At 45.6% G+C, this 288,358-nt stretch overlaps 1 protein-coding gene across 1 annotated transcript; it reads right to left on the minus strand.

Moving 5' to 3' along the window:
• Nucleotides 1-14,745: 14,745 nt before the first annotated feature.
• On the minus strand, nt 14,746-229,237 carry LOC147730992 (alpha-1,3-mannosyl-glycoprotein 4-beta-N-acetylglucosaminyltransferase C-like). Its single transcript, XM_086955927.1, has 4 exons — nt 229,029-229,237; nt 126,191-126,357; nt 43,159-43,312; nt 14,746-16,966 (listed from the first exon to the last, which is right to left on the minus strand). Exons 2-4 carry the CDS (start codon nt 126,329-126,331, stop codon nt 15,834-15,836), a joined length of 1,428 nt encoding a protein of 475 aa, XP_086812053.1. The 5' UTR covers nt 126,332-126,357; nt 229,029-229,237; the 3' UTR covers nt 14,746-15,833.
• Nucleotides 229,238-288,358: the final 59,121 nt, after the last annotated feature.

Raw genomic sequence — 288,358 nt, forward strand, 5'->3', positions numbered from 1 at the left:
AACGTCAGAATATCTTGCCGATCCCATGGCTGGTAGACCCAGTTGTACACTACCCTCTCTCTTGCATCTTGGTGGTTGACGTCATCGTGTGTTCCTAGACCTCGTGGAGGAACCCAGGAGGGGGCAGCCTCTCTTATAGGCATCATGGTGCTAGCTCGCTCAGTTCGTGGTTCGGTTGCTACAGGTGTCGTGGGTTTAGCTTCCGATTCCTGTTCAGTGAGGTGGTGGAAAACCTCAAGCATACGCATAAGGAGGTCCGTCACGTCACACTCGCCCTCATCCCCAATATCGACCTTTCTATACAGAGTTGTTAGGCTCTCGGGACCTTTTTCTCGATATCGGTCCTCATACGCATTCAGGGCATGATAACACAGTCGTACGGCAAAATGTCGTCTGTGGCTCCCTGCATATGAGTTGAACATATCCGTGATGTGCTCTTCACTTTCCTTTCTTTCTACCAGTGTCCTCACTATCTTGTCAATCCCTGCTCGCTCATCCTTGCTTAATCTGTTCGTTCTTGAGGAATCAGCCTTTCGGGTCTCTGGGTCATCTAATACTGTCGCTTGTGCTGTATCTAGTACAAGGGGTTCGGCCAGTGCGGAGGCCATGGGGACCGAAGCTCTGGTACCACTCTCATCTGTGCTTGGGGGTAGCGAGTGCTGTGCTAAGGGTTGGGAAGGGGCATATGGAGGGGGCATGTAGATGATCGGAGGACCTAACAAGAGATCATTGTTGGCTCGCTGTTTTGAGGGTAATTCAGGGTAGAGGGCGTTCTAACCGGACACTGGCTTGATGTTTCTACCTCTAGTTTCTGTTTGGCTTCTTCTCTTTCCTTAATCTCTTCTTCCAATTTCTTGGCAGGTAGGTGGCCTGCCTTTCGCAGCTCTTTTCCCAACCTACTTTCATTTCTCTTTTTACGCTGTTCGGTTTCTTTGCGCCACATGCCGAGACTATCAAGCATAGTGGGTGTTGTCTTGTGTTTCCCAAGGGCTGTTTCTAGTGCGCTTATTTTATCTTCGTCGAAGGATCCTATCAGTGGCCACTGACTTTTCTGATCCTTCTTCGTATATTTATGCCACAGCTTGCTATAAGCTATAGCGATCAATCCATGCTTCATGAACATGTCCTTATTAGGGGTGCCTTCCAGTGGAGCCGGATGGTTCATCTCTAATAAGCGGTCCGGGCTAAACAGGCTACCAATCATTGGGGAGAAGATAGGCATGACGGATTACAACGGGGACAAAAGTCTGCACTACCTATCTTATCACTGCGTGCAAAGACTAGACAGAATATTTCTATTCTTCGTTGTTTGCAGTCGGTGAATACCTCAAAAGAACCAATATCGAACAGTCAATGTTCGGTCAATCAAACAATCAATGGGGAGAATAAGTAGGCACGACGGGTTACAACGGGGACAAAAGTCTGCGTTACCTACCCTTTCACTACCTGCAAAGAGAGAACCTGTTCTTCCCTGTTTGCAGACAGGGAATCTCCAGAAAACAATCCACGAACAACAGTTCGGGCCAAACAATCAATCAGTGGGGGAGGAAGATAGGCACGACGGATTACAACGGGGACAAAAGTCTGCGTTACCTATCCTTCACTGCTTGCAAAGAGAGAGCCTGTTGTTTCTCCGTTTGCAGACAGTGAATCTCCAGAAGAACCAACAAAAGAGTAATACTAGTGTTATCCAAATCAAACAATCATTTAGCAATTTGTCGCGTTTACACGACCTTACCCGGACCGCATGGACAGTTTCGTGTTTTCCGAATCCAGCGCCCGATCGTCCTCTATTCTTCGTGATCTTCGCGGCACTCCTGATGGTTCCCAGTCAGGACCATAGATCACTCGAGAGAGGTCTGTTCGGAACCAGTGAAGTTCGGAGGATCGGCTGTCAGACGAGGGTCTATTGGACATGAGCTCTCCCGATCCTTGCAGTCGTTCACTCTGTCGTCAGGACCTCTCCCACTGGATCCACGAGTCACTGATGGGCCCCACGTTTGGGACGCCAATTGTGGAGACGAGTTAGGGGCAATGACCTTTTTCAAAGTTGCCCGGTGCTAACTGCCTCTATACCACTCGAATTACCAAACAAAGAGGCAGGCGCTGGAGACTGGAAGGCAGGAAACAGAAGTTTTATTCCGACGGAGCAGAACACATCAAATCAGACAACAGGGTATCTTCTCGAGGTGCTCTAACCGCATCTCTGAGGCCTAGCCTCTTATACACAGGTTTATGATCTTTATTACAGTTTATTGCATGTGGCACATTCTTGCAAATGCTTTGAAGTATGAAAGGACATCCTCAGAATCCCCGCTTCAGGCCCGTTCCCACACACATTTACAGTTAAAGTCCCCACCCCGGTCACAACAGGTGACGATTGTTGCGCAGCTGGGCATTCCGCCGATTCACGGAATGTATGTGGTTGATCGGATCTCATGGGGTGGGGGCTTTGATCAACTCGGGGATCCTTTGATGGGAGAAGCTTCCTACTGTATGGGGGGGGCAATAAACAGCATCCGCAGGGCCAGGTGGCGGCCTGGGAACGAGTAAGACAATTGGCATAGAGGAAAGGGGGTTTTATCAAAGGACTCAGGATCATGAAAGGAACGGAGGGAGGTGTTGAGCTGGGAACAGGATGGGGTTCCGAGGCAGAGTTGTGCTGAAGAGGGGTTTATGGCCCAAGGCATGTGAGAGCGGGGGCTGTCAGCGCGCGGGGGATGCTTGCGAGGTCAAGAGAGAGAGAGAGAGACACGCGCTGGATGTCAGCGATGGGCAGAGAGGCCATGGCATTTAAAATGGCTGCGGCTTACGTGCACAAATGGGCTCGAAAAGGGGGGCAAGATGGCGCCGATAATGTTGACACTGCAGTCTAGGTTTTAACAGGGCGCGACACGCGACTTGCGCGCAGAAAGCTGATTGGTTCTTGGGTGTCTGTAAACATTCGAAACAGTCCTGAGTGGCCACCATCTTGTGTCTCGGTAGGATCGAGACACAAGAGGTGGCCAAAACAAAGGGGGAATTGACCATAAGGGGGCAGGGTAGACCCCCCCTGACCCCCTAGGTTTGATGTGGGGGCTTTAAAAGGGCCCCGCGGGGCAAAAAAAAATATATTTTTTTTTTCGATTTTTGCGTGGGGAGCGCCCGGTACGCGCACCGGGGAGCGCACCGGGAAGCGCACAACAGAGAAAAAAGAATGCCAGAGTTTAAAAAATGTTGGCAATATTTTATAAATGGGAGGTAGTTCTGAAAAGAACTTTTTTTTAATTCTTTTTGTTGTTTTATATTTTTTTTATTATTTTTCTGAACATTTTTTTTATTTTTTTGTGTTTTTGAACAATTTTATATTTTTTGGGTTTTTTTTGAGGGAACAAACAAAAAACAGGGAATTGGAAATGGCTCAACAGGAGCAAAAAAAAGAAAAGAATTACTGTTTTCTTTCCTTGCTGCATTTGTGGTTGTCTATAGCAGTATTTATTAAGGTGACGCTAAGTTCACCATAGCATAAAGTTTTGCCACACAAAATGCAAAGAAATTTGACCTTGCCAAATTTTGGTTGAATATTTGCCACCATTTGCCGTTCTTCTGGTCCAGAAAGTGAGGGCACTGAAGAGGAAGTGCTGGCCACAGGGGGTGGCTTGTGCCGAAGTTCCCGGATTTCAGCCTGGGCCAAATTATTGGGATGCCACCTCTCCATGTGGCGGATCATGGTATAGTTACCAAAAGAATATTTCTTGGAGGGATTGCCCCTGGAGAGAACTTTGTCACAGATGAGACAGGTGACTTTGGGGGCGTTCACCTTCTTTTGGTCATCTGGAAAAGAAAAATATTGCCAAATGAAGTGCACTTTGACGTGCCTTTGTCTTGGTTCTTCTGGGAGGTAGACCCTTTGATGTTGATCCTCCTCCTCTTCTTCCTCCTCTTCTTCTTGTCCTCCAAGAAACTGTGGTGGTGGACCTTCTTTTCTGGGTGGTGGGGGTGGTGGTGGGGGTGCACCAGCTGCAGCAACAAGTGATGCCATTCTTTCCTCCAAAATAGCTCTTGCTCTCTCAATGAAGAAAGTAAGAATGAGGAAAAAAGGAGGGGGCTTTCATTATTTGGAGAAAAAAATGAAGAGAACCAATGAAAAGTGTTATTTTCAAGTCACATGACCCGATGCGCTTACGTTACACGCTCCGGCGCGCTTACGTTACGCGCTACGGGCCGCGCCACGGAGCGCTTCCGTGTGCGTTTATGCAGCGTGTCATAAGACGCATCACGCCGCTACGCGATACGTCACGCTTACGCGACGCGTCACGATGTTGTTTTCGATCGCGACATTGGCGCTAACGGGACGCTTCCCGGTTCGCGCACCGGGGCACTTCAAAATAGTACGCTTTCCGGGGCGCTCACCGGGGCGCGCACCGAAAGCGCTCCAAGCCCAAAAAATTTTTTTTAAAAATAATAATTTTAAAAATTAAAAATTGTAAGGACTGATAGCTATGTCTCAAGATATATGCTCCAGTTGTTTTTAAGAAAATTCACTTTTAAAAAATATATATTGGCCTATATTTGGGCTTTATATATGTTAGAGCCCAAATGTAGCCCAAATGTAGCCCAATGTAGCCCAATGTAGCCCAATGTAGCCCAAAGATGGCCACCAGAGACAAAAAAATACAAATGTAGCCCAAATATCAGCCAGATGTAGCGCAACTATAGCCCAATGATAGTATGTACCAGAGTGTTCTAAAGAACAACTAGAGCGGTAACAGTCTTACTTATAAAGTGAGAGTTTTAGTTAGGAATTAGCATTAAAAAAACCTTTGAAATTCACTGAAAAAACCATAGGTTTCACACCAGTTATAGTTAGGAATTAGCATTTAAAAAACCTATTAAATTCACTGAAAAAAACATAGGTTTCACACCAGTTATAGTTACCTGGAAATTTTACTGGCATAAAACCATTGAAATTCCCACGTTATAGTTAGTTGGACTCACTATAACTTGCGCGTGTAATGCACTGCTGATGACATCACATATTACATCACTCATGACATGGTCAGTGACATCACTCATGACATCACTGATGACACCATCCTTGTGACAGAAAGACTGACCTCCATTCACTGTAAAGTAACCCTTGAAACAAATATTAAAAAATAGAAACTAACATTTTCAAAAAGGTGGAGATACCTATACTAGTTACAACAACCAATTCAGTAATTCCACCATTTACATACACATCCACTCATTCACCAACAGTTCTATATAGTCAGTCATACATATACTCACTCATCATATGTAGTGAGACACCTATACATCCGTTAACACACCGACAGTCTTCCATAAGTTGCTCACACACATATTCACACATGCAAATAAAATATTGAACATCCATTTTTTTGCATATACAGCTATACACACACTACCACCTTACTTCTAAGGAAACTTACACATACTTACTCTCTTAAACAATCACTTTTAGAAACACATACTTATTTAAACAAGAACTCTTTCAATGTCTGACTCTCACATATACTCACTTATATACACCAATACTCACATATACTAGATTAAAACATATGTAGTTATTGATAAAGACACTAGGAAGACAGTCATTCAATTACTAACACATACATATACACACTCATTCACACATACAGTCCGGCACATATGCTGTCTTCAAAACACATACAAACAGTGAGTTAGTTATTGATGCATCTATGTGCTAAGTAACACCCCCACCAAATCAAACAGACAATTATAAAGATACTAAAAAAAACATCTAACAACCCATATACACACACATGTAGCTACTCACCAACCCATGCAGCCACTTATACACAAAGTGAAACACTGATACAAACATTTAAATATTTAAACAATACTAGCTAATATATGTATTCACTATGATACACTTAATAAGCCAGTTAACCAATCAATTTTTTTTAAAAACATCCATTAAGACACTTATTGAAACATTTATTCTTCCATCGACCTTTACATATACATATATAAAACATGTTTATTTTTCAGAAAGACACACATTCACTGGATGGTGTCATCAGTGATGTCATGAGTGATGTCACTGACCATGTCATGAGTGATGTAATATGTGATGTCATCAGCAGTGCATTACACGCGCAAGTTATAGTGAGTCCAACTAACTATAACATGGGAATTTCAATGGTTTTATGCCAGTAAAATGTCCAGGTAACTATAACTGGTGTGAAACCTACCGTTTTTTCAGTGAATTGAATAAGTTTTTTAAATGCTAATTCCTAACTATAACTGGTGTGAAACCTATGGGTTTTTCAGTGAATATATATATATATATATATATATATATATATATATATATATATATATATATATATTACCTACTGGCGGTCGCCAGTAGGTAGTTATAGTTAGGATAATTTTCAATGTTAAATCTCAACATTCTATTTTGAATAACTTTGGCGCCGGTTGACGAATCTGCCTGAAATTTTCAGGAAAATGGTCTCATGGCGGTCCGGTCCTTCCCTGAAAGTTTGGGGGGGATTCGTCAAGCGGGGGCCGAGATAAAAGGGGGGTCCCAAAACGCGTTTTCCCCATGTTAATTTCCATAGGGCGGTCGATTTCACTTTTAGCCCGAACGGCTGAATGGATTTCCACCAAACTTGGCAAAATTGTAGGGACTGGTAGCCCGATGTGCCTTTGCTATGTCTCAAGATATGTGCTCCAGTGGATTTTGAGTAATTAAGGTTCAAAAAAATATATATATCTATAGCAGCGCTCCGGTAAGCGCACCGGTACGCGCACCGGGCGCGTCACGCGACTTGCGCGGAGAAAGCTGATTGGCTCTGGGGTGTCTGTAAACATTCTAAACAGTCCGGAGCGGCCGCCATCTTGTGTCTCGGTAGGATCGAGACACAAGAGGTGGCCAAAACAAAGGGGGAAATGACCATAAGGGGGCAGAGTAGACCCCCCTTGACCCCCTAGGTTTGATGTGGGGGCCATAAAAGGGCCCCACGGGGCAAAAAAAAAAAAAAAAAATTTTGATTTTCGCGGGGTGAGCGCCCGGTACGCGCACCGGTAAGCGTACCGGGGAGTGTACCATGGGGAAAAAGAATGACAGTTTTAAAAGTAGCTGATTAGAAAAAAAAATGTTTAGTTGTTTTTTTTATATATACACATACATATATATAAATGCATATGCACATATATATATGCATATATGTCTATATGTGTGCGTGTAGAGAGAGGTAGAGAGGTAGAGGTGTAGAGGTAGAGAGGTAGAGAGGTAGAGAGTAGAGAGTGAGTAATAGAGAGTAGAGAGTGAGTAGTAGAGAGTAGTAGAGAGCAGTAGAGAGAGTAGCAGAGTGAGTAGTAGAGAGTAGTAGAGTGAATAGTAGAGTGGTAGTAGAGAGTAGTAGAGAGTGAGTAGTAGAGACTGAGTAGTAGAGAGTAGTAGAGAGTAAGTAGTAGAGTGAGTAGTAGAGAGCAGTAGAGAGTGAGTAGTAGAGAGTGGGAGAGAGTAAGTAGTAGAGAGTAGTGGAGAATATTCCAAAGTTTGGCACAGCACCACTTTCACAATGAGTCCAATCAAATCATATCACTTAGAGTACTTATTGAAGCGCTGAATCTTGGTGTATATTCAAATGCTTTTATTTTCCTTAAGTTTATGTACCACAGCCAGCCGAAACGTTTCGTTCTGTACAACAGAACTTCTTCAGGGCGTTCTTATTTCCTTCAAGTTATGTCGGTATCCCGTTGTCATATAACTAGATATTTCTTCCAAATGTTAGACGAGACATAAGTATATTCTTATTAAAAGTGACTAGGTATCAATTTTACCCACACAATTCGGGCAGACTTGAGTAATTTATAGCATCCTCAAAGTCAGTCTTTCAAAAATTCCAAAGTATAGGACATGATAATCCAAATCCAAATGTTTCTCAAGAAAAGTCATTTACAATCGTTCGGAATATCGGTGTTTGGGCAGATATGATCCAGGGACCCCCAGTATGCAAGGGGAATTAGTCCCCCCTCTGCAAAGGCGCCAGTGGCCTGCATTGCAGAGAGGTGTAACAAGGGTGTGGCCTCATTACACTTCTCTGCAATGCAGCTCCCTCGTGCATACTGGAGGCTCCTGGTGGACTAGTTGACCCCAGGGACCCCCAGTATGCAAGGGGAATTAGTTCCCCCTCTGCAAACGCGGCAGTGGGCTGCGTTGCAGAGAGGTGTAACAAGGGGCATAGTCTCATTACACCTCTGCAATGCAGCCCCAGGCGCATACTGGAGGTTCCAGGTGGGCTAATAGGCCCCCAGGGGCCCCCAGTATGCAAGGGGAATTAGTTTCCCCTCTTCAAACATGCACGGGGGCTGCGTTGCAGAGAGGTGTAAAAAGGGTTGTGGCTTCATTACACCTCTCTGCAATGCAGTCCCCTGGCGCATACTGGAGATTCCTGGTGGGCTTTCAGGTCTTATATAGTTAGGAATTAGCATTAAAAAAACCTTTGAAATTCACTGAAAAAACCACAGGTTTCACACCAGTTATAGTTAGGAATTAGCATTTAAAAAACCTTTGAAATTCACTGAAAAAACCATAGGTTTCACACCAGTTATAGTTAGGAATTAGCATTTAAAAAACCTATTAAATTCACTGACAAAACCAGTTATAGTTAGCTGGAAATTTTACTGATATAAAACCAATGAAATTCCACGTTATAGTTAGTTGGACTCACTATAACTTGCGCGTGCAATGCACTGCTGATGACGTCACATATTACATCACTCATGACATGGTCAGTGACATCACTCATGACATCACTGATGACACCATCCTTGTGACATAGTGACAGACCTCCTTTCAGTGTAATGTAACCCTTGAAACACATATTCAAAAATAGAAACTGAAATTTAAAAAAAAATGGAGATACCCATATCAGTTACAACAAGCAATTCAGTAATTCCACCATCTATATGCACATCCAGTCATTCACCAACAGTTCTATATAGTCACTCATACATATACTCACTTATCATATGAAGTGATACACCTATACATCCTGTTACACACCGACAGTCATCCAAAAGTTACTCACACACATACTCACACGTGCAAATAAACTATTGAACATCCATTTATTTGAATATAGAGTTATACACACACTTCCACCTTACTTGTATTGAAAATTACACATATTTATTCTCTTAAACAATCACTTATAGAAACACATACTTATTTAAACAGGAACTCTTACAATCTCTTACTCTCACATATACTCACTTATATACATCAATATTCACATATACTAGATTAAAACATATGTAGTTACTGATAAAGACACTAGTGAGACAGTCATTCACTCACTAACAAACACATATACACACTCATCCATCCATACAGTCCTGCACATATGCTGTCTTCAAAACACATACAAACAGCGAGTCAGTCACTCATGCATCTATGTGCTAAGTAATACCCCCACCAAACCATATAGACACTCATACTGATACTAAGAGAAACATCTAATAACCCATATACATACGCATGTAGCTACTTACCAACACATGTAGCCACTTATAAACAAAGTGAAACAATAATATATATATTTAAATATTTAAACATTACTCACTAATATTTATTTTTCAGAAAGACACATATTCACTGGATGGTGTCATCAGTGATGTCATGAGTGATGTCACTGACCATGTCATGAGTGATGTAATATGTGACGTCATCAGCAGTGCATTGCACGCGCAAGTTATAGTGAGTCCAACTAACTATAACGTGGAATTTCATTGGTTTTATATCAGTAAAATTTCCAGCTAACTATAACTGGTTTTGTCAGTGAATTTAATAGGTTTTTTAAATGCTAATTCCTAACTATAACTGGTGTGAAACCTATGGTTTTTTCAGTGAATTTCAAAGGTTTTTTAAATGCTAATTCCTAACTATAACTGGTGTGAAACCTGTGGTTTTTTCAGTGAATATATATATATATATATATATATATATATATATGAACGTAGAAGACTCCACACAACCTCCAGCAAGCAACAAAGCAACGCCGGCAAAGAAGGAGACGGACCACCAGGCTCAGGTACGATGTTTATTTACACCACAACAGAGAACAGCTACGCGTTTAGGGCTTAGAAGCCCTTGTTCACATATATATATATATTACCTATATATATATATATATATATATATATATATCCAAACAACGTCCCAACTTCACCCGGAAAAACTGAGCATGTGCATAAGTATAAAAATTGGCAGATTTGATGATATGCGGTCACTTCGGACCCTGCAGCAAAACAGTGATACGCGTTTCGGCTGCGAACAGCCTTTCACAATCAGTGAATCACCAAAATTGGAACCCGTTATATTAGCCACCACATATCATAGACACAGATATAATACAGACTCCGAACAACAACCCAATGTAGAGCAGGAATAAATACTCTAAAACAATTCATCTGTGCACGTTTGTGACACCTGATGGGCATTTAGTAAACTTTATTCAAATTACCGACCAAAGTGGCTCTTGTGCACATTGTATGTTCAGTTAGCGCTGCTCGGAAGCATACATTCAAACCTTTGAACTCATAATATAAAAATGGGTATTTTGAAGTGTGAACGGAGAACTACAAGTTAATAAAAACTTTGTTTGGGGATTTAAACTTAGTTTAGGTAAACAATTTGAAGGGTCGCCCCTTCCCTAGTGATTTTATTACCAAGTGCAGCAGTTCCTGTTTGCTCTATTGCAGGCTACATACAACCACCCTATTAAGTGCAAACACTCTGCCTGAGTCCCCTCATAGCATACTGCTGTCCTCATACATCAATAAAGAATGTTGTAATGTCGGGAATCGGAAAAGTGACAGTCACGAAATATAAGCAGAAATTCTTGTGTGGTATGTTGTCAGCTTCAAGAGAGAGTTTAAAATCCCTTCATTATGCCGGGCATGGAGACTTCCACTACCAGAAATGAAGCCATAAATACTACACTTGCATTATAGCCTAAAGTACTTGTTTTACTGCAGATCAGATACTCATCACATTTTGACAGACTATCCTATCAGCCAAAATCTAAAAAAGACACTTGAAAATTTATCCTCAAGAGCAGCAAAAGTTAGCATATCCTTAAGCAAATCATATTCGTATAGAATTTGTCAGGATATGAGTGGTCTCCCACTACGTTCACACTGGAGGTGGATATTAATATATTAATATATTTACAATACTGCTAATGTTCAACCCCAAAAATGATTCATAAGTTGTTTCCTGTTATCAGCAATAGGACAAAGTACAAATTAGTGTTGGGAGTTTGAAGCAGTTGAAAGGATATGCTTTGGGAATGCTCTATACAGGGTTTTTTACATCTCAGATATTAACTAAAGTTTTGTATTATGATATAGTGTATGATACAGTGTAAGTGCCTCACCTGTTCAGGGGGCGTCGCTCTCTGCCCGCTGCAGTGGTGCTAAACATGAATAATAAAATGGCAATTAAATAATGTAATTGCCATTTTATTTTTTATGTTCAACGCGCAGCATCTTCCAGCCGGGATAAACGGGGGCATTTCCTCCTCTGCTGCCAATTGACAGCATAGAGGACTGGAGGAGCAAGATTGACCCTCCAAAGCATGCTTGTCAGTTTGGCCTGCTCTCTTGAGCCAGCCAAAGTGACATGCGCACGTTGCAGCTCTCTAAACAGCTGTCTTAGACAGCTGGGTGGAGACCAAGTACAGGGCTAAAGTGCCTGAAGGAGCGTCAAGGCAGGATGCTCAATCCAATGCTGGTGTTGCTTTCATGCTGGTGAGAGTAGCGCCAGGATTGGTTAGTGGAATTCCGAGGAGACTGGAGCCCACTGAGCCAACGGAGGAGGGACCGAGGAGTACGTCAGACATGCCGCAGGAAAGGTAAGTCACTTTATTTTTTATTATTTGCCACTCACCTTGCCTGCATGAAGGCCCCTCCACCCGCCACTTAGATGCCAGAACACTGAAGGATTGTGGAGCCGCTTTCCTCCTACAAATACCGAGGTTGATACGCCGATCTTTGCCGGTGTCAAGGTTTATTGAAGATGCGTGTCACCGCACAATCGGTTCTTTTCGTCTGCAATAACAGATTGGCAGTCCAAATTACATAAGTGCTTTTAGATCATTTATCTTCAAATCCAACTTCGCCACACCTTCTCCATAAAGGGTCCTCTCTCTACACAATAATACCTTTGTCCTGAAGATGGTCTTATATATGCATAGCGTAAGGAGACCGAAACGTTTCTTCTACAAGAACTTTGTATGCAATTCTTTGCCTAATATACATGAAGAACTTGTTGTATGTAATAGGCATCTGAAATGGGGATTACACCTAAGTGACCTGTAGATACTTTCCATATGAAATACTGGTAATCTCTGTCACTTCTGTTTATGTAAAGATTGTACTGTATACTTGAATTTGTTCTATATGATTACAAATGTTCTATTTGTAAAGAGAAAACACATGTGTATATATTATTTATTCTTCTCTGATTGTACAAAACAATTTGTATTTGTATGCTGGAATCCACTGTTTTGGATTCACAAGTGATTTTCTAACTTATTATCTTGCAAAGTAAATTCCCTTGTAGGTACCTGTACCAGACAATATACTTAGTTACCCAAACCCACAAGGGTATATCGGGTTACCCAATCAAGCCAATACTTTTAGAAAGTTGACATTTTACTGCCCAAACCAAATGTGCCTTTCTCCTGTGTCCGTGGTCCCATGACTGCTAATGGCTTTCCTGGGGTGTGATGTGTATTCCTTCCAGTCAGGGGACAAAGGGCCCTTCGGTTTGGGGAAGGGTGTTCCTCTCTTGAGCGTGATGTCCTTAAGGGTTGTTCTCAGCATTACTGAACTTCAAAGGGTAGCCTGAGGGTTGTTCCCACCTCCATCCTAAATTCTGAAAATGCCTGTCCTTTCACTGGCAAATGCAGCTCACGCCTAGGCCCACCTGTCATTTGTCCCTCTGGACAGATTGGAGCCAAACCCAGGAGGAAGGGAAGAACTGTCAGGACCAATTCAGGGTTAGACAAAGGGGGTGTCCCCAACACACAGGCTAGCACAAGGCATAAAAGTGGCACTCTTAGAACCTCTCATCACACCACTACTGGACCTGTGCAGACTCAAAAGAAGGACTGACCTGCTGTCTGAATTCTGAAGGAAAACTAGATCTGCTTGCTTTGAAGCCAGGACCCCAGAAGTGACTCCATGGGTTAGTTGGCTGACTTTCTGTTGGGGCTTCAATGACACAACAAGCTTCTTGAGGACGTTTCCTGCAACTATCCAGTTGACCAGCATCATCTAGACCTCTCTGAACCCTGCTGCTGGCCTTTACTAGACTGAGTCCTGATCCCCAAGAAGTGCCCACCATGTCCTGTGACCTTGGCTGGTGTCAGAGTGTACTCCTACACCCAAAAGGCTGCAAGAACTGGAGTCCAAGTGAAAACCTACAGGCCCTGGGCTCTTTGCTTCTAAAAGAATCTTCCCTCTTCTCCTCCCAAACATGAGTGGATTTCACAAAGGCTAACACAGGACCTGTTCCCGAATGCCGGAGTGACCTTCCCTATTGGACCTATTGGATATTTGTCATTTTGTTGTCATTTTCATCAGTTAAATGTACTCTATTTTTCTGAATTGGTTTGGGATTTTTCCTGTGTTTTGTTTTTACTTTATTACTGTTTGAGTGCTGCATAACTACTTAACTACTTGACACATTGACTCTAAGTTAAGCCTGACCTTTGTTGGACCAAGCTACAGAGGGTGAGCACAGGATTACTATATAGTGACTTTTTGGTTCAACCTGACTAGGATTGTTTTTACTACTGGAGTGAAGCTCTCACCTAAAAACCTGATTTCATACAGCACATCACAACAAAACAATCAAAACAGAACGCAACAAAACAACTACAGAACAAAACATTGCAAAATGGCACACTACACATGCACACAGATGTTCTTGTCACACATTACCATTTCCAAAAATTCTGTTTTCATAAGAGGATGTGGGATAGGATGTGGTGCAAAGGGCCAGAGCTACCAACTTTTGAGCTGGCGAACCAGGTTCGAGTTGAGTCTCGACATTGACTCAACATCCTGTGATTCTGGGTAAATCACTTAATCGCCCCATGTCTAAATAAAATGAATGTGTCCTTGTGTAAGGTAACTGGGGCTCATATAAAAGCACTCTAATACTTTAGGGCCGAGTTTGCGCTATATAAAACTGCAAAAAAAAAATTATAATACAGTGAAAAGGGAGAATCGCAGCAAACACTTCCTTAATTTAACACCAAGGATTTGAAATAGTGATTGCCAGAAATGTTTTGTGATCTGTCTCTACGCATAGCGCATGAACTGTAGGGCATGTGCTGCTCGATTTGAAAAAGCATGTTTAAACTAGTACAAAAATATGCTCGCCTTTCCCATTCTTTAGCAGCAAAATGGCAAAGTGTCCTAAATGTATTTAAACATCAGTTGTTTAATTGCGGTTTTTTTCTTGCTTTCCTCTAACATTAATTTTAATAAATAAAATTGTAGCTATACGTTGTTTTAAGCGTATATATCATCATTAATATCATCTCTGTCTTTCTCTGTAAGAAAAATGAGCACTCAAATATTAATGAACGATTGTATGTGTATGTCATAAAGACAGTGCTCTTGCTTCTGCATTTAGTTGAAAGTGGTAATCTAAGACAAACACATATAAAAGTTCTCATGAACAGACACTTGGACATTCTTTCATGGGTTTTAATTATCAGTTTAAAGTAAACAATCTCAGACATTCAATTGCTCAATGGATTTATACAAATTCTTTCTGTCTGACCGCATGACGCGTTTTCGCTACAAATTCATAATGCCTAAAATACATACAGACCTATTACAAAGTTATGCAAACATGTTTGTTAATTTATGCATTGTATAAAGATGGTTTAAACCTATTGAGTTTTCACATTTTCTTTGATTGTCTGTAATATCCCTGCTGAGAAACCTTGAAGAGCTGTGGATCCCAAGGTTTGCCTAAAAATGTGATCACAGTATATTCTTCATTGTGTTGTTCTTTTACAGTCTCTGTTATAGTCGGAGTCAATCAGTAATCGATGCCTGTATCTCTTTCCATCTGGTTGCATTTTATTATCTGGAAGGGCAACGCTATTTAGAAGACTGTTTCAAAACATCCCAGACATCTCAATATACAGAAGAGAAATATATTTTAAATGCCTACAATGATGGCCTGCTCAAATCAAACCCTGTAGTGATTAATTACTAGTGGCATTTTCAGTTAGCGGCAATTGTTGCGTGGGCTACAGAAGAAAATACTGTGAAGATGTGTTTATACGGAAGACGTTGTGCTGCGTTTTGACCTTTTTCATCGGTCGCAGCTTTAGATTCAATCAGGAATCAATGTGTTTGCGGAGTATCTTGACAAATAGAGGTCTATTAGTTGTGTTGATCCATACAAAAGAACAGTGTGTCACAAGATTGCTCTTCAGCTGCATGCCAGCTACCAAGGTAAAAAAATGAACATTTTGACAATTGATTGTGTTTGAGGCTTTGTACAGACTCTTCTCTGAAGACCTATTTTGAGGCTGAGTTTCAGAATATTAGTTATGGAATATCTGGTTTGATTTGGAGTGACATGGTATACGAATAGCTTAGAAATGTCCCAAACTAGCCATATATAAGTTGATAAAGTTAGTGCTTTTTCTCTCTAGTTCATAGTCACTCTCACCATGCCCCTTCAGCAAGCAGGACCCATGGAAGTCTTCATATTGAGCAATCTTATGCACTCCTCTGGTGTGACTGCCATTCCTACACACTTAGAACTTTACATATCTAATAATGAGCCACTCTTTCTGAGGAGCTGTTACCAGTATTTTGATACATTCAACGCGATGTCCAGTCACTTGATCCATATTGGTGACTTCAAATCGCCCTTTATTAAAGGGACCCAGATTGTTATACATTTGGCATGCGTTGCTCTCCATGGTTTTCATCCTTCCAAACTGGACATGACCTGAATGCAGGATATCATCTGGATGTTCGGGAGATCCAGTATCTATGCTGATCTTACTTATGTTGACCGGGCTGTTGAAAACAACAATGAAAGTGCTTCCTGCCTGCACATTCTTTCCCCAGAAGAACTGACCAGTACTGCGGCATATGTGCTCCGGTTCGTACTGCTCGTGCACTTCTAGGGTGGTGAAACAGGAGGCGGGTGGTAGGGCATCCTTGTTTGCCTTGTTTGCAGAAACCTCTTCAACCTCGGGCTGCTTTGGTTTGATTTTAAGGCTTTGGAAAGAAGACAAAGTGCCCACGTGCTGGAAGAGAGTGGGTGTCACATTTATCATTTCCTTTTGAGTTTTAGATTTGTAGAACTGCTCCAAAAGCCAGTCTCCAGGCATTTCATCATAGAACATTAGCAGAAACCGTGCCAGTTTTGGAAGATCTTCAGCATGAAACAATTTCCCAAGATATCCGAGCTTTGAGTAGGATATTGTAGTCCATGAAATGTCTATGTTTTGGAAGGATTTTTTGATTCCTGTCAGAAAATTTGCAGCACACACTACATCATCTTCAAGCATTAAGTAGTACTCAGACAGGGGTGCACAGAAATTGACAAGGAAGGCATAGTCCACGTTCTGCTTTGATCTGAATTTGACCTTTTCTTCTGGATCGTCAAAGTTTCTTTTGAGACCATCTAGTGTCGGATAGTTTTTCATAGAGCTGCAAATAACAATAAGGTGTCCTGCATCAACCTGCGGGCGGAATATCTCCCCAATCTGCTTCGCCGTCTCTTTATTATCTGAGGGATCTGTATTTGCTAGGTACACGACTAACAGCATCTCTTCCAGTTCTCTGGCGTTTGATACAGAGAAAATTGTTTTAATTGTGTCTATTAAATAATTATGCGATTTCCTTTTTACTGATGATATGCCAATGGACAGAAATCCTGAAAAATACAAGCATTATAATCAATGACAAATTAGTCACATAGATAAGATGAGTGGTTTAAAACACACACATTTATTGGGTTAAGGTTTTATGCTTTACTCTTAATGGCTCCATTTTGCTGCATATATTTTATGTTGTGATTGTTATGCATTCTGAACCTTGCTGAATTTTCGTCTCTATTTTCTTCTGGAATTACAGTTAATGATACACAACTTAGTCAGTAAGGATTTTTCAACTATGATAGTACAATGGGTCAGGGGGTACAAGAGCAGCAGATGACAAGAGAACAAAAATGTATTGAAACCTGAAAGATAGCCGGGACAGTCTTTTTTTTAAAAACTTCACTTAATTCTTACTGTTCTAAAGACATTTTTAAACAAAAATGGGAAAAACGTTGAAAGAAAGAGTAGTTAGGTAAAACAGAAAGGACAGGAGTAGAATAACTGAATGGCACACCTTTTAGAAAAGCCTAGTCAATACAATTTACAACATGGTGCTAGATAATCAGGCAGATAAATGTAGATTTGTACTACAAAATTGTAGAAATATGACTAAGGGTCTGAATATTAGTTGCTTGTTCTATTCCAATCCGTGCGTAAATTGCTGTTTACGCACGGGGAGGAATTACTAATCAAAAGGTATTTAACGCATCTGATAATTATTGGATGCGTTAGATATCTCAAGCTTCTTTACATTTCGGTAGCTCAAAGATGTTAAAATTTATCAGTGGACGTGTGTACAGTATTTACTGTACTATGCCGATTTGGGTGTGTTAAACACCAAAATCCATATGCTATTACCCAATAACTCGTAATAGGTGCTATTTATCACACACGATAAATAATGAACCCCAGAGTATCATTATTTACCGGATGTTATTACTAGCACCTTGATGTATAATCAGGCCCAAAGTACTTGTTTCAGTTGGTTGGTTAAGAAAATGGAACAAAATGGCAGTTCTTTGTTGGAGATACTATCAGAAGTGTAGTTAAATCTGAAGTGTAGTTATAGAACCAAAAGCTAAAATGAAGTAAGACATATATGGTAGTAATAAACTTTAATCAATATTGTGAGTCAAAGTGCTTGGCAACAATTTAAAGTGGTCATCTAGTGACTGATAAGCGTAGAAGGCTAGAGCTGAAATGTTTTAATTCATGCAAACCATTAAGAAGTACTCATGCCAGGATTTTAACCCATCTTTAACAGTTTCAGATACTGCTTACAGACCATGCTATTGGGGACTCTATCGAGGTGAGAAGTTGAAATAGGACCAAGCCTTAATTAATGCCCACAACTCATAGGGGCGTATAGAAAGAGTGGAAACAAAGTCAACAAAGAACCTATTGTATTCCACTTATGAACCACCTGAAGATATGGAGGTGAGGAATTAAAACATACTATACCAATTCTGGCCTAATTTTAAATGCCGGTTCTTGACATTTAAGTACAAGATATAAAGAGACAGCAAAGTCAAGATGAGAGCATGAAGATTCTGACTCCAATACTTAATGTATTGTCTACATCTGGACATACACACCATCAAATAGCTTCCTCGAGTCTATTGTGGACAGCTAATTCCAGCCATGTTGAGGAGCGAATCCAATTATAAATCATGCCACCTAAAGTGGTTGGGAGGTTGACGACCTTTATTGAATAGATGACAGACAGTAGCGACTTTCCTAAAATCACACATAGAGATGGATCCTTCAGCAATGATTTAATGTTGGTGCTCCAACAGCATGTGTTACAGGCAAACAACCCCCCCCCCCTTTGAATTAAAGCTCTGACCGCACCAAGCAAGTTAATCAAGTTTGTCCAACCATTCCTAGAAGAGCGTCCTTGACTCTTCCACATAAGCATCTATTTATTCATCCTCTCACCCTTCAATACATTATTTAACTTTTGCTGTTTGTCATACAATCATTCTTTCATCCATCGTTCAAACTTTATTGATTCCATCCATCCATCTGTCCACTGTCATCTATTACCAATCTGCCACTCTGCCATCCTTCCATCCATCAATCTATCATACATCCCTCATCCATTTACTCTGCCACCTATTCATCCACTCTGTCATTGATTCACTCATCCATACACTCTGCCATCTACTCAACCATCCTTTCACCTGCTCATTCATACCTTTGTTAAGCCATCTTTTCACCTGTCCATCCACCTATTCAACTTTTTTCGCTGCCTGTCCATCTATCCTTTCACCACTCCATCCATCTATTGTTTCATTCATTCACTCATCCACCCATTCCTTTACTCTGCCATCTTATTCACCTGCCCATGCACCCCTCCATCCACTCACCCATCCATCCAGCAATCCCTGTAATCGGCCATACGTTTACCTGTCCATCTATCTGTCCTTCATTCGCCTTTCAACCACTCATCCATCTACCCATTCATTCATCCATTCATTCAATCAATCAATTAATCAGGGGTTTATAACGCATGGGGACTCACCCGTGAGGGTCTCAAGGCGCTGGGGGCAGTCTGCTGATCCGTCTGGGTGAGGAGGTTCGGTTGAAGAATCACGTCTTGAGGTCTTTCTTAAACTGTGTCCACGAGGCAGATTGCCTGATGTGGAGAGGCAGGGTGTTCCAGGTCTTGGCGGCGAGGTAGGAGAAGGATCTTCCTTCGGGTCTGGTCTTGTGGATATGTGGGTTAGAGGCCAGGGCGAGTTGGGAGGAGAGGAGTTGTCTGGAAGGTGTGTGGAAGGCGAGGCGGTGGCTCAGATATTCTGGTCTTGCGTCGTGAGAAGCTTGAAGGTGATTCTCTTGTTGATAGTTAGCCAGTGGAGTTGTTGAAGGTGTTGTGTCATGTGGCTGCAGCTGGTCATGTCTAAGACTAGTCGGGCTGTGGTGTTTTAGACGTTCTGTTGTTTCATGAGCTGTTTCTGGGTGACGCCGGCCTAGAGTGTGTTGCCGCAGTCCAGTAAACTGGTGATGAGTGTGTGGGTGACCATCTTTTTGGATTCAGAGGGGAGCCACCTGAAAGTCTCTTGGAGTAGGCAAAGCGTGTTGAAACAGAATGAGGATACTGCATTGATTTGACGGTTCATAGAGAGCGAGGAGTCCGGTATGATGACATGGTTGCATGTGTGGTCCATAGGGGTGGGAGGGGTTCCTGGTGCAGCGGGTCACCAGGAGTCGTCCACTCATTTAGCCACCCACCCACTCACCCTTCCACCTTTCCATTCAGTATTCCTTCCTTCTTTCTCTTTTTTATTTGTCCATCCTTTGTTCCTCCATGCTCCTGTCAGGAGTTCCCATGTACATTCCATACCCTGCTTAATTTGTCATCATGCGTCAGTCATATTGCAGTGTATGCCCCCTTCATACACTAGTTCTGTATTGCAATAGCATGAGTCATATTGCAGTGTATGCCCCCTTGGTACACTGGTTCTGTATTGCAATGGCCAATGTGTGTTTAAATGCTCAAGACTGTGACAATATAATGTTTGTAGCAGCCAATGCTATTTTTTTACCAAGAATTGTAGTAACCAATGCTTGTTTATATGCCAATGCATTACATTTCATTTGCGCCAGCATTGTAGTTATGTTTCTATAACAACCACATGTTGTGGGTGTGAGAAGTTGGCCTGGTATATGCTCTCCACTAATGAAAGTGGGCACCTTGCACCAGTCCAAACAACCCTTATTGATGATTAGGTCAAAGACAACCTATAAAGAAAGCTATCCTAGTGGTAGCTGTGGAGAGCAGCCTTCAGGGTAAGTCTTGAAGGAATGTTAAGCAACTTGTTTTACCAAATTACAACCTACTGAATATACAAATGAAAGGAGAACCACATAAGAGATATATAAAATATATGTGTTTAATATTAAACACTCTCTACTAACCTCTTTATGAGATTAGAAAAGAAAGCACTAGATCAGACAGTAAATAGCACAATACACAGTGGGCTCCAGGGGGAGACCAAACCATATACTAAGAAAGTGGTATAACAACCACAACTTAACTAGACACAGTGCCTAGAGCACGTAGAATCGCTGGGACCCCAAGGAACCACCCTAGTAGTGACACAGGCGACCCAATTGAGGAGGGGTGCAGTGTGAGAACACAGACCCGAGCTACGTACAAGTCTATGGGAAAGTCGCGGTTGGAAAATTAAAGATTAAGGACACTTCGGAGAGGACTTCAAGCAAACCCTTTGGAACATATTAGGTTCTAAGGTCAGCACCCTTGTGAGTACCGAAGAACCCGTGCTACCTATCCCAGGGGAGCCGGGTGCATAGGTGTCAAGTGATGTTGGAAACTTTCATCATTTTCAATGGTGTGACTCAAAAAAAAGCTGCTGCCGGGAAGATGAAAAGTGTCTGGTGGAATCCAAGCCTGGATCCGAGGTTAGAAGAACCTGAAAGGGGACAGAGTCTGGGTCACTTCAGGATGACCAGGGGCTTGGTAGACGAATGCCTACCTTTGTCGGGTACTTTCATTGAGATGTCGGGGATCTTGACTCTGCAGCAACGGGTACCAGGAGATGTCGACGGCGGCCAAAGTCCAGAGGTGAGCTGTCCCATGAAGATGTCGAGTGCTGAGGGCAGTAGCGGTCGGTGGTGGGAGTGCTGCCCGGCGTGATGTGGGGCGGGGGAGGGGCAGGTTGGGCGTAGTCAACTATGGATTACAGCCAGATACAGGTAAGTAAACATATAAATAAATAAAACAAATTTAGTTGTGCGCACTTCAACGCCAAATTCGATGCAGTGCGCGCAACGAAATTTGTTTTATTTATTTATATGTTTACTTACCTGTATTTGTCCGTAATCCGTAGTTTACTTCACCCACCCTGCCCCTCCCCTGCCTCACATCACCGTCTGGCAGCACTCCCACCACCGACCGCTACTGGCTGAGGGGGGTCAGTGTCCGATTGAACACCAACAAGCCTTGGAAAATGCAACCCACGCGGGCAGAGGAAAGCAGGCCCGGTGTGGCCAGCAAGGTCCAGGAGACTCTCCAAGCTATGGGGAGTCAGGGCACATCTGGATCAACCAGGAAAGCCCAAGAGAAGTAAAAGTTACCTTTGCAGGAACCCACAGGCCAATGGACTAGGGATCACGAAGGGACCTCAAATTGAATCACAAAATACCAGGCTCCTGGAACACTTGTGGAGTGTAGCCCGGAAATCTTCGGTGCAATTACTGCTCGGGGTCAGGACTACACGTAGCCCAAGCACAGCCTCAGGGCTCGACAAAAAGCATATGCTGCTGCAAAAGTACACCGTGCACAGGTGTTCAGGTTGCACGGTCCCCACAAAGGATACTGGTCTCAGAATTGCTGAGATGGCAGATTGACCTCAGGGACACTGAGTAACCCACCTCCTGTGTTGCAGAAATCTTTGGAGTCCTCAGGAGCTCGGGAGATGCAAACCGGTCAGATGTGTTAAAGGTGCCTGCAGCGCAGTGGAGTAACTCCTTTACTCTAAGGGAGATTCTTCAGTCATCCAGCGTAGTGTGAATCGTTGAAGTACTTGGTTTCTGCTTGCAGAGTTTATTCCAGATAAAATCTAAAGTCCTGTAGTCAGGGTTCCTACTTTATACCCAAGGAAGGGGTTGGACAAACTCTGAGGACTCACCTATGGGAGCGTGAGGACAGAGGAGTGGTTACACCCATGTCCTTTGTCCAGCTTCGCACCAGAACAGGAGCAAATGGCTCCTGCAACCAGTTTGAACTGGACTATACACAGGGACACAAAATGTGCCCCTAGTGCAGACTTCAAACACTCTCAGAGTGCACCCACCCAGTCCCAATACACTAAATCCTGTCTGGGAGGTGGTCACACCTCCCTGTGACAAGAAACCTATTGTCAAGCCTTTCCCTACTCGAGCTTGGCTCAGCAGCAGGAGGGCAGACTTGTGTCTGTCGCTGGCAGCATCCATTTTGTGATGCCCAAGTCGAGAGAGCTGGTACCGGGTGTACCGGTGTGTCGCATATGTCCCTTTAGGAGGGTGGAATCATACCTCCCCTGCCAGTTACTGGTGGGGAGGTATGATTCCAAGGTTTTTGACACCAAACATGATATGTTGCCATGCAGCCGATTTAAAGTAAGCATTTACCGAAAGGTTATAATAATGCACTAAAATATATATGGTTGGCTGTGTCACAAACAACCCCAGAGAATAGGTTCCGAAGGCTGCAGAGGGGCTCTGCTCATGCATAGGCACCCTCTCACATAAAACCCAGCACCCTTCCTTCAGGATTGATAAGGCCTGCCATAGGGGTGACTGATTTATATGTGAAGTGAAATAGGATGGATATAGTGAACCTATATCTATGTAAGGGGTGCATGCACCACCTTACACAGGCTGCAGTAGCAGATCTGTGGTGTCAGTTTGAATGGTCTCTCAGGGGTGGCACAATACATTCTGCAGCCCCTGGGAGACCTCTGGAGTACCTATGCGCTGGATACATAGTATACCATATACCAAGGACTTATAAGGGTACCCCAGAATCCAATCTGGAGTGTACCTGGATAGTAGGATCCCAGTCAGTCTCAGTCGAAAACAGTGAAATATCGTCAAAAAGCGGGGGTAACTATAAGAAGAATATCCTACACTCCAACAGTGTAGACGTACCCAGGTGACGTGCGGCTGTCACTGGCTTCATGCACATTTCTCTTGTTAGTTCTTGGGTCACGTCTATAGCAACGCGCCCAACAACGATCTCCTTCTCAGCCTAATCGAAGCCAGTCCCTATGCATGCTCCACTTGGCTTTTTCTTCTGGATTCCGTGTGTCGCCATTGTCATAGCTGTTTGGCTCCCACAAGATCCTACGAGCGGCTCAAACAAGTCATCTTTGTTGGCAAGATATCGAATTCTTGAAGCCTTCAACCACAGTAAGCGCCACTTGAATGCTCGGAGAGCATGTTGCGTTTTCTTGAATGACTGAGAGATCCTTGATGTATTTTGTCCCGTGATCTCAAACAGGGATCGAGGGAAGATATCGGACTTGCTCTTTATTCTTTCCTGACTGTTTGTGTTTGGGCATGGCTCACACGGACAGTCTTTATGTCATAGGTGAGAAATATAATCACTAGTCAATTGACTAGAAGCATTGCGCACTGTGCACAAAAAGGGTTTCTCACAAACGTTTTTCAAAATTAATTTGAAATGATTAGCATATTTAATCAGTTTAACAATTGCGCATTTATATGCATTTGTCACTTAAGACATGTAATCAATTTTACAATTATACAAATTCTCAATGATTCATGATGCATAAACCACTAACAAAAAAATTCTTTGTACACAATTTTTTAAAACATATTAGTAATAAATAACAATAAGCAGATGACAATTTCTTCAAACAATTTCATATGGAACCCAATGCATTTTGGGACTGGGTTGTCCCCTCCTCAGGGGCCAATCTACAAAGAAAATGTAAATACATGTTGCCACTGCCTCAGGTTGGCTCAATTTACCAATTAAGTATAAACCTTGTGTGTCATACTTGAAAAATATGATGTGTTTCAACTCATGCAACCATGCGTCTTGAAAGCCAAGATAACCTCTTGTGTTTAATAGTGAATTTTATAGTATAACTCTGTTGTGCCACCATGCGCAAAGAGTGTATAGCCTTCACAAAATGAAAATACCTACATTTCAAAAGACGATACCATGCCTGCTCGTAATTCTCTGTTCGCCACTAAAAACGAATGCGCAAACAATAAGACACTCATAATATATATTGCATAATCATCCAATAAGCCATATATCCATATGCTTCTTAGTGGTGCTTACCTCAAGCGGCACCTTGAACCTCACAATATGCACCAAACCAATGTAAAATCTCTGTACTGCTGAGCTGTAATAATAAGAGAATACCTGGGTATCAGACCTCCGCTGTGTTTGTAACAGACACTGTCCGGCTGAATTCATTGAACCCAACCTGTGTATCAGGAACAACCAAAATTGAACCTGCTTGCCTATCTCGTTCGTCTCCTACGCCGCCATGTCGTCATCTGTATGCTAAATGGAGACTGCTGCCAAACGTAATAATAGTCACGGGTGACAATAAGAAAAAGGACAAAAAAATAGCTACAAAACAAACACACCATCTTCTAATGGTGATAATGCTCCAAAAACTAATCCAATTAGTGATGTAAGCCTCATAAAAAACCTCTGTCATATACAAATCAAAACAATAACGGTCAAATGCCTCCAGGTTAACAGTATGCTAACTTTAATAAAGACCAAAATAACAAACGGAAAAACCAAACAACTTCTACCTTGATGTCCAATTGATAATCTCCAGGTGTAAAGAAACTAAACTAAGTTGTCACCATTATAAATACTGCGTAAATGGCTGGACCTGAATTAGGTCACTACGCTGTGCTAATACCTCAGCGATTTGAAACTTACTCTCTATAACCATGCCTGAGTTGCAGACATACACCTCTAGTTGTAATCTTTCTTAACTTCAGAATCCAATAAACAATAATGAAAAAACACTGTGCTGTGTGGTTAGAAATGTGTGTTGTGTGTGAATTGCAAAATCATCATCCGCGGCGATCACTGAAGTAATGAAGATGTCATTGAAAAAACCTCAATGCAATGCGTAAATATGTTACTATGTTATTACGATTGAATTTAATGGCTCGAGGTGCTGTGATACATTGATAATTACTGAAATAACTGGTGTTATCAAACTGAATTGAGAAATCCCATAATTGTAATGAAGATGTATATGACATCCAATGTATCCATAAGTAAGTATCAAAGGAAACAAGGTAAGGTAACATGCTGGTGAGTTCTTTGATCCAGTACACTTCCCTTTGCAATAATTTCTTATTGTTATCCATGCCAAATTGTAATGGTACCTTTTCAATGATTTGAAAACGTAATTGTGATATTGAAGATATATATGACATCCAATGCATCCATACGTAAGCATCAAAGGAAACAACTCATGTCCAATCGGCCGTTGAGCCCTCTAGGTATCATACTGTTGAGTTCTTTGATCCAGTACACTTCCCTTCCCTTTAAAATAATTACTTATTGTTATCCATGCCAAATTGTAATGGTACCTTTGCAATGATTTGAAAACGTAATTGTGATATTGTATGTTTGGCTTCATTCCAATTTGCTGCTACACTTGAAGTGGTACTCCTATTTCTGATTTTACTTTTATGTTCCGTAAACCTTGTTTTAATTTTACGCTGAGTCTTACCAACATACACTTTGCCGCAAGGGCATTTAATACAGTAGATGACATTACTGGTATTACAATCACTTGTATTTCTCAGCTGAATCTTTTTCCCTGAGGTTGGATGTAATAATGTCTTGCCAGCGATGATGTTGTTGCAATGTATGCAATTAGCACATCTCTTCATGCCTTGGAATTCTTCTAGCTGTATGTTGCTAGGCGGTCTACCAAGATTGTTCTAAGATTGCTGCCTCTGGTATAGGCATGTAATGGTTTTTGTTGGAAAATGCCATTAAACTCAGGTTCATTCTCTAATAATTCCCACCGTGCATTGATGATTATTTTAATTGCCTGTGAACTTGTTGTGTATTTTGACACAAATAGCATTCTGTTGTTATCCAACCTGTTTTTTTTGGATGAATAAATCCTTTCGGTCTTTAGCTTGTACTCTGTCAATACAGCTCTGTAGCACTGATTCAGGATATCCTTTGTCAATATACTGTTGTTTATATTCAGCTATTTTCTGTGAGCATATGTTGGGTTCTGAACAAATTCCTTTGATCCTTGTGAATTGTTAATATGGTAAGTTCCTTATTAGACTTCTGGTATGAAAGCTTGAAAATGCTACGGCATTATTCCAGTCAGTAGGTCTAGTGTAAATCTGTGTATTGAAATTGGTGCCAGACTGTATTTTGGTAATTAGAACATCTAAAAAATGAATACTGTTTGTGTCAATGGTATGTGTAAATTGAATCCTCGGGTTGAAAGTGTTAGATGTACCAATCATTTCTTCCAAAGTCATCCTCATATCTGACCATACAATGAAGATGTCATCAATGTACCACCAGTACATTTTGATTTTGGTCCACCACTGCTCCTGAGTCATAATGTGCTGATATTCAAACTGGGCCATAAATGTATTTGCATATGTCGGGCCCCTGAAAACTCCATTGATGTTCCTGTCATTTGTGCATTCAAATTTTCTTGCCAGGTTAAATAACTATGATGTAAACAGAATGAAGTAATTGTAATATGAAGACCTTCTCAGTGCCAATATCATCCTTTTGCACTAAAGCCCACTCAACGGCTTCCAATCCAGCCTGGTGCGGTATCGGCGTATACAAAGCCGTCACATCGATGGTGCACAACACCCAATCCTCTTGAAACTGTCCTTGGAGTTGTAGCAATTTTTGTAGAATATGTGTAGTGTCTTTAAGATAAGTTTGCAAATTTTGTACAAATTTGTGAAGATAATGATCGAAGAATCTCCCCATCAGGTCAAACAACGTACCACATCCCGACACAATAGGTCGAAAGGGGGGATTTTCCAAATTCTTGTGAATTATGGGTATCATATACAACTTTGGTCATCTCGGATTGTTTGTTGTGAGGTAGGTTTTGGTCTGAGCATTAATCCAATCATGTTCTAGGGCCTTCTGGAGAATATCCTCTAAAATCCCTTGTAGCTGTAGCGTTGAGTCACAGGTTAATAGTAAACAAGGTTGGGTGTCATTGACATGCTTATTAACTTTAGTTTAATAGAATGCAGTGTCCATCACCACTATGGCCCATCCTTTATCAGCAGGCTATAAATTAATGTCATGATCATTTGCTATTGAGTTGATGGCTCTATGATCCCATTGACTCAAATTGTTTTCTTTGTTGGTATCAAAGTTCAACTTTTCGATGTCTTTGTGGATCATGATTTAAAAAGTATCCAATACTTTATGAAAAGAGGGTGCCTGGTACGTACTTTTGGGTTTGAACAGCGATGATCCAGATTCAACGTTGCTTGTGTCGGGAGTTGCTATATTAGTAAAAAAGTGACGCAGTCTCAATACCTGTATGAATCTGTAAATTGTTGTTTCCAATTCTAAAACGAACCACATCCCGAGACATTAGGTCGAAAGGGGAGATTTTCCAAATTCTTGTGAATTTTGGGTATCATGTACAACTTTGGTTTTCTCTGATTGTTTGTTGTGAGGGAGGTTTTGGTCTGAGCATCAATCCAATCATGTTCTAGGGCCTTCTGGAGAATATACTCTAAAATCCCTTGTAGTTGTAGCGTTGGGTCACAGGTTAATAGTAAATAGGTTTGGGTGAGAAAGGTGAGAAAGTGCATGAACAACACGATTTAGTTTGCACTTTGTGAATCTTTGTAACAGTTCGCAGCCTAATGTGAGACAAGTGTGTAATGATGAGGTTCAGGTTGCCGAAGTGTAGTTCACAATGATTTATTTAGTCTTAGTTTCAGGTTGGTAAATCCATGTAGTGCAGCCCCACCAGGAGCAGCTTGCCTGCTACTCAGTCCATACTCCAACGGACACACCTCACGGCATAGGCATCCAAACCTTCCATTCATCATCTCCACTCCAACATTCCACGCAGCACCTTCACACTGGCTGAGCAGCTGAGGCCAAAGCAACAGGGGAGATGCATGAATACAAATACAAGAAACAGCAAAGTCTCTTTTCTTTTATTGTGCATACAGCATAACCATTTTGGGACATTACAGTTGTTGATCTTGGATGTGCATGTTTGAAAATGAACCAGTTTTCCTGATTATTGGCAGATATAAGTCACCTGCATAAATACATGTGTGATTCTTCCCTACCTAAGTTGATTGGGTTTGGTGTTTGTAATTTATATACATTCATTGTGACATTAAAAGAGTGCTTATGTAATACGATCTTTCCTCTATTCATCAGAACTAAAAGTTTACAGAACAGACGGGACCTGCCCGGCTGTCCAACGATTTGGATATCCGGCTGGAACCAGGTGGCAGACGCAGCAGTGTGTTATTTCTTTTCTCTCATCCAATTCTCTTTCCCTTTTGAGACACCTGCCGGGACTCCTGTTCTCTTCCAGCAGTGCCGAGAGGTTTTCAAGGAGGTTAGGGGGCTGTTCATCGCCCCTGCAGAAGGACTGCTCTTCAGGTGAGTGGTCGCAATAGTTCCTGCTTTCTCTTCTGTTGATGCTCTACTCCTTTATAATGAGAATTATGAACTTTTGTCTGCTGAGTTGCAGACAGAAGAGGCCCATAACAAACCCCACTCCTGCTGCAGCTGCTAAATCGGGGGGTTCAGATTGGCGCTGCTGGAGCATTTCTGGCTCAAATCTGGCATTTGGTGGTGTACTTAAGTGTACCATTGCTCTTTGTCATATTATGTCTGTACTTGGGTAGGTTTTGAGAGTATCCCTGGTACATCATGATAGCACCCTAATTAATCTACAGGTCGCAACTGAACTACAATTTTGACTTAGTAACTCTTTTTTAAAATTGATCATCTTTTCCTTCTAGGTGTTATTACACTGATGTTACCCGCGATGATATCAGAAACGAAGTTCATATGACATAATTTATTGATGTCATCAGGTTCAAAATTCATGTTACATAACTTCCTGTGATGACTTATATTGTTCGCCACTGTTTTACTATTTTTTGTGCAATTGTGTAATAAATACATTATTTATATATGATTGATTGTTTTTATAATCATTTGGTTTTCATGGTTTTGCATTAAATGTTTTTAATATGAATATGTACATTTAGAAATAAATTTAATCTGGTGTTTTTTAATTGGTTGTTGTGCTTTTCATACTTTTCCTCCCTGGTTGTATTATCAATTGTCTATTTTTCTCACACCGATAACTTCCTGTGATGCCATTAGGGTAGCAAAGGAGCATGTGATATCACTTTCAACAAACTGACATTTTGCTCAATTAGCGTCCTCGGGTCATGGGTATATAGCCACTGCAAAGAGAAAACTGTAGCCGATAATCACTAGAGTGAGGTGTAACATTTAAATGCTTGGTTGAATGTGACTTGTTAATAAAAAACAACACCAAGAACAATCGTATAGAAAAAACATAAAATTCACTTTTAGGATAAGACCTGATAAATTATAGAACAAATGTTACTTGCTGGAAAAGAGAGGCACACCTTGGACACTGAGTTGCCATAACTACAATGGAAAGTGAGAATTACTAACTGATAGCTTACAGGTATGCATTCTCTGAATGGACATTGCGGCAGAACGAGGGAAACAGGACTGTTTATTATGGGGCCACTCCTGTTGAGAAATGTGTAATCTAAACCAGCGCGCCTGAAAGGATGGATGTTTTATTATGGGACTTGTACCTAGAGGGCCACAACTTCTACTAATAGACATCGTAATACGAACTGGCAATGGTTGGGACTACACCAGTCCCTTCAAATGAGAGCATGCACAGAGACATAAATACTTGTGAATTAGATTACCCATGCAAACCCAACATTTAAAAAGACATTGCTTGTCAAAACGCGTTTGTTGGTCAATAAACTCGAATTCAAGAAAACCAGTGGAGTGCTTTTGGTTCCTTGTGTGCTGTTGTGAAACAAATTGTTGAAATGTAGCCACTTGCATCCATTCTGAAAAGTTTCAGCAGGTGAAAAGTCACTTTGTGTTTGAAAATAATTACTCCTGCTAGAACCATCGCATACGGGAAAAGAAAGGTACACCATGGACACTGAGTTGTCATTACTATAATGGAAAGAGAGAATTACAAAATGATCGCTTGCAGGTATCCATTCTCTTAATGGACATTGCAGATGAATGAGGGAAACAGGACTGTTTTGTTATGGGCTACTCCTATTCAGAAATGTGTAATCTGAGCCAGCATGCCTGAAAGGAAGGATGGTGCATTATGGGACTTGTACCCAGAGAGTCAGAACATCTACTAACAGACATCGTACTATGCGCTGGCAATGGTTGGGACTACAATAGCTCTTTGTTGATTACTGCGGTTTATCAACCAATGGGAGCAAGCACAGAGACATAAATACCTGTGAATCAGACAACCCATGCAAAGCCAACATTGAAAAAGACATCGCTTGTCGAAACATTCCTGTTGGTCAATAAACTCAGATTCCTGAAAATCCGTGGAATGAGACTTTTTCTGCAAAACTGGGGATAAAATGAGGTTTCAGTCTGGCCCAGGTGCGCATTTCACAAAAATTAACCATCAACACAGTTACCTCCGCACTAATCTACTCTACATATACCCCCCACTAGAATGCTGTGTACCGGTGAACTCGGTGGCAGAAATCATATGAGACATTATATACTGAACCATTTGAACTAGTATCAATGCGCTTCAGGCCCCACTCCACCCCCCTTAGAGCCTGGGTGTCACAACAGCAGAGGGAGTGGAGGGTGAAGAGTGTCTGTGTAGCCATCTAGAATGACCCCCAATGGGTATCCCCAGTGTTTGACCACAGCACTCTGCCTACAGGGGCTGAGGAGGTTTGTTTGATTCAGTTAGGGTCTGGGGAGGGTGGGTGGGTGAGCATTTCTGGCAAGTTTGGGTTGCTTCAGTGGATGGAGGGAGGGAGGGGTGTGAGTTGGTATGTTTTTTGTGTAAGAGCCCTAGATCAGAGCATCTACCTGCAGGGACGTGGGTGGATGACGGGTGAGGGCGTTCGACAGCATCAAAAGAGTACTGCATCAGGTGTTCATGTTGTTGTTACAGATTTGGAGCACATTGCACAGGCAACACTCGGGAAAGGGATAGAACTCGGAGAGCATGGCTAAGGTAGATTCAGGGGTACTGAATGTCATCACGTGGAATGTCAGAGGCCTGGGGGACCCCAGGAAGAGACGACATATATTGTCATGCCTGGACAGACATAATGTGGACATAGCCATGATACAGGAAACTCACTTCGCTCAACACAAATCAAACAGCTTTGCCAGTAAGTGGGAGGGACATATAATCTTTTTCTCTTACTCCACATATGCAAGGGATACCGCAATTCTAATAAGAAAATGGGTGCCATTTCACTTGATGGGAAACATATGTAATGCGCAGGGTAGATACTGTCTGGCGTGGGGACGGCTAGGTTCAGTGACGGTTTCACTGGCCTGCTGCTATGAGCTGAACACGGATGATCCGGGCTATTTTAACTCATTATGGGCCAAGATATTTGACGTGGACTCTACTCAATCAATCAATCAATCAATCAAATGACTTTATTGGGTTATAACACATAGATAACTATAAAAGTACAATAATAACCCATAATAAAAATATCAAGATACAATTTAAAAATTCATCGATTTCCTTGAGATAGAAGCATTTTTAAGAAAAGCTGCGACGGATGCAACACCAAATATGCTATCAAGCATCTGAATTGCTAAAAAGGCAGGTCTACATTGTCTAAATTCCATATACTTTAAAATGGGCTTAATCCATCTTTTTCTAGGTATGGTGTAAAATTTACAAAATAATAAAATATGTATATCTGATTGATTGGACAGATTGTCACAAGGACACGCAATCAGTTGCTTAGACCAGTCTTTTACATTAGGAAAACTTAACAGCCTGTACAAAATACCAAATCTAAAGCAAATTAGGAGGAACCTTTCAAAGTCTCTCATTTTTAACGCAATATAAGGTTGTATGACATTCATAGTCGTAATCAGTTTTTTTTTTTAATTCTATAATGTCCCTGCGATCCTCCAGATAAGTTATACACAATTTTTTTAATTCTTTTCTCGGAATCTGGGTCATCAAAAAAGGCTCTTCATAATAATCAAGGTGACCTATTTTGTGAGGAATGTCTTAATATACTGTAACCAATTTATCTTCTGGACAGGATCAAGTTTGATTACATCAGTCAGGATAAATCGATTAAAAGAACATTCCTCTTTGGTCCATACCCGGTGCCACAAAAGAACGGGTTGTACCCTAATGGTATCTTCCAAAAACCCAAGTCCAAGTTCTGCATGGCAGTTATGGGTGGACACACTTTCTGGTACAGATAAAAGATATCTTAAAAATAGGTTTTCGGTCACCTGTAGATTTTTCACATTGGAATGCCCCCAAATTCCTGCACCATAAGTGGCAATCGCAAGACAGCTTGCCTTATAAATACAAATGAGTTCTTTAATTGGTTTCTTCCCTATTTTCCTAATAAATGTTTGAAGGGCCATTATAGATTTTGCAAACAGCAGCCTCCTAGTTTTTACTGCATTACCCCACTGGCCAGATCTGTCAAACAAAATTCCCAAATAGGAGAAAGTTTGGGTAAAATCTAGAGGGTTTGAATAAATATATATTGTTTTCTTCAGCTTCTCTGCCCCTGGGCCACAGTTCATACAGAAAGTCTTGGTACAGTTTATTTTCAAGTCCAATTTGGCCATAAAGTTTGTAAATGATGTTACAATATTTTGCATCGCCTTTGGGGTCCTGGCCATCAATATTGCATCATCAGCATAAATTAATGCCGGTATTGGACGATTTGAGGCCAACGGCATATCCTGACATTCCTGCAGTAAAGTTCTTTCTAGATGGAAAAAAAGAATGGGGCAAGGACGCATCCTTGCCGCACTCCTCTGGCAATGCTAAACAGCTTTGTACACTCCCCGTTCTTACTGAATCTAATCGTTGCCATGGCACCATTATACAGGTCCCTAAGGAATTCAATAATGTTGTTCTCTAAACCCAAATGGTCCATGATTGCCCATAACTTACTATGGGTGACACAATCGAATGCGGAGGTTAGATCCACAAAGGTTACAAAATAATCTTCCTCCTTTAACCTTGGTGTAGTTTTCTAGAAGTATATACAAATTAAGGCCCTGATCCACATACCAACACCTTCCTTGAAGCCATACTGAAGATCACTAAGTATCCTATGCTTGTCCGCCCAAGTTTGCAACCTGTTTAAAATCACTCTTCCAATTATTTTGACTGTTGAGTCGAGTAACAATATAGGGCAATAGCACGCGCAACTAGCCCTATCGTCCTTTTAAAAAATCGGAATTATTATCGACTCGTACCATGTCGATACCAATCCATCAGAGCAGGAAGCGTTGAAAACTTTAGTGAGCAATGGTACCCATAGGGTTATATTGTTCTTAAAAATGTCCACCGGGACACCATCAGGGCCTAGTGCCTTTCCCCCCATGCTTGCTTTAATGCTCACAATCACTTCCTCCAAGGTGATATTCAAGTTTACCTTATTAATTTGCAGGCTGGCCGTACTAACCTTATCTCCAGTCACTTCCTCACTTGATATTCCTTCTATCATGGTTGGTACACTATACAAGGTTTCAAAAAACATAATCGATACCATCTCAGCGATGACAATCTTAATTCTAGCCCTAGAATTATCAATAAAAAACTGCGCATTAACTTCCTTCCGGAAAGCAGTCATATCTCGCGATTGGGAAGCATCACATAAAGCGTCCCATGCTTTCCTCTTCAAGACATCCTTTCTTTTCTTTAAAACTCTACTCATATCATTTGGGGGGCGATTTCAATGTTACCTATAATCCTAGACTGGATAGATCGCATCCCGCACCACACCACTCCACCAAGGCGCAAGCAGTAGTACAAGACATCATCACTGCCTATCAGTTGATAGACGCTTGGAGACATGCTCACCCGAATGGGCAAGAGGGTACGCACTTCACAGCACAAGCACGATCATGGGCAAGGTTAGATTACTATCTGGTGCCCCGAGGACTGGCTCCCACGATAAATAGAGTGCAGCATCTAGCTAGAACCTACTGGGATCACTCCCCAGTGTTGCTTGCACTCTCTTGATCCGACTTTAACACACCATGCAGCCAATGGCGCCTACATGCCCCTATCCTACTTGACACAGTATTTCAGGAAGAATTACGTGAGGAGATACAAGAGTTTTTTGCACAAAATAAGGACTCCGTTAATAGTGTGGAAATTATATGGGAAGCGTTTAAGGTCACGGTCAGGGGATACAGTATATTAAAAGGGGCTGGAGTACTTAAGGATATACTGAACACATTGCAGAAACTAGAAATGGAACTTAAGGCGCTGGAAACGGAGCATGCTGCGAACCCTTCTGGCTCGGCACAACCTACATTTAGAGATAAGCTCATGGAGTATATGGATGAGGCGCAGAGGGAAGCACAATTCAGGGGAAAAAACTCGGTGGACAGAAATTATGGCGAAGGAGATAGACGGGTAAGATACTGGCGAATAAGGTGAAGAGACCCTGCTTCTCTAATTATGTGGTGGAAGTTAAGGATTTGGAAGGGGTGGCTTGCCGAGACACAGCCAACATACTTAATGCCTTCCTGAGCCATTATAAAAGCCTATATACTTCAAATGGGTTGACTGAACTGGATCTAGATGGATTTCTTTGTGACGTGGCATTGGGTTGGCTGAGTGATGCACAGAGGGCCTTTTTATGTGCGCCATTTGAACTGGATGAGGTGAGGGAGGTGATAATGAGCATGCAATCTGGAAAGGCCATGGGTACATACGGAATTCCCATTGAATTCTACAAAACATACATAGACTTAATGGCCTCTATCCTTAGGGAAGTGTATGAGGAATCCCTATAAGTTGGTCACCTGCCTGCTACGATGAGGGAAATCGTCAGAGTTCTGCAACTCCTATAGACCACTATCACTTCTTAACTGTGATGCCAAGATACTGGCCAAGTTGGTTGCGACTCGGCTGAGCTTGCTGATGGAGAACTTGATTCTCCCTGACCAATCGGGTATTTTGCCCTGTAGGGCCACCTCCCATAACCTGAGAACGCTATTTGCTGTTTTGAATAATGTTTCGCCAGACCTCCCTTTAGCTGCGTTTTTTTTAGGCGCCACCAAAGCGTTCGATTCCATATAGTTGGATTACATTTTTGGTGTAATGCTACACATGGGCTTCCCACCACTATTCCTCTTGTGGATCAAACTATTATATTGCTTGCCAGTTGCCAAGGTATTTGTAAATGGGCATACATCACAGCCATTCAGCATTACAAGGGGGACCCGACAGGGGTGTCCCCTCTCCCCGTTACTTTTTGCTATTGCAGTGGAGCTGTTGGCAGCGGAACTGAGCCACCACCACAATGACAAAGCTTTACGATGCAACCTATGCCAAATACTTATATCCCTGTACGCAGATGCTATTACCCTTTACATCCGAGACCAACAGCATAACATGAACCCGATACTCGAAGAATTCATAGTGTTTGGGCAGCTTTCAGGGATCCAAATTAATTGGGGGAAGTCGGGCATTTTTCCGCTAACGGATGCAACTGCGCGCTTCCCACTAGACTACCCTCTGGAACGGTGTGAGTAGGAACTAAGGTACCTGGGAATACGAATCACCAGGGATAAGGAGGAACTTACGAGGTTGAATTATGGGACGGCCATAATGTGGATAGTGGACTGCGTCACGCGGTTGATCGCGCTGCCCCTCTCCATGGCAGGCATATATATACGACCCTTTGCAGGCACCTATCGGATGTCAGTGATCTAAGGCAGAAGGGGGAACGTCTCTATCCAGGTGTGAGCGGCAACCCGCGCTATGTTGCTCCAGCAAAGCAGGGTGAATGAAAGCAGTGCTTCACTTCTACCCACATGGGAAATAATCTGCAGAGAATGGTACGAAGTGCGCATCCACTGGGATTCATTACAGACTGACACTACAACACCCAGAAGGCCGAATGGGGCCACGCCCTGGGAGGGGCAGGTGTTGACTAATTAAATTTTGTAAATGCAGCAGCTTTGTTTTACTCCAACCAGCCACTGATGAAGAGAGCACCATGACTCTCGAAACGCGTTTGGCGAAATAAGACTTTGAAGTTGATTTGCTGCCTGTTTGTTCACCAGCGTGAGGCAATAAAAGAGCGTCTTTAAAAAGCTTCTGTTGTGGCCATTCCAAATTTGGATCCTGGACTGTGTGGATTTTCAACGGCCCTTCCTGGTCGTGGATATGGCCCATCGTATATATACAACCCTTTGCAGGCACCTATCGGATGTCAGTGATCTAAGGCAGAAGGGGGAACGTCTCTATCCAGGTGTGAGCGGCAACCCGCGCTATGTTGCTCCAGCAAAGCAGGGTGAATGAAAGCAGTGCTTCACTTCTACCCACATGGGAAATAATCTGCAGAGAATGGTACGAAGTGCGCATCCACTGGGATTCATTACAGACTGACACTACAACACCCAGAAGGCCGAGTGGGGCCACGCCCTGGGAGGGGCAGGTGTTGACTTATTAAATTTTGTAAATGCAGCAGCTTTGTTTTACTCCAACCAGCCACTGATGAAGAGAGCACCATGACTCTCGAAACGCGTTTGCCGAAATAAGACTTTGAAGTTGATTTGCTGCCTGTTTGTTCACCAGCGTGAGGCAATAAAAGAGCGTCTTTAAAAAGCTTCTGTTGTGGCCATTCCAAATTTGGATCCTCGACTGTGTGGATTTTCAACGGCCCTTCCTGGTCGTGGATATGGCCCATCGTATATATACGACCCTTTGCAGGCACCTATCGGATGTCAGTGATCTAAGGCAGAAGGGGGAACGTCTCTATCCAGGTGTGAGCGGCAACCCGGGCTATGTTGCTCCAGCAAAGCAGGGTGAATGAAAGCAGTGCTTCACTTCTACCCACATGGGAAATAATCTGCAGAGAATGGTACGAAGTGCGCATCCACTGGGATTCATTACAGACTGACACTACAACACCCAGAAGGCCGCGTGGGGCCACGCCCTGGGAGGGGCAGGTGTTGACTAATTACATTTTGTAAATGCAGCAACTTTGTTTTACTCCAACCAGCCACTGATGAAGAGAGCACCATGACTCTCGAAACGCGTTTGGCGAAATAAGACTTTGAAGTTGATTTGCTGCCTGTTTGTTCACCAGCGTGAGGCAATAAAAGAGCGTCTTTAAAAATTTTCTGTTGTGGCCATTCCAAATTTGGATCCTGGACTGTGTGGATATATATATATATATATATATATATATATATATATATATATATATATATATATATATATATATATATATATATATATATATATATATATATATATATATATATACATATATTTATATATATGTATATATGTATATATATATATATATATATATATATATATATATATATATATATATATATATATATATATATATATATATATATTTCACTCCGAGAATGCCGGAAGAGATTACGAGGCTGTCTGGGCAGTCCGAGTACCGAAGCCGGCGCTCCGTGAAAATTCACTCCCAAGGTTCTACTCGTCTCCAAAGAACCACTCGGACACCTCAAGTGCTTCAGCTTAGTTTAATTCAACAACAGGAAAAACGACGCGTTTCGGGGATGAACCCTTGATCACGCTCGTAGTTACAAAGTGCCACCATGTTTAAATACATTTAGATAAACAACACCTCACGTGATTTTAGTCATCAACTGTGGCGGCCATCTTATAACATGCAAATTCAGCATGATTCCATGCAATCTAACAAGTCCTGGTAAGTGACATTATTTTCTAATAATGTCAGCGTGTTGTATCCAAATGAGTAATAAAATACTACAAGGAAAAGCGGATTGATTCCTGCTACATTTGGATATTGACAATGTTTATGTCTTTCAAAGTCTCGCCCAAGTGGGCTGGCAGAAAGTTGAAGTCTCGCCCCAGTGGGCTAGTTGCCAGTTCATATGTCATCTACATTCAAGCATATTATTTACATGTTCATGAAACTTTAGGCCTTGATCTTCTAACCATCAGTTGTCCTTATAAGTGATAGTGCCCATAATCAATCTGAAATTAAAAGATTAAAAACATGACATAAATACTTTTGTAGCAAACTGTATTCAGACAAAGAAACATATCAATCATTCATGTAAATGAATTGCCAGCTCTTCACTAATGTTCAGCCCATTAGGGGCAAGGCTTTCGAGCTCAACAATATATCTCGATTCCAATTTGCGCATTGACAATTCTCGATTACCACCTCTCATGCCCAGATCGACACTGTCAATCACCACCAATCGCACCTGATTCTCATCACTGTAATGAAATTCTGCAAAGTGACGAGAAACAGGATACTGCTTGGTCTTGTTTTTGATAGCTCTTAAGTGCTCAAGCACACGCTTTTTTGCCTTATGTTTCGTGCTGCCTATATACCATTTTTGACAAGGACAAATGAGTACATATATACAGTATGTGGTGGTACAAGTCAGATTCTTTTTTATCACAAATTCTCTATTGTGATTGGGTATAGGCAGAGTCTGGCAGTCTGTGCTATTCTTGCAGGCTTTACATTTTTTACAGCAGCGAAAACCAGCCGGTCTTCTAGTATTGGACACATCCCTTGATCTTACATGGTTGTGACTTAATTCATCTTTTAAGCTCTTACTCTTTTTGAAAGTAATCTGAGGATTACTACTCAAATTTACGATTCCCACCTACGAAAACCCAGACGAAGAAATGCTGGATGAATGGCAAAATAATTCCGCAGCCTGTTCTATGACCATGATGCAAATCCTTGTTAAATATGCGATCAAGGACCGTGCTAAATTGGTCATTGAAATAGACAAAACATTGGAGGAAATAAGCAAAATCATCAGCAAGGAAGCCTTGGAGGAACATATGACCAACTTGATGAAAAAAGTGGACAAGTGGGAAGAGGAAATAACAGCAAAAAAACTGCGAAAGTTTCTAAGAGACTACAAGGATTATCAGGCGGGAAGAACACTGACATTTCATCGCAAATATGATCATCTCTTTGAAAAGAGGGACAAATCCAATTCCCCACAGATAGGAGTCCCTACACCTACTGAAGAAATAACGGAGAGCGATGTGTCAGATGGAAACCTGTCAGATGCGTCCACATCAGCAATAAATCAAGAAGCCACACCTAAACATCAAAAGAAATCGAATAATTTTTTATTGCAATTCCAAGTCATGAGCCAAAACCGGACAGAACACCATCAGGATGGAGGGGCTCAGAGAGGACGCGGTCGAGGAACCAGAGGAAAAACCAGAGGAACAGGCAAGCAAAACGGAGGAGGAACAAACGAAAGAAGAACTCCCATGGGAATGGATACCAGGAGCCGCACTCAGAAAGTATGACAGTTGTGAATTTATCTGAGAGACCACTCTCCAAAGCAGAAGAAGAGACTCTAGCACTTGGTTTATCCTTTTGTCCCTCATCTAATTTGAACTATGCTCAAACTAGGATTGACCTCTTCTTGTTCTCCCGCAAACTCAAGTTGAAGAAATGGTTCAACACTGCAGTACGAAATCCACGAAACGTGAGTAATTCTAACACTATAAGTACTATTGATGTGGGTGATATTAACTTACTGAATGTAATATATCCCACCCAAGACAGATTGGAAATGACTTCTGATCAAACTCCTGATTGGGAAGGATGGGTAGAGGATATGAGTGGAAATCCGGGCAGTACATTCAAGCCAAAGTCGATTTTCCTCCCCAATGTCCAAAGTGATGCGATTGACATTTTTGAGAGAGGTGTCTTAAAAGACTTGAAAAACATAAGATATGTTAAGACACCATGGGATAAGAAGAACCTAACCGAATCACAAGCAAATGCACTTATGGATTTGAAAAATGATTCCAGCATTGTCATCCGACAATCGGATAAGGGTGGCAATGTGGTCATTCAGGACAAACAGAAGTATATAGCGGAAGGTCAGAGACAGTTGAGTGACAAGGAATGTTATTCCAGAAGCAATATGACTGAAGTATTGGGATCCTATATTAAGTATAGAAGCCTACTAACAGACTGGTTAGATAGAGGATTACTGGAGGAGGGTGAATATAAATAATTGTACTGCGCTCACCCCAGAATCCCTGTCTTATACTTACTCCCAAAACTTCATAAAAGCATGGTAGACCCTCCGGGAAGACCTATAGTTTCTTCAATAGGATCCCTTTTGGAGAATACTTCCAGGTTTATTGATTTCTTCTTAAGACCATACGTTGTTGCATTGCCCTCTTACCTAAAAGATACAACTCACTTCTTGACGGTAATTGATGGGGTGCACTGGGAGAAAGATTATCTTTTGGTCTCACTGGACGTTAGCAGTCTGTACACATGCATAAAACATGAGCTTGGGCTAGAAGCTATTCAGCATTTTTTTAAAACGAGATCTACCACCTATTACCATCACTCGCAAATGCTGTTAAAAATGATTGAAGTCTGTTTGACCAATAATTTCTTTTATTTTGATGAGGACATCTATAGACAGTCACAGGGTACGGCCATGGGAACCTGCTTCGCCCCCAGTTACGCGAATCTATTCATGGGCTGGTGGGAGGAGCGGGTTGCCATGGAGATGGCCGAATTTTCCAACATTACCCTGTGGCTGCGCTATATTGATGACATTTTTTTCATTTGGAGGGGCACAGAAGAGGCAGCAACATCCTTTGTAGCCAAGTTGAACAACAACAATCTAAATCTACAATTCACCAGCAACATCAGTAGCAAATCTATAGAATTTCTAGATGTTCTGGTTGAGGTAAAGGATGGGATGATTACATCTAAACTGTACCGGAAGAACACAGCCGGGAACAGTATCCTGTATGCTGACAGCAGCCACCCCTCCAATTTGATACGCAGTATCCCCTACGGGGAATTGCTGCGGGCTAAAAGAAACTGTAGCGATGACTCATCTTTCGAAATTGAACAAGAAGTTATGTGTAAAAGATTCCTTGAGAGAGGTTATAGTAAAAATATCATCAACAAAGCGAAACTCAGGGTTAAATCTTTACAAAGGAATGACTTACTGTATCCTAAAGTGCAAGAAAATAAAGATGAGGACACTGTGAGATTCATCACCACCTTTTCAGGGCAGGCAAATATTGTAAGACACATTTTAAAAAAGACACTGGCATGTGTTGTTAACTGACACTCACTTAAGTACAAATTTGAGTAGTAATCCTCAGATTACTTTCAAAAAGAGTAAGAGCTTAAAAGATGAATTAAGTCACAACCATGTAAGATCAAGGGATGTGTCCAATACTAGAAGACCGGCTGGTTTTCGCTGCTGTAAAAAATGTAAAGCCTGCAAGAATAGCACAGACTGCCAGACTCTGCCTATACCCAATCACAATAGAGAATTTGTGATAAAAAAGAATCTGACTTGTACCACCACATACTGTATATATGTACTCATTTGTCCTTGTCAAAAATGGTATATAGGCAGCACGAAACATAAGGCAAAAAAGCGTGTGCTTGAGCACCTAAGAGCTATCAAAAACAAGACCAAGCAGTATCCTGTTTCTCGTCACTTTGCAGAATTTCATTACAGTGATGAGAATCAGGTGCGATTGGTGGTGATTGACAGTGTCGATCTGGGCATGAGAGGTGGTAATCGAGAATTGTCAATGCGCAAATTGGAATCGAGATATATTGTTGAGCTCGAAAGCCTTGCCCCTAATGGGCTGAATATTAGTGAAGAGCTGGCAATTCATTTACATGAATGATTGATATGTTTCTTTGTCTGAATACAGTTTGCTACAAAAGTATTTATGTCATGTTTTTAATCTTTTAATTTCAGATTGATTATGGGCACTATCACTTATAAGGACAACTGATGGTTAGAAGATCAAGGCCTAAAGTTTCATGAACATGTAAATAATATGCTTGAATGTAGATGACATATGAACTGGTAACTAGCCCACTGGGGCGAGACTTCAACTTTCTGCCAGCCCACTTGGGCGAGACTTTGAAAGACATAAACATTGTCAATATCCAAATGTAGCAGGAATCAATCCGCTTTTCCTTGTAGTATTTTATTACTCATTTGGATACAACACGCTGACATTATTAGAAAATAATGTCACTTACCAGGACTTGTTAGATTGCATGGAATCATGCTGAATTTGCATGTTATAAGATGGCCGCCACAGTTGATGACTAAAATCACGTGAGGTGTTGTTTATCTAAATGTATTTAAACATGGTGGCACTTTGTAACTACGAGCGTGATCAAGGGTTCATCCCCGAAACGCGTCGTTTTTCCTGTTGTTGAATTAAACTAAGCTGAAGCACTTGAGGTGTCCGAGTGGTTCTTTGGAGACGAGTAGAACCTTGGGAGTGAATATATATATATATATATATATACACAGAGAGAGAGAGAGACAGTGAGAGAGAGAGAGGCAGAGACAGAGATGTAGATATAGATATAGATTTACAAAACATACATTTGTATTCAGAATAACCCTAGAATTAATACTCACTTTTGCTGCTTGGCCGATACCCCAGCAGATATTTGTAAGGAATAGGTAGAGGGTTCATAATTTCCTCGTTCACATCAAAGTGTTGAAAATGTTGCTTGGCAGATGATATTTCAGGGAAATCGGCTTTTACCATTCTGTTCAGTACAGCTGCATCCTTATGGAGGAAATACATGAAATTCTAAGAATAAGATTATGCAAATGTTATCCAGTCACTTGATCCTAATATTTGTGTCTGTGTCAGCTCAAAATGTACCAAATGTAGGGGTTAGGGATTTCTGCTAAAAGCATAAAAATGGCCAGTGGAGGGGCTGACAAAATAGCGCTTGGACTACAAGACATAACATCTTACCATGTTAGGTGTTTGGACCTTGGATACTGAAGTGCGATGGAACTTTCTGAAGTAAGATCTTATGTTAAAAATATTTACACTAGATGATTTTCAAAATCATACATGACATGCTTTATTGATTTAATCAGCTCCAGATGAAGTTCTTTGCAAGATAAGATCATAAGAGTATGCAAATTGCTTGTTATTCTTACCATACACATTGTTATACAATTCGGTTCGAAATCACAAGCGATTTCTGGTGTGTGTACATTTAAATTATATCTACAAATACTTTCTTTCAATGATGCGAAATTACATTTGAAATTCACCACAGTTTTTGTACTCCTAAAAGATGTACATACACAGAGGTTTTTCTATGTGAGCACATTTCTTACTGTGCTAGGGGAGTGAGCATTTAAAGCAGGAATTGCCCCGAAATTTAGTAAACACTCAGAAACGTAATTGATTTTGAGTATTCACAAACTCCTTTACAAGGCATTCCCAGCCTGTAAACGGTCAGAGATTTCCTCCTGACAAGATCAATAGTAAAGTTTTTGCCAGGGTGCAAAAGAAAAACTGGCACCCCCAAATTGGACAGGATGTTGAAAAATTTAAAATGTTAGCAAATGTGGTTTCCTTTTCTCTTTTTTAATGAAAAGACAAACATATGCATGTTTTTGCTTGAAAAAGAGTTCTTTCAAAGCGTGTTCAAGATTATGGAAGAGAAAATGAGACTGGTGCAGCCTTTCAGGTGTACCCTGGCAATAGTATGAGAACCTGCAAATGTTTGGGGAATTTCAAGAAGTTGTGAAACTGCACTGTGTGAGTTAGTAAACGTGCGAGAATAGATTTATTACTTTGCAGCTTATTTAGAGTTTGGTGGCCAAACTAATATTTTCCCCACTCTATTAGGGAACCATCATGTTTCAGTCAATGGAAACTTTTGACCAACAGCCTGCCTCACTTTGGACTGTTAGACAATGGACGCAAGACCGTTTGCTTTATTGAGGGCGGTCGTTCCGACATAATACTGTTTTGTTTGGGACCACCAGTTAAAACCTCAGGGTGATCCCAAACAGGAAATAGGATTAAAGACCACGATGCCCACCATTCCCTGGGAAAAACTCACAGGGCATCACATCCTTTATTTTTTGTTTTTCAACAATAAACTCCAGCTTTGGGAGTCTGTTTTAAAAAAATTAAAAAACTTTGCTGTGCGGACGCATTGAACATGGTATCTGCACACCAAAGTTTCAGTGCCTTCAAAGGAGATGTCTGGGCTCTGGCTGCTTAAAAGTCACAAAGATCACTCCCTGGCTGGCTGAGAGCTATAAATATGGTTAGATTTAGTACACCAAGGTAGAAGAATACATCTCTCTGCTGACCCGACAAAACTAAGGACCCTATTAGGATGGCGGATGGACGCAACCCCAGAGGAGGAGGGACCGTCCGCAGGGGCAGCGGCGGTCCCTCCGTGCAAATTAGGATGTGACCGCCACCCTGGCGGTCACATCCTGTATGTTTAACATTGCGGCGGGTGCTGCTTGAAGCAGCACCCACCGCAATGTTAAAAATGCATGCTTCGCATTTGCATGCACAAAGCGACAGGCACCGCGCGGTGCCTGCCGCTTTGTGCATGCACCCCCCGTCACCCTGGGGGCCCGCAACGGGCCCCCAAAGAAATCACCGTATGCCTTTCCACGGCTGAGAAGCTGCCGCGGAAAGGCATTTCTTCAGCCCCATCCTAATATGGCTGGCGGTGTCTGTTAGACACCGCCTCCATATTAGAGCTTTTCCGCCGCGGTCGTTAGGCGACTGCGGCGGAAAAGCGGCGGACGGTCTTCCTGACCCCCCAGCCATCCTAATCTGGTGGGGGGTCTTTGAAGGCTTCGCAGCGGTTTTTCCGCATCCTCCGGGCTGGCGGACACTTCCGCCGGCCAGGAGGATGCGGAAAAAACGCAATCCTAATCGCCCCCCAGGTGCGAACCCCCAATTGTAAATAAGTTCCTCTCTCTGTGACTCATGCACTACCTCTTAATTTACAGTAGCCAGAGGTAACCGAGGGCCTGACTTACATTTCAGTGGGTGGGTTACTCCAGCACTAAAATAATGACTATTCTGTCCCCTGAAATATAAATCCCATAATAAACTATGGGTTTTACATTTTGGCAGACAGAATATCCGTCACCATTGTGATAGAGAAACCTGTCCGCTGAAATCTAAATCACGCCCTACGTCTGTTAAATGCTACATTTTGACAAACCTTGCATTGCATTGCCCTTGCGTCACGCAAGGCGACGTAAAGCATGCAAGTCCTCAAGACAGATTTGTTAAGGCACACTAAGGCACCTAGTGTAGTTCTGCCTGGCATAGTAAATCTAGAGTAACACAAGGCAGCATAAGTCACTACATTCATTAATCTTTATTGAGAAGGCGTTTTTCCCACGTATCACCCATCCATAGACTTGGCGCATTCCCAGATTTACAAAATAGAAAACCTCCCACTTGACCTATATTTATTTGCTACCAGCTAGCGTTAAATAAGTGGGTCATCTCCTGTTACACAACATTCATCAAAACATAATTTATATTTCAAACTTCATTTATTTTCTTCATCATTTAGTTTAAAAGGAGGAAACAACTTTTTTCATCATGATACATATTTTAGACAATGCTCCTCATTTACAAAACAGTATATATACATGATCTATTTCATTTTGTCATTTGTCAAATAGTAACAATGTATTATCTGTCAATCCAATATACAATTACCATTTCGTCCCAGAGGACTAAAATCCAATCTCTTCTCGATACAACGCCATACTCACACCTCATCAATGTACTCCTCCACGAACCCCTGTCTAAGTACATAGATGTGTTCCTGTGCCCCCTGACTAGCAATTACGAATCCTATGAAAGGGACATGGGAGATATCATAAGTAAAATAGACCATCTACTGTTTAATCCAGCATGTGAGATCCTTGTCACATTAGACATGGAGGTACTGTACACAAACATACCTCAACAGCAAGCCATGGAAGCTGTAGCAGTCCTCCTTAGCAGGATCACAGGAGTCAGGCGGACCAATTTTTTTTAGAGTGTCTTGAAATAGTACTCAGGAACAGCTATTTTGACTTCAAAGGGAACACCTATCAACAAATAAAAGGGACCAGTATGGGCGCTTCGTGTGCCCCAAGTATTGCCAACATCTACGTGGGTGAAAATGAGCCTAGGCACATATTCAATGAAGTGGCACCGTATTTCGAGAATGTCAAAATATGACGCAGATTCATAGATTATATCTTTTTTGTTTGGGAAGGAGATGAGTTGACCCTACTATCGTTTCTCTCATGGTAGAATATTAACGACAAAATTTGGATATTCACAGCTCATTACAGTACTGAAGCAGTCAAATTTATAGATATAGTTATCACAGGCCGTACTGGACGCATACATGTGAGTTTTTCCGCAAACCTACAGAGAAAAATACAATATTACAGCATGACAGCTATCATCCAAACAGTCAGAAAGACTCCTTTCATTTGGAGGATTTCTAAGGATCCAGCGTAATTGCTCAAGCATCAAAGAATATGACACCCATGGGGATGAGTTAAAAAAGCGACTCCTACAGAAACGATACCCCAAACGTTTAATCAGGACAGCGTTCATAAGAGCAAGATACTACGATCGGGATGCTCTACCATCAGGAACCACTCATAAGAGGAAAGAGAACATGGTATGTCTCATAAATCACTCTACCTAAAACTACAAGTTAAAGACAACTCTGGATAACAATTGGCATATCCTAAATGTCAATGATGATCAAAACAACCTGTAAAAACTGATTGTAGCTTACCGCAGAAATGCTAACCGGATGGACAAGCTGGTTCACACCAGAGACGGGCACATGACCAAGCAAACCCAACAATCGATCAGGGGTCACCCACCCATTAAGGGTAATCATAAATGTGGGACATGTGTGGCATGTGACCATGCATTAGTCACAGATTGGTGGGAGTACAAAGGCCAAGGAGGAGCACTGAAAGACATTACCAACTGTAGGAGCTACAATATAGTGTATCTCATTTTTGGCCCTTGCAAAATGGGATACATTGGGGAAACAGCCAGGGAGTTTAGACTTCCGTTTTCTGAACACAAGTCGGCCATCAGGAGTAAGAAATCCTCATCTCCCATTGTCCAACATTGTATTGAATTCAATCATGGTGAAAACTAACTCAGATGGCTTATATTGGAAAAGGTCAGACCTATCAGCCCACAGAAGATGTACGCAAACACAGAGAAACGTTCTGGGTATTCAGACTCAACACAGTAAAGGAAGAACTCAATGAGGAGTTTGTGTGGAAGGTTACATGATTCCTCCCCTCATTTCCCAAAGGTCACATCAATGTGTAAGATGATCCACCAAAATGTTATGTATACATTTTCCCCCTTTGTATGAAAGGGCAATAGGTAGATATAATCAATACCATTCCTTTTACCATACACATCTATGGCAGGGGTTGTAGGGTGTTACTCCTTGGAATAGGAAACCCACACTGCAATGGCATTTCACACTTATCAACTGTGTCTATGTTTATCCCTCTGCACTATATGCATCATAGGATTCTGTACTTTATCATACCTGTAGGGCATTTTGCATATGGAGCGAATAGAGAGCTCTGTGCCACATGCCTATTTGTATCCTAGACCCCTCATACCACTGGGGATTCTTCCCTCAATAATATAGACAGTATCATATACCGTCTGCACTCAGGTCAGTAGATGTTGTTTTACCAGGGGCACAACAAACATCTCTCCTGAGTATTCAATTCCTTCCCGCTTTGAGGGATTTTCCTAATTGACCCCATGACAGTATTCAAGATGGATATACATCAGGTATGCAATTCCATTCTTAGATGGTGTCCCTTACGGAGGCATCACTATTGTGTTTGTATTAAAATAAGCGCCCCAAGTATTTCAACCATCTTAATATGGACCCCTATAACATCGCAAGATGGCGTGTAGGAGAGAATTACCTCAAGTATTGTGTTTGATATATTTTATTACATCCGTACACCGTGTCTTCAGTACACATTATAATTGAAGTAACATGTCGCCAGTTTTGGATGGTGCCTACTTCTAAATTACACCATCTTTAGACAATGCCCCTGCCTGAGATATTGGCAGAATGACTCCGACAACACATTGTGTTGATAACACCTCTCCATATATTTAGGCACCCATACAACACCATCTAAGATGGCGCTTCTGGTAGAGACTCTAATAAGTGCCTTCTACATACTAAGCGGTGTTACAATTTTGCTTCACTCAAAGATAATGTAACGCAAAACGCCATATCACGAGAGCATCAGCACTCCAGCGTAATCAGTTCCGTTTAAATATGGGCTCATTCCCCGGGTTCAATCTTTCTGGAAGGTCAGACGGCAGGCAATTGACCGAAGTAATCAGAGAGACATCTTAATCTAAAGAAAGCAATTAAATAAATACATATCATTGCAATTATACATACATGTTAATGTTAAATAATGTGTACTTGCTAATCTTGTTCTAAGAGCACCTGGGGCCCTCACACAGAATCTTGTTACCTCTACATGTGCCACAATCTGCTGTAACTGGCTTGAAAAAGAAGAGGTTCTAGGTGTGTTGACCTCCTCTATTACATAAAACATGTTTATTGGTTGCAATAATGTGGGGATGTTTTAAATAGGCATGACATCTTTTTAGGCTAGCTTTCGAACTGGACTGACATAAGTGGAGCTCTTAGAAGGGGTACTTTCAGATGGACGATTCTTGAAGACAAATTCGAACTCCTTACTCCCCGCTTCACGAGGGCATCCAAGAGACTGATGCTCGTCACAAGGTTATCATGAGCACCTGAAGACAACATAGGGCTAGATGTAGGTAAATCTAATTTACCGATTCATAATTACCGAATTTTACCGATTCGCTATTTATGAATCGGTAAATTAGAAGGAGGCAGATGTAGGTAATTTTGAAAACACAATTACCGAATCTGTAAGATTCGGTATTTACCGATTCGGTAAATACCGAATCGGTATTGCCCATTGATTCCTATAGGCCTTGAAGCCCATAGGAATCAATGGGAAATACCGATTCGATATTTAGCGAATCGGTAAATACTGAATCCTACAAGGGTGCAGGGGGTGTCACTTTGACACCCTCTAGCACCCCAAGTACAGGCTTGTGTGACATGTGGCACACATACATGCCCTAAGGGCATGTCTGTGTGTCACATGGCGCAGGTGTGCATGCACAGATGTGCATGCACACCTGAATTCTGTATTTTACCACCCAATAGGATTGGGTGGTAAATACCGACTCCTAAAGGACCTGTGGAACTCTGTGAAGTGCCACCTACATATTGATTTACAGAATCTGTAAATTTACCGATTCGGTATTTTACCGATTCTGTATATTTACCGAATCAGTAAATGTACATATTCTGTAAATCAGATGCCCCCTACATCTCAAAAGCCAAATACCGGTCGGAAACGGCCACGCTGTTTCCGACCGGTATTAAGGCTCCTACATCTGGCCCATAGTTCTCCCAATTCCGTTTGTTGTACTTTTAATGAGAACCAAATGTAAGGATAATACACTCCCACTACTGGAATCATAGGGTTTTCACTCCATATCTGTTTGGTGCTATGCTTCCTAAATTAGGGGGTATATTACCAAGGGGGGGCGATAGGCAACTATCACCGATTGCTAAGCGGCAATAATTCTAGTACCCTATTAGCAAGCTGTCGCTAACTGATGTTAGCGACAGCTTTTAGGCGATAGCGAGCGGTTTGGTGCCAGCTTTGCATGTCAGCGATGTTTATCGCTGATGACATGCAAAGTGGGCGTACCCAACCAGTTAGCGACTGAAAGCAGTCCCTAACGTCACTATCGCCTATTAGCAAGGCAGGCGTAGCGTTGGAAATATTTGCGCTAAGCGCGAATATCTCCAAATACTAACACCTGCCCAGACCAGTTCTTAGCCATGTTATTCAATGGTGGATAACATGGCTAAGAGCATTTCGGCGCTAATATGCGAATATCGCTGTATTCTCCGCGATATTCACGCATTTCGCCCCTATCGCTGGATATTTTAGCACAATGAAGAAAAACTTTGCTAATAACATGTTTTCTCCGCTATCATATCCAGAGATAGGCAGTGATTAAAAAATCGTCGCTAAGCCTATTTAGCGATAAATATCGCTTCTTGTTGGTAATATGCCCCTTCGTTTTTTGTTCTTTTAGATTAAGCAACAACTTCTAGCTATATCCTATATCCTTATCATAGGTGCAGGAGCTCTCAGTAAGAGTTTTTCCAGGAAAGGCCAAGCCAAATCTGATATTTGCCAGGCCCAAAAGGACACCACATACTAAGGGTTCACTGCCTTCACCAATATATCTTATAATACAACAAATAGCCATCCGGCATGTAGAAAAGGCTGCTCACTCGAGGACGATATAGTGTTTCTTGTTTCTGCCTATCTAGTTTAATTATGAAACAGACTTTTCAATCTTTGCTAAAACCGACTCATTGCTTTCAACTATCGTATTGAAATGATGCTTCGTACCTTACTGTATTGATTTTTTTTCATTTTATTTCTGCTAGTGTTTGAGAGAGTCCTCAAAACACAGGAACTCTATTTTGCTTGCACGTCAATAATAGTTCCCTCCACTCTGGAATACTGCACTATACCGTCGCCCACAAAAGGTACCCTGCTATCAAAACTTGGCACTACACCAATCTCACCATGAGCAGGGGTTCAGATAATATTGTATTTTCAATGACAGACCACGACTGCAATTAACGACCAGGACCTATAACTGTTTGGATGTATTCATTGTTTCTCAAGCAGGGACCTTAAATTGTCTTTTTTAATTTATGTTTTTATTTATTTTTGCAAAATACATGAGTCAGTTGGGATGAGTCACCGTAGTACATAAAATATATGATTGCTACATACAAATCAAACAGCATTGACATACAATGAAAAAACAATTGATAGAGTTAGGACATACATAATACAAACCAAAAGACTGAGAAGATACAGTATGAGCAATCATGAATTCTAAATTAAATTGTGGGACGATAGGAATTAAAACACTTAAATTATAAAGGTCAACTAGCCCAGACGGGCCAGGGGCTCACATTTCAGACTCAAGGTAAAGCGAGACTATGCCCCATATTTGTTCACCAAGCTTCTTTTTCCAGGGGCCCTTTAGAGCATATAAGCTGTGCTCCATATTATATACTGCATAAAACCGTGCCCACCATACCTCAAAAGAGGGCGGCTCCTGTTGCAACCAAAAAGAAGCAATACATAGTCTATATACCACTGTCACTAAAAATACTGTGTCGCGGATTGGATTGCCAATAATTTCTGAAATACATTTGACTATCTGCGTCAAAAGGCGTACTAAGGATGGGCACCCAAAAAAATATGAACATCATCTGCGGATATTGAACCACAGCGGATACATTTCCCAATTAAATCCCCCGGCCATTTTGAAACCTTGTCTGGTGTGTAGTATAAATTAAAAAGTGATTTAAAATGCTGCGCAGAAAGCTTTGCAGAAAGAAATACATTTTAGCCATTCCCAAAGAAATTTCTATTTGTATATCCTGTCTGTCCAGTTTAACCCCCCATTTAGCATTTTGTTGTTCAATATCATTGGCCTTAGTGCTTAACATATGACTGCATAATGTGCCTATCCTTGCCCCTTTCATGTTATCTTCGATCAGGGGATTTGCTTGAAAAATGACTCCGCTGTTCACCAGATAATTCCTAATCTGTAAATATTTGGCAAAATTCTCTCGAGCTGGTACTGTTGCCGCAGTTGTTCAAAATATTTAAGAGAACCATCAAAATAGAGGTCTCCCAGCACTCTTATTCCCGTCAACCTCCACTTATACACCACTCGATCCCACAGGTCTACTGGTAGGAATATTGGCGATACCAATGGTGTGTACCATGAAATTTTCTCGAAGCCAAACATACCCCTTACTGTTCTCCAAACCTTATATGCAGCTTCCAGGGTCTTAAACCTCGTGCGCTTGTAGTAACTCCACTCTAGGTATAGAAAAAAACTATTTTTGGCTTTTACCCCCAATAACATTTGGTATATAGATGGACATTCCGCAATCTCCACCGGACCTGCCCCTGTGAGTAACATACTCATACCTTGAATCATACAGGCGTAATAATATAGCGCAAAGTCCGGTACCGCCCAACCGCCTAAGTTTCTTGGTAATGTCATATACCGTCCAGCACGTCGGGCCTTGCGCCCAGACCACATAAAGCGCATACAAATTGCTTGGAGCTGCGCCAAGCTCGCTTTGGGGACTTTAAGGGTACACATCTAAAAAAGTACAATATTTTCGGGAGTATCATCATTTGTAATAGATTGCATCGCCCCACTAGGGAGAGGTGCAGACATTCCGCCCCGTCTAACTGTTTCTTTACTCCAACCAGAAGAGAGTCCTAATTCGATTTGACCAAGGTAGTTGTAGAAGATCGAAGCTTAACCCCCAAGTATGTAACCTCTTGACATACCCTTGAGTCAACGTACTTCGCTATGTTTGCGCTTAACAGCTAAGTCTTAGCCGAGTTCAGCTTATAGCCGAATGTCATGCCAAACTCTGCGGCCAGTTGTTCAATTGCCTGCATCGCTGTAGCTGGGTTCGGCGTAACGACCGCCACGTCGTCCGCGTAGGCGAGAACCTTAAATTGATAAGTTTGTATGAGCAATGGTGGGATCCTAGTGCTAGATTCTAACATTCTTAAAAACGATTCGATGTATAATGAAAATAAGAGAGGAGAGCAGGGGCAACCTTGCCTCGTACCCCTCTGAATTTGCACCGCAGCCGACTCGAGTCCCATGGTAATAATGCGAGCTACGGGTTGGCAATACAATGTCTGCAATGATTTAATAAACTCTGGCCAAAAGCCCCGACCCCTCATAACATCCCATAAAAAGCATCATGAGACCCGGTCGAAGGCCTTCTCGGCATCTAATAAAATTAAACACAGTGGGTCCCGGGTTACATTAACATAATCAATAAAAGTTATCACACGATTAACATGGTTTGCCGTGCCTCACTGTGGAATAAACCCATGCTGTGTAGTGGAGACTAGTCCGGAAATAACAGAGGACAGCCTGTTGGCCAAAATCTTCGAATAGATCTTCCCATCTGCGTTTAAAAGCGAGATGAAACACTACTATGCATGCTTCATTCCATGTTTTGGGAGAAGCGCCTTTCTGGGCCATTCGCATTGTTGCCAGAAGATCTGCCTTTAAGACAGAAAAAAAGTTTTATAAATTTCCAACGGTAGCTTGTCCGGCCCTGCCACCGGTCCCGTTTCCAACCCATTTACTGCTAATTCCAATTCCTCTAATGAAATGGGAGCATCTAACCCATGAATCTCCTCCACAGGGAGATATGGCATGCAATATTGACTAATGAGAGTGGCCAAACCAGCCGCATAGTACTCGTCTCGTCGATACAAAGCCTCATAAAACTGTCTAAACACCTCCAGAATGCCACTTTCATTTTTGACCGAATCCCCATTTAAATCTAAAATTTCATCTATCCGTTCGGCTGTCACCCTTAATCCTAATTTTTGGGCGAGGCATCTGCCACTTGCCTCGCCGTACTCATAATGGATTTGCCGTTTAATGAAAAAAAATTTGCAGCTTCCTGGGACCAATTCAGATTTAGCCTTGCTTTGAGCCGTGCCACCACCGTAATCAGATCAGTTATATCTATCCCGGCCTGAATGCCCTGCATAAGAGCTTCCTCGGCCTTTATCAACTCCTGATATAGCTTTTGCAGTTTAGCTTCCTGCTTTGTTTGATTATATAAGCCAAAACTCAGAGCTTCCCCTAGAAAAGCGGCCTTGAAGCAGTCCCAAACACAACCCACACTATGAATGAATGAATGAATAACTTTATTGTGTGGTTACTTAAAACCATTACATTAAAACCAAAGTATAAAATTACAAAAGTTAAAACCGAAAGTGTTTCTGCGGGCAAGTTACCAATGTTCAGAAGGACACACGCGGTCCGGGACCGGGGCGGGCCACCCGGTGCCTCACGACAAAGTCTCTATTCCTGCGTGGCCTTGGCAGCCATCAGCTCGGACCGAGTCTGTTGTATGAATTTTCCAAATGAGGCCATCTGTTTTACTATGCTCAAGGTGTATAGTTGATGGATTGCTTCCTTGGCTGTGCGTGACCCGACTTCCCTAAGAATGGGCCTGATGTAGAGGGTGCGGGGTGCGCGTAGGGCGGGGCAGCAGAATAGTAAGTGAGCCAATGACTCACGTTTATAGTTACAGAGTCTGCATTCCCGGGCTCCCGTGCCTGCTTTTCCTGGGTGATATAGTTCCTTAAGCGGCAGGGGGTGCAGTCTGTAGGCGAGAATCTTATGGAGTGCTGGAAGGCCCACGGCCTGCGTGAGATGGTTTCGAGGATTATACGCGGTGTGCGGCAAGCTTAGGGACTCATGAAAGGGTCTTTTCGTGAGGGACTCCAGGTCCAGGTCCCGGGAGCATGCGCGCACTTGCTTTTTTGTCACGTGTTTGATGGTCGTTTAGTTGATAAGTTCTGGGTTCCACGACTCGATCGCCAGGTTCAATTGCGTCTTGGCTGTTTCAATGGTAGCTGACCAGGGGTTCCCTGGTTCAATAAAGATGTATTTCAGGACAGCCTTCAGTGTGTCATCGCGTGCCGCTGTTGTGAGATAGTAATATTTACTTAGGGCTGCCATCTCTTCCAGCGATTGTTGGTTAGGGGAGAATTCCAAGCGAATTAGAGTGTTTCTTGTGCATTTCGGTAGATGGTACAGTCTCTTGTATGCCCCGCAATGGATTTTTTCCAGCTCCTTATTCAGTTTGCCTGGATACGCCTGTTGGCCGTAGTTTAGGGCCGGGATTAACTTGGCCTTGAGGACTCTTTGGATGGCAATTGCTGATGGGCTATGTAGGGAGGCTTGTAGTTTACATAGGGCAAAGGTGATGGTCTTCCCTTTGCCCTGGATTTTCTTTAAGTGGGAGCCGCACAATCCCAATTCATGGAAGGAGACCCCTAGGTACATGTAATTCTGGGTACTGTCCAAGGTCAGATGGCCGAGGCTCCATTTTGCCCTTTTTTTGGGGGGATAGTGCCCGAAGATGACTATTTTCGACTTGCTCGGGTTTGCTACCAGCCTGTTTTTATTGTTATATATTGCCAGAGCGGTGAGTGCCTTTTGAAGTCCTATTTTTGTATGATCCAGGATTACGAGATCATACACGTACTGCATGAAATGTATTTTGGTTGCCCCGATCTTTGGTGTTGTTAAGGCGGCACCCGACAAGGCTGTCTCCATGTCTGCTGTGTATAAGTTGAACAGTAAGGGCGCCAACACGCACCCTTGTTTTAAGCCTCGGTTTGTGTCTATCTTGTCGGTTGCAGAGTCATTTGAAAGTTTGATTCTTACCCAGGTGTTTTGATACAGAGATTGTATCGCTCTTAGTAACGAGGGATCGATGTTCCAATGGGCCAGCTTTCTCCATAAGATGGTACGAAATACTCCATCGAACGCAGCTGAGTAATCGATGAAGCAGGCGAATAATGGGAGGCTTTTGCGTAGCCGAGCTCGATTAACTAGGTAAGAAAGTGCTGTGATGTTATCTACGGTCGAGGACCCTGGTCTGAAGCCGGTTTGACAGAATGGCAGAAGATTTTCTTCACTTGCCCAGTCTGTAAGGACCTTCAAGATGGCACTTGCGTAGGCTTTGCCCTTGATGTCCAACAGGGCGATCATGCAGTAGTTTGTTGGGTCCGATTTGGTCCCTTTCTTATGAATTGGGTGCAGGAGTGAGCCTCGCCATGAGTCGGGCACGGCCCCCGATAGCCAGCCGTCAGAAAATAAGTAGGTCAGATTTTCAGACCAGAATTCAATATTTGATTTGAACAATTGGCCTGGGAGGCCGTTGGGGCCCGGTGCGCCATTTGCTCTGATTTTTTTAAATATTTTGGACACTAGAGATTTTCCGGGGGGGGGGGGGGGGCGTTATGTCGGTGATTGTGGCCGGATTCACTTTTGGTGGAGGCGTGTTGTATTACTGGGTGGTTGGTCCTTCTTTATAGTAGAGTGTTTTTACGTGAGTGACCCAGACTGATGCCTCGAGGGAGTTTTCTCTGTGGTTTGTGCCTCGACCAAGATGGCTAATGTAACTCCAAAACTCCTGTGATTTACCAGGGCTCAACAGTTCGAAGATTTTCAGCCACTGTGCCTCGCAGTGATTACGCTTTGCGGCCCACACTTTTTTGGAGTGGCACTTTGCGGCCTCCTGCAGTTGAATTTTGTTTATGATTGTGCGGTTTTTACTGTGGGCTTTTCGTTTTTTGTTTAAGTCCTTAGCACTTGTTTTAATTTCTGCATTGAATCCGAGGGCCGTCGGAGGGTGCCAGTGGATTGCTCTAGGTTTGTCCTCGCGACCCGGAGTTCTGTGGCTAGAGTCAAGGTGATTCCCTCCCATGTTTCTATTGCCTCCTGGTTGTATTTGCGCGGGGGCCAGCCTGCCCATGTGTTTGCCTAGTCGTTAAAAGTTACGGTGGCTACCTGTCCCCATTTGATTCTTCTAGGCAGCTTTATTAATTCTTGGCCGTCCGATGCCCCGATGCGTGCAGTATTGTACCGTAATTTTACTGATAAGTTCATAGTAATTGTTAGTGCTGCGTGGTCGCTGTCGTTGCATTGGTGAACCATAAAATTTGTCATTTTGTGTTGCAATTTGTCGCTTAAGATGATGTAATCGATCGTCGTTTTGTTGTTGTACGTATGACCCATCAAGGCTCCCGGGGTGTTCTTTAGGAGCAATGTGTGGGGCGTTGCCAGTTTGTAAGATTTTAAAAGTTCATTCAATGCTTTGGTCCCCCCACGCTGTTGATTTCGCTCAGTGAAGGCCCCTATGTTGTGGATGTTGAAGTCACCGAGGATAATGCTGTCTAATGAGGGATGGCATAGCAGTAGAGTTTCTAGTTGATTTGCGAGTGTGAGCGAGTTAAATGTGTTCTCCTGTGAGTTATGGTAGATATTGATTAGTAGTATGGGGGCAATTCCGTTGGTGGGATGGGGGAATTTCAGGATGCCTGCCTGAAAGGTGTCTGGTTGGTTATGGAGTTCCATGAGTTCGGTATTCAGTGAGTGTTTTATGTAAATGCAAGTCCCCCCTGAGGGTCTTCCGAATATATTGGTCTTTTTTGCTGCTTTGCTATATTCTGCATATCCTCTTAGCGACAGTGGTTGGGTCAGCCAGGTTTCTTGTATGCATATAATATCTGCTTCCTCCAAAAATTTCACCGCAGCTGGGTTTAGTAGCAGCTTTTTGAGTCCAGAGACGTTCCACATCAATATTTTTAAACTCTCGTGGTTTTCCTTTTTTTTAAAGTTTTTGCTCGCTCACTGGCAGTGTGTTGAAGAGTTCGGGCCAAATTTACGGGGCAAAGTGTATTAGGAGCTGGAATTTAGAGCTGACGACAGCCAGGACCAGTCGTTGCTTTCGTGACCCCTGGTTATGCACAGTCGTTTTCCTTGACTGGGGTTGGTTGTAATCTTGACTGGGGTTCCATTGATTGCGCTGTTGTTTGTGCTGCCTTTGCATCCCTGAAGGACGGACGCAACTTTTGGCCGATGGATGAAAGGGGCGATTATTCGTGTAAAGTCAGCCACTCCCTGTGCCTGGTTGTCCGGCTTAAAGTATGGAGTCAAGGTTTTTAAGATTGAGGGGTATTTTTGTGCCGGCTTTGCCTTTATCTTTATGCCCCAGCTTTCCAGTAGGGATTGTTGGTTCCTCAGTGCCTCCGCCTGGTCTGGGTTGATGGAGGTTAATTCCGTAGTTTCGTTTTTTTCCTCCGCATCCGGGGGCAGGAAAGAGATGGTTTCGATGTCTGTAGTTTTTATGCCTTCCAGTCCAGGGATATTTGCGCAGAGTGTTAAAAGGTTACTTCGGTTGAGAATGTCCCATTTTCCTTGCAAGGTGTATGCTGGATATAGCAGTATTGTCCGGTCCTTAGCAATTACTTGACTTGCGGTGGCCTCATTGAGCCAAATTTTTCCCTGGGTCTCGATTGGAGGTAGCAATGTCGGACCGCGCTGGTGAGAGTTTGTCTGCTGATTTGGCCATGTTGAAAATTGAGGTGTCTCCGTGGGCATTGGGCTGGGTAGGCAGTTCTTATTCCATGGCCTGTAGATGGCATGCTCCAGTTTGAGGGATGTTGATACAAGGGAAGCGCTCTGGAAGGCTCCAATGGTGTCGTTGGTAGTTTTTGAGTTGTCGGAGTCTAATGCTCTGCTCGTTGGAAACTTGGTTTGCGCTGGGTTCTGGGAGTTGGATTGGCTGGGCTCCTGCTTGTGTTGCGTGGCTTCATCGTAGCTGTTTAACTGTGATTCATGCGCTTGTTTTTGTGGTATTGGCACTGCAGCAGGTTGAAGGGGCGCGGGGAGAGCTGGCAAGCTTGGATCCTTAGCTGAGGTGAGTGTGTGTGGGTTTCCAGTAGATGGTCCGATAACTTCTGCGGTATGTGTTGGATCTGCCAGGTTAGATGTTTCATCTGTGAAGATGTTATCAGGAGGCTGCTTATTGGGTCGTAACCAATTGTGAATAACGCATATGCGTTGTTTTTCTTCTCCTTATTGAGTTTTCTTAATATTTTCTTGTTTTTCCTTGACAGGTTTTGTGACTCAGGACTGGGTGACTTAAGGATTTGTTGCGGGGCGTGGCTTTCAACCTTAGTCAGCGTGATTCTTGTTCCACCGGCTATTGGCGAGGCCAGGGGAGCAGGCTTTGCCGAGCTGCTTGGACAAGGATATGCAGGGCTATTATCCGTGAAGTGTGCCTGGGCGAGGCCCTGTGTGATTAAAGGCATGCTCTTCTGGAGTTTTTTTTTGTTTGCATCGCCCTTGAGGTCCTCTATCAAGGTGGTCATGATGTTTGGAAGTTTTTCTAAGAGTTGCAGGATCGGGCTGCAGCTACATGACTCTGGCTTGAATTGTGTGCAGTCCTGCGCTCTGTGTATCAGGGCGTTCAAGTTGTCCAGTTTTGAGTCTATCCCAGATATCAGGTTTGCCACTATTTGTAGGATATTAATCTGCACGTCAAGCTTGTCCGCGTGCATTATCGCTGCTCCTGTCATTGAGACAAGGGCTTCGCTGATTAATGTTAGATGGTTTGTATTTGCGAGGCCGCTGTCAGAGGGCGATGGCAGGGCCGTTTTGTCGTATTCCGGATGGCCCGGTCTTGGTAAGTTCAATAGGTGGTTTAGGGTCCTGTCGAATGGTTGTCGATTTGCACCCTCCTTTGTTGCAGGGGAGCTATAGGTCAAGCCTGTGTGCATCGCTGTGATGGGGGAAATTAAGCCTCCTTTCTTGTCGAAGTGAGTGCTGTCTGAGGTGTCGAGCATATTCGTGTTGGTTGAAGGAGGGATGCTCCACGGTCGATCTGCTGGGGGGGGAAGAGTCTGGGCCGTGATGTTTGGTTGGGTGGGCCCGAGTGCCACCATGTCCGGTGTCTTAGGTTTGGGGGGTATTCCGCGCTGGACGGTAAGTATTGTTGGAGAGAGGGGAATCCTGTTGGCCCAGGGCCTTGTTTGTGTGGGGCTCTGCCCTTACTCCTTTGCTTTTGTGGTAAGTGAACTGACCAAAGACCTGGGGCAGGCGCAGGGGGAGGATGGTTTAGGGTTCAGAAAACTTCTTATGTCTCTAATACCAGCGGAGCGATTTAAGCGTTCTTTAGTGGTAAGCCTAGGCTTGTGGGCATTCAGCTTCGGGGGGCTGTAGGGCTTCCCCGTGGGGTCAGTCGGGGAATGAACTGGGGGAGAAGGGGCCGGTGGTTCCACGTTGAAGTCGATGTGAGGTACCGGGAGAGTTGGAGTTGCTCCTGTCGCTCCTGCTACACCATAGTGTTCCCCATCCCAGGGCCCTGGGCCTTGATAAGACCCCCCTAGTTCTAATACTGGAGGGTAAAATAGCTTCGCCTTCCGTCTCTTGGCGGAGCTGTGTGGCCGGGGCCTCTCCTGGGGTTGGATTAGAGTAGAGTTTCTGGTCCTTATTTTAGGGTTGGTTTGAGTGACTGGCCGGCTCCTAGGCTGCTGCAACTCGGTTGAACCCACGTAGTGGATGGAGTCTGTGGGAGTCTATGGGAGTCTCCTAGAATCTCCTGCTGGATTGAAAAGTGCTCTGAGCTCCCTGCTGCTGTTGCTGCTGCCAGTCCAGGGCTTGTGCGGGAGGGGAGATGCAGGTTGAAGTTGCAGCTCGTAGTTTTGAGCTTTGGTGCTCGGGGCTCTGGCTCTGGCTCTGGCCTGCCGCTTGGTACTGCTGGATGGTGGATGCTGCGCTCCCGTCGTCCTCTTTACCCCGTTAAAGCGGGGAGCTCCAGGCCCCTGACCCACTGGGCGCCTGACCTCCTGGCCCAATGTGGCGTTATGAGGAGTTATGGGGGGGGCACCAGCAGAGTCCGTGCTGTGCCTGGGCAGCCCTGGCCCCCCCAGCCACACTTTCCCCCTGATGCTCCCGTCTCCCCCTACACCCAGGTCCCGGGCAAAGTCTCAGGCAAAATCCCAGGCAAAGGTCCCAGGCAAAATCCGCTGCTTCAGCAGCTCACTCACTATGGGGGGCGGTGGAGTGTAGGCAGTGGAGGGGTGCGATGCTTCTCTTGGCCAGCCGCTTGCTTCCGCTTTTCTCTAGAGCCCACCGGCTTCAGGTGAGGGTCTCGCGCCTCGGCTGCTTTGAGCGGGTGGCTGTTGTCTCTTTCTTGTTGCTTGTTGCTTGTCACTTCCCTGCTGTTGCCTGCGGCTTCTATGGCCTCGGCTGGCAGCAGGGGAGATCCTCTTGTTGATCTCTCGCTAGGCACTGTGGCGGGCTGTGGTGGGGTGTGGCAGGTGGCTGTGGCAGGCGAGCGGCCGCGGCGGGGAGGGGCAGGGGAGTTAAACGATGTTTTGCGGTATTTTGCTGCCTGCCGTTTGCTCCCGCTCCCCGCCTTCCGTGGCGCTTCTCTATGGTGCCTCTCTGTGACGGGCGGGCGGTTGCTGCAGGTGAGGAGAGGGTGAGGACCGCCCGCCAAGTTGCACCAGTTGGCTGCTTTGCTGCTTGGCAGGTAATGAACGGTAGTTGGCTGTTGGCTGTAGCAGCGGTTGCGGCGGGGAACGGGGAACGGGGAAGGGTGATTGTTATGTACACCGCTTACCACTTACCGCGTTCCCACGCTCCGCTTCTCTCCGCTTTCTCCTCTCACCTTTTTACCGCCGGGCTGTTGCAGGCTGTAGCGGGCTATGGCGGGCTGAGACGACTCCGGTCTCCGGTCTCCCGCTCCGGCACGGATCTCCTGCTCCGACCCCTGGTCCGGCTCCCGCTCCTGCTCTTATCGGCTGATGGCGGCGGTGTTGCTGCGCTGCTACTTTCCACTCGCCACACGCCTGCTCGCTGCTCCACACCGGTTGCTGCTCTCCGGCTCTCTGACTGTCCGCAGCTGTCCGCCACTCACTGCTGCCCTCTAGCGTCTCTGACACACAGTGTCTGCAGAGCACTCCCACTGAGTGACTGAAGCTCTTGACCCACAACCCACACTACTGCTCCCACGATTAGTGTTAAAAAAAAGTAATCCATTGTTTCATATGCGTAATAAATTGCTACTCCAATAGTAATTTGCGGTCAAAAGAGAATCCCCTTGGCCGTGTGATTGGTGCTATGCCTGTTATAGACAAAACTACCGGCCCATGATCCGATGTAATTCTCGGATATACCTGAATCACTGCCTGGTTTAACAACAATTTTGGAGTGAAAAAATAATCTAGCCGGACTAACTTCCGATGGGGAAAAGAAAAAAAGGTGTATCCGGGTGACACCCCCCTTAAAAAAGCCCAGACATCCACCAACCCATGTGCAATCATTAATGTCTGCAATGCTTTAAAAACTTGCGGTTTTCTACCAATATATCTCAACTGTTTGTTACATAAAATCAGTGGTATGGGCAACGTCGCTAACTCAACATTTAGAAACTCAAGAGTGGTTGCTTCATCTACATTTGCCCCATAAACTAAACAGATCATGAATATAGTGTGGCCAACCACACACTCTGCGATTGCCCACCTGCCTAATCCATCGGATAAAGTTCTGCCCGTATTGCCTATATGATTTTTGCCCAAAATTGCCACTCCTCTTGCCGTACCAGAGCATTTAGTGCAGGTTATTAAATTAAATCCCAGCTCTTCAAGCATTTGCCGCTTTGACCATACTATATGGGTCTCTTGAAGACACATTATATCACATTGGAGAGCTCATAGCTCCTGTGCAACCCGTGGTCTTTTATCCAATGAATTCAGTCCCCTCACATTCAGGGTGCCTACCCTAATGCCCCTACCCGCCATTTAAATATATCTAAATTCCTTCCATTCGTCCACAAACGAAACTGACTGCCCAAAATAGACTCCTTTCCATCCTGTACTCATGTATTATTTTCTTTTTCCTTCCCCCCTCCCTCCCCAGACCCCCACACCCGCGACCATTCCACCCTTCACCTCCCCCCAACCCCACACCACCCATTATGAGGCTTAAGGACCATGTCCTTTGCGATGTCGAAGTGCTTTCTCCAGTGCCCCCTGTTTGACTCCCCTGCCCCCACCCTCTGTCTCTCTCTCTCTCCTCAATCTAGTTAACAGCCTGACTTCAGGCTCTCTATAAGAAAAAAAAGAAAGAAACAAATTCTGCTCCACTTCCTTCATGTCATACAAAAGAGGAAAATGTAAACTCCACTAAATATAGCTTCACATATATCCCCTTAACAAAAGAGCCTAGTTTCAATATTTCTTAGATGACATATTAATATTCGACTAAGCTTTCAAAGAGAAACGAACAGAATCAAAAAAGAGAAAGAACAGAAGAGGGAATAGAAACTGTGAGAGAGAGAGATGACTCCTGTAACCAAGAAACAACAAAAAACATTGCGTTTTCCAGCCCGTGCTAAACCCACTGTACATTCAACTGCAGATACAAGCTCATTTGGTTAACAGCCTATTCCTTTAACTTTTTCGGACTAGGGCTTGGGCTATATGGCTTCTTGTCCATTTCCTTCAAATAGTCAACCTGAAACTTCAAATAGTCCTGTGCAACTGTCCCGGAAGTGAAATATCGAGTTTGGCCTCTAAAGATGATCTTCAATTTAGAAGGATTAAGCAAAAAGACCTGGGCCCCTTTTGCTTGAAAAGGTGCAATTAGTATCAACAATTGCCAACGTTCGTGCACCGTCGTGGGACAAAAGTCCGGGCGCACAAAAAACTCACATCCCGTGCCATTCCGTTTTTTCTCGGGCGTGCCAGGTCGTATAGTGCCTCTCGTAGAAGATAGTTATTAAAACAGATTAGGATTGCCCTAGGATATGAGTTCCTATGTTTGCCACGCTGCCGTGCCACAAATGGGAACCTATGTGACCTAATCACTTCCGTGTCCCAGTTCCAAGCTGGATGATAAATTTCCGTGGATCCGCTCCTTCTTTTATCTCAGCTATACCTAGCACCCGCAGGTTGTTGCGTCTTGCCCGGTCCCCTAAATCCTTGAGTTTCCAATCCATGTCTGATTTAGATTTTTGCAAAATCTTAATAGCTGATTGTTGCTTTACCAGACAGTCCTCTGCTGAGGAGACTCTCTCCTCCACCTCCACCACACGAGTGATGACTTCTGCACAAGTTTTTACCAAGCGTCTCACTGTGTTCTGGAGCTTTCTTACAGCCCCTTGTGTGCGTAGGCCTTCAGCTTTAGTTTCGCTGCGATGTGCCATTATACTTTTATAGATCAAACCTAAAGTGATTGATTCCTCCTCAAAATCTTCATCCAAATTAAACTGAGCTAGTGGGGAGCACTGCTCATGCCCTGATGCTTCTCCCGCCAAAACCACCTTTCTTACTGTTTCGCGAGCTAGAGAATGTTCCAAATCCTCTCCTTCTTCCTCATCCGGCAGATCCCCCAAGTCACCTGGGTTACTAAGGCTATCATCATCATGTTCCTTATCTGATGCCATCGTTCAATCCGACATCGAATAAAACTTCCCATCCGAACCAGCATACTCCGACTCACTGCCTTTCTTGATTGCTGGGCCTGGTAGTGTATCTGTATTGCTATCTTCTATTATGGTAACTGCAATATCACCATTCACTGCCAAGGCCTCCATTAAGATATTATCTCCCCCTTCTTGCTCAGCTAGAGACACAGCCGATGAATTTTCAGTGGAGGTACTCATAATCTCGACAATTGGCAGACCGTGCTGAGCACCAGAAGCTACTTGAACTATACGAGCCTCTCACCCCCGCAGCCGATTTTGCTTTCATTCCTTTTTTATTAAAAATTGCTGGGACAGTCCGTTGCTTTACTGGGGTATCCTGAGATGGCTGCGATATCTGACTCACATTCTGAGCCTGGTGGACTCCCTGTCTCTTTGAAATCACCATATGCTCGTGTTGAGTATTAGTATCCTCAGCCATCAGGACAGTGCTATCAGCCCTGCCACTATTGTTAATACTAGCACCAATGTCTGATACAACGTTTTCATGGTTTTTGGCACCACTATTGGCAGCGCTGTCTTGTGCCGTCGCAGCGAGTGCACAGTTGCCCCCCCAGCAGGAGTACTCACAGTCGCGGTCGCTCCACCGCGATTCCTCGCACCTCCTCTTCCCTTCGGTGCCATTACCTGCCCAGGCAGTCAAACAAAGTCCCGAAACCAACTTCCCCGACCAAGTAGTAAGGCGGTAACAATGTTGGTATAACACACAGCCTTTCTTTTGTCCCCAATAGCCGCGTGTCCGGAGTTCTTCACTTTACTTCTCCCCAGTATCCTCCAACAAAATCCGGATTACAAACAGTGGAGAACGCGATGAAAACATGAGGATACAGCTTATTGCGCTGAGCCCAGTGCGTTCCGAATGAGTCTGAGCGGCACCTCCCAGGTTGGAGCCTGCCACAGCTGCAGCTTGTCGAGTCGGCGTGTCGGCGTGCAGCGTGGAGGAGCGCTGGATTAGGCGGAGCTTACCCAGAGCTGCCGTAAGCGGTAAGCGCCCCGCGCTTGGCCTGCTTGATCACCCACACGGCAAAACACTGCTTCCACTGCTTCCACTGATCCCACGGGGTTTACCGTTCAGGAAACACAACTGTAGCGGAGGTATCAGAGAGTCAAACGGAACAAAAGGATAGTGCACCTCACACAGCCACAGTTAAGGCCGCCATCTTGCCTCAACTGCAGGGACCTAAAATTGTCAGTGTAACATGCACCCAGAAATACATAAATTCACCCATGTGTACATTTATTCATATTAAAACAAAACACACAGCAAACTATGTGAGATTGTGAAATATGTGAAACTACTGGGACATCAGTGTTAATCATGCATACTTCACCTATGTCGCTCCACTGAAAGACTAACAATATGCAAATAGTCTCACTAGGATCCTAGTTGGCAAAAGAAGGTAGCACGTACATTGACCTTTTTGAAGTTAGGGTAGCTATGTGCAAGGGCAGCTCCTCCACTGAGGTGGAGGAGCGTCGCCCCACTGCTTTCTGAACAGTTCAAAAAGGAAAAATAAAATGATAATAACACAACGGTATTATCATTTTATTTTTTCTACTGCAGTGGCTCAGTTGGTTTCCTGAGGGAAGGGCTGGGTTCCGTGATGCCATAGCACTGCAGGAGGAGGAGTGGTGGCTCTCTCAAGTGCACATGACGGTTTGGCTGGCTGTCTTCAGCTGGCCAAACAGTCATGCGTACTTTGCATGTTCTCCACTGGCTATATTGTACAGCCTTGGTGGAGAAATTGCCTGGACTCCCAGTCCCCGTCTGAGCACCGAACTATGGCGCTCAGACTGAACAAAATGCTGCATTGCAGCATTGTGATTGGCTTAGCGGACCTAGGGAGCGAAGGTGATTCTTGCTGCTGAGACTCCAGACAGGAAGAAGATGAAGAGGACAGAGGAGAGGCGGCAGCCGGCCATACCAAGGTTTGTTTTTTTCATTCCCCACACCTGCCCCCACCTTCCCCACCCCACCACCCCCATCCATTAACAGCCACTACTGGGTATGTACCAAGGGATTCGGTTGACCCCATGGAATAGAAAATGTGAACAAGAGGATTGGAATCCTGGTGTAGCTTTTCTTCCAAAATAATTAAATCATTCATCCAAAGTCTTTTCAATTATACAGCTTTCTTTATTTCTTCAGCTACCAATATTCTTCACAGTATTATGGTGTTGCAGCACTGGATCCGATTAACACATATATTAGGATGACTGGGTATGGCACCAGAATTTTGAGTGGTAAACATCAGTTTCCAAAATATCAAAGCAATCATAATGGCAACCATAATATTGATCAAGTATATATACGTAAGTAAAGTTTTGCTATACTTAACTTTACATATATTTACTTATTAATACATATATCTTTAATATACAAATATGTGGGGTGTAAACTATTAGATTTAGGGATCAAGAACATAGAGCCTCTGAAGAAGTCAGTCCAATGGCAGCCCTCTTGGTTCAGTGCCTACAGCACAAGTGAAGCTTGTTCAAGGGAGGGCCAGTACAGGTGCCAAACCTAAACTACTACAACCTCTGGACTGAGGATTAGCTCAAGGAGATGGGTGCCAGCACATTGGTTTACATTCTCAGTTTCCTTATCGACAACTTTGTTGCTGCTGCTCTCATTGTTCTGTTTCTAAAATGTCCATTTGATTATCCAAGGAATCTTGATGATAGGCCCTTAGTTGTTAGTTGCTTACATTTGCACTTGAAAGGATGCTTCTGCCCTCTCACCCCCTGGGCTGTTCAACCCTTGATTACTGACAGAAAATGGGTTACTTGTTGAAGAGGGTGAACCCTTACTGAAGCTGGAGCCACAATCATTATCAGGTTACAAGCAAACCCCGAATGTACCCTTGCTCAACCCCTTAGTAGCTTGGCACAGAACAGTCAGACTCAACTTGGAGGCAATGTGTAAAGTATTTGTCGAACACTTCAAACAAGAACACAGTGAAGTCCCACCCCAAAGGATGCCACACCAGATTAAGAAAAATTGAAAAATCTTTAATAAACAATAAAACAAAATGCTAAAAATCCAATCAGTAGAATCGGAGATATGTCATTTTTAATATTTCAGTGAAGATAGCACCAAACTAAAGGGCCAACTGTAAATATCTTGTTGCGCTGGATTGGGACAAAGTCACAAGTTCAGGCTGACCACAATTGAGTGCGGGCCAGCTACAGGGAGCTAGTTAGGCCAGCTGAACAAGAGTACCTTAAATCCGGATTGCTGAATGTTGCGAGGTCCTGTGTCGAGGATGTACTGCGCAGCCAAGATGATGCATTGGTTTCGAAGAGACCTGCGCTGTAATTCTAGATCTTCCATTGTTGTCGAGGATCACGTTTACGAGGGCTTGCGATGTGCAGTCGAGGTAATGCATCGGATTCAAGGAGCTGCGATGCGAGAACCTGCATCATCATCAAAGCTGCTTTCAACAAGAGATTTGCGATGCAAGGGCCTGCATTGGGGAAGCTTTGCACACAGAGGTTCTGATGCGAGCTGTGAGGCCGATGCAGAGTTGTTGCACAGCATTGGCGATGCATTGGTTCTGCTCAGGATCGCACTGCGCAGCAGAGGAGATGCGTTGGTTCTGCTGAATCCACAGATGGGCTGGCATAACACCTTCAGGCCTGCTATTAAGGGTCCACGTCCGGGGTGGCACCACTTGGCAGGGAAGGTCTCACAGGTGACAGAGTACAGGCTTGGAGTCACTCTGGGGTCCTGGGTTCAACAGATGCAGGTCTAGTCCTTCTCACACAGGCAAGAGGGCAGCAGGTGGGAGTCTTCTAAGTCAATACTTAGAGGCAATATCCAAGGTTTGATACGGGCCTGCAAAAAAGAAAAGGCACTGAAAGGCATGGCTCTGGAGATGAAGATTCTGGAGCTGGAAGCCCAGGCAGGAAGGGAGGAAGAGATAACAGGGGAGGTAACTCGCTGCCTTCGTCTACAACAAAAGGAGCTCTGGAGGACGGGGCTAGAGCAACAGCCAGGGCCTCCCAACAGAAAATCTATCAGATAGAGGATAAGGCCAGTAAACTTCTAGCATGGCTAGACAAACATGAGATTTTCTCGACGATGGGCCTCGGAGATTCTATATGACCAAGGGATGAGACAAGTGATGGGGCATGAAAGTGCAGAGGCATTCGCCTCCTATTATGAAAGGCTGTATACATCCACCTCTGGGTATGTTGAGTCGGATTGTGTTGAATTCCTGAGGGACATTAAAATACTGGTTTTGACTGCTGAGGAAAGAGATAGCTTAGAAGGAGACTAGACAGTGGCGGTGATTAGCACAGTGGCCCAAGGTCTGCAGTCGGGGAAAGCTGCAGGACCAAACGATCATCCACCGGAGCCGTTTAAAGTCTTGCTGGATAAAAGCGCCCGTACCTCCTTACAACGTTCCAAAAAGCAAGCCAAGCCAGGGTTTTACTGACAGATCAGCGCCAAGCGTCAAGCACTGATCTTAGTGTTACCTAAAGAGGGCAAACCCCTGACGAGCTGTTCATCGTATATACCAATATCGTTTTTGAATTTCGATGTTAAGGTCCTGGTGAAGGTGCTCATCTTGCACCTGAGAATAGTGATCCACTCCCTAGTACACCCAGATCAATCGGGCTTTATGCCACACAAAGGTACCGGGCTCAACTTGAGTAGGTTGTTTTGGGTCCTACATGCCACTGAGCGGGACCACGTGGTGCCATGGGCTCTCCTGTCCCTGGATGCCCGGATGGCTTTTGACATTACTTGTGGGCGGTCATGGTGCTTATGGCGATAGGACCAAAGTTTATTGGCTAGCAAAAATTATTATAGTTGCAAAGGCTGGCGAGTGTAAGGGTCAACACCACAGTATTCTGCAAGTTCACCATGCAGAAGGGGACAAGATACCGGTGCCCCTATCTCCAATTCTGTTTGCCCTGATGCTGGAGCTTCCAGCTGCGTGGGTCTGGCAGGGCTCACTAATATGGGGCATTCCAGTGGGTGTAGAGTGGGAGGAGCCTGTATCCCTATATGCTGATGACATTCTGGTATATATCCAGTGCCCCAGGCAATCCATTGACAGAATTCTGCAAATCTTCCATATATTTGGGGATTACTCAGGCTACTGTATTAATTGGGATAAGTCCCTGTTGTATTCATTGGCAGGGAGACCTCCTAAATTGACATCACAGTGTGCAGTTCCACTGGCATTGGATGCATTTAAATAATTAGGGTTAAATATAACAAGGGACCATCAGAGGTTTTATGAAAGGCACCTAACACCCCAACTGTATAGATTTTAGAGAGACACCCAGCGTTGGAGGTCATTGCCTTTAATGCTTTCGCGCCCGTCTGCCCTATTCAAAATGATGACACTGCCCGCCTACTCTACGTCCTGCAAAATGCTCCATATCCAATTCGTACACCGTTCTTCTGAGCGGTTGAGGCCAAGTTGGGCTCCCGCCTATAAATTGGAGGAGCAGCACATACAGCCCTACATAAATTACAGAGAGGTATTTACTACGGGGACTGGTGGTCCCTGGCATGAGATGTATTATTGTGCCACCCAATTGGTTAAGGTGAACGACTGGGCATTTGGGAACAGGATGGAACCAGCCTGCATGGTGGACAGAGCACATATGGGAGCCAGGGGCTACGCACACCTAATCTACGATAAGAGGGTGGGTCATGGGCTGCCTGCACATACACAGACATTACTTTAATCCTGGCAGGCGGCAACAAAATACTTAGGTTGGGGAGGCAGATTGACAGCAATAACCCCCATGGGCCAGTGACCAACTACACAAAGTGGGTAGACTGAAGGGCATTGGTAAGTGTCAACTGCTGGGCATTGTAAAACTTGTTAATGTCTGGAGGAACCAGGCATTTGTGAAGTTTGAGACCCTTTAACAAGAGTATGAACCGGGTCTAGGTGAATGGCTCCAGTATCTGCGCTGGGCCATGCCCTCCGGGTCCCCATTTGCGAGGGCGAAGACCAGCCCGAGGCCTCCCCACTGGAGGATAGACTCCTGACAGACCCCATGGAGGGGAACACAATATCAGTAATGTATAAAAAGTTGGTAAATAATACACCAGATTCTGTGGGACCGTTCAGGGCCATGTGGGAGGGAGATATCGGTCTGATAGAGGATGAAGATTGGATAGAGGCACTACAGGGGCAGAGGGAGGTGGCAATCAGCTCTTGTTTCAGTCTAATTCAGTGGATTTTCCACAGCAAATATTGCTCCAGGAGACTACTGTGTCACTTGGGAAGGGTGGATTTGTCATGGTGTCTGTTAGAAATGGGAGTCTCTAGGTGGCAGAGGTAGGTACCTTTGTCTAAATAGGGACCCTTACTTATAGTCAGGGTAAGGGGGATACACTCCTAATATAACCCCAGTTCACCCCCTTGGTAGCTTGGCACAAGCAGACAGGCTTATCTCAGAGGCAGTGTGTAAAGCATTTGTGAACACATACAGTAATACAGTGAAAATACTACAAATGGACACCACACCGTTTTAGAAAAATAAGTAATCTCTATCTAAACCAAAACAAGACAAAACACCAAAAATCCACAATCCAGTTTTAAACATACTGCTTTCAAATGGTAGAAACAGTTCAGTTCAAGTAAAACTGTAGATGCAACACTTTTCTCACAAAGTACCTGAGATGCGTCACACAACAAAGAAAAAAAGCCGCAGGGAAAGGAATACGATAGTTCCTTACACTCAGGGAAGGTGATGCATCGGTTTCTTACTGCATCCCCCAACGATGCAACAGACTTGGAGCCTCGATGCGATGCAATGATCTGGTGAAGATGCATCAGACTCGGTGCGGTGATCTCGGACTTCGGAGATCGGTGTACTCGATGCGGTGTTCAGCAATTTCTCGAGCTGCAGCAGGCACTGCAATGGTTTGCGTCAGAAACAGGTGTGGATGTGTCTCGCTTCTTTGAAGTTGTGCTGATTTTCCAGCTCCCGGCGGAAAATAGTCTCTAGAGATCCAGAGCACCAGCAGGCTTCTCTTTTTAGATTAGATTTCCCAGCAAGGAAATTCAGGGGAGCTGGAGGTGAATTCTGTGTGTCCATGAGACTTCAGAACAGGAGGCAAGCTCAGATTCAAGCCCTTGGAGATCTTCTTTCAAGCAGGTGACAGAGCACACAGCAAAGCCTTTTTCTCCTTGGCAGCAAGCAGCCACTGCAGGCCAAACCCAGACATCAAACAGCACAGGGGCAGTACTCCTCCTCAGCTTCTCCGGCTCTTCTCCATGGCAAAGGTTCCTCTTGATTTCCCAGAAGAGATCTAGAAGTCTGGGCCCCTCTTTTTATACCCAAAATCATTTGTTCTCTGAAAGCAGACGGTTTCTGTACCCAGCCAAAACCAGTTATGTGGGGCACTTTGCAAGTGCACAACAACCTCCATTGTCTATGTGAGCCCTGGCTCCAGACCCACCACAGGGGACTGGAGCCATCATTGTGGAGGGAAGGCACAGCCCTATTCAGGTGCAGGTGCTACTCCTCCCACCACTTCATATGCAGACCAGGCCTATTCAGCCCAGCCCTTACTCATCAGGATCTCTGGAGCCACTGCTCCTCCCCAGCCCCCGACACTCCAAATGCCAGACATGCAATACACAAACCTAGCAGAGGCACACTGGATGGTTAGGCAAGAAAATTCATACTTTATAAAAGTGGTATTTTCAAACACAGAATGTAAAAATCACCCTCACTAAAAGATGCACTATAACATTCAGGCATACTAAACTTTATTTTCCTACCTTGTTCCTATGGTCAGTTATGTTTATAAGACGTTATAAACAAACTTCCCATTCTATCTTATGGGAACAGGTATCCGTGCAATAGTGAAAAACAAAATTGGCAGTATTTCACTATCAGAACATGCCACATACATCAGGGCATGTCCTACCTTTCACAAACAACGCACCTTGCCCACAGGGGTACCTTGGGCCTACCTTAGGGGTGACTAATATGTAGGGAAAGTGTAGGGACTGGCAAGTGTGTACGCTTGCCAAGTCGACGTGGCAGTCCCAGACTGCACAGAGGCTCTGCAATGGCAGACCAGAGTTACATTTTACAGGCTGCTTCTGTGGGTGACACAATCAGTGCTACAGGCCACTAGCAGCATTTGATTTACAGGCCCTAGACACACACAGTGCACTATACTAAGGTCTGACAAGTAAATCAAATATGCCAATCATGGGATCACTAATCCATAACAACAATTTACAAAGGGAACACTTGCACTTTGACACTAAACAGCAGTGGCAAAGCGCCCAAAGCATCTAGACCAGCAAAATGGAGTTCAACATACAGCAAAAACACAGGAGGCAAAGGAAAAACATGCAGGGGAGACCCACCTAATGGTGCCAGGTCTAACAGTGTCACAGGGTGTGTGGCCAGGAGGGAACATTTTATCACTTTATATGGGAATGCCCATAGACTCAGACATATTGGGGTAAAGTTGGAAGAATTATGGCGCAAGTGACAGTAGTGGAGGTACCCTTGGAGCCAAAATTGTTCCTGTTGGTGGTCCCGGGGGAAGAAACATGGCCCAGATACACTAGGATTTTCCAGAATTGGCAGTGGTGGTGGCAAAACACAATATAGCCAGATGTTGGGGAGTCTGAGCTTTACCAAAGGTTGGAGATTGGGAAAATACTCGAGAGAGGTGTTGGTTGGCAGAGCATATGATTTTCCAAAGCAGAGGCTGCCTGAAAAAATGGGAAACGATTTGGGGGCACTGGCAAATGTACAGAGGAGATTAAACGGAGTATTAGACAAACTATGTAAGCCACTTATAATTGGTGTTCTATCCTGATGGAAAAATAGACAACTATAAACGGACTGATTATATGTAAGACAATTGTGTCACTGATGTACTGCTGTTGTGCTCTTTGCAATAAGAAGAAATTAAAACGCAGAAAGTTAGCACAGCAGGGCAGCAGTCTTTCGGAGCAGCTGTTCAGAAAGTGGCAGTCCTTGCAGCAGCATAGCAATCCTTCTTCCTGGAAGAGTATCCACAGCTCCAGAAGTATCATAAAGAGTTAGTGCCTGAGGTCCAATATTTATACCAGAGTCTTTCTTTGAAGTGGGAGAAGATTCAAGAGGTTTTCCTGCCTTGGCCTCAGGCTAATTACAAGGGGTGTGCAGCCTTTTGTGTGGAGGCAGAATACACCCGATTCAAGTGTAAGTAGGGCTGTGCCCAGCTCCGCCCTCTCATTCTGCTAGTGATGACCCAACCAGGCACATCTAAGCTATCTATTGTGTTTGGGTGTCTAGGAAGAATACAAAAAGCACAACTGTCGGCTACACCAAGTCATTAACCCAGACACAGGTTGCTAATGGATGAGGCAGGAAAATGGCAGCTTCTAAAAGTGGCATTTTCAAAATTGTAATTTAAAATCCAACTTTACAAATAGGGGATTTTTTATTGCAATTCCAAAAACATCAAATATAAACTGGTCACCTGTTTCCATTTGAAAGTTACAGAATACAAAGTGTAATAAGGTAATTTCAATGTTATCCTATAGGAGAGGTAGGTCTACCTGTAGTGAAAATCAAATCTAATTGTTTTTTGCTACCAGGACATGTAAAACTATTACAAAAAAGTACATGTCCAACTTTGTAATTACACTGCACCATGCTATTAGAGCTGTCTAAGGCCTCTCCTAGGGGTAACTTACATGTATTAAAAATCTAGGTTTGGGACTGGCAAGAATTATATTTTGAATTTTGACACACAGGCTGCAATGGCAGATCTGAGACGTGTCTGGACGGGCTACTCAAGTGGGTGGCAAAATAATTTACAGGCCCACTAACAGTTATAAAGATATGTTAACACTTCCTCATTATCTTTAAGGAATGCAAGAAATTGCCTTGTTTTATGAACTCTGATGTTTTATTGTAATGATTTTAATTAATCAGACAATAAATATATATATATATTTATTTTATTTATTTATTTTTATGTAGCTTATAAAGCGCACAGCTACCCCCGGAGGGGTGTCCCGGCGCTGGAACCTGAGTCTTAGAGGGGAGAGAAGGAATGGACAGGGGAAGTGACATGGTAAATCAGAGTCTAGAAAAGAGCCAGGTTTTGAGTCTGGCCCGGAAGACAGATTCAGAAGGGCAGAATCTGAGGTCGACTGGCAGGGAGTTCCATAGTTTTGCAGCAATGACACTGAATCCTCTGCCACCCATTCTGGAGAGTCTAAAGCGGGGGGAGATCAGAAGGCATAGGTCATTGGATCTCAAAGATCTGATGGACCGGGATATTGAGACTCGTTTTTTTAGATAGTTTGGTCCGCGATCATTAATGGCTCGATGAGTCAGAGTGAGGATCTTAAACTGAATTCGGCTGGCCACAGGTAGCCAGTGCAGTTCCCTACGATATGCGGCGACTGACTGACGATAAGAAATATTACCAATCAGCCTCGCCGCCGCATTCTGGACAATCTGCAGCCGGTCAATCAGGTATTGGGGAGCTCCGGCATACAGGCTATTAGCATAGTCCAGGTGGGACGTGATGAGAGCGTGGGTAACTGTCCGGCGGGAATCCAAAGGGAGATAGGGGAGGATTTTCCTGATCATGCGTAGCTTCAGGAAGCAGGCCGAGGTCACTTTTTGAATCTGAGTCTTGCATGATAAGGAGTCATTGAAATGGAAGCCCAGGTTGCGGGCCGAATGGACGGGAGAGGGAGCGGGATCGAGTGCCGTGGGCCACCACCAGGAGGAGGGGATGGAGTTTTTCTGGTTAAAAAACAGCACCTCTGTTTTGTCAGCGTTGAGTCGTAGATGGTTTTCAGACATCCAATCACTGATGTTGTTAAGGCACCGGCGGAAGTTGGAGAACGCGGAGTCAGAGTGGCCTCTAAAGGAGAACACTAGCTGAGTGTCATCAGCATAAGAGACCACCCTGACTCCGTAGGACTCCACCACGCCGGCCAGTGGGGCAAGATATATGTTAAAAAACAGAGGGCTGAGGGCCGAGCCCTGTGGCACGCCGCAAGATAAGGGTTTTTCCTCCGATCTGAAAGGCCGCAACAGCACCCTTTGACTTCTTCCAGAGAGGAAGGACTCGATCCAACTGATGGCAGTGCCGCCAATGCCCATATGCCGTAGTCGGTCAAGGAGGATGGAGTGGGATACCGTATCGAATGCCGCGGACAGGTCGAGGAGAACCAGCATGGCCTCCTCGCCTCTGTCCACGCACTCTCGAATGGTCTCCGAGACCTCCAGCAGAGCCGTCTCAGTACTGTATCCCGCCCGAAATCCAGATTGCGAGTCGTGCAGTAGTAAGTTGTTCTCCAGGTACTCCGTGAGTTGCAACTGCACGGCTTTTTCCAAAACTTTAGCAGGTTTGGGAAGGAGGGATATAGGGCGGTAGTTGGAGAATACAGTGGGATCGGCGTCTGCCTTTTTTAGAATTGGGATCACCAAGGCTTCCTTCCAGGTGGTAGGGAAAAAGCCATGGTGCAGAGAGGCATTCCAGACGGAGAGGAACGGGTCGGCTAGCAGGGGGGCCAATTCACCCATAGTTTTGGCCGGAACGGGGTCAGAGGGTGCACCAGACTTACAATGAATGAGTAGTCTGATAGCATCCTCCTGGGCAAGTTTATTGAACGCAAGAAGGGACGGAGAGTCAGGGAGATCGGTAGACGAAGGCCGAGGCGTTGGCCCTTTAGGGAAGGAAACGCAGAGTCTATTGATCTTTTCGAGGAAAAAGTCCGAGAGTCCTTCACATAGTTTCTGGCTAGCTGAGACCTGACTGGTCCTGGCCGGAGGGGTGATAAAATCTTTAACGATGGAGAAGAGGGTTTTAGAAGAGTTTTTGGCCTTGGCGATTTGGAGAGAGAAGTGGTCTTTCATGGCTGTTTTTTTATGTTTGAGAAATTTTTTCAAGGCCGCCTTGTAGGCAAGCTTAGCTTCAAGATCGTAATTAAGCCTCCACTTCCGTTCGAGTGCTTTACAGCTACTTTTTTCCTCGTGGAGGGAGGTGGAGAACCAGGGAGCGGAAGGACGGGATCTAGTGGAAGTGATGAGTTTCTGGGGGGCAATGAGGTCAATAGCATTGATAAGGGCGGAGTTTAGCCTGGCGATATTAAAATCGATATCCGGGGATAGATGGTCCGTCTGGAAATGGAATATCGGGTCCAGGGAAGCACAAGTGGCTTTGTGCCATTTCCTTCCCAGCTCTTTCCTGGGCACAGGAGGGATGGATTTACGGTCTAAGGCCAAAGAGAAGGGAATAAGGTAATGGTCCGACCATGTAAGAGGAAGGGAGGGGGAAACAGTAATAGTGGGGAAATTAGCGAAAATAAGGTCCAGGGTGTGACCCGCCACATGAGTAGGACCAGTGACAAGTTGAGTAAAATTAAGGCTGTCCATGATTTCCAGTAAATTATTCGCTTTTGCGCAGAGGGAATTATCGACGTGAAGGTTAAAATCACCTAGAGCTAAAAAATATTGATGTTTCAAGGCTAGATCAGCTAACTGGTGGGTAAGAGCGGTAAGAGAAGGGGAGGCCGCCGTGGGGGGGTTGTAGATTAGAGAGCCAGCTAGAATAACAGCCGCGGAATCGGATACTGAGAAGTAGAGGGCTTCAATGATACCAATGTTGGTAAGTTTGGTAATGGTCAGCTGGAAATGAGATTTAAAGATGATTGCTAGCCCGCCTCCCGATTTTCCCCCTGCACGATTAACACATTTTATGTCGTATCCTGATGGAATGGCTAAATAGATGTCCGGGGAGGAGGAGTCAGTCATCCAAGACTCAGTGAGGAATAAAATGTCCCACTCCTCGGAGGAAATCAACAACCAGATGTCATTGGCATGACGGGGGAGAGACCGGCAGTTGACTAAGCCTGCTTTCAGCGTCCGATGATTGGAGGTTGAGAGCTGCGGCGTGGGATCAGGTAGCGAATGGGGAAGGAAGGGCGGGAGAGTGAAGTTGCATTGAGGGCAGTGAAATGGAGCTGATTCAAGATGGGTAGGGTTGCAGGTAGTGACAGCACAGAGGGAGGGATTAAGTGAGTGGAGCTGGGAGTTGGTCCAGCACATGCGTGCGGAATCAGCAGCATGGACAGGGGGACAGGCCCTGGGCCCGGTCCAGGCCCGGACGGGCCCAGACGGGCTTGCCTTTGGCGCGCCTTCGGCGCGCTGACGGCGCGCCCGCTGCGCCCGTCCGCTGCGCTTCCTGGCGAAGCACATGATTTATACCTAAGAGGGAGGGCGTCACGGGGGCGTGGCCAGCTGAGGTGGGCGTGTCTAGGGACGCGCCTCGCCCTCAGTGATGGCGGTGCAGGAATCGTTGCAGCGCTGAGAACGCTGTTTAAAGCAGGGGTGAGTAGGTCTTAAAGTTAAAACAGAGCACAATCAAGTTTTTTTAAAAACGAAGGGTTCACTCCCGGCTTCCGCCTCAGGAGACTCAAATTCGGTAATGACGCGCTGTCAGCTGTGCGCGCTATTTGAAGAGATATCAGGGGGCGTGGCCAGCTGAGGTGGGCGTGTCTAGGGACGCGCCTCGCCCTCAGTGATGGCGGTGCAGGAATCGTTGCAGCGCTGAGAACGCTGTTTAAAGCAGGGGTGAGTAGGTCTTAAAGTTAAAACAGAGCACAATCAAGTTTTTTTAAAAACGAAGGGTTCACTCCCGGCTTCCGCCTCAGGAGACTCAAATTCGGTAATGACGCGCTGTCAGCTGTGCGCGCTATTTGAAGAGATATCAGGGGGCGTGGCCAGCTGAGGTGGGCGTGTCTAGGGACGCGCCTCGCCCTCAGTGATGGCGGTGCAGGAATCGTTGCAGCACTGAGAACGCTGTTTAAAGCAGGGGTGAGTAGGTCTTAAAGTTAAAACAGAGCACAATCAAGTTTTTTTAAAAACGAAGGGTTCACTCCCGGCTTCCGCCTCAGGAGACTCAAATTCGGTAATGACGCGCTGTCAGCTGTGCGCGCTATTTGAAGAGATATCAGGGGGCGTGGCCAGCTGAGGTGGGCGTGTCTAGGGACGCGCCTCGCCCTCAGTGATGGCGGTGCAGGAATCGTTGCAGCGCTGAGAACGCTGTTTAAAGCAGGGGTGAGTAGGTCTTAAAGTTAAAACAGAGCACAATCAAGTTTTTTTAAAAACGAAGGGTTCACTCCCGGCTTCCGCCTCAGGAGACTCAAATTCGGTAATGACGGGCTGTCAGCTGTGCGCGCTATTTGAAGAGATATCAGGGGGCGTGGCCAGCTGAGGTGGGCGTGTCTAGGGACGCGCCTCGCCCTCAGTGATGGCGGTGCAGGAATCGTTGCAGCGCTGAGAGCGCTGTTTAAAGCAGGGGTGAGTAGGTCTTAAAGTTAAAACAGAGCACAATCAAGTTTTTTTAAAAACGAAGGGTTCACTCCCGGCTTCCGCCTCAGGAGACTCAAATTCGGTAATGACGCGCTGTCAGCTGTGCGCGCTATTTGAAGAGATATCAGGGGGCGTGGCCAGCTGAGGTGGGCGTGTCTAGGGACGCGCCTCGCCCTCAGTGATGGCGGTGCAGGAATCGTTGCAGCGCTGAGAACGCTGTTTAAGCAGGGGTGAGTAGGTCTTAAAGTTAAAACAGAGCACAATCAAGTTTTTTTTAAAACGAAGGGTTCACTCCCGGCTTCCGCCTCAGGAGACTCAAATTCGGTAATGACGCGCTGTCAGCTGTGCGCGCTATTTGAAGAGATATCAGGGGGCGTGGCCAGCTGAGGTGGGCGTGTCTAGGGACGCGCCTCGCCCTCAGTGATGGCGGTGCAGGAATCGTTGCAGCGCTGAGAACGCTGTTTAAAGCAGGGGTGAGTAGGTCTTAAAGTTAAAACAGAGCACAATCAAGTTTTTTTAAAAACAAAGGGTTCACTCCCGGCTTCCGCCTCAGGAGACTCAAATTCGGTAATATATATTCGGTAAATATATTTATATATTTCATATATATATATGGTAATATATATATATATATATATATATATATATATATATATATATATATATATATATATATATATATATATATATATATATTTCAGAAACAAAATGTCAATAAAGTACGCTCTCAGGGCAGAAACAGGCAAACACTGGTATGCTCTTAGTGTTGTTTATTCCACAACGCGTTTCGCCGTGAAGACGGCTTGATCACGTGGAAAGCAAGTTGCAAAGACATTGGTTATATCTATTTACATCATAGACATAGAAATAAGACTTGAGATTAGTGAGTATTGTGAACCAATGATGAAAGCATTTCATATATTGCAAACCTTGTGCCAAACAAAATTATATATACAAATAAACAAATAGACAACCTGCCATATCGATAATATCATCCCCGTAATTTTAAGGTAAGATGCAAAAAAATATATAGCATCTCCATCTCACATGGAAACAAATTAAGGTTTCAGTGTCAAAATTATAATGTACACATGACATGCCAGTAGAAATGAATAAAATAATAATTAGATCAAGGTACCTCATATACCTATATACTAGAACATATGCGTTCTCAGATCAGAGAGCGTCAGACTGTGTCCGCCATGTAATGCTAACGCTATCATCCCCGTAATTTTAAGGTAGCATCTTACCTTAAAATTACGGGGATGATATTATCGATATGGCAGGTTGTCTATTTGTTTATTTGTATATATAATTTTGTTTGGTACAAGATTTGCAATATATGAAATGCTTTCATCATTGGTTCACAATACTCACTAATCTCAAGTCTTATTTCTATGTCTATGATGTAAATAGATATAACCAATGTCTTTGCAACTTGCTTTCCACGTGATCAAGCCGTCTTCACGGCGAAAAGCATTGTGGAATAAACAGCACTAAGAGCATAACGGTGTTTGCCTGTTTCTGCCCTGAGAGCGTACTTTATTGACTTTTTGTTTCCGAAATTGATGCAAGTCGGCTTCACTCCGCCGACATGTACGCCACCTTCCATGGGTCATCTGGGATCCAGAAGGAGTTTTTCACCGGGTGGATATATATATATATTACCTACTGGCGGTAGCCAGTAGGTATATATAGTTAGGACCTAGTTTCCATAGGAAATGCCCAACATTCTATTGGGAATAACTTTGGCGCTGGTTGATGAATCTTCGCAAATTTCTCAAAGAAGATGGCTCGCTCCGCTCCGCTCCTTGCCTGAAAGTTTGGGGGGGATTCGTCAAGTGGGGGCTGAGAAAAAAGGGGGGTCCCAAAACGTGTTTTCCCCATGTTAATTTCCATAGGACCTTTAGACTCGGCTACAGCTTGAACCGCTGAAGGGAATTACACCAAACTTGTCAAAATAGTAGTGTCTGGTACGCAGATCACGCTTTTGGTAAAATAGTGTAAATCCCTCCAGTGGTTCCTGAGAAAATTAAAAGAGAAACAAATTATATATCTATAAGCGCGCACCCCTGCGATTTTTCAAAAAAACAATTTGGGGGGGGCTTGGGGGGCTTCTCTCTTTCATTTTGGTGTTCATTTTTTCGATTTCGAGGGTGCCCACTCCTCGTTTTGCCCCCCGAGATCACCGCCGCGGCCCGAGCCGCCTGAAGATGGCCGCCGCCTGGTTGTGGGCGGGGCCGGGGGGACGTGGTTTCCGCTTCCCCCTGCCTGGGGGAAGCCTTTGATGTTCGGACCGGTCTCCCGTGCCGAGGGGGAGACCGGGGGATGCAGGCCTGAGGAGAAGAACAATTGTTACTTACCTGTAAACAGGTGGTTCTCCAGTATTGGTGTCTTTCATAGATTCACATGCTTGAATATTCCCCGTCGTCGGAGTGGGAGTCCCACGGTAAATAAAATAGCAATAAATACTAAATATATAAAAAATATATAATAAATATATATATACATAATAATGAAAAACCCAAAAAATGCATACAAGAAGCATCTGGTACCTAACCAAAAAGTTCCCCATAGGAATGCATGGGGATAAAGAAGTTCCAATGCAGCCTATCCTTGTCATTATGTTAGTCCAAACTGCAGCCAATCAGGCGTCAGCAGCCCTCTAGAACCTTCTCCTCAGAGCTCAAGCCCTCAGATTTTCGTAGCACAAGAGTGACCACAGAGTCCATGAGGAGAAGAGAGCCTCTGAGGGGAGGATGGGAGGGTCGCATGTGAATCTATGAAAGACACCAATACTGGAGAACCACCTGTTTACAGGTAAGTAACAATTGTTCTTCTCCAGTATTTGGGTGTCTTTCATAGATTCACATGCTTGAATATAGAATAGTAAGCAGTCCGTATCCGAACACAAAGTTTCCAGGATGCAATGTATACACCAAAGGTTGGAATCAACAGGTATAAACCCATGCCATAGAAGTTATACAACTATATGTATACATAGAGAAGACATGCATAAAACTGGAAACCATAGGAGGAGGGTAGAACAGAGGCTCACCTTATTGAAAAAGATTACGGAGCACAGCTTGCCCCACTGCGGTATCTCCTTCAGCCATGGCACCCAGATTGTAGTGCTTTGTGAACGTGTGCCTGCTGGACCACCTGGCTGCTCTGCAAATCTGATGCAATGGAACTCCAGCAAAGAGTGCAGTCGAAGAGGCTACAGATCTGGTAGAGTGGGCTCTTACTGTAGACTGTAAAGGCTTTCCCGCTTTCTGATGGCAGAAAGCAATCGCCGAAGCCACCCAGCGGGCTACTGTAGGTTTGGTGACTGGTCGCCCTTTTTGAAAACGGCCATAGGCCACGAAGAGCTGATCCGATTTTCGGAACTGGGCTGTTCTGCTGATGTAGAACTTTAAACATCTTCTAATGTCCAAAGAGTGCAAGCGTTGTTCCGCAGGAGATTGCGGGTTAGCAAAGAAAGACTTCAGTATAACAGGCTCATTAATATGGAAGTCTGACGGCACTTTCGGAAGGAAAGTAGGGTTAGTGCGTAAGAGCACAGACTCCGGTTTAAACTGCAGAAAGGGTTGCTTGATCGTGAAAGCATGCATATCACTCACTCGACGTGAAGACGTCAGAGCAAGTAAAAGCGCAACCTTCCAGGTGACATACTTGAGGTCCGCTTTATGGATTGGCTCAAACGGTGCAGTCATTAATTGTGAAAGGACAATGTTGAGGCGCCACTCGGGAGGGGGACGCCGAACTGGAGGAAAAGTCCGAAGAAGTCCTTTGAAGAATTGACGTATCAACCTGGATGAGCATAAGGAGGTGGAGCCATCATGGCGGAAGCGTGATATTGCCGCCAGAAAGACCCTTAAAGTAGCATGTGACAAACCCGACTGAGCCAGATGGAGAAAGAAAGGGAGGAGCTCAGCGGGCGTGGCACGCAAAGGATGTACTCCGGCGTCTGCACACCAGTGGCAAAAGCGCTTCCATTTCAACTTATAAGTCTTTATAGTTGATGGAGCCCTGGCCTGAGCGAGGATGTTACGACACTCCTGAGGAATGACTAGATGTGCAAACTCACAGTGCTCAGGTTCCAGGCTGACAAGCTCAGGGAAGAGGGGTCCGGATGGTAGATTTGACCCCTGTTCATGGAGAGAAGATCCATTCGAGGATGAAGAAGAATGGGTTTGCATTGAGACAGGAGTAGCAGCTCCGAGAACCACGCTTGTCGTGGCCACCTGGGATCAATCAGAAGGATGTGGCAGGGTTCTCTCCGCATCTTCCAAAGTACTCGAGGCACCAGAGGGATCGGAGGAAAAGCGTAGGCGAAGAGATTCGACCAATCCATCAAAAGGGCATTGCCTTGGGATCCTTTGTGGGGATGCCAGCTTGCGTAAGCGTGGCATTTGCGGTTCTCTGGAGTCGCAAAGAGGTCGATTTCCGGGAATCCCCAACGGTGAAAGACCATATCGAGTGTTGGCTGGTGGAGTTCCCACTCGTGGTTGGATGATCGGGACCTGCTTAGGGAATCCGCCAGGAGGTTGGACAACCCCGGAAGATGAACTGCGGTGATTTGGATTTGATGATTGATGGACCAGTCCCAAATCGCCTCTGCCAGGCGGGATAACACCGGAGACTTTGTTCCGCCCTGCTTGTTTATATAATGCATGCAGGTCGTGTTGTCCGTCTGTATGAGAACTGACTCTCCCTGCAGCACTGGTTGAAATGATTTCAGGGCCAAAAAGATAGCCATAAGCTCCAACTTGTTGATGTGCCAGGTCTTTTGATGCAAAGTCCATTTCCCTTTGACGGACAGGTCTTGGAGGTGAGCTCCCCAGCCCTCCAGGGAGGCATCCGTTGTTAGTGTCAGATCTGGGGTGTTGGACAGAAAAGACGTGCCTGCCGCTAGCTGGTGTGGTTGTGCCCACCATTTGAGCGCCTTCTTCATGGGAATGGTGATGGAAACCTGATCGTTGAAGGAACCGGTGACTTGACGCCACTGCTTGTCCAGAGCCTGTTGGATAGGTCGTGCTCATAGTCGGCAATGAGGAACAAGAGCGATGCACGACGAAGCCATCCCCAGAAAGGACTTCAACAAACGGACTGAAACGCACTTCTTTGCTAGAAGTAGCGAAACTAGTCGGAGAATCCTTTGCTGACATTCCCGGGAGACAAATGCCTTGGCTAGTTTGGTGTCCAGCGTTGCTCCTAGGAAATCCTTGCAAGTTGTTGGCTGCAATTGAGATTTCTCCAGATTGATGGACAGACCCAAGGAGCGGAATACTGTCTGACAAACTGCAGTATGGTGTAGAAGTTGTGCGCGGGATTGAGATTTCAGGAGGCAATCGTCGAGATATGGGAATATCTGTATGCCTTGGAGACGAAGAAAAGCCATGAATGGAGCCAACATTTTTGTAAAGACTCGGGGGGCCGAACGGAGGCCAAATGGAAGGACCCTGAATTGGAAATGAAGGTGCCCCACCTTGAAGCGCAGGAACTTGCGATGACCCGCTAGAATTGGGAGATGGAAGTAAGCGTCTCGGAGATCGATGGTAGTCATGAAATCTCCGACTGAGAGCAAACGCAAGATCTCTATAAGCGTTAGCATACGGAAGGTCTGATCCTTGAGATAATGATTGAGTGCTCTCAAGTCCAGTATTGGTCTCCATTCTCCGTTCTTTTTGATGACAAGGAAAAAACGGGAATAAAACCCCTTCCCTCTCTGAGACTTTGGCACAACTTCCACCGCACCTTTTTGAATGAGAAGGCGAACTTGATGAAATAGTTCTTTGAGGTGCGGAGGTGGCGGTCCGGAAGGTGGCGTTGGAGGAGGTACCTCGACAAATTCCAATGCATGGCCTCTCTTCACAATGTCGAGTGCCCAACGGTCCGTAGTAATGGAGGACCATTGAGAACCAAACAGAGAGATTTGACCTCCAATTCTCCGTTCGATAGACAAGTCATTGATGTTTGTTGGATTGTCCTCTGAAATTAGACTTCCCTCTGTAAGTTCTGGCAGGTTGCTGACGGGAAGACTGCTGGCGGTTACCGGTGAAACGGTGGTTACCTTGGTTGAAGGACCGATATTGACTGCTTCCTCCACGAAAAGTAGATGTAGTGCCACGTCCTCGAGCACCCCGAAAGGGCTGCTTCTTAAACTGAAGGGTACCCAAAGCATGTGCAGTGTCCGTGTCCTTTTTAATGGATTGTAGCGCTTCATCAATATGCGCTCCAAACAATGACTCGCCGTCATATGGCATATCTAGGATTCTTGCCTGAACTTCCTGTCGAAACGAAGTTGAGCGTAACCAACCCTGGCGACGCAGGACGGCCGCTCCAGCGAGTTGGCGAAAACCAGTGCAGGCTACATCCACTGCGCAATCAATAAGTTCTTCTGCCGTCCTTTCTCCCTCTTGCAGAATTTTCTGTGCTTCTGCCTTGGAAGCATCCGGGAGTAACGCCACATAGGCGGACATGTCAGCCCAAGCCTGACGGTCATAACGACCTAATATGGCCATTGCGTTAGCTACTCGAACCGTTGTAGAGGACATGGAGGAAAATTTTCGCCCAATAGCATCTAGGCGACGGCCCTCACGGTCCGGAGGAGCAGTGATTGTAGACGCCGGATTCTTTGAACCTCGTTGAGCTGCCTGCGTGACGACAGAGTCGGGCTTAGGTTGACCTGTAAGGCATGCTGGAGATCCTACAGGAGCTTTGTATTTCTTCTCTAACCTCGGCAGTTGTGCTGGCAGAGAGTTTGGCGTCTTCATTAATTTCTCCCCTTCAGACCAGATGAAGTCTATAATCGGGACTGTGTGGATCTGTTTCAAGGGCTGGTTCTTGAAATCGTATAGGAAGCAATCTTCCTCTCGGTGTGCTCGTGGCAATTTGAATCGCTGCGCCGCCCTGTCCATTAACTGGTGGAAGCCTGCGATGTCTACTGGAGGAGAATCCGCTGTTGGCACCTGAGAAGGAGATGGTGTTTGAGCACGATAGTCATCCCACTCCGCTAAATGTTCTTCACCATCCTCATCTACTTCAGAAACTTCACCATCCTCACGCTCTGGAGGATTCTCGTCATCATCATCCTCTGGATAAATGGTAATGTGAACACGAACTGATGTAGTTCGGTGAACAGTTACAGGCGACGCTGGTTGAGGAGGAGCCAGTAGCGGGTCAGAAACTGGATTCAGCACCGATGGAACAGCTGTAACCTGTGGCGTTGGTGGGAAATGCCGATTGTAATCTTCCAACATACTTTGGAGGTTCGATATCATTGATATAGGCAACATCGCAGTTGGAACTTGAGGGTGAGTTGTTTGATGTTGGCCATACTGATCTTCCTCGTCGTTACTGAATTCTTGGCACTTAATATTCAGATCCGAAAGACTGTGCGCTTGGTCATCAGACTCTTGATCAGAATCAGTAGCAAACAGCGGAGATGGAGGATTAATCATCTCTTGCTCAGTAAAAGTTTCGAACTGTGGTTTGCTGGACTGTAAAGGCAATAGAGGCATTGTAGCAAATGAAGAGGCCGGCGTTGAAATTGTGTCTTGCGTACGCGTCGACGGCATGACATCAGTCGACTTCTGCGATGGAATGGACTTGGAAGCCATCGTCGACGAGGAGACCGTCAACGGAGCAATCTTCATTGGTATCGTCGGAGCCATCGTCGATGGAGCCTTCACTTTCAATGTCTTCGTCGACGGAGCCGTCGTCGACGGAGTCGTCGTCGACGGAGCGGTCGTCGACGGAGTGGCCGTCGACGGAGTGGTCGTCGACGGGGCGGTCGTCGACGGAGCGGTCGTCGACGGAGCAGATGGCACAGGCCCCCTCGTCGACGGGACAGACGTCGACGGTGCGCTCATCGTCGAGGGCGTCGACAGAGTCAGAGTCTTCAAACTTCTAGTCGACGACGACCGGGTCGTCGACGAGTGGACTTTCTTCGTCGACGAAGATGAAATAGGAATCAAAGAAGACACGGTCTTGGAGCTGAGAACCACTCTCATCGACGACGAAGACGTCGACGCTAAAGCTGACGACGATCCAGAGGCCAGCGTCCTCGTGACCGTCGTCGTCGATTTGGAACCAGAGACAGCCATTCTCGTCGACGGAGCTGGGACTACCGTCGTCGACGAAGATTCCGTTTTCTTCACAGAAACACTGGATTTTGAAGCAGAAGGAGCCTGAGAGCTATGTCTCGTGGGCCCAGACGTGGTAGGTAAAGGTGAAGACACCGCAGGGGCCAAAGCGAGGGAAACTTTCCTCTTTTTAAGAAATGGTGAAGGCACCTACTGCACACTACCACGTTTAGAAGCTGCTTTAGAACGGCCTGACCCAAGACTTTCAGCATCAGAAAGTACATTGTCCTTGTCCTTTAGCCTTTGAAGCCAGACAAGTAAACGGCCTTCTCTGTCCTTTTGAGTTTTCTCTGAGAATTTTCTACAGAGTTTACTGGTGCCTACTTCATGGTCCGGGTAAAGGCAGTAAATACACTTACTGTGTGGGTCATCATGAAATAATCTCAGCTTTCCACAGGAGGAACAAGCTCTGAAGAGAGACTTCTTACTTGAAGACATTTTGTGTGAACTGGAACACTTGAAGAAGAAAAACTGAGCAGAGCTCAGGGAGACTCCCTTACACACGACGTGCGGTAGAAAATCTGAGGGCTTGAGCTCTGAGGAGAAGGTTCTAGAGGGCTGCTGACGCCTGATTGGCTGCAGTTTGGACTAACATAATGACAAGGATAGGCTGCATTGGAACTTCTTTATCCCCATGCATTCCTATGGGGAACTTTTTGGTTAGGTACCAGATGCTTCTTGTATGCATTTTTTGGGTTTTTCCTTATTATGTATATATATATTTATTATATATTTTTTATATATTTAGTATTTATTGCTATTTTATTTACCGTGGGACTCCCACTCCGACGACGGGGAATATTCAAGCATGTGAATCTATGAAAGACACCCAAATACTGGAGAAGTGTGGGCTGGTACGGGGCTATCGTGTGCGGAGGGAGCCCCGGGAGAAGAGGAGACGCTTTGGCCGAGCAGCAGCGTAGGTAGGTTGGTGCGGAATTGGGTGCAGGGTGCGGGGTGCAGGTAGCGGTAGAAGTGGGCGGGCGGGACGGAGAGAATAGTCCTACTAAAAGCGTGCATTTTTTTTCAGCTTCCAGGGGCTGCTCGCATTCTCTGTTGAACTCCAGAGGCTGCAGCAGCCCCTCCCTGAGCTTGCGCAGACCGAGGGCGGCCCATTGTCATTCCGATTGAGGCTGATTATCCCCTTTGGAATGACAATGCCCCCGCCCCTGCCTGCCTTTAGCATATGCCAGTGAGATCTGCATGAGGTGTCTCTGGTATCTGGGTGCAGGCCATGGCTCGTTGTGCAACAAATATACAAGATGGGTCCGCAAATGTGTAATCAAAACTTTAAAACAATCCCGCTGGGGCATGAGAGGTGCGCTGTGGGCAGTGTAATCTGCTGTTTGGAAAACACAACCCTGACGTCCACGACACTGAGGAGGCGAGAAAAAGCATTACATCCGATCAAGTTTTTTTTTTAGACAGTATACTTGTAAAAACACTTGTGGCTGTCAAAGGCATGTCCGAAGGTGCTTGCTTCTTCTAATGCGTTTTATGGAATATATATTTTGCTTAGTGCTCTAAGCTGTGTTTTTAAAAGTGTGTTTTTTGCTGCTCGGTACGTGATGTATTAAAGGGGAAATCCGGCGAATATTTCATTAGTCTCAACACCCAGCAGACGTAATTGAACAAGGGAACATCGTGGGATGCCTATTGTTGGGGATTGTTCGAAATACAGGTCTTGATAAACAGAACGGGGTTTTTCTTTAAACTGCCAGACCCCTTTAACTGGAGGACAACGTGATCTTAAGCCCTCCTCTGCGATCCTGTGGCCTTTAAGGTGTGAGGCTCTGGTCAGGGGAGAAGCCAGAAAATCAAAATGCCCCGAACTTTGAACTACACTTATAATGGCAAGCAGCACGTGATGAGAGTGTCATTTGCACTCCCTAAAAGAGCTGCCTTCACTGCTCCATCCAACCAAGGGAGTAGTCAGAAAATTAGAATGCCCCCCATTTTGCAGAAAACCTCTGATGCACACCAAGCAAAATAAGTAAATGTGCCCATCCTCCACTCGAAGAAGTGACGGGGACAGGAGAAGTGACGGGACAGGAGAAGGAGAAGTGAAGTGAAGGGACAGGAGAAGGAGAAATGAAGTGAAGGGACAAGAGAAGGAGAAGTGACGGGGACAGGAGAAGGAGAAGTGACGGGGGCAGGAGCAGTGAACGGGGCAGAAGTGAAGGGACAGGAGAAGTGAAGGGACAGGAGAGGTGCTGGGACAGTAAAAGTGAAGGGACAGGAGAAGGAGAAGTGACGGGACAGGAGATGGAGAAGTGACGGGACAGGAGAAGTGACGGGGCAGGAGAAGTGATGGGGACAGGAGAAGTGAAGGGACAGGAGAAGTGAAGGGACAGGAGAAGTGAAGGGACAGGAGAAGTGAAGGGACAGGAGAAGGAGAAGTGACTGGACAGGAGAAGGAAAAGTGACGGGACAGGAGATGGAGAAGTGACGGGACAGGAGAAGTGACAGGAGAAGTGATGGGACAGGAGAAGTGATGGGACAGGAGAAGTGACAGGGGCAGGAGAAGTGACGGGGACAGGAGAAGTGAAGGGACAGGAGATGTGAAGGGACAAGGAGAAGGAGAAGTGACGGGACAGGAGAAGGAGAAGTGAGGGACAGGAGAAGGAGAAATGACGGGACAGGAGAAGGAGAAGTGAAGGGACCAGGAGAAGGAGAAGTGAAGGGGACAGGAGAAGTGACGGGGACAGGAGAATTGATGGGGACAGGAGAAGTGACGGGACAGGAGAAGTGAAGAGACAGGAGAAGTGACCGGGGCAGGAGAAGTGACGGGGGCAGGAGCGGTGACGGGGACAGGAGCGGAGACGGGGGTAGGAGAAGGGAGGGGCAGGACTGTTCCCATTGGGCGCTGAATCTAGACTGATTTGCATATGACTGGGTCCAAACTGGAATGGCATGATGAGCAAAGAAACAATGGATTTAGGCCCAGATCTCTGTACTGGGGTGAATGTGTGATATTGTTCTGCATTCAGTTGTTCTTTTTGCTATATTAATTTATGATTGAGCAGCTAGCTGGCGACATGAATATGAAGGAGCCTTTGTGGGTTTCCATGAGTCTAGATTCTCCTGAAGAGTCCCTTTCTCTTCTGAGCCCTGCTTAACACATGTGTACAGGAGGAGCCCTTTATTCATGACCTCAATGTTTGAGACAAAAAACAATCATGGATTTCTGAACATTGAGTAAAAGCATTAAGGTAACATGTTGTTCCTGCTTATATTTCACACGCTTTACATAAACCTGTATTCCCTATGACTGTTTGCTTTTTCCTGAATTAAACCTCAAACATGTTTATCCATTGTTTTAATTAAATAACATTATAAGCTGTAACTGGTCAGTGAAATGCTAAACGTACTAAAAATTGGTATGTTTTGCTATTTCTAGCCATACCCCTGACTCCGCCCACTGATTCAATCTTCGGTTATTCCCGCCCCTGATTCTCCGCCCACAGTTCCCCTACTTTTTTTTCCCCACTTCGAGCACTGGGTGCGGGGTATTCACTGGCGTAGCTAGGGGGGGCGAGGGGGGCGGACCGCCCTAGGAGGCACTGCTTTGGAGGCGGCAAGGCAGCGCGGCACTACTGGTGGCAACCTGCCGTGCAAAGACACGGTGCTAATGCGGGGACGAGCCACAGGTCCAGAGTCATGCTGCGCTTAACTGCCGCCCGCGCAAGAGGTATGATCGCAGCAGGCGGCCCGGCCGGGTGCGCAAAACACTACTGCCGGCTCACAGTGAGAGTCTGGCTGGCGAGCGCCACCGGGCCCGGGACGAGCCTGAGAACAGGCAGGCTGCAGCAGAGTGCACCTGTGCATTCTGGGACTTGTAGTTCGTTATGCCTAATGGGAAACAGCAGCCTGCCCAACAACAGACCGTGACAGCACCAATATATAAAGCACCTGACAGTCTCTACTGCATTTTAAAGGCTAGCCCAGTAGTAAGTCAGGTGGCCATTCAGAGATTTCACTTTGTTATGGCGGTAGAAAGGACTGTGGCTGTGATACTGTTAGTTAGGATTGGCAATGACAATAGGCCTGATATGTTGTTGTAAGTTCAGTCTGTTTCTCATGTGGGTTAGTGGCCTTCCATTCCTGGTGCTCTGCAGAGTTTCTAGTTGCTCAAATGTGTGTAATTTTTTATATTTATATGTTTCCCTCATCTTCTTTGCTTGAATTTTGCTTACAACAAATTGTCACTCATAATCATTGAATGTCACTCATAATTACACCGAAATTTTCTGCTGTCATTCCTGTCTTCACCTGAGTGCAGCCTCTCGCTTGTACCCGCTCAGCACTCTGTCACCCACGGTGGCACTGAAGGAGATTCAACTTTCTGATAGGACAGAGCATCAACACAGCTGCGCTCACTGTTCAACAGGTCCAGCTCACACAATAAAAAATAACTGGTAAATCCCGTCAGTCAGGCTTTTTACTAAAGAAAGTGTTTGGTAATAATTGGGGAACGTTATGTTGCCACAATCAGTAATTAGATAACGAAACAATCTCGTGTCTGCGGTTGTATGGAAGCAGGGAGCAGGGTCCCTTTGTTGAAAAGACTGCATTTTCAGAGTTAAGCTGTACCCTGCAAGAAGAGTGTTTATGAAAATGAGTCAGACGATGGCATTTGTGTTGTAAATGGTGAACTTTAAAGGCATACACATCAAAACATTGCACAATAGGCACTTTTGACAAAGGGTCAGTATTTTTGTTGCACATTTAAGAAAGCCTATATGTATGCTTTTGTCCTTACTTTGTGATTTAAAAAAAGCTGTAATTCCAACATGTTTCATGACACAGCGTAAGACACATGACTGCTCAGGAGCAATTAGTGAACGGCTCAGTAGCTTTCTGAAAGGGGAAGGGATCTAAACAGCATTCATGCTCCTAATAAAAATCCGCGAACAAGCAAATAAAATGCTGTAATGTGACGAAAGAAAATATAACAAAGAACACAAAATGCCATAGCCTTGATGAACAGCCCATCCAAGTAACTACAAATCAGGACAAAATGCATGTCAGCCAGTAGAAGACCCAAAGCCAACTGACTCACTGTATTTTTTTTACTTTTTCGAAACAGTGATGACAGGTAAACCTGTCAGTAGGCAGATGTAATAAGAGGTTTTGTCTATGTCCTGCCTTCCAGTACTGTAGGGGGGAATCTGAGTTGTTTCGCTCTTTTTGGAATTATTCATAGTCTTTAAGTATAGATATATATATTAGCTTTTAAAAAACCAATGAAATTCACTGAAAAAACCATAGGTTATAGACTATATATAGTTAGGCATTAGCCTTCAAAAAACCTTGGAAATTCACTGAAAAACCATAGGTTTTAGCCCTTATATAGTTAGGAATTAACATATAAAAAACCATTGAAATTCCTCCTATATAGTTAGCTGGACATTTTATTGATATAAAACCAATGAAATTCGACATATAGTTAGTTGCACTAACTATATATTTCGCGCATCCGCAATCCAAAGCTGATGATGTCACATATTACATAATTCATGACATGGTCAGTGACATCACTGATGACATCACTGATGACATCTCATTTAACATCAATAATCACACCACTGATGATATACTTCATGTGATAATACAATGCACCTCCTTACACTCTAATATAACTTCTGTTACACCTAGTGTAAAATACAGAGTATCATTTTTTAAACTATTGACACACCAATACCATTTACTACATACGCACTCACTGATTCCTACGTCTACACACACATTCATTCATTCACCCATAAGGTCACTCGTACATACAGTCACTCATCCTTACAACACTATCATATGCACTCATACACCTATGCAGACACTCACACACTGCCACTCAATCATGGAGTTACTCACACACCTAGTCAGTCCTGTAAAGAATCAATCACACTTTGATTTCTTAATCTATACAGTTAAACACAGAACAGCTTACATTTTCAGAGATATACTAACACATACTTACTCACTTATACAATCAAATCCTTCATCCATACTCTTATACGTCCACTCATTCTTCAATATGTAAAACATATTTAAACTTTACAAAAACACACAGACACTGGAGGATGTCATCAGTGATGTCATCAGTGATGTCATCAGTGATGTCACTGACCATGTCATGAATGATGTAATATGTGACATCATCAGCATTGGATTGCGGATGCGCGAAATATATAGTTAGTGCAACTAACTATATGTCGAATTTCATTGGTTTTATATCAATAAAATGTCCAGCTAACTATATAGGAAGAATTTCAATGGTTTTTTATATGTTAATTCCTAACTATATAATGGCTAAAACCTATGTTTTTTTCAGTAAATATATATATATATATATATATATATTCACTGAAAAAACCATAGGTTTCACACCAGTTATACTTAGGAATTAGCATTTAAAAAACCTATTAAATTCACTAAAAAAAACATAGGTTTCACATCAGTTATAGTTAGCTGGAAATGTTACTGACATAAAACCAATGAAATTCCACGTTATAGTTAGTTGGACTCACTATAACTTGCGCGCCTGCAATGCACTGCTGATGACGTCACATATTACATCACTCATGACATGGTCAGTGACATCACTCATGACATCACTGATGACACCATCCAGTGAATGTGTGTCTTTATGAAAAATAAATATGTTTTATATTTGTATTTGTAAAGGACGATGGAAGAATAAATTGTTAAATAAGTGTGTAAATGGATGTTTTTTTTTAAAAGAATTGATTGGTTAACTGCCTTATTAAGTGTATCTTAATGAATACATATATTAACGAGTAATTTTTAAATATTTAAAAATATGTATCAGTGTTTCACTTTGTGTATAAGTGGCTGCATGGGTTGTTGACTGACTCACTGTTTGTATGTGTTTAGAAGACAGCATATGTGCAGGACTGTATGGGTGGATCAGTATGTATATGTGTGTGTTAGTGAGTGAATGCCTGTCTCACTAGTGTCTTTATGAGTAACTACATATGCTTTAATCTTGTATATATGAGCATTGATGTATATAAGTCAGTATATGTGAGAGTGAGAGATTGAAAGAGTTCCTGTTTAAATAAGTATGTGTTTCTATAAGTGATTGTTTAAGAGAGTAAGTATGTGTAAGTTTCCTTAGAAGTAATGTGCTAATGTATGTATAGCTGTATATGCAAATACACATCTGTTCTTAACGGAGGCACTGGGAAGCAGACGGTGTGTGTCTTAGCAAACGGACCCTGCAAACCGGCTCAACATCTCGCCGCACCCGCTCCGCGGGTGCCGCTTCGGCCAGGTTTTTACAGCGGGCGCTGAGGAGGCTTCTTAAGGCGGCTGGGCGAGAGGCTCGGCGGGGCTGCGAGCGTGCAGGGACTCCAGTAACCAGGAGTCCCTGCGAGACCAGGAAACAGCTGACGGTCCGCTCTCCCTGCTGGCCCGCCCCCGCCCATTGCTGGAGGATAAAGGCCCGCCCTACCATCTACCTGTGGGACATCTGTTCTTAACGGAGGCACTGGGAAGCAGACGGTGTGTGTCTTAGCAAACGGACCCTGCAAACCGGCTCAACATCTCGCCGCACCTGCTCCGCGGGTGCCGCTTCGGCCAGGTTTTCACAGCGGGCGCTAAGGAGGCTTCTTAAGGCGGCTGGGCGAGAGGCTCGGCGGGGCTGCGAGCGTGCAGGGACTCCAGTAACCAGGAGTCCCTGCGAGACCAGGAAACAGCTGACGGTCCGCTCTCCCTGCTGGCCCGCCCCCGCCCATTGCTGGAGGATAAAGGCCCGCCCTACCATCTACCTGTGGGACATCTGTTCTTAACGGAGGCACTGGGAAGCAGACGGTGTGTGTCTTAGCAAACGGACCCTGCAAACCGGCTCAACATCTCGCCACACCCGCTCCGCGGGTGCCGCTTCGGCCAGGTTTTTACAGCGGGCGCTGAGGAGGCTTCTTAAGGCGGCTGGGCGAGAGGCTCAGCGGGGCTGCGAGCGTGCAGGGACTCCAGTAACCAGGAGTCCCTGCGAGACCAGGAAACAGCTGACGGTCCGCTCTCCCTGCTGGCCCGCCCCCCACCCAAACACCCTCCCTATATAATAGACGCACACTCCCGCAGCGCGGGACGCAGCTCCGGGCGAAGAGCGGGCAAAGAGCGGGCCGTTTGAGGCCGTTCGAGGACTGAGCGGACTGGACTGGCCCACCCTCTTTCGCCCTTCATATCATACCAAGCTCTCACTCAGGACTACAAATTATCGCTACCTGTTTACCTTCTCACTTTTACTGCCCACTGGTTTCCTCCTTTCCCCCAAGGTATGTGTTCTAGGATAACCAGGAGCAAAGCCTCTAAAGGTGGTCATCCAATTAGTGGCCCCATGGATGACTTTATTACCCGCACCAACTTTGCTATAGATCAGGAAATATCTAAACTTCAAGCCCGGGTATCCTTAGAGTTGGTCGCTGCTAGAAGATTGTCGGAGGTTATTGCTACTTCCAAAAAATCCTCCCTAGGCCCTATAGCTGTTGCGGTTACTCCAGAGCGAACCACTATTCCCCGATGTGTAGTCACACAGGTCGAGGTCCATCCGACCCCGCTCCCACTCACCCTTACTCCGCCCTGCGTCCAACCACCCAAACCAAACGAAGTGAGTGTACCTGCCATTTCCTGCACCCAGAATGTTATTTCTAAATTCCCACCCCCGGTGATATTTAATGCCTCTAGTGTAACCCAACCCAAACGGAAGCACCGCTCTCGTTCCGCTTACTCTCGGAAGAAGGCGAAGATTGCGGTCTCACATGATTTGGCAATGCCGGAAGGCCCGACTACTATCACCCAAGGTGTCCAGGTTCCTGTGGTACAGCCCGCAATGGAGGGAGGGGGGGTCGGGTCAACTGCTGAGCCAGCCAACTTGATCTTAGAGGCTGAGGGCTTGCAGGTGGACGGGTTGGGCAAGAACGATAGAGAATTCATAGATCTGGTGTGGGAAACTCTAAAAAAACTCCTCTCTCCCCTAGATCTCAGACTCTCACGGATCGAAAATAACCTACTCGAGATGGAAAAGAGCATTATTGCTCTTGCCACCCTCGGCCTGAGAAGTCTTGAGAATAAGGGTGTCCCTGGCGCTGACTCAACACCTTTAGCTCCAACACCACAAGCCCATCAACCTCTCCCCATAATTCCTACTGCACGCCCGGTCCCCAAACCAAGGACTGTGGCTGTGGATCAAATTCCAACTACTACAAACCCCAAGGCCTCCAAACGTGCCCCCACACACCCCCCTGCCAACCCCAAACCTGGAGTCACCCCCAAACTACATCCTGGCGATTCGGCCAACCAGCCTACCCAGGATCTTCCAGCAAAGAACAACTTTAGAGGGGGTTACATTGACCTCCCACCGGAGGCCAATGACTTTGTGGTTGTCCTGACGGGTGTTCCCCAGATCTGTAACGACCAATACGAGAATCACTGGTACCTGAAAAATAAAATAATGCATTGGCTTAATGTCAATAGACCCATTCCCAATGGCCATAGAAGTCGTTTCCTGATGGTGCGCAGAACCCCATGGGTGGGCCCAACGAGGAAAACCAATCCTGGGGATTGTATAGTTGTAACATTTGACGACCCTCACACGGCGCAGCATATATGCTCGTGGCCCTGTAGTGAAGGGTCCTCTGTTATCCCCAGGCCACTGTCCTTTTTCTATCCTCCACGCCCCACATACAACCAATCAAACAATTGGTCACTAGTTCACCACCAATCTAGGAGAAGCCGCCCTAATAATCGTGTGGATCCTTATTCACACTGGAACGGCTTCCCTACTTCAAATAGATTTGGAGGCCTAGAGGAAGTAGATTGACTTTCCAGGAACCCTGGATACCATACACTGGGGAATGTACTACCATTGCAAGCTGAAGGGCCCTGCGAATCTCCCTGTGTCTGTAAGGAATCCCTAGTTACTGACCACCCTTTTGACCCGGCCAGAACATCAAACAGTCCACCCCTAGAGGGAGGGTTGATAATTCCGAGCAAGGTAGTTCCAGCTGATCTGATCGCTCCAGGTGATTCTTGCCCATATGGTAGGGAGGTCCAGTTGGTTCCTTCACATATCCCACCCATGTCATCCACCCAGGCCACCTCAGCACTGAACTATTCGTTGGAGGATACTATGGCCCTTAAAAATCCTCAAAATGAGCCCCTAGAAAGGCTTCCCTCAGTGGCTGTGTCCTCTGCATTCGAACCTACTCACTCCGTCACTCATTCTCCCATAGAGGTACCGCTGCTAAAGATTGTAAGCTGGAATGTGGCAGGGCTTGTTCGTAACCTTGATAACCCAGAATGGAATGCGTTCTTAGAGCCTTATAACATCTGTATTCTGCAAGAAACTTGGTCTCAGGAACCAAAACATAGGGTAGGTTTTGCAAACTACTTTGTTCCAGCTCTCCAGCAAAGTGGATCCAAGGGCCGCCCGTCCGGCGGCCTTTTAATATGGGTCAGCATTGCTCTGGGCCTAAAAGTAAGCCATAGGCCCACCAAATCTCCTGACCTACAGAGGATCTCAATCCACTGCGATGGGGGAAGGACGTTAGAGGTTTTCAATCTGTACTTGAGAGGCGTTAGAAACGGGTCATCAAGTCTATCATTGACAGGCCTAAGTAACGACCTAGCTGCTTGCAATATCGACTCTTATGTTCTCCTTGCAGGCGATTTTAACTGTTGTTTCGAACCACTGGCAAAGGAGGATATTTTGGAATCTTTCGATGAGGACACAAAAAGAGGAATCCCGATCCTGACTCTCGATCCAATTCCAAAATGGACGCAAAGTGCGATAGACATCAATGCACTTTGCATGGAACATAATTTGCGTTCTACGAATGGTCGTTCCAAATCGGATCCTAGAGGTGCCCATACATATAATAGGACGGGCCACACCTCCAGAATTGATTTTATCATGCTGAATTACAACCTTTGGCCTCTCCACCAAGACATGGAGGTTATTGTGTCTTCAGACAGTGACCACAACCCCCTTTCCCTAACCCTCACTTCCCCGTGGCAGATGAAGAAACAGGACAAGTCTCTCCATATTTGGAAATCATCCCATAACATTGCACCGACAAACTGTGGCAGGCGTTTGAAGTGGGCTAAAGTCAAAGCAGACGAGGCTAGACTAATGCAAGCTGGGACCATCTTGTCTGTGGTGGAGCCCCGGCTTGACGCCTTATGTTCATCCAGTACAAATGTGTTACCATTATTTACAGAGACCATAGCAGCTCTGAGCGAACTGTTTGTTATTCCTCAACCCAAGGCCAGGATTGTAGCTAATAGTGTCCCCAAGGTTAGAGATAAATGGTATTCCGCCAAATGCAGAGCTGCTAAGGGGGAGCTCATCTCTGCAGTAAAGAACAGGGATCCAGTCACTATTAGATCCGCAAGGAAATCCTACAAAAAAGCGGTGACTGAGGCGAAGGAGACTTATGAATATCATTTTTGGTGTGAGCTAACTGAGGCAAGTAACAGGAAGGACTCAAAGGGGTTTGGGGATCTTTTGAGAGCAAGGAATAAGCCCATTGACCAGCAGATAACCTGTAACATTCCTGGCGACGTTTGGTTTGTCCACTTCTCCAAACTATACTCTGTTACACCGGGGGTATCTCCTTTATGTTCAGGCTCCTTGACCAGCCCAACAGCTAACCCTCTTGTCATCGACGACCCTTTCACTAGCCAGGAAGTCGAAAGGGCAATTGGTGGTATTGTTTCCAACAAGGCTCCAGGCCCCGACGGGATCCCAGGTGACCTTTTGAAGTCTTACCCAGCAGTATGGAGCAGATTAATTAATACACTTTTAAACGAGGTTTTGCTGGGAGGCTCCTTTCCTGACTCTTGGAGGGGCGCTGAAGTTGTGCCAATCTTTAAGAAAGGCAGCAGGGACGATTCAGCCAACTACCGCCCCATCAGTTTGCTGGATTCAACCCAAAAGGTGGCAGGCAAGGTGGTACTGGGTAGGATTCTGCAGTGGGTTGACGAGGAAAAGATTCTGTCCGACTTCCAGGCAGGTTTTAGAACAGGGACAGGCACCATCGAGCAGACATTCCGCCTCCTAATGTTATACTGGAAAGTGGTGGTACTGGGAGGGGGCAGTCTGTATCTAGTCTTTATAGACTTGCGTACTGCCTTCGACCTGGTCCCACGGGCACTACTTTGGAATGTCCTCGATGGACTAGGCCTACCCCCCTACTTGCTGTTCTTGCTCAGAAAATTCCATGAAGACAATTTCGCCCAGATCAGATGGGGTGTCCAGGGAGAAAAAACATCTCGTATCCCAGTAGACAGGGGCGTCCGCCAAGGGTGTGTGCTTGCCCCCACTCTGTTCTCTCTTTATGTTAACGGAGTGGTGGAGCATCTTTTGCAACATCCTGCAGATGCACCTACCCTGGCGGGCAGAAAAGTCCCAACGCTCCTGTTTGCGGACGACACCCTTCTGATATCCAAATCACCAGCGGGCATCCAGAAATTGCTCACTACCTTTAAATCCTTTTGTGACTCCAAGGGACTAGCAATAAATATAGGCAAGACAAAATTCCTTGTCCTTAACCCCCCCAAGAAATCCGTTACCCCTCCTGTCTTAGACTCTATCCCCCTTGAAAGAGTCAAAGAATTTGACTACCTAGGAATACATCTCAGCGATACCATGAGTTGGAAAGCACACCACCAAAAGGTATTCCTGACCCACAAAAGGGCCACAGGAGCCTTGCTCAAAGAACAGCGAGCCTCATCTCTAAAACCAATTGGGGCATTGATTGATATCTATAGAGCAAGGGTTGTAAGCGCAGCTCTGTACGGGGCAGAACTATGGGGTTTGCAGAGAGTTGATACCCTGGCCCATCTTGAAAACAACTTTCACAAAGACCTGATGAGGCTACCCCACAGTACTCCTACAATCCCTCTTCTGTTAGATACAGGCACTCGTCCAATCTGTGAGCAAGCAAAATTGCGTCCTTTGCTACTCTGGTCCCGGATATGGAACGTCCCTGAACTGTGTAGCTACGCTGATGCCCTAAGTGATCTTCTGTCGCTTCCAGGTTGTAATAAGGTACCCTGGTTGAGGGAAGTCAAATGCCTGCTTTATGAGCTGGGTCTGGGAGACGCCTGGGTCAACAAAACTGCACCTCCCAAACAGTTCCTAAAGAAGGTGTATTGGCTATGGGTAAACAATAAGAGAATGTGCAATTCCAACCATTGCAAATCTGTCGCCCAGTTTTTGCTAGTTAAGGAGCTCTCTTACAGGGAACCCTATGTGGACTTAATTCATAATTCTGGAGACAGATCACTGTATTTCAAATTTAGGGTGGGTGTGCTCCCTTTAGGATTGTTTACTTCCTCTTCGAACCCTCCGCTCCAAACGCTTCCGTATTGCCCGTTCTGTGTTACAAGGGTTGAGTCTGTCGCCCACCTATTGTTTGAGTGTAATATCTATGCAGCACCAAGATCGAAATGGCTAAAGCCCTTGTGTAGGAGCCTGGGAACAAGATCACACCTAGAAGCCCTACGTATATTGCGCTCAGATGCACGTCCGTTCTTTGCATGTTGTATGGCAAAATTCCTAGGTTGGGCTTGGCGCATAAGAACCTCAAGGAAGCTGCTGCTCCAGTAAAGTGCCCCTTGATGAACTGTATCTCATACTGGTGTATATATGTCGAATGATATCCTTACTTGCACATTTGCTCTTACTGCTTTTATTTTTAATCCCTAAGGTATTTTTATACTATGTATTCTGTACTGTTTTTATTTGATGTTGTATTGCTTTTATGATATGTACTGTATCGAAATAAAGCTATTACTACTACTACTACTGCAAATAAATGGATGTTCAATAGTTTATTTGCATGTGTGAGTATGTGTGAGTATGTGTGTGAGTAACTTTTGTAAGACTGTCGGTGTGTAACAGGATGTATATGTGTATCACTATATATGATGAGTGAGAATATGTATGAGTGACTATATAGAACTGTTGGTGTATGAGTGGATGTGTATATAGATGGTGGAATTACTGACTTGGTTATTGTAACTGGTATGGGTATCTCCATCTTTTTTGAAAATGTTAGTTTCTATTGTTTGAATATGTGTTTTCAATGGTTACATTACACTGAAAGGAGGTCTATCAGTCTGTCACAAGGATGGTGTCATCAGTGATGTCATGAGTGATGTCACTGACCATGTCATGAGTGATGTAATATGTGACGTCATCAGCAGTGCATTGCAGGCGTGCAAGTTATAGTGAGTCCAACTAACTATAACGTGGAATTTCATTGGTTTTATGTCAGTAAAATTTCCAGCTAACTATAACTGATGTGAAACCTATGTTTTTTTTAGTGAATTTAATAGGTTTTTAAATGCTAATTCCTAACTATAACTGGTGTGAAACCTATGTTTTTTTCAGTGAATTTCATTGGTTTTTTAAATGCTTATTCCTAACTATAACTGGTGTGAAACCTATGTTTTTTTCAGTGAATTTCAAACGTTTTTTTAATTCTAATTCCTAACTATAAGTCTCACTTTATAAATAAGACTGTTAGCACTCTAGTTGTTCTTTAGAACACTCTGGTACATTCTGTCATTGGGCTACAGTTGGGCTACATCTAGCTGATATTTGGGCTACATTTGGATTTTTTGGTCTCTGGTGGCCATCTTTGGGCTACATTGGGCTACATTGGGCTACATTTGGGCTACATTTTGGCATATATATAGCCCAATGTAGCACAATATATATTTTTTCAAAGTTAATTTTCGTAAAAACCACTTAAGAATAGGGCTAACAGTCCCTACAATTTTTCCCAATTTTTTTTTTATTTTTTGCTTTGGAGCGCTCCCGGTGCGCTTCCCGGGGAGCACCCCGAAAAGCGTACTTTTATAAAGCGCCCCTGGGCGCGCTCCGGGGAGCGTCCCGTAAGCGCCAATATCGCGAACGAAAACATGATCGTGACGTATCGCGTAGCCGCGTCCGCGTGATACGCACGGCGTAAGCGCACCCGGAAGTACTCGAGCGAATACGATCGCGCAACGTAAACATCTGACGCGCTTACGCTACGCGACCCGGAGTGCCCCCGGGCGCGCCCGGGGGCGCGTAGCGTAAGCGCGTCGGGTCATGTGACCTGAAAATAACACTTTTCATTGGTTCATAACAGTTTTAGTTTCATAATGATGAAGCCCCTGGTCTTGTGACCTGAAAATAACACTTCTCATTGGTTCAGGACAGTTTTTTTTCCAAATGATGAAAGACCCCACCTTTTTTCCTTATTCTGACTTTGTCCTTTGACTGAGGTAAACCTGTTTGTACATCTCTGTACCTTTTTGATCTTAATAATGGCTTCAGTAGCAGCAGCAGCTGGTGCATCTGCCCCACCACCACCACCACCAACAGGACCAGCTCCAGATTATATTGGTGGTCAAGAAGAGGAGGAGGAGGAAGAGGAAGAGGAGGAGGGGAGGAGAAGATGGCTGCCTGAAGAAAATACCCCATACAAACCCAAGCCACACATTGTATGGGAGTTTTTTTCAATCCCAGAGGGCAAGAAAAAAGTGAATGCGGCCAAGGTAACTTGCCTAATCTGCAATGAAGAACTCTCACGGGGCAACCCAAACAAAAAATATTCATTTGGTAACTATACCATGATTCGTCATATGACCCGAAAGCACCCAAACAACTACTCTCGTGTAGAGCTCAGGGAACTGGCCAGTAACCTCCCCCAGTCGTCAAGGACCACCTCCCAAAGAAACCAACCCACTTCATCGGGACCAGAAACATCAGAGATGATGCCTTGTATTCAGCCAAGATTTGCTGATTTTAAAATCACTTGTTCTGCATGTGGCAAGCTTATCGCCTATGGTGAAAAAAGCGTAAAGCTCATCGTCCTTGCAGGTGATAATCACAAGTGCCCCAAAAAGAAGTAATTTTTGGGGTTTTTTGTTTTTTTGCTCCAGTTGAGCCAGTTTCAATTCCCTTTTTTTGTTTCTCCCCCTAAAAAAATACAAAAAAAATATAAAACTGTTTTGAAAAGCCAAAAAAAGTACAAAATGTTCAAAAAACACAAAAAAATATAAAACAACAATAAGAAGAAAAAAAAAAGTTCTTTTTAGAACTACCTCCAATTTCTAAATAAAGGCTTCATTTTTTAAAAACTCTGTCATCTTTTTCCCTCATAGTACGCTCCCCGGGCCGCTCCCCGGTGCGCGTACCGGGCGCTTCCCCCGCGCAAAACGGAAAAAAAAAATATTTTAAATGCCCCGCGGGGCCCTTTTATAGCCCCCACATCAAACCTAGGGGTTCAAGGGGGGGTCTACCCTGTCCCCTTATGGTCATTTCCCTCTTTGTTTTGCCCACCTCTCGTGTCTCGATCCTACCGAGACACAAGATGGCAGCCGCTCCAGACTGTTTCGAATGTTTACAGACACCCGAGAGCCAATCAGCTTTCCGTGCGCACCTCGCGTGGCGTGCCCGGTGCGCGTACCGGTGCACGTACCAGAGCGCGGCTATAGATATATATATTTTTTTGAACCTTAATTACTCAAAATCCACTGGAGCACATATCTTGAGACATAGCAAAGGCACATCGGGCTACCAGTCCCTACAATTTTGCCAAGTTTGGTGGAAATCCATTCAGCCGTTCGGGCTAAAAGTGAAATCGACCGCCCTATGGAAATTAACATGGGGAAAACGCGTTTTGGCACCCCCCTTTTATCTCGGCCCCCGCTTGACGAATCCCCCCCAAACTTTCAGGGAAGGACCGGAACGCCGCAAGGCCATTTTGAGGAAATTTTGAGGCAGATTCGCCAACCGGCGCCAAAGTTATTCCAAATAGAATTTTGAGATTTAACATTGAAAAAAATCCTAACTATAACTACCTACTGGCGACCGCCAGTAGGTAATATATACATACATATATATATATATATATATATATATATATATATATATATATATATATATATATATAAAGAAGTGCTACAGGCCCACTAGTAGCATTTACGTTACAGGCCCAGGGTACTACCATTTTAATAGGTAGTTATAAGTAAGTTAAATATTCCAATTGGTGATAACACAATGTTACCATGTTTTAAGGAGTAAGCACATGCACTTTAGCAGTGGTTAGAAAAAATGAGGTCAGCAAAAATAGGAGGAGTGAAGGCAGGAAGGCCAACCTGAGGCTGAGAGGACTAACAATTCCCTACAAGACAAAAGGGCAGAAAGTCAGGAACTAAATATTGTTTACATTTCAGAAGTTTGTCAAAATGCACTTCAGACGTCTGACATATGTTATGTGACCAATAAATAGGGCCACCAGAATTATGTGTTTCTGTGGCTGCAGCATTTTCTGCAAAATTATGGATTGTTTCGAATTTGCCATATATTGCACCACCTATGAAATGAAATGAAATGAAAATGGATTTTATAAAGTGCAAATAGCTGCCCTGGGGTGTCCAAGCGCTAAGAAAGAGGTGCAAACTGAAGAGGCCCAAAGGCGGGGGAAAAAGCTCTATTTGTTAAACAAAAACGTTTTCAGTTGTTTACGAAAAGAAGACAAATTGGGATTAGATCTCAAGTGGAGGGGAAGAGTATTCCACAACTTGGCTACATTAAAGGAGAATGAGCGGCCTCCTGCTCTTGATTTCCTGATCTTATGGACTGTGGCTAGAAAGGCATGTGATGAGCATAGCTGTTTGCTTGGGTGGTATGGGGTGATTAAGGAGTGATTATTCACTGGTCCTGTTTCCCAGAAGGCCTGGTGGGCGATGCACAAAGATTAAAAATTGATTCTATCCCTGATAGGGAGCCCGTGCAAGCTTCTCAGCCCGGGTTTGGCTGAGATCCTGCAGGGGAGCTGAAGAAGTGTGCACGCGGCATGGCATTATATAAAGAGTTTTTAAAAAAAGGACATTTTGTGTCTAACTCAAATAACTCAAAAGTTGTTCAACAAAAGGCGCTAATCATAAATCGGAGCAGTGGCAGATACTTTGCAAAGTTTTACCAGTCACCTTTTAGTTGTTGATTATAGTATTTGGGTATTAAACTGGTATTAATTGTGGTGCAACTTTGCCCAGACTCTTTTAATGGTTGCTAAAATGTTAAAATGAAGAAATTATACTGCTGTCTTGTGCCACATTATGCTGCATTTTTGGCTTTCCTGTCGCAAAATGTGGTCCTCCACTACCACATAATTCCACTGGCCCTGCGTATAATGCCATTGCCATTCCCAGCTTTTAAGCCAAATATACGTGGCACTGTGGGAGTTATAGTCTTGCTTTGAATGCTGCCTTTATGGGCTCAAAAGCCAAACACATAAAGTGCTGTTGGTTAGAATGCCAGAATTGGTTTAATGTTTTAAGCATGACTTTAAGCCACTTGCCTGCTCTGCTTTAGATTTTTACAAAGTCACCTAGCCCATTTAAAAAAAATGCATGTTTTACACACAAAATTAGAAGTAAACTCGGTTCCCACATGTTGTGCGGGTTCACTCTTTCATTCACATCATGCATTAAAACAAACGTTGGTAGTGCAAATAATGTCATCTTTTGTGTAGTGGAAAGTTCAATACCAAGCATCCCATCACAACAAAGGTACAACATAGGCATCAGCAGTGCAACTTTTCCTAACATATAGAATAAGTAAAACACAGGTCGTTGGAGCAGGAGGGACATTGCATAGTTCTCTCACACAGACAGAACATGTACAATTAAGGTAGTTAAACACACAAAAGAGGGAGATAAAGGACTGCTGTATGTTCTGAGTGAACATACATAAACGTATGATAAGGGCAACAGTCCTGCCAGAAACAGCCAAACCTCCGATAGAATTGCTATACACTTGTGTTCTTACATAGAATGAGGAATCCTCACTTCCTGGGTGTGGTACGCTTCATCAAAGGGCTCCAAATCTACTTCTGTGACGTTTCCTAGATTACTACTGCTCAGTAGTTGTACAGTTTCCTAGTAATGGGTTTCATAGTTTGGGTGAGGTTACGTCCCACAAGGCAGCAATTATGTTCCCCTATTACTAAACTGAGACGTATATTAAAATTGTGTGTGGGTGAGCTAAAATGGTTTCCCTACTACAAGGTTCAAAACATAAGGGTCGAGCAGTAGTCACTACTTCTCTCATCTGTCACAATATTTCAACACATGAACATTGCCTCTATGGGATCAGGCACCTTATGTGGAATGGCTGGCGTTGGTATCTCACATCAAGCAATTGCATTCAATATATCCCCGCCTAAAAGAATGTATAGGGGGATAAATGAGTGAATATGCAATACTAACGCCGTTCTCACCTGGTTGATATTCACCATCAGCACCCTGAAAGCCCTGCTGCTGTCACTCAGAGACCTGCTACCAGTGTTTTAACTCCTGGGGCCATAATATGGTGTGGGTGCATTTTTATTGTTTGCGTCCTATTATCATGAATGCAAACTCGTGCTGCCCTGAGGGCAGCAAATTCATGTGAAATACGGAGAGGCTTCTTTAAAGCCACTCTGGGTTTCAGAGGGCAGGCGGAAACCCACCTTCCATTTCAAAGGGGATTAGAGATCCCCTTGCAGGTGGGTGGAATCATCGACTACACCTGCCTGCAAGGGGAAGTCTGGGGGGGTCCATAGGACCCCGTTTACCCCTTTGAAGAGGGCTGCTCTCAGGAGTAGCATTGACAGTGCACAACCTTTAAATGGTGCACTGTTAGTTGTCCTTCTGAGGGCTTCTTAGTCTTTGCGCTCGCGTTGGTAATACGGCGCAGGCACAGAGGTAAAGGGATTCACTCATTTGCATGGGGCTTCCGTCCATCAATTGAGTGTCTTTTGCTTTCCCGCCCTAAGTGCGCCGGGTATGCCCAGACAAGGGTTCCAGGCTCACTGTGCCAATGGATTCAAGTTAGCCTGGATGAGGAGGAGAGAAACCCCGAAACTGGTCCTACAATGCTTATTTTCGGGTCCAGGGAGGACCTGGCTTGGCTGTTCAGTCAGAACTGTTCCCATTAGGCACAGGGTCAAGAATGATTTGTATATGGCCAGGTCTAAACTGAGGTGGCATGGTGAGCAAAAGAATGATGGATTTAACTCATATGACTTGTCTGGGGGTGAATGTTTTGATTTGTTCTGCATTCTGTCCATCAATCGTGTGACTTTTTCTTTCTCTCCCTAGGTGCGCTGTGTATGCCCAGACGTGGATCCCAAGCTCACTTCGCCACTGGATCCAAGCTATTCTGGCTGATAAGGGGTGAAACCCTGAAATCGGTCCTAGGATGCTTGTTTCCGGTCCAGGGAGGACATGGCATGGCAGTTCAGTCTGCAGCACTCCCATGAGGCATAGGGTCAAGACTGATTTGCACATGGCCAGGTCTAAACTAGGGTGGCATGGTGAGTAAAAGAATGATCTATTTAACTCAGATCTCTTGAGTGGGGGTGAATGTTTTGGTTTGTTCTGCATTCCTTCCATCAATTGTGTGTCTTTTGCTTTCTCCTCCTACGTCCGGGTATGCCCAGACATGGGTTCCGGGCTCACTGTGCCACTGGATTCAAGCTATCCTGGCTGATGAGGGGTGAAACCCCAGAACCGATACTAATATGCTCGTTTCCAGTCCAGGGAGGACCTGCTTGGCATTTCAGTCCCGATTGTTCCCCTGAGGCACAGGATAAAGACTAATTTGCTTATGGCCTGGTCTAAACTAGGGTGGCATGCTGAGCAAAAGAATGATGGATTTAACTCAGATCTCTTGACTGGGGCTGAATGTTTTGATTTGTTCTGCATTCCATCCATCAATTATGTGTATTTTGCTTTCTCGCGCTAAGTGCGCCGGGTATGCCCAGACGTGGGTCCCAGTCTCACTTTGCCACTGGATTGAAACTATCCTGGTTGATGTGGGGTGAAACCCTGAAACCGGTCCTAGGATGGTTGTTTCCGGTCCAGGCAGGACCTGGCATGGAAGTTCAGTCTGGAGCATTCCCATGAGGCACAGGGTCAAAACTGATTTGCATATGGCCAGGTCTAAACTGGGGTGGCATGGTGAGCAAAATAATGAACAATTTAACTCAGATCACTTGACTGGGGGTGAATGTTTTGATTTGTTTTGCATTTTGTCCACCAATTATGTGTCTTTTGCTTTCTTCCCCTAAGTCCGGGTATGCCCAGACGTGGGTCCCTGGCTCACTGTGCCACTGGATTCAAGCTATCCTGGCTGATGAGGGGTTAAACCCCGAAACCGGTCCTAGGAAGCTCGTTTCCGGGGCAGGGAGGACCTGGCTTTGCATTTCAGTCTGGACTGTTCCCATGAGGCACAGGGTAAAGACTAATTTGCATATGGCCTGGTCTAAACTGGAGTGGCATGGTGGGCAAAAGAATGATGGATTTAACTCAGATATCTTGACTGGGGGTGAATGTTTTGATTTGTTTTGCATTCCGTCCATCAATTATGTGTCTTTTGCTTTCTCGCCCTAAGTGCACCGGGTATGCCCAGACGTGGTTCCCGGACTCACTGTGCCACTGGATTCAAACTATCCTGGCTGATGAGAGATGTAACCCTGAAACCAATCCTGGGATGCTCGTTTCCAGTCCAGGGAGGACCTGGCTTTTCAGTTCAGTCTGGATTGTTCCCATGAGGCACAGTGTAAAGACTTATTTGACTATGGCCTGGTCTAAACTGTGGTGTCATGGTGAGCAAAAGAATGATGGATTTAACTCAGATCTCTTGACTGGGGGTGAATATTTTGATTTGTTCTGCATTCCGTCCATCAATTGTGTGTCTTTTGCTTTCTCACCCTAAGTGCACCGGGTAAGCCCAGAAGTCGGTTTCAGGCTTACTGTGCCACTTGGAGAACCGGGCCTTATGGGCCTGGCGGCGCAGGGCACGCCTTAAATCCCCGAGTTCACCTGCCTTGTCGAACAGAGACACAAGACACTGTGTTGGGCGTAGAAAACCAGGTTTATTAGCTGCAGCCAAGCACAGTTGTCCCAGAAGTACGTACAGCGTATATTCTGAGGAGACTGCCACTTTAGTCCGTGGCGCACAATCTTTTATAGCACACCTATTTACAACGTTTACTCCCTGTACATACAAAGCAAGCCAATAGGAAAAGTTGGAAAACAAGCTATCAGGTGTCCCAAATACTCCCCTCTCTCATACCCCGTGTGTTACCCCTCCCAACAAATTCATCAGTGCTAGTACCGACAATCCAATTTGGAGGTGGCAGGACGTATTTGTGTGCCTCAAAAGATAGTTGTGTAACAAGAGAATACAAGGAGAGAATAGCGAAGGCCAGTCGGATAAGGTAGCGTAAGAAAAGAATAGGAGAAGCCAAATAGTCAGTCGAGACAGGGATCAATCAACCGAGACATGGATTAGCGAACTTGGCCAGACCCTGACATCGGTTTCGTAAACAAGGGCAGGGGGTTACTCTTTAACAGAAGAGACACGCAGCAGCTGAGAAAAGCAAAAACACTCCGTTCGCCGTGCTGCCTGAATGAGGGCAACACAAAATGGCGACTAGAATCAAAATGGCGGCTAAATACGGGACGAAGTCGGAAACCAAAGAACCTCACACTGGATTAAAGCCATCCCGGCTGATGAGGGGTGAAACCCTGAAACTGGTCCTCGGATGTTAGTTTCCAGTCCAGGTGGAATCTGGCTTGGCAGTTTAGTCTGGACTGTTCCCATGAGGCACAGGGTCAAGACTGATTTGCACAGGGCCTGGTCTAAACTGAGGTGGCATGGTGAGCAAAATAATGATGGATTTAACTCAGATCTCTTGACTGGGGGTAAATGTTTTGATTTGTTCTGCATTCGATCCATCAATTGTCTGTCTTTTGCTTTCTTGCACTAAGTGCGCAGGGTATGCCCAGACGTGAGTCCCGGGCTCACTGTGTAACTGGATTCAAGCTATTGTGGCTGATAAGGAGTGAAACTCGGAAACCGGTCCTAGGATGCTTTTTCTCCGGTCCAGGGAGGTCCTGGCTTGGCAGTTCAGTCTGGAGCGTTCCCATGAGGCTCAGGATCAAGACTGATTTGCATTTATTTATTTATTTATTTTGAAAGTTTTAAATAGCGGGAACAAGATCTTTGCAGATATCAGAGCGCTTTACAGACGAAGGGTACGACATGTGAGTAAATAACAATTGGGGTGGGGAAGGTACATGTGAGAGCATAGTCAGACAGATACATCAAAAATAATACAAGTACAAATAAGTAGTAGCGTAAACAGTCAGGTAGGTCAATAACACGAGTCATACAAAAATGCAAAAAGATCAGTAGAACTGAATGGCACAGCGTCTGTAAATAACATCCCCAGTATTAATTCAAGTGTATTTAGCCATGAGGATAACCTTTACTTCTTTCATAAAAAGTGTGGTAGAGGAGATGAGCCTGGTTTCAGGGGGGAGTGAGTTCCAGATCCTGGGTGCCATTCCTGAGAAGGAGCGTTTATAGGTTTTTTCCTTGAGGGATCTTTGGGGCTTTAGCAAGAGATTGTTTGTGCCTCTAGTGTTTCTGGATCCTCCAGAAATCGTCAGCTTCTGAGCGAGGTATCCGGGTGAGCTCAGGTGGACAGCCTTGTGCGTCATGCAGGCAATTTTCAGATGTATTCTGGCTTCAAAAGGCAGCCAGTTCAGGGCTTTCAGGTCAGGGGAAATGTGTGAGTGTTTTTTTGATCCAGTGATGAGTCTTGCTGCGGTGTTTAGAGAAGCTCTTATGGGTGCCGTAGTAGTTAGCGGGAGACCGCAGAGGGCGATGCTGCCGTAGTCTATTCGAGGGATGACTAGTGCTTGTACCGCAGTTTGGAAATCTTTGGCTGGAAGGAAGGGTTTGAGTTTCCTTAAGGTATTGATCTGGTAGTTCGCACCCTTAGTTGCTTTGTTGATGTGTTCCTGCATGTTGAGATTGGTGTCAAGTGCTATACCTAAAGATTTTGCTGAGTCCACGATGGTTGGATGAACATTGAGTGCATCTTCGCGGGAGGTGAGATCAAGAGGAACTCTGTTTTAAGAGCATTGAGTTTGAGATGATTAGCGGCCAGCCATGATTGGGTGCTTCTGATCGTTGAATTCAGGAGCATAATGTCTTTGGGTGATTGTAATTTGAGATAAAGTTGGGTGTCATCGGCGTACATGTGGAAGTGAACATTGGATGCTTGTAGCAGGGTGGTGAGAGATTCCATAACTAGGTTAAACAAAGTAGGGGATAGGAAGGATCCTTGTGGGACGCCTAGCGATACAGGTATTGGCGAAGACATCAAGTTGTTACTCTTGAATTTCTGCGATCTGTTGTGTAGAAAGGACGTGAACCACTTGAGCACAGTTCCAGATAGACCCATTCTTGTGTTTAATAGATCGAGTAAGTTCTCATGTTTGACGGTGTCGAATGCCGAAGAGAGATCAAGAAGGATGAGGAGGCAGGTATCGTTTTGATCTAGGATTTGAAGGGCGTCGTCAATTATGTGAGTCATAGCAGTTTCTTTACTGTGATCTGCTCTGAAGCCTGATTGATGAGGGTTGAGTAGATCAAACTGATTAATGTGTTTAGTCAATTGTATTTGTGCTCATTTTTCCAACAGTTTGGCAAGAGTCGGAATATTGGTAATGGGACGGTAATTGTTTAGATCAGAGGGGTCGGCTGAAGGTTTCTTTAGCAGAGGTGTGACTTGTCCAACTTTGAGGGAGTCGGGGATGGTCCCTTGTTGAAGTGAACTGTTGATAATTTTAGTCCAGAGTGGGAGGATCAACGGGGTAAGGTCTTTGACAGCATTGGCAGGAAGGGGGTCTGTGAGGTGATTGGCTGGCTTCACAGTGCTGAGCAGTCTCCCAATTTCTTCTTCCGAGTAGGTGACAAAGGATGACCATGTAGCATTGTTTTTTGGTTCAGTGGGAGCTGTGCAGTGGGGTTTGGGGTAAAGACTTACGTCAATGAGGAGCTCGTTCTTTATGTTGTCGGTTTTTTGGATAAAGAAAGAGGCGAAGTCTTCACAGGAGGGTGCTTCGCCCACAGTGCTGAGAGGTTGTGGTTGTTCCTTGGATTGTGTTCTGATTAGCTCAAACAGCTTTCTCGGAAGATTTTTGGCTTGGTCGAGCTGACGGCTGAAGAAATCTGATTTTGAGCATTTTATTTTCCTGAAGTAGGTATTTCTCTTTTTCTCCAGCGCTTTTTAAGTGCAGTGTGTAGGGATCTGATCTAAGCCCAGGTCTAAACTAGGGTGGCACGTTGAGCAAAAGAATGATCGATTTAACTCAGATCCCTTGACTGGGGGTCAATGTTTTGATTTGTTCTGCATACCGTCCATCAATTATGTGTCATTTGCTTTCTCGTCCTAAGTGTGCTGGGTATGCCCAAATTTGGGTCTCGTACTCACTGTGCCACTGGATTCAAGCTATCCTGGCTGATGAGGAGTGAAACCACAAAACTGGTCCTAGCATGCATGGTTCCATTCCAAGGAGGACCTGGCTTGGCAGTTCAGTCTGGACTGTTCCCATGAGGCACAGGGTCAAGACTGATTTCCATATTGCCAGGTGTAAACAGGGGTGGCATGGTGAGCAAAAGAATGCTCGATTTAACTTGGATCCCTTGACTGGGGTTGAATGTTTTGATTTGTTCTGCATACCGTACATCAATTATGTGTCATTTGCTTTCTTGCCCTAAGTGTGCTGGGTATGCCCAAACTTGGGTCTCGTACTCACTGTGCCACTGGATTGAAGCTATCCTGGCTGATGAGGAGTGAAACCACAAAACCGGTCCTAGCATGCATGTTTCCATTCCAAGGAGGACCTGGCTTGGCAGTTCAGTCTGGACTGTTCCCATGAGGCACAGGGTCAAGACTGATTTCCATATGGCCAGGTGTAAACAGGGGTGGCATGGTGAGCAAATAAGGATCGATTTAACTCGGATCCCTTGACTGGGGGTGAATGTTTAGATTTGTTCTGCATACCGTCCATCAATTATGTGTCATCTGCTTTCTTGCCCTAAGTGCACTGGGCATGTCCAAACTGGGGTCTGGGGCTCACTGTGCCACTGGATTCAAGCTATCCTGGCTGATGAGGAGTGAAACTCCGAAACCGGTCCTAGCATGCTTGTTTCCATTCCAAGGAGACCGGGCTTGGCATTTCAGTCTGGACTGTACCCATGAGTCACAGGGTCAAGACTGATTTGAATATGGCCAGGTCTAAACTCGGATGGCATGGTGAGCAAAAGAATGATGGATTTAACTCAGATCTCTTGACTGGTGGTAAATGTTTTGATTTGTTCTGCATTCCATCCATCAATTGTGTGTCTTTTGCTTTCTCACCCTAAGTACGCCGGGTATGCCCAGACGTGGGTCCTGGGTACACTGTGCCACTGGATTCAAACTATCCTGGCTGATGAGGAATGAAGCCCAGAACCGGTCCTAGGATGCTTGTTTCCGGCCCAGGGAGGACCTGGCATTGCAAATCATTCTGGACTGTTCCCATGAAGCACAGGGTCAAGACTGATTTGTATATGGCCAGGTCTAAACTCGGATGGCATGGTGAGCAAAGGAATGATGGATTTAACTCAGATCTCTTGACTGGCGGTAAATGTTTTGGTTTGTTCTGAATTCGATCCATCAATTGTCTGTCTTTTGCTTTCTTGCACTAATTGCGCAGGGTATGCCCAGACGTGAGTCCCGGGCTCACTGTGCCACTGGATCCAAGCTATCCTCGCTGATAAGGAATAAAACTCGGAAACCGGTCCTAGGATGCTTGTTTCGGTCCAGGGAGGTCCTGGCTTGGCAGTTCAGTCTGGAGCGTTCCCATGAGGCACAGGGTCGAGACTGATTTGCATAGGGCCTGGTCTAAACTGGGGTGGCATGGTGAGCAAAAGAATGATGGCTTTAACTCTGATCTCTTAACTGGGGGTACATGTTTTGATTTGTTCTGCATTCCATCCATCAATTGTGTGTCTTTTGCTTTCTCACACTAAGTGCACTGGGTTTGCCCAGATGTGGGTCCTGGGCTCACTATGCCACTGAATTCAAGCTATCCTGGCTGATGAAGGGTGAAACCCCGAAACCGGTCCTAGGATGCTTTTTTTTCCGGCCCAGGGAGAACCTAGTTTGGCAGTTCAGTCTGGTCTGTTTCCATGAAGCACAAGGTCAAGACTGATCTGCATATGGCTAGGTTTAAACTGAGGTGGCATGTGAGCAAAAGAATGATGGATTTAACTCAGAGTGACCCTTGACCCGGTCACTCTACTACCGCACGGCCCCCGTGTGCCCGGATTCTGCTGCCGCTGCCTGCTTGGCCCTCTTGCTGCCGCCTCTCCTTAGGGCCCCTGCTCTCCAGGCTTGCCCTCGCTCCCCAGGTTTGCCCAAGCTTGCCCTCGATCTCCAGGTTTGCCCAGGCTTGCCCTCGCTCTCCCCCGCTCCGCTTTCCCGCTCTTCCCAACCCCCCTCTGCTCCCCGACGCTGCTCTCCTGCAGCCCGCCCCCTTCTCCTGTCTCCCGCTCCCCATTCGCCGCCCCGCTCCCGCCTCCCAGCTGCTCCTCCCTCCAACTTGGCCATAAATGGCGGGGACCGCATGGCAGTGAGCTGTGACCCTTGACCCGGTCACTTTACTACCGCACGGCCCCCGTATGTCCGGATTCTGCTGCCGCTGCCTGCTTGGCCCTCTTGCTGCCGCCTCTCCTTAGGGCCCCAGCTCTCCAGGCTTGCCCTCGTTCCCCAGGCTTGCCTGGCTTGCCCTGGCTCTCCAGGCTTGCCCTCGCTCTTCCCCGCTCCGCTTTCCCGCTCTTTCCAACCCCCCCTCTGCTCCCCGCCGCTGCTCTCCTGCGGCCCACCCCCTTCTCCTGTCTCCCGCTCCCCATTCACCGCCCCGCCTCCCAGCCGCTCCTCCCTCTCACTTCGCCATAAATGACGGGGACCGCGCGTACGCACAGCGGCCACGCGCAGCAGGTGCGCCGATTGTGCTCCAAAGTCACGCCAAAGGCAAGCCCGTCTACGCCCATCCGTGCCTGGACTGCGCCCAGTGCCAGAACCCCTGGACCCCGCCAGCCAACCTGACTGAGCTACGCCGCCGCCACCCTCCACGCACTCAACACCGGCCAACATCCAGCCTGCTACCAAGCCACCCCGAAACGCACCCACGGAGGCTTCACCTGCCACGCCTGCTACTTCACCTGCACTCGGTCCTGCACCACGCCAGCCAAAACAGCCACCAACAACAACCACCTCAAGTGCATCCTGCTCAACACCCGCTCCATCCACAGGCACGCCGTAGAACTATGGGACCTCCTGGACAAAACGGCACCAGACGTCGCCTTCTTCACTGAAACCTGGATGAACGCCTCCTCAGCCCTCGACATCGCCATTGCCAACCCGGGCGGCTAAAAGATCATCCAGAGGGACCGCGTCAACCAGACCGGAGGGGGCATCGCCATCGTCCACAGAAACACTATCCGCATCACGACCAACACCGACGACACCCTCGCCACCGCAGAGCACCTGCACTTCCAGATTCACACCGACCCCAAGACCGCCCTCAGAGGAACCCTCATCTACAGACCCCCGAGACCACGCTCACACTTCAGCGAGTCCATCGCAGACTTCATCAGCCCACTCGCCCTCGCCTCCCCCGACTACATCCTCCTAGGAGACTTTAATTTCCACGTGGAGAACAGCCAGGACAATAACACCCCCGCCCTACTAGACAACCTCGCCAACCTCGGATTCAAGCAACTGGTGAACACCCCCACCCATTAAGCCGGACCCACGCTCGACCCTGTCTTCTCCTCCAGCAACCACATCTCCTTCAGCCACACCACTGAGCTCCACTGGACCAACCACAGCTGCGTACACTTCAACTTCAGGAAAACAACGACCCACCACCGCCCTCAACAAACCCCCGGAAGATGCTGGAGCAAGATCACCACCGACCAACTCACCACCTCCTTGCGCCTAAACACTCCCACCAACACCCCTACCCCAACGAAGCAGCCTGCAACCTCACACATTGGATCACCGACTGCGCCAACACCCTTGCTCCACTGAAAAACCTTCCCAGCAACCTCAACAGCAAGAAAGCAGCATGGTTCACCAACGATCTCTAAGACTCCAAGAAATCCTGCTGTGACCTCGAGAAAGCCTGGCGCCACAACCAGTCAACGGACAACAGCCCTCAAGAACGCCACCCGCAAACACCACCAGCTGATCCGCACCACCAAAAGGTCATCCTTCAGAAAACGACTGGACAACAACACCCACAACAGCAAGTAACTCTTCAACGTCGTGAAAGAGCTCTCTAACCCCAACGCCAGCAACAATGACATCGCGCCTTCTCAAGACCTCTGCAACTCTCTGGCCACCTTTTTTCACCGTAAGATCGTCGACATACACGACAGCTTCGGCGCTCAGAACACGTACCCCACCACCGAACCTACACCCCCCACCACCACCATGTGCGCCTGGACTCAGGTCAGCACTGAAGATACCACCCACACAATGAACACCATCCACTCGGGCTCCCCAGCCGATCCCTGCCCACAACAAAGCCGACTCCATCATCGCACCCAAACTTCGGGACATCATCAACAACTCCTTCATATCCGCCACCTTCCCAGAGAGCTGGAAGCACGCAGAGATCAGTGCCCTCCTGAAGAAACCCACCCCAGACCCCTCAGACCTCAAGAACTTCCACCCCATCTCGCTCCTCCCCTTCCCTGCAAAAGTCATCGAGAAAACCGTCAACAAACAGCTGACATCCTTCCTGGAGAAGAACGGCTCCCTCGACCCATCGCAGTCCGGATTCCGAGCGAACGACAGCACCGAGACTGCCCTCATTGTGGCCACCGATGACAGCCGGACCCTGCTGGACAATGGAGAAACCGCCGCCCTCACCCTGCTCGACCTTTTGGCTGCGTTCGACACGGTCTGCCACCGCACCCTGACAACCCGCCTCCGCCACGCCAGGATCCAAGGAAAGGCCCTGCAATGGATCACCTCCTTGATCTCCGACAGAACCCAAAGAGTCCGTCTCCCGCCCTTCCTCGCAGAAGCCACCAAGATCATCTGCGGCGTACCTCAAGGCTCCTCGCTCAGCCCCACCCTCTTCAGCGTCTACATGAGCCCCCTCGCAGCCATCGCACGCAAGCACAATCTCAACATCAACATCATCTCCTACGCCAACGATACCCAACTGATCCTCTCCCTCACCAATGACCCCACCTCCGCCAGAGCCAGCTACCAGGACGGAATGAAAGACATCGCAGACTGAATGAAGCTCAGCCGCCTGAAACTGAACTCAGACAAGACAGAAGTCCTCATCCTCGGCCCATCCATCTCCGACTGGGACGACTCCTGGTGGCCCCCTGCTCTGGGCCCTCCACCAAGCCCACGGACCACGCACGCAACCTGGGCTTCATCCATGACTCCTCCCTCACGATGGCCAAGCAAGTTAACGCCGTTACCTCCTCCTGCTTCAACACTCTCCGCATGCTCCATAAGATCTTCCGCTGGATCCCCACTGGAACCAGGAAAAGGGTCACCCAGGCCCTCGTCACCAGCCGTCTGGACTACGGGAACGCCCTCTACTCTGGGACCCAGGTGAAAGCCATGAACATGTTGCCTCGCCCAGGATCTCAGAATGTAATTAGGACCATGTAAGAAAATGTATCAAAAAATGTATCATATAAATTGTGAACATGTATAATTGTTGTTTCACAGCCTCCTTTCTGTGCCTAGGGGTGGTGATTGGAGGAATGTAATATACCTATAGTTATTTTTTGGGGTATTAAGACATGTAGGTGTTGGAATAAACTTAGTTACTTATGGTCATAGGTTGTTTTTGAATGCTAATAGGGAATTTAGACTAATGTGTCAGATACAGCATATATTTATGATTAGTAGTTCATGTATATATATTTTTTCTGTACTCACAGCCCTGATGACGTCCTAGCCTTAGGACGAAATGCGTCGGCTGTTGGCTGTAGTATCAATTGACATAGAAGGCTGTAGTTTATGTTATGAGCGAGAAGAACGCACAATAAAAAGAAAATCAAGAACTCAAGATCCTTCTGAAAAATCGTCTTTTTGATGCATGATGTTCATATAAAGATTGTTATACAAAATACTTGGATAATTATAATCATATATTTTGGATCAAGATAGAGCGCTCCCAGCCCTTTTCAGTTTGTATAGCATACAAGAGGGCTAAGGAAGCTGAACAGCACCACATCCGTATATATCTATGGATTTTAGGAATCTCCAGCTTTTTACTAATATTTTGCCATATGTTCCAGGCAGTTCTTAACATTTTTAAACGTGTTTTCTTGTAATAGCTGCCTTCCAACTGCCTTAACAATAGCCCAGGAGCAAGTTTACCAACAGCTAATTCGTAAATATTTGGTGGGATCCCCTCATCAGCCGCCTCCACCCCTACTTGGCCCTCACTTTGAGGCCTAAATAAAATAATCATGTGTTCCAGCATCACTGCCCAAAAGTAATATATAAAATTAGGGATTGCTACCCCCCCCCCGAAGTTGCGGTAAGGTCGTACATTTTAATGATCTCCTAATTTTTTTTACATCCCCCGATGAATTTGAAAATATACCCTCTACCTTTTTACATATGAGATTTCCCGGTTCAATGGGTATACACCGGCAGAGATAAAACAACTTAGGGAACCTTGTCATTTTAATGACGTTTGCTCTGCCGATAATGGAAAGATGTAAATTATCTAACCGCTTCAAGTCCCCCTCCACTTTTTTCAAAATCGGAGTTGCATTAATTTCCCACGTTGAACCCACCTCGGCTGTAATACAAATCCCTAAATATATGGCTGCATCTGTCTTCAGTGCATCCTGACATTATATATTTTTGTGCAGACAACTTGTGTTTTACTAGTGTTTAGGCTATATCCTGATTGTTGGCCAAATTCTAATGCTAGCCTTTCGATCTGATCTATAGCGCTATGTGGGTCTGGAGTGACAACAGCAATGTTGTTTGCATAGGCTAACACTTTTGTATGATATCCTAAAGTGATTACTGGTTTAATTACTGGGCCCAACAACAATGATCTAATCAAGGGATCGATATATAGAGCGAACAATAAGGGGGAACAAGGGGACCCCTGCCGCGTCCCCCGTGAAATTATGATCCTGTCCGACTCCTTTCCCATTAGTTGGATTTTAGCATGCGCCACCACATACATGGCCTGAATAACAGTTATAATCCTTTGACCAAATCTCTTAGCTCTTAAATTACACCACAAATAACCCCACTCAACTTGATCAAATGCTTTCTGGGCATCTAACAATATAAGAGACATCTGTGCCCCTGTACCTGCTGCAATAACAAATAGAGAAATAACCCTACGGACATGCTCCGTAGTGCTTCTGCCCGGAATAAAACCATGCTGCCATGGACTTACTAAGGTCTCAATTACCCTGGACAGTCTTAGGGCCAATATTTTTGAATATTATTTCTCATCCGTATTAATTAGTGATATTGGCCTGTAGGCAGCTGGATCTTCCGGTTCTTTACCCTTCTTCAAAAATATTACAATGTTCGTTTCCTGCCATGTTCATGGCGGTATCCCTTTGTATTGTACTGATAAAAACAGGTCCAGCAGTATTGGAGCTAATTCTTTCTGTAAAACTTTATAGATCTACAACGGTATCCTGTCCAGTCCTGGAGCCTTTCCTGATGCCATCATCCTTAAAGCCTCCATATCCTCATTTAATGTAATGTTTTCCTCAAGCTCAGAGAGCTGAGGAGCTTCATTCCCTAATTCTACCCCAAGTCCGTCAGCAATGGGGTCCCTGGTGCGGTAAAGGTCCTGGTAGAAATCAGCAAATATTCTTAATATACCTGTTACATCTGTGGCTATTGTTCCATCCTTCCCTCTTAGCTGTGAGATATTATTAGCCACAGCCCTCTGTTTCATACGTAATGCCAGATGTGTCCCTACCATCTCCCCGTACTTGTACTTATCCCGAGAAGCTACTTGATATTTTTCCACCACTTTTTAATAAAAATTCCATTGATTTTAGCCTTATCTTAAGTACTTTTAACTCTTGACAACTTTGCTGTTCATCCTGCATCTGTATTATGGCAGCCATATGTTGTTGCTCCAGTGAGCTAAGTTCTTCAGTCAATACCTGAATTTCATCCCTTACTAATTTCTGATGATAAAAACCAAAGCTTGTTATTTCACCTCTAAGCCCACCTTATTTGCATCCCAGACAGTCTCTCTGGATGCACTATATCTGTTCATATCAAAGAACTGTTTGGTCCACCCCCTAATCTGGTCTATAAATCCATCAGTCACTAACAATTTTTTTATGAAACGTCCATTTTATTAGACCCATTATATTGTCCGGGCCACTATACTCATTATCAGTGGATTATGATCTGATACAATTTTGGGGAGCCTCTTAATCTGTGCACCATGTAAAAGAGCCGATGGGACTAAAAAATAATCCAATCTAACGTATTTCCTGTGTGGGCATGAGAAGTACGTAACCCCTGGGTCCCCCCTTTTCTTATTTGCCCACAAGTTAACCAACCCATGGGTATCTGTAAGAGCTCTTAAAGCTTTAAAAACTTCCGGTTTCCTCCCTGAATACCTGTCCCTACCCCACTCCCCAGTGTCTATATGAATATTCAAATCCCCACATATGACTATAGGTGTCGGCCAAGATGCTGATTCCATCTCCAGCTTTACCCATAATTCAGTGTAGTCACAATTAGAGCCATATGCTGTACATATAGTACAATTGTTAGGTATAAAAGCAATGGCCCATCTCCCCCATTTATCTGCCTTCACTCGATTAATAGGTAACAATCGTGAGGAGACATGTATCGCAACACCGCGAGTGTTAGTTGTTTGGGAGGAGCAAGCAACTTGGGAGTAACCTGGTATAAAATTGAGCCCTCTTTTTTGCCAAGGGGTATGGGTCTCCTGTTCACATATAATATCTGCCCTAAGTGCTTGAAGCATTTCCCCAACCCGATTCCTTTTTCGCCTATCATTAAGCCCCCTGACATTAATAGTGGATATTGTCAGTCTACCCATTTTTACAGCTTCCCATCTTCCTACATTGTACCTTCACTTTCCCTCTTACCCTCCTTCCAAAATAACTTCTGGCTCTAGCCCATCTTATATCCTGTCCTTCAAGTTTGCTTTCCTGGATTTTCTGTTTTTTCCCCTCTCCCTTCTCCCAGCACCCCTACCTGCCCCATCCTTCCCCCCCCACACCCTCCATGCCTCCAACCCGACCACCCACCCTGCAACATAATGCATCAGACCTCTCTAGGTCTGTGTGTGATGAGTGGTGGCACCTTCCCTTCCCCAGTGATGGCAGACTATGCATACCGTGAACCATGAACCTCTATATTCTAAATACTTGAAACTTGAATAATAAGCCTGGATCTGACGCTTCACCCCACCCCAAGCTAGAAATATAATGCATTACTATATTTAATCTCATTTCCTAATCATTCCTAATCATTATTTTCCCCATTCTGTCCATTCTAACCATTCAAACCATAGGACAAATGAGAAACGAAAAGCTACGCAAATTTTTTTTTTAAAAGAAGGAGTTAACTAGCATTCACCCCCCTGTGTTCAAGAACTTCTTAGCCTTGATTTCAGAAACAAAAAAATCGTTTTTGATGGTTCCAGATGACTTTTAACCGAGCTGGATTTAGAAGAAAGGCCTGCGCGCCCTTCTCCTGGAACTGGGAAATCATTTGCCTCAATCGCCATCTTCGTTCCACAGTGACATGGCTGAAAATCCCGCCGTGTGAAGAAAGTAAACCCTTCGGCTGCCCTTTGCGACTCTGGTCTAGCCTTTTCAAATATATTCTGTCTCAACAAGAAATTTCCAAAATATATCAGAAGAGCTCTGGGTTTAGCATCTGGGCGAATCGGCTGACGAATGTTAAAGGGAACTCGATGCGCTCTCTGTATTTCTTGAGCCCAGTTCCATCCTACCAAATCTGGAAAAGATTTCTCCAGAAGCTGAACCATAAAAAACTTGTGCATCGGAATGTCCTTTACCCTCCGGAAACCCCAGAAAGCGTAGGTTGTCCTTCTCTGGCGGTTTTCCCCTTCCTTGAGCTTCCACTGAATGTCAGTAAGCTGTTCCTCATGTCCGTTGACTTGACCTCTCGAGCCTGCCATATCCTCCTATAGAGTGGCCTTCCTTGTTTCCAGCTCCGTCATTCGATCCACTATGTCATTGCAGGTTCTGGCAATTTTCCTAATTGCCCCCTGCAAGTTCAGTGTGGCGTTCTGTGATCGCTTATTTTCCAAACGTGCTTCATCCCTGTGCGCCATGACACTTTCAAAATGGATTCTAACGTTGGAGACTGTGCGGGTGACCCTTTCAGCCCCTCTGCTGTGGGATGCGAAATCCGGGCAGCCCCCTGTTGGTCTTCCGAAGCACGCTCCCGTCTATAATCGGCATTTTTTTAAATTTGCAGTTTTTCCTGACCGGAGCTATGCTTTCCTATTGGGGGTGACTCTTTCTCTGCCCTTCCCTTCCGTTTCTATTCCTGAGATGCTGTCGTCCTCACTTGACTCTGTATTAGACGCCTGCCCTGATCCCAATCCAGACCATGTTGCATCAGAAAGTGAATAGAAATCATTTGTCTCAGAGTCTGCATCTCTCTCCTTATGGGACTTGGGGGGCCTTTTGCCTTCTTTTTTCTTTTCTTTTTCTTTTACAACTACCATTGGGGTTACCGGGAGTCCCACAATTTCCTCCTGCTGTGCCCCCATCTCATTACTTATTTCAGCAGTACCCCCGGAGGCTCCAGGAGGATCAATATTCCCATCCACATTTCTTTTATGTTTGTAGGGGTTACAGCTTGAACCTACGACCCCTGTAAGGCATCAATCTTAGTGGAACCAGATTCCTGTATCTCCCCTACCCCCAGCAGTGGCTTACCGGTGAGTTTCTGTCCTTTAGCAGCCTCCTATTTGTTGCTGCTAAGCTGATCCTTCATTACGGACCCGGTGCCCCAGAAAAGATTGCTTCTCCGTCCGTAGGCGCTGCTGTCGTCGTCCCTGTACGGGCGAAATCGGATTCGACTCTGCAGAGTTCTCACTCGTGACCTGCCTCGGAGATTCCGCCACTGCCGGCTGCATTTGCCCGCTTTTGACCTTCGGTCCTGTCTAAGGAGCCATCTCCTCACTCTCCCCGCCTCGATCCTTCAAGCTGGTATGGATTACCTTCGGTGGCTCTCCAACACCCCTCACCCAGACCAGCTCTGCCTCCAATCCACGGAAACCGGCAATCAAGCACTCAGTGATTCTTACAAGCACAGCGGCTCCTCTCTGGATCTCCAGCAAGTTCTGCACCATTATGGGAGTAGTGTTATAGGGGTAAAGCTCCATTCGGGTCCGTTTATTCACCATTCCTTAAGCCTTAGCTGCCATCTCTGGGGAAGACTACCACCGGCCGAGCTCACTGAGCTTGCCCCATATTTTGGTGTTTCCCATTAATTGTTTGTCTTTTGCTTTCTTGCCCTAAGTGTGTATGGTCAGACATGGGTCCCGGGCTCACTGTGCCACTGGATTCAAGCCATCCTGGCTGATGAGAGATGAAACCCGGCAACCGGTCCTAGGATGCTTGTTTCTGGTCCAGGGAAGACCTGGCTTGGCAGTTCATTCAGGACTGTTCCCATGAGGCACAGGATGAAGACTGATTTTCATATAGCCAGGTCTACACTGAGGTGGCATGGTGAGCAAAAGATTGCTGGATTTAAATCAGATTGCTTGACTGGGGGTGAATGTTTTGGTTTGTACTACATTCCGTCCATCTATTGTATGTCTAATATAGATTTAGAGGCCACACTGGCTTACAAAGTCTGAAGAGAAAATCCTTTGCAAGGCTGTATTCTTTAGTTCAAGCTCAAACATAGATATTTAATGGGGAAACTGAAGCAAAATGAAAGTGTCAGGCGATTTACAAATTTGTCTAATTAGAGTTGATTTTTTGGTTTTCCATGCATTGAGAAGTAGTCTTTATCTAGTAGGTCATTGATATTTGCCACAGCCCATACACAGCCTAAGTATCTTCAGGCCAGATATACAAAACTACTTTGTGGTTGCAAAGTCTGTAGTTGGCTAAATCACAGGAGTTGTGACTACTAAATGGCTAGTGCAAATGTATTAAATCCATTTGAAGATTTGGTAACATGTCGGGTTTAGGAAATCATAAGAAATTCCCATTTGAAAGGGCCGTGTTTAGGGTGTCCTTTCCAAACAGGGATTCCTTCTATATATTAATTTTTTGCGCCTGAATTCTAGTCACAGCCAAAAAGAGTAATACTTGACCACCTCTTCAAGGGAGGTGGTATACCATTCCCTGAGGGACCTTTTCTCCTTTGAGGATATTAAAAAAAATATCTTTTGAAGAGTGGGCAGTGGCTTCTCTTAAGAAAAGAAAGTTAAACAGTTAATTTCTTTCTTTTGAAATGTCTCCTTATTTCCTTTGAGTAAAATGGGTTGTATTTCAAAATACATATTTTTTTGCATTATTTAAAAGCAATCATAGACATAATGTTCTCTGACCCCAGCAGGCAACCATCCCTGTGATGGCTGTCATTCCTAATGAGTTGCTAATTGCGACCTAGCTCACTAATATTCATAAGGTCGGTTGATTTGCAACGCACTAGTTATAGTGTCTAAATCTGGCCTTAAGCTCTAGACACAGGTGACAATCTCTTTAAAAAATGTTTTGAATGTGCCCTCTGCATGCACTGGGCAATCACAGTCTCAGTGTTATACCGGTTCAAAATGTTGATGGTTGCCAGAGAGTAAGGCCATTGAATATGTGGGATGTACAGGCATGTAGTGGATACCTGGTGCAGATTTTGCAGTGCTGGAATTTACTCACAAGTTAAAAGCTGGCCAAGGAAATATGATATTCTTTTGGCTAATATGATTTAATACCTATTTACTAAGTGTGGTGTCAGCAGTCGAGAAATACATTAATATGACTGAGAGAGCACAGATCAATGTAACATAGCTACAAAATACATTGGGAGATATGCAGCAAAGGAATCAGAGTGTGTCCAAGGTTGTGTAAACAGATACCTGAATGTGATTCTGAGGAGGGATTGACGGATGAATGAAGACTTGAATATTAGCATGATTGCAGCTATATCACAAACTAGCAAAGGTAAGCATTATAATATCAGTATGTCTCCACATCTGGAAAATGATATTTCTGTGAAGGAGTATGCTTGTGCCCAATGTGGTCTGTTAAAATGGCAGTTCTTGCACAAGAGTTTGCATCTCTGATCAGATAGCCGCCTCACTGCGCCAACTACTTTAAATGTGAGTGAGCTGCCAATAAATGGTAGTTATGTCAGCAGGGGAGGGGTGCCGAGCAGGAAGGCAATCGGTATTCAACTGAGTGTGTAACCCCTTCCCTATGGCACTGCAAGTATGGTAAGACTGATCCTAACATTCATTGGCCACCGCAAACCTCCCAACGCAGACTGTCCCACCATGTGTCACACAATATAGCTCTTATCGCACAGTCTCTCAGCGTGGAGCCGATATCGCACGCTTGGTGATTCTGAGGTGAAATCCCCTGTGCAGTGTAGGTTTCATGCTCATATTTGGTGGCTTGGCACTGCTGATTATCAGGGGATGGGGGGTCCAAACTCCCCATGACATCAGCAGCAGCTTTAGAGGTCTTCATTTTGGGGTGGGGGATGAGATCAGTTCCCGGCACCAAGTCCCACCCTCACTTCATGACTCTATACGAGTGCCTCCTAAAAGCAAAGGGATTACAATTCCACTGCCTCCACAAACTCCTTCCTTTTGAGAACCCCCTCTTCTCATACAGTGCCATTTATTTAAATGTTGGTAGGCCAGGCCACTCTGACGTTACCAGTATGCAGCCCAACTCAGATTTACTACTTGTTTACATATCAAAATAGAAATATATATGGCAAAACAATGTATGCTAGATGACAATGTTTAAATAGGAGTAAAAATTCATTCTTCCCAAAGCAATTTTTCCCCAATTTCCTTTGCAGGGGTAGTATCATATGCTGAATACATGACCCATCATATATATATGTCAATGGCATGATGCTGCAAGACCACCATTACCTGTATCTCATATTCTTGACAGAAGTCTTTGCGATTGTAGTTCCTGTCAGTGATCAATACTACGATGCAGACCGCGACAAAAGTTAAAATAGTTGTCAATCTTCGTAAGAAGGCATATTTAGCGAGGTTCCCCAGTTTCATTGTGGCTCCTCTTCTTTCTTGCGACCCTGAAATATGATTATGCAATTAATCATTGAGTTTACTGTAATGTTCAAATATTTACTGTCTAAATAATACAGCACTTTCAGATAGGTCACCAGACACAAGGCGTTTCACCTCTCCTTGTGCCTTGCTCTAGGGACTCTAGAAGGTTCATTATATAAGTGTAGGTCAAAGGTCTTGAAAATCAGACTCAGACGTTTGGATCAAATGAAGGGTGAAAGACAAAGGTATCACTGGTGGCCTGTCTTTTCTTTACTTGCTGAACTATATGGAAATCTGAAGGTGCTTGGCTGAAGGCAAGGAAGATTCCTGTATTTTAGGAATATCAGTCACAGCGAAAAGCCCACACAGCATAGAGGTATACACTGACGACTAGGAAAATACATATTATTCAGAAGCCGAAAATAATGAGTAAATCAGACAAGAATTCAGAAGGCTCTGAGGCACTGAGGCACAATTCACAATGATGTTTTATGTGCTGTTATCTTCATTGAAACTGAAACTCAGTCAACTCAGTCAATGACAGTAGCTGTCGGTGATGGGAGTAGCTGCTGGGCAGCTACTCTCACCACCGACCGCTACTGGTCAATGACAGTGCAGTATGTGTGTGGTAGGGTATGATAGAAGCATAAACCTTCCCCGCTATTCATTGATACTCATCCAAGATAGCAGAAGTTTCTTCTGAAACCCAACTAGAAAAACTCCTTATAGAGGGCGCTGACATAACTTAATTCCATTGAGAGAAATAGGCTTTTATACTGCTTGGCTGATGGCCTTTGGCCTGTGAGGTCAGCAGAAACTCTTCCCTGCTACCTTTAATTCCCTGGTCTCATGTTGAAAGGCTATATATATATATAGGGGACCGGAGGAGGTGCTCAGCTTTTAATTCTCCTGCATTTTGACTATGTTGGCCCTCGCAGACTCTGCCACATTTCGCCACTTCATTTGTGAACACCCCAAAAGCAGCACTTACCTGGACAATGGATTCTGGGGCTTGTAGTTTCAACTACCTGCAAGCAGTGAGCGGGATTCATAGGGGGTGTGGCGACCCTGAACCAATGACACAGTGGCGGGGAAAGTACTTATGGGTGAACCAGTCTACAGGAACAGTGTTCAAAGGCATCCGAGGAAGGCCGTTCCAGGCCGAAATGCATCATGCCGATTCTGCTAAATAAAGCATCTCCAACGCTATCCCCGCTGTGGCCTCTGCTTCTTCGGTTGTGGGAGGAGTTCCAGTCATATATATATATATATATATATATATATATATATATATATATATATATATATATATATATATATATATATATATATATATATATATATATATATATATATAATTATTTTTTTTTTACGCAAATTTATTCGTGGGCTGGTGGGAGAGGCACGAGGCATGGGGAGGAGCCAACGAAATGTGGAGTGAAAGAATTTTAATGTGGACAAGATATATAGATGATCTTTTTATTGTTTGGCGTGGTGATAGAACCTCGGCGGAGGAATACATCGACACCCTGAACAATAATGATCTTAATCTAAGATTCACCAGTACCATCAGTAAAAAGAGTGTATGTTATCTTGACTTAGAGGTATTTGTGGAGAATGATAGTCTCCACACTAGACTCTATAAGGAACCAACGGCGGGTAATGCCGCATTACATGCGGCAAGCCACCACCCTAAGAGTCTGATCAAGAACGTACCATATGGTGAATATCTACGCCTCAAAAGAAACTGCTCAGCTGAAAAAGATTTAAAAGATGCAAGTAATAGGTTCCTGGCTAGGGGCTATTCCAAGGGCATTTTATAACAGGCAGCTGTGAAAGCATCAGCAATCAATAGGAGGGATCTCCTAGTGGTGCAAGAGGCACAGACTGAGAATGATCAAGTGAGAATGATCACCACATTTAACACCAAATCAGGTGATCTAGTCCACACCTTCAATGAAAAACTGGCACATTTTACAAACGGATAACATCTTGAAGAAACATCTGTCAGATAAGCCGATGATAACTTATCGAGGATCCAGTCCCTATCAGACCATTTAATCCACAGCCACTTCTCCCCTCAAACTGAATCCCCAGCCGTAAACAGTATAAAGGGGTTCTTTCCAGGCTTGCGCTGCAAAGCCTGCAAGTATAGCAAAAAAGTGAAAGAATATCCAGGAAGAACAGGGATGAAAAACAGAATAGGAGAATTACCAAACATCTTAATTGCAACTCTGATTATACGATCTACTGTTTAGAGTGCCCATGCAAAAAAGTTACATAGGGAGCAGCATTAACCCCACAAAACTGAGAATCCTGGAACATATGAGAGCTATCGCGAATAAGGATAAATCCTATCCGGTAGCTCCTCATTTTGCCGAATTCCATTGAAGCAATAGGGATTTACTCCATTTTTATTGTATAGATCAAATCAAACGGTTAGAATGTGGTGGGGACAGGGAAAAGGCACTCCGCATCGCAGAATCTAGGTACATCATGGACCTCAGAACAATGACACCGTGGGGTCTGAATAACGATGAGGAGATGTGGGTGCACCTGTAGATTATGACGAGTTGCTCTTCAAGGGTTCAGAACTGGAAAAAAGTAACAGACAGCTTTATTTCTATACTTGAAAACTCCTAAAATGTAACATTGTACATATAGATATATTTGTATCAAGTACTAGTAGGATTCAAGCCCATACAGGGTGAAACAACGAGCTTAATATCAAACTGTGAAGTTCCTTTGGTTTGTTAAAATAATCATGTTTAGGGGATACACCCCAGTATCACATAGATAGGAATCCTAGAAAATCTATTCTCAAATGAATGATGATGGACATTTTATAAAATACTTGATAGATTTAATGAAATGAGATGTGCACATTAATAATGAAATGTTTGTTGCTGTCAATGTTTTTAAATTTGCATTAGAGCACTTTATATTCGCCATGTTAACCAATGTAAGATATGTGTAACACTACACTACAAAATGGCCACCACTTTCACTGTGATTTACCATCGTTTATGTTGTTGGAAAATGAAAGGCTTGGTGGGGTTTAAAATGGCGATCATTCCTATGCACAAACTGACACTGATAAAGCTTTTATAGCGAAACGCGTCTGTCGAGGGTGAGGGGGGTTTGAAATAAACAATTTTATAACTGGATACCCGTGTGCTTGCTGTTTATCGACCGATAACAAATGATGTCATTTGAGATGTCATCAGTGATGCCATTTAAGATGTCATCAGTGATGTCATCAGTGATGTCACTGACCATGTCATGAATGATGTAATATGTGACATCATCAGCAGTGGATTGCGGGTGCGCGATATATAGTTATTGCAACTAACTATATATGCAAATTTCTATGGTTTTGTGCGAGTAAATTAAGGTTTTGAAAATGCTAATCCCTAACTATATATGGTCTATAACCAATGGTTTCTTTAGTGAATTTTCAAGGTTTTGTAATTGCAAATTCCTAACTATATATGGTCTATAACCTATGGTTTTTTCAGTGAATTTCATTGTTTTTTTAAAAGCTAATATCTATAGCTGTAAAATATATTCTTTATTACGTGACGTATCACGTAGCCACGTGAGATGCTTCATGACGCGTCACATAAACGTGACGTATCGTCTCTGCAGCGCAAACACAACCCGTAACGTAAGCGCGCCAGAGCACGCTTACAGATATATATATATTTTTTTTAACCTTAATTAGACAAAATCCACACGTGCACATATATTAAGGCCTTGCAAAGGCACATCAAAAAAACAGTACCTACAATTTTGCCAAGTTTGGTGGAAATCTATTCCTTTAAATTTTATTTTACTGTTTCTCTTGGTTTTCCCCTCGTTACGCTTACCGGAACGCTAACCGGTACGCAAACCGGACGCTCCAAAAACACAAGATGTCGGACTCCCGTTACGCTACCGTTTAGCTGCCCGGTTGGCGTACCGGGAAGCGCCTCTACCGCGAAAAATCGCAATTTTTTTTTTCTTCATCAATCCTAGGGGGTCAGGAGGGGTCTACCTTGCCCCCTTTCCTTCATTTCCCCCTTCGTTTTTCACCACCTCTTGTCTCTCGATCCTACCGAGAGACAAGATGGCGGCCGCTCCGGACTGTTTACAAAGTTGACAGCCAATCAGCTTCTCCTCAGACTCCCGTTACGCTGCCGGTTAGCTGCCCAGTTAGCTGCCCGGTTCGCGTACCGGGACGCGCCTCTATGGCGAAAAATCGCAATTTATTTTTTATTTTGCACCGCGGGGCACTTTAATATCCCCCTCATCAATCCTAGGGGGTGAGGAGGGGTCTACCTTGCCCCCTTTCCTTCATTTCCCCCTTTGGTTTTCTCCACCTCATGTCTCTCGATCCTACCGAGAGACAAGATGGAGGCCGCTCCGGACTGTTTACAATGTTGGCAGCCAATCAGCTTCTCCTCAGACTCCCGTTACGCTGCCGGTTAGCTGCCCGGTTAGCTGCCCGGTTCACGTACCGATTTGCGCCTCTTTAAAAAACCATTAAAATTGCTCCTATGTAGTGAGTTGTACTAACTATATTTCGCGCACCCGCAACCTATGGTTTTTTTAAGTGAATTTGCAAGGTTTTTAAAATGCTAATTCCTAACTATATAAGGCTTGAAACCTATGTTTTTTTAAGTGAATTTGCAAGTTTTTTTAAATGCTAATTACTAACTATATAAGGCCTGAAACCTATGGTTTTTTAAGTGAATTTGCAAGGTTTTTTAAATGCTAATTCCTAACTATATAAGGTTGAAACCTATGGTTTTTTCAGTGAATTTGCAAAGTTTTTAAAATGCTAATTCCTAACTATATCAGGCATGAAACCTATATTTTTCTCAATAAATTTCAAAGGTTTTGTAAATGCTAATTCTATTAGCGGATAACGTTTATATATGTTATTATCCTTCTGGGACCACCTGAGCAGCCATCTTGTTTCTCAGGAGAAGTGAGATACAAGAGAGCACAAAACAAGAGTGGAAAACACGAAAAGGGGGCAGGGTTGAGACCCCCTGACCCCCTAGCCCTTCTCAGGGGGTCCAAGATGGACCAACAAGTGCAAAAAAAATTTCGCGGGGTACGTGCACGGTACGCGATTTTTTCGATTTTTTTTCCGAATTTTTGTATTTATTTATTTTGCCCATGGGGGTCCTTTTGGGACCCCCTCAAAGGGCTAGAGGGTTGGGGGTCTCTACTCTGCCCCCTTTTCGTGTTTTCCACTCTTGTTTTGGGCTCACTTGTGCCTCAGCTCTCCTGAAAAACAAGATGGTGGGCAACACTTCCTGGTTTGGACAGTTTGGAATGTTGACAGTTGACTGCCAGCCAATCAGAAACTGGCTTGCGCACGTAAAGGTACGCCGCGTACGGTACGCGTACTGTACGCGTACGGTGCGCGTACGGTGAGCGCATATAGATATATAATTTGCTCAAATTCCATTTTCTCAACAACTACTGTAGGGATTTTCACCAAATATAGAAAAGGCACTACTGCATACCTGTCCCTACCATTTTGCCAAGTTTGGTGTGATTCCGTTCAGCCGTTCGGGCTGTAGCCATGTCTGAAAGTCCCATAGAAAATGCCATTTGAAAAATTTCAAATTCAATTTTCTCAAGAACTATTGGAGGGATGTTAACCAAACGTAGCAAAGGCACATCTGGATACAAGGCCCTACCATTTTGCCAAGTTTGGTGTAATTCCATTCAGCCGTTCGGGCTGTAGCCGTGTCTAAAGGTCCCTATGGAAATTAACACGGGAAAACATGTTTTGGGACCCCCCTTTCGGCCCCGCTTGACGAATCCCCCCGAAACTTTCAGGGAAGGAGCGGAGCGGAGCTGGCCAAAATTCTGGAAAACTACACACAGATTCATCAATCGGCGCCAAAGTTATTCCCAATAGAATGTTGAGCACATATAGATATATAATTTTCTCAAATTCAATTTCTCAACAACTACTGGAGGGATTTTCACCAAATATAGAAAAGGTACTACTGCATACATGTCCCTACCTTTTTTCCAAGTTTGGTGTAATTCCGTTCAGCCGTTCGGGCTGTAGCCGTGTCTAAAGGTCCCATAGAAAATGGCATTTGAAAATTTTCAAATTCAATTTTCTCAAGAACTACTGGAGGGATTTTCACCAAACATACAAAAGGCACTGCTGCATACCAGTCCCTACCATTTTGCCAAATCTGGTGTAATTCCGTTCAGCCGTTCGAGCTGTAGCCTTGTCAGAATGTCCCTATGGAAAATAACATGGGGAAAACATGTTTTGAGACCCCTTTTTTCTCGGCCCCCGCTTGACGAATCCCCCTGAAACTTTCAGGGAAGGAGCGGAGCGCAGCGAGGCAAATTTAAGGAAAATTACAGGCAGATCCTTCAATCGGCGCCAAAGTTATTCCCAATAGAATGTTCGGAATTTCCTATGGTAACTAGGTCCTAACTATATATACCTACTGGCTATCGCCAGTAGGTAATATATATATATATATATTCACTAAAAAAAACATTGGTTTAACACCTTGGCTGCTAGGGGTTTTCCCGCTGGGTGCTGGATCCTTTGAGATCCCATTGTTTGTGACAAAGCCAGCTCGTCATAAGCACAGGGCAGGTAAAGCCCATGACGAGCTGGCTTTGTCATCAGCACTGAAGGGGTTAAGGAACATTATAGTTAGTTGGAGATTTCACTCGTACAAAACCATAGAAAGTCGACCATTATAGTTAGTAGACCTAACTATAACCTGAGCCCCAGCAATGCACTGTTGATGAAGTTACATATTACATCACTCATGACATGCTCAGTGACATCATTGATGACATCTCAAGCAGGCCTAGGGGGCCAGGGTGTTTCTACCCTGCCCCCTTTTCTTTTTTCACCTTTGTTTCTCTGTTTTCTTGTGGCAGATGGCTGCCAACACTTCCTGGTTTGGAGCGTTGACAGCCAAATTAGAATGAAGCTTGTGGTCGGGAGGGTTCGCGAATGCTCCTCGGCCATAGATATCGAAACTTTTGTTTTTTTATTTTCTCAGCAACTACTGAACGGATTTGCACCATTTAAAATAAGGTCGCATTCTGAACCAAGCACTACATATTTGCCAAATTTGGGGTAATTCCGTTCAGCAGTTCGGGCTGTAGCCTGTCTCAAAATTTCCTATGGAAATTAACACACGAAAACCGCGTTTTGGGATGCCCCTTTTCTCTCAGCCCCGCTTAATGATTCACCCCCCAAACTTTCAGGATAGGAGCTGACCTGGAGAGCCTTTTTGGGGGGAGAATTTTGTGATTCGTCAAACGACAGCAAAGTTATTAGCAAATCAAAAAAAGCTTTTCCTTTGGAAACTAGGTTCTAACTATAAATACCTACTGGCGACCGCCAGTGGGTATTAAATAAATACATATATATCCACCACCAACATAAAGTAGGCTGCACTCTCCCAGATTTGATTTGTTGATAAAGATTTATTTCAAGGCCATTGCCAGCTCACACCACACCTACATGTTTGGACCGGCTGAAACGCGTAGGTGTGGTGGGAGCAGGCAATGGGAATCCCTCTTTGAACCAAACAGGAAATGACAAGAACCTGAAAATAACAACGTAATGGTTTCACATTTTAATGGTTTAAGTTGGAAAATAAAAAATCTGATCAATAAAAACTGGTCTATCTTAAATAAACAAGGTAAAACCCCCCTTCCGAAACCTATTTTTTCCTACAGGAGGAATAGGACTATTCGTAATTGCCTGGTCCATACCTACAGAGAACCTAAGAAGGGCAGGCAATTAAGTATTGACCAAGGAAAGCCCATTAGAGGTAACCAACCGTGTGGATCATGCTCCCACTGTAAATCAATTGTCCAATCTGACAAAATAGAACTTAACGGTATATCACATTGGATGAATGATCATGTCAACTGCAGAACATCCAATGTGGTATACCTTATAATTTGCCATTGTCAGAAGGGCTACATTGCGAAACTGGTCGTGAAGTGAGATTGCGCTTGTCGGAACATAGATCAGCCCTTAAGAATCATAAGAAAAATGCCCCACTGGTTGACCATTGGACCGCAGAAAAACATAAAGAGGTTGAACTCAAATGGTTCATAGTAGAAAAAATAGAGACAACCACAAGAGGAGGGGATATAGACATAAAACGTAAACAGAGGGAACAGTTTTTTATGTCCAAGTTTCGAACATATAATTATGGCCTTAACAGTAGAGAAGAGTGGGAAAGATTAGTCAGGTAATATCACAGTACCGTAGATGAGATCCTATTAGCACACTGTAATTTTATGCTGTGATACTCGAATTAGAAAAATTAGACTATACTAAATACAAATTGCAATGAACACATGTTTGTATGTACACTGTTCCACCTCAATATAGTGGATAAATATGAATGTTAATCTGCCTAGAATAAAATGGATATGTATGCAGAACATATGTACTATATATAAGTAATCATACTGCACAATAGTTCCTTGACTGTACTCTTGAGTTACACGTGGATGTTTAAATTACAGCATTTTACCAATGTTAAAGATGATATCTAATGTTATACATGCAACACTTACATTGTTACTGTCGTGGACACGTGTTGAATCAGTGTAAAAGTACAAAAGTTGTAACAGCTAAATGTATGTAGTGAACACACAAGATCCTTTATGTATGGGAATGAGCCCTTTTAATAATTATGGAATTGGATCCCCTCACACAAATTGCCAAATATAGATCACGGGACTAGCCCTCTACATTCTGAAAGCTTAACAACACGAGCGTCCTTCCCATCCATATAATTGTGCATCTAATTTTCACGAAATCATGTACCAAAGAGTAAGTTATTGGTGGACCCTTAGTCCGTAATTAAACATCGGAAAAGTCACACCATTCATTAAAACTACCAAAATGGTGGACGCTATTCTGCAAGTAATATACTAAATATACTTGTACGATTGATCCTATACCTACTAGGTCTAAATACCTCAAACTAAAGAAGCTAACCATGAATAAGGAAATAGTACCCTGTGTATAATATACAACCCTAATAGTCAAAACTAAAACGCGAGTAAGGTTAGTCGGTCTGTATCGCCGGACACTCGTCACCATCTTAAATCATCGAGTTTTTATACAACTTTCATGATTTCCAGAAATGGGGCTTTTCAAATAAATGAGTATTTATCTATATACTCTAATTCGGCATAAATGTTCTGTAAAAATTAAGTCCGTTTTCTTATGTGTACAATACATTAACTAGCGTGGTATTAAAAACTACCAAAATGGCGCTCCTTTTTACGTAGCCTAGCATCAATATGATCTAGGTGTAGGCAATAATCTAATTAAAAGCAATTGCTACACATATAAATAGAACCGCCACCCCGCAGTCTTCATACCGACTCTGGAGACCAGGGAGACCAGGCGGACGGTTCGTGCTAACGCAGAATAAGGGAAGAGGCGCGTGCGAACACCAGACTCAGGGGGTTATGGTGTGGGTTTGAGTTTCTGCCCGAGTTACTGGCTGGCTGTACACTCAAGCTAAATCGAGTAAAAAATACGATCTCACATGAGCATCGATTCACATCTGCCTGCACTTTGTCAGTCCCTCTTTTTGCGATCTGATTTATACTCATAGATATACATGCGAGAGAGAACAGTATACCATAGTACTCTCGCTTTTCTAAATGTCAAAAATTATTTTTTAAAAATGTAAACATCTTTCCGTATATCCATGTATAACTTAAAAAGAAACTGTAAATCTCCCTGTATGCTTATAATTAACCATAACTAAGCATATCTTAAATACTCGAAATTCCCTTGATTGTCTACTTAGGTGAAAGGTTCACCCTCAAGTTTAACAGGAAGTGACGACCTCTTCAATTTCTAAAGATACTAAGGAATGGAAAGGATGACATAAAACCGGCATAATCCGTTTTAAACAAAGCACTTTGAAGTGTGTCTCCTAAAATTGCAAGTCTCCACGAACTATCACAAAGTAAGCCAAATACTTTGATAGTTACAATGTACAGATAATGCATTATAGTGGTAGCTGGACTACAAATTCAATATGATTATTATTTTATATATAGATCCTTTGACGACAAAGCTGAGGCGTATAACATTATAAAAGGCTACCCCAATCCAGGATCAAGACTGGTACCGCAAATTGAAAAATGCTATAAATGTAAGACATAACGATCACTTGTAGCTTTGACCCTGTATGATCCTAGAAAAAACTCTTTTTGTAAAAAGACTTAACAAATCCTCATATACTGTATACTAATTAATGTTCCATATACCTTTTTAGATTGAAGAAGTTTTTAATCATAGTCCTGAGGAAGGTGTTCCAACCATCTAAGCACCGAAACGCGTTGACAATACTGGCTTTTTAAATTGATTTCTACATGTTGATACATTGAATTTTCGTGTATGATCTATAATGAAATATGTATGTAATTTTATGTGCAAGAAATTGTTTATGTCAAATTATTTGATACAAGAAACTTTTTCTTTTTTAATAAATATGGTTTTTTGATACAATTTATGGTATGTTTTACTTGGTATATGTGTAATTGAGGATAGAAGAGTTTTCTAGATAGGTGTCTAGCTTTACAAGTTACATTAAAAAAAACTTTATTTAAAAACCACAGAAAGGAAACCTTCTTTTTTGTCATATTATTTCCCAGTCCTTTCTGGGTTCATCAGGGAAAACTCTCTCTTTTTCCAGTTTTCCGTTGTGATAACACCAGTGTTGTATCGCTACGACATCAGCATATCAATTATGGTGTTGGAGGCTTGAATTATACAGTTGTTGCGTCCACGCGTTTCGGTGCGTTCTCCTTATAGTTACCACCTTTATCAAGACATGTAATTATCTGTCACAACCAGGGAGTGTATACAATCGCCCTGTAATAAATTCCATACAAACAATTAACTTCTGATTAATGAAGTGTACTTCTTGCATATCAATAAATCAAAGCATATGCACAATTCATTGTTGACTCAGAACACTCATGTTATAAAAAAAAAATTTGATCCTGTGCTGTAGAGAACATGTATGACTTTTTAAAGAATCCATATTTCTGAGCCTAAAAAGTTTAAACAAAAAAGGCATATCTGGTAGTCATTTGTCTCTTTCATGTTTCAACTCTTAACAGTGTCAATCTGTTTGTTACCACGGGACATGATCTATTACATATATTTCTTCCGACTTTCAAATGATATAGTGAAACAGATACAACGGTATTAAAGCAGAGCCATACAATTAGTAAAGTTGGCAGTTCATTAATAACAAAGCTACACGCCGGAACCCAGCAAAGTCTTTGCAATGTGGGGTGCCACAGGGGTCGGCATTAAGTCCGACCCTGTTCAACATCTACGTGGCCCCCCTTGCTAGACTTGTAAGATCGCAGGGGATGGAGGTGGTATCATACGCCGATGACACCCAGATTATGGTTTCACTCACTCAGTCCTCTGTCATAACATCTGCCTCTAGCTTCAGGTCCTGTATGCAACATGTTGCGGACTGGATGGTTACCAACTCCCTGAAGCTAAATGGCGACAAGACTGAGGTCTTGGTCTTTGGGAAGGACCAAGATGTTTGGTCGAGTGAGTGGTGGCCTTCCTCTCTTGGCATCTGCCCCACCCCCTCCCAATCTGCCAGAAACCTGGGTGTGGTGTTCGACACTTCACTCTCGATGTCCCTACAGGTGAATCGGACTATTGCGACCTGTTGGGGCGTGATCAAGACGCTCAATAGAATTCGCAGCTACCTGTCTCTTCAAGCACGGAAGCAGATTGCAGTCGCCCTTGTTGGTTCCAGACTAGATTATTGCAACTCTCTCTATACATGGAATCCAACAAGGGCCTCATACACCGGCTGCAAATCGTGCAGAATGCTGCTGCACGTTTTGTCCTAGATCTCCCTAGGGCTTCCTCTGCTACTGCTGTGAGGAGAGACCTTCACTGGCTGCCTATCCAGCACAGAATTTATTTTAAAATTCTGTGTCTGACCTACAGAGCTCTCGAGGACGGACCTAAAGGCGCTATCAGCTCCCTGCTTACCCGTTACCATCCTACAAGGTGTCTTCGCTCTTCGGGACTACTCCAACTCGTTGTCCCTCGTTTTAAGCTCACCAGGTGGGGAGCTAGGGCCTTCTCCGTCGCTGCCCCCCAGCTCTGGAACATCTTGCCGATGGAGATCAAGACTCTACCCTCTCTAGTGCTGTTTAAAAAGGCCTTAAAAACGTGGTGCTTTTCTAGAGCCTACACAGGTTGAGCTGCAGGGTTTTTGTTATGAGCTGGATTTGGAAGTAGGCGCCTTGATGCCCATTGGGCTACGTTTGCGCACGATAAGACCCCGATATTATTATTGTTATTATTATACACTGGGCAACCTTGTCTTAAAGGAATGTAGAGGGCTAATGGGCTTGACACAATTCTTAATTACCATGGCGCACCCAATGTTCATAGTGGATCCTTTAAGATGGTATTAATAATACCTGCTTACCCTAGGTTCCTGTAGACGGTCACTTGTTGTGGTTAAAGATCAATTCCTGATCGGAACGTGGACTTCAAGTAGAGACCTGATAAATTGCTGCTGCCAGTTGTATATCCTGCAGTACCAGGAATATTAGATTATTATAATTGTAGAATGCACATTGTCGTATATGGTCTGTCGAATAAAGGTCAATGCCTACCTGTTTTGCTTTATACAACATTTATTTCTCCCACTTCTTATTAGTATCCAAAGTTAAATGGTTATAATGAAAATCTTTTGGTTTGTTTGTTTCTAGGCCACAAATGCCTGGAAATAATGAATAAAGGATAGCATAAGGTTAAAATTGCGTGTTCCTACTGTTATGAATATGCAATGGTAATACATTTATATAGAGGTATACCATCAGCGGTATCCGTTAGGTCCCAGCTTCTTACAGTGATCAAGGGAGTTAGTTGCTTGTGTTACATGCCTCTTCATTGGCCTTCTAAGAGACTACCTTAAAATTAAATGGAAACAAGTGTCAATATTATAAAAAACGTCCTAAGCATTTGTTTAGATTCACTAATGGGATTTAGACAGGGACCATATTTCTGCTCACCTAATAGGATAGAACGTAGTTCCACTGTCAGTCAAAACCTCTTTTTTGGCCTTTTAAAAGACTACCTGGAAATGGGTAGAAACAGGCGTCATTGTATTAGATAAAGAGAGTCCTATAAGTACGTTTAAGTTCTATTAGTGCTCCAATAAGGTGGGGACTGGGCCATGTAGCTCGCTCACCTGGTTAGTAGTTGTTAGTTCCGCTGTCTGTGGGGGTCCGCGTCGTATGCAGGAACACGCCGTGTTCCTCGTGGTTAAAAACAGTTAGCTCCTTCGTGATTGGTCAATGCAAAAGTGATCTGCACCAATCGCGGGAAGGCAATTCTAAGTCTGGGTATGCTTATTAGCGTCATGTAAAGCTTCGAAGCTCATTGGGTCTTCTTATCCAATCAGGACGCAATGTATGTACAGAGACCAGGTTTACTTTCTGGTCCGTCACTGTATTGCCGCCAGCAGTGCGGACATGGATCGCTGCAAGCAATACAAACTAGTTCTGTAAATACCCGATATTTACGTTCATTACAGTTAAAGGGGAAACACAGTGTGTTCCTACATACGACGCGGACCGCCACAGACAGCGGAACTAACAACTACTAACCAGGTGAGCGACTTACATGGCCCAGTCCCCACCTTATTGGAGCACTAATAGAACTTAAACGTACTCATAGGACTCTCTTTATCTAATACAATGACGCCTGTTTCTACCCATTTGCAGGTAGTCTTTTAAAAGGCCAATAAAGAGGTTTTGACTGACAGTGGAACTACGTGCTATCCTATTAGTTGAGCAGAAATATGTTCCCTGTCTCCATCCCATTAGTGAATCTAAACAAATGCTTAGGACGTTTTTTTATAATATTGGCACTTGTTTCCATTTAATTTTAAGGTAGTCTCTTAGAAGGCCAATAAAGAGGCATGTAACACAAGCAACTAACTCCCTTGATCACTGTAAGAAGCAGGGACCTAACGGTATACCTCTATATAAATGTATGTACCATTGCATATTCATAACAGTAGGAACACGCAATTTTACCCTTATGCTATCCTTTTTTCATTATTTCCAGGCATTTGTGGCCTAGAAACAAACAAACGAAAAGATTTTCATTATAACCAATTTTACTTTGGATACTGATATGAAGTTGAGAAATAAATGCTGTATAAAGCAAAACAGGTAGGCATTGACCTTTATTCGACAGACCATATACGACAATGTGCATTCTACAATTATATTAATCTAATAATCCTGGTACTGCAGGATATACAACTGGCAGCAGCAATTTATCAGGTCTCCAATTGAAGTTCACGTTCCCATCAGGAATTGATCTTTAACCACAACAAGTGACCGTCTACATGAAGCTAGGGTAAGCAGGTATTATTAATACCATCTTAAACGATCCACTATGAACTTTGGGTGCTCCATGGTAATTAAGAATTGTGTCAAGCCCATTAGCCCCCCACATTCCTTTAAGACAAGGTCGCCCAGTGTATAGGTTCCGGCGTGTAGCTTTGTTATTAATGAACTGCCAACTTTACTAATTGTATGGCTCTGCTTTAATACCGTTGTATCCGTTGTATCTGTTTCACTATATCATTTGAAAGTCGGAAGAAATATATGTAATAGATCAATGTCCATTGGTAACAAACAGATTCACACTGTTAAGAGTTGAAACATGAAAGAGACAAATGACTACCAGATATGCCTTTTTTGTTTAAACTTTTTAGGCTCAGAAAAATGGATTCTTTAAAAAGTCATACATGTTCCCTACAGCACAGGATCCAATTTTTTTTATAACATGAGTGTTCTGAGTCAACAATGAATTGTGCATATGCTGTGATTTATTGATATGCAAGAAGTACGCTGCATTAATCTGAAGTTAATTGTTTGCATGGAATTTATTACAGGGCGATTGTAAACACTCCCTGGTTGTGACAGATAATTACATGTCTTGATAAAGTTGGTAACTATAAGGAGAACCCACCGAAATACGTCGACGCAACAACTGTATAATTCAAGCCTCCAACACCATAATTGATATGCTGATGTCGTAGCAATACAACACTGGTGTTATCACAACGGAGACAGAATATACAACTCGTACTCAACAATTTTATGTTGTACCTGTTCTGTCTGTTCTCAATTGTGCAGGTCGCAATTGGGTGTATTGTTTTAATTGTTTTTTATGTATTAAATCTTTTATTGAGCACAGGCAAACAATATGCACCTCCGAGATATTATGGGGGCCGGCACCACTCCGGGGAAGCCAAAGTCTAAGACCCCACTGATACCCATGACATGGCCAGTGGGGCACACTGTTTGTTAACACAGCAAGCCGCCTACAACCCAACCGGGCCGGCCGCGTCATAAGAGGTGCTACAGCGGTGCAAGCTATGTAGTACTAGTGCAACCTGAAGGAAAACATAGAACTGTAAACCACCCCCCTACCCTTCCCACCCTTGCCCTCCCCTCTCCTTGTCCATTTCCGGGAATAATCAGTTGGCTACTGTCTTCCATTAATGGTCAGGTGGTGCTGCGCTCGTTGGGCCTGTGCGCTTGTGGGAGCGTGTCTTGGGTTCTGGGAGAGGTGTCTCCGCAAGGCGCAGCAGACGCAGGTAGCGTGGGCAGCTCACCTCACGAAATTCCCCGGTAAGTAGGGCGAGGAATGGTCGCCAGAGCTCCGCAAATTCCGCTCCCCTCCCTGCCGCTGCGAGTGACAGTTTCTCCATTCCCAGGATCGCCCAGAGCCGGTGGAGCCACCCCAGTTGTTGCGGAGCCTGGATTGCTCTCCAATGGGCCACAATGTTCTGGACCGCTGCCCCCAGCGCAAGCGCGATCAGCCGCCCCCTCCAGGACTTCAGGGGATACATGAGGGCGTTCGGGAGGCCTAGTATAATGTATGCTGGGAGGCGCGGCAGCTGTGTATCTAGATGTGCGTCTATGAGGTCCAGGATAGGGTTCCAATAGGGGCGAAGCGCCTCGCAGCTCCATAGCAAGTGTTCCAGCGTCCCTAGTTCCCCGCACCCCCTCCAGCATCTAACTCGGGCATCCCATTGGTGTAATCTCTCAGGGGTGTGGTACCAGTATGTGGCTACTTTAGTTAGTGTCTCGGTGAGCCCGGTGTGGTGTGCTGAATGTCTGGCCCTGTGGTACACCCCCTCCCATTCCTTCCTTGTAAGCTGCCGCCCCAGATCCCTCTCCCACCTGACCTGTCCCGCGTTGTATGTGTGTGCCTGAGTGAGGAGCAGTTGTTGATAGAGGTCCGAAATCAATTTTTTATCCGAGGTTCGTGTCAGCAACCACCTTTCATAAGGCGTGAGGTGTCGTTGGGCACCTGGCTGGATCGAGGGGTGGAGCACCCAATGCCGCACCTGCAGGTACTGTAGGCGTTCCGATTCGGCCACACCGTAGTCTGCCTTGACCTGCTGGAACGGGAGGATCCCCTTGAGGTCGAACATGTGACCCGCCGCCCTACAGGGCGTCGTCCGCCAGGTCGTAAACGCTCCGACGTCCAAGCCTGGCGTGAAGTCAGGATTTTCGAAAATGGGGGTCATAGGCGAGGGAAAGGAGGTCAGTCCCCTGGCTACGGCCACTCTATCCCACACTCTCAGGGCGGTGCTTGTGATTTCAGAGGCGTACAGGTTAGGGGGCCGGTGTCGGCGTGGCAGGAAAGGCACGCCTTGAAGGGTACGACCTGCCACCGCCTGGTCCTGGAAGAGCCAGTGCTTGCCGGACTCCAGTTGAAACCACTCCACGAAGGTGCGCAAGTGCGCCGCCTGGAAGTACAGGGTGAGGTCAGGCACCCCGACCCCCCCCGTTCGCTGGGGGCAAGGTGGCGAGGGTATGCTTAAACCTCGGTCGACGGCCGTTCCAAATGAATCGCGACAGCTCTGATTGGGTCTGCTGAAGCCAGCCAGCTGGGGGATTCAAGGGGAGCGTCTGGAACAGATATAAGATCTGCGGTAGCAGTGTCATTTTGACTGCGGCAATTCTGCCTAGCCACGACAATGTAAGCGGCTTCCATCGCCGGAGCTGCTCCCGGAGTTTGATTGTGAGCGCCTCATAGTTGACTCGTGCAGTGCCCCGCACAGTAGGGGCCAGGCGGATGCCCAGGTAAGGGACGGCTGCGTCCAACCACTGTATTTTGAATTCGGACTTAATCTCGGCCACCACGTCCGGGCGCAGGGAGATGTTCAGGGCTTCGGATTTCGCTTCATTGATTTAAAAACCCGAGGCCAGGGCAAAGGTATGCAGCTCCACAAAGAGAGCACGTAGGGATTGCATCGGATCGGTGAGGGACAGCAAAACATCGTCAGCGTATAGGCTGATTTTGTGCGTGTCGGCACCAAATTTAATGCCGGATATGAGCGCATGTTGTCGCACCCTCTGAGCCATCGGTTCCATGTACAGTGCGAATAGGAGCGGCGATAGTGGGCAGCCCTGGCGCGTGCCTCTGCCAATATCGAATCTCGGGGAGGTATGTCCGTTCACCCTTACAGTGGTGTTGGGCCGGCGGTAGCAATTGAAGACGCGATGGCGGAGTTTCTCCCCAAACCCGAAGTGGCGAAGAACCTGGTCGAGGTAGGGCCAATGCACTCTGTCGAATGCTTTCTCCGCATCGATGGTGAGGAGCATGCAGCCCGGTTTAGTGCGCGACCCGGCTTCAATGAGGTGCAACACTCGCCTGGTGTTGTCGCTGGTCTGCCGTTGGGGGATAAAGCCCGCCTGGTCAGGGTCTATCAGCTGCTGCATGTATGGTGCAATGCGGCCTGCTAGTATGCCGGTGTAGAGTTTCAAGTCTACATTCAGCAGCAAGATGGGCCTGTACGAGCCGCACGCCGCCGGGTCACGGCCCGGTTTGGGAATTACAGAGATAGACGCCTCCAGCAGGTCCGGGTGTATGGCACCAGGCGTGTCGAAGGTGTTAAACAGGTCGCGCAAGAGAGGGGCAAGCTGCAGTCAAAAGGTCTTGTAGAAGGCCGTAGTATAGCCGTCGGGTCCCGGGGATTTCCCCACTTTGAGGCGGGCAATGGCAGAGATGACTTCCTCCAGGCCTATGGGCCGCTCCAGAAAGTCTGCTTGGGCTTGGGTGAGGGCGGGGAGCTCCGCGCCCTGCAAATAGGTCGGTCCGGCAGCAGGATCCAAGTGGTCCGCGTCGTATAGCGCCGCATAAAAGTTGCCGAAGGCCGCTGCTATCGCCGCGTCCTCCGTGATCTGGCCGCCATTAGCAGATAGGAGAGAGCGCACCTGCTGTCGTTGGGTTTGCGCCCGCAATCTGCTCGCCAGGAGTTTCCCGCAGCGGTCGCCTCCGGTGTAATAGACGTGCTTTAGGCGCATAGCGGCGTATTCCGCCACGTCCTGGTCCAAAGCTGCCAACATTTTCCGCTCGGCGCATAATTGGCGCCATGCCCGTGCCGCCCCTGTGCGTTGGTGCATTTGTTCCAGTTCCGCCACCCGTTGGGTAAGCTCGGCATGCTTTAGAGCCCTTTCTCTGTTGTTGGCGGTGGCTATGGAGATAAGTTCACCGCGTAGGACTGCTTTGAGGGCAGCCCACTGAGTGGCCTTCGTGGTGTCGTCGTTGGCGTTGTGTTCCAAAAAGTGGTCAATCGCGGTCTTGAGCCGCGTTTGGGTGTCGGGCAGCTGCAAGAGGCCATCACGTAACCTCCAGTGTCGTTGTGGAGCTGGCATGGCCCCTACTCGAAGTGTCGCTACCACTGGGGAGTGATCCGATAGCGCGGCTGGCATTATCTCCACCTCCTTGACCTGCAGCGCCAGTTGAGAGGAGCACAAAAAATAATCTAGCCTCGCATACGTCTTGTGCGCTGCCGAGTAATATGTATAGGCCGTCGTCTGAGGGTGGGTGTGTCGCCATAAATCTATGAGGCCCAAGTCTGCTATGTGTGCGTGTCCTGCAGCCGTGAGTGCCCCTATTTGCCCGGATCTCTGGCCTGAGCGGTCTGCTGTGTTATGAAATACAATGTTGAGGTCTCCACCTAGTAATAAGTGTGTGTGTGTGGTGGACGTTGAGGCCTCTAGCGCCGTGTGTAAGAATCTTTCCTGTCCCTCATTCGGGCCATAGACCGAACCCACAAGTAAAGTATGGCCTGCAATCTGGAAGCTATAAAGTAGAAGCCGCCCTTTAATTTCAGCTTCTTTCTGGAGGACCCTCCCCTCGAATGATTTAGCTACTAGAATTGCTACCCCAGCTGCTTTCTTCAGGGATGAGGAGAAGAACTGCCAGGGAAAGGCGCGCAACTTGAGTCTGTGCTGGTCGCTGCGGACAAGGTGTGTTTCTTGGAGGAGGCAGATGTCCGCCCTGGAACGCTCGAGGAAGGACAGTATTGCCTTGCGCTTGTTCGGACTGTTGAGACCCCGCACATTAAGCGAGAGCACTGTTAGGTGGCGTGTCATGTCTGAGGTAATAGGGAAGATGCCAATTCCCACCCGGAGGCGGTGGTCGCGGGTTGATGGACCATGGAAGACACTACGCTGGAAGTCCTATCGACTCCGTCTGTGGTGGTAGAATCCCCTGGACAAGGAGAGCCCCCCCAACCCTCCCCCCCTTCCCCCAACTCCCCCCAATCCCAACCCCAACTGCCCGCCCGTCCCAACCCCAACTGGTGCAACTCCCCCCTCCCAGATCCCCCTCTCCCCTGTTGCAACCCCCTCCTGCCCAATACCCCCTTCCTGCTCCACCCCCCAACCCTCCTCCCCAACTGTGAAAGAAACTTGGTCCAACATAGTCCCAGGTCCAGTCAAGAGGCCACTGGACCCGTGGTAAAGTAAGTCCGTAGAATGGGAGCAGTGGCGACAATGCGAGCGGGTCGGCCCACCCCTAGCCCACCACAGTAGGTGAAGAGTCAGTGTCTCTATCGGGGAAGGCCAAAAAGCACTCTGCTCTCGCCCCCGCCGCCGGTCTAGACTAGCCCGGCCCAACCATGTTCTGTAGAACTAGTGTGTCGTTCCCCCAGCGGTCAGCCATTGTTCGCCTGCACCAGGCCCTGGGCCACGGTCTCGACCGCAGCCCGCTGTCCCTCCTCTATCTCAGTAGCTGCGGGGCGCCTCGGCCTGCGTCGGCGCCGTTGTTGTTGCCAGCGTCCCGGGGTTGCCTCGTTGGAGGACCCCTCTCCCGGTGATCCGTCGTCGACCATCGGCTCGTCCAGGCCCAGTAAGTGGCAGGCGTCCCTGAGGGAACGCGGTTGATGAAGTACATTGCCAAGCCGAAACACCAGGCGGAAGGGGTGACCCCAGCTGTAGGAGATGTTGCGTTTTCTCAGTTCCGCCGTCACTGGACGAAAGATGCGCCGCTTCTCCAGGGTAATCGCAGCTAGGTCCTGGTACAAAGTCGGGGAGTGGTCACCATAGGAGATCTGCGCCAACTGGCGCGCCTTGCTCAGGATCTCCTCCTTTGTCCTGAAGTCCTGCACACAGACCAGGATGTCTGCCGGGTGGGCTGCGTCGGCTCTAGGCGGACCCGTCCGGTGGGCCCTGTCCAGTCGCAAGGGGGCGTCCGCCGGCCGGCACAGAACGTGGTTGAAGAGACCCTGCGTGAACTGAAAGAGGTCCTCTGTGTCTGGTGACAGTTTCACACCCCTGATCCTGATGTTATGCCGCCGGGAGCAGTTCTCCAGGTCCTCGGCGTGCGTCTGGAGATGCACCTGCTGGTCATGTATGCGGGCTAGTTCCTGCCGTAGGGCCTCTATTTCGGTGTCTCGTGCGTCGCTTTTCGTCTCCAGGTCTGCTACCCTCTCCCCTATGGCGTCGGTGTCGCGGCGGACCTCTTTGATCTCGTCCTGGAGCTCCTTCTTTAAGGCGTGGATGTCCTCCCTCAGACCGGTGAACAGGGACTCCAGGAAAGACCGTGTGACTGGGTCCTCGGGGTCCGACCCTCCGGAGGGCGATGTGGCCACTGATTTCTTCTCTGCGTCCCCCCGGGGGCTGGACACCGCGGGGCCATTCCGCTTCCCCATTTTTTTTTTTTTTTTTTTTTTTTAACATCATTTTTATTGCATCACCAATATAAAAGTACAGACAAGATATTCAGCAGAATGAGCATGACATGGACCAGTTCAGTTGAATACTTTCGTTTTTCGTCCGGGGAGCTCTCCCCGCTTGCGATGTGGGCAGCTTCATCTCCGTCTTGGTCTCACACTTCTTACATTGTCTGACCGCTTCATTGTGCACATAACCCTGGAATGCTTTTGTGATTTACGCCCCTCCCCCTCCCCAATTTTCGGTACCCCAACATCCCTCCAAACCAGCTTCCTACCCGCCCTCCCCCGTGGTCGCGCTGCGCTTGAGTAACCATGTATCAGTGCCTGGTGTGTTGCAGGAGGAAGCAAACAATCGCTAAGGTGTGTTCTCCTGTATAGTGTTAGGGTCTGCTCCGGCTAGTTCGCTCTCGCCTTCCTGCCCCTCATCGTCCACATCCCTGAGCGCCTGCACCATCACCTCCCAAGCAGTTGCCCTTTCCAGTGCTTTCTCATCATTCGACCTCCAGGCCATCTGGTATCGTAGGGTACTATCACACGCGGCCCATCTCAGACACTCCCCATACCATCTTTTATACGTGGGCCCCACTCTGGACTTCCAATTTCGTGTGATCTCCCGCTTGGCCAGGATAAGCCCTAAGTCTATAAATTTACTTGACATCGTATTTCTAGGTGTGTGTGGGAACCAGTGAAGAATGCCAACTGCCTTAGTGTATTGGATATCCCTGTCCGTCGCCCCGTTAAGGGCCCGTCCAACTTCCTGCCAGTAGTCGCCTAAAGAGGGGCAATCCCACAGCATATGACAGAAATCCGCCCCCGCTGTATTACATCTGGGGCAAGCAGCGTCGGTCGCCCCAAAGTACTGTTGGATTTTCCCGGGCGTAAGGTATGCCCTGTGGATAACATAGAAGTGGATTAATTGGAACCTGGCATTCCTCGAGCTCTTCCGCGCCCTCCTCAGCAGTTGGCCCCAGGTCGTGTCTGGTATCTCCACCTGGAGGTCCAGCTCCCACTTGGCCTTCAGGGCTGCCAGAGGTTGCAAGGCCTCCCGTTGCATCCGCGAGTACAGGCATGTGACGGCCTTAAAGGTTCCCGCCGCCATCATGGCGTACTGGCAGGCCATTGAGGTACCTGGTTCCTGCAGCCCTTCTCCCCAGTGGGCTCGCATGGCGCCTGTGACTGCCGCGTGCAGCAAATAGTCGCCTCTCGGTAGGTCAAATCTCTCTTGCAGGTCCCGAAACGGCAGCAACACCCCATCTTCGTAGAGGTCACCCAGCACGTGTACTCCCGCCTCCTCCCACCCGAGCAAGCGTGACCAGTCACCTCCATGTGGGAGGGCAGTGACCATTCCCAACGGTATTTCGGGGGCGTACATAAGGCGGACACCCGCCCGCTTACGGGCCCGGTCCCAACATAGACGGAAAGTCTGCTCCTCGACCGTCAGGTCTCCCACTCGGAGTTTCTGGTGCAGCGTGATATAAGCCAGAACGTGTCGCGGGGTGCCTTCGACTCTCGCGTCCTCGGGACCTCTATAAACTCTTGCCACCTCCTGAGTAAAAGTCTGCAGCTGGGCAGCGAGGTAATATCCCTCGAAGTCCGGCACTGCCATACCTCCCTCATCTTTGGGGCGTAGCAGCGTGTCGAGCGCTATGCGTCTCCTACCCGTGCCCCACAGGAACGCTATAATCATTGACCTCAGGCGTTTGAAAACCGAACTCGGGATCCATACCGGCAGTGTCCTAAAATAGTACAAAAGCCTGGGCAGGGCTATCATTTTAAGCAGGGAAATTCTACCAGCCAGAGAGAGCGGTAGAGTCGCCCAGAAGTCCATAGATCCACGCAGGGCGTTAATACAGCGAGTTACGTTGCCATCCAGCAGGTCGGACGGGGTGTGGTAAACGTAAACCCCTAGATAATGTAGGCAGCGCGGCTCCCATCGGAGTTCCTGAGCAGTGAGTGGGCACGGCTCTCCCGGCCTCAGGGGAAACAGACAGGATTTAGGCCAGTTGACCCTCAGGCCCGATAACCTACCGAACTGCTCCAGTAGCCTCCGCGCCCCCTGAAGTTCGGCGCCGGCATTGGCCAAAAACATCAACAAGTCATCCGCGTAAAGGGAGATGAGGTGCGGCCTCCCCCTAAAAGGCAAACCTGCGTAGTGGCGGCCCAGTCTGGCTACCGCAGCGAAGGGTTCCATTGCTAACGCAAACAGTAGCGGGGACAGGGAACAACCCTGTCTAGTGCCACGCCTGATCGGGTATTGTCTCGAGATCAGCGCACCCACCCGGACCCTCGCCACCGCCTCAGTATAGAGGACCTTGGTCCACTGTATATATCCGTCTCCCAACCCGAAGCGGCGCATCACCTCATACAGGTATCCCCATTCGAGGCTGTCAAATGCCTTCTCAATGTCGATGGACAGGACAAATGGGGAGACGGTGTCTGGCCAGTCCACACCCATCAGTCTCGTGAGTCTGCGGATGTTATGAGTGGTGTTGCGTGTCGGTATGAAACCGCACTGGTCACCATGAACCAGGCTCGTCATGTGCACCAGCAATCTGTTGGCCAGAATTTTACTGAGGATTTTGTAATCCGTCGTCAACATAGATAACGGACGGTACGAGGACAGCGCCGCACCCTCTCTGCCCGGCTTCAAGAGTGGGATCATAAGGGCCTCGCACATAGAGCCCGGGAGTCGGCCCTTCTCCTGCGCCTCATTGTATACCTCGCGCAGCCGTGGAGCAAGATGCTCTAGGTATTTGCCATAAAATTCGATCGGTAGACCGTCAAGGCCCGGGGTCTTGTTTCTAGCCATCTGTTTTACAGCGCAACCTATTTCTCCGAGGGAGATTGGCCGCCCTAACTCTTCTGCCTCCGAGTCCTCCACTCGCGGCAACTCTAGCCCGTCCAAGAACTCCTCAAGCTCCTCCGTCCCTCCCGTATCACCACTCAGATAGAGCCCCTCATAATAAGCTCGGAACTTGTTCAGGATCCCGGGTTGGGTGTGGCAAGGCTCCTCCCCTGGCTCCTGTATCCTCATGATCGGCCCTCCCCCCCGGATAGGGTTAGCAAGCCAAGCCAACATCGCCCCCGCCTTATCACCTTCCGCATGCGCCCTCGTCACGTACGCCTTGTGGTCGAAGCTACGCAGCCGCTCTAGCTCTACCGCCAGCCCCTCCCGCGCCCCGCTAAGCCCCTCCTGCAATTCTGGGTGATTCGGGCGCCTCTTCTCAAGGTCCCTCAGCCGTGTCTCAGCCTTGTCTAAGTCATCCAACAAAGTCTTCCGTGCCCCTGCCGTGTGCCCAATACAGTGTCCCCGCACCACCACCTTGAAAGCATCCCATTCAACCGCCCTCGTGGAAGCCGAACCACTGTTCTCCTCAAAATACCTCTCGATACGGTCACTCAGGGCCTCCCTGAACAACAAGTCGTCCAGGGTGTCAGGTTGCAGGCGCCATGTTGGCACGCAGTTAACAGTCACCATCCATTCCAGAGACATCAACAAGGGGTTGTGGTCCGATATCGTCCTTGCCAAGTATTCCGCCCCTCCCACCGCAGGGAGCACACATTCCGAACAAAGAAACGCATCCAGCCTCACATGTAAATCATGCAGGTGCGAGTGAAAGGAGTAATCCCTAGTGGTGGGGTGCAACGCCCTCCATGCATCCGTGAGGGCCCAGCTCTCCTGCCATTCTAATCTACGCTTGGCGATCCTATGTGCTGGGGACGCGCGTAGCGGGGGATGGGACCTATCTAGTAGCACATCCTCAACCGAGTTGAAGTCCCCCCCCAGGAGGACCGGCCCCGCCAAGTAACCCGCCAATTTGCCCGAGACGTTAGACAAGAAAGCGGGCAGGTCTACATTAGGAGCATACACATTGCAGAGCGATATCATCCTGCCTCTCAGCCTTCCTTCCACCGCCACATATCTGCCCTCTGGGTCTATCGATGACTTCGAGACTTGGAAGGGGACCCCCGCCCGTATCCAAATCAATGTCCCCCTCGCAAATGCTGAAAATGTCGTGTAGAATAACTGCCCCCTCCAGCGCCTTTGTAGAGCCGCCCCTTCCTGCTTATTTAGGTGCGTCTCCTGCAGGAACGCTATGTGAACCCCCCTACGCTTGAGGTACGCCTGAACCTTATGTCTGCGCGTCATGGACTGCATGCCCCGCACATTCCAGGTCACACATTTCAACGCTCCAGTACTAGCCATTCCCCCCTACACAACCGGACCATACAACAAAGAACAGTGTTCGCCTAAGTCCCGCGACCACGGGCCCTCCCCCCCACCCTCTCCAAACAGGAAGCCAAACCCCTCCAACAACTACAACCCCTTGAGCAACCCCAACTGCTCGCAACTCCCACCCCCCCAGGACAGGCCCCCCCGCAACTGGAAGTACCCCCATCCAAACCAACACTCCCGATCACCCCTCAAGGAAAGGTGGTAATATTCGCAGTCCCCACTGCGATGACCTTAGGGGCCAGTAAGGCGCGGCTCAATGCTATAAAACCTCCAACAAATCAGCCCAGCGCGCTCCACCCCACAATCCCCACATTACAGATCCCCAAAACCTCAATCAATGTCTTTCCACTGCTGCGGGTCCATCGCCCCGGTGTCCAACCAACGAGTCCATTCCGCCAAACCAGTTCAACACGCCTCCAGTATCTCTCCCGAGGTCTGCGGCGTCACAATAGGGCCCCGGGCTCCACCAAATTCCGATTGTCCTGTCTCTGAGCCCGTTCCCGGGGCCTCCGAATCCGTGCCCTTCCCAGACTGAGTCCTGGCGGCTCTAGATAAGTCCACCACCGCCTGTAGGGCCGCCTGCCTCTCCGCCTCCGTCTGCGACATCGAGGGTTTCCCGGTCCTCTTCCGATTCCTTCTGATCCGTTGGGACTGTCTGATCGGCTTTTCCATCTTGGCCTCTTCCTCCCTGGCCTTAGCACCGTCCGTTCCTGCCTTATAAGTATCCCACCAGTCCCATGCATCCGCGGAAGTCGTAAAGAATAAAGACTTTTCGTCCACCACCACTCTTAGCTTGGCTGGAAACAACAGGGAGTACTTGATGCCTTCCTGGCGGAGCTCGCGCTTGAGGGACAAGAAGTTTGCCCGAAGTCGCTGAGTCTCAAACGTGTAGTCCGGGAACATGGTGACTCTGTTGTTTTCCACTTGAAAGGGCCCTGCCTCTCTCGCCCTCTGTAAAAGCCAGTCTCTGTCCCGGTAATGGAGCAACTTGAACACCACCGGGCGAGGAGGAAGGCCCAGGGCTGGCGGGCGCGCCGGAACTCTATGTGCCCGCTCCAGGGAGAAGAAGGGGGACAGGCCTTCAGGTGCCACCTCCGTCCGCAGCCAGTTATCCAAGTAGCCCACCATGTCGTCGCCTTCAATTTTCTCCGGCAGGCCCACTAGGCGTACGTTGTTGCGCCTGTTCCTGTTTTCTGCATCCTCGGCCCTCCTTTCTAGTACCTTCAGACGGTCCATCACGTCTGCCATCTGGGCCTTCACCGTTGCCTGGGCCGGGGCTAAGTCCTTAACCGTGGTCTCCACGGATTTCACCCTGTCCTTAAGTTTGTCGTGGTCGGCCTTCAGGAGGCCCAAGCCCGTTGCCACCTGAGCTATATCTTGCTGTAGGGCGTCCTTTGTGGTGGCGATGGCTTCCAGGATGCGATCCTGCATCCGCTGTAACGCCGCCTGGTCTCTCTCTGCTCCTTCCGCCGCCTCAGTGTCGGTCGCGCCATCCCCCTTCCCCTTCGGTTTCCCCATCTGGGCCGGGATGGGCGGTGGTCCTCAAATATGTCCCTGGTCGTCCTCCGAGCGTCGCCGGGCACCGTCCTCCGGCCGGGTTCTCAGGTCCAGAAATGTCACCAAGAGGCAGGAAGCACCGAGCGGTCGTGGCTCGGCCAGCGCCAGTCGCGCCTGAGATCCGGGGTTCTCGTCTCCGAGTCACTGTTGCACCGATGTCGCCCCAATCAGGAGACGGTCCTCAACCACCGCCCAAAGGCGCGCCCAAAGTTCTACCAACACCTGGGGAGAGGCGCGACGCGGCCGCCAGCACCTCTAGCGTGTCCGGGAGCGGTCTTCAGTGGGTCTCCGGGCAGATGTCTCCGTCACAAGCGATCTCATGCCATCGCCGCCATTTTGGGGTCCGCGACTTCTCGGCCGAGTTCAGCTTTCGAAGTTAAGTTACTGCTGCGGGAAGGCTCGGTGTCGTCTTCCGCGGGTCCCGGACCCTCCGCAGTACCGTCCAGTACCGGATAATGTCCTTTATCTCGGGGTTCGAATGAATTTTCAGGATATTTTCCGGGATCGGGCACGGAGCTCCGAGCTCACGCTGCCTACCTCCTCGGCATCCAAGCCACGCCCCCCCCATTCCGCTTCCCCATGGCAGTGGGGGTGAAAAGATCTTGATGGTGCGGTCCTTCTTGGGTCTTCCGCCAGACATGCCCCCCCCAGGGCCCCCAGCCGCGCCCGTCGATCGCCTCCTCTGACAGGCCCCTAGGTCCCACGGGTGTGCTGTCTCTCCGGGCTCGGGCCGATCAGTGCTTCCTGTGCGGCGCGTGGGTTCCGCGCTCGGGCGGGTTCCAGGCCCAGTGCGGTAAGTCGCCCCTAGGGGACCCAGGCGACTACCAGCGAGGCTGTCGGAGCGGGAGGTCCCACAGGGCCGGGACAACGGGGCTGCGTCTCTCTGTATCTCCAAGCTGGCCGCCTCCACGCAGACCGATGCGTCGTCGCTGCTCCCCGTCGGGCCCTCTACCCTGAAGCCGCGGCAGTGCTCGGCGGGGGCCGTGTGATGGGGGCAGGGGCGCCGGAGCCAGCGGCGAGGGAGGGGGGCGCAAGGTTAGGCCCAGGCAGGGTGAGCTACTGTCCAAGATGGCGCCCGCGGCTCTCAGGGCTGCGCTGTCCAGGGGGTGAGGGAGTGCGGCAGGCCTGCAGAGGCCTCGTCCAGACGTCTCAAGGGGCCTCGCTCCCCCCCGTGCGGGCAGAGTGTGCTGGGGTCGTAGTCGTCGGCGCTGGTTGCACCGGAGGCAGCGCCGCTGATGCGGACAGAGCAGAAGGCCTCACTAGGCCCACACCATGTGCGAGGGCCTCCGCAGATCACCCAGCCGACCTTCAGGCTGATAGGCCGCTACAGCCCCCACCGGGCCCACCGTCTCGGTGTCCTGTCCGCTGATGGAGCGCTGTGTCGCAGGGGCAGTGTCGCCAGCGGGGGCCGGTGGCAAAGGAAGGCCACGAGGCCAGGCCCAATCCAGGCGTGCTGCGACCTCCGGCCGCTCCCGTCGACAGCCTCACCACGCCACCGGTGGTCCTGCACGCGGGGGGGTCCGCTCGGATTCTACCGCCCCCCGATGATCCTCACGCCCGGAGGTAGGTCCGCTGGGCCCGGGGGGGGGGGGGGGGGGGCACCCGTCCACACCCGCTCCTCACCTCCGCTCTCAGGGCTCCTCCGCATGCCCCTCCGGCCGGCACCGCCACTGTCCGCAGCCGTTAGGGCGATCCGTTGGGCGGCAAGGTGGTGCAGCAAGCCCGCAGAAGCCCCCGACCAGGGACCACGGGGCCTCGCGCTCAGCAGCGCGGGCCGGGCTCGCTGTCGCTGCAGCCGCCGGGTTCAGGAGCACTCGAGTCGGCGTATGGACTCCGCCCACTCCGGCCTCGATTCCCTGCACTGCTCTCCTCAGGCCGCCGGAGCCGCCAAAACTCCGGGCAGGATCCGCCGGGGCTCCACGCCGGGAACCAGCAGCGCTACGGGCATGCACACCCCCACGGCAACGCTGACCTCGGGCCCGCCAGGGAAGTGCTCGGGCCGGGGCAATTGCTGTGGTAATGCTGAAAAATAGCGGCCGGCGGCGGGAGCTCGACAAAGCACGTCCGCTCACTCCGCCATCTTGGCCACGCCCCCTTTAATTGTTTTTTAGACTAGGGATCTAGATCAGTCAGCCCTACTATAGTGTTTTTTAAATGTATTCAAAATAAATGAATTTTTAACTTCCAATATGTTTTTGTTGTATGTACTTGTGAGATTGTAAGGTTTGGTATTGCAAACCTGTGCTTAGTTCTGTCTCAAGGGAATTCTCATACTTAGGTCCTCGGTATAACCCTCCACAACCGTTCCTAGTGCTTTGGGGGCATATCTTCTGAGTTATCAGAGATCCATTGCTGCTAATATGGGTGTAGGGGTAGCGAGTTAGAGTAGTGCAAGACTGAGTGTGCATGTGAAATTATCCCCAGTGAGCCGTGAAAGTCTTGTACCAATATCTCTAAGGAGGTAAGTTTGCGTGTGGCCCCCTGTATGCCATTGAACGTATGTACCCAATGTCGAAGCTGGTAATACTGCATTCGCGCTGTGGCAGGGAGGTGAAATAGGTCGCTAATCTTTCAAAATCTGTCAAAATAATGAGCCTCTTTTCTGGACGTGGTAGGATTTCATTTTAAGCCAACCGCAATTATCCTTCAAAATGACAAAACTTTTGTTACTAGCACATTCTAAGGCAACAGTAGAAGTGCAGAGCGTTTTTGCTTGTAGCGTCTAATTAGTCAGGGAATTGTTGAGGTTGATAGTAAACCCCACAATGTCTGACATATTTCAGATAGCTTCTAATGAAGCAATCATAAACTAAAAGCTCTGCTACAGAATATTGTCCCATAATGTTAACTATAAATTAACTGTTAAAAACTAGAGTGTAATGGGGGGGATTATTTCCAAATTTAAAACATATAGGCAATTTAGCCTGGTAAAAACAAGGGCCTCATATTCTAATGGAGTTTGCAGTCACAAAGACTGTGAGTCACAAATTCAACGGTGTGTGATTGCAAAATAGTACGTTGCAATGCATTAAGAGTGATGTGGGATGTGCAAATTCCTCTGTAAGCATGGGCGGAAAATCCGTTTCGCTCGTGGATTTTGCGGATTTTCGGTAAATTCGGAATCCGCGAGATTCGCGAATCTCCCGCAAAATCCGCAAATCCGCGAGCAGCGGATTTTATGGCTTGCTCGCACTGTTCGCGTGAGTTTGCGGCTTCCCAGTACAACTTCGCGCCCCGCGAATAAGCGCAAAATTGCAGAAATACGATCTTAGCAAAACTGAAACTACTTACCAGGTTCAAAAGTTCAGGCTCATCATTAGTAGCCATTTCCTGTAGTGCTTCCTGAGGGGCCCCTCCAGAGTTCAGTTGCCAGTTGCAACTATTATGTGACCCTGCTCTGAACCTCAGAATAGTTACACATATGCCACACAGGTCCTGAATTACAGCTAAGGGAGACAAGCAAGAGCCAGGCTGGAAGTTCAAATCCATTAATCAGCCCCTAATTCATTATTGTCAGTTGGGGCAGGGCAGGTGTTGTAACTAATTTTGCAACAATGAAAGCACTTAGCAAGTGCAAAAGATCACTAATCAGGAAGCACTAAGGAAGCAGGTGCCAGCTAAAAAAATATTCTGTGACACATTAATCAGCCCCAAATTAATTCAGGTCACTTGAGGCAGGGAAGGTGTGCTTGCTTTGCCACAATAATGTACACTGACTGGACAACCAGAAGGTGCTGTGATGAAACAGAGGGTGGCATGGGTGGGCCAGAGGGTGGCATGAGTAGTCAGAGAGTGGCAGTGGTGACAGAGAGTGGCAGTGATGAAGAAGAGTGTCCCAAACAGGCTGGACACGTAGAAACAACAAGTTCGCGAAACTTGCGACCCGACAGGTAAGTTTGCGTTTGCGAAATTGTACAAAACCCTCGCGAACTGGCAGAAACCCGCGCAAACACACAAAAAAAATCCGCAAATTCGCGAGAATTCGCGGATTTTGCGAATTGCGAGTTCGCAAATCCGCAAAATTCGCGAACGCGAGATTCGCAAAATTCGCCCATGAGTGACAATGTATGCTTTACATCCCCTAATGAATCGTTAGCAAAATGTGCCATGAACTGGACAGCCCTTTCCTAGCTGCAACCATTGTTTAGATGGAGCTTGCCACGAAGCAAGATGGCCGCGTTCTAGGCGAACTCCTCACAGATGTCAAAAATCCTTCAAAATCCTGCATGATAGAAAGTAAACTATGGTTGACTGGTGAGACCTGACACTACTGACCACCAGGCACGCATTCCTATCGGGATTTTGAAGACTGCAGCATGTTACAGCCGGGGACGCGGCGTGGAGTTCCTGCGGCCTGGCTAGGAGCAAACAGAAACTAAAGCAGCGGCCTGCCGTGAGGAGCGTGGCAGAGACGCAGAGCACGTAACATGGCCCCAGAGGGGCTCCCTGCTCGGTGCGGTCGGAGCTCCTCGTTTTGGAGGCACCGGAGACGTAGAGGAACAACACACTAAGATAGGGGGGAACACCTGCGGAGTGAGTGGCGGCGAAAGTGCAGGCGCAGTTAACACAGGGAAGGCACCATCTAAAATGTAATACACGGTGGGAGAAAAAAACACCACGGAGACCTAGAACAAGCCACAATGTCATATGGTGATCAGCACAGCCTTATACAGTAATCGGAAAACAGAGGGGCTCAGAAGACGCTGTGCGACCGGTGAGGGACAACACACACAGTACTGATGACAGCCCCCTTGGGGGGTGAAACCCCACACTGGAAGCAGGAGGGAGACGAAGCAGCACGCATCGGCCAAAACAACAAGGAGGTGACGGGACCACAACAATATGCGGAGCTCGGCTGGTGCTCTTGAACTGGCACACCCCTTCATGTTATCTATGCGCATCACGATCCTGGCGCAGGTTTTTATTGAGGCCTGGTCCTGCGACCCATGCTGGTAGTGCGGGCCCTTTCTCCTACAGCCACTGGTGGAAGCCTGGATGCTGCAGGGCTACACCCAGCTACCTATAGCCTCATGGACATTGTGCGACCTCGGAGCAGGAAACTTTAGGGGCTGCAACGGTGGACAGTCAGCCATATTCCTACTCAAAAAATACTAACAGGGGGGAGACAAACAAGGGCCCCAAACAAAGGAGTGAGGTGCTGAGATATCGTTCACCAAGAGAGGGAAGTGGCACATATCGGACACCCTGTGCCTTCATATTGCACTACAGTGGAGGAGGAGAAGGACACAATTGAGGACACGGTGTAATCCTAAGATATTAGCTCGCAAGCAGGAGGATACACTGTGCCTAAAGTCTACTTGAATTGATTGTCTGTCTGGAATGGCGCCTTGGCCACCGCCGCTGTGCCCCATACCATAAAGGAGGCATACACACTGCAACAATCTCTGGGGCGCCATTGTTGCATTCCTGCTAGACACCACTCATCTCTGAGGCGCCTGGCGCGGAGGTCTGGGCATAGTCTGCAAATATGGGCAAGACGGTCAGAAACCAGCACAAAATAACTTTTGAACAAGCAAAAAAACAGCCAGATCAGGGTGCGGAGGATCAACCACAACTGCAGACGGCGACAGGTGCGACGGGAGGGGTCACAAACGATGACGTTCAGGCCATGTTCACCACGATACAAGCAGCTTTAACCGATATTGATGGGAAAATTGACTCTCTGACGTACCGAGTCGACAGGATGTCTAAGCGCTCGGACAGGCACACGGAGAGACTTGATCTGGACGAGTGCCGAATATCCAAGACCGAAGATGCTCAAGTACAGATGGACGCGAAACAGGTGAAGATGGACAAACATTTGGCGGCTCTAGCAGCTAAAGCAGAAGATTTGGAAGCCAGATCCCTCAAAAACAACCTGACGAGCATATCTGAAACTACGAATACAGGACCTATGGAGAGATATGTCAAACAATTGCTCATCTCAAAGCTGGGATCGGAGACGTTCTCCGAAATATTCATTGTCGAGAGAGATCTATCAGGTAGATTCATGAAACCAAAATCGGCTCGCAAAGGGCCAGATTCTGAGAATCTGGCCCTTTGCAAGCGCTATTTTTGCATTTGGGATTCATCATCCCAAATGCAAAAATAGCAATTATAGAAATCGCTAAATTGCGAAGAATCGCATTTGAGGAGTCTCAATTAGAGATTCCTTAAATGCTATTCATGAACCTTTTTAAAATTGCGAATTCGCAATATGGGGACGCTATTTACAGCGAAGTGTAACTTTGTGGTAGTTCATTTTTCTAAGTTGTATGTTACACACACACACACATGTCCTTTGGCCCATCTCCTGGTGGTCTTCTGCATGTCAGCCTGGCCAGCCCGGCTTGAATCATTGGAATTGTGCAGAGGACTAGGATGCTGCTCCTCTTTGTTGGAGTGCGCCCGTTGTTGCTGAACTCCTGTGTCCCCATGTTCTAATGGGGTGCTCGCTAGGGTGGCCTTCAATCCATTTTAGGGGTTCTCATCCAGCCCTCCTGACACGTGGCTCTCAATCCTAAAATGGCGGTCATTCCAAATAGAACTGCACTAATAGAAACTGACAAAGGTTGTATTCATGCAATTTCACTAAAAGTAAAGTAGGACTCCATCCTCAACCATAAGACTCCACTGGGGTGCGGCTATCTTAGAATGGTATCAATCTTATGGAGTCCAAAGAAGCTGCACCACCTGATCTCCTAACAGTGAGCCGTGCTCTAGACCTTGAAGCTGCCCGCTTGCATGGGGGTTGCCTCTCCATCATGGAAAGTGCTGCATCCTGCCAAAGGAATTGACAATGCCCCAAGCCATCTTCCCTCCAATCCATCCACAATCTACCTCAAAAATGAAATATCAAAGATCTCATCATGCAGGGCAATACAAATGTGGATTATGCCTAAATCCACTGCACTGGATATCATCCCAGTGACCAAATCATAAACTACAACCTAGAAAATTCAACCTTTATGAGACACCTGACTACACACTTCTCTGCAGTTCTCTGGCGATGAAAGAAAAGTAACACACTACTAGGGAGTGGCCATCTTTGAAAAGTGACTTTTGGATTGCCCCTGCAACAATTACTGAGAGGGGATTGGGTACTCTCACTCCATCTTAAAACAATGACCATCTTGCTGGCCCCATTGTCACCCTATTGCTCCTTATTTAAAGGGTTTTCCCCTATCTTTGCAGCATAGCATCTTGTTCTCCCTGTTGATAACAATTAGTCAAAGAGTCTGCTCAAAAGCTTCCTCTACAAAACCCTCCTATAATGAGGAAAATGACAAGAAATACACAACAACACCTGCAGGCCGCTCCAGAACCCCTCACCCCTATACAATTCCACAACCTGAAACTCCCGGGTCCTCACTCTTTCTCCATCACTTACCCCCCATCCTCTCAACTAACTCCACCAAAATCCTTAAACACGGATTACTCAAATAACACCCCAAAAGACTCATAGCAGACCTCTACTACAACACTTCCAAAGGACAAGAAAAAACAGACTTTATCTTCTACACTATCCACCAGTCCAAATGGAGGAATAATCTAGCAAAACACTTACGATTAACTAATGCCACCAACTTCCTTTACAGCCAAAAATTGCTGATCTACAACTTACCTACCTTCAAACGCAACGTTACCATAACAATATACAGAAACAGCAAAGTCATGGTATGAGCCAATAACATCAACCTATGACTATTTGAATACATATTCACAATGTTATGCAACTCCATCACTTATCCCTCCGGCTATCTGACCAAAACCCAACCCACTCTGCAGAGCACATCGCAGGGACTAACCCACCAGAAGGTCACACTCAATCCACACCTCCAACCTACACTCCACCATTATGTCATTCGCCCCTCTGCCTACTACCCCTATCCCTCACAACTCCTACTCCTCTCTCCCTCTTCTGCTCCACCAACCACATCACTTCAGCCAGAGCTGTGAACAACACCACCAGTTCCAAACTTCAACTCTACAGCCCAATGAACAACCCTTCCCTCATTTTAGCATTCCCGATCTCCCATGCCCACACCACACAATACATTAACCTACAAATTCCTGACCTTGGAAACCACAACCTACATTTAACCACCAGCCAAACTATAGCCAAGAAAGCACAAGGATAATAACAGAACGCACACCCCATAGTTCACACAAAGGAAGATACTTGTAGCATTGCATTGTACAGTCTAATTGACCCACAACCCCCAGCCCTGATGAACACACTCAAGCTAACCTACTCCTTAATACCACAACTCTCTCTATATTGAATCTGTTGTCTATTGCCAAATTTACCAAACATCTAATATGCATGGAAAAACTTGAGTCACTCTCTCCACGGAACCCTATTCACACGAATACCATACCTGAAAGTCTGACCCGCCTTCAAACACATAGTAACACAGGTCATAAACAACATCCATATCAAGACCAGATCATTCTCTGACCTCCCCTAACACTTGCAACTCCCCTCTCACAGCATCATCAGTGAACCCCCTTGGCTGTTTAGATCTCAATAAAATAGCAGGAGAGCTACCCCTCTCAACAACCAATCTCACAGGCTGAAATAAATGCCAGCCAAGATGTCCATGATAGAGGCAATGAATCTAGCAAAAGATTATGACCGTAGGTCAGCCCTGAACTCCCCCACCTCTAATATCTAGGTGATCACCAACATTGGCAGAGAGATCAAACCGCCTAAAGTTACCATAATACCTTTAGGGTGCACCAAAATACCTTTGACACCCGCTCCCAAAAACACACTACCAGCAGCAATCAAACACACAACTGAGTTGGCTGAAGCCATACTGCGCCACACCATTGACAATGCGTTCATCACAGAAACGTGTCTCAAAGAATCATCCTATCCGATTCTTGGCATTCTAGTCCCCCAGGTTTCTCCATCATCAAGAAGGACAGGATAGACCGTCACGGTGGTGGCATTGCCATCTTACATAAATGTAGTAAGCAGGATACTTTTAATGTAGCTTCTATTAAGATCACAACCTGGCGTCAGTCCTCCCCAGGAATCAGCAGCAAATTACCCCTATAGAATTTCCTTTGCCTTACAATCTATGATGCCACAGAGCATATGTAAATATAAGAACTAGAAACTTCATAACATATTCCTCTCCATTCCCTGGAGAAATTCCCAAAATAGGAAAAGAAAAGGTAACCAAGATAACTGAAAACTAAAGTTATGAGAAGAACTCCCATGATAACCTAAAGTAATCTTCAAGGTAAGAAGGTGTCCTGCATACTCTGGAAATGCTGCTGGAAATGGTACCAGCACACTCTCTCCTATGGAAGTTCTTTCACCATGACCCCTGTATTCGCTACTGGCCTCTACATCTTTGATAAACATGGCAGCTGAACATCCATCATCCCCCTGTCTCGAACATTCTCCTCCCATTTGATATAGTGAAGTGTTCCTATATTTCCACTTTTCACCATTCTCCTATGTGACAATGTACTTCCTTACACCACCAACGAGAAATGGACCTTTGGATTTTGAAATGCCTCTTTCAATTCTCCATGATCTTACCTTAACCCAGTCACATGTGTTAAACTTGGCTTCGTGCTTTCTGGTATCACATGATGGGTCCTCCTTGCTTTCGCTATTGTCAACCCAGTCTCTGAGCCAAGCAGCCACCAATTTTGTCTCTGGCATGCGCCCACGCATTACCTGAAAAGGAAGTTTCAGTGTGGCACTATGCATGGTGGTGCGATAAGCCCACACCATGTCATCCACCATTCTCTACACATTTCACAGATTTGTTAAAGCAAGTTGAATAGTACCTTTCATCAAATGGTTGCCCTTTGGATTGTACAGTGATGTGCGTATGTGCCTTATACCATTCTTAAGCAAGAAGTCTACCATTATTTGTGAAGTTAATTGTGTACCATTGTCTGTGATCAACAACAAGGGAACCCCTTCCTCTCTGAAAATTTCCCCCATAATTGTGATGGTGGTTTTTGTCCTCACATCCTGCATGAACTTCACAATAATCCATTTAGAATGGACGTTTACCACAAAACAGCAAACCTTAGATCAGTAGACAACTTCATCATGGGACCAATACAATCAAATAATGAAGAAAATCTTACTGCGAGTAAGAATGACCTGTAGTACTCTTGAGCATGAAATATGCTAAATGTTACTTCACAAATGTAATCCAAATAAAGGGTAGGTTTTACTCCAGGATATTTGTAATAGTTTCAACTATTTATTCGTTAAACATCATATTGACTTCATATGATTGAATAGTCACGACATATTTTTCCAAAGTCAATCATACATAAACAACATGTATAAGATCCACATGGTTTTAAAATCCCCAATGCATTTCGCACATCAGTGCGCTTCCTCAGGGGGTCTGTGAAATAAAGGGAAATGGAACTACGAAGTAATCGCAAAATATATGGAGCACGGAAATACAAGGTTATAAATAATGTGACTTGAAAAATAATTGCCACAAAAATTAACGTAGATTATCCCCACGTGCGAGTGTAGTGAAATATATGGATCAAATAAATATAGTGAATATACGAGCATCCTCAGTATACATGTAGTGAAAAACAAACTAGCCTTAAAGGGTGCCAGACTAAGAATCATGAAAGTGCTCGAAAATGCCAAAGAAACATCCCATGTGAGTACGCAAAGTGATAAAATAAATGGGAAAAGAGCACGCAAGTATTAAAGAAACCGAAAGGTCCCACCATTGTGCCTGAAGGATGAAGTCGCCGCTACGATGTTCAAGAAAAAGTCTTACCGCGTTTGAAGAGAAATAGAAAAGTCAAACGGCAGAGCACCGTGTGTAGGCGAAAGCCAGGTTCCATAGACAGGAGGAACCCGGAAGACGCCACGCATGCGCGCGTGAGTGTTAAAAAGATGTGTAGAAGTAAACATAAAAGACGGGCGTGCTAGCACCTAACGAAGTGAAACATAGACAAAGGACAGTATTCTAGATACACGAAGATCAGTAAAAGCAGAGTAACCTGAAATAGTCAAAGCCAATAGATGTGTATAAGTATAATTGAGGAAAACGAAGAAAGTAAGCTAAAGAAAGACACAAAATGTATCATTATATATGAATGTGGCTACCCATAAAAAAATGAAAGGTAAACTAAGAAAATAAAGGCAACATACAGAAATATAGCTAAACATACAAGAGTCAGTGAAAACATGTTAAATTGATGAAAACTATATCACAGCTTAATAGAAAGACCAATCAGTACCATATAACGAGTATAAATTGTCAAACAACACGTTAATGAATCATAAATGGCAACTGAATTCCAAACGTTCATTAAGTCCTTTCGGTTGAACCTCCCGAAGGCGGTAAATCCAATACAACTCACGTTGTAGTAAGTTTTTATTATTGTCTTGATGTGGTAGTTTATCAATAGTTTCCAAAATTAGAAATCTTATTTGGCTGGGATTGTGTGAATGTTGGGTAAAGTGTGAAGCAATACAGGATTTAAGGTTTTTGGTGCGGATGTTACTCCGATGTTCATTTAATCTGGTTTTAATTTTGCGTTCAGTTTTGCCCACGTTTGGGAGGCCACAAGGGCATTTGATCATGTATATCACATTTGTTGTATCGCATGTCGCATTCACACGAAGGTTGATGATGGTACCTTGGGTAGGGTGAGTCATAGTAGATCCGGGAATTATGCTGTTGCAGTGACTGCAGTTATGGCATGGAATAGTTCCTTTGTAGATGATGTCACTGGTGATTGACTGTTGTTTGATAAGTTGTTGTATTGTATTGGTACGTTTGTATGCAAAAATAGGCAGTTTTTCAAAGATTTGGTTGAAATCTGTTTCTGATTGTAGGAGTGGCCAGTGTTTACGAATAACCTCTTTGATTTGGCGAGAGTGAGTAGAATATTTTGATGTGAACACAGATCGGGTGTCCTGTTGTTGAACCTTAGGTTTGGGTTTAAGTAATTCTTATCGAATCTTGAGATTAACCCTGTTTTCAGCACAAACTGTGGTGTTTTTAGGATATCCACGCTGGTGGAATTTTTCCACTATTTTAGAGCTGTTAGTTCTAAATGCTTCCTCTGTGGAAGCAATCCGTTTGGCTCTCAATAGCTGGGAGTATGGTAGGTGCCGCTTGAGACTTGGTTGGTGGAAACTTTTGTGGTGTAGATAATTGTTGCGATCCGTAGCTTTAGTGTAAACGGAGGTTCTGAATTTGGTGTCATGTAGTTTAACAAGCACATCCAGAATTCAGTCTTGTTGAGGGTATGAGTACATTGAATCCGTTCATTAACAGTGTTGAGATGATTAATTGCAGCTAGAAATTGAGTCTCCGTGCCTTGCCAAACAAGGAAAATATCGTCAATGTATCTGTAGTACGCACATATAAAAGGTTGCCAGAGTGCGTTGTGGAGTATGTGTTGGAGTTCAAATGTATACATGAACAGATTAGCATATGCAGGAGCAGCGCAGTTGCCCATTGCTACTCCAGACAATTGTAAGTAGTAATGGTGATCAGGAGTCTTAAAATAGCTGTGTTGTAGAATGAATTGCATGAGTTCCATTATAAACACCTGGAGTTCCAATGGTTTGTCTGTTTGTACTAGAGCTGTCTCTAGTGCTTCCAATCCCAGGTTGTGCGGGATTGAGGTGTACAAGGCGTTTACATCAATTGTACATAAGATGATGGGTTGGTCACTAGGAATCACAATTTGTTCAGGAAATCAGTAGTATCCTGAATGTATGTTATCATACCTTTGACACTTGCTTGTAAGTGTTTATCAATGTAAGCTCCAGTGGGAGCGTGTATTGAATTGGTGGTACTTACAATTGGTCTAAAAGGCGGTTGTCTCAAGTTCTTGTGAATTTTAGGTGCTAGGTAGATGTATGGTACCTGAGGATAGTCCTTGATAAGGTATCTTTTGTCTCTGTCAGAAATGGTGTTGGAAGACACAGCTTTGTTGACGATCTTGAGTAGTATCTCTTTGAAAGCAAAGGTGGGATCAGAATTCAACAACATGTATAGATCAGTATTGTGTAAATGTTCTTTGAGGTCTTCTGAGTAAAACGTAGACTCCATAACAACAATGGCAGCGCCCTTGTCAGCTTTACATATGGTCAATGTCTGATTGTTAGCAAGTTGTTGTATAGCTTGTCTTTCAGGGATCGTGAGGTTACTCCGATGCTTCTTTTGAGTGTCAAACATTGCGTGTAAGTCTTGTTGTACTGCTTTTTCAAAAACATCCAGAACCTTGTGGCTGGTAGGGGCCATAAAATTACTGGGAGGACGTAAACCCATGAGGGTATCTTTGTCTTGGGTGTTGGAAGGTACACAAATATTCTCAAAGAAATGTCTTAGCCGTAGTGTTCTCATGAATTTGTAAAATGAGATAGAAACTTCAAGTTCATTGGTTTGATCCGTAAGAACAATTGATTACAATTCTTCTAGACCACTATTACAAGGGAGTGCAGCGATCTTCACCACTTTATTATTTCCCTACTGGCTCAATCCGCGATTGCACCCAAAACCATGTCGTATGCAGACATAGCTGGCTTAACCAGCAACAAAGCTGATACTTTTGAATTCAATACCAATGATACCGATAGGATCTATTCATTGATTCAGGAGCCGGAATACATTGCATCAGGTACAGGGTCAATTCAAGCCAATGTGCGTCAACTACTATTCACAGCCAATCGAGAGATCAATCAAAGGCTCCATGCCTCAACACTTATCAGATATCACAGCGTTCAACGTATTCCCAGAGGTCTGCGAATACCGCTTAAGTCAACATTGTGCAAAAACAATCCGCGCTTTACGGAAAAGTGGTTTGGCATACTCAATAAATGCTCACTAGACCTGATACTTCTGATTGTCGAAGAACTTTCTAAACTGTTAGAGGAACTTGAAAACGAGGTCAAGCAACTTAAACAAGAACTTAGCCAAAAAATTACACCAGAGGAGTTCTCTACCATCTTAGAGGACATCAACAGCAAACTTGATACATATATTAAAGAAATCAACGAAAGAAAACTTCGGAAGTTCAAACGTGATACGGTTGATTATAAATTGGGGGAGGTGTACAATTGGGCCGAGATCTATGCGGCCAGGAGACAAAACCGTAATCCTACCAACAGATCTACAGACGGAGAGACATCATCTTCTGATGATTCTACACGCAGGATGCCCCCACGAGGCAAACCTAGACAACAGCCCACAACTGAGAGTACAAGAACTGAACAACCAACCACCTCTAAAAATGCCACAGATTCAACTACCACTACTACCGCGGATCCTTTTTTAGATGTAGGTCCCGAACCAATCGACGATCGAGGAGGTTCAAACACCACAGACAACTTACTTCCACCAGCGAAATCGACCAGAAGCCACAGAATCTAGTTGTCAATATCTCTCAAAGTCCACTCAACCATACTCAACAACAAGTCCTACAAAAAGGGTTGAACTTTGTTCTTACGTATCAAACCAATGAACTTGAAGTTTCTATCTCATTTTACAAATTCATGAGAACACTACGGCTAAGACATTTCTTTGAGAATATTTGTGTACCTTCCAACACCCAAGACAAAGATACCCTCATGGGTTTACGTCCTCGCAGTAATTTTATGGCCCCTACCAGCCACAAGGTTCTGGATGTTTTTGAAAAAGCAGTACAACAAGACTTACACGCAATGTTTGACACTCAAAAGAGCCATCGGAGTAACCTCACGATCCCTGAAAGACAAGCTATACAACAACTTGCTAACAATCAGACATTGACCATATGTAAAGCTGACAAGGGCGGTGCCATTGTTGTTATGGAGTCTACGTTTTACTCAGAAGGCCTCAAAGAACATTTACACAATACTGATCTATACATGTTGTTGAATTCTGATCCCACCTTTGCTTTCAAAGAGATACTACTCAAGATCGTCAACAAAGCTGTATCTTCCAACACCATTTCTGACAGAGACAAAAGATACCTTATCAAGGACTATCCTCAGGTACCATACATCTACCTAGCACCTAAAATTCACAAGAACTTGAGACAACCGCCTTTTAGACCAATTGTAAGTACCACCAATTCAATACACGCTCCCACTGGAGCTTACATTGATAAACACTTACAAGCAAGTGTCAAAGGTATGATAACATACATTCAGGATACTACTGATTTCCTGAATAAATTAGAACAAATTGTGATTCCTAGTGACCAACCCATCATCTTATGTACAATTGATGTAAACGCCTTGTACACCTCAATCCCGCACAACCTGGGATTGGAAGCACTAGAGACAGCTCTAGTACAAACAGACAAACCATTGGAACTCCAGGTGTTTATAATGGAACTCATGCAATTCATTCTACAACACAGCTATTTTAAGACTCCTGATCACCATTACTACTTACAATTGTCTGGAGTAGCAATGGGCAACTGCGCTGCTCCTGCATTTGCTAATCTGTTCATGTATACATTTGAAATCCAACACATACTCCACAACGCACTCTGGCAACCTTTTATATGTGCGTACTACAGATACATTGACGATATTTTCCTTGTTTGGCAAGGCACGGAGACTCAATTTCTAGCTGCAATTAATCATCTCAACACTGTTAATGAACGGATTCAATTTACTCATACCCTCAACAAGACTGAAATTCCATTTCTGGATGTGCTTGTTAAACTACATGACACCAAATTCAGAACCTCCGTTTACACTAAAGCTACGGATCGCAACAATTATCTACACCACAAAAGTTTCCACCAACCAAGTCTCAAGCGGCACCTACCATACTCCCAGCTATTGAGAGCCAAACGGATTGCTTCCACAGAGGAAGCATTTAGAACTAACAGCTCTAAAATAGTGGAAAAGTTCCACCAGCGTGGATATCCTAAAAACACCACAGTTTGTGCTGAAAACAGGGTTAATCTCAAGATTCGAGAAGAATTACTTAAACCCAAACCTAAGGTTCAACAACAGGACACCCGATCTGTGTTCACATCAAAATATTCTACTCACTCTCGCCAAATCAAAGAGGTTATTCGCAAACACTGGCCACTCCTACAATCAGAAACAGATTTCAACCAAGTCTTGGAAAAACTGCCTATTTTTGCATACAAACGTACCAAAACAATACAACAACTTATCAAACAACCGTCAATCACCAGTGACATCATCTACAAAGGAACTATTCCATGCCATAACTGCAGTCACTGCAACAGCATAATTCCCGGATCTACTATGACTCACCCTACCCAAGGTACCATCATCAACCTTCGTGTGAATGCGACATGCGATACAACAAATGTGATATACATGATCAAATGCCCTTGTGGCCTCCCATACGTGGGCAAAACTGAACGCAAAATTAAAACCAGATTAAATGAACATCGGAGTAACATCCGCACCAAAAACCTTAAATCCTGTATTGCTTCACACTTTACCCAACATTCACACAATCCCAGCCAAATAAGATTTCTAATTTTGGAAACTATTGATAAACTATCACATCAAGACAATAATAAAAACTTACTACAACGTGAGTTGTATTGGATTTACCGCCTTCGGGCGGTTCAACCGAAAGGACTTAATGAACGTTTGGAATTCAGTTGCCATTTATGATTCATTAACGTGTTGTTTGACAATTTATACTCGTTATATGGTACTGATTGGTCTTTCTATTAAGCTGTGATATAGTTTTCATCAATTTAACATGTTTTCAATGACTCTTGTATGTTTAGCTATATTTCTGTATGTTGCCTTTATTTTCTTAGTTTACCTTTCGTTTTTTTATGGGTAGCCACATTCATATATAATGATACATTTTGTGTCTTTCTTTAGCTTACTTTCTTCGTTTTCCTCAATTATACTTATACACATCTATTGGCTTCGACTATTTCAGGTTACTCTGCTTTTACTGATCTTCGTGTATCTAGAATACTGTCCTTTGTCTATGTTTCACTTCGTTAGGTGCTAGCACGCCCGTCTTTAATGTTTACTTCTACACATCTTTTTAACACTCACGCGCGCATGCGTGGCGTCTTCCGGGTTCCTCCGGTCTATGGAACCTGGCTTTCGCCTATACACGGTGCTCTGCCGTTTGACTTTTCTATTTCTCTTCAAACGCGGTAAGACTTTTTCTTGAACATCGTAGGGGCGACTTCATCCTTCAGGCACAATGGTGGGACCTTTCGGTTTCTTTAATACTTGTGTGCTCTTTTCCCATTTATTTTATCACTGTGCGTACTCACATGGGATGTTTCTTTGGCATTTTCGAGCACTTTCATGATTCTTAGTCTGGCACCCTTTAAGGCTAGTTCGTTTTTCACTACATGTATACTGAGGATGCTCGTATATTCACTATATTTATTTGATCCATATATTTCACTACACTCGCACGTGGGGATAATCTACGTTAATTTTTGTGGCAATTATTTTTCAAGTCACATTATTTATAACCTTGCATTTCCGTGCTCCATATATTTTGCGATTACTTAGTAGTTCCATTTCCCATTATTTCACAGACCCCCTGAGGAAAACAATTGATGTGCGAAATGCATTGGGGATTCTAAAACCATGTCGATCTTATACATGTTGTTTATGTATGATTGACTTTGGAAAAATATGTCGTGACTATTCAATCATATGAAGTCAATATGATGTTTAACGAATAAATAGTTGAAACTATTACAAATATCCTGGAGTAAAACCTACCCTTTATTTGGATTACATTTGTGAATTAACATTTAGCATATTTCATGCTCAAGAGTACTACAGGTCATTCTTATTCGCAGTAAGATTTTCTTCATTATTCAATTGCCAACACCTCGGGACCCAGGAGGTGAACACCTGTAGTACCTACAAGATTTAAAAATTGATTACAATTCTTCTAGACCACTATTACAAGGGAGTGCAGCGGTCTTCACCACTTTATTATTTACCAATACAATCAAGACAGATGGCCTCCCTGGATCATCAATGTGTCCTCCTTCGTCTTTGCATCCTACCTTCAGCCTCTTTTCACTCTCCTTGCAAATACAGCAACTTTTCACCCTCCTTTTCACATGATAATCTAACCCTGACCACCAAAACGCTCCTTTGAGTCTTTTGCTTGTAAATCGCTGCCCTTAATGACATTTGTGAGCCAGATCAAATAACTTCCATCTTAAAACTGCAGGAGGAACAAAGCAATCACCTCTCATAACAAGATTGGGGCCACACATGGATAACTCCTCTACGACTTTAAATAAGGCTGTACAGACTGTGACAACGTGTTTTCCCTTGTCGCCCACACTGAATCAACTTGCAAACTTCTTTGAGCACCCCATCATTTACCATTTCCTCCTCCCACTGGTCAAAAGTAAATGCACCCAGGCCACATTGAACTACATCATGTGTGGATGCCACTGCACCCTCAGATAAAAATTCTCTACCGCTGTGGCATCCACTGTTTCCCACCTTCACAGTAGCCTATATACGCAGTCTGCCTGCACATTCTTCCACCCCTGTATAAGCTCCACAGTATAAAAATATGCTTTGAGTCTGGCTGCGAACCCACCTAACCTCGCAGACCTTTTTCATCCCCACCTGATGACCATATTTTCATAAGGGGCTTGTGATCCGCACACAAAACAATGGAGGTACCCCACAAGTACACATGGAAATACTCTGCACCCCATGCAGCTGCTAAAGCCTCTCTTTCTATTACAGAATAGTTCCTTTCATTAGTGGAGAGGGCGCGTGAGGCAAAAGCCACTGTCCTCTCTTTTTTTCCATGCATTTGGGAGAAACAGCACCTAGCCCTTTGGCACTTGCATCCACTGTCAAAATACTTGTCAATTTAATAACATTCCCGCATTACAAATTTCACATTTAATGCCCTCGAAACACCTCTTTTGATCGTTGCTCCACACAAACCTCTTACATTTCTGTGGTAAACTCCTCAAGCTCTCTGTTTTATCTGCAAACCAATCAACAAATTTTGGGTAGTATTCAATGAGCCCAAGAAAGAATCGCTACTGATCCTTCTCTGTGGGAGCGGGTGCCTTCATGAGAGCATCAAGCAATGGGTGCTTTGGACTAATGTTACCTGGATATGGAATACCCAAGACAATCTATTTTCTCAGTCAAAAAAACATATTTGTCCTTGTTCAAGGTTAGACCAAATTCTTCCAACTTCTTTAGGACCCTCATCAATGTGGCATTGTGTTGTTCTACGGTTCCAAATGTTGATGGTGTGGACTAACGCACTCTGTTTTGATCGGTTTTCGGTAAGTAGGTAAAATTGTTTCACATAGGTCGGTGGTGCAAAGGTAGGTTACCCTGCTGAGCGTGTTCAGGGTATTTCAGATCAGATTTTGACATGTAATTCCTGAGCACCAGGACTCACTCCTAGCTTGCACTCCTTTATATTTTCCTTAAATGATTACTCCATTGTTTTTGTTTGATTGTTTGCAAAATTTATTTTCATTTTCAAACGTTGTTAGTTAGCGAGTTTCTTTTTTCATATGACATTTCATTTTCTGTATCATATTTTTCACTCAATTTATGTATCAACCCCAATGCATTTCAAGCGATAACGCCCTTCGTCAGGGGATTTCCTTTTCTCTGAAAACATGAATGTATCCTCATGAGTACACATACCATAAATTTACAACCATTAATAATACACATTATCCATGATAATTCAATATCGGTCATACTTCAGAAACCATAAATGAACCGTAAGTGATTGTGGGGTAACTGGTGGACATAAAAAACGGTACTACTGTGATACCTTGCAGCCCAGTTTAAACGAAAGTGTCGGCATGTTGGTACTAACCTTAAAATGATTGTAGTTTGTGTTCCAAGCTGTGGAATCAAAAAGAAAGTATAATGATAACCCGGTTGTTGTAATCAGTATCTGTTTCTACTGATTAGACATATCAAAGGAGCCGTGTCCTTACCCAACGTTGATGTGTGTTTCCTCTCCTCGCTAACTCGGCGTGCGTCGCTCTCTAGGGGCTGTTTCCCTGACTCTATGATGTATTCTGTGTCACGTGGTGTCGACAGTGGGCCGGCGTTTTCGAGCGGGAGGTTATGCGGACGTGTGGTTTGGATACTACACGGAAAGTGTGCGAGTGTGAATAATGCGTCAGACATTCTCATGGATAACTAGTGAAACAGGTTGTACATGAATATAAACATAAACAATTGTTGACATGTCAAAACGGTCTATAGAATAAGACTGTTCAAAAAATGTTCAGGGAAACAGCGCGTAGAGAGCGACGCACGCCGAGTTAGCGAGGAGAGGAAACACGCATCAACGTTGGGTAAGGACACGGCTCCTTTGACATGTCTAATCAGTAGAAACAGATACTGATTACAACGACCGGGTTATCATTATACTTTCTTTTTGATTCCACAGCTTGAAACACAAACTGCAATCATTTTAAGGTTAGTACCGACATACCGACACTTTCGTTTAAACTGGGCTGCAAGGTATCACAGTAGTACCATTTTTTATGTCCACCAGTTACCCCACAATCACTTACGGTTCATTTATGGTTTCTGAAGTATGACCGATATTGAATTATCATGGATAATGTGTATTATTAATGGTTGTAAATTTATGGTATGTGTACTCATGAGGATATATTCATGTTTTCAGATAAAAGGAAATCCCCTGACGAAGGGAGTTATCGCTTGAAATGCATTGGGTTTGATACATAAATTGAGTGAAAAATATGATACAGAAAATGAAATGTCATTTGAAAAAAGAAACTCGCTAACTAACAACGTTTGAAAATGAAAATAAATTTTGCAAACAATCAAACAAAAACAATGGAGTAATCATTTAAGGAAAATATAAAGGAGTGCAAGCTAGGAGTGAGTCCTGGTGCTCAGGAAACACATGTCAAAATCTGTTCTACTGTTTCACCCATGACCAGAATGTCATCCTGAATATACATGACATCCCTAATACCTTCCAACACATTCGTCCTAACACGTTGGAAGACACTCGCAGCCGAGGCTAAGCCAAATGTCATACGAGTGAATTGAAATGTTCCTTCAGTGGTGACAAAAGTTGTGAGTTTCTTCGTTTCATCGTGAAGTCTGAAGCGTCAAGGCTAGCAGGGATTTGTCTTTTTGTGGTGTCCTCCGTTCTTCTTTGGAACCTGGAACACTCGGAGTGAAGAGTGGTTCCAGAGGTTCCGCAGGAGATCGGTTGGCTCAGGCTTGTGTAGACGTTACTTGAACTCCTCTCTACGAGAAATAAATTTACTGAAAACTACTTGGTGTTCTGTATCATCTATAAAGAGATCACATCACTGGAGACGATGGAGAAACGAATCCGCTACTCACAAGCTTGAAGCCCTGTTTATTGCAGATCAAGATTACCGTTAAGCTGGTTGCCTCATTAATCTTCTACACTTTGTCATCGAGGACAAGTTTTGCCGTGTTCACCTTGGAACTGAAAATCCTGCATTTCTAGGAGATTGTGGTGAGATTATTCTATATTTTTGACTATTTGCCGAAGTTTGTGTGGAACTGTTGACGTCATCTCACGCATGTGCATCTATTCGCGCATTCATTAAGTCTTGCGCTTTCTCCTCGCGCTTCCTGGCGCATGCGCAGACTTATCAAAGGAAACACTGTTCATCACACATGCTCGCGAGCGCTGACAATGTGAAAAGAATCGTCTTCATCGCGCATGTGCATACGCGCTAAGAAGGAGTGTTACCCTCATTGCCTGGCAGCAGAAAAAGGTTTGTGACGCACGGCAAAGTCTGAACTTGTTGCATGTTGCTTAGCAGTGACCTCATAATCGGCGTTGCTCTGCACAACATGTAGAAATGTACTGAGTGAATAGTACCTTCGAAAAGCAGTTTTTACGCTTAATCTCAACGTTTTGGTCAATTTTTTTCTTTTCTCTACCATTTCTTTGGAAAGTGTGTGTCTAATATCAACCTACGCTGACACACACAGCAGTTTAGCATTTCTGGAAGTTGCTGTCAAACTCTATTTCATCACAAATGGAAAGTTTCAAATGCTCCTCCTCCATTTTTAGCCTCCCCAGGTGAACCACAATTAGAATGGAAACGATGGAGGGAGGGTTTCGAGGCGTACCTGGAAGCGATTGGAGGGGATGACTATACCGATAAGCGCAAATTGGCAATTTTAAAACATTCCCTAGGAGCAGAGGGCAGACAAGTCCTAAGTCACTTACCTGCCATTATTATGGACAATTCCAGCAATGAGGAAGGTGATGTTTATGAGAATGCCATAATACAACTTGACAAACAATATATAAAAAAGGTTAATGAGGTAGTTGCTCGACACAAATTTTTAAGAAGGTTACAATTGCCTAACGAACCAGTTGACACATGTGTAAATGATTTGAGAATTTTGGATGCAAAGTGCAATTATCAAGAATTTCACGACCAGATGGTAAGAGATCAATTGGTACATAACGTTGCTGATGCTAAATTACAGGAGAAATTATTAGCTGCAAAAGAATTAATTCTTACCAAAGCTCTAGATATAGCTCATCATTTTGAGGATATGAAATTGGGCATGAAGGAGTTGTCGGAGAAGAAAACAGTGTCATCTGAAGTTCAAGTAGTTAAAAAAAATCCACGGAGAACAACTACTATAAATCTTCTTCCACAGTGAACAACAGTGATAGCAGAGATGTAATTTGTTTTAAATGTGGATTTCCAGATCATGTTGCCACTGACAAACGATGTCCAGCTATAAGCCAAGTTTTTAGTTATTGCAGATCCAAAGGACATTTTGCCAGGATGTGCAACAATAGGAACAAGTTTAAAAACAAAACTGTAGAAGTCAGAAATTTTAAACCTGAAAACGTCAACGAAGTTGATAGTGATATAGATGATTATGAGAACTTGTTGACTGTTTATGAGATTGATGAAGAAAAAAAGATGCTCTTTTTAGCGTGCTACAAATTGGCACCAAGTTTATAAAAGTTACTGCTGATTCGGGTGCCAGACATACACTAATATTCAATGAGTGGTTAAAGGAATTTCCCAATGTATCTCTACTTCCATCTGATATTAAATTAAATTAGTTGGGTATGGGAAAAAACCTAGGTATTTCTCCTAAACAAAGCTTAGTAAAAGCTATCGAAGATGCCCCTGAACCCCAAAACAAGGACCAACTCAGGACTTTCTTGGGGCTAGCAGACTATTATGCCAAGTTTATTCCAACCTTTGCTGATAAAACGAAACACTTAAGAAATTTGATGAAGAATCATCAAATGTTCATTTGGGATTCTAATTGTAAGGAACAATTTGCTTATCTTAAGAAATGCATAGCTTCAGCACCCGCATTATCTCCATTTGATACATCTTGTGAATCAATTATCATTTCTGATGCTAGCAATGTGGGTATAGGTGCTGTGCTTATGCAAAAGCAAAATGGGGGTCTTGTCATTATTGCTTTTGCATGCAGGCCTTTAAGAGGTGCAGATCCAAAGGACATTTTGCCAGGATGTGCAACAATAGGAACAAGTTTAAAAACAAAACTGTAGAAGTCAGAAATGTTAAACCTGAAAACGTCAACGAAGTTGATAGTGATATAGATGATTATGAGAATTTGTTGACTGTTTATGAGATTGATGAAGAAAAAAAGATGCTCTTTTTAGCGTGCTACAAATCGGCACCAAGTTTATAAAAGTTACTGCTGATTCGGATGCCAGACATACACTAATATTCAATGAGTGGTTAAAGGAATTTCCCAATGTATCTCTACTTCCATCTGATATTAAATTAAATTAGTTGGGTATGGGAAAAAACCTAGGTATTTCTCCTAAACAAAGCTTGGTAAAAGCTATCGAAGATGCCCCTGAACCCCAAAATAAGGACCAACTCAGGTCTTTCTTGGGGCTAGCAGACTATTATGCCAAGTTTATTCCAACCTTTGCTGATAAAACGAAACACTTAAGAAATTTGATGAAGAATCATCAAATGTTCATTTGGGATTCTAATTGTAAGGAACAATTTGCTTATCTTAAGAAATGCATAGCTTCAGCACCCGCATTATCTCCATTTGATACATCTTGTGAATCAATTATCATTTCTGATGCTAGCAATGTGGGTATAGTTGCTGTGCTTATGCAAAAGCAAAATGGGGGTCTTGTCATTATTGCTTTTGCATGCAGGCCTTTAAGAGGTGCAGAAGATAAATATTCTACTCTAGAGAAAGAAACTCTAGCCTGTTGGTGGGGAGTTTAATATTTTCGTAAGTGTGTATATGGCACAGTGTTTAAAGTCAGGACAGACCATCGCCCATTAGTGGATTTATTCACGACTAAAGGATGTGGAAAGGCAACTGCCAGAATAGCTAGATGGCAGTATAAATTACAGGAGTTCCATTTTCAAGTAGAATACATCCCAGGTGAAAAAAATGTATTAGCCGATTGTCTATCTAGACTACCAATCAAAGATGATAATGTTGTTGCATGTGATGAAGATCCAGATAGAGTTGTATCCATGTGTGAGGTTTCAAATAGGTGCATAAAGGAGGAACAATGGAGGGCTGCTTGTAATAGTAATGAAGATTATAAATGTGTGATGTCTTTTGTCAAAAACAAGTGGCCAAAGAAAGCTGAGCTAACCCAAGACTTATTGCCTTTCTTTCAAATTGCTCATGAGTTAACTATTCAAAATGACATTCTATTAAGAGGTTTGCAGTTAGTTGTACCTCGGGATTTCAGGGATAATGTTCTTGATATGGCCCATGAGGGACATCCTGGGATGTCCAGTATGAAGTGGAGAATCAGATGTGAATTTTGGTGGCCTGCTATTGATAGGTCCATCGAAAGAAAGGTTAGATCATGTATTGAATGTGCCATAAGCGACAAATCTCAAAAAACAGTGAGTTACCATCATGATCCTGTTTCTAGGCCTTCTAAAGCGTGGGAATGTGTATCGGTGGACATTGCTGGTCCAATGAGTTTTGGTCACAATCCTGTTTATGCCATTGTTTTAATTGATCAGTTTTCTCAATGGCCAGAAGTAAAATTTGTGCCACGTGTAACGTCTAAGATAGTCATTCAATTTTTGAATTGCATTTTTGAAAAGGAAGGTTTTCCCAATTCTATTCTATCTGACAATGGGGTGCAGTTCACTTCAGTGGAAATGAAGTTGTTTTTTGATAATCATGGCATAATTCAGAAACGTTCCTCTGTATATTACCCACAAGGAAATGGTATAGTGGAACAATGGATTAGGGTGTTGAAAGAAGGATTACAACTTGCTTTGTGTAATGGACAAAATTGTTATGATGATGTGAGGAAATTACTATGGAATTATAGAAACACTCCCAGAAGTGAAGGTGATTTATCACCTTTTGAGAAAATGTGCGGTAGGAAGGGTATTTATAATATGAGGCAGCAATGGATGAGAGATTTGGTAAGTAGTAAGGGAATGGATTTGTCTAAAGAGTCACAGTCTAAAGAGTCGCGTTGTACAGTCAGAGTTCCTAATATCTATAATCCTCATTTTATGAACGTTGTTGATTGGGTGCGAGTGAAGAAGGGTAGATTCATTAGGTCCGGTGAGTCTCGGTTTTCTGATTCTATGCAAGTAGTTAGAGTTGGTAAACAAGATGTGGAGTTGACAGATGGGAATGTTTGGAGTCTTTCAAAAGTGGTGAAGGTTACTAAATTTAATGATTCTTATGGTTCTCGTAAGGTGAATAGAAAAACCCTTCGTGGAAATCTAAATTGGCGAAAGAATTGTCAAGGTCCTGTAGGAGTAAGGGGAAACCAGGAGTGAGTGAGACAAAGACAAAGACATGCACCTGCTTGGTGAAAAGACTATGTTATGAAAAAGTAATTTTTAGTTATATGTTATTTTCCTTACCTTAAAGTTATTTTCTTCATTTTTGATAATGTGCTCTTTAAAAATGTTCATAATTTATGTCTCATGTATAATAAGTTATTGTTTTTGTTTTGTTGAGGTTTTACTATTTTCTTTAAGGAGGGAGATGTGTGGTGTCCTCCGTTCTTCCTTGGAACCTGGAACACTCAGAGTGAAAAGTGGTTCCAGAGGTTTCGCAGGAGATCGGTTGGCTCAGGCTTGTGTAGACATTACTTGAACTCTTCTATAAGAGAAATAAATTTACTGAAAACTACTTGGTGTTCAGTATTATCTATAAAGAGATCACATCACTTTTCCCTTGTAGCAACACAACGCCATCCCTCCTCTCTTAACATTGAACGTCTTGTTTTGATTTGATTTACATTATGAGGGAAGTAACAGAGTGCGGCACAGCAGGATACTTTTGATGTCACTTTTATTAAGATCACAACCTGACATCAGTCCTCCCCAGGCGTCAGCAGCAACTGACTCCTATAGAATTTCTTCCACCTTACAATCTAAGATAGAACAATACCCCATAACATATGCAGATATAAGAACTAGACACTTCATTACATATAGAATTGCAATGGCTGAAACAAACAACTTATTCTATACCATATTGGAATAGCTCAGCACTGCCCTAAAGCTAAAAGACAACAAAGTAACGAAATTTTATCTAATCTACCACCCACCAGGAAACACGCCCTCCTCCGGGGAACAACTATCTGACCTACTAACACGCTGTTCTCTCTCTAACTCCAACTACATAATTCTAGGTGACATCAATCTACATTGGAAAAACGAGAAGGACACGTTAATACTGTCATTAAACAAACTCGTACTCAGCAAAAATCTTACATAACACTGCAAGGGATGAACCCACAACAGATGCTCAACCTTAGATGCTATCATAGGCAAAATGAATTAATATTCATGAACAACATTCTCCTAGCTAACTGGTCAGACCACCACATCATTCTGTTTGACATCAACCAAGCAGCAGTGCCTCCCAAACGATCTCGGAAACCCACCTATGGTGCACAAACCACAATCTAATCCCTCTAATTAACCTGGAGAAAACAAGGTCATCCCTACTCCACCTACCACAGACAACCTCAGTATGGATGAGATCACTACCCTTTACAACTTGACACTGAAAACTGCCCTGATCCTGGTTCAACAAAGACCTCAATTTGGAAAGAAGACAAAAAAGAGCTGCTGAAAGACTCTGGAGTTATACAAAAAAAAAGGGTAAACCCAATGGTACTGGGACCTGGGTGAATACTAGTACAATATATAGTGGCCCCAGTAACTCAAGACTAACTAGACATTATAAATAGGATCACATAAACATCCGAATAGCAATACTCTGCAACAAAGATAATATGAAGCAAATGTTATTTAATCACACTACCACAAAATTAAATAGTATGCACATTTCATATATACAAAAGGTGCCCAACAGGACAGGGAAAGAAGGAGGGGTAAGTGAATTTGGTGAAGATGCGTGATCATAGGAAAAGCATGGAAAAAAGGTGGAGTCATATGCCAAATTCAGAGCAAATCAAGCTTTCAATATCAAGCCAAGAGTACATGAATTATCCATACAAGTTTTCGGTAGCTAGACCCCATTGGTGAAACACAATTAAAATAGTCTCTGTTGTTTCAAGGGCTAGCGTAAAGGAAGAGAAATGTCAACGTTTCGACCCCAAAGTTTCGATGTAGGCTGGTTAACACCTTACACAGGGGTCTTTATCAGGACAATGATGAAGTGAGGGCACCACGATTCTGCAATGAGGACTCAATAAGGGTTGAGGGCCAAAAAGCTCCTAAATGAAGAGTGTGACAGCAACACACATGGCGTGGAAAAATCAGCGTGTCCCTACTGAGAATACACCACACAAAATTGTCATATCTGTGCCGACCATGTCACTACTAGATAGATTCCCAGTGATTAATATCGGATCTATATCGTAGTAATGTGGCGATGGAGGCACCGTATCGATCTTCAGTGGTTAAAGAGTCTGAGTGCTCAAGCAGTGCTTTTGTCGCTACTCGCTGATGCAGCCGTCAATGTATTATCAATAATACACTGGGAATCTATCTGGTAGTGACTCTGTCGGCACAAAATGCCCCAAAGAACTTTTTAACATTATCAGACAACTAACCTCTAAACCATCTAAAGAAAACCTTCCAGACACAAAACGACAGAGTAACTTGACAAGGTTCTTCAATGACAAAATCACTAAGATCAAGGCTCTCCCTCGACTGTCCCCCTCAGACTCACTCCAGCAACTCTTCGCCTAAAACAGAGGTAAACCCCCCTAGATCACTTCTTGATCCCCATAACGGAGGTCCCTGCCCCAGTAACTACCAGCATCATCCAATACCCAAGACCCTCCTCAACACCTAAGAGTTGGAAGAATTTCAAACTACTCCCAGCGGAGGACATCTCAGTGGTGATTGCAAAAATCCAAGTCATCTTCCCACTACGCAGACCCACTCCCAGTCTCACATTAAACCTCTATGGACCAAGATCATAAACAGCTCCCTAAACAACAGTCTGACGCCCGACTGCCATAATTAAGGCCAAATCACCTCTCTTTTTTAAAAGAACAGCCGCAGACCCGAACAGTTCCAAGAATTTTAAGCTCATCACCAACCTTCCCTTCCTAGCAAAAATTCTCAAGAAATGTTTTCCCTCCCAACTCAACCAACACTTGGACTCCAATAACATACTCAACTCACACCAGCAAGATTTCACTGAAACAGCTTTATTGAATATGGCAAATGACATTCAATATCAAAGAGGGAGGGAAGAGGAAATGGAGTCCATTCAGTTCCCCTACGCAAGTAATTGGTAATCAAAAAGAGAATGGACACTGGTATCAGCAAAAACCAAATAGTTTTTTTATCGAGAACCCTCATAGACTTCCTGGAATCGTGTCGTAGCGGTATATCTTTTTTCCGCCCCCTCAGGAGTCATGGCATAGTCATTGGGTTAACGATTAACGTGCAGGGTGCCTGCCTCACCAGAGGCTACTTCTGGTATTTACAGAAGTGTCCAGAAATGAAAAGTGAGTAGAAAAACTGTTAAAATTAATGAATAGATCAAAAAAGTGAACTTTATTTACAAAGACTAATCACTAAGCTTAAAAACCATTGTGATATACTGGTAGTCGAGTTATTGAACTACCATATCGTTTTCAAAAAAGTGTCGACATGTTTCAGCTCTCGGGGCCCTACAGGGTCAGGGGAGCTTTCGTCAGGACAAGGACAAGAAACAAACATACATGGAATTACACACACTATTTGTGTGGTACGAATGCTGATGGCATGGAATTTCCAAGCTGTATTCAAAGAAAAAAAGGAGAAAACACCAACAATTCGTGAGTTGGGTAGTGTGTGAGGTACGGCACTCACGGGCACACATTATGTACAGCGCATAATTAATGCTATAACAGATTATTCTAATTTGTAGAAGTAATCTAGAAAAAGGTTTAAATAGGGGAGAAACTAACAGGTCCAAGATAAGTACGGGGAGTGGGAACAGCCAAATCGCCGTCAGGTTATCAGGTTATCAAGGTCTTAGAGACGGGTATCATGCAGAAGTCTTTACATGGTGACCAGGTGGGAGCAGAACATGGATTAATGATCATGATTCACATCTATGCTCTTAAGACCACATCATACATCCAGCAAAAGGTGTTTGTCATACACGTATCCGATTGATACCCAATCATTCATTAAAGTGTACCTTTTTGATTGAGTTATTAGGCATCAACAGGGACTGGGAGTCGCTCCTGGAGTTTCACTAGGAGGGAGACAATAGAGGGTCTATAGTTATTAGTAGAGGCGTTCTTACCTGGATAGCTGTATGGAGTATCAGGAAACGCCATTCTTACCCATGCGGCCCGGATTTCGTGCCTAGTGCTGACTCTGCCCCTGGATCACGGTAGGTCAGAGCTCACTGCACTTATATACTGTTCGTAGACACTAAAAAAGGACTACTGGTCGTACATGTAATTGACATTCTAAGATGGTGGACTCACTGATGGAGTATTGAAGTACAATTAACTAAACTGATGCCAAGGGATGTGGTCATTCATACCTATTACGTCAGTTCTCAAACGGTCAACCCATCTCTGTTCTTTGTTAAACAAGACTTGTTCTGCATTGTGATCCTTACAGTCGAGCATTTCCATAACTGTCCATTTTAGATCATCACACGTATGGCCAGCTTCTACGAAATGGGCACATAGTTTGGTCGTGTTCTTTTTCAGCCTCACATTGCTCTGATGTTCTCCTATACGGAGTTTGACTTTGCGGCAGGTCATGCCGATGTATTGTTTTTGGCAGGGACATGTGATCAGGTAAATCACATGTGAGGAGTTACAATTCGTATGACTCCTTTGTGTCCAAAGTAATTTGTCGTTCAGTTGGAGAGTTTTTGTACAAGTGGTGAATTTGCAGACCCCGCATGTGCCACAAGGGTAATGTCCGGTCACTGGAGTCATATTGATGTCTCTGATATTAGACCTGGGTATTGGTTTTTTTGGTCTTGTGTGAACCAGAACGTCTTTTATATTTTTCGTTCTTCTGTTTGCAAACCTTGGTTTAGGCCAGTTTAGGTTACCAGAGGTGAGTATTTGCCATTTCTTCTTGATGAGTTTTTGGACTTCATAGGTGGCTGGGCAGTAGGTTGTTACGCAGGTTACGAGATCTTTCACTGGTTCTTTAGTCGCACTTTGTAGTAGACAATCTCTCGGCTGGTATTTGGCTCGTTTTGCGCACTTCTTTATTATTGCCGGAGTGTAGTTCCTTTTCTTCAGTTTTTGGCTCAGTTCTGCTGCTTGTTGTTTATAGTCAATTGTTTTACTACAGTTACGTTTGTGTCTCAGAAATTGGCTGTACGGAAGGTTGTCTTGTAATGGCCGGGGGTGGTAACTGTAGTACGATAGCAGGCAGTTCTTGGCCGTTGGCTTCGTGTAGGTTTTGGTTTCAAGTTTGCCATTTTCTGAAAAAATGGTTAGATCCAGGAAGTCAATTGTAGTTCTGCTGGATGTGAAGGTAAATTTTAGCCAGGGGTCTCTGCCATTAAGCCAGTCTATGAAGATGGTTAGATCCGATTGTGTGTCCCATAATAGTATGACATCGTCAATGTAGCGTTTCCAATATTTGATATTGGGAAAGTAGGGATTGGTGTTGTTCAGGATGCATTCCTCTTCCAAGCGGCTCACATAGAGTCCAGCTACTGAGGGCGCAAACGCACTCCCCATGGAGGTCCCATGGCATTGGAGAAATAATTGCCCATTGTACTCAAAGTAGTTCTCTTGTAATGCTAGTCTGCAACATTCCAGAATAAAGTGACGTGGGGTTTTGTATTTCCAATCTTGCTTGAAAAGGAGGTCCTCCAACATTTTGAGCGTATCTTCTTGTGGTAGACTGGTGTAGAGGGATTCTACATCCAGTCCCACTAGTAGCATGCTGCTTTGGTCATATTCTACACTTGATATCTGGCCCAGTAGGTCTCTCGTGTCCTTAAGATATGTGGATGTTTTCTGGACCAGGGGTTTCAAGTATTCATCTGCGAACTTCGACAATGGCTCAAATAGGGACCCTATTCCCGAGACAATCGGGCGTCCTGGAGGAGGGAGTCTATTCTTGTGGGTTTTTGGCAGTGAATAAAAGAAAGGAGTTTTGGGATTCTTTGGTGTCAGGTATTCTGCCTCCTTTTTCGATATCCAATTGTTTGATTCTGCCTCATGTACCATTATGGCAATTGTGTTGGTTAATCTTTCAGTTGGGTCAACGTCAAGGCGTTTGTAGAAAGTTTCGTTCATCAAGAGAGTTTGACACTGTTCATTATAGCCTTCTTTTGTGAGGATGACTACCCCGCCCCCCTTGTCTGCGGGCTTGATGATAATATCCTCATTGTCTCTAAGTTCAGATAGAGCTTTTTTCTCTCTCTTTGTCATGTTTTGATAGACGTTTTTCTTGTGATTTATTTCATCTATCCCTTTCATCACGGCTTGTTCGAATGCCTGGATCTCAATAGGTACTGCTGTAGTTGGAGGGCTGAACTTGGATTTTCTCCTCAAGTTTGTATCCCCGTTTGTCCCTGGGTTTGTAGAGTTATTAAAAAATGCTTTTAATTTCAGTGTCCTGCAGAATTCAGAGATTTCACATTTAAGTTTGAACCGATCTGTTGTCGGAGTGGGGACGAAACCTAATCCTTTACTGAGGACATTTTTCTGGTCCTCCGTCAGGGATAGAGTAGTTAGATTCACAATTAGTGTGTCTTCTTGCTCGTGCTCGGTTGAGCTGACGCCATGCTCCTTGTTTGTACACTGGGCTGTTGGTCCTGCCACCTGAGGTTTTTCTTTTTGCCTCTCGAAATGTTTTGGCCTCTCCCTAAAAAAGGCTGTGCCTGGTGTTGGTTCGCATTTGCTGGCATATGTTGGTTGTCCATTTGGTGTTGCTGGTTACCATTGGGATGAAATGGATTCATCCAACCGGCAAAGGGAGGCATATAGGGAGGATAGTACGGCATTGGGTTGCCGTGGTAGAAAGGTGGTCTTTGCCATCTATTTCCACGTCTCGGGCGTTGGAATCTAAAATTATTCCGACCTCTCCTCGGTGTCGACCCATCAGAGCTTGTTTCTGAGCCGTCTGACGAATTGCCCCCGGATGAATCAGCATCAGATCCGTGATTCGTGAAAACAAAGTCTTCTTTTGAATATGGGTGCATTTTTTCTTGACTAAATTTTTTTAGTTCCTTTGATAGTTTTTGGAGTTTATTTTGTGTTAAGTATTCTTGCATTTCATCCATTTCTTTTGTGATTTCGTCCAGGCGTTTCTTGTACACTTGGGGATTTATATTCTTTTTTAGTTCGTTCTCGCACTCCTCTATTTCTTGTAGAAGGGCGTCAGATAGCCTCTTGGCTGTTTTCACTATTAAGACTAAATAGTCTAGTGTACATTTCCATGAGATGGAAGACCAATCACGACGGAAGACTAGGTCGTGTAAAAAGATTCTGGGCGCATTGGTCACCCATAAACCTTTCGGTGCGGATTTGGATCTGAGGTATTCAGTCATTATGATCCCATGTATTGCGGTCCGGATCTGTTCTCGCTTTTTATTTGTTAGGGTGTCCCACTCATCAGTTTGTGCTATGGTTTCAATGAATTCTTCGTTTTGTAATAAAGAATGACCTGCTAGTATTTCATCGATGTCGCTCCCCGAAAAACCGAGACCCATATTATTCTCCATTTTTAGAAATACAGAATCTAGTATGGTACTGTGACTAGTTCTGCAGTAATCCCCGCAGCTGTGCGCTGCTTAATACATTCAATATCAAAGAGGGAGGGAAGAGGAAATGGAGTCCATTCAGTTCCCCTACGCAAGTAATTGGTAATCAAAAAGAGAATGGACACTGGTATCTGCAAAAACCAAATAGTTTTTTTATCGAGAACCCTCATAGACTTCCTGGAATCGTGTCGTAGCGGTATATCTTTTTTCCGCCCCCTCAGGAGTCATGGCATAGTCATTGGGTTAACGATTAACGTGCAGGGTGCCTGCCTCACCAGAGGCTACTTCTGGTATTTACAGAAGTGTCCAGAAATTAAAAGTGAGTAGAAAAACTGTTAAAATTAATGAATAGATCAAAAAAGTGAACTTTATTTACAAAGACTAATCACTAAGCTTAAAAACCATTGTGATATACTGGTAGTCGAGTTATTGAACTACCATATCGTTTTCAAAAAAGTGTCGACATTTTTCAGCTCTCGGGGCCCTACAGGGTCGGGGGAGCTTTCGTCAGGACAAGGACAAGAAACAAACATACATGGAATTACACACACTATTTGTGTGGTACGAATGCTGATGGCATGGAATTTCCAAGCTGTATTCAAAGAAAAAAAGGAGAAAACACCAACAATTCGTGAGTTGGGTAGTGTGTGAGGTACGGCACTCACGGGCACACATTATGTACAGCGCATAATTAATGCTATAACAGATTATTCTAATTTGTAGAAGTAATCTAGAAAAAGGTTTAAATAGGGGAGAAACTAACAGGTCCAAGATAAGTACGGGGAGTGGGAACAGCCAAATCGCCGTCAGGTTATCAGGTTATCAACGTCTTAGAGACGGGTATCATGCAGAAGTCTTTACATGGTGACCAGGTGGGAGCAGAACATGGATTAATGATCATGATTCACATCTATGCTCTTAAGACCACATCATACATCCAGCAAAAGGTGTTTGTCATACACGTATCCGATTGATACCCAATCATTCATTAAAGTGTACCTTTTTGATTGAGTTATTAGGCATCAACAGGGACTGGGAGTCGCTCCTGGAGTTTCACTAGGAGGGAGACAATAGAGGGTCTATAGTTATTAGTAGAGGCGTTCTTACCTGGATAGCTGTATGGAGTATCAGGAAACGCCATTCTTACCCATGCGGCCCGGATTTCGTGCCTAGTGCTGACTCTGCCCCTGGATCACGGTAGGTCAGAGCTCACTGCACTTATATACTGGTCGTAGACACTAAAAAAGGACTACTGGTCGGACATGTAATTGACATTCTAAGATGGTGGACTCACTGATGGAGTATTGAAGTACAATTAACTAAACTGATGCCAAGGGATGTGGTCATTCATACCTATTACGTCAGTTCTCAAACGGTCAACCCATCTCTGTTCTTTGTTAAACAAGACTTGTTCTGCATTGTGATCCTTACAGTCGAGCATTTCCAGAACTGTCCATTTTAGATCATCACACGTATGGCCAGCTTCTACGAAATGGGCAAATAGTTTGGTCGTGTTCATTTTCAGCCTCACATTGCTCCGATGTTCTCCTATACGGAGTTTGACTTTGCGGCAGGTCATGCCGATGTATTGTTTTTGGCAGGGACATGTGATCAGGTAAATCACATGTGAGGAGTTACAATTCGTATGACTCCTTTGTGTCCAAAGTAATTTGTCGTTCAGTTGGAGAGTTTTTGTACAAGTGGTGAATTTGCAGACCCCGCATGTGCCACAAGGGTAATGTCCGGTCACTGGAGTCATATTGATGTCTCTGATATTAGACCTGGGTATTGTTTTTTTTGGTCTTGTGTGAACCAGAACGTCTTTTATATTTTTCGTTCTTCTGTTTGCAAACCTTGGTTTAGGCCAGTTTAGGTTACCAGAGGTGAGTATTTGCCATTTCTTCTTGATGAGTTTTTGGACTTCATAGGTTGCTGGGCAGTAGGTTGTTACGCAGGTTACGAGATCTTTCACTGGTTCTTTAGTCGCACTTTGTAGTAGACAAGCTCTCGGCTGGTATTTGGCTCGTTTTGCGCACTTCTTTATTATTGCCGGAGTGTAGTTCCTTTTCTTCAGTTTTTGGCTCAGTTCTGCTGCTTGTTGTTTATAGTCAATTGTTTTACTACAGTTACGTTTGTGTCTCAGAAATTGGCTGTACGGAAGGTTGTCTCGTAATGGCCGGGGGTGGTAACTGTAGTACGATAGCAGGCAGTTCTTGGCCGTTGGCTTCGTGTAGGTTTTGGTTTCAAGTTTGCCATTTTCTGAAAAAATGGTTAGATCCAGGAAGTCAATTGTAGTTCTGCTGGATGTGAAGGTAAATTTTAGCCAGGGGTCTCTGCCATTAAGCCAGTCTATGAAGATGGTTAGATCCGATTGTGTGTCCCATAATAGTATGACATCGTCAATGTAGCGTTTCCAATATTTGATATTGGGAAAGTAGGGATTGGTGTTGTTCAGGATGCATTCCTCTTCCAAGTGGCTCACATAGAGTCCAGCTACTGAGGGCGCAAACGCACTCCCCATGGAGGTCCCATGGCATTGGAGAAATAATTGCCCATTGTACTCAAAGTAGTTCTCTTGTAATGCTAGTCTGCAACATTCCAGAATAAAGTGACGTGGGGTTTTGTATTTCCAATCTTGCTTGAAAAGGAGGTCCTCCAACATTTTGAGCGTATCTTCTTGTGGTAGACTGGTGTAGAGGGATTCTACATCCAGTCCCACTAGTAGCATGCTGCTTTGGTCATATTCTACACTTGATATCTGGCCCAGTAGGTCTCTCGTGTCCTTAAGATATGTGGATGTTTTCTGGACCAGGGGTTTCAAGTATTCATCTGCGAACTTCGACAATGGCTCCAATAGGGACCCTATTCCCGAGACAATCAGGCGTCCTGGAGGAGGGAGTCTATTCTTGTGGGTTTTTGGCAGTGAATAAAAGAAAGGAGTTTTGGGATTCTTTGGTGTGAGGTATTCTGCCTCCTTTTTCGATATCCAATTGTTTGATTCTGCCTCATGTACCATTATGGCAATTGTGTTGGTTAATCTTTCAGTTGGGTCAACGTCAAGGCGTTTGTAGAAAGTTTCGTTCATCAAGAGAGTTTGACACTGTTCATTATAGCCTTCTTTTGTGAGGATGACTACCCCGCCCCCCTTGTCTGCGGGCTTGATGATAATATCCTCATTGTCTCTAAGTTCAGATAGAGCTTTTTTCTCTCTCTTTGTCATGTTTTGATAGACGTTTTTCTTGTGATTTATTTCATCTATCCCTTTCATCACGGCTTGTTCGAATGCCTGGATCTCAATAGGTACTGCTGTAGTTGGAGGGCTGAACTTGGATTTTCTCCTCAAGTTTGTATCCCCGTTTGTCCCTGGGTTTGTAGAGTTATTAAAAAATGCTTTTAATTTCAGTGTCCTGCAGAATTCAGAGATTTCACATTTAAGTTTGAACCGATCTGTTGTCGGAGTGGGGACGAAACCTAATCCTTTATTGAGGACATTTTTCTGGTCCTCCGTCAGGGATAGAGTAGTTAGATTCACAATTAGTGTGTCTTCTTGCTCGTGCTCGGTTGAGCTGACGTCATGCTCCTTGTTTGTACACTGGGCTGTTGGTCCTGCCACCTGAGGTTTTTCTTTTTGCCTCTCGAAATGTTTTGGCCTCTCCCTAAAAAAGGCTGTGCCTGGTGTTGGTTCGCATTTGCTGGCATATGTTGGTTGTCCATTTGGTGTTGCTGGTTACCATTGGGATGAAATGGATTCATCCAACCGGCAAAGGGAGGCATATAGGGAGGATAGTACGGCGTTGGGTTGCCGTGGTAGAAAGGTGGTCTTTGCCATCTATTTCCACGTCTCGGGCGTTGGAATCTAAAATTATTCCGACCTCTCCTCGGTGTCGACCCATCAGAGCTTGTTTCTGAGCCGTCTGACGAATTGCCCCCGGATGAATCAGCATCAGATCCGTGATTCGTGAAAACAAAGTCTTCTTTTGAATATGGGTGCATTTTTTCTTGACTAAATTTTTTTAGTTCCTTTGATAGTTTTTGGAGTTTATTTTGTGTCAAGTATTCTTGCATTTCATCCATTTCTTTTGTGATTTCGTCCAGGCGTTTCTTGTACACTTGGGGTTTATATTCTTTTTTAGTTCGTTCTCGCACTCCTCTATTTCTTGTAGAAGGGCGTCAGATAGCCTCTTGGCTGTTTTCACTATTAAGACTAAATAGTCTAGTGTACATTTCCATGAGATGGAAGACCAATCACGACGGAAGACTAGGTCGTGTAAAAAGATTCTGGGCGCATTGGTCACCCATAAACCTTTCGGTGCGGATTTGGATCTGAGGTATTCAGTCATTATGATCCCATGTATTGCGGTCCGGATCTGTTCTCGCTTTTTATTTGTTAGGGTGTCCCACTCATCAGTTTGTGCTATGGTTTCAATGAATTCTTGGTTTTGTAATAAAGAATGACCTGCTAGTATTTCATCGATGTCGCTCCCCGAAAAACTCAGACCCATATTATTCTCCATTTTTAGAAATACAGAATCTAGTATGGTACTGTGACTAGTTCTGCAGTAATCTCCGCAGCTGTGCGCTGCTTAATACATTCAATATCAAAGAGGGAGGGAAGAGGAAATGGAGTCCATTCAGTTCCCCTACGCAAGTAATTGGTAATCAAAAAGGGAATGGACACTGGTATCTGCAAAAACCAAATAGTTTTTTTATCGAGAACCCTCATAGACTTCCTGGAATCGTGTCGTAGCGGTATATCTTTTTTCCGCCCCTCAGGAGTCATGGCATAGTCATTGGGTTAACGATTAACGTGCAGGGTGCCTGCCTCACCAGAGGCTACTTCTGGTATTTACAGAAGTGTCCAGAAATGAAAAGTGAGTAGAAAAACTGTTAAAATTAATGAATAGATCAAAAAAGTGAACTTTATTTACAAAGACTAATCACTAAGCTTAAAAACCATTGTGATATACTGGTAGTCGAGTTATTGAACTACCATATCGTTTTCAAAAAAGTGTCGACATGTTTCAGCTCTCGGGGCCCTACAGGGTCAGGGGAGCTTTCGTCAGGACAAGGACAAGAAACAAACATACATGGAATTACACACACTATTTGTGTGGTACGAATGCTGATGGCATGGAATTTCCAAGCTGTATTCAAAGAAAAAAAGGAGAAAACACCAACAATTCGTGAGTTGGGTAGTGTGTGAGGTACGGCACTCACGGGCACACATTATGTACAGCGCATAATTAATGCTATAACAGATTATTCTAATTTGTAGAAGTAATCTAGAAAAAGGTTTAAATAGGGGAGAAACTAACAGGTCCAAGATAAGTACGGGGAGTGGGAACAGCCAAATCGCCGTCAGGTTATCAGGTTATCAAGGTCTTAGAGACGGGTATCATGCAGAAGTCTTTACATGGTGACCAGGTGGGAGCAGAACATGGATTAATGATCATGATTCACATCTATGCTCTTAAGACCACATCATACATCCAGCAAAAGGTGTTTGTCATACACGTATCCGATTGATACCCAATCATTCATTAAAGTGTACCTTTTTGATTGAGTTATTAGGCATCAACAGGGACTGGGAGTCGCTCCTGGAGTTTCACTAGGAGGGAGACAATAGAGGGTCTATAGTTATTAGTAGAGGCGTTCTTACCTGGATAGCTGTATGGAGTATCAGGAAACGCCATTCTTACCCATGCGGCCCGGATTTCGTGCCTAGTGCTGACTCTGCCCCTGGATCACGGTAGGTCAGAGCTCACTGCACTTATATACTGGTCGTAGACACTAAAAAAGGACTACTGGTCGGACATGTAATTGACATTCTAAGATGGTGGACTCACTGATGGAGTATTGAAGTACAATTAACTAAACTGATGCCAAGGGATGTGGTCATTCATACCTATTACGTCAGTTCTCAAACGGTCAACCCATCTCTGTTCTTTGTTAAACAAGACTTGTTCTGCATTGTGATCCTTACAGTCGAGCATTTCCAGAACTGTCCATTTTAGATCATCACACGTATGGCCAGCTTCTACGAAATGGGCACATAGTTTGGTCGTGTTCTTTTTCAGCCTCACATTGCTCCGATGTTCTCCTATACGGAGTTTGACTTTGCGGCAGGTCATGCCGATGTATTGTTTTTGGCAGGGACATGTGATCAGGTAAATCACATGTGAGGAGTTACAATTCGTATGACTCCTTTGTGTCCAAAGTAATTTGTCGTTCAGTTGGAGAGTTTTTGTACAAGTGGTGAATTTGCAGACCCCGCATGTGCCACAAGGGTAATGTCCGGTCACTGGAGTCATATTGATGTCTCTGATATTAGACCTGGGTATTGGTTTTTTTGGTCTTGTGTGAACCAGAACGTCTTTTATATTTTTCGTTTTTCTGTTTGCAAACCTTGGTTTAGGCCAGTTTAGGTTACCAGAGGTGAGTATTTGCCATTTCTTCTTGATGAGTTTTTGGACTTCATAGGTGGCTGGGCAGTAGGTTGTTACGCAGGTTACGAGATCTTTCACTGGTTCTTTAGTCGCACTTTGTAGTAGACAATCTCTCGGCTGGTATTTGGCTCGTTTTGCGCACTTCTTTATTATTGCCGGAGTGTAGTTCCTTTTCTTCCGTTTTTGGCTCAGTTCTGCTGCTTGTTGTTTATAGTCAATTGTTTTACCACAGTTACGTTTGTGTCTCAGAAATTGGCTGTACGGAAGGTTGTCTCGTAATGGCCGGGGGTGGTAACTGTAGTACGATAGCAGGCAGTTCTTGGCCGTTGGCTTCGTGTAGGTTTTGGTTTCAAGTTTGCCATTTTCTGAAAAAATGGTTAGATCCAGGAAGTCAATTGTAGTTCTGCTGGATGTGAAGGTAAATTTTAGCCAGGGGTCTCTGCCATTAAGCCAGTCTATGAAGATGGTTAGATCCGATTGTGTGTCCCATAATAGTATGACATCGTCAATGTAGCGTTTCCAATATTTGATATTGGGAAAGTAGGGATTGGTGTTGTTCAGGATGCATTCCTCTTCCAAGCGGCTCACATAGAGTCCAGCTACTGAGGGCGCAAACGCACTCCCCATGGAGGTCCCATGGCATTAGAGAAATAATTGCCCATTGTACTCAAAGTAGTTCTCTTGTAATGCTAGTCTGCAACATTCCAGAATAAAGTGACGTGGGGTTTTGTATTTCCAATCTTGCTTGAAAAGGAGGTCCTCCAACATTTTGAGCGTATCTTCTTGTGGTAGACTGGTGTAGAGGGATTCTACATCCAGTCCCACTAGTAGCATGCTGCTTTGGTCATATTCTACACTTGATATCTGGCCCAGTAGGTCTCTCGTGTCCTTAAGATATGTGGATGTTTTCTGGACCAGGGGTTTCAAGTATTCATCTGCGAACTTCGACAATGGCTCCAATAGGGACCCTCTTCCCGAGACAATCGGGCGTCCTGGAGGAGGGAGTCTATTCTTGTGGGTTTTTGGCAGTGAATAAAAGAAAGGAGTTTTGGGATTCTTTGGTGTCAGGTATTCTGCCTCCTTTTTCGATATCCAATTGTTTGATTCTGCCTCATGTACCATTATGGCAATTGTGTTGTTTAATCTTTCAGTTGGGTCAACGTCAAGGCGTTTGTAGAAAGTTTCGTTCATCAAGAGAGTTTGACACTGTTCATTATAGCCTTCTTTTGTGAGGATGACTACCCCGCCCCCCTTGTCTGCGGGCTTGATGATAATATCCTCATTGTCTCTAAGTTCAGATAGAGCTTTTTTCTCTCTCTTTGTCATGTTTTGATAGACGTTTTTCTTGTGATTTATTTCATCTATCCCTTTCATCACGGCTTGTTCGAATGCCTGGATCTCAATAGGTACTGCTGTAGTTGGAGGGCTGAACTTGGATTTTCTCCTCAAGTTTGTATCCCCGTTTGTCCCTGGGTTTGTAGAGTTATTAAAAAATGCTTTTAATTTCAGTGTCCTGCAGAATTCAGAGATTTCACATTTAAGTTTGAACCGATCTGTTGTCGGAGTGGGGACGAAATCTAATCCTTTATTGAGGACATTTTTCTGGTCCTCCGTCAGGGATAGAGTAGTTAGATTCACAATTAGTGTGTCTTCTTGCTCGTGCTCGGTTGAGCTGACGCCATGCTCCTTGTTTGTACACTGGGCTGTTGGTCCTGCCACCTGAGGTTTTTCTTTTTGCCTCTCGAAATGTTTTGGCCTCTCCCTAAAAAAGGCTGTGCCTGGTGTTGGTTCGCATTTGCTGGCATATGTTGGTTGTCCATTTGGTGTTGCTGGTTACCATTGGGATGAAATGGATTCATCCAACCGGCAAAGGGAGGCATATAGGGAGGATAGTACGGCATTGGGTTGCCGTGGTAGAAAGGTGGTCTTTGCCATCTATTTCCACGTCTCGGGCGTTGGAATCTAAAATTATTCCGACCTCTCCTCGGTGTCGACCCATCAGAGCTTGTTTCTGAGTCTTCTGACGAATTGCCCCCGGATGAATCAGCATCAGATCCGTGATTCGTGAAAACAAAGTCTTCTTTTGAATATGGGTGCATTTTTTCTTGACTAAATTTTTTTAGTTCCTTTGATAGTTTTTGGAGTTTATTATGTGTCAAGTATTCTTGCATTTCATCCATTTCTTTTGTGATTTCGTCCAGGCGTTTCTTGTACACTTGGGGATTTATATTCTTTTTTAGTTCGTTCTCGCACTCCTCTATTTCTTGTAGAAGGGCGTCAGATAGCCTCTTGGCTGTTTTCACTATTAAGACTAAATAGTCTAGTGTACATTTCCATGAGATGGAAGACCAATCACGACGGAAGACTAGGTCGTGTAAAAAGATTCTGGGCGCATTGGTCACCCATAAACCTTTCGGTGCGGATTTGGATCTGAGGTATTCAGTCATTATGATCCCATGTATTGCGGTCCGGATCTGTTCTCGCTTTTTATTTGTTAGGGTGTCCCACTCATCAGTTTGTGCTATGGTTTCAATGAATTCTTGGTTTTGTAATAAAGAATGACCTGCTAGTATTTCATCGATGTCGCTCCCCGAAAAACTCAGACCCATATTATTCTCCATTTTTAGAAATACAGAATCTAGTATGGTACTGTGACTAGTTCTGCAGTAATCCCTGCAGCTGTGCACTGCTTAATACATTCAATATCAAAGAGGGAGGGAAGAGGAAATGGAGTCCATTCAGTTCCCCTACGCAAGTAATTGGTAATCAAAAAGAGAATGGACACTGGTATCTGCAAAAACCAAATCGTTTTTTTATCGAGAACCCTCATAGACTTCCTGGAATCGTGTCGTAGCGGTATATCTTTTTTCCGCCCCCTCAGGAGTCATGGCATAGTCATTGGGTTAACGATTAATGTGCAGGGTGCCTGCCTCACCAGAGGCTACTTCTGGTATTTACAGAAGTGTCCAGAAATGAAAAGTGAGTAGAAAAACTGTTAAAATTAATGAATAGATCAAAAAAGTGAACTTTATTTACAAAGACTAATCACTAAGCTTAAAAACCATTGTGATATACTGGTAGTCGAGTTATTGAACTACCATATCGTTTTCAAAAAAGTGTCGACATGTTTCAGCTCTCGGGGCCCTACAGGGTCAGGGGAGCTTTCGTCAGGACAAGGACAAGAAACAAACATACATGGAATTACACACACTATTTGTGTGGTACGAATGCTGATGGCATGGAATTTCCAAGCTGTATTCATAGAAAAAAAAGGAGAAAACACCAACAATTCGTGTGTGGTAGATAAAATTACCTAGTACTTACTTTCTATGCGGTAAAATTCAATAAAATAGCTCAATCAAAATAAGAGACACAGAGTCCGTGGCATCTGAGTTTTAAGGGGTTTTATTCCATAAAATGGAATTGTATGGTCCGGACCAGGATATCATGTTCCTTTCACCACTGGGGTTCAGGAAGGGACAGAGCAATGCTTTATTAACAAGGTACAATATTTATAGTTCATTCATGCAGAAGGCGTAACAGCTGAGAGAAGCGAGATAGGAAACATGTGCGTAGCAATACGTAATCAGAAGGCGTGCACTAGGGCGTACACGGGGGTGGGTACTAGAAACGTCACATAAAAGTGTCACAAGTGGGTGGATACATAATGAAATCTTGCAGTGTCAGCAGGAATCTGTAGCAAGGATGCGTGCGCAGCAGCATGACGTGTGACTGACGTAAACTGGAGGGTGCAGGGGACTTGACATTTAGCCTTAGAGGGGAGAGACAGAAGTCTGGTGGGTCAGATCAACTTGTTCCTAAATCATATCTGGTATCTTGTGTTTGGAGTACATGTTGCTGGAAACTAAAGGCTATCGGGACAGAGGTTACTTGTCACTAAGGCTAGGAGATGCATATATTTCTTTAAGTAACTGGAGTTTTCTATGGAAATTGGTACAATAATACACTTGCATGGAAACGGAAAGACTGGACTGTATCTATTGCAGGCAGGATAGGTTTATCCTACTCGTTAGCTAGGAATGTGGATTCACGGAGCAGAACTGATAACATAAAGGCAAAATACCATCTTGGCAGGCAGGCCGGACTGAGCCAGGCCCCGCGCCGCACAGGGAGTAGGATAAAGGTTACGGTGCAGGCAGGCAACCGTGGTCAGAGGCAGAAAACAGAAATGAGCTTGATGGCAGAAATCAGGGCCTAGCTCTGCAGGCTAGGAAAACATGAGAGTGTACCACATAAAGACGGTGGCACGGCATACTTAGGAACTGAATAATCAATCTATTCATGGTGGATCTGAAAGAAGACATGTTAACGGTGGACGCAAATGTATTTGCGTCTTCATAGCTGGCACAGGAGGGAAGTTACATGCACTTTAACTCGTACATGGAGACGTTGGGGTCTACGATAGGGAACATAACTTGACCATAAAATTTATATTTCCTCATTCCCTCCTTGTTCCCTACGGGACCCTTCATGATATATCAATGTTCATTAATCCATCTATCTGTTCATATAACATCATTTGCTCATCCTTTCTCAAGCGGGATGCAGAACGTGACTCTGAACAGGAAACGCAGGCTGTTCCTGTGTTAAGTTACCTAGGGCAGAAGTAGTTTCGTTCACTACTGCTTCGAGAGTTCTGGTCAATCTACGAATGAGTTTACTATTCTGGATAGGACCTATGAAGAAGAAGAATCCTCTATTAAAGTCTGTGTATTGCTCCCATGCTGTTTCAGTCTGGTCAACAATCGGGAGTTCTCTCTTGGGTCGAGTCTGTATGAGTCGGGAATTTCTATGGTAATCAGGTGGAGCTAGAAATACTGGTGGCAGAAGGAATGCAATGTAACAAGTTCCATCCCAATCTAGAGGTAAACGTACATATGCGACATGACCGCAAACAAAGTAGGAATGCTTGGAATCTTTGAAAGTAGACTTGCCATTATCACTGAATTCGATCACAGTAGTACATTCACTATGTCCTAGGTGTACTGAACCATTCTTTCTGACACATAATTCACCCTTAACTGGTAATACTGACATAAAGGGCAGGACTGATTCGGCTTCGGACTGAACATTCAGAATCATGAGGTTAAGTGTAAAGTTACCTAATCCTTATACTTTGTTTTCTAGATCGGTCCCTGTCCTTTTGGGAAGACCCTCCTTGTCAGGGAAACATACTTTGTGCAGAACAGTGTTCAGATTTCCCCATACCCAATTGCCTTGGTAAACTATGGAATCAGAATATACGGAATTAATTAGACTAAACCATGCACCACAGGTGCCATTGTGTGTGAACGGGTACGGAAAGAGGGGCAGAACTCCCTTGTACTTCTGATAGGGAGGGAGTCGGCCACATATCCAACAATTGGTAGCATTGCTGGTCTGATGGGAATGGTGTAACATACTAATGAATGTATTGTTGCGCAGCGCAAGTCTGTAGGAGAGTTCATGTGGAGGTAACTCGCTAAAAGTGTGTTCAGCAGAAACATTGTAAGCAGATTGTTCACGCTTGAAAATAGGGTAATATATAGGGAGAAGTACACTTGCAACTATTATCAGAAGACTTAGGAAAAACATTATTAACAATGTCACTATACAGTGACTACGCAGTGATTTGCAGTATGTACGTTTCTTGAACTGTTTCTTTCTATCTCTCTCTCTATTGGGGTCTAACGGGTACATGTCAGAATCAGGTTTAACCGATTCACCTAGGGGAGGACTTAAACAATTAAACTGTCTGACTTGCTAGACCGTAATTTGGATTAATTTTACTGATGCAGAGTTTTTTAGAAAAGAGGATTTTGAGTCACTGGTTTCAAGGCAGTCTTTTGGGTGTTATCAAAGATTTGGGCAAAGAGAAAGTTCCAAATTGTCCATAGAATTTCCTTTTCGTCCTTCGAGCCGGATAGCAGTCCTCATGGTGTGTAGCACAAGCTTCGGCGTCCTCCAATGCGGCTTAAGGGGGCTTGATCGGTCCAAAGTTCCGCTCATAGATAACATCTCCAGGGACTATGGCAGGCTCCTGGACTTGGGTGTTGTCAGGGAAGGCGGTGGCAACCTGTGAATGAAGAGAGAGTAGTGCAGACATCAAGGAAGCCAGGTAATCTGTCAGCATGTTATGGTCAACATCAGATATTATCTTGGCATAGGAGATAGGCCTGTTCTGGAATGGGCTGATTATGGCTTTCTACAAGGCTTGCTGTAGTATAATCTGGGACTGGGTACGCTTCTGTCCATCTGGTTAGTGCACACACTACTAAAACATACTTATAACCTTTACATCTGTCCATTTGGATATAATCCATCTGGAGGACTTCAAAAGGATGGTCAGGAGGATGAAATCCACCTTGCTCTACGGGAATGCCTTTACCTGGGTTGAACTGACAACAGATCATGCAAGTACGCACTTTCTGTTTTGCTGCTGCTCGTAAATGTTTATTGAACCAAAGGTTTTGAATACTGTCTAACATGGGTTTTTCTCCTAAATGTGCAGGACTATGTGCTGTGGTAATAATAACTTGAACCATAGAGTCGGGGAGAAACCATGTGGCTTTTCCCTTCGTCATCCATCCCTATTCTGTCTGGATCCTTCCTAGTTCAGTCCATTTCTTGATTTCGTCTGGTGTAGCATGTGTCTGTATGTCAATTACATCTAGGGCGGGATCCTTAACTGTCATGCAATGAGTTGGCGTCGGGACTATTGTCTTTGTCAAGTCAGGTGTGTGAGTCTGTGCTGTAAGCTTGGCTGTTCGGTCTGCCAGGTCATTGCCCTGGGAAATGTTGTCAGTGACTTTAATATGTGCTTTACACTTCATAATGGCTATTGCTGTAGGCAAATGTATTGCTTCTAACAGAGCTTGAATGCAGGCTTGGGTCAGAGCAATGAGCTCTGCTGCTTGGGCTGACAGGGTGTCAATATGATGTGTTTCTATGACATCAGTTTCTGTTGTTACTGCATATGCAGCCACTAACTCTCCTGTACTTGTTCTCATACATGAACCATCCACATAAAGTGTCAGGTCTGGATCTGGTAATGCGGTGTCTGTCAAGTCTTGTCTGGGTTTCGTCGTGATGGTAATGACTTCGACACAATCATGTGCCAAAGGGTCTGTCATATTTAATGGCAAAAGTGTAGCTGGATTTAATGTGTTACAGCGTCTGATTTCTATGTGTGGCTGAAACAATGTCAATTCATAACCTGTCAGTCGTGCTATAGTCAAGTGCTGAGTCTGTGTACGGTTTAAAAGAACTTCCACGGAATGTGGAACTTGTACTGTCAATTGGTGTCCTAACACTGGTGCTTGACATAAAGCTTTCCTTAATTCGTCAAAAGCCTGTGTATGTTCCTGAGTCCAAGGGAGGACAGTCGATGACGCTGCCTCCTGTGTTGTCAACTGTAAAAGTGGCTTGGCTAGAAATGCATACTGAGGGATCCATTATCTGCAATAAGAAGTGACTCACTAAGACATTGTGTTCTGGGCTGTGACATATTTACAATTAACTGGATACGGTCGGGTGTTAGCTGTCTCCCCCATTTGGACAGCAAGTGTACAAGGTACACACCACTTGCTGTGCACTTTGAAAGGGACAGTCTGTAAAACCTTTAAAAAATTCAAAGCTACGTCCACTTAAACTGAATCAGAAGAGATACTGGCTACCTGGATGAATTGGAACACTGAAAAAAACATTTTTCAGGTCAGTTACTGTAAAGAATGATGCTTCAGAATCAATAGCAGTCAGTAATGAAGAAATAGGTGGGACCACTGGGTATTGTGGTACCACACATCTGTTCAACCACTAGTCTGTAAACTGGTGGTGCATTAGGGTCTGATCGTTTAAGGATAGAAAGGACAGGTGGGTTACATATATTTGAGTCAGTCTTCACCACCCCCCCATGTGCAATGAGTTCGTCAACAATCTTTAATAAGGCCACTATGGCATCAGGTGGTACCTTGTATTGTCATATACGTGGGAGTACTACTCCTGCTTTGAAAGTGACACGGCGTGGTGTTATGTTCATGTGACCTACGTCAGTTGGACCTTGTGCCCATAGGTGCTTTATACCTAGCAAGTTTTCTGGACATGATTTGGTAAGGACCAAGTCTGTGGCACGTGACAGTGGACCAACTCCAAAGGAAACTGGCTTTGACACTTACTCTAACCTCTCTAGGCTGTTTCATTAAAAATATTGGTAGTCTGACTGCATATACTGCCTCACTACTCCGAGAAGCAGCCCCCACCTCTAGAAAGATGTTCGCGCTCCGAGCTTGAATCTGATCCAAGCATTATCAAGTAGAAGCCGAGCTTCATTGCGATCTAAAATTGAATGACTGCCAAATGTTGATCTCATGGCAGGAGCAATACTCCTGCCAATTATCCTGTTTACACTACTGAGGGAAAAACTATTCATTTGCAAGCATGCCTTATCTGAAGTCAATGAAGCTTTTAGTACTGACTGTGAGGAAGAGCAACTTGACCCCTCCCTTACATAAACATAGAGAAAAAATGCTGCCTGGCTCAGCTGGAGAACAGCCAATAATTGTCCGCGGAAAAGAATCGGAGGATGGCTCCAAGAGGCAGTAGCCCTCCCTTTATAAAAACATCATTTACTGGGAACCAGGCCAAAGGCCTGCCATCTCGGTCTCGGACGGACTGTCTCAAGGTTAAAAAACACATTCCTTGTACGTCATAACATATCTCTTCCCAGGCCAGAGCTTTTCTAACTTTAACTGAAGCAAACCTTTAAAACGTTAATTAATAAAGACATATATTTTTCTGTAACTGAGTGACATGCTAGCATTTTAAAAATAATTCTGTACTGCTACTAGCTGCAAGGGAAACAAAACATTCATGGCATGGAAACACACCATATTTTACTCTTTTTTTTTTTTTTGAAAATAACATGTCGAACTCCTTAATTCTGCATTGCGTAACCAATATTTTCATAAGTAAGTGTGCAAACTTATCTATTCTACCTATTAAGAGGGCCAGATTCATACTTTTTCAAAAGGCCATGTTTTCTAATTTTAGTGGGGACTGTTCTCTGCACACATCAATTGAAGCAGCCTGTCAAAGTACATAGGTCAGTCTTAAAACTAAATGCAAATTAAACTAATGTAGGGGACACATTGGGAAAAAATATTCTGTAGAAACATTCCTATTTAAAAAACACACTGTTCATTTACACTAATAAAAACGCATTCTATGAAGGGTCTGATTTATATTTTCTTGTCAACCCTAAAAAACATCTAAGCACCCTCTGTGCAAAACCCTTATCTCAATTCGACTGGTCTATTTACAACTTTACCGTCTTCTGAGCTAAACACATTAAATCAAATATTCCAAGACAAAACCCTTCACAAAAACACTCCTTTACCCTCCATGCAACATTTTACCATTCAATCTGCAAACTGAATACGCCCATTGGATAACATGGCAAATCGCACCCCCGCACAAAACATGCTTTTTCCACCACTTCCACAGCTCGGATCCTTTTCAAATTTTGCATTACAGTAGTCCAAGCTATTCCCTAAATCCTCACCAAAAAGCAACCAAATCCCTCAACTGGAACGGGTACGAATTTCCGCTCAAAAACACGCCCCCCCCCAAACCCCAAAAAAACGCTAAAATTCCTCAACACCTTGTCAAAACAAATACTGCCTTCTCAATCCAAGAAATTAACCCTTATTCAAAACATTTTCTCCAAGCACTTGAAAGAGATCCAGCTCTCTCCTGACTAACGCAATGATAACATGCTCTGTACAAGCCATATCCACATGGCGCTATTCACAAGCCATATTTACAAGAAAGTCAACAAGTCCAAAAATGACATGCTCTTCACAAGGCATATTTCCAAGGCGAAATTGCACAAGGAACACAACAAGTCTAAATGAGAATATGCTCCTCACAAGCCATATTTACAAGGAGCTATTTACAAGAAACTACACAAATCTTCCTAGTCTTAGTGAAATCACGAGCATTGAGCCCTTTCCTGGTTCTGGATCGTATATACAGTGGGGAATTGCTTCTTTTACATACTCTAAAGGGTACAGGTGGTGGCGCTCGTGACCTACGGGGTGTTTCTGAGGGGGTCACTTTAGCTAGTTCTTCTGAGAGGACCAGTAACAACGGCATTTTTCTCTATCAGCCTGTTCTGCCTTGACCTTGTCTAGTTCTCCCTGTTTGATGAATTTCTTTCTCTGTTCTCCTATGTGACTCTTTGCGCCATAACTCAATGGCCTCTTTCTGTGAGGGTCTTGATTTCTTTTTCCATAGAGCTTCTTCTACTCTCATGATGCACTCGGCATCCCATGTTCCTGAAACAGGCCATCTATATTTCTCTTCTAACTCCTTGGTGTAGTCCACCCACAAGTCTAAGTACAGTATGGCATCTAAGCCATGTTTGTGGTACATAAAGTGCCCTGGAGTGTCCCTAGGTGGAACAGGCACTGCTTCTTCTAGAATCCCTTTTCTAGTTCCTATCTGTCTTAATTTACTGAACAGTGGCATCGTAATATTTTTGACTAGACTTTTACTTGAATTTTGAACACAATTATTACATAAAAGAACACAGTAACATATATCAAACAGTCACTCATACCACAACATTAATCACAAAAATCCTATACATATATTGACTATACTTGATTTCTATAACGAAAAAACTCATTAAAAAACTTCTTGATATACTGCTAAACAGTACAGATACACCGCTAAACAGTGCAGATACACTGCTAAAACAGTGCAGACTGGAATTCTTGATGCACTGCTAAACAGTACAGATACACTGCTAAACAGTGCAGACTGGATCTGTGTACCCAAACCCATCTTTACCGGATGCATAGTAACACACCCGTCTAGATACTCCCCCAGCAACGGTACTCACCGGGAAGCACAGAAAACGGAAGGCCTCAGAAACTGGACTGGACTGGACTGAACCCTGGACTGGACTCGACTCGCGACGTAGATACTTCGGAACTTCGGAACTGGTGGGCCTCAAGACACCTCGGACCTTGCACTCTCGGCTGGACTCGGGTTGGGATCCTCCGCACTCCTCACCGCCTCGTCTGGGTGTCGATCGCAGTCTCAGTCACCTCCGTTGGCCTGAGGGAGATACAGGAAATCCTGCGGATGCGCATGAGTGTCCGTCCGGCTGTGGCAGGGAACTAGGCCTGCAACGCACCGCCGGCGAGTAAGGTGGGGGAGGGTCCCATCTGGGGTGCCAATTTATGTGGTAAATAAAATTACCTAGTACTTACTTTCTATGCGGTAAAATTCAATAAAATAGCTCAATCAAAATAAGAGACACAGAGTCCGTGGCATCTGAGTTTTAAGGGGTTTTATTCCATAAAATGGAATTGTATGGTCCGGACCAGGATATCATGTTCCTTTCACCACTGGGGTTCAGGAAGGGACAGAGCAATGCTTTATTAACAAGGTACAATATTTATAGTTCATTCATGCAGAAGGCGTAACAGCTGAGAGAAGCGAGATAGGAAACATGTGCGTAGCAATACGTAATCAGAAGGCGTGCACTAGGGCGTACACGGGGGTGGGTACTAGAAACGTCACATAAAAGTGTCACAAGTGGGTGGATACATAATGAAATCTTGCAGTGTCAGCAGGAATCTGTAGCAAGGATGCGTGCGCAGCAGCATGACGTGTGACTGACGTAAACTGGAGGGTGCAGGGGACTTGACATTTAGCCTTAGAGGGGAGAGACAGAAGTCTGGTGGGTCAGATCAACTTGTTCCTAAATCATATCTGGTATCTTGTGTTTGGAGTACATGTTGCTGGAAACTAAAGGCTATCGGGACAGAGGTTACTTGTCACTAAGGCTAGGAGATGCATATATTTCTTTAAGTAACTGGAGTTTTCTATGGAAATTGGTACAGTAATACACTTGCATGGAAACGGAAAGACTGGACTGTATCTATTGCAGGCAGGATAGGTTTATCCTACTCGTTAGCTAGGAATGTGGATTCACGGAGCAGAACTGATAACATAAAGGCAAAATACCATCTTGGCAGGCAGGCCGGACTGAGCCAGGCCCCGCGCCGCACAGGGAGTAGGATAAAGGTTACGGTGCAGGCAGGCAACCGTGGTCAGAGGCAGAAAACAGAAATGAGCTTGATGGCAGAAATCAGGGCCTAGCTCTGCAGGCTAGGAAAACATGAGAGTGTACCACATAAAGACGGTGGCACGGCATACTTAGGAACTGAATAATCAATCTATTCATGGTGGATCTGAAAGAAGACATGTTAACGGTGGACGCAAATGTATTTGCGTCTTCATAGCTGGCACAGGAGGGAAGTTACATGCACTTTAACTCGTACATGGAGACGTTGGGGTCTACGATAGGGAACATAACTTGACCATAAAATTTATATTTCCTCACGTGAGTTGGGTAGTGTGTGAGGTACGGCACTCACGGGCACACATTATGTACAGCGCATAATTAATGCTATAACAGATTATTCTAATTTGTAGAAGTAATCTAGAAAAAGGTTTAAATAGGGGAGAAACTAACAGGTCCAAGATAAGTACGGGGAGTGGGAACAGCCAAATCGCCGTCAGGTTATCAGGTTATCAAGGTCTTAGAGACGGGCATCATGCAGAAGTCTTTACATGGTGACCAGGTGGGAGCAGAACATGGATTAATGATCATGATTCACATCTATGCTCTTAAGACCACATCATACATCCAGCAAAAGGTGTTTGTCATACACGTATCCGATTGATACCCAATTATTCATTAAAGTGTACCTTTTTGATTGAGTTATTAGGCATCAACAGGGACTGGGAGTCGCTCCTGGAGTTTCACTAGGAGGGAGACAATAGAGGGTCTATAGTTATTAGTAGAGGCGTTCTTACCTGGATAGCTGTGTGGAGTATCAGGAAACGCCATTCTTACCCATGCGGCCCGGATTTCGTGCCTAGTGCTGACTCTGCCCCTGGATCACGGTAGGTCAGAGCTCACTGCACTTATATACTGGTCGTAGACGCTAAAAAAGGACTACTGGTCGGACATGTAATTGACATTCTAAGATGGTGGACTCACTGATGGAGTATTGAAGTACAATTAACTAAACTGATGCCAAGGGATGTGGTCATTCATACCTATTACGTCAGTTCTCAAACGGTCAACCCATCTCTGTTCTTTGTTAAACAAGACTTGTTCTGCATTGTGATCCTTACAGTCGAGCATTTCCAGAACTGTCCATTTTAGATCATCACACGTATGGCCAGCTTCTACGAAATGGGCACATAGTTTGGTCGTGTTCTTTTTCAGCCTCACATTGCTCCGATGTTCTCCTATACGGAGTTTGACTTTGCGGCAGGTCATGCCGATGTATTGTTTTTGGCAGGGACATGTGATTAGGTAAATCACATGTGAGGAGTTACAATTCGTATGACTCCTTTGTGTCCAAAGTAATTTGTCGTTCAGTTGGAGAGTTTTTGTACAAGTGGTGAATTTGCAGACCCCGCATGTGCCACAAGGGTAATGTCCGGTCACTGGAGTCATATTGATGTCTCTGATATTAGACCTGGGTATTGGTTTTTTTGGTCTTGTGTGAACCAGAACGTCTTTTATATTTTTCGTTCTTCTGTTTGCAAACCTTGGTTTAGGCCAGTTTAGGTTACCAGAGGTGAGTATTTGCCATTTCTTCTTGATGAGTTTTTGGACTTCATAGGTGGCTGGGCAGTAGGTTGTTACGCAGGTTACGAGATCTTTCACTGGTTCTTTAGTCGCACTTTGTAGTAGACAATCTCTCGGCTGGTATTTGGCTCGTTTTGCGCACTTCTTTATTATTGCCGGAGTGTAGTTCCTTTTCTTCAGTTTTTGGCTCAGTTCTGCTGCTTGTTGTTTATAGTCAATTGTTTTACTACAGTTACGTTTGTGTCTCAGAAATTGGCTGTACGGAAGGTTGTCTCGTAATGGCCGGGGGTGGTAACTGTAGTACGATAGCAGGCAGTTCTTGGCCGTTGGCTTCGTGTAGGTTTTGATTTCAAGTTTGCCATTTTCTGAAAAAATGGTTAGATCCAGGAAGTCAATTGTAGTTCTGCTGGATGTGAAGGTAAATTTTAGCCAGGGGTCTCTGCCATTAAGCCAGTCTATGAAGATGGTTAGATCCGATTGTGTGTCCCATAATAGTATGACATCGTCAATGTAGCGTTTCCAATATTTGATATTGGGAAAGTAGGGATTGGTGTTGTTCAGGATGCATTCCTCTTCCAAGCGGCTCACATAGAGTCCAGCTACTGAGGGCGCAAACGCACTCCCCATGGAGGTCCCATGGCATTGGAGAAATAATTGCCCATTGTACTCAAAGTAGTTCTCTTGTAATGCTAGTCTGCAACATTCCAGAATAAAGTGACGTGGGGTTTTGTATTTCCAATCTTGCTTGAAAAGGAGGTCCTCCAACATTTTGAGCGTATCTTCTTGTGGTAGACTGGTGTAGAGGGATTCTACATCCAGTCCCACTAGTAGCATGCTGCTTTGGTCATATTCTACAATTGATATCTGGCCCAGTAGGTCTCTCGTGTCCTTAAGATATGTGGATGTTTTCTGGACCAGGGGTTTCAAGTATTCATCTGCGAACTTCGACAATGGCTCCAATAGGGACCCTATTCCCGAGACAATCGGGCGTCCTGGAGGAGGGAGTCTATTCTTGTGGGTTTTTGGCAGTGAATAAAAGAAAGGAGTTTTGGGATTCTTTGGTGTGAGGTATTCTGCCTCCTTTTTCGATATCCAATTGTTTGATTCTGCCTCATGTACCATTATGGCAATTGTGTTGGTTAATCTTTCAGTTGGGTCAACGTCAAGGCGTTTGTAGAAAGTTTCGTTCATCAAGAGAGTTTGACACTGTTCATTATAGCCTTCTTTTGTGAGGATGACTACCCCGCCCCCCTTGTCTGCGGGCTTGATGATAATATCCTCATTGTCTCTAAGTTCAGATAGAGCTTTTTTCTCTCTCTTTGTCATGTTTTGATAGACGTTTTTCTTGTGATTTATTTCATCTATCCCTTTCATCACGGCTTGTTCGAATGCCTGGATCTCAATAGGTACTGCTGTAGTTGGAGGGCTGAACTTGGATTTTCTCCTCAAGTTTGTATCCCCGTTTGTCCCTGGGTTTGTAGAGTTATTAAAAAATGCTTTTAATTTCAGTGTCCTGCAGAATTCAGAGATTTCACATTTAAGTTTGAACCGATCTGTTGTCAGAGTGGGGACGAAACCTAATCCTTTATTGAGGACATTTTTCTGGTCCTCCGTCAGGGATAGAGTAGTTAGATTCACAATTAGTGTGTCTTCTTGCTCGTGCTCGGTTGAGCTGACGCCATGCTCCTTGTTTGTACACTGGGCTGTTGGTCCTGCCACCTGAGGTTTTTCTTTTTGCCTCTCGAAATGTTTTGGCCTCTCCCTAAAAAAGGCTGTGCCTGGTGTTGGTTCTCATTTGCTGGCATATGTTGGTTGTCCATTTGGTGTTGCTGGTTACCATTGGGATGAAATGGATTCATCCAACCGGCAAAGGGAGGCATATAGGGAGGATAGTACGGCATTGGGTTGCCGTGGTAGAAAGGTGGTCTTTGCCATCTATTTCCACGTCTCGGGCGTTGGAATCTAAAATTATTCCGACCTCTCCTCGGTGTCGACCCATCAGAGCTTGTTTCTGAGCCTTCTGACGAATTGCCCCCGGATGAATCAGCATCAGATCCGTGATTCGTGAAAACAAAGTCTTCTTTTGAATATGGGTGCATTTTTTCTTGACTAAATTTTTTTAGTTCCTTTGATAGTTTTTGGAGTTTATTTTGTGTCAAGTATTCTTGCATTTCATCCATTTCTTTTGTGATTTCGTCCAGGCGTTTCTTGTACACTTGGGGATTTATATTCTTTTTTAGTTCGTTCTCGCACTCCTCTATTTCTTGTAGAAGGGCGTCAGATAGCCTCTTGGCTGTTTTCACTATTAAGACTAAATAGTCTAGTGTACATTTCCATGAGATGGAAGACCAATCACGACGGAAGACTAGGTCGTGTAAAAAGATTCTGGGCGCATTGGTCACCCATAAACCTTTCGGTGCGGATTTGGATCTGAGGTATTCAGTCATATATGATCCCATGTATTGCGGTCCGGATCTGTTCTCGCTTTTTATTTGTTAGGGTGTCCCACTCATCAGTTTGTGCTATGGTTTCAATGAATTCTTGGTTTTGTAATAAAGAATGACCTGCTAGTATTTCATCGATGTCGCTCCCCGAAAAACTCAGACCCATATTATTCTCCATTTTTAGAAATACAGAATCTAGTATGGTACTGTGACTAGTTCTGCAGTAATCCCCGCAGCTGTGCACTGCTTAATACATTCAATATCAAAGAGGGAGGGAAGAGGAAATGGAGTCCATTCAGTTCCCCTACGCAAGTAATTGGTAATCAAAAAGAGAATGGACACTGGTATCTGCAAAAACCAAATAGTTTTTTTATCGAGAACCCTCATAGACTTCCTGGAATCGTGTCGTAGCGGTATATCTTTTTTCCGCCCCCTCAGGAGTCATGGCATAGTCATTGGGTTAACGATTAATGTGCAGGGTGCCTGCCTCACCAGAGGCTACTTCTGGCATTTACAGAAGTGTCCAGAAATGAAAAGTGAGTAGAAAACCTGTTAAAATTAATGAATAGATCAAAAAAGTGAACTTTATTTACAAAGACTAATCACTAAGCTTAAAAACCATTGTGATATACTGGTAGTCGAGTTATTGAACTACCATATCGTTTTCAAAAAAGTGTCGACATGTTTCAGCTCTCGGGGCCCTACAGGGTCAGGGGAGCTTTCGTCAGGACAAGGACAAGAAACAAACATACATGGAATTACACACACTATTTGTGTGGTACGAATGCTGATGGCATGGAATTTCCAAGCTGTATTCAAAGAAAAAAAAGGAGAAAACACCAACAATTCGTGAGTTGGGTAGTGTGTGAGGTACGGCACTCACGGGCACACATTATGTACAGCGCATAATTAATGCTATAACAGATTATTCTAATTTGTAGAAGTAATCTAGAAAAAGGTTTAAATAGGGGAGAAACTAACAGGTCCAAGATAAGTACGGGGAGTGGGAACAGCCAAATCGCCGTCAGGTTATCAGGTTATCAAGGTCTTAGAGACGGGTATCATGCAGAAGTCTTTACATGGTGACCAGGTGGGAGCAGAACATGGATTAATGATCATGATTCACATCTATGCTCTTAAGACCACATCATACATCCAGCAAAAGGTGTTTGTCATACACGTATCCGATTGATACCCAATCATTCATTAAAGTGTACCTTTTTGATTGAGTTATTAGGCATCAACAGGGACTGGGAGTCGCTCCTGGAGTTTCACTAGGAGGGAGACAATAGAGGGTCTATAGTTATTAGTAGAGGCGTTCTTACCTGGATAGCTGTATGGAGTATCAGGAAACGCCATTCTTACCCATGCGGCCCGGATTTCGTGCCTAGTGCTGACTCTGCCCCTGGATCACGGTAGGTCAGAGCTCACTGCACTTATATACTGGTCGTAGACGCTAAAAAAGGACTACTGGTCGGACATGTAATTGACATTCTAAGATGGTGGACTCACTGATGGAGTATTGAAGTACAATTAACTAAACTGATGCCAAGGGATGTGGTCATTCATACCTATTACGTCAGTTCTCAAACGGTCAACCCATCTCTGTTCTTTGTTAAACAAGACTTGTTCTGCATTGTGATCCTTACAGTCGAGCATTTCCAGAACTGTCCATTTTAGATCATCACACGTATGGCCAGCTTCTACGAAATGGGCACATAGTTTGGTCGTGTTCTTTTTCAGCCTCACATTGCTCCGATGTTCTCCTATACGGAGTTTGACTTTGCGGCAGGTCATGCCGATGTATTGTTTTTGGCAGGGACATGTGATCAGGTAAATCACATGTGAGGAGTTACAATTCGTATGACTCCTTTGTGTCCAAAGTAATTTGTCGTTCAGTTGGAGAGTTTTTGTACAAGTGGTGAATTTGCAGACCCCGCATGTGCCACAAGGGTAATGTCTGGTCACTGGAGTCATATTGATGTCTCTGATATTAGACCTGGGTATTGTTTTTTTTGGTCTTGTGTGAACCAGAACGTCTTTTATATTTTTCGTTCTTCTGTTTGCAAACCTTGGTTTAGGCCAGTTTAGGTTACCAGAGGTGAGTATTTGCCATTTAGACCCCTGGCTAAAATTTACCTTCACATCCAGCAGAACTACAATTGACTTCCTGGATCTAACCATTTTTTCAGAAAATGGCAAACTTGAAACCAAAACCTACACGAAGCCAACGGCCAAGAACTGCCTGCTATCGTACTACAGTTACCACCCCCGGCCATTACGAGACAACCTTCCGTACAGCCAATTTCTGAGACACAAACGTAACTGTAGTAAAACAATTGACTATAAACAACAAGCAGCAGAACTGAGCCAAAAACTGAAGAAAAGGAACTACACTCCGGCAATAATAAAGAAGTGCGCAAAACGAGCCAAATACCAGCCGAGAGATTGTCTACTACAAAGTGCGACTAAAGAACCAGTGAAAGATCTCGTAACCTGCGTAACAACCTACTGCCCAGCCACCTATGAAGTCCAAAAACTCATCAAGAAGAAATGGCAAATACTCACCTCTGGTAACCTAAACTGGCCTAAACCAAGGTTTGCAAACAGAAGAACGAAAAATATAAAAGACGTTCTGGTTCACACAAGACCAAAAAAAACAATACCCAGGTCTAATATCAGAGACATCAATATGACTCCAGTGACCGGACATTACCCTTGTGGCACATGCGGGGTCTGCAAATTCACCACTTGTACAAAAACTCTCCAACTGAACGACAAATTACTTTGGACACAAAGGAGTCATACGAATTGTAACTCCTCACATGTGATTTACCTAATCACATGTCCCTGCCAAAAACAATACATCGGCATGACCTGCCGCAAAGTCAAACTCCGTATAGGAGAACATCGGAGCAATGTGAGGCTGAAAAAGAACACGACCAAACTATGTGCCCATTTCGTAGAAGCTGGCCATACGTGTGATGATCTAAAATGGACAGTTCTGGAAATGCTCGACTCTAAGGATCACAATGCAGAACAAGTCTTGTTTAACAAAGAACAGAGATGGGTTGACCGTTTGAGAACTGACGTAATAGGTATGAATGACCACATCCCTTGGCATCAGTTTAGTTAATTGTACTTCAATACTCCATCAGTGAGTCCACCATCTTAGAATGTCAATTACATGTCCGACCAGTAGTCCTTTTTTAGTGTCTACGACCAGTATATAAGTGCAGTGAGCTCTGACCTACCGTGATCCAGGGGCAGAGTCAGCACTAGGCACGAAATCTGGGCCGCATGGGTAAGAATGGCGTTTCCTGATACTCCATACAGCTATCCAGGTAAGAACGCCTCTACTAATAACTATAGACCCTCTATTATCTCCCTCCTAGTGAAACTCCAGGAGCGACTCCCAGTCCCTGTTGATGCCTAATAACTCAATCAAAAAGGTACACTTTAATGAATGATTGGGTATCAATCAGATACGTGTATGACAAACACCTTTTGCTGGATGTATGATGTGGTCTTAAGAGCATAGATGTGAATCATGATCATTAATCCATGTTCTGCTCCCACCTGGTCACCATGTAAAGACTTCTGCATGATACCCGTCTTTAAGACCTTGATAACCTGATAACCTGACGGCGATTTGGCTGTTCCCACTCCCCGTACTTATCTTGGACCTGTTAGTTTCTCCCCTATTTAAACCTTTTTCTAGATTACTTCTACAAATTAGAATAATCTGTTATAGCATTAATTATGCGCTGTACATAATGTGTGCCCGTGAGTGCCGTACCTCACACACTACCCAACTCACGAATTGTTGGTGTTTTCTCCTTTTTTTCTTTGAATACAGCTTGGAAATTCCATGCCATCAGCATTCGTACCACACAAATAGTGTGTGTAATTCCATGTATGTTTGTTTCTTGTCCTTGTCCTGACGAAAGCTCCCCTGACCCTGTAGGGCCCCGAGAGCTGAAACATGTCGACACTTTTTTGAAAACGATATGGTAGTTCAATAACTCGACTACCAGTATATCACAATGGTTTTTAAGCTTAGTGATTAGTCTTTGTAAATAAAGTTCACTTTTTTGATCTATTCATTAATTTTAACAGTTTTTCTACTCACTTTTCATTTCTGGACACTTCTGTAAATACCAGAAGTAGCCTCTGGTGAGGCAGGCACCCTGCACGTTAATCGTTAACCCAATGACTATGCCATGACTCCTGAGGGGGCGGAAAAAAGATATACCGCTACGACACGATTCCAGGAAGTCTATGAGGGTTCTCGATAAAAAAACTATTTGGTTTTTGCAGATACCAGTGTCCATTCTCTTTTTGATTACCAATTTATGGCAAATGACATTCATAAATCCCTAGACAGGAACAGATGCTTGTCCACCTATACTTATCAGCGCCTTTCGACACAGTGAACAACAAGTTACTTATGGATACACTGCAACATCAAATTGGAGCAGATGGCACTGTTCTGCAATGGTTCACCTCATTTCTGCATAAAGGATCCCAACTAATCAAAATCAACAACTCAATGTCTATCACCCAAAGTGTCCCACAAGGCTCAGTCCTCACTCCCACGCTCTTCAACATTCACATGAAGCCCCTCACCGCAATTTTGAAACAAACAAATGTTTCCTATCCCCTCTATGTGGACGACACTCAGCTCTACCTAGAAATAACCTCTCTGAACAATATTAGCCAACTTAACTCTGCACTACTACAAGTACAAAACTGTCTATCACACACCCACCTCAAACTCAACTAAGAAAAAATTGAAATTCTTGTCTTTTCTAATGATGGCCACTCACCACAGATCCAAGAATGGATACATAACCTATACTCCCTGAACTGCGTGCTTACTCCAGCTGACTCCGCGAAATCTCTGGGGATGTCTCTGGGCTCAAGAGTAAACATGAGCTCACACATAAGGTCCACTGCAAATGGCACTTTTCGTAGCTTAAAACTTCTCAACAAAGTCAAGCCTTTCCTACCTCCAAATTACCTAAAAACTACATATGCAAGTAGTTAGAGTTGGTAAACAAGTTGTGGAGTTGACAGATGGGAATGTTTGGAGTCTTTCAAAAGTGGTGAAGGTTACTAAATGTAATGATTCTTATGGTTCTCGTAAGGTGAATAGAAAAACCCTTCGTGGAAATCTAAATTGGCGAAAGAATTGTCAAGGTCCTGTAGGAGTAAGGGGAAACCAGGAGTGAGTGAGACAAAGACAAAGACATGCACCTGCTTGGTGAAAAGACTATGTTATGAAAAAGTAATTTTTAGTTATATGTTATTTTTCTTACCTTAAAGTTATTTTCTTCATTTTTTGATAATGTGCTCTTTAAAAATTTTCATAATTTATGTCTCATGTATAATAAGTTATTGTTTTTGTTTTGTTGAGGTTTTACTATTTTCTTTAAGGAGGGAGATGTGTGGTGTCCTCCGTTCTTCCTTGGAACCTGGAACACTCAGAGTGAAAAGTGGTTCCAGAGGTTTCGCAGGAGATCGGTTGGCTCAGGCTTGTGTAGACATTACTTGAACTCTTCTATAAGAGAAATAAATTTACTGAAAACTACTTGGTGTTCAGTATTATCTATAAAAAAATCACATCACTTTTCCCTTGTAACAACACAACGCCATCCCTCCTCTCTTAACATTGAACGTCTTGTTTTGATTTGATTTACATTATGAGGGAAGTAACAGAGTGCGGCACAGCAGGATACTTTTGATGTCACTTTTATTAAGATCACAACCTGACATCAGTCCTCCCCAGGCGTCAGCAGCAACTGACTCCTATAGAATTTCTTCCACCTTACAATCTAAGATAGAACAATACCCCATAACATATGCAGATATAAGAACTAGACACTTCATGACATATAGAATTGCAATGGCTGAAACAAACAACTTCTTCTGTACCATATTGGAATAGCTCAGCACTGCCCTAAAGCTAAAAGACAACAAAGTAACGAAATTTTATCTAATCTACCGCCCACCAGGAAACACGCCCTCCTCCGGGGAACAACTATCTGACCTACTAACACGCTGTTCTCTCTCTAACTCCAACTACATAATTCTAGGTGACATCAATCTACTTTGGAAAAACGAGAAGGACACGTTAATACTGTCATTAAACAAACTCCCTACTCAGCAAAAATCTTACATAACACTGCAAGGGATGAACCCACAACAGATGCTCAACCTTAGATGCTATCATAGCCAAAATGAATTAATATTCATAAACAACATTCTCCTAGCTAACTGGTCAGACCACCACATCATTCTGTTTGACATCAACCAAGCAGCAGTGCCTCCCAAACGATCTCGGAAACCCACCTTTGGTGCACAAACCACAATCTAATCCCTCTAATTAACCTGGAGAAAACAAGGTCATCCCTACTCCACCTACCACAGACAACCTCAGTATGGATGAGATCACTACCCTTTACAACTTGACACTGAAAACTGACCTGATCCTGGTTCAACAAAGACCTCTATTTGGAAAGAAGACAAAAAAGAGCTGCTGAAAGACTCTGGAGTTATACAAAAAAAAAGGGTAAACCCAATGGTACTGGGACCTGGGTGAATACTAGTACAATATATAGTGGCCCCAGTAACTCAAGACTAACTAGACATTATAAATAGGATCACATAAACATCCGAATAGCAATACTCTGCAACAAAGATAATATGAAGCAAATGTTATTTAATCACACTACCACAAAATTAAATACTATACACATATGTAAAAAATGCACATTTCATATATACAAAAGGTGCCCAACAGGACAGGGAAAGAAGGAGGGGTAAGTGAATTTGGTGAAGATGCGTGATCATAGGAAAAGCATGGAAAAATGGTGGAGTCATATGCCAAATTCAGAGCAAATCAGGCTTTCAATATCAAGCCAAGAGTACATGAATTATCCATACAAGTTTTCGGTAGCTAGACCCCATTGGTGAAACACAATTAAAATAGTCTCTGTTGTTTCAAGGGCTAGCGTAAAGGAAGAGAAATGTCAACGTTTCGACCCCAAAGTTTCGATGTAGGCTGGTTAACACCTTACACAGGGGTCTTTATCAGGACAATGATGAAGTGAGGGCACCACGATTCTGCAATGAGGACTCAATAAGGGTTGAGGGCCAAAAAGCTCCTAAATGAAGAGTGTGACAGCAACACACATGGCGTGGAAAAATCAGCGTGTCCCTACTGAGAATACACCATACAAAATTGCCATATCTGTGCCGACCATGTCACTACTAGATAGATTCCCAGTGATTAATATCGGATCTATATCGTAGTAATGTGGCGATGGAGGCACCGTATCGATCTTCAGTGGTGAAAGAGTCTGAGTGCTCAAGCGGTGCTTTTGTCGCTACTCGCTGATGCAGCCGTCAATGTATTATCAATAATACACTGGGAATCTATCTGGTAGTGACTCTGTCGGCACAAAATGCCCCAAAGAACTTTTTAACATTATCAGACAACTAACCTCTAAACCATCTAAAGAAAACCTTCCAGACACAAAACGACAGAGTAACTTGACAAGGTTCTTCAATGACAAAATCACTAAAATCAAGGCTCTCCCTCGACTGTCCCCCTCAGACTCACTCCAGCAACTCTTCGCCTAAAACAGAGGTAAACCCCCCTAGATCACTTCTTGATCCCCATAACGGAGGTCCCTGCCCCAGTAACTACCAGCATCATCCAATACCCAAGACCCTCCTCAACACCTAAGAGTTGGAATAATTTCAAACTACTCCCAGCGGAGGACATCTCAGTGGTGATTGCAAATATCCAAGCCATCTTCCCACTACGCAGACCCACTCCCAGTCTCACATTAAACCTCTATGGACCAAGATCATAAACAGCTCCCTAAACAACAGTCTGACGCCCGACTGCCATAATTAAGGCCAAATCACCTCTCTTTTTTAAAAGAACAGCCGCAGACCCGAACAGTTCCAAGAATTTTAAGCTCATCACCAACCTTCCCTTCCTAGCAAAAATTCTCAAGAAATGTTTTCCCTCCCAACTCAACCAACACTTGGACTCCAATAACATACTCAACTCACACCAGCAAGATTTCACTGAAACAGCTTTATTGAATATGGCAAATGACATTCATAAATCCCTAGACAGGAACAGATGCTTGTCCACCTATACTTATCAGCGCCTTTCGACACAGTGAACAACAAGTTACTTATGGATACACTGCAACATCAAATTGGAGCAGATGGCACTGTTCTGCAATGGTTCACCTCATTTCTGCATAAAGGATCCCAACTAATCAAAATCAACAACTCAATGTCTATCACCCAAAGTGTCCCACAAGGCTCAGTCCTCACTCCCACGCTCTTCAACATTCACATGAAGCCCCTCACCTCAATTTTGAAACAAACAAATGTTTCCTATCCCCTCTATGTGGACGACACTCAGCTCTACCTAGAAATACCCTCTCTGAACAATATTAGCCAACTTAACTCTGCACTACTACAAGTACAAAACTGTCTATCACACACCCACCTCAAACTCAACTAAGAAAAAATTGAAATTCTTGTCTTTTCTAATGATGGCCACTCACCACAGATCCAAGAATGGATACATAACCTATACTCCCTGAACTGTGTGCCTACTCTAGCTGACTCCGCGAAATCTCTGGGGATGTCTCTGGGCTCAAGAGTAAACATGAGCTCACACATAAGGTCCACTGCAAATGGCACTTTTCGTAGCTTAAAACTTCTCAACAAAGTCAAGCCTTTCCTACCTCCAGATTACCTAAAAACTACACACCAGTACTAGGTCTGTCCAGACTAGACTATGGAAATGCCACACTCAGCTGTAGAAGCCAAAGCACACGTAGCCCCCATGAGAGCAAGAATGGTCACAGAAGCAAAGAAACACAATCATATCTCCCTCACACTGCAAAACCTAAAGTGGTTACAATGGAAGCATGCTGCTGCTTCAAAACTGCCCGTCTCATCTAAAGCAGGACAATCGAGAAACCTAAGAAGCTCAGCCACACACATTTTCATCCTCACCAAAAGAAATAAACAAAAAGCCATTATCCGCTCTTTCTCAGGCAACGCCCTCAAAAGTTGGAACTCTGCCTCAGTACATGTCAGAACTAACCCCTCCTTCACGAGCTTCAAGAGACAACTAAAAGTACTTCTCTTCAACCAGCATCTGCATACCTCTGGAAAATAACTGTTCAGTCGCACAATGATATCCCCACCTGGTTAAATATACATCTCCCACAAAGTCTACACAACGAATTGATGCTCAACTCCGAAATCGTAATATTTTATTACTGAATAAGAATGACTAGACCCCAAAACCTGTACTTTTATTGCACTGGGATTGACTGATAACTGTCTAGAATCCGTGTTATTGTTGTACTGTGACTGTCTGAAATCTGTTGTTTATGTTGCTGTTAAGCAGTCTGCTACCCCTCGGGTTCTGCCAGCGTTATACAAAACTCCTAAAATAAAATAAAAACTAAAATAAAGCACTGGTTATAGGTAGCCAGGATACATGCAACAGAGAAGTAGCCCAAGGCATGCACTAGTTACCTTCTAAAGTTTACTCCAGAGCAATCAATGAAGATCTTTAAGCACCCTGACTAGAGGAGTAAGTTGTCTGTATTATGCACTGGAGAGTGACAGGAGAGTGATCCATGGCAATGCACCAGATACAGTCGCCTATGGTAAATGAAGTATATCGTTTTGAAGAGTAACCTACAAGCTTTCAAAAAATTGTGCATGTTATTGTATTTAAATAAATGACAGCACATGACACAACATTAAAACCATAATATAAAAAAATGCTACTATAAATCACTATGTACAATATAATGCAAGCATTCCAACCCTAGATTCAATAAAATATGTTTGGCACAATCATGCGAACATGAACTGATATTAGTGGACCGTTGCAACAAATTATAAGCACCATCGATGAATTTCAAAAGTTTGCTAATATAACTACACTGGAAACTAATAGTTGCATTAGCAAACTTGTGAAATTCCAAGCAATTTCAAAATTTCCATTAAAAACCTGGAAGTGTAGCATGCAATTAAAGACTGTATCTGAGAACAGAAATCCATGCCTCAGGTTTCAACTTTCTGTTTAATAAGCATACAAATTATACAAACGCCTTTTACACATATTTAAACATCCCAAGCAGGCAGTCTTACAACAATCAGGTTGGGTGCAGAGCCAGAAGCAGTGGCACCAGTTAATTTCCAAATGCTCATAGTAACTGTATCTGCCCCTCCCTCTGCTTTGTACGAACTCACTTTTATATAGACAGAGGATTATACAAGGCTGTACAAATAGTGCCTGAGTGATGGCTTAAACGCCAGGGCTGAAAAACCGGTCGATCAGATTCGTACACAGCCACATAATAGTTAAAGCCATTTGCATGAAAAACAATTCCGTCTCAGACAAATAGAAATATAAAAAATTTCGGAGTTCAAATATTTTTTGATATTTTTCGTGTGGGGGAGAGAAAGACACCATGAAATAGGATAAAGCACTGCTTCTTTCTTCCTCAGTTATGGAACTAATTTAGTGAGGCACGTAGTGTAAAGGTGCCTGTATATTATCTAGCATAGTGTGTACACAATACTATGCTTAGACATACCTCAAAGCTTTTCCCACATAGCATGTGTGCTACCCGGTGCAGTGTGTGAAAAGTTAGGAGAAATTAAAACATTTATCCTTATTAGTTCCTGCCTCGAAGTGGCATTACTTTTTGGCACAAAGCCCCGACTACCACTGTAAGTTGATAGGCCTTTGCTTCAAAAAACCAAGGGTGGTAGCAGAGAAATACACATGTTCCACCCATGGTATGCTCACTTAAAGCAAAGGAAGTCAAAATTGCTATGTGTGTTACTTTCAGGGCTACGTTCCAGCACAAAGCTAGTTTTGGAAAGTAGATACTTTTGCAACACTTTCCACCAGTTTTCTTTACTTTTCAGACTTTGCACTGGCACAAACATAACATTCCCTTTCTAGATTTAAATATCCAACATCAAGATGGGGTACTGTATACGTCCCTTTTCCGCAAACCAACGGAAAGAAATACTCTGCTTAGTTATGACAGCTGTCACCCCAGGGCCCTGAGGGACAGCTTACCATACTCACAATTCCTTAGACTCAGGAGAAATTGTTTGAAAAAGAGGATTATTTCAGTGAGGCCAATATTCTATTTGAAAAACTTAGAACTAGAGGCTATCCCAGACGACTAATCACAAATTCCATGAAAAGAGCCTGGTACTGCCCATGTGAATCCCTTCTGGAGCCCAAACCTAAACAGTCCTCTGACAAGATGGTATGTGTGACTACCTTTTCACCCATTTCCAATCGTGTCAAACAGAGCATAAAAAGGAACTGGCATATACTGAACTCAGGGCCACTCAATTAGGAGACTCCCCTGTTTGCATTTAAGAAAAACAAAAACCTTTAAGACCAGCTAGTAAGGGCTGCATTGCCTCCGGCAAATGCGAAAAACACCACGCTTCATGATCATTGGCAATTACCGCCTCTTCGAGGTCACTTCAAATGTGGGACATGTGTTGTATGTGACTTTTCAGTAGATGGTAAGGAGTTTGTATACAGAGATGTGAGAAATGAACTAAGAACTTTCACCAATTGTAACAGTTGTAATATCATCTATGCCATCTTTTGCCCCTGTAATTTAATTTATGTGGGCCAGACCAAGTAGAAAATCAAGCTGAGGATATCTCAACATCGAAGCCGTGTCCGGTGTAAAACACTCAATGCCCCGCTGGTTGAACATTTTTTGGATAAAGGGCACACGGAAAATGACATCCGTTGGACTGTGATCACGCAGGTCATCATCTCACCCAGGGGTGGCGATTTGACACGTCTGCTTAACAGAGAAGCGCTCAAATGGATTTTAAAGACTGATAGTCTGAATTCCGGATTGAACCTGCAGGAGGAATGGACTGCTCTAATCTAATAATTGCCCAGCTATGTTGGCCCTGAGTCATTCTTGTTCTCCTTTCTGTAATCCTTTTAATCAAATGTATCCTATTCTTTTAAATTATTGTCACTTGCACTTCACTATGCACTATCGCCGTGGTTTACTGTAAAACCTTCTCCCCTACGATGGCCGCGCAGCTTGTGTCCGTCTTCTATGTTCATGCCCCGGAACGCTCTGTGTTCCTCGTCCAATCAGCCCCCCTATTAATATCCTCTCAGTCCTCACTTCCTTCGCCGAGCACGCCAGGGAGCACACTCTCACGCCGACTAACCCGGTAAGTCACTAGCAGACCGTATTCACCTTCCCTCGACTCGAGGTTGTCCTGCAACGCCCTGACGCCCTTGTTTCCCGACAGGTTCCCTTGGCTCCGTCGGATACGTTATTGTAACGCGGTTCTGTGCGCTCGATTCCGGTAAGAAGCTGTGTTCCTCAACCCGCACTCACTATGCCACAGCTCATTAAATAACTTCCGCTTGCGCTACATAAATATTTTTTCCTCTTTAGGGCGCCCCCATTCAAATTAACTCCTCCTCAGCACAGCTCCAGTGGAATTCCCTGGTAAGCCAGATCCTCTGTGACTCTAAGCACATCCTGCTCCCCTCACCATAGGCACCACATTACTGTTTATTTCCACTAGCTCTAGTCCAACCCGCACTGCCGGCACTTCGCAGCTGACTGAATGCGCATGTGGCACCACGAAAATTGTACACCGGCAAAACGTAATGTGTACACCGCCAGCATGACCAGAACATCGCACAGCCCCGGCCTCCCTGTCACGATTTTGCACGCCTGTCTTCATCACCTGCAAAGATAGCGAATGGTTGCACATTTCACTATAAGTCACTAGTTAAAATTTTGATTATTCAGTACCTAAAAGTATATATTTCCTTTCCTTTTCTAGGCAATTAGAGGCTAATTAATGTTAAGGCATTCACTGAATGTCCTGATGATGGTCCCCACGATTAAACAGGGGGTCCGAAACGCTGTCGACCTGTCCAGCACCTAATGCAAAAACTTGATTACTATGTAATGTATTAGTGCTGCTTTGACATTTCTGTACAACTGAATTTGAAACAGAAAACGTTTGTTTGCCTTAAAAAGCCCTCCTTTGCTTTCTACCTTCTGTACTGGATCTGTTAGTGCTGGGCACAGGCTTGTGTACCACACTAGGCGAATTGTGGAAGGTACTCTTTGTGTTTGGATTAAGTGCGTATTGAGTAAACTTGAAAGACCTCTGTCCGGCTGGACATGTCACTCCCAATATTGATTGACTCTGTCTATATTTATTGTTGTACGTATTTCTTGTATGCTTGGGACCACTGTTGTTTAAACAAAGTATGCTTCCCGAGGTCCCCTGCTGACTTAATTGGGGCCCCTTGTTGTTGCTAATATAGACATACCTCAAAGCTTTTCCCACATAGCATGTGTGCTGCCCACTGCGGCGTCAGTGCAACATGCAGTGTGTGAAAAGTTAGGAGAAATGAAAACATTTATCCTTATTAGTTCCTGCCTCGAAGTGGCATTACTTTTTGGCACAAAGCCCCGACTACCACTGTCAGTTGATAGGCCTTTGCTTCAAAAAACCAAGGGTAGTAGCAGAGAAATACACATGTTACACCCATGGTATGCTCACTTAAAGCAAAGGAAGTCAAAATTGCTATGTGTGTTACTTTCAGGGCTACTTCCAACACAAAGCTAGTTTTGGAAAGTAGATACTTTAGCAACACTTTCCACCAGTTTTCTTTACTTTTCAGACTTTGCACTGGCACAAAATGTTGATACATCTGCTTTGTTTACTCAATAACATCAGCACACTTTAGAAAAACTCTAATATGTTTGTTTTAAAATGTTATAACTTGGTATTAATTCTAGTTCTGTTACTCCATTAGCTGTTGAAGATAGCTTTGATTTACAATAGTCACGGCCACTAGAATTATGCAATTGTCTGGCTATGGAGATTTTCTCATATTTATAGATTTGCTGAATTTGCCAAATAACCCATCACTAGCTGAATATTCTGCAGATTTGAATCCCAAAAAAATGTTTTCTAACTCAAACAGATTATTACTAAACATGTGATGGCACATGCTGCTGTGCAGTGGAAGGCCCTTTTATAAGCTGGACTGGTCACCTTTCTATTGTTCATTGCTATATTGGGTGTAAGCTTGTACTAATGAGGTGCAACCAATGGCTAGAGAACATTACGAAGTTTTAAAAAAGATGAAATAATTAAGTAATACTGTTGGACATGGCCCTTTTCACAGGGTTAGCCGAAAACTTTTTGCCTTCTTCCTGTATTTTTTATGACCTGTTTTTGTTGGTTTTATGACTCTGGGCACTTTACCACTGCTGATCAGTGCTAAAGTGCATGTGACCTCTCCTGTAAACTTGGTAAGTTTGGTCTACACCTGTTTGGCATAATTAATTTACCTGTAAGTCCCTTGTACAGTGGAATCCTTTATACCCAGGGCCTGTAAATTAAATGCTACTAGTGGGTCTGCAGGGCTGCTTGTGAAATCACTGAAGTAGCCTTTTAAACCTGTCTCAGGCCTCAGCCGCTGCAGGGCCTGCGTGCGCAGCTTATTGCCACAGTGGGGTGGTTTTAAAGTATTTGCCAAGTCGAAGATTCCCCTTTTATTATATGTAGGTCACCCCTAAGGTAGGCCCTAGGTAGCCCTAAGGGCAGGGTGCTGTTTAGGTAAAAGGTAGGACATGTGACTTTGTTGTGTGGCATGTCCTGGTAGTGACAAACAGTCTATTTGGTTTCTCACTGCTATGAGCCTGCTCCTCTCATAGGTTTGAATTGGGAATTCCCAGATATGTGCGTTCAGTGGTAATTTCTGATGTGGAAGGGTTAGCGTGGCCATGTTTAGTATGTTTGGAATAGTGGTAATAAATCTGTATTATTAGGGAAATCAGATATGTTATTAATATTTTTGAAATGCCACTTTAGAAGTCAGCATTTCCGGGTGTTTATGACTCTTTGTGCCCTGCCTGGTTGTGTATTCGCTGTCTGGTTGAGACTTACAGGAGCTGGGGATGTGTATTCACTCCAGACAGTCACATTGGGGGTTGAGGTGTGCCCTGCCTTTACTGGGTGACTCTTAGCCAGGCTAAATAGAGCTGTTCTGCATTTAGGGTGGTGGGAGGATTTGTCACCTGCACCAGAATAGGGCTGTGCCTGTCTTTCACAATGCTGTCACCGCTCCCCTGTAGTGTGTCTGTAGCCTTGGCTGGGGACTGAAAGGTGGTGTAGTGCACTTCTGAAGTTATTTGAAGTACTGCCAGAACAAAGACTTTGTGAGTATAAGTGCAAGGGCTGTGACTCCATGATTTGAGACACTGTGTGTGACTTGAAACCAGAGGCTGCTGGCTCTACTTTCTGAACCTTGCCTGGGGACTATTGTGCTAGGAGGAACTGCCACTGGGAACGCCTGCTCTGTTGTGTGGCCTGCTGTCTGCTGGGCTCCAGGAGAGGATACCACTTTCCCTGTCTTATGTACTGGCTCATGCCTGTTTCCCTTCTTGAGTGCCCCAAAGTGACTCCAAGGATCCCAGCGCATTGAGAGCGCTGTTTCTGCTCATTGCCCTTGTGAAACCAGCACATGGTGAGCTCTGTTTCTGCCCATTGCCTCTGCGAAACCAGCTAGAGAAGGGATTTCTGACTAGATATTGCTAAGCGCCGTAATTCTGTTTCAGTGCACAAGGAGTGCTGTGAGTTGGTGGAAAACTAGAGCTGCCCGAACACCAGTTGGGCTCAGCACTCGACTTCCATTTTTTCCCCACCGGATCCTGACTTGAGTCCTAAGTTTCCCATGGAGCAGTGTACCTAGTCGCGGACTGTCCCATCGGAGCCTTGCTGCATAACCAGGTCCAGTGCCACCAGCAGTGACAGGATTCTCTGCCATGCCTCGCTGTCAGAGGTCAGGGCCAGACCTCGTGAGCCCCGCACGGATCAACGCATTAAACCGGTGTCTTCCCCAGCTGCAGTTCGGCCGGCTAGGCCATACATCCCTTGAAGGAGTGGGCTGTGACATACAACCCGGAGAGAGCAGTGCTGTCCCGCAGTACCCTCCGCCTGCTGGTGAAGCAGTGATCTGGGCAGAGATGCAGCATCGAATGGAGGAGAGCAGCCCTCTGTCTCCAGTGCGCTGCTGTGCGCCCTCAAGTCCGGTGACTGCAGCAGCTGTCCTGCGCGTTCAGGGGCAGCTGCACTCTGGCTCCTCAATAAATGGGGAACCAAACCAGGTTGCACGCTTGTTTTTTGTCTTATTTGTGCCCCTCGATGTCAGGGCATACCTAAGGGCTACCGGATCTTGTCCCAAGGACAAGGTAATCCCTGAAAACCTGGCTGTTTTCTCAAGCTTACTACTGATAGCACTGCTTTATTCATTGACTGCCTTGCCTGGTTCCTCCTGCAGCGCCATGAAGCCTCCGGGCGTACGAGCGCTTAACAAATCCCAACTAACATTAACATTAACATTAACAAGGACGGGGTGAGACCTTGACAGAGACCCCCTCTTCGAAGATCTGGGGATTGCCATGAAGACACCCTATTCCCCATAGTAGGAGTGCAGATGGTCCTGTAGCCTACATTTGGGGAACTGTTTATCATACAGATCATAGTAGAGGCACAAGGATGGTGTCTCTCTGGGTTCCTTGCAGATGAAGGTGATTTACCCAAAGTGGTTATGGTTCTATGGGGACATGTGATGATACCTGCTGATTTATATGGGCTTGCTCTAACCTAACTGCTGCGTTTTCATGCTCTGATGGTATGATTTACGTCATTTTATACCTTGCATGATAGGATAATGAGTATAATTTCAGGATCTGCAGATTATATACAGTGATGATGTTTTATGACGTGTGAGACCTCGAAGTATTTACTTTACGTACTACTTGTGATGTTATGACAATTGCCTGGTAGGCATAGTGATTTATGATCTATGTGATGATGTCATGACAATTACCTATATGGCAAAAGGAATATATGTGATTTTGGTCTAATTGTTATATACAATATATGAGATCTTTTTATATACTCCTGTGTGGAGTCTCTTTTGCGGTATTTTTATTGTGTCACTGGGGCGTGTGTGTGTGTGTGTGTGTGTGTGTGTGTGTGTGTGTGTGTGTGTGTGTGTGTGTGTGTGTGGGTGTGTGTGTGTGTGTGTGTGATGCGCAGACTTCTTTGCACATTGCCTCTGGGATAAGCATGACTGATCTGCCAGGCTTCAAAGGGGGTGAGATGGGGTTATCTTGGGTGTGTAACTCCCTTACCCTGGCTAGAGTTGTGGGTTATGCCTGATCTTATCTTTTGATCTGTTAGATCTGCAGCTTCTGCACAGGGTAATATATACATAAGTTATGAACCTTCATTTTTTTTAAATACTGGACAGATTTACACCAAATCATTCAATTGATGGGTCACCCAAACTTTCCAAGAGGGAGCTGAGTTTATTAACTTTTTTGTGGAAAGCTATGTTAAGATTCGTCAAAAGCAGCAACATTATAATCAAACAAATAAGTCCATTTTGGAGAAATATGGTCCTGACTTTTACTACCAGTGGCTACCTAGTAGAGGGTAAAACAAGTCCTGCAAAATTCAAGGGAGGGAATGGGCATATTCCTATTTATGATAAATGTAAATTATGTGAACATTCATAGAGAATTAAACACATCAACATTTTATAAAGTTTAGGGACAGATAGAATTCTCAGTGTCAATGAATGGATCATTTATTTAATTTTTGTTCATCTAATTGACATGTTGCAAAGCTCCACATGAGTATACATTACTCGTTGCATGATATTGGGAACACATTATGTATACACTCAATCAAGTTAGATGAGCAAGGGGAAAAAACGTTGCATGTTCCAAAATGTCGGCCAAAGTAACTGACAATCTGCTTCTATACCACCACATGTGCCCCCCCCAAGCCACATAGAGGAGGCCCACTGGGGTCCTGATAGGAGCCCTTAAAGCCCCTTTTTCCTCTGCCTGTACATGGCAGTCAAACTGCCAAGTACAGGCCAAGGGAAATTGACATCACAATCCCTATGGCAGTGCCTGAGCAGGCACCGCCCCTATTGTAGATATTATGGTCCGATCGCCATCGGAAAGCAGCCTATGAATCCCTATGACTGATGCCTCAGACTGCCAGATCATAATCCGGCGGTCGGACGCCTTCTATGGATGGCAGGGGAACTGTCAGTGACGGGTTGTCAGTGGCGGTCTCATGGCCATTGTAATGAGGCCCTTGGTGTTTCCAGCACATTTTGAGTGAATGTGGTTTGTTTTTTGCCAATAATTTGAAAAACAGCATGGATTAGATATCTAGATAGATAGATAGATAGATAGATAGATAGATAGATAGATAGATAGATAGATAGATAGATAGATAGATAGATAGATAGATAGATAGATAGATAGATAGATAGATAGATAGATAGATGCCCATTATCCCACATAGCAGGGATGAAATAATGCTGGCCGACATCACTATGCAAGCCTCACATCACACACAGTGAAGGCCAAAGTGCACATTTTTATCCTGCCAAATTCGTTCTGAGGATCTTTTGGCATGGTCTGATGTGGCTTGTCCATATAAATGGAATAGACTGTGTGAGTATGCCCATTGAGTATTATAGAAAATGAAGATGAGGCCTTAAAATGAGAATCATTAGAAAACTATGGTGCTGATGAGGGATTTTCCACAGAACTGTACGTACACTGATTTGTGTTACCTGGTTAAAAATAAAAAAAAGGAAAACAAGTAATACGTTTATGTGCATATTGAAGATGCTGTGCCGGAGCGACCCCTTCAATTTCCTTGCATGGTAGTAAGATAGGTGGAAGGACGATGACCCGTCATATTATGCATCCTATTAAATATGCCATATTAGGAATACCTAAGCTTTAGAGACATACATTTCAATACTTTTTATTTCCCAATTCACTTTCCTGTGAAATAAAGAAAAGCATAAGGGAGTTAAAAAATAGTTTTAGGCTAAAAGTCCATGCCCCCCCCCCCTCACCCCCCGCCCTCCCCCTTCCTCCCTGCCTTCCCCACTTCACGGGTTTTTGCATGCATGCCATTAGGAATTAAGTGCCGCTCTTTGTGAGCTCACCCTAATCTTTTCATACTCAGTGTCTTCTGTGGGGAACAAAGTACTGAGCAAAGATCTAAAATGGCCGAGTCAAGATCAGAGAGGACTGAACTAAGACTGGCACACGATAGTATATTGGTGGTCAAGCATAACTCAGCATTGGTCTGAATCACAGTCATGGTTAGAGACAGACAAAGGATTGCTTAAAGTAACAGTGTGGATCCAGGTTGACATATTTCTGGCCAAAGACAACACAACATAGGTCAAGATTACTCTAAATGCACTTGACTACATAAATACTTCTGCGGCTCATAGCAGCAGCTTGCCATTAATCACCATGTATGTGTTATGCCACACGTGCAGAGGGAATCTGCACTTATAATACATTTCAGACTACAAACAAGGGCAATGAAAGTGCAAAATGGATACCTGCCAAATGACAGAATTGTCCTTGTATAATACCCCACCTTTAATCCCACCGTAGCCCCGCCCACCAGCCACTCTCCCAGCTCAATTTGATGAGTAACCTGCACTTATATGTTCCCAGTTAAAGCACTGGCAATGCGACTATAAAAAAAAATCTTACATGCACACAATCAGCTGATCTTCACATAACAGCCTCTCTAATTCTTTAACCTATCGCCTCGAGGCGGAATTTATTAATTCATAGTGCCTCGCTTCCGCTTTTTTTATTTGTCCTTACCCGATAGGGTTAAAGTGTTTGAACAGTCGCAGACACCAGGGATTTAAAACTGTCATCATGGTAACAGGCCGCGATTTCCTAAAAAGAGGCGCTCCACCCAGAAGCTCGCTGCTGATGTACTAAACTCCATTTTTCATCTTATGGAACAAAAAGCTACCGTGCGTTCACACGCCACCCTTCCTTCTGATTTTTACGCGAGAAGAAGGTGGTTGCAAGTTGTGGCTTACCTGTAGCTTCACGCCTCTTCAAGCAGGTGTTGTTTTTCACAACGGCGTATGCGTGCCCGGATAGTTCAGCAGTGACTAGGTTAGTTTTATGGGCAGTCTCTGCAGGTGTAATGGCGTCCCTGGAGCGCTGTAATGAGTGTGTCCCTTCGGTGCGCACCTGTCTATGAATAAGGAAGCCAGCGTTTCACTCCAAGAACGCTTTCGTTTCTGGGTGCGGCGAGCGCAACAAAGCCAGCCAGGAATTCCACAAACAGTGTCCAGCAGCGGCCTATCTGCATTGAGAGTCACAAGAGAGGCGGGGTCCTGTCCCTGTTCTGTCTCAGACAGCCACACCGCTCAGCCCCATCCGAAGGGGGATTCCTTTAAAGATTCCTTCCATTGAATGACGTCAAAAGAGTTCTCAATGCAACCAAAAAATGAAGGGAGCGTCTTCAACCTTATTTATGGTTTTCATTAGTGATACATTGATGAGTGATGGAACCATTTGCCACATAATCCAATCCCTGCTGCTTAATCTGCAGACTTTAGCTCCCAAAAACGTGGTTCTCGCTCAACCGGATTAAAGTGACTAAAAATATGCCGACTTGTATTCCTGCGGACCTGAAGCACCTTCACAAAGGTTGACTGGTCATGTGAGTTTCTTATTGCGGTGTTTCAGTACTTGGGGGGGGGTCATTAGAATGGCGGACGGACCTGCGTCCGTCCGCCACCCCCGAGTTAGAGGGACCGTCTGCATGGGCAGCTGCGATCCCTCCATGCAAATTAGGATGTGACCGCCACCCTGGCGGTCACATCCCGTATCTTTAACCTAGCGGCGGGTGCTGCTTGAAGCAGCACCCACCGCAAGGTTAAAAATGCATGTATTGCATTTACATGCACAAAGCGGCAGGCAACGCGCTGTGCCTGCCGCTTTGTACATGTAAATGCAGGGGGGTACCATAGTGCACCCCCCACCCCCCCGTCTGCCGATGACCCCCGAGCCATCCTAATCTGGCGGGGGTCTTTGGAGGCACTGCTGCGGTGATTCCGCATCCTCGGGGCCGGCGGTGGCTTCTGCCGCCCCAGAGGATGCGGTATCACCGCAATCCTAATCGGCCCCTAAATTAGTACCAATAAGGTGACTTCTTTTCCTAGACTGCCTTGGCATGTGGAAAAATAATAACAAGTTAAGTAATACTATCACACAATATGCAGTAGTACCCTGCATAATTTTCCTTTTCTTTCCTCATAATTTTGTCAACCCTGCAGGGCCGGCTCTAGGCATGTGCAAGCTGTGCACCTGCACAGGGCCACCAAACCCCAAGGGCCACCACGCAAATATATATCCTTAATATATTAATCCTCTGAGGATGGATACATATTTGCGTGGCGGCCCCTGGCAGGGATTTGGAGGCCTCCGGCTCTGTTCCACTTCTAAACTCCCTGACCCCCTCCCCTCTTTACTGGCCTGCGCGCTCTGCCCGGACCCCCTCTTCCGGGCCCCTACCTACGCTCCCTGCCCAGGGCCACCATGAGCCTAGAGCCGGCCCTGAACCCTGCTTTATAACTTGTCCTCCTGTGCCGCATAATTCCAGTGAAGGAGTTCAAAAAGGGGTGGGCCCTCAAAACTCATGGACCTGGGTCAATATGTAAGTACAGAAAGGAAGTGGTCCGAGTTCAATTAGAAGTGGTTTAGCAATTATTTTGTATTAGTGTGTATTTAAGAAACACCACATTTTATAGTTCACCTTAAATACGCTAGACGCTTGTAGCGCTCCTAATCGTTTTTCAAATTGTCATCTTATAAAGTGGTGAAGGTCATTGTAAATTCTTCATATATGTTTCTTCATCGTGCGCCATACATCATTCTTGATTAGAATTGTAGCGGACTGCTCGCGTCACGTCCTCCGATGACCTTCACCACTTTATAAGATGACAATTTGAAAAACGATTAGGAGCGCTACCAGGCCCTTGACGTGACGCGAGAACAGTAGCGGACGGTGACATTTGCAAGTGGTGGGGCGTAAATTGCCATGACAACTTTCTGAACGCAAATAGCAATTCAGAATTTCGCTCTGAGTTATTGAAACTGATATGAGCACAGGTTATTCTGAAATAAATAGAAGCCATGGTATACTGTAGGACCTACAGTATAGCTGTCAGCAGCATATGTTACCACAGATCCAGTCCATGAAATGGCGCTGGGAAGAGGCCCCTACTAGGGATACAGTAGGGTTCTAGTAAGAGGGCAAGAAGTAGCAGCACAGTACTGGTAAATCAAGGAATAAACCGGATGCAGCAAGAACTTCCCTGAAAGATATGGAAGCGTGTTGGAGGTGTGTACATTATCCTGTAACTTCTGAGAATTGCAATGTAACTCACTCGAGGCGAGGACATGCCCTATCCGACAGTCTATTGCACGTTGTCTTGTCGAGACCCCTCCTCCTCGGAACCCTTCTTCACAGCCTTGATTGAAAGGTATATTTAATATACCTTCTTAGATACATAATGGCCCAACCGCCGCCCTTGCATTTTAAATCACTGAGAAAAAGGAAAATGAAAATATATGCGCGGATATTAAAAAAAGTACTGCTGATTCACGACGAGGCCTTTCGCTTTCGTATTTACAGTGCCATCTGCTGCTGCATTTGGATGCTGCGCTGAGGGGTTCCCCCAGGCTCGAGACCGAAAGACATTTGAAAGCCTCTTACAACATCATTGCGGTCCCAGCAGGGAGACTAGAATACGCCCGTGTTATACTACACCCTCCTTATTTTTTTTTAATGTAAACTGGTAATCATCAACCCTGTGTATTGAACCTATGTGATGTATGGAATGCGTGTGCAATGATAGCACATATGACATCTTGATGTACTGTTTTTATATTTGAAAAGCATACATTCAAAAAAAGAGCATTTTCCTAGGAACTCACTTTTCTCATATCTCTTCAGGCGGTATGATGTTCCAGGGCTTATCCTTCACTACAGCTAAAGCCATCTGTGTTTTTTTCTGGGGGCCGTGTATATGTTTTTTGGCTTCGTCCAAACTCTCAATTAATTTTAAGGGCTGCATGTTCTCCTCCCGTCTTGGAGCGGCCAGGGAGGAGATAGCCTGATCTCTGAGGCGCGTGACCCGGGAGTCATCTGTCAGGGGTGTTTATTGAAGCTCCGTCTTGGTGTAACTAGGGTAATCATCAGCGAGTGATCAGAAAATACATTATCCAAAAACACAGCATCTTTCCACAAGACTAATGTGATATTAGAAAAAGATCTATATGTGAGGCGGCCACGGTACCGTGCTGATTTGAGTGGCACGTATATTGACTCGTCATGAGCCCGCCAAGGGTCAATGAGAGCAAAGTTATGGATTCGAGTTTGTAGGGAACATATAGATTTAGGCTTCTTTTGACCCTTATTTAAGCGAGAAGCGTCTAGGAACAAATCCTAAATTACATTGAAATCCCCACCTAGTATTCGATGGCGCATCTCCTGTTGTAAAAGAGAATGAGGCTCTTGTAGGGGGTGTGTTCTCAAAGGACTCATTTTAGCGTATTAGATCATACACTTCCTTCCCCATTAGTATATTACCCAAAACCATCTAGCCCCTGGAGTAACCATGCGGACCTCAGAATGGACAGCTGCCCCTCGACGTGAAGCCCGGGATGAGGCATGATATGTGTCGGATACACGAAGGAATGCAAGGCTAACAGCCTGTATCTTTTCAGTGCGTCTCCTGCAAAAAAGTTTTATCTGCATTTAAAGATGTGAACCAGGCTAACATGCCTTGACAATTTTTAATCTATTATTTGAGCCGTTCACATGGCATGATACGAGTTTCAACCTATTACAAGACATTGCAAGGTCAAGGGGCATTTCTGTGCCCTCCTGTCTGCTGCATATTTTTCCTTTTTTTAACCTCAGATGCACAGACTGCTTTTCCGGTCTTGAATTCATTCGTTGTAACAACGGAATTTACAAACCCCTTCCTGCTTTGAAGTTTTCAGAAATGTCGGTGCCCAGAAATTACCGCACATATTGTTTTTATTTACTGTAATTAGTTTGATTGAAAAGTAAATTTGCATAGGACCCAGAAGTAAGTATGATGCCATTGTTGCCACCCACCACCATCATACGCACACCGGTCCGTCCGCAGCTCCGCACACACGCATTCAGGGAGTCAACTACTTACGTGCTTTCATCATCAGAACCAGTGACGACGACCCAGACTCTCATCTCTCACACTTCGTCACCAAGAAGACAACGACTGCACCGAAGGCATGACGAGTCACGAGGTCTGACCTGACGAGGTCTAGGCGCTCACCTCACTCTCCTCGTGACTCTCAGCAACCCACCCACGCGCGGTGGCACCATCATGATCCTCGTGCGCGGTAAGTCAGCCAATCCTGGCGCAGCATTAACATCGCCACTGCGCCAGGATTGGCTAAAGAGCAGGGCTAATACTGCCCATAATGAGACCCGGCTCCCCCGGGTCTCTGCCTGTGTTGGTGCGAGGGGAGGAGGAGGAGGGAAGGGGCTACTGCGTGTGTGCGCATGCGTGGGCAAGTCATAAAAATGACTTGTCCTAAATGCGCACACACTGCTGCTGCCCTCCCTGCCACGCTGACGCTGCTGCTATCTGCCAGCCTGCCACTCACTGCCACAGGCCCGCCCCCACACCAGACCAGTCCTTCCACGATGACGTCCCGACCGACCTCACTCAAATGCATTAATATGACTATCGGCAGTGTCGGTAATGGGTATGCGCAGTGACAGTCAGTGACGGTCGTCCATAGCTAGTGGGGCAACGCCCCAACGCCCCCAATGGACGAACCGCCACTGCGCGAGAATCACCATCCGCCACTTTCTATGCTCTCTCTCCTGTCCTGATGAAGACCCCAACATGAGGGATAATTAACCCCTTTACGCTCACGGGGTCGAAACGTAGAATACGCCTAAATTCTACACACTATAGAAAAAAAGAAAGATTGAATATTACCTATGTGTGATGTATTGTGGGAACATTGTTATTACTTTAATTGTAAAGGCTTATGATTTGAATGTGATGCAACATTGTCACACCACCTTTACCCTGTCCCTCACAAACCCTTCACTTCCCTTTCTCTTTGCACCGAGAGCACCTACAATGCAATGATTTTATAATTATATTGATGGAATACAGTTGACCTTGAAGTAAATATATTCAGTTAGAGGTACAACGAATAAACTTGTATATGGAATAAATACAATTGATGTCTTAATACTGCATACCCTACTCTTATTACGTCAAGCGTATTTAAGGTGAACTATAAAATGTGGTGTTTCTTAAATACACACTAATACAAAATAATTGCTAAACCACTTCTAATTGAACTCGGACCACTTCCTTTCTGTACTTGCATAATTCCAGTGGTCCTGCTAATTGCTGCCATTTGCACATCCCTAGTGCAGTGGCGGCCGCCACAAACAAAAAGTGGTTAGTGGGTGGTGGAAGCATGGGGGGGCTAGTTTAATAATCATAAAAAAAGGAAAATGTACCTGAAGCTGCCAGTCGCCTCCTGTGCCGTGCTTTTCTTCTTTCTTGTCCCAGCAGGCACTGTGGCAGCATCGCAGACTGCCTGTGCAATCCCTGCGGGATTGGCCTGAGCGGCCTTTTTTGACACTCCGCTCAGGACAGGGAGTCGGTGCTGTTTTTTCAACCTGGCAGTTCAATATAGCCCGGTTGGAGAAACCTAAGAGTACATGTGTATTTGTCCAGCCTAAGATGGCTGGACAAATACACATGTGCACTTATAAGTGCCCTAACCAGTCCTCCTCTCCCCTCCCCAGCCCTAGGTCCCGCTCCTCCCTGCACACACAGGTCAAAGAAGGCAAATGAAAAATGAAACGATTATAGCATGTCGTTTTATTTTTCAAGTGCTGTATCTGAGCCTGTGGGGCGATGCTCCTCCGCCATTGCTGAGGAGCTGCCCCTGCCCTACTGCCTACTAACCGTTGCACCCTCTAACGGCTGCCTCAAGCAGCAGAGTGAGAAAGAGAAACATCCGCAGGTCTTTCTCGGTCCGAACCCACTTCAAAAGACAATGGTTCAAACTTTGGTGTAACTCGTACCTTGCATTTATTATTTTTTCTTCAGGCAGATATCAGTTTGCCCAGCAAGACCTGTCAATGTAGCAAACACTAAACACAAGTGTTGTAGTAGGAAAATAGCTCTGGGCTGTCCCTTGTCTGCTACTAGATTGAGGTAGCCCTCACTGACCATCAATCAAGGATTGAGTCTCCTATAGGGAAGCAAGTTCACAATCATTCCAACTCTTTGGCTTTATCTACCACAACCGAGTTATCATTCTATCACATTCCAATTCTTACCCAGTTATCATTGAAAACATGTCTTACAAATGTCTTCGGAATATATATAATGCAAAAAGCATGACATTGTTCTGCATTCTGTCCATCAATTGTTGTTTTTGCATTTGTCACCCCGAGTGGGATGGGTATGCTCAGACATGAGTCCCATGCTCTCCAAACCACTGGAGTCAAGCTATCCTGGCTGAAGACGGCTGATAGCCAGAAACCGGTCCTAGGATGCTTGATTCCGGTCCAGGAAAGACATAGCTTGGCAGTTCGGGCTGAACTTTTCCCATGGGATACAGGGTCAAGGCTGATTTGCATATGGCCATGTCTGAACTGGAGTGGTGTGGAGTGCAAAAAAACGATGGATTTAGGCCCAGATCTGTGTACTGGGGTGAATGTATGACATTGTTCCGCATTCTGTCCATCAACTGTTGTTTTTGCATTTGTCACCCCAAGTGTGATGGGTATGCTCAGCCGTGAGTCCCATGCTCTCCACGCCACTGGAGTCAAGCTATCCTGGCTGAAGATGACTGATAGTCAGAAACCGGTCTTAGGATGCTTGATTCCGGTCCAGGAAAGACATGGCTTCACAGTTCGGACTGGACTCGTCCCATGAGGCACAGTGCCATGGCTGATTTGCATATGGCCATGTCTGAACTGGGGTGGTGTGGAGTGCAAAAAACGATGGATTTAGGCCCAGATCTTGTACTGGGGTGAATGTATGACATTGTTCTGCATTCTGTCCATCAATTGTTGTTTTTGCACAGCGTGTCCTTTTGACACCCTTGAAATTGCATTCTCAATTTGCGATTCTCTAATTGAGAATCGCAAATTGAGAATGTCTTCACATTCATTCCTATGGGCCTCTAGGCCCATAGAAATGAATGGGGAGGTATTCCTTAATTGGGATTCGCAATTTGCGAGTCGCAATTAAGGAATTTTGAGAAATCGCTATTTTTTTAGCGATTTCTTCATGCATAGCCTTTGGCAATTCCTTATTAGCGATTCCTTATTTTTTGCTAATAAGGAATCGCAAATGGCATTGTTGATGCATGTGGGCCTAAACGTTTCTGTAGCAAACAATAAAAACTTTGCAATAACATTACATTTATACTGGACATATACAATATACAGGGGATTACAGGAACATGTGGCAATGATGCCCATCTCTCATGTGTCAACTGGGTTACAGGTACATTTGGATCTAATGTACTGGATAATGTTAGATTAAATAAAGACATATGATATAATTAATCCACAGAAAGGATGGCGATAACCCTAGAGTCACATAATTCCATTCATTCTTCGTGTGTACTCAGTCTTTTGCTGATAGACTGACATTTAAAAATCGACCTGCATTCTAATCTATTCAGTAATATTTGGCTGCTGCCTCCTCTTGGTAGAGGTTTCAGAATGTCGATAATCTGCCAAGTAAAATCATTCTCTGAGTGGCCTTTTTCCATAAAGCATTCAACCAGTGGAGCTGTAGAACCTTACAGCGTATTCTGCTTTTATGTAGTGAGATTCTAGACTTAACTTCATGCGTTGTTTGACCTATGTAGACTAACAGCCTTATTCATCAAGGCCAAATCGGCTCGCAAAGGGCCAGATTCTGAGAATCTGGACCTTTGCGAGTCAAGTCAAGTCAAGTCATAAGATTTGTATAGCGCACTACATACCCAGAGGGTTTCAAGGCGCTTAGGAAGGGGAGGAGGATCATTTGTCAAATATCCACGTTTTAAGCTGCTTTCTAAACACTAGGTGATTCTGGGTGAGGCGAAGGTAAGCGGGGAGTGAGTTCCATGTTTTGGCCGCCAGGTATGAAAAGGATCTGCCTCCCATGGTGGTCTTGTTGATGCGAGGTACAGTGGCGAGGGCTTGGCTGGAAGAGCGAAGTTGGCGGGAGGGGGTGTAGAAGGACAGTCGGGAGTTGAGGCTATCTGGTCCGATGTCGTAGAGTGATTTGTGTGCGTGGGTGAGCAGTCGGAAAGTGATCCTCTTATTGACGGGTAGCCAGTGGAGGTCTTTAAGGTGACCAGAGATGTGTTCGTTGCGTGGGATGTCTAATAGGAGCCTGGCTGAGGCGTTTTGGATTCGTTGTAGTTTCTTCTGGAGTTTAGCGGTGGTACCTGCGTAGAGGGTGTTTCCGTAGTCCAGTCGGCTCGTGACTAGAGCGTGGGTGACTGTTTTCCTTGTTTCGGAGGGGATCCAGCGAAATGTTTTTCTGAGCATGCGAAGAATGTTAAAGCAGGAAGAGGATACGGCGTTGACTTGTCTGTTCATTGAGAGTGAAGAATCCAGGATTTGACGCCAAGGTTCCGTGCGTGGTCTGTCGGGATGGGTGCTTTTCCGAGGGCTTCCGGCCACCAGGAGTCGTCCCATGCAGAGGGGGATGTACCTAAGAGGAGGACTTCTGTTTTGTCTGAGTTCAGTTTCAGACGGCTTTGTTTCATCCATTCGGCGACTTCTTTCATTCCTTCGTGTAAGTTAGTTTTGGCGGTGCTGGGGTCCTTGGTGAGAGAAAGGATCAGTTGAGTGTCATCCGCGTAAGAGATGACGTTGAGGTTGTGTTGGCGGGCGATGGCCGCGAGGGGGCTCATGTATACGTTGAAGAGGGTGGGACTGAGTGAGGATCCTTGAGGTACACCGCAGATGACTTCAGTGGCCTCTGACTTGAATGGTGGGAGGCGGACTCTCTGGGTTCTTCCGGTGAGGAACGAGGTGATCCATTCCAGTGCTTTTCCTTGGATTCCGATGTTTCTGAGGCGTTGTAAAAGGGTGCTGTGGCAGACTGTGTCGAAGGCTGCAGAGAGGTCGAGGAGGATGAGGGCGACTGTGTCTCCATTGTCCAGTAGAGTTCGAATGTCGTCTGTTGCTGCGATGAGGGCGGTCTCAGTGCTGTGTTTGGCTCGGAAGCCAGATTGTGAGGGGTCGAGTGATTTGTTGGCTTCGAGGAAGGCTGCGAGCTGGTTGTTGACGGCTTTCTCGATGACTTTGGCCGGGAATGGAAGAAGCGAGATGGGACGGTAGTTTTTGAGTTCGGTGGGGTCTGCTGTTGGTTTTTTCAGAAGGGCGGTGAGTTCAGCGTGTTTCCAGTCTTCTGGGAAGGTAGCGGAGTTGATGGAGCAGTTGATGACGTCTCGGAGGTGCGGAGCTATAACGGAGTCTGCTTTGTTGAAGATGTGGTGAGGGCATGGGTCTGTGGGGGATCCAGAGTGGATGGAATTCATCAGGCGGATGGTGTCCTCAGTGGAGATTGGGTTCCAGGCGTTGAGGGTGTTTACGGGGGGAAGATGGTCAGCAGATGGTAGGGTGGGTTGGCTTCCGGATTGGTTGTCGAAGCTGTTGTGGATGTCAGCAATCTTGTTGTGGAAAAAAGAGGCTAGGGAGTCGCAGAGGGTTTGAGAGGGGGTGATGTCGTTGGAGTTGGCCGAGGGGTTGGAAAATTCCTTGACGATGTTGAAAAGTTCCTTGCTGTTGTGGGCGTTGTTGTCAAGTCGATCCTTGAATGCTGTTTTCTTGGCTTTACGGATAAGTTGGTGGTGAGTACGGGTGGCGCTTTTGAAGGCGTCCTTGTTGCTGGTGGATGGGTCTTTTTTCCAGGCCTTTTCAAGGGAGCGGCATAGTTTCTTGGACTTCTTGAGGTCGTCGTTGAACCATGCGGCCTTCTTGATGCCAAGTTTGTGTTGACATTTTTTCAGTGGTGCTAAGGTGTCGGCGGTGTTGGATAACCAAAGGGTGAGGTTGGAGGCGGCTTCGTTGGCGTTAGAAGAGAGGGCTGGGGAGGTTCGAAGGAGCGATGTGGAGATCTGATCCGTGGTGATTTTGTTCCAGTTTCTTTGTAGAGTTGGTTGGGGGTGGATGATGGGTTTCGGCTTGTTGTAGGTGAAGTGAACGCAGCTGTGGTCAGTCCAGAGGAGATCCGTAGTGTGGCTGAAGGAGACATGATTGCTGGAGGTGAAGATGGGGTCGAGTGTGTGACCTGCGATGTGGGTGGGGGAAGTGACCAGTTGTTTAAGTCCGAGGTTGGCGAGGTTGTCCAAGAGGGTGGTGGTGTTGCGGTCGTTGTTCTTTTCAAGGTGAAAGTTGAGGTCTCCCAGAAGGATGTAATCTTTGGAGGGGAGCGCGTGTGGAGTGATGAAGTCCGTGATGTCTTCACTGAATTTTGCGCGGGGTCCTGGTGGTCTGTAGAGGAGGGTGCCTCTAAGAGTTGTCTTGGGATCGATGTGGATCTGGAAGTGAAGGTGTTCGGAGTTAGTGAGGTTGGCGTCGGAGCTGGTGGAGATGCGGATGGATTTCTTATGGACGATAGCGATTCCTCCTCCTGTATGGTCGGTGCGGTCCTTGCGTGTTATCTTATAGTCATCAGGGATAGCGATGGCGATGTCAGGTGCGGAGGAAGCGTTCATCCATGTTTCCGTTAGGAAGGCGACGTCTGGAGAGACGGTGTCTAGTAGGTTCCATAGGTCAATGGCGTGTCTGTGGACCGAGCGGGTGTTGAGAAGGATGCAATGTAGGTGGTTGGGGTCGGGAATCTGTGGTGTGGTCGTAGCGGAGATGTTGTCGGTGCCGCTGAATTTGCAGGAGAAGCAGGAGAACGGTCCATGGGTGCGTCCGGGAGCGGCTTGGACGCAGTTGGGGGCGCGACCTGGATTAAGGGCTAGGAGGGTGGCGGCATCGTAGGTAACGCGGGGGGGCTGGGCAGCGCGAGGGGCAGGGGCTCTGGCGCTGGGCGCGGTCCAGGCGCGGACGGGCGTAGACGGGCTTACCTTTGGCGCACCTTCGGCGCGGGTTGGGCGCGGTCGCTGCACGTGGACGCTGCGCGCTTGGGCTGCTGTCATATATGGATAGTGGAAGGGGAGGGGCGAGGGCGGTTCAGCTGGGAGGCGGGTCGGGCTCACGAGGGCTACAATAACAAACAAAATGGAGGCGGGGGGGAGCACAGCCGAGCGCTGGAGGAAAGCGCGCTAAACAAGGTGAAAACAGCGCTAAATTCTCAATTCTATTGCTAAACAAGCTGAGCGACACACAGGCAGACAGCAGGCAAAGCGATTCAGCACTTTTAAAGCAGTATTAAGCAAGGCAGCAGAAAACGATACCATATGTCTCCAGGGGACACTGGGAGCGACCACCCTGCTCGAGGGAGAGGAGCGAGTCACGCAGTATTCAGGAGGGGAGCGCTGTTTACGGTCAGTGGGAGGGCGGTTCAGCTGGGAGGCGGGTCGGGCTCACGAGGGCTACAATAACAAACAAAATGGAGGCGGGGGGGAGCACAGCCGAGCGCTGGAGGAAAGCGCGCTAAACAAGGTGAAAACAGCGCTAAATTCCCAATTCTATTGCTAAACAAGCTGAGCGACACACAGGCAGACAGCAGGCAAAGCGATTCAGCACTTTTAAAGCAGTATTAAGCAAGGCAGCAGAAAACGATACCATATGTCTCCAGGGGACACTGGGAGTGACCACCCTGCTCGAGGGAGAGGAGCGAGTCACGCAGTATTCAGGAGGGGAGCGCTGTTTACGGTCAGTGGGAGGGCGGTTCAGCTGGGAGGCGGGTCGGGCTCACGAGGGCTACAATAACAAACAAAATGGAGGCGGGGGGGAGCACAGCCGAGCGCTGGAGGAAAGCGCGCTAAACAAGGTGAAAACAGCGCTAAATTCCCAATTCTATTGCTAAACAAGCTGAGCGACACACAGGCAGACAGCAGGCAAAGCGATTCAGCACTTTTAAAGCAGTATTAAGCAAGGCAGCAGAAAACGATACCATATGTCTCCAGGGGACACTGGGAGCGACCACCCTGCTCGAGGGAGAGGAGCGAGTTAAATTTTGCTATTCCTACATGAATCCCGTTTTGCGAGTCCTTAATAGCGATTCGCTATGAATCGCTATAAGGGCCTCGCAAAACGGGAGATTGATGAATCAGGCTGTTAGTCACAGGGACTACATATACAGTACATGACATTACTAGAATAGCAATTTAAAAAAAAAGCCAAGGATCTGTTTCATATTGCCATGTTCAAACATGTTGGTGTTTGAAGTGGAGTTACAAGCCTGGCAATTGCCACATTTGAAATGTCCCAATACTGAGGGAAGTCTTAGAACAGAGTTAATAGTATAGTCAGTCTGTTTAAGTTTATGTGCTCTCACTAGATGGTCTCTGATATCACGTCCTCTTTTGTAGGAAAATATGGGTAGTTAAGGTTACATAGTTGAAGTGCTTAACACATTCCAGTGTTTATAAATACATTTAGTCAGCTTGTTGCGGATAGGACAGAAGGTTGTTACACAGTGATTTTGGATAGTGGTGATTTGTGTTTAGGTTCTGAAAGTATGACCCTGTTACAGTACCAGGCCCTTTTGAGAGAATGTTAAACCAATCGTTTAAGGTATACTCTATCCTGAAGCTTCTTGGAAAGCACTTCAGCTTCTCTGAAGAAATCCTCCTTGAGTTTACTATTGCGATCTCCATCTCTAAAGCTCTTGGGTGAGAACTGAAATATTGAAGTAGTATGTTTCTTCCTGTGGGTTTCCTGAATAGTGTGGAATAGGGTTGGCCTTCTAAGACTTTTACTGTGACATCCAGAAAATTAATCTCTGTGATGCTAATGTGATGGGTCAATTTGAGATCTGGTTGGCAGTTGTTAAGCCAATTACAGAATGTGAGCAATTCATTACTATTCCCACACCAAATCATGAAAACATCATTGATGCATCTTTTCCAAGTCTGCATTTTGTCACAAAAAGGGTAACTGTTGTTTAGGATATAGGTAGTTTCTATTTTACAAACAGTATAGCAAAATCAGGGTAAAAAGCCCCTATTGAAGTGCCTTTGCATTGCTTGCAGCACTTCTCATCAAATAGAAAATAGTTCTTGGTGAGAGCCAGTTCTAGAAGGCAAATGATGAATTCAGTAGGGACTTGGTGGGGAGTGGGTCTTAGGCTAAGATATGTTTTTATGACTTCAATATATTTGTCCTGTGGTATATTTGTATACAGGGACTCTTTATCCAGTGTTACCAAGAGTTTGGAAGATGAGTCACATTGTTCAAGTTCAGTTAAGTTGATGAAGAGGGCTGTCTCCTTCACATAGGTGGCAGAGGTCTGAACCACATCCAGAATAAAGAAATCGGTGTATCCAAAATGGAACCACAGCCTGAATGTATGGGTCTGCCAGGTGGTGTAATAGGATCTTTGTGATTTTTAGGTAAGGTTTACATCAAAGGTGTGGGAGAGTTATTATTATTCAGAAAAAGATATGTATCATGGCTAATGCAGCCTGCTTCTTCAGCTTCTTTTGTGATTGTGTTGATCAGACTTCTAAGTGCCAGTAAAGAGTTGCACATAAGAGGTTCGTAGTGATTTGATTTCTTCAATTGGCAAAATAGCTCATTATTATAGCCAAAAGCATCTTGGATCACTATCCCACCCCCTTTAACACATGGGTTGATCACTATATCATACATGGACTTAAGGTACCAAAGGGTCTTTCTTTCTTCAAAGTTAATGTTATGTTATAGGCTGTGAAGTGGTAGTCTTCTCTAAGTTTTTCAAAATATTGCAACACCAGACGTTCGAAGGTTTTTATTGTTTGATACAGCAATGTATAGTTTCTTTCTCTCCCCTCATCTGAGGGTTTCCTCCTCACTAATTCAGCTCTCTCTCTATTCATTGCCACGTTCAGTAGAGAATTTATTTCCTGCCCATGATGAGAAAACAGACAAGCGCATATACCTCACCGCTCACAGCGCATGCTCAGTGACTAGCACAGTCAGCGCCCTAGTTTGCAGCTAGCGGCACAAGAGCCTTTTAACTTCCAGGGTTAAAACAACACATTCTGAGAAATAGCCCTTAAGGTTGATTCAGTTCCCAGCAGTTGGAGCAACTGCCTGGCTGGACTAAGGAAACCGCTCCGCCTAATCCAAGTAAGTCCCCATAGACTCTCCACTTCATGCATAGAGTGTCTATGAAACCCTCTCCCTTCCTGAATATCATCTTATTAATTACAGACCAAGGGGCCGATAACACTGTCATTAGGAAACTGTTCTGAATGAATCAGTCTTGGACTTGTTTCTGAACGAATCGAGTCCTGCAAATCCAGATGACCGACTATGATGCTCTCCAACATCGTTCTATCGAACTCACATTGACTTCAATGGGAGTCTGTGTTCCGAACGAGAACACAGGCTCCCATTGAAAAACGGGGTGGTTGGGGAAAACCTTGCACCCTGTGGTGGGCCCCGCATGGTGCCTGCCACATTGTGCATGGTTGGGAAAGGTACCCCCACGGGCCTCATTCGTGCACCTCAGGGTGAAGGGGGGGCCTTCAATGGGCCCCAAAAATAGATTCCAACAGTCATTTTGTGTCAGGCAGACCGAATCGGACTGGCTGTCTGAATTGGTCATCGGAATCGTTCATATGGAAATTGTGTCCATTGCGCTGTACGAATCGGCTCTGAAAGACTCAGGCTTTCTGCATGCATTTCAGAACTGTTTCAGACTGCTCGAATGGTTTCCAGGCATCATAATTGGTCGTTGGGAAATATGTACGAGTTGTTCGGAAACAAAGGTTCAGAATAGGATTCTGCAAAACTGAATCCCATTTGGAGCCTTTCAGAACAGTCACATAATCAGCCCCTACGAGTTTTAATCTGCGACCTGAATTATTTATGCTGAGGGTGCCTAATTTCAAACGGCAAACTACTATTTAAATGGACTAGCACTCCATTCCGCATGTAGCCTTGCCTCACTTCTTAGAAATGGGGTCTAATTTCACCTTCTCTCTCTCTTCTACTCTCTGATAATTCAGTGATTGAGATTGCTTCAGCTCACTAACCACTATATACGAATATCGAGCTGACCATGGGTATTTGTCCTTAATTCCCGTCAATATGCATGCCATCTAACAGTATGCCTTGCCCTTAATTCCATACAGTTTCTTAAATCATTAGGCTTTTCACTTCGGGTGCACTCTACACATTAGAGATTTCCACACCCCCATCTACATGACTCAGATAGGCTGCTGTTCTGGCCCTTCTCGAGTAAGTGCTGTACCACCTTGATATGTCAATATTGAAGTTCCCCTGCCTTATTAATGAACCCAGTCTATCCTCCAATTTTTGCATTTTCGTATGGGACTGACAAGGTTGCGCCTCTTTCGCCCAAGGGATCCTATTGTCCTTCTTTCCATATTAGTAGTGATGTACATATCTCATTGAAATTAACCTCTACTTGGCAAGTAGACTCAGGGGCTGATTAGGATGGCGGGCGGACCTAACTGAAATGGGACCAACCGACAGGCTGTCAGTGGTCCTGACATAGGCATTATGATGCGACTGCAACCATGGAGGTCGAGATTGTCTATACTTTGCATTGCGGCGGGTGCTGCTGGCTGCAGCATCCGCTGGAATGCAAAATAGTGACACCGGACATATCTCTGCGCATCGGTGCCCCCGTTCCCATATTGAAGGGCCAGGGAGGGAGGGGGGCCTGCTACGGCCCCCAAAGTCCCTTTCTGCCAGCCTTTTCATGGCAGGTTAACCGCCATGAAAAAGGCGGGCAGAAAGGGACATTGTAATCCCTACGGCGCTGCCTAGCAAGCACCGCCACCAGGGTAGGGAGTACAACCCCCTCCGCCACACCCGGTGGGCTCAAGGAGCACTTTGAATGTGTGGGGGTGGGTCTTGCCAACCGCCCGCCATTGAAATATGGTGGGCAGATACGATGGTTCCGATGACGGTGGGACCGCCACTGACGGGCTATCGGTTGTGGTCCCATCGTCATCTTAATCGGCCCCTAAATATAGATAACTGAGCAGGCAACTCTGTCTGACCCCTTTGTCTTTCTCTATCTTTTTTCCAGACTGTAGGAGAGTAGGGTCTGCTATCCTATGGTCACCCCAATTTTTGCTTTTTGCTTCACTGGTTTTCGACTTACTGAGGCTGTGGGCCTGCTAATCAGACCCCCAGCCTGCTGTTCTCTCTCTAAATTCATAATACATGTGCTATAGGTACATACCACAATTGGAAATGGACTCCTTGTCAGCCCCTGTACTATGCACTATAGGTGCTCAGGGCATAGGTGCCACCAAGGCCTACCAGGGGCTGAAGCATAGCTTTTGCCACCCCTGGCTGGTTCTTAAATTGACACATCTGGCTGATCACTCAGCTGGGGCAAGTGGGTGTAATCACCCCTTGCTTAGATATAGTATACCTATATCTAAACCTATATCTGGACACATATATAGCCTGTAAGCCACTCCTATGGAAGGCCTCATCAATCCTGGGGGCAGAGTGCGTGGTTTTATGTGAGATGGAGCTCTGGCATGAGCTGAGCCTGTCTGCAGCTGTCGGGAACAACTCCCTAAGCTGATCCGGGATAATGCCATACCATATACTCTTAAGCGCCTTATAATCCTCGCGGTTATATAGCAACTTTGGTTTGGCTTTATCAAAACATGTCGTGTAAGGTGTCATACGAATTGGAATACTACCCCCTTGCCAGTTCTGGCGACGGGGGTAGCATTCCACCCTTCTAGAGGGATAAGACATGTTACTTTACTGAAACGCGGTTGATTTAAAATGAGCCTCAGATCCACAAAATGGATGCCCCTGCCACAGACACGGGTCTGGCCTCCTGCTGCTGACCGAAACTCAGCAGAGGAGGCCTGGACAAAGGGTTTCCTGTCGCAGGGCGGTGTTAAACCACCCCAGACAGGAGATAGTGGATTGTAGTAGGGAGGTTTCAAAGAAACCAGACACTGCCTGGGGAGCACAAGGCTGCCCCTTGCATAATCCGGCCAAACCGGTTCTGGGGCCTCCCAGCCCCTGTCCCAGCGCGGCCTGGATCAAAGGAAAGGGGTGTAACCACCCCCTTCCTGGGTCCCACCCATAGGAGGGGACCTAGCAGGATGTCCAGCCCACCAGATTCGAATAAGAGTGGGAGCAGTGCCAATGCAACTCAGATCATCCTGAAGAAACATAAGAAACGAATTCTGGACCCTTCGACTTTCTACTCAACGCAGAAGACTGAAGAATCTCCCTTGTGGTCAAGGAGTGACCACCCTGTGCAAACAGGCACCATCCAGCCCTCGACCCTTGCTTTGTTGCAGTTCCCGCCGGAACTCGAGCGACAGAGATTGACGAGATCAAGCTTGCCTGCCTTCTCCCTGCCGGATCCACAGTCCCTGCAGAGCTGAGACCAGTGGAGGCGACCGGAAGCGTGGGGCACGCCATCTTGAAAAGGCCACGAGACGCTGACCGTGCAGCCCACGAGTGATCCTCGAAGCTGTGCACCGGGGTTTGAGAAGCCCCCACCCCGAGCTACACTTGCACCAAAGCTACCCTCTCCACACTCGACGAGTGCTGCGTGGGGCCCTTCTGCTTGTGGCGGCTTGACGCGTTGGCCCGGTCACTTGCCAGCTGGCTTGTGGCCCCTGTGCCGACGAAAACCGAAATACGACTTGCTTTTCTGGTTGCTCCAGATCTGCACCAGCTCCTGTGAAAAGGAGCCCCCACTCTGACCCTCCTGGTTTGAGTGATAAGCAATCTCCCGGTTCCGCGTGGATTGCTTTTGCCAAGTGCTGTTTGCTGCAATCTTGAAGCCGACTGTGCTGACGGCGAGAGCCTACGTGGGACAGATCGTGACCTGCTCCTGGACGTCGCAGATGCCCCAGAGCCCACGTGACAGCGGAGAGAAGCCTATCAACAACCACCTGATTGCGCCCGACATTGCCTGGTTCCGTCCTGGTTCCACCCTGGTCACTGCTGAGTGACCCAGACTCTGTCCCCTCTGCTTTCAGGTACTTTTCTACTTCGATCCACCCTTGGATCGCACCGGACACTTCTGCTTCACATCGCCTGCAGCTGCAACAGCTTCAAGCACCAAGAGCATGCGTGTCAAAACCCGACGCCACTTCGACCCTGTGCACCCACGGCCTGTGGGTGAGGTAACATTGCAACGCCGGTGTACATACACTGGTACACACCTCTAGGGTCTGTGTCTAAAGTTTTGTTCCTCTAGGTTCAGCGGAAGTATCTTTTAACTCACTTTATGTAACTTTTACGCACCATTGACATTGCATTGGTGCGAGCCGCACTTTCCGTGCTGCACCCGTCTCCTGTGGGCTACTCCCGACTTCAGCATTGCTAGTCCTGACTGCTCCCAGCGAATCTCTAGGCCCTAGGCCTAACCACTGTTCGATTGGTATCTCTTATACCACTTTTTTAGTATATGGTTTAAGTGGCCACCGGCCCTTATCCAAAATTGTGCAACTTGTATGTTATACTGTGCTTTTGATTTAACGCTTGTGCCCCTTTCCTCATAAAGAGTACTGGGGAGTAATTTAGAAATAAATACATATATTTTTATAATATATACTTGTGTGGTGTCCTTTCATTTGATTACAGGATTGTATGTGGTAAAACAGCTCGCTTAACACGACCTCTTAAGTTAAGCCTTTAAGGCTGCTTAGTCCATGCTACCACTAGGATAGCTTGTCTAACAAGGTTGACTTACAACCAGACATCTTTGGGGTTTGTTTGGACTGATACCAAGTGGTTCCAGAATTGGAAACACTACATATCAGGCCAACTTCTCACATTGGTGGCAGCGGTGGGATTTGAGCTTGCTGTTTGTTTTACCATTGCAATCTTTACATCAAATTGAAAGATCACATCAAGTACCTTAGGTACATATAAATCAAAAGCTTAGCATATTAAGTTCTACTGAACTTAGTAGTTGTAGATTAAAGGGATTAGCACACCCTGACTACAACTCACTAGCAAGGTACAGTAGGAAAACACTCAGTGTAGGTAAGTGCATCACTTACACCTCACTAGCAGTCATGTCTGATACAGGTAGAGCCTCAGGCTCTGCTCCTGTAATAGTTGATCCTATAGGGACAACATCCAGATATGACAACCTTAGCCACAAAGACCTGAGTGCTTTGTGCACAGCCAGGGGGCTAAAAAAGGGCAGAGGCCCTACCATTCCTTCCCTAATAGCTATCCTGGAAAAGGATGACTTAGATAAGGTGAGTCAGGCTCCCTTAGAATCAGGTGAAGGGATACACTCCCCTGAGAATGAGAATCTTCCAGAAGATGAAGAAGAGGAGGAGGAAGAGGAAGAGGAAGAGGAAGGCTCAGATTTAGAAGAGCCTGAAGATCAGGATCAGGGGGGAAACCAGGTACAGGTTGCCAGGCTTAACCAGGCCAACCTAGACCTACATGAGAATGGAGAGGGCCAGCACCACTCCAGATCTCATAACCAAATTCTCCCAGGTAACAGGAGGGTGAGATCTCAATCAGGGGATTCTCATCTTTCTAGTGCCTCAAGAGAATCTCAGAGAGGGATGACTCCCTCCCAGAGGAAAGAGCATAGGGCCAGAATGAGGGCTGTCCAACTCCAGATAGAGAGGGAGGAGGTAGCTCTGGCTCAAGCTAAGCTTACCTTGGCTCAAGCTAAACTTACCTTGGCAAGGGAGCAGAAATTAACTGGCTTAGATGCCACTGGTGGCAGCAAAGTTCCTAAAGAAAAAGACAGGGCCTATGACAATAGAAACCTGACAAAAATTGTGCCCCCCTACAAGGAAGGGGATGATATCCACAAATGGATGACTGCTCTTGAGAGGGCCTGCATGGTACAGCAGGTCCCTGAGGATCAGTGGGCAGCAATTTTATGGTACTCCTTTTCTGAGAAAGGGAGGGACAGGCTCCTCACTGTTAGACCTGAGGATGCCAAAAACTACTCTGTTCTGAAGAGTGCTCTTATTGAAGGGTTTGGCCTAACCACTGAGCAATACAGGTTGTTGTTCAGAGACACCCAAAAAGCACAGACTCAGGACTGGACTGATTTTGTAGATTGTGCCACTAGGGCTCTGGAGGGTTGGCTGCAGGGAAGTAAAGTTTCAGACTATACAGGATTGTACAATCTTATGATGAGAGAGCAGATCCTTAATAACTGTCAGAACCAGCTGTTGCATCAATACCTTGTTGACTCTGATTTGACCTCTCCCCAAGAATTGGGAAAGAAGGCAGACAAATGGGTCAGAACAAGGATTAAGCAGAAAAACCAGAACCAAGGTGACCAGAAGAAAACAGACCAGAAGGGTGGGAATCAGAAAGATAAAGAAAAGGACCAGAAGTCTTCAGGCCCCCAAACTAGCAATAAGGAGGGGGGTTCCCAAAATGGAAACAAGAAAAAGAAGAATGATGGCCCAAAGAAACCTTGGTGTAATACCTGCAAATCAGTTTCACACTGGGGCAGTGAATGCACTAAGAAAAATCCAGTCCCCACCACTGCAGCTCCTAAAGCACCTGCACCCCCTAGTACAGTTAGCAGTGGTGGTACACAGCCAAAGGGTTTAGTAGGGTTGACCCTGGGTACTGAGGTGGAATCTGGCCTAGTCAGAATCCCCACACAGGCAGTTCTCCTATATGATGTGGACTTATCTTTGACCACTGCAGTAAGCCCCAGTAACCTGGGCAAATATAGGCAGACTCCCTTAATCAATGAGAAACTGGCTCAGGCCTACAGGGACACTTGTGCCAGTGTCACAATGGTGACACCTGACTTTGTGGACCCTGGTCAGATTGTACTAGGTGAAAGTTACCTAGTGACCAATGCAAGCAACTCCACTACTTCACATAGTGTGGCTGTTGTGAACTTCTCCTGGGGAGGGGTAGATGGCCTAAAGAAAGTTGTTGTGAGTGCAGACCTCCCAGTAGACTGTCTGTTAGGCAATGATCTTGAAAGCTCAGTTTGGTCAGAAGTGGAGTACAGGACTCATGCAGAAATGCTAGGGATTTCAGCTCATGTCCTTGCAGTGACAAGGTCTCAGGCTAAGAAGTGCCTTCCTGAACCAGTGGTGGATCTTGAAACAATAGACCAACCACAACCCAAGAGAAGGAGCAAGAGGGCTAAGGCTGTGCCTTCCCACTTGCCCCAGGTTGAGGATCAAGTTTCACAGGAAACTGATTCTGCAGTCCAAGAGGAGACTGTCTCAGAGGAGCTTGAACCTGATCAGGTTGAGTTTCTGGGGACAGGGGGACCCTCAAGGGCAGACCTGGGGCAGGCCCAATTAGATTGCCCTTCACTTGAACCCCTCAGACAGCAAGCTGCTGCTGAGGCTGCAGGAAATGCTCAAGGTACCCATAGAGTGTATTGGGATGAAGGACTCCTTTATTCAGAGGCTAGAGACCCCAAGCCTGGCACAACCAGGAGGTTGGTTATACCTTTGAAGTGTAGGGGTTTCCTTCTTACCTTGGCCCATGATATTCCCCTTGCAGGACACCTAGGCCAGAATAAGACCTGGGACAGGCTTGTTCCACACTTTCACTGGCCTCACATGTCAGAAAATGGCAAGGAGTTTTGTCGCTCCTGTGTCACTTGCCAAGCCAGTGGTAAGTCAGGTGGCACAACAAAGGCCCCCCTGATACCACTACCTGTGGTGGGGGTACCCTTTGAAAGAGTTGGAATAGACATTGTGGGTCCCATGGATCCTCCAACAGCATCTGGGCACAGATTTATACTGGTGGTAGTGGATCATGCCACCAGGTACCCAGAGGCAATTCCCCTGAGGACCACCACAGCTCCTGTGGTGGCAAAAGCCCTCATTGCAGTTTTCTCAAGAGTGGGCTTTCCAAAGGAGGTTCTTTCAGACAGAGGTACCAACTTTATGTCTGGATACTTGAAAGCAATGTGGAAAGAGTGTGGAGTAAACTATAAGTTTACCACACCCTACCATCCACAGTGCAATGGGCTTGTTGAAAGGTTCAACAAGACCCTAAAGGGAATGATAAAAGGTTTACCAGAGAAGCTTAGGCGGAAATGGGACATCCTTTTACCCTGCTTGCTCTTTGCTTACAGAGAGGTCCCACAGAAGGGGGTTGGCTACAGCCCTTTTGAACTTTTGTTTGGCCACCCTGTGAGGGGTCCATTGAGTTTGGTGAAGGAAGGATGGGAGTTACCTCTCAAAAAGCCTAAACTAGACATTGTGGACTATGTACTTGGTCTCCGCTCCAGGATGGCTGAATACATGGAGAGAGCATCCAAAAACCTTGAGGCCAGTCAAGAATTACAGAAAGCTTGGCATGACCAAAAGGCTGTTCTGGTTGAGTTCCAGCCAGAACAGAAGGTGTGGGTGTTGGAGGACCCAGTGGGCCCAGCAGCTCTCCAGGACCAATGGACTGGACCCTACCCTATCATTGAGAGAAAGGGAGAAGTCACCTATGTGGTTGACTTTGGTACCCCTAGGAGCCCCCACAGGGTGCTCCATGTAAACCGTTTGAAAGAATTTGTTGACAGGGAGGACATGAGTCTCCTCATGGCCACAGATGGGGAACAGGAGGAAGAGAGTGACCCTCTCCCAGACCTGCTTTCCCAGAACCCTGATGATGGTTCAGTTGATGGAGTAGCCTTGGCAGGCAGCCTCACTGAGCAGCAACAGGTGGACTGCAGACAGGTGTTGCAGGCCCACAGACATATGTTTTCACTCACACCCAGCCAGACTAATTGGTGCACCCATGAGGTGGACACTGGTGACAGTCTGCCTGTGAAGAATAAGATCTACAGGCAACCTGACCATGTCAGGGATTGTATAAAGGCTGAGGTGCAAAAGATGTTGGAGCTTGGAGTGATTGAGCCATCAGAGAGCCCATGGGCTAGCCCAGTGGTCCTTGTGCCAAAACCTCATACCAAAGATGGGAAGAGAGAAATGAGGTTTTGTGTGGACTACAGAGGTCTCAATGCTGTCACTAGGACAGATGCTCATCCCATTCCAAGAGCAGATGAGCTCATTGATAAATTGGCTTCTGCCAAGTTTCTGAGCACATTTGATTTGACAGCTGGCTACTGGCAAATCAGACTAGCTGAAGAGTCAAAAGCCAAAACAGCATTCTCTACCCCTAGTGGACATTATCAATTTGTGGTAATGCCCTTTGGTTTGAAGAATGCACCTGCCACCTTCCAAAGGTTGGTGAATCAAGTCCTTGCTGGGTTGGATGACTTTTGTGCAGCATATCTAGATGATATTGCTGTCTTTAGCTCCACCTGGGAGGATCACCTGATCCACCTGAAGAAGGTTCTGGAGGCCCTGCAAAAGGCAGGCCTGACTATCAAGGCTACTAAGTGCCAGATAGGGCAGAGCAAGGTTGTGTACTTGGGCCACCTAGTAGGTGGGGGTCAAGTTCAACCACTGGAGAGCAAGATCCAGACCATACAGGACTGGGCTCCTCCAACTACCCAGACACAAGTCAGAGCCTTCTTGGGCCTGACTGGGTATTACAGAAAATTTGTAAAGAACTATGGGTCCATTGTGACACCATTGAATGACTTGACATCCAAGAAGATGCCCAAAAAAGTTCAGTGGACAGTTAGCTGTCAAAAGGCATTTGATGACCTGAAGAAGGCCATGTGCTCTGCACCTATCCTGAAGAGTCCTGACTACTCCAAACAGTTCATTGTACAGACAGATGCTTCTGAGTTGGGGGTGGGAGCTGTGCTTTCACAACTTAATCAAGATGGTCAAGACCAGCCCATTGCTTTTATTAGCAGAAGGCTGACCCCCAGGGAGAAACGTTGGTCAGCTATTGAGAGGGAGGCCTTTGCTGTGGTTTGGGCCCTGAAGAAGTTGAGGCCATACCTATTTGGTACTCACTTCCTAATTCAGACAGACCATAAGCCCCTCTTGTGGCTAAATCAGATGAAGGGTGAAAATCCCAAACTGCTCAGGTGGTCCTTTTCCCTACAGGGGATGGACTTTACAGTGGAGCACCGCCCAGGGGCTGACCATGGTAATGCAGATGGTCTCTCCAGGTACTTCCACTTAGAATATGAAGACTTATCTGGTCAAGGTTAAGTTTAATGTCCCTGCGTTTGGGGGGGGGGGTTGTGTAGGAGAGTAGGGTCTGCTATCCTATGGTCACCCCAATTTTTGCTTTTTGCTTCACTGGTTTTCGACTTACTGAGGCTGTGGGCCTGCTAATCAGACCCCCAGCCTGCTGTTCTCTCTCTAAATTCATAATACATCTGCTATAGGTACATACCACAATTGGAAATGGACTCCTTGTCAGCCCCTGTACTATGCACTATAGGTGCTCAGGGCATAGGTGCCACCAAGGCCTACCAGGGGCTGAAGCATAGCTTTTGCCACCCCTGGCTGGTTCTTAAATTGACACAACTGGCTGATCACTCAGCTGGGGCAAGTGGGTGTAATCACCCCTTGCTTAGATATAGTATACCTATATCTAAACCTATATCTGGACACATATATAGCCTGTAAGCCACTCCTATGGAAGGCCTCATCAATCCTGGGGGCAGAGTGCGTGGTTTTATGTGAGATGGAGCTCTGGCATGAGCTGAGCCTGTCTGCAGCTGTCGGGAACAACTCCCTAAGCTGATCCGGGATAATGCCATACCATATACTCTTAAGCGCCTTATAATCCTCGCGGTTATATAGCAACTTTGGTTTGGCTTTATCAAAACATGTCGTGTAAGGTGTCATACGAATTGTAATACTACCCCCTCGCCAGTTCTGGCGACGGGGGTAGCATTCCACCCTTCTAGAGGGATAAGACATGTTACTTTACTGAAACGCGGTTGATTTAAAATGAGCCTCAGATTCACAAAATGGATGCCCCTGCCAAAGACACGGGTCTGGCCTCCTGCTGCTGACCGAAACTCAGCAGAGGAGGCCTGGACAAAGGGTTTCCTGTCGCAGGGCGGTGTTAAACCACCCCAGACAGGAGATAGTGGATTGTAGTAGGGAGGTTTCAAAGAAACCAAACACTGCCTGGGGAGCACAAGGCTGCCCCTTGCATAATCCGGCCAAACCGGTTCTGGGGCCTCCCAGCCCCTGTCCCAGCGCGGCCTGGATCAAAGGAAAGGGGTGTAACCACCCCCTTTCTGGGTCCCACCCATAGGAGGGGACCTAGCAGGATGTCCAGCCCACCAGATTCGAATAAGAGTGGGAGCAGTGCCAATGCAACTCAGATCATCCTGAAGAAACATAAGAAACGAATTCTGGACCCTTCGACTTTCTACTCAACGCAGAAGACTGAAGAATCTCCCTTGTGGTCAAGGAGTGACCACCCTGTGCAAACAGGCACCATCCAGCCCTCGACCCTTGCTTTGTTGCAGTTCCCACCGGAACTCGAGCGACAGAGATTGACGAGATCAAACTTGCCTGCCTTCTCCCTGCCCGATCCACAGTCCCTGCAGAGCTGAGACCAGTGGAGGCGACCGGAAGCGTGGGGCACGCCATCTTGAAAAGGCCACGAGACGCTGACCGTGCAGCCCACGAGTGATCCTCGAAGCTGTGCACCGGGGTTTGAGAAGCCCCCACTCCTAGCTACACTTGCACCAAAGCTACCCCCTCCACACTCGACGAGTGCTGCGTGGGGCCCTTCTGCTTGTGGCGGCTCGACGCGTTGGCCCGGTCACTTGCCAGCTGGCTTGTGGCCCCTGTGCCGACGAAAACCGAAATATGACTTGCTTTTCTGGTTGCTCCAGATATGCACCAGCTCCTGTGAAAAGGAGCCCCCACTCTGACCCTCCTGGTTTGAGTGATAAGCAATCTCCCGGTTCCGCGTGGATTGCTTTTGCCAAGTGCTGTTTGCTGCAATCTTGAAGCCGACGGTGCTGACGGCGAGAGCCTACGTGGGACAGATCGTGACCTGCTCCTGGACGTCGCAGATGCCCCAGAGCCCACGTGACAGCGGAGAGAAGCCTATCGACAACCACCTGATTGCGCCCGACATTGCCTGGTTCCGTCCTGGTTCCACCCTGGTCACTGCTGAGTGACCCAGACTCTGTCCCCTCTGCTTTCAGGTACTTTTCTACTTCGATCCACCCTTGGATCGCACCGGACACTTCTGCTTCACATCGCCTGCAGCTGCAACAGCTTCAAGCACCAAGAGCCTGCGTGTCAAAACCCGACGCCACTTCGACCCTGTGCACCCACGGCCTGTGGGTGAGGTAACATTGCAACGCCGGTGTACATACACTGGTACACACCTCTAGGGTCTGTGTCTAAAGTTTTGTTCCTCTAGGTTCAGCGGAAGTATCTTTTAACTCACTTTATGTAACTTTTACGCACCATTGACATTGCATTGGTGCGAGCCGCACTTTCCGTGCTGCACCCGTCTCCTGTGGGCTACTCCCGACTTCAGCATTGCTAGTCCTGACTGCTCCCAGCGAATCTCTAGGCCCTAGGCCTAACTACTGTTCGATTGGTATCTCTTATACCACTTTTTTAGTATATGGTTTAAGTGGCCACCGGCCCTTATCCAAAATTGTGCAACTTGTATGTTATACTGTGCTTTTGATTTAACGCTTGTGCCCCTTTCCTCATAAAGAGTACTGGGGAGTAATTTAGAAATAAATACATATATTTTTATAATATATACTTGTGTGGTGTCCTTTCATTTGATTACAGGATTGTACGTGGTAAAACAGCTCGCTTAACACGACCTCTTAAGTTAAGCCTTTAAGGCTGCTTAGTCCATGCTACCACTAGGATAGCTTGTCTAACAAGGTTGACTTACAACCAGACATCTTTGGGGTTTGTTTGGACTGATACCAAGTGGTTCCAGAATTGGAAACACTACATATCAGGCCAACTTCTCACACAGACACACTAGGCGCTCACTCACCTGTCCTGATGATGATATCGACTGAATGAGATTGAAACCCTGTCGACCTACCTAACTCCTTATTTCATTATATAAAATTAGCAAACATAGCTTAGTGTTATATCTTTAAAGGAAAGATGCATATTTTAATGCTTAATGATAATCATCATCATTAAAAACAAGATAATATGCTGCAATGAATAAAACAATTGCATAAAAATCATTATATGTCATCCTGCAACATACTTGTCTTTCTAACTAAGTTGTTGCATTCAGGCTCTAAATGTAAATATACAAAAGAGTATATTTTTTATCCGAAAAGCCTCACTTTTTAGATACATATCTAGGACTAACTGCCCCAATGAATCATTGTTTCTCTAATACTCTTCACTACTCCAGGTTCTTTTAAATTGTGAGGTTTCCCTTGTTTTGAAAATACATACCGAGGGAGACTGGGAGCCTGTGCTTGCTGTCTCCAACCCATCAACGCAGATCAAGTTGGAGACAGCTTCAGTGCGCAGCTTCAGTGAGATGGCCAGCCAAACCAAGATGTGCACTGATAACTGTCGGTGTCTGTCACCCCCCTGGCCCCACCCCCAAGACTCAGCTAGGAAAGAAAATACAATGATAATAAATCCAGGTTTATTATTGTTTTAATATTCTTTTTTTTTTGCTACTGGCGTGGAGCGACGCTCCTCCGCCATGGTGGAGGAGCCGCCGCTGATATTACCTTCTGTAAATTCTGTTAGAATGCTAGGAAAGTGACTAGGAAGATATCTTAATCTGTATTTGGATTATATACCATTGCTATTGTGAGCTTTTTGCCATCAAGGTGTCCTTTAACGTTTAACATTACTTATCTCCCCTCTTTCCTTTTTTTGTTGGCAGTGTATGTGAAATGTTATGTTCTGTGGAAGAATAAAGCAACACTGTTGTGCTTAGTGCAAGCTGAGCAGTAGCCAAGAGGATACTGCTTGCATAGTCTCTTCCAGCCTCTTAAACTGGCATTCCAGGTGCACTTTTATATCTAACCATTCCTCCTAGATAAACACCATGGGCCTCATCTACAGAGAAATGGCGTTGTGCCGCAAGCCATTTAGCAGCGCTGTGCTGCGTCATTTACAGTTCACAGGGATGTGTCGCAACAATACAACACATCCCTGTGCTTTCCAGTGCACTGACGCACATTGGCTTACGTCATTTTGCAAGGGTGCCTGCAGTGCGGGATGATTGTTTTTGTGCAGGAAGGGACACCTTTCTGCAGAAAAACAATCATTAATTTACAAAATGTTGCAAATCTGGAAATGCACCAAGTTCCATGAATGTTGCATGGGAAAACCCACAGCAAAACCCATGGATTTCGCCATTCACGCAGAGCAGTACATGAGAGGAGCCCATATTTACAAGGCCATGAAAAGTTGCGCAGAGTGAGTTTATGTGGCCTTGTAAATATAAGCAAGCCCATTGCACTGCCGGTTCATCCAAATAAATGACGCACCAGGGCCGCAATGGGCTTGTAAATAAGCCCCCCAAATGTTATTATTGTACTGGGGGAGTTCAACCCCTTCGCATTTAGTGATGCACATTAACCTTATACGAGCAACGCTAGTAGTGGTTCCTGATCTTCTGGATATGTATTTAGTGGTTTGTGTGTGCATGCTCCCATTTCCCCTCCCATACATTAGGATCAGGAACATCAAAAACCATTTGGTGAAGTTTCATTCCCTTATTGTGCCCACTGTATTGATTTTCTGATTACTATCATAATCAAACATTTTCAACTTGTAAGGGCTGGGCTTAATCCTTCAAGGGGCTCTCCTAGACTTTAATATCTATAGTCAATATTGGAACCTTGTAACTGAGGTTCCTTGTCGATCCCCTCTCTGGAGACCCTCTCAGGCCCTATTATATAACCTCAATGTTAGACATTGCAAAGGTCTCACGTAAATATTTCTTACCTCAATTGTAGCATTTCGTCTTCTTATTCACTCACTTAAGAAGCAGTGATTCTCCTGGATCTATGTGGGATTCTCTCAAATCAGTTTATGTTTTGTGTTGCTGTGGATATGATCTCTTGTGTAGGGTGGTATCCCACCCATCCCCCCTTCAAAGTTTAGGTTTGCCTCTAGACCAAACATCTGTTAGCTGTAGAGATATTGGTTCACTGCTTTCCAAACCAGAGTAGATGCTTTCCCTTGGACCATCCTCTAGATGAATACCTAAGATCTGTGCAGCAACTTTATTGCCGGAAGTTTGAAGAAATTTCTTTTGAATGTTTGAAGGCAATACATAAAGGATACAGCCAGCAATAACGAACATTCACATTTCTAATTTTTTTCAGTAATATATCTGAATTGGTGACTGATTTGTTCTTTGCATCATGCTGTTCTCACTATTTTCTCTTTTATCTGAAACTTATGAAACTTTGTGCTAAGATGTCACATGGACCTCTTGTGTCTCTGATTCTTTGTTGGCCTAGTTGTATTCACATATGGTCATCGCCTAATACCTCAGAGAAGAAGCCCACTATAAAGGACTCTAAATATTTCATCTCCTCTCCTTCCTGTAGGCCTCTTGCTCTTAAGCAGGGCCAGTGTAATTATGTGATCTTACAGTGGTGGCGATTTCTGCATAATTATAGATTTTCTGCATTTGCCACATAATCCATCATCTGGCATATAATCTGCAGATTTTAACAAAAAAATGGATTCTAGCTCCAATGGTTCAAAAGTTACTTAAAATCAAGCAATACATGTTGCTGCACAGTGGTAGGCAATTTTGAAAAGGATCACTGGTTGCTTACCGCTGTCCAATCATTCAAGAGTGGTGTTACAAAGCTTGGATGATTTCTTGGTGGGTCTTTGTTTTCAACATCTCTACTTTTTGTTGGCCAAACAGCAAGAGGTCTGGACTCAGGGTACCATTCGCCCAGTCTTTGTCCTTCAGTTCTGGGTGCAAGCTGTCTTATCTATCCCTACCGGGTGTTGTTCACTGCTAGTCTCCTTTAACATTGCTGGGCCACAGAAAGGGCAGGCACACTTCACCTAGATTGTCCTCTAGGAGCTCTCCACACTCAGGGAGAAGCTTTGGTTCTCCGGATCTTCCTCTTCACTCCTTCTCCTCACCAACATGATGTAGCCTTACTTTATACGCATCTTTACCTTCTTTTGTCCATGCACACGTCTTCCACAGTCCTCAGACTCCACTTGCTCTCGCATCTGAACTCGAGACTCTGCGGTTGCCCACGGCCCATGCAGAGGGCCACCCTAAGAGTTCAGCCCTTTAGTGCCATTTGGGCACTAACCCACCCCTTCGATGTCGTGACTCAGTGAGGAGTCCCCTTTGCCAGTGGCGCCTGAGGCGCGTCACTTCCTGCAACCACGAGGAGCTGGGGAGGGCATTTATCCCTCCCCCGGCTACCCTGGAGTCCTCTGTTGCCCCAGGCACGCAGTCTTATGCTGAATTACGAACGTAATTTGATCATATTATCTATTTGATTCGAATTTTGCAAACTGTTTGCTTTTACACGATTGTTGATAGAGGGGCCAACATACATGGAAACCCACCAGTATAATACATGCACGTAAGATTGGTTAGCAGTCCGGGCATCTCCTGTTTTGTTCGCTAAAATGGTTCTACCCATGGTTCCGGAAGCACTTCCGGAGGAAGTGCGGTGACTCCGGAAGCAATGTTTGATCGGCTTGATGCGGGCAGTGTGATGCCGGTAATATAGGGGCTCATTAGGATGGCGGACGGAAGTGCCTCCGCAGACTCAGAGTATGCGGAACATGCCTATTTTCCGTGCGCCCGTCGCGGACACTCCGTCCGCCAAATCAGGATACGAAATACGTGCCAAAATCCGTCCGCGGCGGTAGAACACGGTCCGCCGCACCACCACACCCAACCACGCGGCGGACGTAACCTATCCAGAGACTCCGCCGTACGGACTGACGTCTAGGACCGTCCTCCAAATCAAGATGGCGGAAAACACACATAAAAGCGCGGCGGAAAAACAACCTGCCTGAACACGGCCGATGCTCCACAGCGACCATACCCACCACGAGCCGCTCGCCGACATGGACCCTGCACTACAGGCTTACCCGATACTCTACGCGATCCAATACGTCCTCGTCTTGGCCCACCATCGACGACGACGCAGGTAGGCTACAAACCATTCGCTGTCTGGAGAGGAGTACCTGCAAGGGCCGTGACGTAGGGAGGGGGGAGTGACATGTCCCGAAATGCACATATTCTTGTGTACGGCAACGCCTCCAAAGGTCGTGACCCAGGTAGGGGAGAGTGGCATGTATCTGAACCCACCGCCCTCAAGAAAATACGGGGATCGTCGTTTACGACGCAACTTTTAGCACGCAGTGCTATTACAATGCGATTTTTAAATCGCATTCTATTACAATGCATGACTCTGGGGGGCGCTCAAGGATAGGGAATACTTTAAATTTACTATCCAACACCTTCCCTAGTGTCAACGGGGACTGGTGTTGGAATAGTAAATTAAAATATTCACTATCCAACACCCCTTTGTATTATGCATTGTAAAAGAATGCGTTCTAAAAACCGCGTTGTTACAGCTTGCGTGCTAAAAGCATGCGTTGTAACAACATACATCCGAAAATACAAATCCACACCAGCATCACACACGCAAGAATGACTCTGACAAACCACGACACATGAATCACAATTTTATTTACGCAGAATCGGAGCAACATCACAGTCTAGGATGGAGCATGGGCATTGTGGACACCAGAGCAGGTACATCAGAGGCACTACATCAGTATGAGAACAGCAACAGGGCAGCAACAGGGCATTGTGGACACCAGAGCAGGTACATCAGAGGCAGTACATCAGTATGAGGATAGCAACAGGGCATTGTGGACACCAGAGCAGGTACATCAGAGGCACTACATCAGTATGAGAACAGCAACAGGGCAGCAACAGGGCAGTGTGGACACCAGAGCAGGTACATCAGAGTGACTACATGAGAGGGGCTAAGTGCACCAACAGTCCATGGCAAGGCATAGGTCCATCAGAGGCAGTACATGAGAGGGGCTAAGTGCACCAACAGTCCATTGCACTGAAAACGTCCATCAGAGGCAGCACATGAGAGGGCACAATGCAGTATCAGAACAGCAACAGGGCAGTGTGGACACCAGAGCAGGTACATCAGAGGCAGTACATCAGTATGAGAACAGCAACAGGGCAGCAACAGGGCAGTGTGGACACCAGAGCAGGTACATCAGAGGCACTACATCAGTATGAGGATAGCAACAGGGCAGTGTGGACACCAGAGCAGGTACATCAGAGGCAGTACATCAGAGGGCACACTACAGCAACTTACAGCACACTATCAGGTGGATTGCGTGAAGTACCCGCATCGGACAGACTGCCAGCACCAGAAACCGGAGTGTGACACACAGCCACAGATGTAGTGACTGACACGTGAGCCACAGACCCAGATACACTGCCAGCACCTGATACATGAGTGTGAGACACAGCCACAGCCCGAGTGACTGACACATGGCCCATAGACCCAGATACACTGCCAGCACCTGATACAGGAGTGTGAGACACAGCCACAGCCCGAGTGACTGACACATGGCCCATAGACCCAGATACACTGCCAGCACCTGATACAGGAGTGTGAGACACAGCCACAGCCCGAGTGACTGACACATGGCCCATAGACCCAGATACACTGCCAGCACCTGCTACAGGAGTGTGAGACACAGCCACAGCCCGAGTGACTGACACATGGCCCATAGACCCAGATACACTGCCAGCACCTGATACAGGAGTGTGAGACACAGCCACAGCCCGAGTGACTGACACATGGCCCATACACCCAGATACACTGCCAGCACCTGATACAGGAGTGTGAGACACAGCCACAGCCCGAGTGACTGACACATGGGCCATAGACCCAGATACACTGCCAGCACCTGATACAGGATATGTCTCGACTGATACCCTGCCACTAAAAGACACATGCGAGTCAACTGCACCTGCGCCACTGGGACCACTGAAATGATGAGCCACAGGGCTGTATGGTCCAGGAGGCAGGGTGGCTCTGGGAGCGGGGGATAGTTGCAATTGGCCGACATCGGATTGGGCATGTGTCAATGCTGTGTGTCTACGCTTCTTTTGGACATGTGCCTGCACCCTGGACAGGACAGGACTCACAAGTGGACCGGACTGAGAAGAAATTTCACCCTCCATGGGAGGTGCATGTGCTGGGGGGGGAATGCTCTCTGGGGACGTGCTGGAGCCTGCTTGTCGTTTGCTGTGTGGCTGCCTTGCGGCCTCTGCAACATGTGTCATGGGGGATGCCACTACAGGGTCCACCTGCATCCGTCCCTGACGGGCCCTGATGGGAGTAGAGGTAAGGGGTGACTCCACTGCGGAGACATCTGTATTCCGTTTCCCAGAAAAGAGCTGCCTCAGTGCAACAATGGGTGATGTATGCCTGTCCCTGACAGTGCCACTGTCCATGGGAGATGCCTTGGGCCTTGGATGTTCCATTTCCATAGGAGTACTGTTGTCTGCGGACTTTCCCTGTTCCCTGGATGGTGCCCTGTTCCAGGCAGCAGACTTGTCGTCTGTGGTGTACATATCCCCAGGACACACCTTCTGCCCGTGTGTGTCCCTGCCCCTGGGAGTGTCCGTGCTCCTCTTAGGTGCGTTTGTCTTGTGACTGTCCTTGTCCCTGCCCTTGGGAGTGGCTCCTTCCTTCCTGTTTTCCCTGCCCTTGGGAGTATCTCCTTCCTTCCTAGTTTCCCTGCCCTTGGGAGTGCCTCCTTCTTTCCTAGTCTCCCTGCCCTTGGGAGTGGCTCCTTCCTGCCTAGTTTCCCAGCCCTTGGGAGTGGCTCCATCCTTCCTAGTTTCCCTGCCCTTGGGAGTGCCTCCTTCCTTCCTAGTCTCCCTGCCTTTGGGAGTGGCTCCTTCCTGCCTAGTTTCCCAGCCCTTGGGAGTGGCTCCATCCTTCCTGGTTTCCCTGCCCTTGGGAGTGGCTCCTTCCTTCCTGGTTTCCCTGCCCCTGGGAGTGGCTCCTTCCTGCCTAGTCTCCCTGCCCTTGGGAGTGGCTCCTTCCTTCCTGGTTTCCCTGCCCTTGGGAGTGGCTCCTTCCTGCCTAGTCTCCCTGCCCTTGGGAGTGCCTACTTCCTTCCTGGTTTCCCTGCCCTTGGGAGTGGCTCCTTCCTTCCTAGTGTCCCTGGCACTGGGAGTATGCGAGCCCTCAAGAGATGTATTCGTCTTCTCAATGTCCTCGTACAAGGTAGTGTCAATGGAAGTGGGAGTGAGTCTTGGCTTGGTAGTACCTTGTGTGTGGGATGGCTGTGCAGCATGTGTAGCCATTACACCCAACCCCTCTTTTGCTTCACATGTGTGTACTCCACTATATCTGACGTTGTCCTTGTGAACAGATTTACCTGACCTAGGGGATGGGGTCTGAGGCCTCCGTGCCTTGACGTGCTGGCTGACGCTGCTTCTAGTGCAATAACCTGTATTAGAGTCCTGGTCAGAAAATTCACTCCCCCCTGACACATCCAGAGTTGTAGATGGTGGAACAGAAGTACCACCCAGTCCATGCGACTGTACAATGGCAGACGACACACTGTTAGACAATGACTGCAGTGTCCTGTGTACACCAGCCAGATCACCATGCATACCTTCCATGTATGCCACCACCTGCCCCAACTTCCTATCGTGGTCTTGGAAAGCATTAATCATAGTGGTCTGGCCCACACACAGCTGTCGCAGCAGATCAACTGCCTCTGCACAAAGTGCATTTTGGCTCACCGAGGCTGGGGCAGCGGTGCCGACACCGAACGCCACTCTGCTCCCCCTACTCCTGCGTGCACGAACAGTACATGGTGCAGTTGGCGGCAGGGTGGGCCCTGTGTTCTGTGTCCCGACCGAAGGTGTTGGTTGCCCACTCCCAGTCTGTGACAACAGTGCTGACTCACCAACACTGTCGGAAGATGATGACGATGTTGTCTCCACATGCGAGTCCTCCGGGACGGTCCTGTCCCCCTCTCCGGCGCTGGCCCCTTCGGTGTCAGTCTGCGTGTGCGCGACGTCTGATCCGGATGCATTGCCTTCTGTCATCTCCGCCGTCTGTGGCTGAGTGCCCTCTGCCAAAGCTGAAATGCACAGGAAATGGGTGTAAGTAATGGGCACACACACGTACAGTACTGCTGCGGAATCCCTAAAGCCACTGATGACAATGTCCATCGATCCCCCAACCTGCACACGGCCCACCCCAACCAGTCATCCTCACAGGAATTCAGTGGCGTTGGCCGTAATACATGTACAGCATGCACACTGGCCATGAGGAACTACATCTGCACACAAGTGTTGCCAAGGGGTGACGGAGCACTACAGCATGTACATGAAATCTGAACCGCTTAGCGAGTGGCGTCTCAACATGCCGCATCAGGAAGTGAAATGTTACTGTGGCAATGTCACCAACATGCCATTGGAAAGAGCCTCACGATCGACGGAAGTCCCTAATGTGTGTGGGCAACTATACATGCATTGCACTCACAAGCAACATACACTGACAGTATGCTTACCGCCACGTTGCTGTTCATCCACACGCAACCGCTCGGACAGGTCAGGATGCGTCACAGCTATGATACGGTGCATGAGAGGGGTCATTGAGCGTCGGGCCAGACGTGCCGTCCTTGGAATCATCCCTAGTGTCACTTCCGCTACATTCTTGCTCAGTCTGGAAATGTCGTCCCAGCGTTTGTGGCAGTGTGTATGTCGTCTATTGGACACCCCCGCTGCTCGTACTTCACATGCAATGCTCCTCCACACGTCCTTGCGAAGGTGCAGCTTCACCTACCATGATGGGAGACAAAAGGGTGGAAGTCAGTGGACAGTTGGCGAATCACACAGATAGGAGCAACACATTTCTCTCTGCAGCCATGCACATATCGATTCTTTAGTTGGTCACACATCACACCGCCAAGTTTCCAGAGCCCAGGTGTCATATGACACCTCATGCACAACAACTTATCCCCCACTGCACTTACCGCCTGTCCGGGTGCGCCGTACAGGCGTCCGTAGTTGCGGAGCACAGCGTCCACGAGGACATCCAGCTCCGCGGCGGTGAAGGGACGAGACCGGACCTCTTTGACTCCCGACATGGCAAGGTCACGGAGTATGGCACTAGAGCGGCAGTCGGTGGTCAGCTCCGCAGCAGAAGGTGAAGGTGATGGTCACAGGCAGCAGTCGGTGGTCAGCTCTGCAGCAGCAGGTGGAGGTGATGGTCACAGGCAGCAGTCGGTGGTCAGCTCCGCAGCAGCAGGTGAAGGTGATGGTCACAGGCAGCAGTCGGTGGTCAGCTCCGCAGCAGCAGGTGAAGGTGATGGTCACAGGCAGCAGTCGGTGGTCAGCTCCGCAGCAGCAGGTGGAGGTGATGGTCACAGGCAGCAGTCGGTGGTCAGCTCCGCAGCAGCAGGTGGAGGTGATGGTCACAGGCAGCAGTCGGTGGTCAGCTCCGCAGCAGCAGGTGGAGGTGATGGTCACAGGCAGCAGTCGGTGGTCATCGTAGAAAGTATGCTTTTGCACATCACACATATATAGGGCCCTGTGGCCATGTCAGTGGCATACGGCGCCAGCCATTGGTCCGCCGTGAGAGCGTGTTTGGAATTGGGCCAATGATTGGCCCTGGTGTATTGTTGAACAGCATACGGTACTTGCTATTGGCCAACCGTGGCCCATGTCCACACCTCCCATTGGCTGCACGTGCACAGACCGTCACGCTCACACACCGGCAAGTGCATGTGCTAGAAACCGGGACGGAAGCATCATTTGCAACAAAGTTGTAACAGTGGCACCACCATGGCGGGACACGTATTCGGCGGGGGAGGTGGAGGCCAAAACATCCATTAGCTGATGTCAATGCACATGGCAGTTCATGACCCCCCTTACCCCCCTTACAGTGACATTGCATCAGCCAGCCTACACCGGCCGGCCCAGTCCTGCCCATGACCGGCGTGCCGGCCATGCCAACTACCGCCGTTTCAGGGCCCCTCCACTAACGCCGTGCCAGGCCCAGCTCATGACCGCCGTGCTGGCCATGCCAACTACCGCCGTTTCAGGGCCCCTCCACTACCGCCGTGCCAGGCCCAGCCCATGACCGCCGTGCCGGCCATGCCAACTACCGCCGTTTCAGGGCCCCTCCACTACCGCCGTGCCAGGCCCAGCCCATGACCGCCATGCCGGCTATGCCAACTACCGCCGTTTCAGGGCCCCTCCACTACCGCCATGCCAGGCCCAGCCCATGACCGGCGTGCCGGCCATGCCAACTACCACCATTTCAGGGCCCCTCCACTACTGCCGTGCCAGGCCCGAAAGGGCACGGCGGTAGTGGAGGGGCCCTGAAACGGCGGTAGTTGGCATGGCCGGCACGGCGGTCATGGGCTGGGCCTGGCACGGCGGTAGTGGAGGGGCCCTGAAATGGCGGTAGTTGGCATGGCCGGCACGGCGGTCATGGGCTGGGCCTGGCACGGCGGTAGTGGAGGGGCCCTCAAACGGCGGTAGTTGGCATGGCCGGCACGCCGGTCAAGGGCAGGACTGGGCCGGCCGGTGTAGGCTGGCTGATGCAATGTCACTGTAAGGGGGGTAAGGGGGGTCATGAACTGCCATGTGCATTGACATCAGCTAATGGATGTTTTGGCCTCCGCCTCCCCCGCCGAATACGGGCCCGCCATGGTGGCGCCACTGTTGGGACTTTGTTGCAAATGATGCATCCGTCCCGGTGTCTAGCACATGCACTTGCCGGTGTGTGAACGTGACGGTCTGTGCACATGCATACAATGGGAATGTTGAACGCGGGCCGCGTATGGCCAGACGTAAACAGCGGTAGCAGTGCACCGCCATGGTGGCGTCAATGATTGCATGTCAGCTGACGACGCACCTTGTTTCATTGTGTGCAGCTGCATGATGACGGTTGTGTGCGTGATTGCGTGACTCCACACTTCATTCTCTATCCCATGTGTGTCCATACCATGCCCATCGGAGTGCCACTAATGTCCGTCACTTTAGGGTCATGTCACATGTCTTGTTGGCAGTGATGTTGAGGTGAGACAGAGTGCATTGCACATGTTGCAACACATCATGTAGCTGGTGGGTGCACATTGCTACGTCAATCCATGTTGTTGTGACAATCAGAGATGTCACACATATGCTAATTGAACACTGCCTATTACATGTTGGATAGAGTGCGGTGACATGTGAGTGAGTTGCACAGACATGCGTTGTATGTGAATTGACTTCCATTCCATTTACTCCCACACAGGAGGGCTCAAAATGTCCATCGCCCATACACTGTGCTGGAGGATATGGTGGACGAGGAGGTGATCAAGAAATTCAGGCTTGATCGACGTCGATTGCTGGAGCTTGTGGACCAGTTGTCTCCTCACCTGCAGCCGCGGAGAACCTATCCAGGCTCAATTTCACCCACCCAAAAGGTGATGGCGGCACTCCATTTTTTTGCAACAGGCACATTCCAGTACACTATTGGACATGCCGGGGGAATGTCACAGGCCATGTTCAGCACAGTACTTAGGGATGTACTGACAGCGATGATGCTGTACAAGAATGACTACATACATTTTCCACAGGCGGCAGAGTTGGCAGCGGTCAAAGCAGACTTTTATGCACTGGGTCGCATACCACACGTTGTGGGTTCAATTGATGGCACGCATATTGCGATCATTCCACCACGGGCACGTGAGCAGGTGTTTCGTAATCGGAAGCACTTCCACTCCCTAAACGTGCAGGTGGTGTGCCAGGCCGACAACATTATCTCACATGTGTGTGCAAGATTTCCTGGCTCTGCACATGACGCCCACATCATGCGGAGCAGCATTGTCCCCCAACTGATGGCTAATCTCCGTCCGGCACAAGCCTGGCTTGTTGGTGAGTATGCTGTGGTGACAGGAGTGATATCTGGGTGGCTTGGTGTGGCCACATGTTCAGGTAGTGATGTTTCTCTCTCTCTCTAATTTCCACAAACACAGGCGACTCGGCTTACCCAAACAGGCCTTGGCTTCTGAGTCCAATTCGCAATCCTACCACAGCAGGAGAAATGCGATACAATGATGCCCATGGTAGGACACGTCGAGTGGTGGAACGAACATTTGGCCTGCTTAAGTCTAGGTTTCGGTGCCTGGATAAGACTGGAGGGGCCCTGCCTTACGCACCAGGCAAAGTATGCAAGATTGTGATTGCCTGCTGCATGCTCCACAACCTGGCTGTGCGAAATAACATTGAACTGATCTTGGACTCAGATGAACAGCAAGTTCCTCGCCCTCCCGACCCACCCATGTCGACTGATGAGGATAGTGGTGAGGAGGAAGGTGTGGACCAGAGGCGCCAGCTCATTGAACGCTACTTCCCTTGATTGTGAGTGTGCCCCTCTTGTGATGCTTGTGTATGCCCTGTGTAGGTTTGCTGCTCTTGTGTCATTGTGTTGGGCATCATCTATGTGTTTTGTTATGTGATGTATGCATGTGTGTGTGTGTCTTCATTTATGAGTACATGCACTTCTCCATGATGTGTGTAGTGTCATCCATTCGTGTAGTGATGTGTGTGGTTTGTTGAAAGTTGCACTGCAGTGAGTTGGGATGAGTGTGATGGTGTTTCCTAACGTGTGTTTGCGTTTTCTATGTTTCCCTAGGTGACTCCCTTGCGGCATGAATCTGTACCACTTGGATCCCTGTACCTGGTAACGTCTGTTTCTGATGCAATCATGTGAATAAACATGGAGGCAACACATCATTGAGTGAGTAAGTGGTATTTATTTACAGATTGTGCATAGGTGTGGGTGCATATTTACAAATGAGTGAAGGGGTGGGGGAGTGAGAGTCCAAGGTAATGGCAGATGAGATGTCCGGGCAGACACCACATAGGGTGGTGTGTGCCTAGTGCAGCAGGCCTGTGCCAGGTGGGACCGGATAGTTGGCAGGATGGATGGCAGGCTCAGATACTCCAAAGAGTCATTGTCGGCTCCTCTTGGCGCGTGTGTCAGGACCTTCCACACTGCTTTCGTCCACTTCCAGCCTCGGACGGCCCCTCCGTCTTCCTGTCGGGACGGAGTCAGCTGGGGGCGCTGGCTGATCAGGTGGCACATCCGCCACCAGGGGCGCAGTTGGCGGTGGCGGTGTTGTTGGCGGTGGCGTAGTTTGAGGGGGGGTGTGGTGGGTGGTGTTGGCAGATGACCTCGTGCTAAAAATTTCCACGAGTTGGCCAAGCCGCCTCTCGATGGCCCCCAACATCGCTGTGTTGTCCACAAAGTCCTGGTGGGCCCGGTCTGCATGTGCCTGGCCACGTAGATAGCCCGCCTCCACCCTGACTAGTGCTTCAAGACACTGTTGCACGGCATTGTGTGTAGTGTCATCATGCCTTCTTTCTGCTGTGCTCCTGCCTGCAGGATCTGCCCTTGCATTTGTGGTTTCCCTCACTCTCTCCCTGCGTGGCTGGGATGGCGCTGCCCCAGCGTTGGCCGGTGGGTTGGGCAGGGTGGCAGGGGCAGAAGTGGCAGTAGTAGTGGTGGTTGAGGTGGTGCTGGAGGTAGCTGTGCAGGTCACAGTAGCCGGTGTTGTTGTGATGCCAGAGGCCGTAGTTGTTGTTGTTGCAGGTGTGACCTGCGAGCCAGAGGTCATTGGCTGGCTGCTTGAGCCGGCACCATCCTCAGCCCCGGAGGTGGCTGCCCAATCGTCCCCTGACAGTTCAGAGTGTGGGGATGCTGGAGGCCTGGTGTTAATTGCAGCCGTCAGATTAGGATCCCCTGCAAAACACAAATGTGAGGATGAGTCATGTTGCCTAAACGTGTACATTTATTTCTATTTGACATTCAGTCGGCAATGGCACACACCCCACCCACCACCACCACCCTCTCTATGGACGTGGGGGCCTGTGGGGAGTAGGACTAGTGACCCCTCACACACCCCACCCACCACCACCACCCTCTCTATGGACGTGGGGGCCTGTGGGGAGTAGGACTAGTGACCCCTCACACACCCCACCCACCACCACCACCCTCTCTACGGACGTGGGGGCCTGTTGGGAGTAGGACTAGTGACCCCTCACACACCCCACCCACCACCACCACCCTCTCTATGGACGTGGGGGCCTGTGGGGAGTAGGACTAGTGACCCCTCACACACCTCACCCACCACCACCACCCTCTCTATGGACGTGGGGGCCTGTGGGGAGTAGGACTAGTGACCCCTCACACACCCCACACACCACCACCACCCTCTCTATGGACGTGGGGGCCTGTTGGGAGTTGTAGTTCCGTCCCCTCACACACCCCACCCACCACCACCACCCTCTCTATGGACGTGGGGGCCTGTGGGGAGTAGGACTAGTGACCCCTCACACACCCCACCCACCACCACCACCCTCTCTATGGACGTGGGGGCCTGTGGGGAGTAGGACTAGTGACCCCTCACACACCCCACCCACCACCACCACCCTCTCTATGGACGTGGGGGCCTGTGGGGAGTAGGACTAGTGACCCCTCACACACCCCACCCACCACCACCACCCTCTCTATGGACGTGGGGGCCTGTTGGGAGTTGTAGTTCCGTCCCCTCACACACCCCACCCACCACCACCACCCTCTCTATGGACGTGGGGGCCTGTTGGGAGTAGAACTAGTGACCCCTCACACACCCCACCCACCACCACCACCCTCTCTATGGACGTGGGGGCCTGTGGGGAGTAGGACTAGTGACCCCTCACACACCCCACCCACCACCACCACCCTCTCTATGGACGTGGGGGCCTGTTGGGAGTTGTAGTTCCGTCCCCTCACACACCCCACCCACCACCACCACCCTCTGTATGGACATGGGGGCCTGTAGGAGTGGTTTAGACGTTGGTGAGTATGTCGACTGCATGCATGGCTGGGGTCTGTGAGATGTGTCTTCAGAGTTGTGTGAGGCACACCGTGTTGTTGTGTTTGTGGTGCTTGGTTGGTACTTACCAGCCTCTTCTCCATCAGCAAGTCCATCAAGGGTCTCAGGGTGCAGGATGGTCAGCACCTTCTCCTCCCACTCGGTGTAAGGTAGGGGCTCCGGGGGAGTTCCACCGCCTGTGTGGTTGGCCCGGAGGAAGTTCTTGGCTCTGATGGACTTCACCCGGGTCTTGAGGTTGTGCCACCGCCTCTGGATTTCATGCTTGGTCCTCGGGACGGTCCCGGAGGCATTGACCCTGGTGACGATCCGGTCCCACAGGCTGTTCTTCCTAGCTATGCTGGTCTGCTGCACTAGGGATCCAAAGATGTGGGGTTCAACACGAATAATCTCATCGACCATTACCCTGAGCTCGGTGTCGGTGAATTTCGGATTTTTCTTTGGTGCCATGGTGCTCGGGGTGTGTGTTTTTGTGAAATAGGAGGTGCTGGTGTGTGGTGTTTGAGTATGGTGTGGTGGGTCTTAGTGTACAGGGTGTGTTTGGGTGTGGGTTATGTGTATGATTTAAATTGAATGCTGTTGGCCAAGTGTTGTCTCCTGCTAGCAGCTATGCTGTGATGCAGAGGATTTTTGGAGTGGGTGGGAGTTAATTTATAGTCTGTGTGTTGGCCCTGTGTGAATGTTGATTGGCAGTCAGGTGATAGGTGGGTGTGTTGGCAGGTGTGGTTTATGCAGTTCTTGGGGGTGGGTCATTGTGTCTTGTTTGGTTTAGATGTGTCAGGTGGGTGGTCGTTCATTTTCCTGTGTTTGGTGATGAATTCTGTCGGTATGTATGCCATTGGTTTGACTGTAGGGATGATGGACTTCCGCTGTGGTGCACGGTTTCTCCTAGCATTGGTACCGCCGCGGACGTGGATCGCGGTGGCTACCGGGGTACTTGCGGAGTTATCCTAATTGCGGACACGGACACTACGCAGGTATCGCGGGGGAGGTTGTTGTTCTCCTGGTCATGTGCGTACGCGGCGGTCGGTGTTTTGTAGGTTCCGTCCGCATGCCGCGGCCTCAGGTGTACTTCGACCGCCGCGGACGGAGATTGTTGTGCTCCGTCCGCCGCGGTCGGCGTTTCGGTCACATTTGATCCTAATAGCTATTGCGGTTTTTCCGCGGGCAGGTCCGGAGTATCTTGCCACCTTCCTCGGCGGACGGAACACGTTTCCGTCCGCGATCCTAATCGACCCCATAGTTTGATCGTATTTGCTGCCCATGAAGTGCCGAGACCATGCCGAGTTGTTTCATAGCGTGATCAGAAATACAATTTTCATTGGTTGCTACAATCTGGCAAGCCTTCTCTCCATCTTGCTAACTTGAATAGACATTATATTCAAATAAAGTTTTTGATAGTGTTGATGAACTCCACAACACATTTCATCATGGAATACCCCATCACAGTGTTCTTTCGACTACCTTGTTTTGAAATGTGCGTGGGGTAGCTGACATGGGTAGGTTGGATATGCAGAACTTACAGCGTATTGGGTTGGCAATGAAAGGCAGATCAGTGGGGCTCTTCGTAGTACTGAGCAAATGGTGGTGCTCATGGGGCGGCTGGAATAGATGTCAAGGTCATGGCCTGGGGCGCGCTAAGTGGCCCTGCAGGGTATTGTGTCCGATGGACAAACCACTGGGACATGCTGGCAATTGTCCCCATTTCCTTGCCCTAATTTATTGGCAGCCATTAGCCTGGGCTGTTGGCTAACACGTGCCACGATTTCTGGGGAGTATTTTTGCCACGGCATTCATGCAGGGTTTCCACAGAAGTATTACCAATTAGCCTTGGAAACAAAATTTGGGATCCGGTAATGTGACAATTCCTCCTAGCATTACAGCGCACAAGGGTTTTGGAGATGTCGCTTCCAGAAGTTAGTACAAGACAGTCACAAATTTCTTGCATAACATGTTTTACTACTTTGCGATGCATGTGCCACTACATTAGAGGGCCCCTGGCACGCCGGGCATACTGTTCAGCCTGGGGCAGAGACAGGAGAGAGTAGGGCAACTCAGAGTAGAGCACTTCCCAACATACTGAGTAGGATAACACAGCACAGAGCAACAGTGTCTGGCAGGTGATACACACCTGGACCTCCTTCTCTCCTTGCCAGTGCAGAGTAGTCTCACAGCGGTTGGGTAGCACAAGCTGAACGGGTACAGGTGCATGTCAGGCCTCACTGTTGATTGTCTTAGCAGTTCGTATCCCACCACAGAGGGCAAAGACAAGGCCATGGCCCCTGATGGAAGATGTCTAATTGCTGTTAGGGGGGATTGGGGCTTGCAATCTCATGAACACTGGGTCTGGTGGCTTACTGGACCAATGTGTCCACTGTAAGGGGCTTGTGTTCGACCTCATGGTCACACGTTCATATCCTGGTAGGTCCACTTACCATTTCATCCTTCTGAAGTCGATAAAATGAGTACCATTGCGCTGGGCAAAGATCTGATCTCCTAGCAGAAATTGTGACCCTCTAGACCAGCTCGTATTAGTGGTGCTTCAGTTAAAGCTGTTTTGCTCCCATTATCACCCTTGCAGCCAGTCGGCTTGCGTAAGTGTGTTACTCTACAGGCATGTGTTTCCACAGCTGGGTAACACTGGTAAGAGCACATGGGGTCACAGCTAGCTAAAACATTGAGTACCCCCATTCCTAGAAAGGGCAGTATTGAAAACCCTTTCACTCAGTCTGTACCCTGGTACTGGGGATCATCTAAGGGCAAACTAGGGCTCAGTCACCCCCGAAAGGATAGGCCCAAACTTGCAGAACTGGGGGTTTCTCATTGGGCACACTTACTGTGCCTTGTATATTCAGCTGTTGTGTTATCTTGTCATAGAGATCAGGTATGTGGGGTACCTAGTTGCTGCAGCATGGCACATTAAGGAGGTCGCAAACCGTGATGTTACCCATTAATGTCGCGACTGCACACAGTGCTAGCAGTTAAGCAAAAGGGAAGTACCCTCTGAAGGAGCTGGACCGGCATCAATTCTGTAAGACAGGAGAGGTTTATGGCAAGTACATGAGGACACACTTGCTTATTATCACTTATTACTGGTTCATCAGATAGTTCAGCTGTAAGGTGTTTTTCAGGGACACACTAGGGCAACAATGGAGCTGCATGAGGTAGCGAGGCAACATGCTGTGAGGCAGTGTGGCCTCAGAAGACCCACAAAAAGGGGCTGCTGCAATACTTGAAACTGGAAACCTGAGAGACTAACAGTATCATTGGTAATATACACATGAACCCCCTGGTCATGTGGGGTATGTATGTACCATCCTGTATTTTAAGGTGACTAGAAGGTAAACTCAATGCAGACTTGAATTTGTGGAGGGTAATCTTTCCTGGGATAACAAAGTGATCTAGATCTATAGCTGGATTGAGCTCCAAGGGTCACAGAATTGAGCTTTAGTTAAGCAAGCCAAAGGGTCCGGTGCAAATGTCTGGCCAACTGCAACAGAGGATGGGCACCCTGCTCTACGGGCAGGTTCAGGTTGCTTCAGTTAAGCACAATAGTCTCTGCCCTGATAGACCCAGTAGATAGGCTGGTTGTGGAAGCGGTCATCTAACAAGGGTGCTGCTGTCCCACAAATTGGGGGAAAGGGTGGTAAAGCACTTAAAATACTGGAGGATTGCAACTACATGTTGCAGGAGGTGGGAGCCTGCATTAGCCTCAAGGGTAATATGGCTGTGGTAAGAGTAGAGTTCCGTCCTGGGAGGCCATCACATTCCTACAATTATTGTGAGGCAGTTGTACTTCCCGGAGAAGGATAAATAGCTCCATGCGGTTTTCCCAGATGCAGTTTGTCTGAAGGGAGTTGGAGCAGCTCCGAACATCTAGGAGCAGAGAATGGCTGTGGGGGAAGGTTTCCCCAACATCTTGGTGATCCACTTAGGAGGCAACAACCTCACTGCCATGAGTAGGGGGGCATTGTTTCAAGCAATGAAGGCTGACTTAGGTGAGATCAGCAAAGACATGGGTCGATGTGAGCTCTGGTGGTCTGAGATGATCCCCCGCAGAGTGTGGCACGGGGCTAAGTCAGAGGAGGCCATTGAACATTCCCAAAAGAGGGAACCAGGCCAATGTTAAAGGCTACAGTGATAAAGATGGTGTCCATTGTCACCATTGGGAATGGATTTGTTCCCTTTGGACTTGCAGGGGGCCCTGGAAATTAGAGGTTGGAAGTGAGCAGACATCTGTTTTGGTGGCACGGGCCATCCTGGCGTACACCTAAGGCGACAAACATGAGGCGCATTTGTCACAGGTGGGCATGGACACGTTCCACTGGACATGCTGAAGGCCCTGGAAAGCAGATTGAAGGTGAGAAATTAGGTGTTTTGGTGGGAGCTTCAGGCGACGACGGGCCGCCTCCAGAGCTTTGTTGGAGTTATAGGGCGATCTGGAAGCAGGCGGGTACAAAAGGGCACCTCTGCGCGGCACAATAGGGGTGCCAGAGCCAAATACCATGAGCCTTAGGGCAGGTCCCTGGAAAACCGTGTTGGCGCCCCGTTATTGCTTCGGGCGGTTGTGGGTCTGAACAACCGGGGGCTTGCCTTGCTCTCTCCGCCCTGAAAGGGCTGTGAGTAAATAAGGGACCAATGTGTCACGTGAGCCGGAAAGTGGATCACCCCATAAGGTGTAGCACTGATTGATTGGGTTTTGTTCCCCACAGTGCTCGGCTCATAGGTTGGTTACTGCTGCCTGCCCTTGGATCGCCGGTAAGATAACCCACCATATTGCATACTTTTGTATGGAATAAACTTGCAGCAATATTTTCCCAAACAAAAGTGGTGTTGCCTTTTTATTTTTTCAGCATGCATGTTCTGTTGTTGTGTGGGTGGGTGTTGCCAATAATGGCACTAACCACTCTTGTGTCTCTGCTCTCCTATTTGTCCTCTTAAAGGGCCCCTCTATAAATCCTCCCTGCACAGGAACACTCTCCTGAGGGGTCAGCTGTTTAGAGCTATTTAATCTTGCTTTGTTTTGGCCTTTAATAGAAGGCACCAAAGGAGCCTCCAATCAGGGCGTCCATCTTGGTTCACACCTTAACAATAGTCACCATTTATTCAGTTTTATGTTGCATATTTTGGAGGCGGTGGGGAATTTGCTTGAAAACGGGTTATTTATAAAATATATAAATGTTCATTAAAAAGTGTAAGTAGAATACTGGAATATACTTTTAGACTGTGTGTACTGAAAAGAACAACAATCCAAGCTGCTGTGTCTCTCTATAGACCAAAAAACAGTCCATATTATGTGTCACTGTCAGTCAGCACCTGATTACTGAATCTTCAGAGTCCGAGTACTGAGGACATAAAGTGTGCGTGGCGTCTCCTCATTGGTTGAGCTGCAGTTAGCATGACAGCAAAGGAGGGGCACAAACTCAAGGGTATTATTATGTCATAGTCACTGAAATGTGTGTTCTGAAACGCTAATAATAACGTCGAAATGGAAGACTTCTCATAATAACAGGGACTCTGTGAAAAATGCTTCGCCCTGCAGCTTCATAGTTAATCACACACTTTTAACCAACCTTTAAGAGTCTTGACACTGCATTGAAAAGCTCAAATATTTTAGCTCATTACCTATTTCGGAGTCGAGACCTTTTACCCTTTGTGACGTCTGCATTGCACGGACTGAGGGGCAGATTTATAAGCCCCTTTGCATCACGTTTGCGTAATTTTTAACATCGGAAAAGTTACGCAAAAGTGGCGCAAGGGGGTTGTAAATCTGCCCCTTGGCAAATACTCGCGCGCCATTTATAGTGTTGTGATGGGTGAAATCAGGCCTCTCTTTTTATTTTTGACATAAGAATGACTCTGTTCTGGGAGAGGCATGGATATCCGCCCTGTGGCTGAAAAGCAAGAATGTGGATTTTCAACCGATCTCGTCTTTCGCTTGTTTTGTAAAATATCAATACTGTTGCCATTCCAGTCTGTCAGCTTCTCTCGATTCAAGCAATAACAACTTTTAAGAATACAAACTGCCATGGTTTGTGTTAATGATTTCTGTTGATTCTGACTTGCACAAAGACTCTTCTGCCACCTTGTGAGTTATTAGATGTATTTCCTTCTGATTAACCTGCTGGCATTCGCCAAAGGTTCATCATGTAAAGTGCAGTTGCATTTATACGTTGCACATGCCACGAAATTAGGGTCTATTTAAACTGGGTGGAAAAATTGCATAAAGAGAAAACAGATCATGGCATAAATCCATTAATTTAAATCACCTGCTTTCGCCTGCTACATATGGAAAATAAGGTGGCCGGAAAACCCCTGCTGCTTGTAGGATATTTGATCCAACAGGCTAGTTTTTAACTCTTTTCCGTCATACAAGCTATGGGGAATCCATTAAACTGCTATTATGTAAATATAGCTTAGCCTTTGGTTCCATCTCCAGCATGCAGGTATTAAAATCTACTTTAATCTGAACCATAGTAGTCTATTTGATCGCATTTTGATTTTACGTGATATGTTGGGGTGCTACTCTGATTACAGGGTTATTGATTACGTGCCTCGTGATCACAATCTGCCGCCAGTCTCCTGTTGTGGGAGACATATTGTACTGGAGCGTGCACCCAACCCCTCTTCCCTAGCTGAGGACAAGAACAAGTTTTTTTTTGCTTAGATGGGATGGAATTGACAAGGTGAGACTACTACTCCATCTCATCTTCAGACCAAAATGGAGTTTCAAAGGTGCCTGGATGAGGAAGCCAATGCAGACCAGATGATTCTTGTTATACTAAGGTATGCAGCTCAAAGAGCTTCCATCTGCCGCCATTAAACTGCGCGAGGCGACATTGGCTAGATGCTTTGACAAGCTCTGCTCCAAGGCCCATAGCAATTTGATGCAGGCGCTTGAATCAGACCCTAAGAACACTGATAACGCGCAGATGTGCAGGGTGGCATTGGCATAGCAAGAGGCTATTGCTGCTTGAAAGAACGCTGTTAGAGATGGAGCTTGTGAGTCGCTTTTGGTTGCCATTGCTCAGAAAAATACTTGCACATTGAGGCAGGTGGTTAACTCAATGGAGTTTGGTTTGGATGTTGTTATCCACCTTGTTGATTAGATAAATCATTTCACTGGAGTGTATGACTGGTCCTATCCAGCAGATGACTACTGTATTGATACAAGGGATAATGTGGAAGGGCAGTTCAAAGGCCTTGAGGTAGATCTACAAGATGTTAGGACTGCCGTAAACAGGTGCCCTAAAAGAAAGGCAGTGGGCCCTGATGGAATCCATGGGGATCTACCTGGGAAAACATCGACCCCTGGGCCCCGCTTCTGACAAATGTATTGAAGACCATTGGTGGTTCGAGCTCACCTCTTTCCTGGTCTCATGCAACCATTGTGCCAGTCTTCAGAAATCAGTGGAGGTGATTCGAAATGCTACCATCCATTCACACTTATTTGTTTGACTGTTAAAGGAAAGGGCAAGTTTCTGTTAGACTGTTTGGAGTCTTGTGCACAATTATGTCTTGTTCGGCGTACAGTTCGTTATTTTGGGCTGGTCTTGGCACAGTTGAGCAGTGCCTTAACCTATATCTCTTTATAAATAAGTACTCCATAGTCAAATAAAGGAGCATTTCCTTAGCCTTCATGGATCTCAGCTCAGCATTCAATCATGTCGGTTGTTGCAAACTCTGAGGTATTATGCTAAATCTGGAGGTGGAGGTTAACATTGTCAGCATTCTAAGGCAACCTCACAATGAGGTAATAGCTTATGTGAGATATAGCCCAAATGGTAAAACCTTGAAACCTTTTAAACTAGTCAGTGGTGTACGGCACAGTTGCATGCTTGTGTCTTTTTTGTTTACTCTATAAATAAGTGGTCTTGATAAACATTTGTTTTCATTTGAATTTGAGTGTCCCTCATAAACCCGTCATTCTATACCCGTTTTCACCGATGATGCTGATCTCATAACTCAGACTACCCCTGGGGTTACAGAGGCTGTTGCAGCAATTTTCAATTTTTATGGCAAACTTAGGGCCTGATTACGATGTCGTGCGGACCACCATCAACAGGCTGTCGGTGGCGGTCCACCTGACAGACAGGCCATAGGTCTGACACCAGCATTACAATGCGGTTGGGGGAAAGACCGCTGTCTCTGACCTGATCATCTGATGCAGACGGGGCAGTGGTTGGAATCATACTCCTGACAAGAGGTGGTGCTGAGGCAGGCACCCCCGTTGGGATTACGATGTTCCTTTCCGACAGCCTTTTTATGGCGGTCTGACCACCCTGAAAAGGCTGTCGGAAAGAGACTTTAAGGGCCCCAAAAAGGCTCCTGTCACTTGTGGGCCACTACAAAGTGGCAGAAGGAGCAGACTGAGTGCCCCCACATATGCACCTTGCGCCATGCACCACTTGGTGCATGGCACACAGTGAATAAATGTGCACAAAGTGCTCATTTACACAGCAGCTTGTGCTGCAGCAATTTTCCTGGGCCTCAGCACAAGCTGCAGTGTACATGAGCACTTTCCGACCGCTACCACAGTGGTCATATTGTTATTGGGCGGGTGGACGGCCAACTGCTTGTCGGACGGCTTCCTAACCGCCGCAACAGCGGACGGCGGTCCGACTGCCCGATATTGTAATTTGGCCTTTAGATTTAACAATAAACCACCCTAAGACCCACATAATGGTTTATTGGTAAATTTATATTTGTCATATATGCTCAATAATACAAAAATCAGTCCTGTTAACACCTTTCCATACTTGGGGGTACAATTTGATGACACCTGTAGTCGGAACACGCTGGGGCACACAAAGTATTTCTTTATTTCTAGGATGACATATAAGGTGTCACCCCTCCCTAGGCACTTCCTGTCCTCACAAGCAAGGCTGATAATATGACTGGGATGATGAACTGCTAATTTGGAGTAATGAAGTTGCTGGTAAGTAATAGCTTCTTTGGCTCCTCATCAATCCTTGTCCCAGTCCTCACCTGTGAGGATAAGGAGAATGGGTTTAGATTGATGGACAGGAAGATGTTTTGCTCAAGCGTGTGTGATTCCTGAGTGTGTCTATTGATATAGCAGTTCCGCGGTGCAAACAGGTCAGGGGAAACAAACCCAGACAACAAACAACCCCTGTACTAGTTAGTATAGGGAGGCCTACACCAAAAAGATAAGAACCAAGTCCTGTGCACACGCTTATAGAGTAATCGGTCCTGATGTCAGAACCCAACGTTAGAAACAATGTTCATTAGAGTAAATTAAGCTCAAACTCCAGGTTTCCCATGTAGAGAAGATTTATAAGTCAATCTTGATCAGTACATATGACAATAGCCAGCCTGAGGCTATCCACAAACCTCTCAGGCATCAATAACAGTTCACATATGTTTATGCAGACAATTCCACTCAATTAATATTTCAGAAATTGCATATAATTAGACCATTGCAGCATTAAGTCAGCCATTCAATCAATTATCTTTATTTCACAGTATTTCTACTGCATATAAAGGGCACAGAGCAAAATGAAACACATTAAAAACAATCTAAAATCAATTACATTAATAAAACAATATTACAGTTAGCTTAAAATACATTAAAAACAATTACTAGTTTCTTTAAAATTCCAAATAAATCTTATACCATTCTCCACTAGGAACCTGGAAAGATAGGCATTATAAAGTGCTGAGTGGCAACTAATATAAATACATTCACATCTTAAGTGGACTCAGGGTTCCCAAACTAAGCAAGCTCTCCTCCATTTCATGAAGGACCAAGGGAATGAAGCTAACACAAAACATAGAAGTGGGTCAATGAGGTAAAGAACTAAAGTGCTGGGTGACATTGGCTAATATTATATTGACGCCATTTTCGTTGTTCACTCTCAGATTCAGACTTTTCATAAAATCCATATTGGCCATTATGTGATTTTATAGTGCCACCTCTGTTCTTGCTATTAAAACAGCATCATTTGCATATGCCAGTATTGAAAGCGGAACTGCATTAAAAGAGGGGACGTCTGGAGTAGGACCTACGATTGCAGTGTCTACCCCATTAGTATAGATAATAAAAAAGGAGCAAGGATGCAGCCTAGCCTAGTCTAATGCCCTTCGAGATCTGAATAGGTCTTGTTCACTTCTCATGTTTGCCGTAGCAGACACATGCAGTAGCTTGTGAGTACATCTGGAGGGTAAAATGAATGATTGCTACATCTATACCCATCTCTTCCATTGTTAGCTATAATTTAGGATGGATCACACAATCAAATGTGGCAGATAAGTCCATAAAGGACATAGAAATCAGCCCTTTCTTGGCCGTTGTATATTTTGCAATTGTCAAACTCAAGTTCAAACACTGAATCTATCACCCCCCTGCCCCATCGCAAGCCATACTGTGCTCATATTAAAATGTTCTTCTCACAGACCCAATACTCCAACCTGTTCAACAGTAATTGCCCCATCAATTTTGAGGTGCTGTCCAAGAGAGCGGTCTATAGTTCTGCTGTAGAGCTTTATCCCCTTTTTATATAAATTGGGACTATTATAGTGCTTCTACAGGATGCTGGGGGGTCCCACCTTACATAGAGTGTTAGAGATGTTTAGTCAAAAGTGGGGCCCAAAGATCTTGATGATCTAGGAAGAAATCTAAAGGGACCCCAAATTGGCCTGGGCGCTTGGCAGTAAAACTCTTGGCAAGCCCACATCTTAATTCAGCCCAATGAAATACCAGGTAGATGATAGCCCTGTTATGTCTTACACAGCTGAAGGTTACTCCACTGCCCCAATAATCTTCCCAAAAGTCCATACTATTTTTTGCAATTGTGGATTGAGACAAGTTTTCCCTTGCAACCTCCCTCAGTCCCTTTACCCTGGCTTCTTTACCTCTCCTATTCCGTTTGCGCATCTCCTTAACCTGGCCAAGTTTTCTGGATGATGCTCTGAGGGCGATATGGAGGTCTCTTGGAGACTTTGAACTAGTTGCCTCAAACCAGCAGATCGGTGGCCTCTTTAGCCGATTTGGATCGAGTCAGATTAGATTTAATTTTTCCCAGTAAACAATGTGGATGTTAATCGGAGTCCAAGCACCTCATTACCACCTGTAACTTATTGGATAGATTATGTGAAATCACTTTCTCCTTATTAATTTAGTCTCATTTTAGCTGACACCATTTTTTTCTAGCAAGAATTGGTTTTGGGATCTCTGCTGTTACTTGTGTGTTAACCCCCCCCCCCCCCCCCCCCCAAAAAAAAGCAAAGACAGGAATAAAGTTGCATAATCACTGTATACGAAACATTTAGAGTCAGCTTTGGTCATTTTCCCACCCAGGGATTCAGAGGCTAGGACAAAGTCTATAGTTGACTCATACTCATTGCTCACAAATGTCTTCGCAAAGTGTCTTATATTTGGGTCCATCTTATTAATTATTTTCAAATTTTTAATGAAGAATATCTGATTTAAGCAAGTACAATCATCATGATGCATAAAATTAGGGATTGCATCTACTAGACCACAAACAGAATCCATCGAGTACTTGCAAGAGTGGACGTGAAAATCTCCTACCCACAAGATATTGGTATATTTTTAGGACTGTACTCTTCAAATTCTATCAATCTCCTTTTCCAGTATATCCACCCACCACAGAGGCGATGTTCCCACCAAAATTATTATAATAAAAATGTATCAATAGCCAATCCCAATCTCCTTGGCCTTCACATAACAAAATATGAAAATGGGGACAGAGGCTCTCAAACTTTTTTTTTATCTTATTAGACAACAAACTTGATATTAAGGTCACTAAGCCTCCTCTCGCTATACCTGACAGGAAAGGGACGGCCGCCATTTGGGATGATCGATAACCGTCCAAGAATATAGGGTCTACTGCCCAGGTCTCCTGGAAACATAATATGTCATGATTCTGCACAATAGTCTTCCACTCTGCATTGCCCAGCTTCGATCCAAGGCCGGCTACATTCCAGGTTGCTAGTTACATGTATGCATTGCTTGCCCCCAAAGACATAATCTCTTTCTGATTTGTTGTTAAGTATGATTTGGCCATTTAGCAATTGAATTCAGGGGTCAGTCAATCACAACACTCCGGGTCTGTCAGAGGGCCGAAACAATTTTAGAGCCTTATACCAGATTTGACAAGGGTGCATTGCCTGAGGTGGGAGTGCAGAGCATATCAGTATACCCACTGCGAACTCAAGCGACGATGGGATAGGGGGTGTATAAAAATATTCTAATGGGAGAGCAAAGATGCCCAATGAAATTAAATGAAATGAAATGAAAAGTGGATTTATTAAGCGCTACAGCTGCCCTCAGGCGTCCCGGCGCTAAGACTAAAAAAGTGCCATTAAAAGAAACAAAGGGGTTCTAATTACTGGAACAGAAAAGTTTTAAGCTGTTTACGGAAACTAGACAGATTGGGATTAGTTCTCAGATACAGAGGAAGAGTGTTCCACAGCTTTGATACATTGTAAGAGAAGGACCGGCCTCCTGCTCTGGCTCTATGAATTCTAGGGATCTTGGCCAGGGATGCAGATGATGAACGAAGCGCTTTATTGGGCAGATAAGGGGAGATCAAAGAGTGATTGATTTCTGGGCCCAGTTTCCAGAAAGCTTGATGAGCAATACACAGAGATTTGAACTTCACTCTTTCCCTGATGGGCAGCCAAGGCAACGCTCTTAACCCGGCCTTTATTGACGTTCTTCGTGGGACTCCAAGTAGTGCGCGAGCTGCGCAACTTTGGGTGCGTTGAAGTTTTTGCAAGCTATAGTCTAGCACCCCAAGGTACAGGGCATTGCTGAAGTCCAGGCGGGATTAAACAAGGCCCTGCATAATTGCCTGCTTGGCCTCAAACGGAAGAAGGGGAAGGATTTTTTTATCACCCTAAGGAGTTCGAAGCAGGTGGACTTATCTAGCCACACCCCCAGACTTTCGATGTTATCTCCAGGGGCAGGGACTGCACCCATGCTCATGGGCCACAACTGCTCCAAGGTGGAGGGGGCTGCCGAACCCAAGAGCAGGAGCTCGGTCTTATCGTCATTGAGCTTCAAACAGGACCTCACCATCCAGCTCTTAACCTCTTCCAAGCACACTGCTAAATTGGGCAGTGATTGGAGGCCACTCTTCTGCACAAGGGAAACCACTTGCTGGGTGTCATCCGCATAGGAAATTATGTTAATACCATGTGGACGAACAATCCCAGCCAGTGGTCTCATATATGCATTGAAGTGCGTAGGGCTCAGTGAAGAACCCTGAGGTACTCCACACCCTAGAGGCCTGCTTGACGAGACGGATGTACCATCAAAGACCTGGACGGTTCTATCAGTTAGAAAAGACTTGAACCAAACCAGGGCTTCTCCGGACACACCCAGGTCGGCGAGACGGTTCACGAGAATTTTGTTATGTACCGTATCAAAAGCGGCACTCAGATCGAGGAGTATCACTGCCACTGATCCTCCCCGATCCAAGATCCGCCTGGCCTCCTCTGTCAATGCCAATGACGGGGCACTGAGTAGTTCCCTAACAGGCTGCTGGTCACCCTTGGATCATTAAAATCGACTATTGCACGGTCTGCCAATAGTTCTTTAGAAGAAGGACCCACCCATCCCACTCTCCTTGCCATGATAATGCGCCGGTCCAGACCACCAACCCTTCTCTCATGTCTCGTCAACCAATGTTGTGTTTTGACCTGTAGATGATCCGTTGTTTCCCTCTGACCCTCTCTCAGCTCCGGGACATTTTCCAAAACTAATTCATAAGGCGAGGTGGCTGGAGGAAGATCTAATTATTGATGCTGTTACCTGCTTTGCCTTACTGCATTCATTGGAACCGCTGCTCTTGTTCCTTCCCCACTGTATCCATTTTCATTTGTGATAGCAAGAGGTCTAGTTGCCTCCAATGCTTTCCCCCTAGAAATATCTTTTAAAGAGGGTGCCAGGGTCAAGGGAGGGTGGATCATTTGAGGGGGGAATTCTGGGGCCCTCTGGGAGCTAGGGAGGATAGGGAGGGCTGTCAAATTCTTCTCCAGTTGTGCTATTCCCCTGTAACAAGCTCTCTCTCGCTGGGTTGAGGTGAGACACTGATTTTGAGACCTGTCTCTTGATGGACTGACAACCCTTCCCTTATCAAGGGATGCAATAACATCTGGAGCAACAAGGCGACCATGTTTCCTAATCTTGTACATAAATCGTCATTGCTCCTCAGAGGGGTGTTTTTTTCCACCCAGATTTGGGTCTACAAGCTTTGACTCTTTCAGATCCTTAGGTGTTCTAGCAACTTTCAAAGTCTTTGGTTTTACACCACCCTTTCTTCTTTTGACAGATGGCTCTATTAGTGGGAGTGACCCAGCTTCATATGGGCTTAAAGAAAAACAACTAGAAAGTACACGTGAGCCCTCTCTTCTATCAAGCTCAGGCTGGGCCTCCGGTGGGAGTAATATTAAATCCATGCCTCTCCTACCAGTTTCCAGGGGAACACAACTTAGAGGGGGGCCCAGCCCAACCTTTTCTGGGCAATGGCGGGCATGGACGGGCCTGCTCGTGGCTCGGGCGTCACCCAGGCATGGCCCAAGCACGTTCTTGTGCAGCTTTACCGTGCCGCAGGATGAAGACGCACTTTCAGCACAAAGAGGAGTCGCATGGGGAGCTGGGAGGAGTAGTCCTTCCCCTCCCCTGCCCGCACCAACAGCACAGGCCAGCTCCCTCACTGGCAGGGTTCTTGCGGCTGCGAACAAATGACAGGCACTGCAAGCGGCTGTTTAACTGTTTTCTTCTCATTGTTTTCTTTCTTAGGTAGAGGTCTATACAAAGTCTTTTTTTCTCTCTTTCTTCCAGGGACTATCCTTCCAGCCGATCACCTTGGTACAAGAGAGAACAAGGCAGGAACATTATCTATTGGTAATCGATTAGCGATCCTCCGCCAAATAACACTAGGATGTGAGTGTATGGGGAATGGGTGTGCACTTTCCACACGTGTTTTGTTGCAGTCTCAGGAAAGAGTACTGCGTCCTTTTCTTGCTTTTGAACAAGTGCCCAAATGGGGCAACAGTAGTCTGAACTCAGGTAACAACTCCATGCCCTTTCTTCCAGAGCCTTCTCTAGTGCCCTGTGCCTTTTACCTCGCTCCAACCCCAAGCCCAGAGCCATGCACGCACCTGTGATAGCCATACGCCTCCAAGGAGCGTGTCTGGAAACGTCAGCATATTGGCGGGTAGCTCCAACTCCTGTCTCTTTGACTTGCTTCTCCAGCTGCTGGTTTGCAGCTCCTTTGCATCATCGAGGCCTAGGATCTTGTTAAAGGAACTTCTGAGTTGTTGCTGACATCAGATTCTGAATTTTCAACCAATACCTGGTTGTTGCCCCCTGTTCTGACAACAACTGAGCGACTTGTGTTTGTATAGATTTAATCCTGTTTCCTGGGAGGAACACCTGTACTTCTGTGTAACTGTAAATGCCCCAATGTATGTATGAAGAAAGGACTGAAGAAAGACTGCCCTTATGGCTTTGAAACTGCAAGGAGAGACGCTGCACCATTGGAAGGACTCCACCTGCTGTACTTTGGGCCGGTGAAGTTTGGACTGTGCCTTTGGCTCCTGACCAAGGGGAAGTTTATTCCGAGCTTCATCTCACTTCAGTGACTCCAAGGAGCATGTGGTTAATGCCTTTGAACCCACTCCAGTTGATGCCTTGGAACCAACTCCAGGGACACAAGAGTTGAAAGAGTCCAAACCAACAAGTTGGAAGCCATCAGAGACGTTTTGCCGCTACCAGTCCCATGAAAGGACAAATCTGAGATAGCCAAAGTCTGCACCCATGTATGCCAGATACGAGAGTGCTATCAGAGACAGGATTTGTTGTACTCAAGGGAAACTAGCCCCATCTAAGGATTTTCGCCCAACCGCCATGTAACAAGACCAGCAGCCCAATATTGGCATGACCAGCTACTGCAACATAGAGGACTTCGAGCTGCTTCGATTGCAATTGCCAGGGTTGCCCTTCATCTCTTCATCCCTGTCAACTTCACCACAACTGGAGCATTATTTGACCATCATTAGCCTGTATCCCCATCATCAGTACCAGTCCATTATAGTATATGGCAGTCATTCTGTAGACCTTGGGACTTACTCTAAAACTGCTCTGGTGGCCAGGTAACTATTCAGAGTATCCTTTCTGGCCCCCTAGACCTCCATCCTTTCAGATTTGGTTGCCCAAGCCGGGCAAGAGATGCCAAACTAACTGTTTCAAACTTTTCAAAAGTTTCCAAACATTTTTTGGGACCAATGCTTGTTTGTATTTAAAAGTTCTAAAATCTGTATCTCCTGCTGGTACTGGGCACACCGCCGGAGGCTCAACCCTCCCTTCTCCTTGGCGCTGGTGGGCCGATCCCATCCCTGCCTAATCTGGTGCCCTGCGACGCTCCGCCTCCTGAAAGACAAACGTAAGGTCTGGTGTGCTGGGCCCCACTACCTTCCCCCTACCTGCCCCATTCCGCCTCACCCCTACCCCCAAAGTATTAGCCGCCCACGCTCTACTGTACCTCGCATCAACAAAACCACCATGGGAGGCAGATCCTTCTCCTACCTGGCAGCTAAAACCTGGAACTCACTTCCCACTCACCTTCGCCTCACTCAGAACCACCTTACATTCAGAAAGCAACTTAAAACCTGGATATTCGACAAGTAATTCCCCACCCTTCCTCAAGCGCCTTGAGACCCTCTGGGTATGTAGCGCGCTATATAAATCACTTGACTTGACTTGACTTGACCCAAACCCCCCTGTCTGCCTCACCCTCGCCCTCTCCCATCCCAGAAGTATCCCCCCTGCGCCACTAGGAGGGGGAAAACCACCTTCCCCCGAGCCCCTTTCTGCTTACCCTCACCTTGTGCCTCCTTGACCCCTTTCGCCCAGGACTCAAAAACATCTAAACCCTCTCAGTCCCTCTCGCTGCCATCCAAGTCCAGCAGCAGCGGGTACATGCCCCCCACCTCTGCCTGCCAGTCTCCGCTCCCCGCGGCCCTGTCAAGCTCCAGAGCTCTACCCCTCCTGGACCCCCCTGACCCCCCCAGCCTCTTGCCCCAGTCCCCCTGCCCTTCCCACTCGAGCCCCCCCACTCCACACCGTGTCAGCCTGCCTGGGCCCCCGGGCAGCAGCCCCCAGGCCCCCTCTACCCCCCATCTCCCTCCTCATCTAAACCGGCCTGCCTCGCGCAGACCTCTCTGCTGTCCTTCACAGGGGCTCCTCTCTTTCCCCGCGGACGGCCCCTGTCAGTTCGCACAGGGGCTGGGAATGGGCTCGCCTCTCTCCCCCTCTGCAAAAGCAGCCCGCCCCCTGGAGGCCCTGCCGAGATGGCCCGAGCCTCCACACGCTCTGCTCTAGTCCCCGCGCCCTCCTGACTCAGACCCGCGGCCACTCCCATGATACAGGAGCGGC

This window comes from Lissotriton vulgaris, chromosome 2_1, assembly GCF_964263255.1.
Source record: "Lissotriton vulgaris chromosome 2_1, aLisVul1.2, whole genome shotgun sequence".
Taxonomy (NCBI): Eukaryota; Metazoa; Chordata; class Amphibia; order Caudata; family Salamandridae; genus Lissotriton; species Lissotriton vulgaris.

Bases quoted from the DNA above. Each gene is read 5' to 3' on its own strand.
- LOC147730992 (XM_086955927.1), bottom strand. From the start codon at position 126,331: ATGAAACTGGGGAACCTCGCTAAATATGCCTTCTTACGAAGATTGACA. The intron at 43,313-126,190 runs GTAATGGTGGTC...TTCCTCCATAAG, and splicing joins GTCAAGAATATGAGATACAG to GATGCAGCTGTACTGAACAG. The intron at 16,967-43,158 runs GTGAGTATTAAT...TGTATTTTTCAG, and splicing joins GTATCGGCCAAGCAGCAAAA to GATTTCTGTCCATTGGCATA.